The 288,358-nt window shown below is 32.4% G+C and overlaps 12 protein-coding genes, 1 long non-coding RNA gene and 1 other non-coding gene across 18 annotated transcripts; 7 read left to right on the plus strand and 7 right to left on the minus strand.

Annotated features, from left to right (window-relative positions):
- The first annotated feature begins 11,829 nt into the window (after positions 1 to 11,829).
- On the plus strand, positions 11,830 to 20,845 carry LOC149482710 (MORN repeat-containing protein 5-like). The gene is made up of 7 exons (XM_089703313.1): positions 11,830 to 11,920; positions 12,215 to 12,289; positions 15,491 to 15,615; positions 18,312 to 18,498; positions 18,930 to 19,097; positions 19,661 to 19,853; positions 20,689 to 20,845. Exons 1-7 carry the CDS (start codon positions 11,889 to 11,891, stop codon positions 20,770 to 20,772), a joined length of 864 nt encoding a protein of 287 aa, XP_089559439.1. The 5' UTR covers positions 11,830 to 11,888; the 3' UTR covers positions 20,773 to 20,845.
- Positions 20,846 to 21,495: 650 nt separating this feature from the next.
- On the plus strand, positions 21,496 to 25,540 carry LOC149482711 (dnaJ homolog subfamily C member 21). The gene is made up of 7 exons (XM_089703484.1): positions 21,496 to 21,992; positions 22,096 to 22,240; positions 22,450 to 22,597; positions 22,904 to 23,118; positions 23,722 to 23,946; positions 24,253 to 24,597; positions 24,857 to 25,540. Exons 1-7 carry the CDS (start codon positions 21,802 to 21,804, stop codon positions 25,397 to 25,399), a joined length of 1,812 nt encoding a protein of 603 aa, XP_089559610.1. The 5' UTR covers positions 21,496 to 21,801; the 3' UTR covers positions 25,400 to 25,540.
- Positions 25,541 to 33,145: 7,605 nt separating this feature from the next.
- LOC149482712 (uncharacterized) lies at positions 33,146 to 49,805 on the plus strand. The gene is made up of 5 exons (XM_089703335.1): positions 33,146 to 33,315; positions 44,846 to 44,949; positions 45,037 to 45,153; positions 47,000 to 47,229; positions 47,320 to 49,805. The coding sequence occupies exons 2-5, from the start codon at positions 44,848 to 44,850 to the stop codon at positions 47,711 to 47,713; spliced, it is 843 nt and encodes a 280-aa protein (XP_089559461.1). The 5' UTR covers positions 33,146 to 33,315; positions 44,846 to 44,847; the 3' UTR covers positions 47,714 to 49,805.
- A 3,024-nt stretch (positions 49,806 to 52,829) lies between these two features.
- LOC149482713 (protein Son-like) lies at positions 52,830 to 66,960 on the plus strand. Of its 4 annotated transcripts, none has more exons than XM_089703259.1 (14): positions 52,830 to 53,778; positions 54,258 to 54,344; positions 55,941 to 56,153; positions 56,560 to 56,723; positions 57,106 to 57,281; positions 57,535 to 57,681; positions 58,219 to 58,283; positions 58,448 to 58,524; positions 58,740 to 58,807; positions 59,069 to 59,149; positions 60,042 to 60,149; positions 63,805 to 63,996; positions 64,482 to 64,649; positions 66,795 to 66,960. In XM_089703259.1, exons 1-14 carry the CDS (start codon positions 52,949 to 52,951, stop codon positions 66,903 to 66,905), a joined length of 2,487 nt encoding a protein of 828 aa, XP_089559385.1. In that variant the 5' UTR covers positions 52,830 to 52,948; the 3' UTR covers positions 66,906 to 66,960. The 4 variants fall into 4 exon arrangements, with proteins under 4 accessions (XP_089559385.1, XP_089559386.1, XP_089559388.1 ...); XM_089703260.1 differs by having other exon boundaries at positions 63,805 to 63,972; XM_089703262.1 differs by lacking the exons at positions 64,482 to 64,649; positions 66,795 to 66,960 and adding an exon at positions 63,572 to 63,643 and having other exon boundaries at positions 63,805 to 63,945.
- Positions 66,961 to 68,047: 1,087 nt separating this feature from the next.
- Positions 68,048 to 69,494, minus strand: IscU (Iron-sulfur cluster assembly enzyme). Its single transcript, XM_089703485.1, has 3 exons — positions 69,258 to 69,494; positions 68,869 to 69,172; positions 68,048 to 68,324 (listed from the first exon to the last, which is right to left on the minus strand). The coding sequence occupies exons 1-3, from the start codon at positions 69,345 to 69,347 to the stop codon at positions 68,251 to 68,253; spliced, it is 468 nt and encodes a 155-aa protein (XP_089559611.1). The 5' UTR covers positions 69,348 to 69,494; the 3' UTR covers positions 68,048 to 68,250.
- Positions 69,495 to 74,361: 4,867 nt separating this feature from the next.
- LOC149482715 (uncharacterized) lies at positions 74,362 to 77,665 on the plus strand. Its single transcript, XM_089703324.1, has 4 exons — positions 74,362 to 74,498; positions 75,686 to 75,872; positions 76,873 to 76,998; positions 77,363 to 77,665. Exons 1-4 carry the CDS (start codon positions 74,419 to 74,421, stop codon positions 77,582 to 77,584), a joined length of 615 nt encoding a protein of 204 aa, XP_089559450.1. The 5' UTR covers positions 74,362 to 74,418; the 3' UTR covers positions 77,585 to 77,665.
- A 2,905-nt stretch (positions 77,666 to 80,570) lies between these two features.
- On the plus strand, positions 80,571 to 89,678 carry LOC149482716 (uncharacterized). 2 transcript variants are annotated; one of them, XM_089703320.1, is made up of 4 exons: positions 80,571 to 80,730; positions 88,406 to 88,611; positions 88,988 to 89,154; positions 89,381 to 89,678. In XM_089703320.1, the coding sequence occupies exons 1-4, from the start codon at positions 80,630 to 80,632 to the stop codon at positions 89,522 to 89,524; spliced, it is 618 nt and encodes a 205-aa protein (XP_089559446.1). In that variant the 5' UTR covers positions 80,571 to 80,629; the 3' UTR covers positions 89,525 to 89,678. The 2 variants fall into 2 exon arrangements, with proteins under 2 accessions (XP_089559446.1, XP_089559447.1); XM_089703321.1 differs by having other exon boundaries at positions 88,988 to 89,151.
- A 1,060-nt stretch (positions 89,679 to 90,738) lies between these two features.
- On the plus strand, positions 90,739 to 95,024 carry LBR (lamin B receptor). The gene is made up of 3 exons (XM_089703486.1): positions 90,739 to 92,292; positions 92,493 to 92,913; positions 93,189 to 95,024. The coding sequence occupies exons 1-3, from the start codon at positions 91,021 to 91,023 to the stop codon at positions 93,473 to 93,475; spliced, it is 1,980 nt and encodes a 659-aa protein (XP_089559612.1). The 5' UTR covers positions 90,739 to 91,020; the 3' UTR covers positions 93,476 to 95,024.
- A 4,509-nt stretch (positions 95,025 to 99,533) lies between these two features.
- LOC149482718 (Kv channel-interacting protein 4-like) lies at positions 99,534 to 193,072 on the minus strand. Its single transcript, XM_089703590.1, has 6 exons — positions 192,974 to 193,072; positions 190,625 to 190,661; positions 108,849 to 109,043; positions 101,135 to 101,208; positions 100,716 to 100,928; positions 99,534 to 99,797 (listed from the first exon to the last, which is right to left on the minus strand). Exons 1-6 carry the CDS (start codon positions 193,070 to 193,072, stop codon positions 99,687 to 99,689), a joined length of 729 nt encoding a protein of 242 aa, XP_089559716.1. The 3' UTR covers positions 99,534 to 99,686.
- On the minus strand, positions 103,759 to 106,678 carry Sumo (Small ubiquitin like modifier). The gene is made up of 3 exons (XM_089703487.1): positions 106,520 to 106,678; positions 106,263 to 106,379; positions 103,759 to 104,310 (listed from the first exon to the last, which is right to left on the minus strand). Exons 1-3 carry the CDS (start codon positions 106,535 to 106,537, stop codon positions 104,173 to 104,175), a joined length of 273 nt encoding a protein of 90 aa, XP_089559613.1. The 5' UTR covers positions 106,538 to 106,678; the 3' UTR covers positions 103,759 to 104,172.
- LOC149482720 (uncharacterized) lies at positions 174,884 to 177,278 on the minus strand. Its single transcript, XM_089703350.1, has one exon. It carries the CDS (start codon positions 177,103 to 177,105, stop codon positions 176,182 to 176,184), a length of 924 nt encoding a protein of 307 aa, XP_089559476.1. The 5' UTR covers positions 177,106 to 177,278; the 3' UTR covers positions 174,884 to 176,181.
- Positions 193,073 to 220,380: 27,308 nt separating the features above from the next.
- TRNAV-AAC (transfer RNA valine (anticodon AAC)) lies at positions 220,381 to 220,453 on the minus strand. The gene has a single exon. It is a non-coding gene; the product is annotated as a tRNA-Val (tRNA).
- An 8,939-nt stretch (positions 220,454 to 229,392) lies between these two features.
- On the minus strand, positions 229,393 to 230,261 carry LOC149482722 (uncharacterized). The gene is made up of 2 exons (XR_016316592.1): positions 229,938 to 230,261; positions 229,393 to 229,865 (listed from the first exon to the last, which is right to left on the minus strand). It is a non-coding gene; the product is annotated as an uncharacterized LOC149482722 (long non-coding RNA).
- Positions 230,262 to 271,881: 41,620 nt separating this feature from the next.
- Gr21a (Gustatory receptor 21a) lies at positions 271,882 to 280,008 on the minus strand. The gene is made up of 9 exons (XM_089703351.1): positions 279,901 to 280,008; positions 279,363 to 279,512; positions 278,326 to 278,424; positions 277,701 to 277,873; positions 277,259 to 277,458; positions 276,401 to 276,546; positions 275,206 to 275,402; positions 272,319 to 272,480; positions 271,882 to 272,037 (listed from the first exon to the last, which is right to left on the minus strand). Exons 1-9 carry the CDS (start codon positions 280,001 to 280,003, stop codon positions 271,882 to 271,884), a joined length of 1,386 nt encoding a protein of 461 aa, XP_089559477.1. The 5' UTR covers positions 280,004 to 280,008.
- Between the last annotated feature and the right edge of the window lie 8,350 nt (positions 280,009 to 288,358).

Here is a 288,358-nt window from a genome sequence, read left to right on the forward strand (position 1 = left end):
TTCCATTGATGTGTGAATTGTGTATAAGTTTGTAAACATACGCAAAGCATAACGTGTTTGACCGCTGACCGTTTACTCAATGAATGGGTGCTATATGTTTATTAAAATAATCAGCGTAAGAAAAAATTACGTGCAAAAATTAACAACACCATGAAACCACACAGCTACAGAATAGTAATTTAAAAAATACAGTTTATATACTGTGATCCACTTTAGACGCCACTGGAATAAAAATTGCAGATAATTTAATTTAATATTTCAAACGAAACGAAAGAAGAAAATGTTCACTAGCTCTCGATATTAATAACTTTAACAATCAAACTTTACTTGCATTTATTGATTAATTTAAAATTATTTCAGTAAAAGAAACTATCAATATAAGACCGATATAATATTAAAACTAGAATAGACAATCTATTTTTAGCGCTATAGAGATCCAAGTTTGAGGTTAACGTGTCAGGAAATGCATACGTACAGATTTTCTCCTTATGACTCATTTAACGCCTATTATAAATGCAACATTCATATGAAATGCGGTTTTCCGTTATTCACTAAAACCTTTTGTATTCTCTATATATTCAAATAGAAATTATAACAATGTGAAACACCTCGCATGGTTAATATGCGGTCACAACATTGAACTAGAAAGTTTGGAAAGTTCGGAAACATTTAAATAAAAGGGATAAACGTTCACATAAAATTAATCCTTCGTAGAAACGTCTTGTGCCACTGATTGGACGTAAAACGATGCATCATGTAGTTTTAATTAACTATTTTACGAATAGCCTCCAATACCAGAATTATATTTTAACTTACATTTTGTAGAGCTATTTGCCTCTGATCTCCAAAATGTTTATTTCATAGAATACTAGCTATGCCGCATGGTTTCACCCATGGAGATAAACTGCTAAAGCAAGTGTTTCTTTAACTTATGCTACATCAGTGACAAATGTCATCAAAATAAGTTTAATGGTTTTCGTAAAAAAGGCACAAAAAAACATATCTATATAATATATGTATATACAAACCTACATCAAATCAAATTATTCTTACGGCACCGTAGTACTTATTGCTTAACAAGTGCTCCATATTCACAATTCCAATCGATTGCAACTAATTTAGAGATTAACAAAACATAAAAAAAATACTTCACCAAACTAATATATAACTAAAATATCATGCATCATATACAGTAGAACCTCGATAACTTAAACCTCGATAACATAAAAACCTCTGTAACTTCAAAAAATAATATGTTCCCTTCCCATCAGAGCCCAAAACCTCTTTAACTTAAAATACGCAACCTCTATAACTTAAATAATAATCTCTGTATTGGCCCTCAGTAACTTAAAGAAATGGGTCCACAACCTCTATAACATAAAATTATTTGTCAATGTGTCATTTTGAAATAGTGTCAAAACAAAAGGTTTCGGTAGGTATTTATTGCTTGCACGTGTTTACTATGTTTTGTTAACGTAAACAATACATTAAGTACCTATTGTTTGCTTTATCGAAATTCTTCAAAGCTTTGCGGCGGATAGCTTTATGACAACGACTTACTTGCATCATAAGTTTTTTATAGTTGTCCTGGAAACATCGCTTTACTTACTGTGTGATAAAACTGGCTTAAAATGAGTCCAAAAAGAAAACTAACAACCCTCACCTACGCTGATAAATTAAAATCTATAGAAGCAGTGAAAAATGGAGAGACCCTTGATAACTTAAAACCTCTATAACTTAAAATATTTTGTGTTTCCCTTGGACTTTAACTTATCGAGGTTCTACTGTACATAATAAAATGTAATTACATATTCACATGCATCATCATAGATACTAATCTTCATCACAGATAATATAATAGTACCTATCTTCATCTAACCATTTAGCTATAACCCAAATTCATTACATTTATCAAAACAAAACAAGTTCTGTACTTGGATGTTAAATAAGGGCATGCACTATCACACTGATTTTACTCGCTCGTAAGACTAGCTTCGCCCGCGGCTTGGCACGCGAGCAGCGAGAGAATATGCAATCGAGAACATAATAGAACTGCACACTAAATTACAGATCAATCGATTCAATAGCTTTGGGTATATAAAGATAAGGCAACAGATATAAATAGAAACAGATTTATAATAGCACTAGGAATAACAATGTGAATTATCTTACAATGAGAGGAAAGCGTCCTTGTCACTTTCCTGTGAATTTCAACGAAATGTAGAGTCCTAATTATTATAGTTAAAGTTGGCATATAATGCTACTTACATTGCGAATGCTCGATAATCGTCTACATTTCTTTCCTTCGTTTTGCTCATCCATTTATGTTTGTAAAATAGAATAAAAAAATATGTGTACTCTATAATACTAAATGAAATAAAAGCAGTTACTGTATACTCGTGTTCACTAACTTTTAACTCTAGGGATTTGCAACATATACTCTCTAAACCATACAATATAACACGCAGAGGCGTCAAATAAAAAACTAAAAAGTGATGTTCTCGTTCGCTTTATTTTCAGAAATCGGCTCACAAAAGTTAAAAAGAATCCTGTTCGTTTGTAGCACGACCGTAACTAATCGTCAGGACGTAGGAGTTAATGGAATTTTAAAAAGCGTACCAATGTTTGGTTTTCGTTTGACTTTCAAAGCTATATTTCTCACACAAAAAGCACTCGGAATTGAAATAAAAAAGTTATAAAACAAAAATAAAAAAAATAGTGTTAAAACCTTAGTTAAAACGCACATCTACTTGAATTCTGTCCATTGTTGTTCGAACATTGTTCATTGATCTATCCGATGACAAATGATTGTCAATTGTGCCATCACTCATTATATTATTAATTACTGTTACGATATATGACTTTATATATGACGCAAGTTTAATTAAAGCTTTTCAATTATTATTTCAAAAAAAATATGAATGGCGTATTGATTATTATTTTTATCGATATAGAAATTGAAGCTAAATATTTACTACTTATTGAAGATATAAATATGAAATTGTTGATTTTACATCCTCATCATTAGGTGCACAGCAACTCAACATTATTTATTGAATCTACCTTTTTCGCAGATAATTTCTCAATAATAATAATTTTATAGTACCTATATGAAGATTATTATAATATCGTAAATTTATGTAAACTTTCATTTTCAATCAATTTCAGTGTATTTCTAATCGTCATAAGTCTATTGATAAAACTTTATAACTTTTATACATATTAAACTTTTATAGTATACATTTCAAGCAAATTGTGTGTGGTCGGAGAAATGAAATAGCACAGTCACATTATGTCTTCACTGATTTCATGGATAGACGCCGATGGCAAAGCGATCATGAAACATGTTGCATAATCAAAGGTAACGTCGCTCGTGACACAGGTTACGGTAATTTTAAAAAATTGCAGTCTCAAACGTACCTTTCATTCTGGCCTGATTTCCAGTGGAGCTTCCTTGTTTTGAAATAAGCATGTTACAATACAAGACGTGGATTTATCTTTGTTTGTCCTCAACAATTCTATTATATTTTAGTTTATTAGTATTACCAAAATAGTAATTACATATTTTTAGAAAGCACGATTTATTTTCAATAATAGTAAAATTTCCCTAACCTCTGGCTGCAGATATTCAAAACTTCAATATAATCTACTGAAAAAAGTTATATGTAGGTACCTCATCTTAATTAATCAATGAATCGAATTTAAATCTCTATAAAGATTACAAAATTTTGGTATAATATATTTTAAAAGAGTGCGACATCAGATTATAGCTTTAATACAAGCTATTTTTGTAAAAAAAAGTATTAGGTATGTGTGATAAACCAAGAAAGAAACCATAGATAGCTTTTTCTCGTACAACCATGTTTTCGGATACATAAATCTTCAAAAACAACAATAAAAATAATAATTCATTCAGAACTAAGTTCAACATCAGGATAAGTTCAACCGTCTGGATTTCTTACGATGTTTCATCAAATTATACCTGAAATTAGACAAAGAAATGTTTTCACGGAAGTTAAACCATTTGTAATTTCATTTTCAGTCGCAATTCTGTCAGGTATCATAAATAACATAAGGGTTGTTATAAATTTCAGTAGAAGATCTTTATGACGACATAATATCTATACTAATATTATAAAGCTGAAGAGTTTGTTTGCTTGTCTGTTTGAACACGCTAGTCTCAGGACTACTGGACCGATTTGAAAAATTATTTCGGTGTTAGATTATCCATTTATCGAGGAAAGACCAACAGAAGCAATGCGGGTACAACCGCGTGGCTAGTATCAGAATAAGAAGTTATGAATGAATTACGTAAGTCAGTCTGCTACAAATTATTTTTCAGTTATCGCTTCTAGACAGGAGAATAAGATTTTGTTTTAAGACTAAACAAACAATTTTTTTTATTTCGTTGGCAATTCTTCACTGCGTTGTAGTTTTATCTTTGAATGAAATATAATAACGTGTAGGTATATAAAAATTCTGATGACAATAACGCCCATTCTTAAATAATACTCTGAAATTAATAAAAAATGTAGCATTTCGTTTAAGTCTATTATACTGATAAAATGTGTATTCCTATTTTCCAGACTACATATTCTCGAACTTTTTTTTTGACACGGACTAAATAAACTTCATGAGAAGCGATTAGACTGCAATATGACAATCGTTTCAATCGATATCAACATGAACTAATTCACCAACTTTTCAACAAAGCCGTCATGAACTAAAATTTCCAACGTATTTTATTAAACGCTGAAATAAAGTTTTACGAGCAAGCTTTAGTACAATAACTGAGAGCTCACTTCAAAATAACGTATTGAATAATATCATTGTTTTTGATGTGGGTGAAAAGTTGTAGTTTATGTAGTCAAAAATATACTTTACTATTATCAGCTAAAAAATAGATATGCTAAACTTATCTGATTATTACAATAACATATAATTTTAACATAGTTTTTTCTATTGGGACATAATATAACTGATAGATACATTACACTCACAGTGATTACAGTAGGTATCATCCTAGTTACCTACCTATGCAATGACGAAAATAGGTTATTAAAATTTATTATACTTACTCAAATCGCTCTGCGATCGATACTTGAAGAAAAATGTTATGTATCCGCGTACCTACTTCTTAAACTGTATCGTATCATACTGGCTTCAAAAATCATGACAACATTAACCTGTATGGTTAGTAGTCTTTACAAGTTGATACTTATCATGAGTGTGTATTGCATTAAGGGAAAATTATATGCATTGAACCGTCGCAATGCGATCAATCATGCATTGTGTATATTGAATGAATCGCTATCATGCTGCAATATTGATAATTCGCTTCAGGCTATGAAAGGCTATAGTGTCAGTTTGTATTCGGTTTGCTTGAATGTCATTTTATTTTGTTCAGTTAAAATAATAACGGATCATTTCCATATTTTTGGATGTTAATCTTAAAATTTTCGGAGGGGTGATTGTTTGTAGTTTTGTACTAATCTATAAATAATAACCGTTTTCGTTTATTTCAGACGTAAAATATGAAACTTTACTTAAAAGTATATTTTTTTATTTGCACATTTTCATTATGTCTTAACTCTACAAGGATGGACGGGATTAATTTAGTTCTGACTTTAATTAAATTTGTGTGGTCATGCATAGCAGAATAATAATTAATACCAGCTAAAGATAACATTTGAAACAATAAAACATTTTCTGTTCACAACTTACATGTATAGGTACTACAAAGCCTCAACTGACGTGAACTGTAAACTTTCAATCGTATCCAAAAAAACTGTGACAATCCCTTTTTTACTGGAACACGTAAACCACAGTTGGAAATACGGGATTTAACCGCAAACTTTATACCGATTGGTCACTGAGTTTTTTCCCAAACGTCTAAACTTCAATAAAAATATATCGGTACCGTAACGACACGCTCCACGCTTGATTCGGATTTGAGTAATGATGGAGCACAATTTGATTTGTACAAATATTTTATTTATTTTCTATATCACAACTAAGTAGGAAGAAAATATTTTATCTGTAGATATAAGTTAATTATTCGCCTCTTATGTTTATATTAATTCGAATCAAATATTTTTTCCTCTAAATCATAATTTCATTTTAATAACCTTCAAAATATTTTAATGTTTTTTGTTTTTTTTTTACAACAAGAGTAACTTGTAATATTTAAACATAATACTACTTACTACTTAATACTAATATCGTTCCTTCATCAGTAGAATTAAATGAAGAAATTGTCAAAACATTTGTAACACTTACACAAGTATCGTTTCAACAATAAGTTATATAAAAGCACGTACGAAGAGCATAGATTGATTGTCTCATGAGATTAGAATACTTCGCAAGTTCACTTCTTATGTCGTAAAATATTCATAACATTCTTTCAATTTTAATGAGATTTCGGATTTACAAGCTCAATTTTAATGGGAAAACGAAAACATTTCGTGGGTAGCAATCAAGTTATTATAAATAGATGAAATGAAGATGGAAGGCTTTTTGATAACTGTAGTATCAACCACAAATCGCACATAATTCGAGTATGAGTCATCTGCCTTATTTAATTTCACTCAAAACCCAAATTTTCAACGTTCTTCCAATGTTTGGACGTCGCGTCGTGCACAGGATTCGCAAAAGTATTTCGATTTCAGTTATAAGTAATAAGGATTTTCACAACATACCCGCCATTTTGTAAAGTTTTCAATATAATATTTATTTATTTAGTTTTGTTTTACAAACATTATCTCACTTATTTACACATCAAATGTGTAAATTTTTTTTATTAACATTGCTTTTCATCATTATTATGTACATACTAGCCTTCCGCCCGCGGCTTCGCATAGTTCCCGTTCCCGTGGGATTTCCGGGATAAAACCTATCCTTTGTGTTAATCTAAGTTCATCACATAATATTATGATATTCTGATTATGAGATATAAATGGATAGCTAACATGTATCTGTGCAGATCTGAAAAAATTGCATAATTCAGCATGATTGCAAAATCAGAGAAATTCTTATTTGAAATTTTATATACTGCTGCTATCAATGTATCGAGAATTTTAAATCAAAATGACAAACGCATGTAGCTGGTTAAATAAAGCAGTGGAAGATGGCTGTGAGTGAATACAGACTAGAGTAGAGCGTACCTACTGCAAATACGAGGCCGTGCAACTATGAAATAAAACCGGCTTAGCATATATAATAAAGGTTCCATATAATTAATTGTACTTGAATAAATACATATGGCGAAGGAAAATTATAGAAAAATGATTGAGATGACGGTTTTAATTTTCAAAACATTTTTTACTTTCACTGAAGGTATAATTATGGTAATTTGTGATAATAATTCCGACACATCAAACTTTATTACACCTTTAGAAAGAGCACAGATAATCATAAAAATCATCACGATATTGGATTTTACAAAATAATTATAATCTAGATTCGGAACTCAAAAGGTGCTATTCTTCAGAAACAATCAAATCAATATCGAGCAATCAAAGTAAATAAACAAGAACCGGTTCCCAATTTCATTCTTAAATAATGTTAGCACATTTTAACAAAATGATTTATGAACCGAAATGTCAATCAAGGTTCATCGCAGGAGCCCATTGTCAGAGTAAATTAGGCAATGTTCGTTAGATTGCTTCGTGGAATCGGTTTGAGCAATTCGACAGGCCTATACATAAATGCAATAATTCACACAATGCTATTTGTATACATATTTTACAGATGTTCGTATTATGACAAAATAATAATATGTAGGTATTTTTATGTACAATCAATCTAAAATTGTAAAAAAAAATGTGTGTGTTTATAAGTGAGAAAATGTGTGCCCTGTTATCGAAATGTTAAGTAAAATAGGAATTACTACAATACGCAGTAGCTCTTCGATCTCGAATAAATTTTATATACTTACCTGTTACGCTGAAGTATGAAATCAAGCAATCGCTCGTTGGGCGCAAAATTACCTCACAACGCGTCGTGGTCAAAGTAAAAGATCCAAAACGCGAAATTAATGTTTAGGTTCTATTGAATTGTTAAATATAAGACGACGTGGCTGAAACCGCGGGCGGAAGCGGAGCTAGATAGATATTAACATTCGAAACATCATCATCATAGTGATTTCGATTGCACCCGATAGGCAGTTTGAGAGCATTAAATTTAAAAATGGGCCTAATGCGTTGAGTAATTCAACCTTAACATGATAAGACATTTCATAAGCGCACACTTCTAATAAATAACTTTACTCTATTATTATTCCATATAAAGTGTACAATTTTGTATGAAAGCATTTCATACATTGAACAGCACTCAAATGTTTGCACAATGTACCGCGTCATCCATTACTTAATGAAACGTAGAGAACTCTAAGACCCCACTTATATACTAGAGCGAAGTAACTATCTTTAACTGCGATCTCTCACAGACTTTATGATCTCTAGCAAACTTTGCCTGCATTTCTTGCGGGATAACTCAAAACGTTTGTCAAACAGTAGAAGTGGGTTTTAGACTTTAGTAGGGATGCCACTTGCCAGCCAAACAAATAGATATGACTCGTTACGTCGTATTTTGAATACGTTTCATTCGGATTGAAATTTGAACACATATTTGTTATAGCTCAAAAAATTTAATATGTAAGTACGAAATAATCTTATTTAATTAGTTAAGCTAGAAGCACGGCCTTACGTGTTATCCTGACTGAGAAGAACGTATGTCCTAGCACAGAGATCTTTCTTGAAGAAAATTTTATATTAAAATATGTATATATTATATTCAATTAGTATTATAGTTATTTTTCTGTAAAAAAATTCACAGACGTAGTAAGTATCTCAAATCTTTCAAAAATACATTTTATGGCAACTAAACTTTAGATATATTATATGCAACGTGAAAAGAAAGCTGTGAAATAAAATTTTGTTAATACCTACATATACACTTCCATAATACGCGTTACACTTTAAAAATTTAGCTTCGAAAGAGTGACAACCCTGAGGAAGTCGTAAGTACACTCTCCCGAATTACATATTCAAACTGATATAAAATATACATTCTATCTGTAGATTATATGTATGATTTTATTTTTTATTTATTATAGTAGAGCCATTTTAATAGGCAACATTTGACAGTTCAACAAAATTCAAAAACGTAACCTAGTAACGACGACATAGAATAACATGATATTTCGTTTTGTTAGATCTGCACATTTGCTTAACTTTTTTCAATTACGATTACATATTTATAATAATAATGACCGATACAAGTAATTTTAAGATTTCATTTTACTGATAAACCATTCTAAACATAATAAACAATTTCTCAATTGAAGAACTGACGTCGCTACAATTTTGTGTCAATAAACCTTTTTTCTTTTTAAATAACAGAGATGTTACTCTAAAAATCGAATTTGACATCTAGAATCGAATACATTGATTACTTGTGAATAAAAATCATCATATAAATTAAATTCGATTGACAAATGTTTCAAATCCGTATCGATTAATTCACTTTAATCGATGTTTTTAAGCAGGTTACCTCTCTTCGAAGATAAAATTGATAGACGTCAAATGTTGCCTATTAAATTGGCTCGACTATAACTGTACAAGCTGATGCTTATTGTAATCCATAGAGTAAATATAAATAAAATAGAAACACTAACGAAGACACTGCTATACAAAATATTAGATACTTAATCGAAAATATATATTAATGTTTAATAAGACTTCCTTTAACCGAATCTTATTTTTAAACTCCATATTTTTTAAGAAAAAGTCATTGAATGTCAATATCATTGATTTTTAAAGACACTTTTTGAAGCTTAGATTACAAAATAAAAGACAGATGGAGCGTTGCCGAACTAAACCGAATAATTTATCGTCATTTCCATAATGACAGATTTCGCCGTTGCACTGTACGTACACGGTGCTTCTGTGTGGGTGTTATGTTACCAGATATTGAAAATTTTCCCAAAATTTTCCCCGACTACGGAAGAAAGAGGGTTATATTTTTCGAGTGTAGGTATGAATGTATAATATTTCTTTGACACGCCCTGCAGTATAAACTGTTGGATCGATTTTGAGTTGTGACTTATGAGGTGTCATTGCAATCATCTGAATTATGAAGGTAGCTGTGGTGGTAGTGACGTAGGCTACATAAATTATTAGCAGTCATGTTTTAATTTTTATTTTAATATAAATTCGGGTTTTTGATATTATTTTATAATATTGTAAAAATTATTTTATCACCTATCTACTAAAGTTATACATGGACAAAATAATTTTATTCAATTTTTATTAAATAAATTACATTAAATTTATTAAATAAATTACATTAAATTTATTAAATAAATTACATTAAAAAAAGTTTTTATTTTTCAAAACATATGAATGCGAATAGCGGTAGTTTTTAGTCGAGAATGCGGGACATTTTATTTTCATCATATCCATCATGTGTTCACATGAATTAAATCGCAAGCGAAAACGACGCTTTTTATAGAAGTAACAAAAAAATGTATAATGCTTTTTAAAATAATCTAATAATGACCATGAACTTTTATTGCACTATACAAATAATCACATTCACGATCGAAAAATCCAACAGCACTACCCCGAATATCTTTTAACCATTTTACCTCTAAAAATGGCAAATTCATTTTCAAAATACTGGCAGCATACGTTGAAGTTTTGAATTCCTTCGTATTTGTAAAATTATTATTTGTATACAAAATTAAATAAGCCAAATAATCTACAGAAAATCTGTAAAACGATGTTTTATCTTTTTGTTTGTTTTCGGGAACAAGTTTTACAGCGTTTTAATATCACAAGACAGCATTTTTTTACTAAAATATCAAACCCCTTTTGACGTATTGCATGACACTAGAATCGCTATAGCACTAGCGGAGGAACGTATTCGTTTTTGATTTCGTATTTTCTTTGACAAGGGCGATGAATGATTGACATGCTCCATTAAGTTTTGAAGTATTGATCAAAAATAATTTATTTATTACATTTTTTCTGATTGGAAACGTAAAGAAATAAAGGTAGAGGCTTAAATTTTAACTCTACTCAAGGCCTGCCGCTCTATAAAAAGTTTGCATCCGATTATTTGGAATATTGAATGTAGATACCTAATTTAAATTATATCTTGTAATCTTGTTTAGCAATATGTAAGTACTAACCTAAGGTACTAACAATAACAATTTTTTATTGTAGGTAATTTTCTGTCACCCACCACTTCCGCATAATATCATTACCTAACTGCGTCTCATTAAATTCGGTTCAGCTGCTCCTAACATTATGCGGGACAGGTAGAAAGATAGAAACAGACTTTTTATTCCTAGACAGTCCTAGACAAAGGCACAAAATCAGCCAACTTTCGGCTCGCCACCTACACAATAAACTACATATATTACGAGCGGATCGATTAGCAAGATGTTCCCACAGACTAACGTTTTGTCTTTTAAATGTATGCATGGGTGAAATTTCACTCTTTCGTATAAATAATTCATATGTTGTGATTGACCATGACCGAGACGTCGCCGTAGTGAATACAAAATTATCGGACAATAGTGTTCATTTCTATTGCGCTAAATTTCTATTTATATTTATTCATAACAATATGTAAGCTGAAAGTTTTAAACGAAATTATCTTATGATTAAGAAATCGCAAAGGAATTTCTAGCAATTCTTAAACATAAAATATTACATCATAACAACAAAGCATTGTAGTTTAAAATCTTATATAAAATTTTAATGAAAAATATTTTATATTTTCTGCAGACATTGAAGATTAAGTGGACTGACGGAAAATAAAACAAGTTCCTTGGAGACAGGCTAATGAAATAACTAGTGTCAGTTCTAGCAATTTATGCTATGTCGATACTAAAGTCGAGAGATAATTCTGAGTAAGTTGGTGGCTTATTAATTAATGTTCCTTTTCTTAAAAATATTTATATCGGTTTAAAGATATATCGGTTTAAATAATAACACCAGCTTTCATCGAAGATTTTGATTATTGGTCTTTTATGCGCGTCATAATACATTATACATAGATACCTATTATATTTCATGAAGCTTTGGAATTTTAAATATTGTATATTTATTTTGAAAATAAAAGGCCGTATTCATTTGAAATATTAAAGGATCAATTGAGTCGAAAACCTTAAAAATACCTTAAAAATTAATTAATTTCTATTCAGGCTTGGCGCTAAGCGAGTATCACAATGGGAAGAGTTGATGAGAAAATTTTCAGAATCCCGTAAAGAGCAATGCAAGTAAGACGTTTTTTTTAATTATCGCTTAATAATGTAGTAACTAATCTCTTTCTTATTGTATCTTCCAAAAAAATCTATAAGAAATTGAATATGGCCATGAAATAATATATTGAATATATTGCTACCATATCTATAGTTTAACGTATAACAGGTGTTCCTCAATCAAATAATTCTCTATACCGCTCCCATGTTAAATATCCTTCCAAGAACTTGCGTATGTATGAAATCCTTCATTACCAAAATACATATTAGTATTTCCCATTTAGTCTTAATATATGTATATAAATCTCGTGTCATAATGTTTGTCCTCAATGGACTCCTAAACCACTTAACCGATTATAATAAAATTAATTCGCACACCATGTGCAGTTCGATCCAACTTGAGAGATAGGATAGTTTAAACATGTAGGTACCACGGGCGAAGCCGGGGCGGACCGTTAGTATATTATTATAAATCATAGAGTAAACCAGGGAGCCAAAATTGTATTAGTCGTCTTTATATGTTTCAATTTAATTTCATTAAAAATTATAAAAGGATATTCATTTTCATTTGGTTTATTTGTATCAAATTATGAAGTAAACATGTACCTACCCAAACACTGTTAAATAACTACTTGATACAAAGTTCTATTTCATAAGGTAAAGTGTTTAGGACCAAAGAAAATACTGTATCTATTATGTTAGATGAGAGCATATTCTTCATGATGTTATAAAGATTGATGTTACTTTTGCCTCGACTGAAATATACAGGGTGTCCCAAAAAGTAGTGATGAACGGAAGCTGGGAGGTAGAGGACCTAGAGGGCTATCCGAATCACCCCCATGTATGTTATGCGATTTTTCGTATTTTCGGAGTTATGACATTTTTTTTCAATTTTTCATCTATCGCTGAGTACGATGAGATTTTTATTTATGGTGACGTGAAATAATGCGCTAGATGCTTGATTTTTTTTGTGTGCTAAGCTGAAAGATAGGCCAATTCAGTATGGTAACATTTCCTATCGTTAGATCTTTGAATGGAATAAAAAAAAGAATTAAATGCCAAGAAAGATAAAATTACCCAGTATGTTCACCACTTCAAGGGCCCGTAAAAAAATAAAATCAAATAAAAAAAGTTTTCCGTTTGGCTTTTAAAAACTTGCTCTATCTATCAGGTAGCTACCCTAAAAATTTCATTTTATTATTCAGAAGGCTTCAATCGAAAAATTGAAATCTAAATGTGGTAAATGCAAAAATTTTACTAACATGATGATCATTAAAACCAAATTAAAACCAATAAATAGGTGTTTAATTACCAGAAATTTTTAAAATAACCCTGCTTTTGCTCAATGTAAGTGCGACATCACCGTAAAAAGTTGTCTTTTAAATGTCTGAATGCCCTTTTATCATTTTAATGGTTTCTTCTGCTACTATGAATTTCCGGGTTATTTCGTCCAAATTGACTGAGAGAGAGCAAGAGACTGCCACAATTTGGACGAAATAACCCGGAAATTCATAGTAGCAAAAGAAACCATTAAAAATGATAAAAGTTCATTCAGACATTTAAAAGACAACTTTTTAGGGTGATGTCGCACTTGCACTGAGCAACAGCGGGGTCATTTTAAAAATTTCTTGTAATTAAACACCTTGTTATTGGTTTTAATTTGTTTTTATTAATCATCATGTTAATTAAATTTTTGCACTTACCACATTTAGATTTCAATTTTTCGATTGAAGCCTTCTGAATAATAAAATGAAATTTTCAGGGTAGCTACCTGATAGATAGAGCAAGTTTTTAAAAGCCAAACGGAAAACTTTTTTTATTTGATTTTATTTTTTTACGGGCCCTTGAAGTGGTGAACATACTGGGTAATTTTATCTTTCTTGGCATTTAATTCTTTTTTTTATTCCATTCAAAGATCTAACGATAGGAAATGTTACCATACTGAATTGGCCTATCTTTCAGCTTAGCACACAAAAAAAAATCAAGCATCTAGCGCTATAATTCACGTCACCATAAATAAAAATCTCATCGTACTCAGCGATAGATGAAAAATTGAAAAAAATGTCATAACTCCGAAAATACGAAAAATCGCATAACATACATGGGGGTGATTCGGATAGCCCTCTAGGTCCTCTACCTCCCAGCTTCCGTTCATCACTACTTTTTGGGACACCCTGTATTATCATTATTTTTGTTTTGACGTTAACAAATTTTATATAAATAGCCTTTAATATTGTCTATCTTAAAAACAATGGTTTGTTCAGTCAAAGGTTTTTTTTAATGTTTCCTTTTTTCAAGTATCTTTGATGAATTTGAATTCAAACACCTTGTTTATTTAAATAATAGTAATAACTCGATGAAGAAGTAAAACCTATATGAAAATTAATGTTGTAAAATTTATCCAATACAGTCTTATTCTATTTTGGGAATTAATTATATTTGTTTATTTAATCGAAACGAAATAGCTCATATCTATTATACAGGGTGTCCCACTATTGGTATACTAAGCGCGAAGGAACTTATAGTTTTGCATACACTGATCACGTAAAAAATACTTAAACAACAAAATAACGTCAAAAAAATTTTGCTAAATTTTTCCTGAAAATTCATGTTTTCTTCTCTAGCTTAGCGCAGCCGGCATATACCGTTTCTCTAATATGAGCATTTTGTCTATGAAAACATAATCTTAAACGATAGCTCACGTGCGGGAGGCAAAGTTGGGCGGGGAGCTTGTTGTGGGTGTACAACATAGAGTTTTAAAAATTCATCTATTTGAAAAAAAATGCGTCTGGAATTTTATAAGTATTTTTACGTACTCAGCGTATGCAAAACTATAACCTCCTTTGAGCTTAGTATACCAACAGTGGGACACCCTGTATAGTGTTCAAATTATAGACTTTTAAACAGATTTTAAACCTTTAAAATATCATCTGTATGAATTCGAATAACATGATCAACAAAGCAGTATTATTTTCAATCTGAAAATGACAGCGCTATCTATAGGTCGTCTAGCGCCATCACTTTCACATACTGGAAACATTATTGCTATTTGCTATAGTCTTATATCATGGTAACCTCCCAGTGTCAATAGCGAATTAGTTTTCGCGATATCCTATCTTGCCCTATACATATAATATAATTCACCCTTTGTAAACTCGTTACCGGTAATAATGAAACTATTAATTAACAGTAAAAAAATACTGTCATTTTTAATTAAAGATCTGTGTCCCTGGACATACCACGGGTCCAGCGTTCAGCGAAGCAGTTCCCGACGGGCTCTAAGTATGAAGGCACGTGGGATGTGCTGGGTATGAGCGGCTATGGAGTGTACAAATTTCCCAATGGTATTCTTACTTGTGTTTGACCTACAATGTTAATGTTCTTTAGTGCTGGTTTTATGAGGAAAGTTGGGTATTTACTATTTTGAAAATGGGATGGAATTATTTCAAAATATCTACTACAAATACTTATAGTTATAAGTACTGTTGAATATAGGCCTTTCAAATGTAAATACTGCGTATTATAAAATAATGACCTTTGCCGTGTCTATCTGTCTGTTTGTTTGCGATCCACTCAGAAACTACTTACACCGATTTTCATTTTGTTTTTACCAAAGGATAGCGTGGTTCTTGCGGAAGCTTTAGGGTAGGTATATAATTCCAAAGCGGGTGGAAAGTTAGTTTACAATATTTTTAATTGAATTAACTAAAGCATCGTGAATTTAGACCACTTAGTAATACATACAGTGTAAACTCTATATAACGACACTCCATTTAACGTCAAACTCCGTATAACGTCAAGATTTGTCGACTTTGGTTGGTTTATATTGTTGTCTATACAATAATACACTCCATATAGCATCACGCTCACTCTAATTAACGACCACAATAAGACATTACAACTAGGAACTAGGACTAGGAAGTACTGACTAAGTTGCCGAAATCAATGAAAATGTAGTTGTTTACATTCTTTTTTACTGATATACCGAAGATTCTCAGAAATGCAGTCGTAGAAAAATAAAGAAAAAATTCTGCATGCCGAAGAAGATGGACGATCTGCCAAAAAATTGAAGAAACCTCAATATGAAGACCTTGATCAAGCGATGATAACATGGTTTCATAGGCAATGTCAAAATAATATTCCTGTCTCGGGACCAATCATGCAATTTTCCCTTTCTCTCCATTTAACGACCACTCTCTATAACGTCGAAAAATGCACGGTCCCTTAAGTGACGTTATATAGAGTTTACACTGTACTTAGAATAATGAATAAAAATGTTACTTCTTTTCCATACTTCATTTGAATTTTTATGTGTAAAAATACAATCTAGAAGAAAATTACACAAGCAACTAACTTAATTCTTCTTTTGTGAGGCCGATATTGACTTTTATAATGAAACACGTACTAATTTGTATTCTACCTGCGTACCCCAGTTACCTATTTTTTAAAGAGATCCCTGAATTTTTATTACGTTATTATTCTTCATGATCACATCTTTGTTTTAATGTCTACCTTCGATTTTAAACATATTTTTTCTTTACTATTCAACTCTACTAATTACCGTTTTAACCTCCTAAGGACCAAGCTAAAAAAATCCTATTCTGCATTACCACCCATTGTTCTCACCTGAGTACATAAAAATACAACAGACCTGCCACCCAATGGTATTTTTTTGTTTTTTTTATTGTTAGAGTTAAAATTTACTTGTGGGATTTTTTATCTGTGTAAAATATAGCTTATAGAATACATTTCTGAAAAAAAAAACTCGTTTTATTTTGTTCCCATGTGATCACATCAGACCTAAGTGAATCCAAAAATTTTTTTATTAAAATTAGGTTTTACTTGTAGATTTTTTTATTTACTTATGTTATAACATATGAGATCATACAATAACCTCTAAAAAGTATACAAAAGAATTAAAAACAGTTTTTCTTAAATTCTAAATGTGTAAGTTTACTACATATTAGGTAATAAAATATCTAAACTATCTGAACATATGTTAAAAAAAGAAATAAAAACATTGGAAGTACAATATTAGGAACTTGAAATATCAATGAGCTAACTAAAAATCGATTTGGAAACAAATGGTGGGTCTCCTAAGTCTTCATCACTAGGAATAAAATCTCCGTCAGTTGGCTAGGAAATCGATGATATTATAATCGTCACGAATAACTGAAAAAATAAGGAAGATAACTGTTTATTTTGATTGCAATAGTAATTCCTGTTGACAGTTTAAATAAATTATAATCATAAAACAGGACAATTATACTCAAAATTACTGTAAAACAACAAAATAAATTATTAACTAATTAAATGTTTTATAGTCATTGACTACCAATGTCTTCAACTGAGTACAAAAAAAATGAAAATAATGTTGTAAGTAACGACCAATGTTCTCACATGATCACATAAAAATTATCCGTGAATTTAAAAAATACAATATGAATTGTTTCGTTAAATTTAATTAAAATACGTTCCTGTACTGTTTTTACTATTTATTTTTCAATACCAAATGAAAATCAAGTGAGAGATTAATATGATAATTAACGATTTAACTTACCTCTGTTACGTTGACCAGCCATTTTAAAAACTTGAACTAAAGTATTTTAAAATTCTGTGATTGGATAACCCATTTACCTACCAAACCTAATAGTTCAATTCAGCCAATAGCGTTACACAGTGATCATAGGCAGAAAAGCGCGGTATTTTTTAAGATATTTCGAATTTTCGATTTTGTCATCGGATGAGGACGGTGGTTGGTAATTTAGTTAAAACTTTTTGGTGCTTTGGGTGGTAATGGTGATGGTGTTTATGTACTTATATGAGGCCATTGGTCCTTAGGAGGTTAAACTTTTAAATAAAATTTACAAATTACTATTTTTTTTTCCCAATGTATGATAATAACTATCGATTATTTTCTTTGAAAACGATCAAAAATTATTTTCAAAACGCATGACAAATTAATGTAGGAGTAGATTTAGACGAAAATTGTAATAAGAATTTAATAAATTAATATTATTCACATTATAAACATAAACAGACGTCATATACCAAGGAGAGTTTGAAGACGGGCTGTTCCACGGCCGCGGGGAACTGATATATCCAAGTGGGGAAGTCCTTAAAGGGCAGTGGAAAAAAGGGGCTTTAATTGACAGGAACCTCATATTTTCTGACGGCTTGGAATATAGCGATATAGATTGGAATTACTGCCGCATGCCTGATAGAAGGTTGGTTGTATAAACGAAAAAAATCAATAAAATTACTACTTATCGATAGCTATAATAGTTGTGTTTTAAAGTACTAAACCTTCTGTCGATATATTTTTTACTTGCGAATCCATTCCGTGAAACACAACAAAAGTATATAATCCAAAAATTAAGTGGTAAGAAATCTTGGTCAAACTCTACCATTATTAGCATTTTAATGTTAGAATGTAATTAGCGTTTATTGAAGTGAAACTTAGGCGCGTTTCGAGCAAAATTTCAAGGTCGCGTCATGGCAATACCGTCACATCAAGGAGCAAGGCGACGATTTTGGTATCTTTGAATTTTGCCAAAGAAGTTTCACTTTACATACGTGTGCTCGGCACACACGCTATTTTTATAATGTTATTTTATTCACAATCCGTTATAATTTTAATAATCTTATTACATACCAGATTCACAATCGAATACAATACTGGGCTGCAACCGGCTGGGCAATCGTACATGACCCCTGAACAGCCGCCACGAGAAATACCCCTCGGCTATTATGATACCGGCGACGGCTTTTATGATCCCAAAACTAAAGTCGTTTACAGTATTCACGATCTCACTGCTATAATTAGGTCAGTACAACTTCATCTCTATATTATTATCATTTTATTCTTATACTTTTAATGTAAACACGTCGGCAACTTTAAAGAGAAGATAATATCGATGGATGAGTTATTTTTAAGGAAGTGTTAGCTATTATACAATGACGGCGTGTCTGCTTTATCTACTATCCCGTTTCGATCGCTCAATAGCTGACTGCACAAGTTATCCATCGGATAATTCTTAAGTCGTATCGCATTAACATTTAACACCTATCGTTGCACGTAGGAAAAGGAAACATATCCCGTTCAAATTAAATTGTATTTTTAATGAAGAAGCTATTATGAAATACAAGGGGAATTTATTTAAAAAATTTAATATACCAGTTACCTCATGTTTTACTGTGTCTTTCTACTACAACAATTTTAAGTAGAGGAAGTAGGTGCTTACAAAAAATTGTATCTTAATCTAAAAAATCAATCACCCTTGACATAATATTATTATGTACAATTTAACTAACTCTCTTTAATCGAATTATTAATAATTCGTGCTCTCATTATTCCTTTTTTTAAAGCATCAAAAATATTTTCTACAGATCTCCTTCAGTTCGAGAACAAAAGTGGATTATAGACAACTGTAGAACAAATCCCGTTCCTCCATTGGGACCTCGCAAAGATCTATATGAAGAATGGAGGGAACCGCTCCTAAATTTGCGTTCAAACGAACACCATCCCTCAACTGTCATTTCTTCTAAGTCAATGTATTCTCTTAGCTATCAAGATATGGAAGTAAGTACATACCTATATATTATTTTTAAATAATTGACATAGGTAATATATTACCGAGGAGAAGAAACCGACATGTCGAAGAACCAAAAGTTCGCTGGTGATTCGATACATCAGTCATCACCAGCATATAATATATTAGGTAGTATATGGCCTGTACCCTCAAAGGAGGCCCGTGTCCAAGCAGCGGGAACGTATATGGGCTGATGATGATGATATTACCGAAAAGTAATTTCTTTGAAAATCGCTGAACCTGAAATTACAAATGAGCTATAAGTTTTCATGTACATATAATAATTGTGGACCGTAGACATAAATGAAACGCGTACGATAACACTTTTAATAAAATATTAAAATTTCCAGGTGAATAAACGCAAAAATCTTCGTCAGACCACAGAATCTTGCTCTAGTTCATAAAATACATAATATTTACTAATTATAATAACATGACCATTGACCAGTAATTTCTAACATTAATTTTAATTAAACATATTTTTAATAATAATTTAAAGTAATATATACCTAATTTAGATATAAATAGTAAATACATCGATAGGATCGGTAACTTATTTAAAATTATAATTTTATGTTTATAACATTGTTATAGGTTTAATAAAAATTATAATGGTAATAATATATTAATGGAAATATGTATACCTCTTATTTCAATAATTATAATATACATATTTAACCAATTCTTTGTATAATTTCTGAAGTAAAAACTCTATTTGTACCTACCTACCTTACTCCTATCATTTTATTTTTTGCTATGTATGAACTGTGTATATTTTTATTTCTAATTCTTTATTTTTTTCAACTTTGTTGTTTATTATTTCAGGACATCCACGAATATGGTACTTGCTATTGGAGGAAGCCTTCAGAAGGCGCTTGGAACAGACGTTTTATAACATTCGAGTCTTAGTCATAATCGGGCAGTTTTATGGCAATATACTAAATGCTTTTACTTTTGTTTTTAATTAAATGATTATTTTTTATTTTATTTTTATTTTTACAAGAATACGCATCATTCCTTACGTTTATAGATACTTATCTATGCAAACATAACGAATATAGGTACCTATAATAAAAGCGATAAAACAAGGATCGCAAAGAATGTGCTTCTTTTTTAAAGCTTTTTATTTTATTTTCGTTTCAAATTATTTGGTACCAATTTGATATTAAAAGATGTAGTTAGCATTTCTCATGGTTATCGAAAACAAAGTAATTTTTAATATAACAATAATTGAGAACAGGTTTAGTTCTGTAGAATACTTAGTTAAAAATTCTCATTCTGATCTGTCTGTATCTTGATCTTATATCAAGGTCAAAATTGTGATCTGATAAGAACATCTTTATCGTACCTATATCAGTGTACAAAGTAGAAGAGTTTGTTTGTTTGAATGCGCTAATCTCAGGAACTATTGAAATTATTAGACTGATTTCAAAAATTCTTTCATTCATCTACCAAACCGGACCGCTAGACTTAATCAAAATCAATCATGTTTTGAGTTCAATTATCTATCTCAAAATAATGATCTGAAGTTTTTAATTGCATTAGTCTGACCACAGTCTGACCATAAAAAATGTTCAAGCATTGGGTCCGGTGTAGGTGTGCCATAAGATTTTAGACATATGTCAATGTCACCTCGTTATAAATTTACGAAAAAAGCATGGACGTCGTCTAAAATTTTAGACGAACGTACGTCATTTTATTGCTTTAAAATAAAAGTGCAAATAAGTTAAAGTAATAAGATAAATATATAAATCTTATATCAATGATCTCAATATTTTAGTTCCTATGTTATAAACGAACATTAAAAAGTATTTAAATAGTGATAAATCCACCGAATATTGAACTATATTTTCACCCAGGTTATATATGTTTGCGGTCTTGCGGTACTTTATTTATTATTAGTGTTTGTGTCTTTTTGCTGCATAAAATGAAAACAGAATGAAGTGCCACTACGAAGTTCTGTGCATAGCGCGCGACGCAAGTGCATCCGACATAAAAAAAGCCTACCGCAAACTTGCGTTGCAGTGGCATCCGGATAAAAACCTAGAAAACTTACAGGAAGCTAAAGAACAGTTTCAACTTGTTCAAAATGCCTATGAAGTGCTTTCTGATCCTCAAGAACGCGCTTGGTAAGTTTCGTAATAGCTGTATTCATTTTTCTTTCATAAAATCACCATAGCAATACAACAATCCACTCATGCAAATAGCTGAATTTTAAATCATAATTTTCAGGTATGACAATCACCGTGAGCAGCTTTTGAAAGGAGCAGGAAGCTCATACAATGATGACAGCCTTGATGTTTATCCCTACTTTAGTCCGTCCTGCTACAAAGGCTTTGGAGATGATCCACAAGGATTCTATGGAGTTTATTCTGAGGTAGGCTATAAAAATTATACATTTAATGTATTTTCTAATTGTATTATGTACATTTCATAAAGCTATCAAATTAATCAATAAAAAATCTTCATTTAACTTATTGTCACAAATATTTAATAGTTACAAATATTTAATATACTTACCAAATTTTTATTTTTTTAGAATATTGTACATGGTGTAGTTTTACCAGCCTTATCATGTTTTTTTAGGTATTTTCTAAATTGGCCACTGAAGAAACAGATTTCCTTGATGATCCTGAAGATGTGGCTAAAATTCCCAAGTTTGGAAATTCCACAACCCCTTACGAAGAAGTCCATGAATTTTATGCATATTGGATGGCCTTCTCTACCAATAAAAGTAATTTTAAGAAATACCTAATTGTTGTTACAGATAACTCATGAATCAATTTATTTTGATATTAGTATTTCAGGTTTCTTAAAAATTGTTAAGTGGTGATAGCTGGTTATTCATATTAAAATTAGGAATATTCTTATACCTGTAAAAAAAATAATAGACTTAACCAACATAAAAGCTTGAAAAAAGCCTATAAGCTGAAGGAATCTGAACTGAATTTAAATATAAGTTACTTATCAATGTCAAACTGTAATGAAATTTTTATACTTTCTGTACTAGTTTACTAATTATTGCAATATCTTTTTCAAGGCTACGTTTGGCTTGATCAATATGAAATATCACAAGGCGACAACCGTCGTGTTATTAAATTAATGGAAAAGGAGAATAATAAAATAAGACAGAAGGCTCGTAAGGAAAGGAATGAAGAGATCAGAAGACTAGTCAGTTATGTTCGTAGACGAGATAAAAGAGTAATTGAACATACTAAGCTATTACAAGAGAAGGCTGAAGAAAATAAACGAAAGGTAAAACAAATCCATACTAATATTATAAATGCGGAAGTAACTCTGTCTGTCTGTCTGTTACTCAATCACGCCTAAACTACTGAACCAATTTTCATGAAATTTGGTATGGATATATTTTGATACCCGAGAAAGGACATAGGCTACTTTTTATCCCGGGAAAATGACGCAATCCCGGCAATCCCACGGGAACATGAACTATGCGGGTTTTTCTTTGACTGCGCGGGCGAAGCCGCGGGCGGAAACCTAGTTATTAATAATACATTAATGTTAATAATCAATTCATTTATTTCCTTCTACTTATTATATAGTATAAACTAGCTGTGCCCCGCTGTTTTACTCGTGTTGCTCCGCTCTTGTTGGTCTAAGCGTGATGATAAAAGTTAAAAGTTAAAAGTTAAAAGCTTAAAGTCTCACTCGATAAATGGGCTATCTAACACCTAAATTTTTCAAATCAGACCAGTAGTTCCTGATATTAACGCATTCAAACTCAATGCAGTTGTGTAGATGTAAAAAAGAGACTGACATTTCACATTAAATATATGTATTAGTAGGGATTTATACTATGTGTGCTCTAATTACTTAAAATCGAATATAATTTTACAGGCAGAACAAGTGAGGCGTGAAAGGATAATTCAAAGACAAAAAGAGATAGAAGAGGCTAAAATGAAAGAGGGAGGTTCTTCATTTTTGCAAAGTGAAGATTATCAGAAAAAGTTGAGTGAAATAGAATCTTTGCTAGCCGAAGAGTTTGGCCTTTCTTCCGATGACGATACTATCTCTGAAGGAGGCATGGAGAGTAGCAATGAAGATAGTTCTAAGACTGAAGAGGTATTATTATAAAGTGACAGTAGTATTTATATTGAGGATTGTTATTTTGTAGCTATATTTAGTAAAAGTTCATGGAATGCAGTATACCCATTTTATTTTTTATAATTTATTTTACTTAATAAACAAAAAGGCCGCCTTATTGTAAATAAGGATTATAAAATAAGTAATAAATAATTACACTTACTTTTTATTTATTGATTTTTACTCCACAATTTACAAAAGTAGATTTCTGTCTGCTTTCATACCAATATTAAGTTGAGTTCTGCTTCAATATAATATTTTTATTTTATCTACTTCTTTTTATAGCCAAGTGAAGCATCAAGAGCCACAAAATCTTCGCCAAAAGCGAAAGCTGCACTTAAAAATCTCTACTGCTCAGCTTGTAATAAGCTGTTCAAAAATATCAATTCTTTTGAAAATCACGAAAACAGTAAGAAACATAAGGAAAATGTTGCAAATATGACTCTTGATGATGATGTTGATATATCTGACCAAGAAGAGGATAGTGACGGTAAAAACGATGATCAAGTTGATGAAGAAAAGGGCAAGAAAGTTAACGGACAAACAGAAGACGAACAAGTGGGAAATTCTACTTCTGATATTGAAGACAATATAAGGGAGACTTTAAGTGACGATTCGGATAAGGTTCAGGTAACTATTAACTCGTAACTGATAAAATTATATGCTGCACAGCAGCAAAAAATTGGTACTTTACTTGTTTTCTATCCAGTTTGACTTTGATTCATTTAAATACAATAAACAGCTTTTTGGTTACATATGTAGTTATATCATACATACATTATTTAATTCCATTTCTGACACAATAAATCTATTATAATTCATAAGATTTTGTACCAGTTCAGATGTTAAGGGAAATTAATCTTATATAAATTAATTTGTTTAATTTTAGGCCCTACCAAAGAGTCATAAGAAAAAGAAGAATAAGAAGAAGTCATTCATTCCAATGCCTGAAAGTGAAGGTAATGATAGTCATGATGAAATGAGTTTCAATGAAATAGAAGGGCCGGCACGCAGCAGAAAAGCAAAGAAATTCAATATGCTCAAAAGTCAGATTCAAGCAAAGAAGGAAGCTAATCTCAAGAAGGGTTCGCAGTCACAGACATCCACTGAAAACCTTTATGAAGTGTCCAGTACTACACCTACTGATGATGCTCTAGGAGAAGCTGCTCTACCAAGAGATAGGCCTACTTTACCCAAAGTACAAAGAAATGTAAAGCCCAAAAAACTAGTTGATAGGAAAACTGTTCGGACAAAAGTAAGCGAGACAGAGGACTCCAGTAGCGCAGTTAATCTCAGATGTGTCGTTTGTCAAACGGACTTCCCATCAAAGAATAAACTCTTTGAACATTTGAAAAAGACAGGCCACTCTGTCCCACTTCCTCAAACTAGCTTCACTCAAACTCAAAAGAAAGGCAAAAGAGCCAATAGATAAACATCAACGTTTTAGTTAGGAATAAATATGAATTATTATCTGAGAATCATAATGATTTTCTTTATCTCTCTACAAAATGTAAAATGACTATCATTCTATTTATTAAATAAAATTATGAATCGTCAAACTATAACTATATAAAGTGTTTAATTTAAAAACCAACTTTCTTTAAATATTTATATTTTATCTTTAAGATAATTCTTATACTAATTACATCACAATACATATAAACAATTGCACTTAATTTACATATTATACCTACTAATAAAGGACTATTCAAATTCAGGAATGTCTGAAAAACTATATCCTGGATATTCCTTATATGCACAGTAGGCTATTCTCATATGATAAGCACCAGGTAGAAACATTATGCATCCTAATAGAATTATTGGCCATAAACGGTCAGAGTATTTTGTATCTATATGACCAGTTACTATTAGACTTCCTACAATTAACAATATCGACCCGACGATAAATAAAAATGCTGCTAATGATATCGCTTTCCATGGTATCTTCTGTGGCGGTGTTTCAAATTGTGAATCGCAAAAACCACTGTCATCATTTGGTACACGAGTATATCCATTGCCTGGTCTTCCAAACCTGAACCTTGACATATTTATTCTCTGTAAATGCATTGAACATTAACTAAAACATGAAAATGGACTAGTTTAATTAACGAATTGATTTGGCAATAACAGGTATACCTACCGTTAACACTTTATTTGATGAAAATGAAAGATATATTGATATTAAAGGTTTTATGAATTTATTTCACGATATAATATTTCATAGCTCAACAATAAATCAATAATAATAAGTAATAACAATGAACTCAGTTATCAGTTTCAAATTTTACTACTGACTACAAATATTGACACTGACATTTAGACCACAGTTAATAAATTATACAGATATAACATTGGTGTAGTTAAAATTATAAGCCAATCCTCACAGACCTAAAATGAATATTGGTGGAATACACAGACATAGATAGACTACGCAAGTACCGCGATCTGTATGAAAACCAAGCGTGTCATATTTTTTGTACTGACCTTGACGCGTTATGACGTCACGAGCGCTTTTTAGTGATGGTAATTTCATTTTACGCTTAATCGATTAGGACGCCACTCGCGCGGCGATTCTAGTATCGTCCTATCCCATCGAAGTAAATCGAAAGAAATCAGATCAAACTAGATCTATGTCTAGGTAGTCAAATAAATGAATCGTAATCGATTACTAAATCGATTCAAGACAGAAAAATGATAATTACCATAGACAGAGGAATGATAAAATAAAGTTATAAACCTTTTAATATTCTAACAAGTAAACTAATGTGTTTTAGCTTTTTCTTACATATGCCCATTGTGTTACCATGTACTACGTACTAGAGAGGCCATCGAAAGAAAGTAATGAAACTGTCAATCAATCAATCTTTATGTCCCGTTGCATCGATCCATTTTTCTTTTATGTTCGGGTTACTTGGAAAACTGAAAAAACAGACATAGTCTAAGCAATAAGGAGTTTTCTTAAAAAACTCCCAAGATGACACTTTAACTAATGGCGTCCATGTCATAATATTTATTTTTAGTACCTTTGTATTAAAATACTTAAAAGTTCTAGGTCAAGTCGTATTAAATGACAAAAAAAATCTATGCCTTTTTTTCTGAAAAATTGCTCCTTCAAATTATCATTTTTCTGTTCGATTATAAAATCGATTAGAATCGAGAACTGTTGCATCAAATGAACATCACTAACCACAAAATTGGACAGAAAAATGAGAACAGAAAAATGAGAAGACGCTATTCATTGCTTGTTATCATACGATACGACGCGATCTTTACCGTGCCAAGTAAAAGCCGCAATGTATTCCGAATCATTCCGTATGGTTTGGTATCCATGTTTGTCACGATCGTTTTCCACAGATATTCTTTATTTGATTTTAAAATAAATAGTGCATATTCTGATTAGAAAATTACTTACCGGTGGAAGGAAACATCTCCGATAACTCGGCCACTCACAGCTGTGGAGTTTCTACAGTTTATAACGGCGCAATTCGGCATTTTACTTTATTCAGCTTCACGTCTTTCCTTGGCGAACTGCAAGCGCGGACTGAGTGTAGGCCAGCGTCAAGTAAGGTTCATAAACTTAGTTTGGACACGGGAAGTACATACACTCGCTTAGTCTATCTTGATACATGTCTGTGGTGGAATATTACGTGATACGTCTGTGTTGAATGGAAACCTTGGATGTTGTAGTTTGATATTATTCAAGAAGCTTATATATCTATTATGATATTATCAAGGATATTATCTTTCACAGCAAAGTCAAAAAGGACCAAATGATAGAGCACAATTTTCAGAAAATCGTAAAAAAATCGGAAAAAGTGAGACCTATCGGCCATTATCGATTGTTTAGAACATAGTTTAGTAAAATTAAATAAAAATAAGGCTGTACACTAAAATACGTGCCTAAGTGTATTGAAAAAATATTCAATAGACGTATTTATGTTAAAAAAAAAACTTTGTAGTTTGTAGTCTATTTAAATAAAAATGAAACCCGTTTTCCTTGGTCACGGCATCACGCATGAACGGGTGGACCGATTTCGATAATTCTTTTTTTATAATATTAATTGAAGTACGATGATGGTTCTTATGTAGAGAAAACGTAAATATGTACCACGGGCGAAGCCGCGCCGGGGCGGACCGCTAGTAGTACATAAGTGCGCCCATCATGGGACACTTTGTGCGTACACTTGTTGCATCAAAGCGACTTGTCTATGCGTAGAGTGTCCTATGGTGGACTTAGTTATTAGGACTTAGTTTTTAGTTTTTTAGATATAATTACTAACACTCATACTTAGGTTTTTATTTTACTAACAAAATATGGATCTGCGATATCCGAATTGTATGCAAATAAAATAAAAATTCCTATCATGAATCTCACGCCTAGAACGGAAATTAAAAAAAATCATAGTTATATGTGTACTATGATTTTTTTACATGAAAGGAATATCTAAATATTATAATAAAATCATAGTATGTTTATCTCTAAAATAATAGGAATGTCTCTGCAATTGCATCCAACATTTTAGGGAACACCGAATCGATCCTGAGCCTTTGAATGATAGTGAAAAAAATTATTGTACAGGCTGGTGAATAACAAAAAAAAAATACTTCTCATAAAATTTTGAGTTTATGAGTGGCTACAACTTTGCCATTTCAATATTTTTAAATAGCCTCGTAGCCTTTATCGTTTTTTCCATACTTAGTGGATTTCATCGTGTTTACATTATTTTTTAGTCTCGTTATCTGGCTTTAAAATTATCAAAAAATTAGATTCTTACCTCGATTTTAACAATGCTTTTTTAAATGAGTTTTGTATTTTTGTCTGATTTGAATTTTTATGTCTGATCTGAAAGTAATTTACCTACTACTGATCACTAGATAATTTTAGCAAAAAGCTAATCGGCGCACTTTATCTGTGAACACTTTATAGTATACTAGCGGTCCGCCCCGGCTTCGCCCGTGGTACATATGAAAAATAGATGTTGGCTGATTCTCAGACTTACCCGATATGCACAGAAAATTTCATGAGAATCGGTCCACCCGTTTCGGAGGAGTATGCAGACTAGTGTCCGACCGAACTTTCGGTTTCGGTTTCGGTTTCGGCCGAGTTTCGGCCAAATATCAAGTTTCGGCCGCAGTTTCGGTTTCGGCCAAAATCGGCCGAAACTTTTGCCGAAACCGAAACTAATTTCGCAAGTTCAGTGAACTTAGTTCACACACGTTCACGCTCGCTTAACTTCGTTTTCCTCGGCAACGCTTTGACGGACGCTGTCAAAGCGTTGGTTGACCCACGCTGGTGGAAACAATTTTTGATTATCTATGTTGAGATTGGAACTGGGTGTAATTGTAATTAATAATTATTATTTTTATATAAGAGGTACCTAAAAGAGACTTATTATTCTTCTAAGTACAAATACCATTCCAAAGTATTAAAGACTCTTTAATAAAGAGAAAGATCTCAAAATACCAAAACTTAGTATTTAAATTTTAAAGTAACATTAACAATTACCGATTTGATTTAGATGACTGATTTTACCGAGAACTTAATTTGAAAAAATAATAAAAATTAAATTTGTTATTATTAATATTTTAAAAATATTATTTTTTTATTTTATATTAAATAAATGATTACAACAAATTTAATATACTTACTGTGTTTTCCTTTCATGCCCTAATTAAGGCAAAATAATAGGTAAAATGCACCAAAGTTCAGTATTTTTAGAAATTTCATACTAGACCACGTGAGTTTCGGTTTCGGTTTCGGTTTCGGCCGAAACTGAAGCCTCGGCCGAACATTCGGTTTCGGTTTCGGTTTCGGCCTGGAAACCAGTTTCGGTCGGACACTAATGCAGACTAACATTGTGACACGAGAATTTTATATATAAGAGATTATATACTACCTGTAATAACTATATACTCTAAGACCTACTCCTTGCATTATATGTTAACGGAAATGTATGTAATCCGATCGCTATTTAGGAAATGTATAGATTTCCTAGGAAATGTGTATAAATTAATTTATTTCACACATTTCCGTGTGATTTTAGGAATTACATACATTTCCTAGGAATTGTATACAATTCCTTGATTTCATAAATTTCGTTAACATATACCTACACTATTAATGACTGTACAGAAAACCTGCATTATAACGCAAATTACTAGATATTTAATGTACATTTCGCTTAATCCTTGCATATAAAATTCACAAAGAAGATTTTGATCGAATATTTACGAGGCACAAGCACGGCACTTAGTAACTTCAATGCCCTTGACCCAACCGGACCTCCGCAGTATATATACATGGAAATAAATTCTGTTTTTGCTTCATGATTTTTCAGTTACATGTACTTATGCACACAATGAAAACATGAACTGAAATTATCATGAATTGCATTCGAAGGTCCTGAAATAATTAAATGCAATTTATTTTAATAACTTAAATCTATAAAAAAAAACTGTAAAAATATTTTACTATTAGGTATTTCTATAACTTTCAGAATCATTTTAATTACTTAGATCCTGCATAATTTTTTATTGCTCATTCAAATCAACTTTCTCATTTGAAATTGTTTTGTGAGTAGGTAACATACTAAAGTTTTCATCATACTTCGGCCATCTTCCTTATGCAGTTCATAGGAGTCTGCGAAGCTATTTGCATTGGCATTCATTATCTCTCATATTCCGAGATAAGTCGAATACCTGTCGGTGATATTAAACTATTTTGTCCTCTCTAAAGTACGGGAATATTACATCGACACCGTACACTTACACTTTGATTTCCGATGGACTAGAATAATTTTATTGAAATTGTAGAGTTGATCGCTGAAAGGAATCTCTTTCATTTGCAAATTTAAATTCACCTTAGATAACGTTGTATGTAAATACATATTTTTAAAATAAAGAAACTAACTTAAATACTACTTACACACAAACACACACACACACAAACTGCATGCCCGAAATGTTATTTTTAACCTCAATTAGTTCTTAATGATTCTCTATTTTATAAATTTATGTAATAGTATACAGGGTGTCCCACTGTTGGTATACTAAGCTCAAAGGAGGTTATAGCTTTGCATACGCTGAGTACGTAAAAAATAATTAAAAAATTCCAGATTCATTTTTTTTTCAAATAGATGAATTCTTAAAACTCTATGTGTACACCCATAACAAGCGAGCCGCCCAACTTTGCCACCAGCACGTGAGCTATCGTTTAAGATTATGTTTTCATAGATAAAATGCTCATATAAGAGAAGCGGTATATGCCGGCTGCGCGAAGCTAGAGAAGAAAACATGGATTTTCAGGAAAAATTTAGCAAAAAATTTTGGACGTAATTTTTTTTTTAAGTATTTTTTACGTGATCAGTGTATGCAAAACTACAAGTTCCTTCGCGCTTAGTATACCAATAGTGGGACACCCTGTATAAGTTAAATTAACAATACTGGCTAAGTCTGGAGAGGAAGGCGTCGATCGTCTCTAGCACAGGTATATTCCTAATTGAGGCGATCGTCGTGTCTAAATTGTTTTTGTTAACGAGTTTTATTTATTTTTTTCTTATTATTATTACCTACACGGTTTATTTTCACATTTACCCTGGCTACAAAAAATAAGCATATTATGCCACTCAGGCATAATAGCTAACCTTTCTTTTGGTAAAAGAGATTTAAAATCGGCCAAGTAGTTTTTGTTTTCCATCAAACAAACATACAAAAAATGGCCTCTTTTTAATAACGATTTACATACATATTTTAGAATTTCCACTCGAATCTAAATCGAAATTGTATCACTAGTCGATACGATATTATGTAAAAACTGATCTGTAGCTACAGTCAAATCACATTCTACAATTTCCGTAGCACCCTACATGAACTAAATTTACTAAAATTCACATTTCACAGGCGACTTTGGGATCAGAAATATAATTTACCAGCTTTCCAGTTTCCACCCGTGGCTTCGCCCGATGTATCTAAAATCTTATAAATTGTACATATAAACCGTCCTCTTCAATCTCTCTATCTAAAAACTGCATCAAAATCCGTTGCGTACTTTTAAAGATGTATAAGCATTAAGCATACATAGGGACATAGGGACAGAAAAAGCGACTTTGTTTTATACTATGTAGTGATGATACAATATATTCTTACAATTCATGTCTGTACAATGTATAAATTTCAACTAGAAAACTATATTTTGCAATAATAATAAATATGCTCAGCAAATCGCTTGTGAATAAGGCTTCTGGAAGGATGCCGAAATACTATTTTTCATGTACGTACGTACTGTATGTACGTACAATGTACAATGTAGGTACGTATTGCCAAAGTGTAGAAAAATCACTATAAATTAAGAACTTTCTAAAAGTTGGAAGTTTGAATATCGATTCTTATGTGGAACGTAATACTTCGTACCAATGCCTCTAATCATAGAACTAGAGTCGGAAGTCATAATGTGTGTAAGAATTTAACTTGAAGTTGAAGTTGAAAAAAATCTTATGAAATTTAGTTCTACCAACATTTTCCCTCTGAGCGATCTCTAGTAAATTGGAACCCTGGATTTAAAAAAAAAATGATCATCTTTCATGATTTTGAAAAGTTATAAAAGCTTTAAAAAAATTTGAGTCCTCTTAAAAATGAAACTAAACCTCGTAAAGAACAATATTGTAATGCTTCTGGCTTGGATAGAAATACTGAAATGAATCCATTACGACTTCCAAATTAATGATGAGAAGTTCTACTTTGTGCTTTGAGTGCAGTGTATATGTACGTTGAGGGACAAGCCTGTAAGATGCGGTCTCTGGACTGCAGCCAAAACAATGAAATGTACAGCACTTAGTCAAGTATGTAGCACGATCGATACAACATAATCTAACCTAATCCCAAACAGCTGATTACCTACATATCATCTTAATCGGCCTATAACGACACAAATATTAATTATCTCTTTGCCACACTTTTAATGATTAATTGACATTAAGATACATGGTCTAATGATTCGTTTGCATTAAATGCTTATATAAATAAAAATACTGAATAAGTATAAAACTCGAAATACAAAGGGTAAAAGCTGCGTAAATACAATGCGTAGATTAGTTAAATTGCTTGCGGTATCCCCGAGGACGCATGCGTACTGATGTAGCGCGCGCAACCCGCGGTCCCCGGCTGTCACTCGCCACTCCGCCGGCAAACTGATCTTGAGGCACACGCGCACCCAAGGTCCGCTACACCAAGCAACGCCGGCCCTTTGCGGCCAGGAGCCCTCCAAGGCGCTTCGTCACATTCACAACACCACACCATCTGCGAGGGCACAGCCAGCGCCGGCGTTCGCAAACGGAGTACGGCGGATCAAAGGTACACCATTTTATTTCACCTGACATGTCCGCTCAATAGTACAATCGTAAAACCACATTTCATCCCCTCTAGCATATTGCAGCTATACAGGGCAGCCGCATTATGGCAGGGCTTAAATCAAACATTCTTTGTCGCATAGATCCCCGCCGGCAATGCCGTAAAACTTGCGCTACACCTTTGTGCGAGATCCAACGATTCAACAGCCATATTTATAATCCATTATACTTATCACTAAGAAGTTAAGCTGTTTGGTATTAAGCACGAGCTTACCTCCCACGTTCTTTTATTGTAGGTACGGGAGCACATAGCAGGTACGCAAAATGGTTTTTGATTATGCGCACAAACTGCCTACTAATAATCACGCCACATACATTGCGAATATAAAATTACCTTTATGTCATATATACCTACGACGACGTTGCTGAAAAACTTTTAAACGATGCCGTAAGCGTAGTAAGTAGTTGAGCGAATTCGCCATAAAAAAGAACAAGATACCTACTATAAACATTTAATTGTTGAAGTCCACATACAACATTTTTAATTTTATAAAATATTATTATTATTATTTAATAATCTCAATCTTACTTGAATACGAAGGTATATTTCCATTGGCTACGACGTTTTATTTGTATTGTTCAGAATAAAAGTAGGCTATCGAAATGTTGAGTCGGCATCTATTCAAGATTTCTATTGATCTCAACTTAAATGTGACCCAATGTCATAGTGAGCTTTTGTTGTTGATATTAGCGCAAGCTTTTATTATTCTAGTGTCAGACTCTTGAGAGCTTCTTTTTGAAGAAAACTTATACCTATTTATTCAACTTTTAACATTTATCTATTAGTCAGTTATTTTTTCTAGTAACAATAATACATAATGTATTACCATATTATGTGTTAATTTTATTTCTACCAACACTACCAAGTGAGACAACTTCTTGGCCGTTTCAGAATACGTGTGGTTTTAAAAAGCATTCAATCTTAATATCAATCACGTAAAAGCATATTTATCTGCCGATTTTAATATTGTTTTTATCACCTTGTATTCAGGCTAAACCTATTACTAAGCCAGTTTAACTGCGGTACCTTCATACTATTTAGGTTGAAGTTTTGTCTGCATATGACGCAATCTTACTACTACTTACTGATCTTCTACTTTCCTTTCCTGTGTTTCTGAATCTTTTAATTTAATAATATTTTCAGAATTTAGAACGCATTTAAGGCTTACTAGCTCTACCTCTCGGTTTCTGAACTATCTGTAGCATCTTAAAGAGGTTGGTTTTTGGGGGCAAAAATGATATTTTATTTTTATTTCAAAAGTAGGTAATGGGTTTTGTTAATATGCAACGTTAGATTACTTTTTATATAGAACATTTACAAAAACAAAAAAAGCAAATTTTAAAACATAATGGACTCATGTGACTATTGCTTTCTCTTGTTAGTTTCAACTTGTTTCTTTTTGACTGTTTAATTAAAACAGATGCATGATATATCGCACTTGTTTTACATTTTATAGTAGTAAACTAAAATTATGCAATTTATTAACGGATGCATGTAATTAAAACTGAACATTAACTTGAGCTGCACACTGATTTCAAACTTTACCCATTCATTTCTATACATAACATTAATAAAGTTAATATACCTACTCGAAGTATGTAAATACATTTACATGATAACTTATCAAGCCCGTAGATGAAACATTGTAATGTTATTTCTATATAATCCTCTCTATAGAAAGGGTAAGCATTTTTTTCTACACCATCTAACGTCAAACCTTCAAACACAAAAATTTATTTATTCCACTAGGTTTCATTTAAAAGCCCTTTCGAATTGTTAAATCAAACGACAATAAGTTACCAGTTCGAAAGCTCTATTTTTAATTTTAGCATAAAAATACTAATAAATATTGATTTTTTACAATACAGAAAATAGAATCATGCGGTAGAATTCGAAGCTGCGTTTTTCGCCGTATGGGATAAATTAAGAAGAAAATTCCCCGTCTTCTTACCTACGTAAATAATCCGTAAATTTTAATGCAATTTCATAATTGATTTATATAAATGAGAGGAAAGCGTATTCAAAGTAAATCAACTCCCTATTTAATTTCTAGCTATAAGCTATCTGAAAACTGCTACCCAACGCGATGTGTATTATGACCTTAATCCTCATGTGAGGTCCGACTCCGAGTATCTGCAATGAAAACAATTTTGGTGGATTAACAATTTTGTTATATGATATGTATTCATTTATAAATTCGTAATAAGTACCTTTGATCCATATTTCCAAGATATTAAGCATAAAGTATAATATAAGAACGAGTCTATAGAAAAAAAAAAGTTATTCATGAATTTAGTAATAATTAACACCTAAGTTGTGTTATAATCTTGTCAATGAATTAAAATGAGTCTAATTTGCTTAATCTAAACATTTTGGCTCCTGTAAAAAAGTTCGTTTTTAAAGAACTGAACTAGCTTTCTACCCGCGACTGCGTTTAAATGTACACTAGGCATAGTAGCTGTCCACTGTTAGCCAAAAACACATTTCAAATCCCTACCAATTAAGACTTCAAATTTTAGCAAAAAAAATTGATATTTCCTATAATAGACGCGAATTTATAAAATTTTCTTCTTTCAAAAAATAAATGTTCGCTTCAATTAAAGCTGAAACTTATTATCTACATATAGTTAATTAGGCTCCCGCCCGCGGCTTCGCTTGCGCAGTCCGAGAAGAAGAAAAACCCGCATAGTTCCCGTTCCCGTGGGATTTCCGGGATTGCGTCATTTTCCCGGGATAAAAAGTAGCCTATGTCCTTTCTCGGGTATCAAAATATCTCCGTAACAAATTTCATGAAAATTGGTTCATTAGTTTAGGCGTGATTGAGTAACAGACAGACAGACAGAGTTACTTTCGCATTTATAATATTAGTATAGTTAATTATATATTCAGTACAGGAGCTTTAAAGTTGAAAATTAATAATATGATTAATAAAGGCCTGTCACAGCCTTCGGTTGCAGATGACAGGTAACGATGCTAGGAGATAATACCTGCATTGTACCGATCTTATATAACTTTGTTGGTAAAACAAGTCTATTTTAATCACTATTTATAAACTACCATACTACCATATATTAATCCTTGTGAAAAATATAAAAAGGAACATATAGCTGCAAGGTAGTAGTAATGTAATTGGTAATTCATTCAGTTACTTATTTATGTAACATAGACCTACAAATTTACAATAAAATGTTAAGAATTACAATAATTTTGTATGTAAAATACAATTTTACATTGCCTATTAATACCTAACATTTTCTTTTATATTTTGCTATGGTACCTATATAATATTATGTAGTCCTGACTTCTTATAATACGAGAATAGAGTTTCACGCGTTTCTATATCTAAAGATATAAATCAGTAAAATTAAAAAATTTAACATCGATTGTAGGACGAAATATACCACCAATCAAAGAGTTATTTGATTACTTACATCACTTTGATCGCCAATTTTTGCCTGCTCATTGAACTTAAATAATAATTTGGGTGGGTAATATATGTAACTTCTTAAATCATATTATCTCAGTTTGCCGATCAAAGTTTAGCTTAACTCGCTCTTATCAAGACGAATTGCTTAAGTATTTGAAGATTATTTTAATGTAAAAAATTATTCTAAATTATTATTTAAAATATAATATATATCTGTGTAGTATGTAATGTCGTCCACTTCTTCAAGAATTTATTGATTATACGAAATAAACATTGTTTGGTACTACAGCAGATCAAAAATTGTAGAGCTTTATTTCTCTCTACAATTTAATTAAAATTGGCGGCTAAAACATTCTTTCGATTTGTAAAGCATTCTTTAGCAAGGGCAAGATTGGCCAACAAATCGCGGTCACGTTGATTGAAACTCGATCTGAAATGTCTCGTGTTTCTGTGAAGGTGACGGTCACGCCGTGGACAAACCTACGATCCGCCCAACACGCCCTACAATATACCCGAATTCAGCTGAGCTCTTGATATAAATACATTTTTATAATCAAGGTTTAACGGTTAACTCAATATATGTCTGTGGTTAACTCTTTGATATCTATGGAGTTAAAATAAAACGATTGGGGATTTCAATTCGATATTTCATAGTTTCGAAAATAACAAACAAACAAACAAACAAAAATACTTTATTGTGCACCAATAAATAAAAATTACAAAAGTAAATATATAAAATAAATAGACACAGTTGAGCACAACAGGCGGTCTTATCGCTAAGACAGCGATCTCTTCCAGACAACCTGGTGGTCAAGGAAAAACAGTGTAAGTATTAGTTTATGGGCAAGAGGTGCATTTATAGTTTAAAATACATAAATAAAATAGTATAAACACAGCGAACATATATACATCCATAATATACCTACATACATATACTTACATAAACCTACATACACATACATACATACATAAAAGTAGTATACGTAGATAAAATAATATAAATACAAAGTACATATATACATTCCTATTATATACATACATATATACACAAACATACATATACATATATACATACACATAGAAATGAGCTACTTACTAGCTGAAAAACAGACACATACGGTGACAGCACCAATACAACAATATTTAACTTAAATGAAACAGGTAGATCAGAGTTCATGATTTGGACAGGTAAAATCGCTTCAGCAGTGTTTTGAATGTGAGTAGAGATTGAGCTTCTCTTATGTCTAATGGTAGATCATTCCATAGCCTGATGGCACGCACAGTAAAGGAAGAATTAAAAATATGATTTACATGCCCCGGTACGACCAGACGAGACTTATTTGATGATCGAATTGGGTGTAAATTAGACACAAGGAACTCAAATCTCTCTTTTAAATATTGCGGTGTTTTCGGATCAAACAGAACACAGTACAGGAGGTGAAGGATATGAGTATTTCGGTGAAGTCGAATGGGAAGCCATTTGAGCTTTGAACGAAATTCGGAGACGTGATCGTATTTGCGCAAGCCAAACACAAATCTTATGCAAAAATTTTGAAGGCGCTCAAGGCAGTCAAGGTGGTATTCAAAGAGGTCAGGATAGCACGCGTCGGCATAATCTATAATAGGTAAAAGGAGTGTTTGAACGAGCGCAATTTTAGTTGGTATTGGCAGAAAGTTGCGTAGCCGGCGAATAGAACTAGCAGCAGCGAAAACCTTTTTACGCACTTCCTTTATTTGAATAACTGTTGTTATATGTAGTTCCGTATTATAAGATGGAATGAAAAAATAGAGTAGATTCGCAATCTTAGATTGGCCATTGAATATAGAATATATTATAATTTTCTAGTACTACTAACTTCCTAAATAATACCCATATAATATAGAGTTGCTTATTATGATATTAAGACCAAAAACGAACACTAATTTATTTACATTATGGTTCATATTTAAAATCCTATTATATTGCATGAAATAACTCATATTATCATATGAACTTTAGGTAAATTTCTGATTAGCATGTTAATTTCAACTCTACCACGTTCGGTTTCGTTTCACGCTAAGCTTTACGCACGCGATAATTTCTAGGTTTAATTTATTATTATAATAAGTATAAAGGTTTTAACATTTTTCATCATGTTTCAATTCAAATATCTTCCTAACATCAATCATCCCGATGTATTCTAGCATAAAATACTATTGTTTAAAACACCTTTACAGACAACCATTAAGTTTATGCGTTTCATATATTTTATATCGTCTTTAAAAGATTTAGAAGAAAATAACTTTGCAAAAATATATTTAATATTAAGGTTTTCTAAAAACCAACTAGAATTAAATCGATTTATCTATTTTTAATAAAAATCCCACGATCATGTTAAATTGGCGGATTCTGCCATTGAGATGAACCTTTGGTTAAATTCAACTAATAGGAAATGTGGAATAATAATTATAGATTAACAAATAAAACAATATCGATAGAATTGAGCATAAAATAAACATAAATTAGGCTCTCTTTCTTATTGCACGGGATTTATGTCTTGAACATGAACATCCCGCGATTTCAGGAAATCGGCTTTAAAATGAGAAACTGTGAAAAAGAGGCACTAACGAAACCTGAGACTGTCCATTAAATTAAATTTCATATATTCGTGCCAGCGTTAAATTTACATTAAGGGCATTTATAGGTAGTGCCTAGGGCGGTAAAATTTCAGGGGCGGCAACATTACGGGAAAATTTTTTCACAAACTTTTTTATTGCGGAATTAAGTTTAAATAAGATTACTATAATAATTTTCTCATTATTAACAGTATACATGAAATTATATATATTTCTTTAAGCTACAAAATTATGAAAAAGTTAAATACCGAAAAGTTTAACGTTAGCGAAAAACAATTTTGTATTGTGTCTAACCTATTTGTATACATCAATACGTAATTTTTTTACTCAGTAATTTAAATCCGTTGTAACAAAACTTCATCCATTCAATGCAAATTTTTATGGCGGTATACTTTGCTAGAGGCGGTTCTACAGTGAACCGTAGCTGTTCTCTGTAGATTTGACTATAATTTAATGACTTACTTGAAATGCATTTTATAATTTGTAGGTACATTTGGTCTAAATGACGTTTATTAACATGAGTAACACGTGCGGTCATTACATTTTCCGTCCTATTTAAAATAAAATACCCTTAAAAGCTCTAAAGTGGGTACACGTGGCTTTAAAAGTTTTATTTTCAACCTATTTTCTTTGCAATTCTAGTACTGAGTCCGCCGCTATTTTCTACTTATTCTATTCAAAATACTAAATGAAACATGTTTATTTTATACGCGAAATAGAGCTCAACTTTTGCAAGTAACTAAATGCTCATTCGAAATGCACCAAATTTTACTACTGCATTGCTGTTTAACTTTGAAAACTTACGTGATAGACATTTGCCAGTCCAACTATGTTTTGCTTTGGAAATGTAATCGTTACATGCAATTGATGATCGGTGATCAATTGTTGCAAGTTTTTAGAATGTTCAATTCAATTTCAACACAATTTAACACAATTCAACACTGTTCAGTACAATTTCAACACTATAACAACTATAGAAGAACAAACAAATATCGCTATTATGAATCCCTTCCAGCCCTTCTCTGGTTCGATTCTCAAATAATTATTTACACATTTACCTGCGGATGATGAGAATGTTAATATTAATTGATTCAATTCCACCTGCTGTATGTTTGTGCATACATATATATATACTAGAGGTCCGCCCCGGCTTCGCCCGTGGTACATATTTCGCAATAAAAGGTAGCCTATGTCCTTTCTCGGGTATCAAAATATCTCCATACCAAATTTCATGCAAATTGGTTCAGTAGTTTAGGCGTGATTGAGTAACAGACAGACAGACAGACAGAGTTACTTTCGCATTTATAATATTAGTATGGATATCAGGATTTATTGTTTCAACTATTAAGTATAACGTGTACATGTTTTCTTCGTTATGATTCAATACTACAATAATTCACATTTTAAGTAGGGTACATTTAACACTCTACAGTTTTTAAATTTAAAAAATCCAAAGTAACGCGACGCGAATGTTTATCATTTTATTACAAGCCGCTAATTAAAAACCTCTAGAACCGTAGCGCTAAGCGCTGCCTCCATTTTGCAACAAATGAAAACGCATCTGACTGTAAATGTAAATACATACATAGATTTCTCGCAGCACCGTTATCCACAAATAAATATTCATCACTGCAGATACGTTGTATAAAAACGTGATCGATTTAGCCACTGCAGAGATTTTCCAGACTGTAGGGCGCGTAGGTTTCCAAGGGTTTATTTTACGCAATTTATATACGCTCTGGTGGATATTTAATGAGAAAACACAGCGTAATGAGCGGCCGACCGTTTCGAATGTCTTTGAATAGTTTTCATGTATTTTAATGAACCGCGTTTATGTTTCATGCGTATCTGAATTTATGTAGTGTTAGGTTGTACATCAAAATACTTAATGGGAAGGGGATGGATTTTTAATTAAATAATATGAGTATTTATTAATTGATTTATTAATTAATTATTTGATTTAACAATAATTATAAATATACCTAATTGCGGCTACGAAAACGCATGGAATTACGTAGCACTAAGCTACGTAGTGCATTTAATGCAATCTGAGTTGTTATCCAATTTTATTGTAGAGTTTGAGAATCTTATGAAGCTAATATCCAATTCTAATCGGATATTTGAAAATGCTATTAGCCTAAATTATAAAGGGAAAGGTAAGACGCTTTGCGAACAGAATAAGGTCAAGATATTTCGGAGGTGCTAAATTACAGTTTAAGTAGGTATGTCTAAGAATACATTGTACAGATAATTTGTAATATTTTCAAAACGGTCGTGGAAATTTTAGAGTATACAGAATTTAGTTGAATCTCTACAATTAATAAATAATTGATAAAACTTTGGTATACCTAAGGGTTGCGTGATAAGAAGATGTAAAAATAAAATTTCTGCTGGTAATCTCCAAAATTACGTTCACTTTTTCCCATTACCATAAAATTATCCTTCTATGGATTCAAATTATGGTGTTTTAGGTACAACTAACTAAACGTGTTCGAAAAACACCGTACTCGAAAAGATTTTATCATAATACAACTTTCCAATAAGGTTCTCCAGTTCATTCTCTGCAAATGTAGATCTTAGCGTCTATTTAATCTGTTTAGCTCAACAGTATCGTCTTTAACCTTGTAGTTAAGTAGCCCTTGAAAAATTGCTAACAATTCAAAACTAGGAGTGAGAAAATTAAAAGAAAGAGTAAATAACGAAGTCTCGAGTTTGGCTTCACGCCAATGCAGGGATCTACGAGTCTTTTGTTCTACACAATGATGTTTCTTTTTATCTTACGTAGTTTGTGACACTTAACTTATTTTTTATTTTATGGCAATTATTTATTTTTCTGTGTTTGCTATTCATTATATTATAAGACGACCCAATTAAACTGAAGCAAATAATAAAGCTTTACCCCAACATTGCACTGTACTTTCGAATAAACTGAGAATAAATTAAACATATCTAAAATTTCGATATTTTTAACCTACATTCCAAACATTATATAAAAACAGTCGTAAGAAAACTCGAATATCAGCAAGTGGTTACTTTTGAGAATATAGATAATAAGCTTACAGGGCATTAGTAATATAATCTTACTGTCTTGTTATTGATCCGCACATACTTTAACCATAATGCTATAGAGCATTTGCTACTTATTCAAATGCGCATCTTTAAATAGCATTACTTATCTTCAATAGCTAGAAAGTTTATGAAATTTTCTATAGGTATTTTATGTTTTAAAAAAATATTTATATAGAAACAAAAATAAATCTTCCTTAAGGGGGTTTGGACTTGAAATTTGGTTCTACGACTTACCAGTGTTTTGAAACTGATTTCAAATCTATACATATAATAAATCTGTAGAAGGGTCAATTCTGTACATTGAAAATATTGAAAAAATAAATAGCAGGGGGTGTTACTGGATCGATACCAAACCAATAAATGTGATTAAAAAAATTTTTGTCTGTCTGTCTGTCTGTCTGTCTGTCTGTCTGTATGTGAAGACATCACGTGAAAACTAACGGTTCGATTTCGATGAAACTTGGTATAATTATACCTTATTATCCTGGGCGTAAAATAGGATACTTTTTATCCTGAAAAAATACGAAGAAAAAAAATAATCTTAATTTTTCAGTTTTATCCATAGACGTTGTTCTGTAGAACAGCGAACACACGTTGGGTATTATTATAGGCCTAGCCGTATTTGAGTCCAATAGATATTTATAAGATGTTATTGTCAGAGTTACTCAAAATGGAGAAATAAACCATCCACGCGAAGACCGACATCCGCGCGGACGGAGTCGCGGGCGGAAGCTAGTAATATATATGATGCTTTCTTTAGTTGCAACTCTGCTCTTTCCGCATTGAATCATGACAATAACAAATCGCCTTAAAAATGAAGCATAACTTCAAAGTATGTAACATTTCTATTTCTACTGCAAGTTTATAAGGAAAACATACAAAATTTCAAACTTTAATAATGTATGAAAATAAATCAATTTAATGAAGAAAAGTTTTAGATCATTTTTTTAATTCAAAGTATTACTGTAACGCTTAAATTTTAAAAGGCTTAAATTCTGTTTCGTTGTTCAAGTATTTTTCGAGAAATGCTATTCAACAAAGATAAGTTGAAAAAATTACGTATTAAGAAATAATGTTCTCAAAGGATAGCAAAACGCAACATAACATTAATTAAAGCTTGAGAAAACGTTATAAACAACATTGTCTACGTTGTTGCAACACATCTTACAATATACAACGTAGGTATACATCAATGTTGCAACATAAATGCAGGAGCGAGGAGCGTTTCCATCGATCGTACACTCGCATGCCGCAAAACATTCGGACCTTGACCCACGATGCAGTGGCAATTAATGCAATTTGTGAACTGGGGTGTCGGCGATCCTTCGAGCTACCGGTTGTAACCGGAAAACATAATGTTGACTACGGAGTGCGTACTTTATAGAGCTTCTTGATAAACCCTTGCTTTTTATCAATGGATCTAATCGTTTCATTAATGTGAACTTCTACATCGCTGTAGGCGAAACCTTATTATTAGGTAGTTAGATGTGCCGAATTTTGAACTACATATTTTAAACCTTGTATTATCAGCTGTTATGGTCTATGGGCGACGCAACCTGCTTACCACCAGGCAGTGCGTCCGCTCGTTTGCCTGTCAATAACATAAAATAAACCTTACAAAATACTTTAGTTACTAAAAATACAATAATATTTAGATTGATCAAGACCTTAAAATAATTTAATTGTAATAAAATAACACATATATGTTAATGACTGAAATGAATACACATGCAGTGAAAACTGTTATTGGTCTAGTATCCGTTCATCCGTATAAAGATTTCCCTTAAAAGTTGACCACGTCTATTCGAACGTCTTTCTTGTACATTATGATACTAACATAGATGATTTTTAATAGCCAACCTATTGCAACTTTTCCTGTATCGATTATTTTCATTCAATAATTTATTTGTGACATACATTCAATGCTAGCGGGCATTCTTACAAAGTCCATCCGTTGAGTTAGACTTATTTGAATTAAATTTTAAAATATTTAATTTAATAAATAGTAAATATTTCACATTATGTTTATTGTTTATGTTAAACTACTAACAAAAAAAATAACATCTAACTGAAAACTTTATATTTATAATACATAACCATATATTTCGAAATTATTGACTACAATTATTTTTCAAAGAAGTTTATAACACATATACTTATTACCAAAAATGCCTACCTGTATAATTATTCAAAATTATTTATTTTATAGTGCTAAATTCGCCTCTTAAAAAGGGCTTTTGTACAACATTCTAATTGCTAACTTAATTGCCACAAAAATATTTCGAAATGTTTTCCTAAATTCCTTTAATGAGGCTTAAATGATTTCGTGACCAAATAAATTATGTCGCGTGTTTGTTTCAGAGATGGAAATCGTGCCTGAGGGGAAAAACTTCCGATTGGTAACAAAAGACGAGCTCCCAGCGGTGGCCGATTTTTTAGTGCAGTATATGCCTGAATCTCTCAAGGTATGTACGTTAAATTTTAATAAATATATTTTTATACTGTATAAATATTTGATTTCTCGTTTTTTTTAATTCATACTATGATTTTAGTTTCATCAGACGATTCAAACATATCTCAACAATAAGGTGTGGGACTTCCATTTTTATGTAGCGAAGAATTGGCCGGAGGACCCAATCTGCTTACACTTTCCTGGTTGTACTAGTACGGTAAGAATATTTTATTATCTGTGAACACAAAGTATTTAATTGCCATATTATAACAAGCGTCCATAGATAAAATATTACTACAGCGTATATAGGTACCCCTCTATGCCAGCTTTGCCTTTGTGAAAACGTGTCTGTACCAGGTTTTCCTTTGTGCATAAGGATGTAGTGTAGTAATGGAATCTTTGATCGCTTGTTTTAGCTAGCTCTACACGTGGAAAGACCTTAAATGTCATAGCCTGCTTTTGGAAACACAATTTTATTACAAGCAATAATAATACAGTAGAACCTCGATAACTTAAACCTCGATAACATAAAAACCTCTGTAACTTCAAAAAATAATATGTTCCCTTCCCATCAGAGCCCAAAACCTCTTTAACTTAAAATACGCAACCTCTATAACTTAAATAAATAATCTCTGTATTGGCCCTCAGTAACTTAAAGAAATGGGTCCACAACCTCTATAACATAAAATTATTTGTCAATGAGTCATTTTGAAAGAGTGTCAAAACAAAAGGTTTCTGTATTTATTGCTTGCACGTGTTTACTATGTATTGTTAACGTAAACAATACATTACCTATTGTTTGATTTATCGAAATTCTTCAAAGCTTTGCGGCGGATAGCTTTATGACAACGACTTTCTTGCATCATAAGTTTTTGATAGTTGTCCTGGAAACATCTCTTTACTTACTGTGTGATAAAACTGGCTTAAAATGAGTCCAAAAAGAAAACTAACAACCCTCATCTACGCTGATAAATTAAAAGCTATAGAAGCAGTGAAAAATGGATAGACCCTTGATAACTTAAAACCTCTATAACTTAAAATATTTTGTGTTTCCCTTGGACTTTAACTTATCGAGGTTCTACTGTATTATGATTAATTAGTATACTTGACTGTTCAAATAATCGATTTTCGAGTAATTTAAATTAAAAAGTTGACATTGAAAATGTAGAGTTAAATTAATTTCAGACATAGATACTATGAATAAATATTGTTTTAATTATTATTTATACATAAAATGAGAATATATCGTCTACCTAACTATATCACATTACTCCACTTTCATTTAATATCTCATTATTTTATATTTATAATATTTTTAACATTTCCCTACTTCAAGCTTTTACGAAATACCATACTTTACATTTAACTTGTGAAATACAGAAAGACAAATGATAAAAAAATACCAGAAAATGAAGTATCCATTCGGCTTTATATGTGGCTTTATACTAAGTAATCATATTTTTCCGTGTCGTTTCCGTCACGTTGCGTCGTCGAGTCGTCGCGTCGTCGCGTCGTGCTGAGTGCTCTCCCCAAGAGATCTGGGAAAATGTTACATTTTTAATTTTGCTTCATAATGGCTTGGATGACGTGTTTCATATTGCAGTATGTGAAGTAGGTCACCAAATGTATGGAGATCATATCCACCATTTGGATGCTTTTAGACGAATAGGGTAAATGAATTAATAATACGGAAAATATAAAAGACTGCTCTACAATATTGGAGTTCTTATTAAAATACCAAGCCCTCATTAAAAATATTACATTTTTGTTACGACATATTTATCGAAAGGCTTTCACATATAATTATAATAGGAACAGATTTTTTTATTACGTATACGTACATTATTTTAATCAATTACTAATCCGCATATATTTTATTCGCAGTTTTTAGTAAATTTGTTTATCTAAGAACTGAGTTTTATATCATGTGCTTAAGATAAGATGCTACCTATACAATTTAAGTTCGTTCCATAACACAAATATTATTTCTTCGCAAAAGAAAAGATTTCTTAATCATTCCACATTTTTTTATGAGTACCTCATTATTTTTTTTTATTTTGCAGCCAAACAGCCATCCCTATGAAAGTGTAACCATATTCTGTCCATCGAGCCGCGCGGAACTGGTCGACCTGGTGACAACAGAGGACATACTCCTCGACCTCACCAAACCCTTGTACCTGAACTTCACTCACGAAGCCATCGTGGACCGCTTCGAGAAATACTATGAAGCCCACGATAAGATTACTGGCGACGTCTACGTGTGCGATAATCCTCCCACGGAAAGCAATGAACAGTAAGTATTACAAATAGCATGACATTTTTTTGATTGTAACTACATTTCAACCATTAACAGTTTGTTAATTTAATTTTTTACCATTTATAGACTGCCACCGGACGTGGAGCTAGTTCGCTTGCAGCCTGAACACATGCAAGCTGTACACGACTTGTATCCAGCAAGCGATATCGAATGCCGCGAGGTGTTCGAAAAACTCGTAGCCGAACTGCCCGCCTACGGGATATTCGTAGAGGGACAACTAGCCGCGTGGATGGTACAATCATACTACGGCGCGATGTTCTCGATGCAAACCCGGCCCGAATTTCGCAGGAAAGGCTACGGGATTTACTTGGCGAGGCGCCTCACCAAAGAAGTCGCCGCACGTGGATACAAACCGTTTGTTGTCATTCGTCCGGAAAACGACGCGTCCCGTTCTCTCTATTCGAAACTTGGCTTCGAGAAACGTTTCCGAACGGTGCGCGCTGTCCTGCGTCCGCGCTAGACGTTGAAGTTGAACACTAGCAGATTTTATTTTTTTAAGACTTTTGAATAAATCAAATAGCTTGCGATCTTTGATCGTTAGAAAATTTAGTAGTAGCTTTAAGATTGGAGCGGCTGTTGCTGTCGATCTCTAAATTGAAATTCAAATAAATCATGCGTTTAAACGTTATTTCTTTTTTTATAGGACAACGAATTGTGACGTAAATAGTGATGTATTGTTTTAATTAATTCACGGATACGAGAGCAGCAGCCGTTCATTGCGTTTTAGCATGAGCCAATCAACGGTACTAACATGTCAAGAATTGAAAATCAAAAACTCGGTTTAAAATAGTTTTATGCTTGACTTGATAGATTAACTTGAAATCGGTTTACTGCGTTTTTCCAAATTACTGCCATTACATTTTTTGATAGTTGTGAAAGGTTTCGATCAGAAGTTTTTTATTCTTGACACGGTTAGAATTAAATTCATATATAGATGAATGCTTATAAACACTCGTTGATCGAGCGGCACTATTCTATCTCATGCTGTTGAAAATACGGACCAGTTTCGATCGTGTAGGTGTAATGGATGGAGTAGGAATCAATTAATAAGTGTGATATTAGACCATGAGATGATAGTGACCGTCTACACTCGAGATGCACAATTGTTCAAATACATTAAATGCACCATCACATTGTTATTTTCAATTAAATAATGTAAACTATAACGGTAACATTTGAAGGCTCGACAGTTTTGTATAACAAAATGTAAACCTGGATTTGGAAATATATAACGTCTATTTTGACTGTAGGACTTGATAGATTTTGATAGCATTATAAATGGGAAGTAATATTTATAATTTTATGTACCTATTGTATTTATTTTTGACGCTATATTGCATTTATAAAGATTTAAGTGTAGGGTATTTATTGTATTGTTTAGCAATCAGCGCGACAAAATTCAATTTTGTCTATTGTATTCATTTTATTATATTTTGTAGCTATAAATACAGCATTTCTACAAACAAATTACTTTGTTAAATTTAATAAATTATCAATGAGGTTTGATACAAAAACTAGGTAGGTAGGGATTTTAATATGGGAAACCAACTTTTTTACAAATATGTATTTAAATTGTAGGCTTCGTAAATTTTCTATATGATATTCGAAAATGGCTATAGAAAAACCTACGTTGGTCTGGTATAAGTTGTAGCCTTGTTTTATTGTTAGTACCTATAACCGCGTTTATTTACTTGTAACTTATGCTTTGTATAAATGTAATCATTTGATTAATATTTGATATTTATTTAGGTCTTCCTAAAGGAATGTTTAAATATCAACAAGAACATAAATGGGAATGGTATCATGAAGGAGATTGTTGTGTAAGATATAAATAATTGTATATTTCAGCTCCCCTCACTATAACACAGACACAGCATTGCTCATTAAAATATCTTTAACTGGCAATGCTAATTTTAAATTTTGCTCAATAATTCCCAGAGCTTCCACTTTAAAATTGTGTCAATGCTTATTTTTCAAATAATGGACAATGTTACAACCACAGGTTACAACTATAAAAATAATAAAACCTCCTGTGGCACAAACTTGCCAGATAAATATTCCACAAGCTTATGGTAATCACGATAAATTATCTAATTTCAAAACCAAACATAGATACATATAAATTGTAAACAAAAACCAATTTAGGTACATATAAACGTGCTTCAATATCTACATACGCAATACAATTTCATGGTATTTGTTATAGAAATAATACTGGAATAAAATTAATTCCTCCTGTTGTTTTCTCATAAACAGTCATCAATTTGCAATCATGCTGAAGGCTTTATTCCAATTTCCTACTTTCTGCAAATTACGTAAGTAGGTCAAATTTCTTCAAATACTTATTGTTAATTGTAGGTACCTTTTTCTGAATATTTTCTCTAGCTCCTATGATAAATAAAATGCAAAGGACATATTTCCGTCCTTAAAACAGTTGATGTCTGCGGAATATTGTAATAATGGCATGTTACAAACCTACGCGCTACTTCAGTATGTAGTGACCGATCTGTATAATTCATTACCTACCTTACAAAGGTAATTACAAAAATAAAGAGATTAACTACAAATGTTGCATGCCTTTTATTTTATAGCCCTTTAATTTTGATAATATCTATGTTAATGTTGATACTAGTATGACCATTTAAATAAGTAGGTATTTAAACATAATCTATTATTGTTCTATAGGTATGTAGTAAATTATATAAGAAGTTTTTAATTTTAATAATCACCGCAATAGCAATAGTGCATTGTGATTTTTTATGAGTGATAGGCCTTATTACGAGCAAGAAATCTATACTAGTGTTAGCGTTAGCTACTATATAATATTCTGTGCTAGTGCTAAGTCGCACTTTTGAGCTTTTAATGAGAAAAAAAATTAAAACGAAAATTAAAAAATAATTCTCGGTATCCGGAAATGCTTTCCCAAAAATAAAAACTGGAAAATATGCGCCCAAATATGCTCTAACGCACTATATTCTTAGATAATAAATAAATACATATCCAAGATATTATTTACAGTTACGTTTTCAGAATTATTTCAATTTTTTTCACGAAAGTTCACTTACCTCACAGAACAGTAAAGTAGAACTTACCTAAGTAGTTCATCATTTATTAAAATTAAAAGTTTTAGACATTGACACGTGGGTGTTCTACACGTGCATTTTAAATGCATCCCTACAGCAGAGGGATTTTTTAAAATATGTTTTTATTTTAGTAATCAGTGCGATATTATATATACCTATAGAGTCAATCGTCTCAAACCATTTTTGAAGTAAAACTTCTTTAGGCGCGACTAGGGAGTAACTCAGATTTTTTTTCTGACGGAAGTAACGCTTACTATAGTCAGTGTAGTTTCCGCCATTTAAAAATAATAATTCTGATTGGTTGTAAGTATATGTCATATACTACACGCTTCTTGACTTATACGCCAGCTAGTGGCAAATATCATAATCAATTAGGATTATTTATTTTCAAATTTTCAAACGGATCAATTGTGAATAGCAAAGTGAATGAAAAATTCAACAGTTTTAAAAACATTATTTTAAATTGCAAAATTTTTTGAAAATCTCTAAATATACTTGTTTATTTATTACTTTTAAAATAAGTAAATTAAAAATAAAAATAAACATGTTGCGGATTATAATCAATCTATTTTAAATATTGCTGAAGACAAAGTAGTATCCATAGCAACAGATATGTATATAGGTTGTCATTCAGTTGAACAAGAAGCATATGTACGCCAACAATTTCATAAAATGTCAGTTATTGATACAGGAGGATCGCCTTATGAAATCATATTAGTTCTTAACAAATTTTACATTATTACAACCAATATTGATGTATCTGATGGCTTAGCCAACGGTTGTGTTGGAAAGTTAGTGTATATTGAACGTGATGACAGTGATAACATCATACGCTTATGGCTTGAGTTTCCTGGTAAGATAGGAGAGAAAATTAGGAAAAAAGCTGCCCATCATATTCAAACTCTAAACATTAGTAGAACAGCAGTCCCAATTTTACGAAGATCGTCATGTGTACCAATGAATAGAAATAAGACAATATTTGCAAAGAGAAATCACTTTCCATTAGTATCTGCTTGTGCGCTTACAATACATAAGTCTCAAGGTGGTACTTTTGATCAAATCGTTTATGAATACAATAAAAGTCACAGTCAGCAGCTGTTATATGTAGCATTATCACGAGTAACTGATATAATTAATGGATTGTTCATTGTCTCAAACACCGATGACAACAAATTTTATCATGGAAGAAAGCGTCCAGGGGGAATAGTTGATTTACAGTGTGAATTTGAAAGACTTTCAAATTCTCTTTCAATTCCCTAATAACACAACAGGAAGAATTATATAACCTTGTAAATGAGAGTATCATTACACTATTTTCCTTCAACTGCCAAAGTTTACGTGCTCATGTTTCTGATCTGAATGATAAAGTATTAAAAAGGTCCACATTGCTGTTATTTTCCGAAACTTGGATGAAAAATGACGAACAAATTCTTATTGGAATTTTTTATTGCGTTATCCAATACAAACGACCCAACTCAACTGCTGGTGGAGTAGCTGTATATCATTCATCTACAGATACACTGAACAATGTAACACCAATTCAAAATATTTCACCAACTATATTATCACAAATTTCCGATGAGGTTTCACAAATTGGTGACATCGCCTTGGTTCGATGTGTTAATACGAATGACCAACCTGTGATTATCGTTGTTATTTATATTTCTACAAATACTAGCCTGACAAATATCATAAAATTTATTCATCAGCAATTACTTCACTTCACAATTGAAGGTTCTCGACTTTTAAATAGTAATTATCATGAATTACCGATGATTCTAACTGGAGATTTTAATGTTAATTTTCGCTCTCAGGAATCTCAGCCGTTAATTGATTTTTTAGAAGAAAAATTTGATTTATCTATGAATACTTCTCGACTTCATTCAACAACGCGTTTCGGTACAACGATAGATGCTGTATTTTCAAGAAAAGTAGCAAATTTAGAGAGTAAAATTTATGTTTCACATTATAGTTACCACAAACCTATAATTTCGTACGTAAGAAATTATGATGACATTCAATTACCTGTTTCGAATGAATAATATTAATATAACATTTAAATAATCTTTGTAAAGCACATGAATAATAAATATAATTAAATTATAATATAATATTTATTTATTTAAGTTAATATTTAATCATTTCAGTGATATATGTCGTCAACGCCAAAGAAGTTTTACTTCAATCGCGCGTAAAGGTTACACGCACACACTTTTTTTTTTTGTTACATTGACTGGTTTTAATTGATAAGTTTATTCATATTTTTTTAATAAGATAAACAGTATTTATTTGTTACATTGATTGGTTTTAATTTATCTTCTTGAACTTCAATGGCCGTTTCCGATTTCCTGGAAATTCAAATTCGGAAACTTGTTTTTTTTTTAAGTTTTCTAATATAAATTTTAGTCACATATCATTTTATTTTTCATATTAGCAAGAAAAGTAGTCAAGTTATTATGACAGATAAATTGTCAAAGTCAAAATAATGTCAAACTTGTAGTAAAATGGTGGAATTCCAATTTATTTTACAATGCTTGCTTTGAAAATAATTGTTGTTGTAGAGATTTGTGATTAATTGAAATACCTGCTTAGAGTGTTTATAGTTTATAACAATGGCAACTTTAATTGATAAAATAGAACAGTTAATTAAAAGAGAGAAGACTACTCCAGAACGTAAGAAGGATGATACCAAAAAGTCTTCGAACGAAATTCTTTCAGAACTTTTTAGTGCTTTCAACGCTGAACCACCTAAAATTGAAGAAATAAGTGTTAAGAAGGCTAAGAAAAGTAAAAAGAAACATAAAAAAGAAAAGAAAAAACGAAGCCATTCTTGCAGTAGCACCAATTCAGATAGTGATTATTCTCGTAAACACAAGAAGCGAAAGAAAAGCAAATCAAAAAAACATAAAGACCGTTCACCATCGCCGTATCGTTCCAGAACTCCAGTTAAAATCAAAACAGAGAGCAATTCCAAAATTAAAAATGAAATCAAAATTAAGAGCGAGACTAAAATTAAGGATGAGTATAAAATTAAGCGTGAAGAAAAATTACCCAGCATCAAAACCGAGGATAAAAGTGTACGAAGTTTATCTCCGCCTATCGAGAGTTTTGATGCTAGTCTTATCCCAATGCCAGACTCGCCAAAAGACATGTCAAATGACCAAACAGATTTAAGATATAAGTTAGATAAGAAACAGGAATCATCTGAAAATGACAAAGCCAAAGGTAGAATACAAATAAAGAACTTGAAATTTAGTGCTGTTTTTGAAGAAACTGTGAAAAAAGCTGAGGAAGAGGCTAGAAAGAAAGCAGAAAAGGTTGAGGAGGGTGAATACACAGACACTTCAAGTAGTTCGGACAAAGATGAGGACTCAAATTCACAATTCCCCAAATCCTCAGACCCTGGTGGGATTTTAAAGAAAGCTGCTGAAGAAGTTAAAATGTAAGTTTTAACTATACCTTTATAATATTATGTTTTTGCGTTTAGCCTTATTCTGTTATAAAAAAAAATAGTTACTAAACATGATTAATGTTTTACCCTCTCATAACACTTTTCAAGCTTCCTTCCATTTTTAGTGCAATCTTGAAGTTGCAATATGAATTTACATGCAATTTTCACTTATGTTTTAGGAATCTTCATTTAAATATAATCACAACCAAATATACATTTGAGATTTTAAGTAGTCTTTAATAATTGAATTGCAAAAATTTATGCATATTTTTGCAATTCAAATGTTTATTTAATTTATTACTAATAAACCTTAATTTGTAGTATAGTAATTAAATAAGCATAACTTATATAAATATTTGTATGCCAATTTGTTGGCGAATTGTGCGGATGTCAAATTTATTGTAAAAACTTTATAACCACATTTCATACAAATAAATTTTCATTTCATTTCATTTGTCTGATTATTTTAGCAATGAAGAGGAAATTTTAAAGAAAAGCAAAGCTGCTGAAATTGCACATAAGTCTTCCCATAGAGATAGAAGTACATCCAGAAAAAGGTATGATATTTTTTTTTATTTTTTATTATACTGACATACATACAAAGATGGAGTTGAATCCTACGGAAATAGAAACTATGTATGTTTTCCATAAACTGTGTAGTCGAAGCCGAGGGCGAATCGCAAGTATATGTATATATGTTACGGCTAAAGGTAGGTGAGAACATAAACTTAAGATTAGCCGGCTAAACTTAGGTTTATTTTCGACGAGGTGTTAATGTTAGTTTGTTCTATCTTTAGCCGGCTAAATTTAAGTGTAACCGCAGGCCCGTGGCTAAAAATGTCGGGGTGGGTAGATTTGGTTACTATAATACATGTAAGGAACAGGGCGAGTGTTTTCTGGCACTTCGCCGGCTGCTGCCGCAGCACGCTCGCTGCGCTCGCTCGGCTCGTGCGGGTCTTAAGAGTTCTAACCTAACCTAACCTAGCCACCAGCTTTCTGCCCTGAGTCGGGGTGGGTAGATTTGGTTACTATAATACATGTAAGGAACAGGGCGAGTGTTTTCTGGCACTGTGCGGGCCCCTCAAGCCCTCCACCGGCCCGGCGCTAACCAAATCTACCCACCCCGACATTTTTAGCCACGGGCCTGCGGTTACACTTAAGTTTAGCCGGCTAAAGATAGAACAAACTAACATTAACACCTCGTCGAAAATAAACCTAAGTTTAGCCGGCTAATCTTAAGTTTATGTTCTCACCTACCTTTAGCCGTGACATATATATGTCATGATATTATATTTATAACATACTAGCTTTCCACCCGCAACTTTGCCCGCGCAGTCAAAGAATAACCCGCACAGTTCCCGTATGATTTCCGGGATAAAACCTATCTTATTTCCCGGGGTAAAAAGTTGCCTATGTCCTTTCTCGGGTATCAAAATATCTCTATGCCAAAGGAGAATGGGCAAATTGGGCCTGAAACTTGGGCTAAAACCAATACACACGAAATATTGTTTTTGTGATAGATCATTACACATACCTAACGAAAAAAATAAAATAAAAAAATAAATCGACCGGGTTCTTGTACAGTCAAGGCAAAAAGTTTTATTTATTTTGCGCACAATAACGGTGTTTTTAATTCGAGTGAAGTAAATATAAACCTAAATGTCATTGGAGTGACTGAGTTTAACCATAAAAAACGTCTAACTACGTTGAAATATAATAAACACGGTATAGGTACCTGTTACAAAACATAATATTAGTGTATTTTGGTTATTAGAAGGCTTCAGATTAGTACGTCTTTGTAAGTGAAAGTGAATAGGAGTAACATAAAGATATTGTCATTGTCTTGCAACAGTTATTAATTGCAAAATATAGTATACACAAAGTAATAAAACTTGATGTGACTGTACAAAAACCCGGTTGATTATTTTTTTATATATATTTTTCCCGTTATGTATGTGTTATGATCTATTATAAAATTAATATCTCATGTGTATTGGTCCAACTCAAGTGTTCAGGCCCAACTTCCATAGTAAAATGCCCATTCTCCTTTCATGCAAATTGGTTCAGTAGTTAAGGCGTGATTGAGTAACAGACAGACAGACAGAGTTACTTTCGCATTTATAATATTAGTATGGATACAATTAAAATTACAGATCATCAAGTAAAAAGCGTTCACGTTCTCGTTCCACCTCCCGTCGTCACCATCACAGATCAACTTCGCGAACAAGAAGGTCAAAGCGATCCAGATCACGGCGGAGGTCTGAGTCTAAGTCTAGACGGAAGTCCAGGTCTCGTAGCAGGCACAGGTCTGGTTCAAGGAGCAGGCATTGGCCACGGCATACTTCACCGCGACATAGGAGTAGAAGGTAAAATGTTTTGTAGTAGCAATTGAATCTTTGTAATGAACAATCATGTTTTTTGACGTGACAACGTCTTATAATTCAATAGAGCTGGCTGCACGCACGAAAAAACATGACTCATGCGGCGTTACCTCGCTCTGAGGTATGTAAGGTTTGAAGTGCAAGCGAGAACGCGGAACGAGCGACAAAGAAGCACAATCGGACGTTGTCACGTTCAACTATCGTCAGTAAACCGACTTTACAGACAACCAATTTTTTCTAAGTTAGAAAAGCTTTATAGAAATAGAATTTAAAATACAACTAAAATGTGGACAGGTGGACATCAAATTATCTATAAGGTTTAAATTCTCTCTCGCAATATCCTATATGAAAAAATAAAAATTTAGATTTATAACCAAAAACTTTATAATAGATCATCGAGTGGTGTGAAGTTAGCGGATAGTGAAAAGAAGCGTTTGCTAGAAGTGGCTAGACGCAACGCAATCAACATGTTAAAGAATGGTGCAGTGCCTGCGGGCGCCGCTGTGTTACCGCCTCACACTAGGAACCAAGTCATGGCCGCTATACAGTCTGGAGGTAGGGACAATGATATTATTAAACTATAAAAGATATTCATGTACTACATAATTTAGTGTGACACTGTTTCCATATTGACCCAGTGTAAATTTTTTTATACAATTTAAATAAAGTTGTATATAGCTCTTAAAAAGATCATTACAAGTTACAACCTAAAGCATATTCAATGAAATAAATATATAAAAATGCGTGTTCCTTATTTCATGGAAGTTTTAGAAAATTAAACACTACTGTAGAAATTAGATATTTCTAAACTGAATAATGAATATAGGCTGAATTGTTATTTATATTCTTCCCGTCGGAATATCAGCCATAGTAATACTTTTTAAGTAAGACTAGCCAGGCATACAGGTGTGTAATAAAATAATATTAAAACTTTCAGGTAAATCAGTAGATGAGTTGACGGACTTCTGTAAACATTTATCAAAGAAAGAGGCTCTCGGGGAATTGTCATCAGTATCATCCAATGATGATAATATGAGTGAGAATGAAGACACTATTGCCTTCCATCATCCGTTCCTTGTGAAAGAAAAGGCACCCATTGTGATGAATATTAGAGTAAGTTGTTTTATAAGTATAATCAATGAAATATATTTGGCAGTATGTGCAAATATGTAAAGGAAAACTTGATATTCTTATTGCAACAACCAAAATTGTGCAAACCGTTTATATTCGTAAATGTCTTTAAGCACGACAAACACATGTTTCAAGTAGGTAATTACTTTTTTTCTAGATATTAATAATGAAATTAATTAATTATTACATCTCTCACTCTACTATAATTTCTTAATAAATAATTATTATTTATCAGGGAGGAGCACCCCTACCACTAAAGTCAAGTACCCTACCAATAGCTAATAAGGAGGAATTGAGGCTACAGTTTCCTGTATCGTCAGGGAGTCAACATAGAGAGAAAGCATCAGAATGGGTGCCTGTGTCACCTAAAAAGGACAATATGGTAAATGTTAAAGTTTTTATTTTTTACTAGCTTTCCGCCCGCGGCTTCGCCCGCGTTTTCAAAGAAAAACCCGTTCCCGTAGGATTTCCGGGATAAAACCTATCCTATGTCCTTTCTCGGGTATCAAAATATCTCTATACCAAATTTCATGCAAATTGGTTCAGTAGTTAAGGCGTGATTGAGTAACAGACAGACAGACAGAGTTACTTTCGCATTTATAATATTAGTATGGATTAATACAGTTCCAAATTATTAATCGATATAATTATTAGTCGCCAAATTATTCTGTCCAAATATCTACTCATAGTCCGTTGACTGATCGCAGATGTCAATAATAATAAAAAAAAAAATTAATACAGTTAATACTGAAAATTTCAGAATACTATTTATTCTAGAACATATAACTTTATTGAGTAACAATTGGAAAATTTTGAGATATTGAATATTATATTTATTGCGAAGAGCCAAATGTATTTACTAATTGTTCCGGAAAAAACACATCTTAATTTCTTATAATTTTTTTTTTTTTTTTTACAGCAAATCGCAAAGTTAAACTCCAAATCGGAAACAAAAGCAATACTAGGATTTGATCCTATATCCAAGTAAGTTTACTAAAACATTTCTACAAGTCTTTCCTCTCCTCATATTTATCTTTATGTCCACGTTCCTAAATGGTGATTTTAACAAATTGTTGATTTCATGCCTTAAATGTTATAAAATCGCAAAAGTTGAATAGCAATATAATTATGTTTCTTACTATTTGCAGAAAATCGGAACCACTAGCATTGCCCGCGCCGCCTGTAAACCCACCCGCCTATATGAAAAGTTTTACTACTGGAAGTCGTAAGTATAAATTTTAATTACAAAAAATACTATCTCATAAGACTAAAATGTATGTATGTAGGCAGGAATTATGTCGTTATCTATTTACGATAGATATTGTTTCAAATGGTTTATATCTTATTGTACTAAGATATTTCATAGAAAATATGTTGCCCGAAAGTTTGAACCAAAGTAAAAGAATTGAAATTTATATGAAAATGTTGTTTTCTTAACAGAATTGAACTCAGTGCCTGCTATAACAGCGGGACCACAATATTCTCCGGGCAGTGACAATCCTGCTGTGGTTAGTATTATATTATTAATTTTCAACAAGTTACTGATAAAATGCAAACTTTCTTTAAATAGAAGATTCCAAAAGGGTTTTCGTATTATTGTGTTATCATGGTAGATTACCTCCACGGTATACTTTGAAGTAAATGATTACTAGAAAATTATCCAAGTTATCTACCAACATGTTATTTTTATAACCTCCTATTTTCTAGCAAATTCTATAATACATTTTTCTTTATTATAAAAATATGCTTAAATAAATTTACATTTACAGGATGTAGCTGCCATTGTTTCACAAAAGCTGTCAATGATAAGGAGGGAACAAGAACAAAGCGAGATTCATGCCATGAGAGGTGTAAGTAAATTGGATTCATTAAATTATGCAATATCTGAACCCCCTTAGAAGCCATGTAATCTTCTTTTTCACTTGTCAATCTACATAAATCTACTAATAAATGGTTAGGGTTCGATTTTTTGCAATGTTTATTTACTTTAAAAATACTAAAAAGTCTTCTTTAGTCGCGTTGAGAGTAAAATTTGAAGGTCGCGTCATGGCAATACCGTCACGTCATTGAGTAAGGCGACGATTTTGGTATCTTTGAATCTTGCCAAAGAAGTTTCACTTCTTACACGTGTGCTCGGCACACACGCTCTTTTTTTTATTTCTTAAAATGCTCAATTGTAATATTTATTGCTCAAAATGCTTCTTAGTTGTGTAATACTTGTGTTTTGCTGTAAATATAACTATAATATGTGAATTGTTTTTACTTAATTGAAGTGAAACTTCTTTGTCGGGGTTGGAAAAAAATTTAGTGTAACATTTTTTCGTTACGCGTGACATTTTTCCGTGACGCGCCATCTTTCTCTTATCCCTACCACGCTTGATTCAACGTATTTCTGTAAAGTTGCTTAAAGTAATTTTTTTTAAATAAGGTCATAAAGAATTTTCACTTCTTACGTGTGTACACTAGTAAACGCACACATTTTTGAAGTGAAAACTTATTTAGTGGCGTTGAGCACTTTTTCTGTAATGGGTATAAAATCTTAAACTCGCGTCAGGACACGTGACCTGATCGAAAAAGCGTAAGACGGATACCATTCCAAAATATCAAACATGCTCAACGTTAATAATCAAGTTTTCACTTCTGCCGGCACTCCCGGAGTGCAACCCGTCTTTTTTTTTTACTTACGTGTGTACTCTAGTACACGCATACATTTTTTTAAATATAAATTATCAATGATTTCAGTTCGGCTGGTCAACAAACCCGTCGCTAGGCCAGTTCACCGGCTCTACGGGCGCGAACATTCTGACGCCTCGCGAACTGGCGTCCGGCTCGCAGGCCTGGGCTAAGAAGGTAACTCGATTAGAGCCACATATTATATTTATATTGTAATATTACTAAATACAGACATAGCACTAACACTAATATGACTATAGTCTTTTTCACCTATTATGATTCCTGTGACAATTCATCGTGTTCCGAATTTCATGTTTTCAATTTTAGCACATAATATTTTTAATTTATGGCGGCATTATTACTAAAAATATAAAAATGAAACATCTTAAGCTAATAAAACAAAAACAGTATTGTTTATAGTTTTATAGAATGAAAAATAAAATAAAATAACTCAAAAAAATAATACCTACGCAATTCGTGTACCTGACATGGAACGTTGAAAAAATATAGGGTTGGAAAATCATATAATGTACGAGTTCGTTTATTCAAATCGATTTCATTTCTATATAAAATATTATCGATTATCGGAAACAATTGATACGATTTCAGTAAAAGACATCTCTACACGTGTCAAAAATCGATATGACACAGAAATCATCTTAGGTGAAAAGGAATATAGATGGATAGCTTAGGTACATAGGGTAAAGAATGCTTAGATAATTGACTAGATTAGAAGACAAGCAATAGGTTAAAAAAGTGATAGGTGAAAATATTCAATATAATAAATGGATGAGGATTACTGTTTTATATTCTCTTTGCTTCAAACCAAAAAAAAAATAAGCTTATTACAAGAAGGGGTTTATTATAATAATGAGAACTGTAGGCAGAATCTGGTCGGTAGGAATCCGACATAACCCACGGCCCCTTCCCCGGAGGTCGTGGGTATCTATGCAAGATTTCCCCACTTAAAAAAAAAGGCAGAATCAGCTAGGAATAATGTCAAGGTACTTAGCATCTTCAAGGAAATACTACTTCACAGCAATTTGCAACTTAAAAATATCGCGCATTCTCTCAATTGATTTTCCTAATTTTCATATATTTCTGTATTTCATTAATATACCAAATGTAATGAACGTATGTATGCATTACAAGTATGCATTGAATATAATAAAATATTTTATTGAACAATTTTGTGCTATTGAGGTAATGTGTGACTACTTTTACAAATATCACAAAATATTATGGTTATAGAGTCGTATCTTGTGATATAAAAGTTAGCTTGTATCAAGTATCGTATTAAATGAAACCAGACTATTCCCTTTTCAAATAAATATAAATCTATAACTATTGTTATCAATATTTTAAAATGCTCTAAGATTAAGTGTAATTTGTGCGCACATTGAAAAATGTATTTCTCCTAAACTTAACGGTCAAATTTATTCAATACGTTCGTGCGAAGCTACAATTCGCTACGTACTGACATTAATTAATACACATTTAAATCGTGTTTAAATTTTCATATATTTATAAAAACAATTTTGAAATATATATAATCTCTGGTTTTGTTGAATACAGCATGCTATCTGAAGAAATTTTCTTTCAGCCGTGCTCGCCGCAGTCATACAATGGTCCAGTCGTCTCGGTCGGGATTCATAATACACAGTATTATATCTTCCGACCGTTTGTGCTTGTGTGATGGTTACGATTACATTATTTGTGTGACGTCCATAAATTATGTGAGGATTTTCTGAAAACCAGTAACCTTTTTTAGGCTACATATTCATTCTCGTGTGGAATTGAAAATTAATAACGGTCGCGAACCACGAAGAATTTCGTACGTTGACTATGCCGGACGACGATGTCTTAAAGGAGTTATATTTCCAGTGTGGACAAACGAAAGCGTTATATAGGTCGGAGGTAATGCCGTATTACTGCAATAAGACATCATGAAAACCGCCCTGGTATCCCTGTCAATCAAACATATTAATTCCCTTTAACACAGGTTGACGTCATTGCATGCTTGGTAGTTCGCGACCGTTGTATGTCTATTATATTCTTGACATAGGTCGGATACATACAAAAATAAATCATAAAACACTATATGCTTCATAAATCCTGTACACTCGTATATCCATGCATAGATGTATATTCATTTTAGGTTTTATACCGAAAAGGTATAACGGGACCCTATTATTGAGACCTCGCTGCTTGTAGGAAAATTAAATCCCCCTACATAAAACCTGCAATCCTTCCCCATGTGTAATTTGGTGATATATCGCTCAAGGTTTGCGACGACAACCATCCTAAACATCTCACATAATTAATGGACGCCCTCTAATTTCTCATTTTCAAAAATCTCAATACTAAATCGCAATACTTAGCGATGTTATTTCGCTTGATATAATGTTTTCGATGCTAAAAATAACCTTCCATTTTCCGAAATGAGACAAAAATTAGATAGAACCTACTAAATAAATTGACCTAGAACCTTATATTATGACGAATGAATAACATATTATGAGTTTTCAATTCACCTTTATCAATTTTGTAGGTACGTTGATAAACTCGGTTTAAAATTTAAACCGAGATTATCGATATAACTGTAAAACTTTAAATGTAAAATTCAGCACATTCACACTGACATGAAAGTGCTCCAGTCTGATTTTAGGTTATACTATCATACATCTTATCGTATCTTATCGTAATCGATAATATTGCATAAGATCGATAAATATCAATTGTTATTAGTTAGTTCTTTAAAGAAACGAATCTTCAATGGCGGCCAAAGCTGACTTTGACAGATGGTAGGATCACAATGGATTATTATGAAAGTTTGATAACTTTCATAATAATCCATTTATCCTCTTCTTGTTTGTTATTAAAACCTTTATCAATGTTGAATGTCCTCCTCCTGTCCTCCTCCATCCTGATGAATGAACCTCCATCAAAATACATTACCTATGAAAGTTTAACAAAATCGCTGCACTTACAAGCTATTAGTATAATCATTATTAAAACTTCAAAAACTTTATTTTGCAAATGAAATTTATAAATATTTGATATCAAAATAAGGAATGAAAAATAATCATTTCAGATTCTTAGAAAACTGTAATATAAGAATCTCTCCTATGAAAAATATTTCAATACCATTATTTCCTTTGGGTAAAAGGCTTTTTCAATTTTTACATGACCTTTATATCTACTGAATTTGTTAAGATTGCATAAGCCTTATATCTACTGAGTTAGGTACATCATACAATGTACTTGTAACCATCACACACGGTCTTTTATTTACCTGTACGTGTAACGAGTGAACTAATTAGTTCATTTGTTACACTGCGTGAGTCTTTGCACAAAGTGGTAGCTCTTATGCCATAAAATTGGCATATTAGATATCACTAATACATGCATACAAATATTCAGTTTTCCCCACATTGAAACACAGACTAAAATTCCACCACATGAAAAAACAAGGCTACTCCATGCATTTTAGTCCTGGAATGAAGCCAGTGATTCTTTTAACAATTTATATCGTACTTACGATGCTGTTATAAGAAAAACGAGGCTTATAATGGGGAATTCGTGAATATTTGTTGCAGCTTTTAAAAGATAAGGAGACGCGAGCACTACGTTAGACGCATCCACGTCGACCTTACGTTACTTTTGACGCGGTAAGTATTCATCGATGGGGATAAATAGTTGTAGGATCAGTGGTATAACATTCTGTTCAATTAAATGATCATTTTTTTCATAGGTGTTAAAGGAACTTGGGTAATGAATATTGTTCCGTGTGTATAGCATATTACGGGAATAATTTTGGGTCTTGGTATAGGATCAGTTGGTGCGAGCTGCCCCGGTGGAAGGTGGGATGGGAATGCACCTTCTGCAGAAGATGGGTTGGACTCCGGGTCAGGGTCTGGGTAAGGAGGGCACGGGGACCCTGCAGCCTCTATTGCTCGAGGTCAAGTTGGACACGCGAGGGTTACAGGCTAAAGAAGAGGTCAGTAGCCGATACAATAAAGGAGTAAGTAAATTATTTACTATTACGGCTTCGCGCTTTTGAGGTGGACTCTGCATGTAGCTTGGCCGCGAGTGTAATTTGTTTAATAGAATGTGAATGGACTATTTTTAATTGGTCTACTGTTATTGCTTGTATTATGTGCTGCAATGTGTATACTTACATAATTTGTTAATTTTTTATTTAATTAATTTAACTTTATTTATGTGTTACCCTGTGTTGTATAATCCATAACACAACAGTGAAACAGTTTATTTTAAGATATATTTTTATGTTTTGCATGTGTACACTGTTGGTATAAATGGTATAAGATACTAGATTTCTAATAGAATCTAATATTTTTGGGAAAATGTACAAACTTATAATACCTCCCATCATACAATCTTATGTTTTTGTAACTTATTGCATTGAATTACCAATATAACAAAACAACTGGGTGATGGTAATAAATATTACAGGTGCACTAACTAATTCTGATTGAACAATTATAGATGAAACAAAATAGAATGTGTAGACGTGGTCCAGCGCCGCTGGTTGCAGGCGGCAAACATCCAGTCTCACTGCTTGGCGAATATTGCTCAAAACAAAAACTGGGACCACCCGAATATAACCTGTGTTTTGAGTGCGGACCGGATCATAAGAAAAACTTTCTTTTCAGGGTGAGTTCAATATGTTTAACGGATGTTCTCAAAAAAGATGGAAATCATAACCAATTTTTGTCACTCCTATTATTAACGAAAAATAATTTCCGTATTATAAGATAAATTTTAATTACCAAGTTGATTAATGGCCGATTTTTCAATGCTTGTATAAAACTTATCCGTCCAATAAAGTATTACACGATAATATTAAAATGTCACGTAAACTGTCAAATACGGGCAATTAGAATACGTTTTTAAAATGGTAGTTTTATACATTACTAGCGACCCGCCCCGGCTTCGCACGGGTGCAATGCTGATACTAAATACACTACAGAAAAACTGTTAACGTTGTACATATATAAAAACATAGCGGCCCGCTCCGGCTTCGCACGGGTATAAAATATATAGCCGGGCGGCCGGCCGGTACCGCCGCAAACGCTACGTCCCGCAATTTTTAAATCTGTAATATCTTCGAAAATATTCACTTAAATCATACGGTGTAAAGGGCCATATAGATCTATATTAAATGAACAATGTATTCAAGGTATTTAATTGGTTAAGGATTAATGCTGTATTGGTTAAAATCGCTTCGAAAATTAGCCATTATATTTTGTCGTAAAAGGTAAATGACAAAAAAAAGTTATTGTGGGTTATCCATAAGAGATAGACATAATAAACACTTAATAATAATAAACACTTTATTGCACACACAAACAAAACAAAATCAAACAAAAAATACAAACAAAGTAATATAGAGCGGTACAAAATAGGCGGCCTTATCGCTAAGAAGCGATGTCTTCCAGGCAACCTTAGGATATAGGAAAAGTTTGAATAAAAATAAACAATTGAAAAGTAGAAGGAGCATAGCGAAACATAATATAAGGTGCAAATAAAAGTAGTAAATAGATACATAAATACAAATATTAAAATATACATAGCGAATAAAGAAAAAGAACAGGATAAAGTAACTAAGTAAGATAGATAAGAAATAATGAAACATTTAAACGTCAGTTGTGAAGATAATGCTGTTTGACTTGATATTTAACCCATTGACCACCGTAAGCCCCGATCGGGGCGCGACACAATAGATTTTCTATTGTGTCTGTGATTCCGAGGACTGATGGATTAAAAGAGCTTATAGATTGAGCTTTCCTGATGTTTAATGGGAGCGAGTTCCACAACCTTACAGCTTGCACGGTAAAGGAGGCATCGTAAAAACGGGTTTTGTGAGCGGGCATGCGAAGCGTAAGGTTGTCCAAGGAGCGTAGATCGAGTTCATGGGAAGAACCCAAGAACACGAATCTATTTTTAAGGTAGGGTGGGGATCTAGGATCAAAAAGGATATTGTAAAGAAGGGAAAGGATGTGTGTGATAGACATATACCATTGCGGACTTTTCTGTAGACCTTTTCAATGTGTATAATACTTAGTACATTATTTTGATAAAACTTGTAGGGTTCAGCCTGCGTTTGCAATGTAAGCGGAAAAAATGTAATTTTTTACGACATCACATTAGAAACCTCAAAAATAACAGTACTTCTCCACTATTTAATGGATGTTATTATACATATAAACCTTCCTCTTGAATCACTCTATCTATTAAAAAAAACCGCATCAAAATCCGTTGCGTAGTTTCAAAAATTTAAGCGTACAAACGGACATAGGGACAGGGAAAGCGACTTTGTTTTATACTATGTAGTGATTCGACGAATAAGTTTTATCCAAGCATTGAAAAATCGGCCCTAAAAGAAACATAATAAAATGTAAAAGGTTACATTGGTAAATATAGCTAGTTGTAAATTTGTTACTGTATATTTTGACATAATATATTGTGCAATAAGTGAGGGAGCTGACATCAATTGTTTATCTCTTTCGCACACTCCTTCAGCTTACTTGAGGTTATCTAATATCTATGACTATTTGAGAGGCATAGAAATTTTACAAAAATAAATATTAAATTATTTCCTTTGTGTCAGTAACAACAATTTGAGAGATTGACTCATTAAAAGTATAATATTAGCTAAAATAATTTAAGATAATCTTTCTTGCTGTTTACGGCTAAGGAGAAAGAAAAAAAGTATTTCAAAATGTTGTTTTTAAAATATTGCAATATTTTTCATATCAATTTTCATATATATCTATTATTTTCTTTATTAAATAACAGGTAAAAGTGGCAGGTGTGGAATATCAACCTGCGGTGGCGAGTGCAAATAAAAAGCAAGCGAAGGCTGACGCAGCTCAGCTGGCTTTACAAAAACTTGGTATTGTGACATGAGAACTGATTTATATGTGTGTATATAGTGTGTAAGGATTTATACAGCAATAAAGATTTTAAGTTTATATGTTGTTGTTTTATTTATTGTTAACACGTTCGCGGACAGTAACGACCACTGGCGTCTAGGCAGCTAAAAGTGATACGACAGTACGTCTGTCGACGTATCAGTTTTTACTTGCATAAAATCAGTACGCCAAACGACGAGCGATTTTTCATACTATCATAAAGAACGGCATGTTGTACTGTCATCACAGGTATAATTACGACTTTTGTACTGTCACTGCATTATTTACAAAAATTCGTCAAAGGAAGGTACTTCCACGCATACATTCATATTTTTTTACCCCTCTCCCCGCGCACAGTACGCCCGTGGGCGTCATGTTTGCATATGGTTAGTCGAGTACTGCGCCGCTGCGGTGATCCCGCGTGCTGCGTGTGAATTGTTGTTTAGAAAGTGAGTATTTTGTTTCCAACGTAATTTAATTGTTTTACTCATACTGGATGTACTAATTCAAGTCTAGTTGCTTATGTAAACAAAATATTTATGTTGCTATTGTTTGTTGTGAACACGATTTTGTTGAACTAAATTTGTAATGAATATTTTTGCAAATGGCGTCTCTAGACTCGTTCGAAAAAGAACAAAAACGTCTTCAAGACCTGTTTGATGCAGCGTCTACCCCTGAATTGAGTCCATACCCATTTGCTGATGATGGTGACTATGAATCTGACGCTGAGTACTTACGACGTTTACGCCTATATCCGTTCTGTCATATCATATGGTTTTTTAACCATGTGTTGTAACACTACGCCCCTGGGCAATGTATGAAAAAAAGTAGTGTCTCAGTAGCTGCAACCTGTAAACCAGTACTGTCCGCGAACGTGTTAACCATCCACTACTATATTGACGCCCCCTAATACTTCCCTTAGTATTTAGATGCTCAAGTTTTATGCAACATAACATTCCGAACCAATTTTATATGAACATAGATAATAGTATGAAGGTGACTACTAATTATTTAAAGTTGATTGACTGCTATTATAGAAGCATTGATAATAAATAAAACAACATTGCTTCATATAACTGATACAATAAAAATGCAAGTCATAATATAATAATAAAATGAATGTGCAATAAAACAACATTTATCTTTGATTAACTTTATTTCTAAAAGAACATAATTTAACAACTATTCAGTAACACTGCTCTAATGTGCTATATATCTGACTGTAGCAGTGTATACATAATATGTTTATACTAAATACCTACTACATCATAATTTTTTTCTTATTCCAACATCATTCAGTCAACCACAGATCTGTTCCAACATACTACTCTCTATTAAATTTACTGCTTTTCTGGGTTTTGCTGCTTAATCCTGTAGTCTGATAAAGCAGCCTTAATAGCGTCTTCGGCAAGCACTGAAAAAAATTGACCATGTTCTTTATGGTTGTAAAATAATTGGCCCACATTTTATTTGATAACTAGCTGTTCAGCGCCGTTTCACCGGCATTGCTCTGCTCCTGTTGGTCTTAGCGTGATGATATATAGCCTTCCTCGATAAATGGGCTATCTAACACCGAAATAATGTTTCAAATCTGACCAGTAGTTCCTGAGATTAGCGCGTTCAAACAAACAAACAAACTCTTCAGCTTTAAAATATTAGTATAGATTTTGTCAAATGATCATAACTATTTAATTTTTAATCAATATTTTATTGTTTTCATATTGTTTTAGTTTAGTAGATATGTTTTAAATACTACCTAGCAAAATCTTATTTCAATACTGCAATTAACCTATAAAATAGACATGCATAGTAACACATTAAGTTGCATCAATTGCAATAATATGAAGTAAGTAGAACACAACACATGATGTCTATGTATGTATATGAAATGGGTACAATTATTATTAAAATGTAATACTTTTAACAATGCCTGTTTTATAAATAAGTTTAAAACTTACTTGAACAATGTAGTTTGACTGGCGGTAAAGACAACTCCTTAGCAATATCAGTGTTCTTCAACTTCAAAGCCTCATCAACTGTTTTCCCCTTAACCCATTCAGTGGCCAACGAGCTGGATGCGATAGCTGAACCGCAGCCAAATGTCTTGAATTTTGCATCGATAATCTTTCCATTGTCATCCACTTTGATCTGCAGTTTCATAACATCACCGCAAGCAGGAGCACCAACTAATCCTGTTCCTACATTCTTGTCTTTCTTATCCATCGATCCCACGTTTCGAGGATTTTCGTAGTGATCAATAACCTATAAGCAATGAAAAAATATTACAACACCTGAAATCTAAGTGAAAAATCAATAAACCTTGACATTGGTCATGAAAAATACTTACATTTGCATGGTATGACGCAGTTTGTATTATATTTATGCCGCGATTTCTTAAACACAGGCAACGGCACAAATTTGGAAGCAAATAAGCCATTTTAAAAGAATTGTCTCGAAATAATGATAAAGGAGCGGTGTGGACAACAATTATAATATTAAATATCTGCTCTCCAACTTGAATTCTATTAAATTTTTTGATCGAGAAGTGAACTGTGAAGTTAGAAGTGTGAACAGAATTTACTTGATGCTGTCACCGGTCACGAGCTGTCACCAGTCAAAAAACTGTCAGGTGTCAGATAAAGAGAATACAAATCCCTAATATATGGTACGGGAGCTATTAACGTTTTAAAAAAACTATAAAGTCATTTTAGTATAGTTGGGTTTTTGATATACTGTTTCTCTTGCTATTTCGGTTAGAGTCCGGCAAGAAGCTTATATATTTTAATACACTGGAGATTGCACTATGACTCATGGACGTATAAAAAAAGACGGACGGTATATCGCCTAAACATTGAGTGAAGCCTAGTAATGGCGGCGAAACATCCATGTGTGTGTGCCATGTTGCCATGGCAACAGCTGTCCTGATGACAATGGCGGCTGTATTTTTTTCTATAAATTTTGCCGTAATAATTTTGTCATTAAAACATAAAAGAAATAACTTGCTTCCCTGTGGAATGTAATCCCTTGTGTTTTGTTATTTAAAATTGTACTGTTGCGACACCATTTAACCACGCAAGACGGCATTTTAAATATTTTTTGTGAAACAGTGTAGTAGGTAGTTCACGACGTAATGGCGGCCGACTAGCTTACTATGGTGAGAGTGTGTGCGTGTTTATTGTCTTTACACGATCGCTAGCTTACTATGGTGGCTTCACGTTGTTTGTTCGTAATACGGCGTCCGTCATTTTTTATACGTCCATGCTATGTCTATTAACTTGTAACAAGAAAATATGACCTTTCGCACCAAGGCAAGTTGGTGTGAAAGGGATAAAAAAACATACAACGTCATATTTTTCTTGTTAAGATTTCGATCCATTTATGCGTTCTTATGAATCATATTATATCAAATTAAAACTGTTTTTTTTTCTATGAATTAGTTACTAGCCTTTAACTAATTTACAGAATCAGTGTCAGAAAGTATGTACGTGAACATTACGCAAAAATCGTGTATGTTTTCTAGAACTTTTTTTCTTCACAAGAAAACGAAGCTTAATGCGACTTACGTATTCTAAAAAGAGACAAAGTTATTCTATTTTTTTTGTTTGGTGTTTCTAGATGTCTCGAGCCAGAAGGGCTGCTATATCTTAACGCGGCCGCGTGGGTGAACAGAAGGTTCACCCTGGTATGGTAGTGACATGCGCAAGGGCGACCTCCTTGACGGGGATCACGAACCTCGGCTTGGGCTGTCGCTTGAGTGGAGGAGACCGGAAGAGCCAGACTCGGTCGGGCGCTGTCGGTTGCCAGTTTTTTTTCAAGGGCAGCAACTCAGTTCAGTAGTCAAGCAGATTTTACCTTTTTTAGGGATAAAACAGGACTGATAGTGTTACAGCTGTATGGACAAAACAAACAAATACCTAGAAGTGTAAAGTGGGCGTGGCCCGCATGTCACTCGTATGGGGAACTCCACTTACCTCGGAGCAATTAACTAGCCTGGAGAAGTAACAATTAATTGAACAATAACGCACTAGTTTGGCCTTTTTAGCATATGGCAAAATGTCATGCGAAAAAAGAGGACAGATATATGTCAGTTCGACAGTTTGAAATGACATGTAGTTATTTCAATTTGTTTTGATCACCAGTCTGGTGATCATCGCTTGGTTATTTTAATTATTTTTTTTGAAGTGAAAAACGAGTGTTTTAGTTTAATTTGTTATTTTATGAAAAGACAATTGACTAAAGATAACATGGCTTGTGTTGCTTACGGCTGTAAAAGCCGTAGTAATGTGAAATCGGACGAAGATAGAAATTTGTCATTTCACAGGTTAGTGATTTTGATCAATTTTTGGCTAATTGTATTATTAATCAGTGAATTTACGTTATTTTCTAAATCATCTATGTTTTATCTACCCTTGATCATTGAAATGAAATCATAATTAGCTTATTTTTGAGAGAAAATGCAAAATATTACTTCCATAGTGTTGTGCAATTATCGATACTTTAATAGAAACGAAATATACTACTTTGCTAAGGTACTTTGACAATGACTGCTTTAAATCAAATAGGTTAGGAGAAAAAAGTTATTTAAGTATGGATTTTATTGTTATTTGCAGGTTTCTGGCTTGAGAATAATTAAAAGATGTTTGGGTTAAAGCTATAGCACAGGGAAAATTGGAAGCCTTCAAAACATTCTCGGCCTTGTTCAAATCATTTCTAATCAGACGGGAAGAAAAGTAAAGTGCTTTGCAGAGATGCTGTGCGACAAGTTTAAGGTGGCATCTATTTTAAATAATAAATATTGTAATTTGGTAATTAAGTATCGAAATAAAATGTTGTTAAAAAAATAAATGTTTATTTGTTTTATTTGAAGCAATTTATTTTAAACTTTTACCAATTTTTTCCTGTGGGAATGAGTTATTTTCCCGCGGTAAATTGTAGCCTATATGTTATTCTGATGTTTAAACTATATAATTGTAAAGTTCCATAAAAACTCATTCAGTAGTTTTTACGTGAAAGAGTATCAAATGTCCATCCATACTAATATTATAAATGCGAAAGTAACTCTGTCTGTCTGTCTGTTACTCAATCACGCCTAAACTACTGAACGAATTTGCATGAAATTTGGTATGGAGATATTTTGATACCCGAGAAAGGACATAGGCTACCTTTTATTGCGAAATATGTACCACGGGCGAAGCCGGGGTGGACCTCTAGTTCTTATATATTTTTGCTTTTATAATATAAGTAGGATACGACTATTGATTTGTAAAAAGATCAACCAAGTGGAAGTCAGATTCGCGCACGAAGGGTTCTGTAGGTATAATTATTCTATGAATGAATCTATGAAAACAGGAAAAAATACGTACCTTTTTACGAAACCATAAAAACAATCTAAACCGAAATACCTAATAATATTTTTTATAAATACCACTACCATACAATGCAAGGCAGTCAATACGCATCGTAAACGAATAATTCCAAATTAAACGAATCTTAAAATTTGGAATTACCTATCCATAATTCAAAATTAAACGAATCTTAAATTATCTTCAAGCAATTTTATATCTTAATTTTTTTATTTATCGATATTTTAGTATTCGATAAAGTGTCAAGCACTACCATTTTAGAACAAAAAGTGGCTACATGTGGATTTGAATGCCAAGCAGATAACAGTGTGTTGTCTCTTTCTATCGCATTAATAAGGGTATTGAATAAAAGAGAGCCACTATATAAGAAACGTTCAATTAATTGTTACTTCTCCAGGCTTGTTAATTGCTCCGAGCTCGGAGCAATTAACTAGCCTGGAGAAGTAACATTTAATTGAACAATAACGCACTAGTTTGGCCTTTTTAGCTTATGGCAAAATGTCATGCGAAAAAAGAGGACAGACATATGTCAGTTCGACAGTTTGAAATGACATGGCCCATTTCAATGTGTTTTGATCACCAGTCTGGTGATCATCGCTTGGTTATTTTAATTATTATTTTTGAAGTGAAAAACGAGTGTTTTAGTTTAATTTGTTATTTTATGAAAAGACAATTGACTAAAGATAACATGGCTTGTGTTGCTTACGGCTGTAAAAGCCGTAGTACTGGGAAATCGGATGAAGATTGGAATTTGTCATTTCACAGGTTAGTGTTTTGATCAATTTTTTTGTTAATTGTATTATAAATAAGTTAATTAACGTTATTTTCTTAATCATCTATGTTTTATCTAACCGTAATCATTGAAATGAAATCATAATCAGCTTAGTTTTTAGAAAAAATGCAAAATATAACTTCTGTAGTGTTGTGCAATTATCGATACTTGAGTAGGAACAAAGTACTTCATTGATAATGACTGCTTTAGGTTAGGAGAAAAAAAAGGTATTTAAGTATGGATTTAATTGTTATTTGCAGGTTTCTGGCTTGAGAACAATTAAAAGATGTTTGGGTTAAAGCACAGGGAAAATTGTAAGCCTTCAAAACATTCTCGGCCTTGTTCAAATCATTTCGAATCAGACGGGAAGAAAAGTAAAGTGCTTTGCAGAGATGCAGTGCCACAAGTTTAAGGTGGCATCTATTTTAAATAATAAATATTGTAATTTGGTAATTGAGTATCGAAATAAAATGTTGTAAAAAAATAAATGTTTATTTGTTTTATTTGAAGCAATTTATTTTAAACTTTTACCATTTTTTTCCTGTGGGAATGAGTTATTTTCCCGCGGTAAATCGTAGCCTATATGTTATTTTGATGTTTTAACTATATAATAATAAAGTTCCATAAAAACTCATTCAGTATTTTTTACGTGAAAGAGTATCAAATGTCCATTCTTATATATTTTTGCTATTATAATATTAGTAGGATACGACTATTGATTTGTAAAAAGATCAACCAGGTGGAAGTCAGATTTGCGAACGAAGGGTTCCGTATAATTCTATGAATGAATCTATGAAAACAGGAAAAAATACGTACCTTTTTACGAAACCATAAAAAACAACCTAAACCGAAATACCTAATAATATTTTTTTATAAATATTAAATACCACTACCATACAATGCAAGGCAGTCAATACGCATCGTAAATGAATAATTCCAAATTAAACGAATCTTAAAATTTGGAATTACCTATCCATAATTCAAAATTAAAAGAATCTTAAATTATCTTCAAGCAATTTTATAACTTAATTTTTTTATTTATCGATATTTTAGTATTCGATAAAGTGGCAAGCACTACCTTTTTAGAACAAAAAGTGGCTACATGTGGATTTGAATGCCAAGCAGATAACAGTGTGTTGTCTCTTTCTATCGCATTAATTAGGGTATTGAATAAAAGAGAGCCACTATATAAGAAACGTTCAATTAATTGTTACTTCTCCAGGCTTGTTAATTGCTCCGAGGCTCCGAGCCACTTACTTACTGTCAGTTAAGCGCATAGAGGAATAATGTATAGGTTAAGCGCAGAAAAACATTCGAGTCGGTTGTTAGCTGTCAAACATTTTCTACATAATATTTAATTTATTATAATTATTATGACGTGTTGTTCGGTATTAGAGTGCAAAAATGAAAGTAGAAGAATTAATATGAGTAATGGAGGCATTTCATACCATCGGTAACTCTTATTTTTATTTATTTTACTTATATATTTTATGAGATAACTGCACTTGTCTTAATTTGTCAGAAATTCATAAAATATATCTAGTCAAAATGAATCTTAATACATAAGGAATATAGTCCTTTTCACCTATGATGATTCCTGTGACACTTCATCGTGTTCTGAATTACGTATTTCATGTTTTCAATTTTAGTGCATAATATTTTTAATTTATGGCGGCATTATTACCAAAAATATAAAAATGAAACATCTTAAGCTAATAAAACAAAAACAGTATTGTTTAGTTTAATATAATGAAAAATAAAAAAAAATGTTGTGTGGTTTTATGAAACCACGGTAAAAGTGAAACTGTTCGAACGGTTCCGAACACTGCTTTGTGTAGCGCATGTCGCGTGACGGTCGGCTGCCGAGTAGACCTACTCGGCAGCCGCGATACACGCGACATGCGCTACACAGACCAAAAAGTTTGAGACGATGTAATAAAAGTTTCACTTTAATAAAATAACACAAAAAAATAATACCTACGCAATTCGTGTACATGACATGGAACGTTGAAAAATTATAGGGTTGGAAAATCATATAATCGGCGCCCATCTTGTGATCGTTTGTCAATCGCGTCAATCGTCTGTATAATTTTGGTCCTTTACTTATTCAAATCGATTTCATTTCCATATAAAATATTATCGACTAGATTTCCGCCCGCGGCTTCGCCCGCGTTTGCAAAGGAAAACCCGCATAGTTCCCGTTCCCGTGGGATTTCCGGAATAAAAACTATCCTATGTGTTAAACCAAGTTACCCTCTATATGTGTGCTAAATTTCATTGTAATCGGTTCAGTAGTTTTTACGTGAAAGAGTAACAAACATCCATACATCCATACATCCTTACAAACTTTCGCCTTTATAATATATATGTATTAGAATATTAGATATTAGATGGATTATCGGAAACAATTGATATGATTTCAGTAAAGGCAATCTCTACACGTGTCAACAATCGATATGTCACAGGAATCATCTTAGGTGAAAAGAACTATAAAATAGATTGAAGAGCAAACAAGATTTTCGTTTTAGTAATGTGGTTGTGGAGCATTAGGATAGTATCGATACTTTAGAAAAGCCAAACAAATAAATATTAAATTTTATTTTACTTTTTTTGGCTCTATTTTGTACAATTTATTTGTAGGTTTCCCAAAGATCCTAATTTTAAAGAGAAATGGATAAATGCAACGGGACGAGTAAATTGGATGCCAACAAAATTCAGTACTATATGCTCAGTACATTTTTTAAATGAGGATTTTTTAATCTCTAACAAAGGCAACCGATATATTAAACCTACAGCAGTTCCAAGATTGAAGATAATGCATTATGATGTACTGTGCAAACATGTTTACATACTATAATAGACTTTCTTGCCGGTTCTTCTCGTAGATACTGCTTTCCGAATCGGTGGTAAATGTTAAAATAAGTATGTAATGACGTTTCAAAAGTGCTTCTAGAAGAAGTCTTATTGAATAAATAAATGTAGTAGTTTAGTATGTACGCTTATTTTAAGCTATTGCATAGCTTCTATTGCAGGCCTTGAGCGCGGGGACCGAATCCAGAAATTGCGTAACGAAAAACCTTACGCTTCCCACTCCGACGGGCGGAGGTGTGGCTTGAAGGCATGCTATGCAATAGCTTTACCGCGGCAGTCCCCGAGTGCCACACGTCTTTTTAGGGTTCCGTAGCCAAAATGGCAAAAACGGAACCCTTATAGTTTCGTCATGTCCGTCTGTCCGTCTGTCCGTCTGTCCGTCTGTCACAGCCGATTTACTCGGAAACTATAAGTACTACAGTGATGAAATTTGATGGGAATATGTGTTGTATGAACCGCTACAAAAATATGACACTAAATAGTAAAAAAAAGAATTGGGGGTGGGGCCCCCCATACATGTAACTGAGGGATGAAATTTTTTTTTTCGATGTACATACCCGTGTGGGGTATCAATGGAAAGGTCTTTTAAAATGATATAAAGTTTTCTAAAAAACATTTTTCTTAAAGTGAACGGTTTTTGAGATATCAGCTCTCAAAGTCGTAAAAAGTATGTCCCCCCCCCTCTATTTTTATAACTACGGGGTATAAAATTCTAAAAAAAATAGAGGTGATGCATGCTAATTAACTCTTTCAACGATTTTTGGTTTGATCAAAGTATCTCTTATAGTTTTTGAGATAGGTTGATTTAACTGTAATTTATTATATTTGCTGCTACGGAACCCTTTGTGCGCGAGCCCGACTCGCACTTGGCCGGTTTTATTTTGTATACTAACACTAAATACAGTTTATACAAAATGCAAAGAATTATAGTTAATTAGGTATTGATTTTATTTTAGCCACTAAATATCGCATGTGCCACATCTTCAAAACTGGAAACCAATATAGTGAGCACTGACTTATCTGTGACCAAAAAAAGGAGAATTTCCACAGATTTGGAGGGAACTACCGAAGCAACCATTCGGGTAAGTTAATCTGTGTTGCTTGTGGATAAAATCATGAAGGTAAATTAAGCCTTTATTTAATTCGCAATCTGCATTATATGTAATTAACAAATTTGAGATGTGCGTACGTATCGTATCAATCTTGTCAACAATTTATTGATAAGCTTTTGATAAGTTATGAGAAGATTATAAGAAGAAGTGTTATAATAATCTCTCAAACTGTCAAGATCGGGCATGTGTAATTTGTCCGTATGTGCAGTTCCTGGTAATCGTGGTAATAAGGATCTGATTATTGATGGAGTTAGCGGAGTGCCGCTGGATTGTCTAGATAGTTTTCATGTCAAAATGACGATATTATTGCATTAAATTTTTATTTGTCTTACAGAAACCCGAAAACCTGGCACAGCAGTTTTATAATAACTCTGGTGGTACAAATAATTCTTCGCCTATAAAAAATAAAATGCAACGTCACTTGCTCTTTTGCCATGAAAAAATTCTAAAACAAGGCTTGAAAATAAAACGGTTGCAAGCGCAAAATTGGAGGCTCAAAAAGAAAATCAATCGTCTCGATGAACTGTTACTACAGCAAGAACAAAATCAGCTATGACGAAAGAGAATTTCGAATTTGGATTGTCTTAAAAATACTAATATCGAGCTAACTTTTAAATATAATAATATATTTCCACTACTTTTGTGTTTATAATCGGTACCTAGATATCTGACATTTAAGTCTCAATTACAACTAGATTCTGCTGATCGACACATTCATCATAAGTTATCAACCTCATTATATACATTTAATACATTAATCTCTCTCTAAAATTTTGGCTTCATTTGTTTTTTTCTTTTTTTTACGGGTTCAGGAATTGATTGGTATTTGGTAGTAATGTTTTAAAGTGTAAGAACGGAGGAATTTATAAAAAAAGAGCGTGTGTGCCGAGCACACGATTCAGAAGTGGAACTTCTTTGACAAGATTCAAAGATACCAAAATCGTCGCCTTACTCCATGACGTGACGGTATTGCCATGACGCGACCTTGGAATTTTACACGCGCCAAAAGAAGTAATTTCACTTCGAAAATATTCTACAGCACTCCGCAGTTTTGCTCTAATGTTACATTATTATTCGTTTAGGGCGTATGATTACGTCCGCAAAACATTTTAAACAAGCCTACCACACACCCGAACGTGTCTGTTTTTACTGTTCTGTGGGTAAAATATACTTAAGTGGCAATACTTTTAGCTCATGCGCCATGCGGTCATGTTTACCAGTAATAATTATTGTCCATATTATACAAAAAGATGAATCGCTAAAATATGTGTTGGTAAGAGCAAAACTCAAGAATAACTGAACGGATATCGTTATTTACTTTTTATAATATTCCTTGAAGTACGAAGATCGTTCTTGGGGAGAGAAAACGTAAAAATGTACCACCGGCGAATCCCTGGGCGGACGGCTAGTTGTCCATAGTTTTCTCTGTCTAGGGCAGCATGAAAGCAACTAATGTTCAGATGTTATAAAATAATCTCATTTTACTAAGTATAATCTGTATATAAATACAAGTTACATTTTTTTTCAACAATAATACTATAATGTGACTATAATGTATTAGTTTCATTTAATTTCTCAACACAGCGATGAACCAAGGATGAAAGAGGATGAACGGTGAACCATAAATTTAATAATTAAGCTCAAAAACCTGCTATATTTCTAAATGGAGAACCTATCGAAAGAGTAACGGAAGCGCGTAATCTCGGTGTTATATTCGATGAGGGTTTGAGATTCAACAAGCACATCTTAAACATATCAAAAAATTGTTTCTATCGGCTAAAACTGCTCTATCGTATTAGACATTCATTAAGTGTTAATGTTAGAAAATTGCTGTGTGAATCACTTATATTATCCAAATTTAATTATGCTGATACGGTAGTTGGGCCTAGATTGCTTACATCCACGAAAAAAATTGCGCAACGGGTGCAAAACGCCTGTGCCCGTTTTTGTTATGAAATACCCTACCGTGATCATGTAACACCATTTTTGTCGAATAACAATTCTCTAAAAATGGAGTACCGTACCCACGTGCACCTGGCCACGCTTCTATTTAATGTTTTAAAGTACAGAGTGCCTGTGTATTTGTACGACAAACTGAAATGGCTGGCGGATCATAATACAGCCTACCAGACTCGTCACGCAACTTCTTTATTAGAAATACCTCTTCACAGAACATCCGCATTTAGGGGGAGTTTTAGATACCAAGCTTCAAAATGCTGGAACGACCTACCGCCGCCTATTCGTTCCCAACAAAGCGTATTCTCTTTTAAAAACAAACTGAAGTCTTATCTTCTTGACATTCAAAAGCGCAATCAAAAATTTTAACCCCATCCAATTGTCCTTTATTGATTAATTTTCTTTGTGTCAAAATACACTCACTTATACAAATTTCATATAAATATAAATATGTATGTATCAATATCTGAATATATTATATTGCTGACTTTTATCTATGTATATTAAATGTGCACAAATTTAATTTAATACACAATATATTATATACTAGCGGTCCGCCCCGGCTTCGCCCGTGGTACATTATATTTACGTTTTCTCTACATAAGAACCATCCTCGTACTTCAAGGAATATAATAAAAAAAGAATTATCGAAATCGGTTCAGCCGTTCTCAAGTTATGCGCTTACCAACACATTTTGGGATTCATTTTTATATTATAGATTATTCATTTACTTATTATATTTATAAAGTATATATATCGATTCAATTATATTTATACTTGCATATTGTTGGATACCTTAGTCTGAACGGAAATACATCTACTGTCAATAAGACATCCTAAGGCGGCCACTGAAAATCAGTGATAACACACTGAGTGGTTGGCCTAATTATGGCATACGTATATCTTTTAAGTTCCTTTTTTAGGGTTCCGTAGCCAAAATGGCAAAAACGGAACCCTTATAGTTTCGTCATGTCCGTCTGTCCGTCTGTCCGTCTGTCCGTCTGTCACAGCCGATTTACTCGGAAACTATAAGTACTACAGTGATGAAATTTGATGGGAATATGTGTTGTATGAACCGCTACAAAAATATGACACTAAATAGTAAAAAAAAGAATTGGGGGTGGGGCCCCCCATACATGTAACTGAGGGATGAAATTTTTTTTTTCGATGTACATACCCGTGTGGGGTATCAATGGAAAGGTCTTTTAAAATGATATAAAGTTTTCTAAAAAACATTTTTCTTAAAGTGAACGGTTTTTGAGATATCAGCTCTCAAAGTCGTAAAAAGTATGTCCCCCCCCCTCTATTTTTATAACTACGGGGTATAAAATTCTAAAAAAAATAGAGGTGATGCATGCTAATTAACTCTTTCAACGATTTTTGGTTTGATCAAAGTATCTCTTATAGTTTTTGAGATAGGTTGATTTAACTGTAATTTATTATATTTGCTGCTACGGAACCCTTTGTGCGCGAGCCCGACTCGCACTTGGCCGGTTTTTTTTAACTAAATTGTATCTTTTTTTGTGTCCATAATAAACTTATTTTCATTTCATTTCATTTCATTTCATTTCATTTCAATAATCGGTAATCGGCGGCCATCACTATTTGACAGTTGCTTGTAAATAATATTTTTATTTCTAGAAACATGACAATCGCATTCGCAAATGGTTTTAGAACTCTTTCGAAACTAGTTGTGCCTGCCGTATCTAATCTTTATTGTTTTGCTCGAGTACAAATTAGTACAGTGTGAGTACAATAAATTTATATATAATATGATCGTATTTTGTAATAATTATTTCATATTATGCAATAACTGGCCGGCAGCTAAGCTAGCCGCCTCGATGACATTATTTAAGGTTGATGTTCCGACCGTCCCTCCATACATTTTTGATTACCTCTAAACACTTAACACAGACACTATTTCTTTAAAACTAATCATTTTATCACTTCTCTATAATGAAATGTGTGCGCGTTCGACCTTTTTAATCAATAATTTACAATATTTACTTAGAAAAACAACAGTAAAATACCGGAAAAATTTGACACTTCTACAGTAGTGTGCGTGACTTTTGCCAAGCGAAACACGACATAAAGCACGACATCTAGCGCATAGACTATATACTTATTACAGATCTAGCGCGTCAATGTCTAAACGAAAGGCGATGTTTAGACATTGACGCGCTAGATGTCGTGCATTCGCGTTCGTTATCTTATGCATAATGAGCATAATTCTAATAAATCAAAGTTCTGTGTAAAAATTGAGTAATTTCATTTCCAATCGTTCAAAGAAAATAACAATAAAATAAAATAAAACTAATGACCTTAGAAACTATGTTTTTTTTTATTTATTACTCATTATTGTTCGTCCGTCGTAGGTCTGTAAACTGTATTGTACACTGAAGGTAAATGGTACTGTAGGTACTTTAGTTCGGCGTCGTCGCTCGTCGGCTTGATATAAAATTACATTCTTGATTTCATTGACACGCGCTATGATTTGCGCGCGGAATTTCTTGTGTTGTGAATTTATTTTTGATTCAAATTGCAATGTTTCTCTAGTATGCATTTGAGACTATATTGTAAATTGTAATAATTGATCGTGGGTATAGTAATTAATTATTCTAATAACGCAATTAGTAATATATGTATTTTCGGTGGGATTCAAAACAAAAAATTGGCCCGTGATTTTTATGAAATTTCACCACATTGCAAATCACATCAATCATAGTTCATACACATGTATGACGAAAGTGATTAGTATTGTGGCTAACATTGACTCATCAGTTCATCACTGAAACCAGTGATAAATCAGTACCTATATCATATTGTGTTTGAATATTTTTAAACAATGATATAAGTATACAATTATTATAAATCGGTAAACTATCAAAGTAATCACAAACTTGCAAACATTGGTAAAATGTCCAGTACCTAGTTTATGAGCCTATTCATTACAATCAAACAAACAAACAAAGTTTTCCTCTTTATAATATTAGTGTAGACAAACACTGTGAATACGATCACGAATGCAAATTCGGGGATTTTCTAATTATTGCTAAATAATAATTGAATTCGTTTTGAAATACTCTATAATTTTTAGTGTATAAATAGACATTTATAATGTGGTGCTCATTTTTTTTGTACTGCTAACGCTATTGTAGGTACCTATTTTCGTTGTTTTATTTCAAGTGAACACGGCCATACAATTTTGTCACGAGCCGCCTATGATTGTAGCACAGACTAATAATAATATACTATTGTAGGTACTTTTGTTAGGCTCCTTCGTCGTCCGCGTCGGCTCGAAAGTTCTTGATTTCATTGTCACGCGCTATGATTTGCGCGCGGATTTTCTTGTGTTGTGAATTTATTTTTGTATTATTATTATTTTTTATTTTTTTTTTTATTTTATTGATTCAAATAAAATATTTCACTAGTATGCATTTGAGACTATATTGTATTATGTATAATTTATCGTAGGTATAGTTATTCTTATAACGCAGTTATATTTTCGGTGGGACACTAATTTGACCCGTGATTTTTCTGAAATATCACCACGTTGCAAATCACATCAATCATACACACGTATGACGAAAGTATAGTGGCTATAATTGACTCATCAGTTCATCACTGAAACCAGTGATAAATCAGTATATCATATTTTATTGTGTTTGAATATTTTTTAAACAACGATATATACAATATTATTATAAATCGGTAAACTACCAAAGTACTTCCGAATTTTCAGACAGACAAACAAGTAGTTTGAACACGCAGTTTTCTTATACTAGTAGCAAAAATCAAAACCATAATATTATGTTTACCTACTATATTTTACTAAAAGTCGAGTGCGTCGAAATCGTAAATAATAATATGTTTTTCACCTTCCTGGTTATTTTCCCATAGTAAATAGTGTTTTAGGTTTGTTGTTGTAGGTAGGAATAATAATAATTATTCTTACATGTTGGTTATGAAATGTATATTGAAATAATTTACTTTTACAAATCATTAGTGATATAAGTTTTGAGTGAAAATGCTTGGATCAGCATAATATTATATGGTACTTCAAATACATGTTTTGATAAAAAAAACAATAGTGTAATAAAATAAAACTGCGTTTTATTGTAATCAATGTTGACAATTTTAAATTCCAAAATTATTGATCAATAAAATAGTATACACCAACAAATATAACTTTTATTTTTATAACAATCGTTCATAATATAAACCGTAGCAGGTGGCGTTTTGAAGTTCTGTCTACTCATACAGAAAAATGGAAAACTTGTTTTTTTTGTAAACAATTTATTACTCATGTTTAGTGTTGCCGCTCGATAGTCCACTATTGATAGTCTATCGATTAACTATCGATAGTTGGGGAAAAGCAATAGTATCGATAGCACTATCGATACTATCGATAGTGTCGATACTATCGATAGTATCGATAGTCCTATAAGCGTAAATACTATCGACACATAGCAATACCATCGATAGTATCGATACTATCGAAGCTCAATATCGAACGAACTATCGATACTATCGATAGTGTCGATACTATCGAAGCTCAATATCGAACGAACTATCGATACTATCGATAGTGTCGATACTATCGATAATATCGTCCCATCGATAGTGACCTTAGCTATAGCGATAGCTCAAAACTATCGATAGTATCAGTACTATCGATAGTATCGATTGTAGTTGCAATATTCAGTAGCAATAGTATCGATACTATCGACAGTAGTTAGTATAGCAACTATTGGCAATCAATACTATCGATTTTATCGATACTATTGCAGTTCATCAATAGTATTCCATGATTAACGCTATCGATAGTATCGATAGTATCGATAATATCGATACTATCGATAGTGCTATCGATATTCTGACTTATTTTCAAGGTCAACTATCGATAGTCAAACTATCGATAGTTCGGCAACACTACTCATGTTGTTTGGCAACTCGAAGCGTGGTCGTCCGTCGTAGGTACTTTTGTTCGGCGTCGCGTCGTCGTCCGCGTCGGCTTGATATAAAACATTCTTGATTTCATTGACACGCGCTATGATTTGCGCGCGGAATTTCTTGGTTGTGAATTTATTTTTGTATGCTATGCATTTTAATTGAATCAAATTGCAATATTTCTCTAGTATGCATTTGAGACTATATTGTAATAATTGATCGTGGGTAGGTATAGTAATTAATTATTCTAATAACGCAATTATATTTTCGGTGGGATTCAAAACAAAAAATTGGCCCGTGATTTTTATGAAATTTCACCACATTGCAAATTATATATTATACAATTACAATTACAATTATTATAAATCGGTAAACTATCAAAGTAATTACAAACTTGCAAAATATGCTTTTCCGAATTTTCAGACAGACACACAATTTTATTAGTTTGTTTTAGCAAAGTAGGTACCTATACCTATACGCTTACGTCGCGCGTCGCGTCGTCGAAAACGGTGCGCCGGGCGCCAAGAAACAAACATACCTAATTCAGTTACAATCCTTTTTTTGTTCCGTAATTTATTGTATTTATTCTAATACGATTTTTTTTATTCGTCGGCCAGTTCTACTAGGTATAAAAAGATAAAATTGAAATATAATTATTGTAGCGACAGCCATATTATGTTACTATGTTTTCGTAAATATGTTTTTCACCTTCCTGGTTATTTTCACATAATCTTATCTTATATATAAAAATGAATCGCAAAATGTGTTGGTAAGCGCATAACTCGAGAACGGCTGAACCGATTTCGATCATTCTTTTTTTATTATATTCCTTGAAGTACGAGGATGGTTCTTATAGCTAGAGAGCTAGTTAGTTTAGTTTTAGTGCAGTGGCAGTGTAAATGTTGTTGTTGAGGTTATGTAAATTTAACACTTTAGTTAACTACCTACCAAGATATAAAGAAATGAGGATAGGACACAATAACTATTGGTTGAGGTATTTATAAACTCATAATATACTTTTAAAAAAATCACGTTTTAATAAATTTCTAGAATTAAATTAGAACAGCTGATTCAAAATAGCCTAAAAAATCTTAATAATAATAATTACGCTTCACAGCAAGAAGAAAATATGTACCATATGTACCCGCACAAAGTCGATATTGTGTTGCCTACCGTTCGACTCAATGGCTAGGGTTGTAACTACCTTTAATAATTATTACCAAACTAATAAACCGAGTGATGCGAAATAACCATAATTCTTTTAGAGTTTGATAAAATGATCAGGCAGGTATTTTCTTTAATCCTCTGAATTCTCGGTTACTAAATTGTATCGTTGAAATTATTCTTAATCGCGTAAATTTAATAAATAATCATATGGAAAACACTTTTCATTTGTTTTTTTACTTTCACGCCCAACTACTATACAATAATTACGTTGTTTCGGTATTTTGACGAGAAAACGCAGGAAACATCCGTTGTATCATTTTAGATAGATTGTATATTTTGTATCTGTAGAATTGAAATCAAAGCTATGTATATGTTGTCTCCATTCTTTTCTTATCGGATTGTTGATCCCAATGCGAATGCGTCACTTAAATTTTATAAAAGACAATTAAGAACATCAAAAATAAAGTGATACGTAAATATTTCACAGTGCAATATATTATGTAATTAATAATAATTATATATTTATGAAAAAATAATTACATCAGATTTAATAATAGCAATTGTTTTGAATGTACATAATATGAATAAATGATTACATCATAATAGTAATAATCACAATTGTTTTATTTCCCATTTGTTGCAACCCTAGCATATTTTCATGTAGCAGCAGAAGTACCTACACTGGCGGCGCGGCGGCATCGTGCGACATCAAAGGCATTGCCTTACTAGGTAAGTTTATAATGACTCATTTCTTTTATTATATAATTTACGTTTTACTTTTACAGAATCCGATTCAATGGATTATGAAGACGAGTCACACAACGCCATACGATAGTGATGATGAATGAACATTACATTTTTTTACAACATTCCGATAGTAATAATAATCTATTTTCAAATATCAAAATGGCAGACGTGGTCAAATGGTTTCAAAGTTCGCCAAAAATTTCCACCTGTCTTACCTAAGCGCGCGCCCCGTCCACCACTCTGGGCTTAGTGACTCCTCATCTCATGTATAGTAGGTATAGGGGAATCAACACACAAAAATCCAGGTCTGGTCAAATACATACAGGTAGCTTTGCGCTAGCTCTCTAGCTATTACTTCTTATGGAGAGAAAACGTAAACATGTACCACGGGCGAAGCCGGGGCGGACCGCTAGTAAATAATAAAATAATAAATAGTGTATTAGATTTGTTATTGTATCTTGTATACCTACGAATAATTATTCTTACGTCTTGTTGGGAAATGTTCAAATACCTACCTATTGAAATAATTTACTGTTACAAATCATTAGTGTTATTAGTTTTGAGTGAATAGGCATGGATCAGAAATTCAGAATATAATATGCTACTAACTACTCAAATACATACATGTTTACACAACAAACACTATGGATACCTACGCTCGCGAATGCAAATTCGGTGATTTACTAATTATTGATACCTAGTCATTGAATTCGTTTTGAAATAGCCTGTACTTTGTAATTTTTAGTGTTATAGACATTTATAAAATGTGGTGCTCATTTTTTTGCAATAAATCATCCCGAACGCTATTGTATTTTCGTTGTTTTATTTCAAGTGAACACCTATACAATTTTGTCACGAGCCGCCTCTGGCCTCTGGGTGAAATAAACAAGTCAAATGATTTTTGTTCTAATTGTATTTTGGTAGTAGTTTGTTTAGAATTTACATTACCATTGTTTAATTTTTATTTTGTATTTGCAGTAAAATAAAAAGATGAAAAACTTCATTAGGTATATTGTACGACACCTCACTCTGAATCGCGCTAGCGAAATTTTTTCGTTACAGAGCACATATACAACTTTCGGACAATCTTCATTGAGGCCGGCCGGCAAATCGAGTATGTCGAGAAACTTCACTTATTCGATGGAGGTATTCTACCTTCCTTCCTCCACAGTTGTGGGACCCCGACGTGCATTGAACACGCAGCTTTCTGATACTAGTAGCTAAAATCAAAACCACAGATATGTCTGTGATCAAAACCATAATAATATTTTTACCTATTATTTTACTAAAAGTCGAGTGCATCGAAATCGTAAATATGTTTTTCACCTTCCTGGTTTTTATTCCATAGTAAATAGTGTTTTTGATTTGTTGTTGTATGAATAATTATTCTTACTTGTTGGTTATGAAATGTATTTTGAAATAATTTACTTTTACAAATCATTAGTGATATTAGTTTTGAGTGAAAATGCTTGGATCAGCATAATATCATATTTGCTACTTCAAATTCAGCATAATATCATATTTCAAAATAACATCGAACAATGCGTCGAACACATTCATTTGACATTTCAAATAGAAACTATGACATATGACGTTTGCAAGAGAGATAGATATAGGTATGTGTCAAAACAAAACTTTTACTTTTATTTCTATTTATTCGGTATAATTACAACTTAATAGTGATAAATATGATCATTATAAATACAAATAGGAATTAACAATATCACGAACACGTGACACAACTAGTATTTTACCGATTCCATACGTAGTCATACATGTTTCAAAAGAAAAACTTTTACTTTTACTATTATTTCAATTTATCCGGTTTAATTAAGACTTAATATTGATACATATGATCATTATAAATACAAATAGGAATTAACAATATAACGAATACGTGGCACAACTAAAATTTTACCGATACCACCCGTGGTCATTCTCCTTTGTGGGTCATTTGTAACAGGATGGCGGTTCTACAGCGAAAAAAGAAAAATGATGGTCAGAACGCTGATACCGGATACCTTAAGATACTGTAATATAAAATATTACTAGATTAGATAAAATATTATAGGTAGTATCTTCACCGTGTGTGACGCGCTTTACATTCACGCCATCTAGAGTTAAATCTTTATCATTTTTGTATACGTCTGTGTGTGTAAACGACCCTGTATGCAATGACAGATGTTAAAACGCATAATTTTACCGAATTGGGTGGATTTTAAGGCAATGATATAACATATTTCAATAAAATATAATATTCAGTAACCGCCATGACTATTCCTAGGTTTGATGACTATTCCAATTACGCAAAAACTCAAATAAACTAGAAATGTAGAATTCAGCGCCATCTAGCGGGATATTGGCTGGGAACAGATCGTTGCAATCACCTTAAAAAATAAAGCAATGACGTACTACCGCCGTCCGCCAGTTTAAAATTTGATGATTAACACTTGTTGCGATATATTAATTAATATTATAATATATTTTTTTACTATTTTACAGCTACATGATTTAAATAATATTTACTTGTTTATTCTTATAATATCTCTTTTTACAGAAAAATGGCTAACAACAATCCCGATTATAAAGCGGCCTCAAGTATTCATGAATTCACAGTTAAAAACATAAAGGGTGAAGATGTTAAGTTGGATGTTTACAAAGGACATGTTTGTCTCATTGTAAATGTCGCATCTCAATGTGGGCTCACAGCTAATAACTACAAGCAAATGAATGAGTTATATGAACAGTATGCTGAGAGCAAAGGTGAATTTTGAAATTTGTTTTCGACTATTATCTGTATTATGATACCAAAGAACTACATATGAATCAATAATGTTTATACTATCTGATAAAAATATTGGCGTTTATTATTGATTAGCAATTCTTTTTAGTTTATTATTGTCAGTGTTATCATTCACTTTCATGATAATAATATCACCTCATACTTTTTATAAATAGATAGATATATAACCAATGATAGTTGGTTATAATAAAACATTAAATATTGCAAAACCATGATTTTCATTTGCATTATTCAATTTTCATTATGCAATTTTATTGCTTGATTTGGTTTAAATGTGAACAAATTTTATTAATTAATAATCATTTTTTTAATACTTTCTGTTGCAATTATTTTCAGGGCTAAGGATTTTAGCATTCCCTTGCAATCAGTTTGCGGGTCAAGAGCCTGGTAACCCAGAAGAAATTGTTTGTTTTGCATCCGAGAGGAAGGTCAAGTTTGATTTGTTTGAAAAAATTGATGTCAACGGTGACTCAGCACATCCACTATGGAAATTCTTGAAGGTGGTATGATAGTTCTATTTTTAGTACCTAATCAATAGTGCTTGATAAAAAATTCATAGATGAAATCACCCTTTGTGAAATATTGATTCTGTTTGACCTTCAAAGGTGCTTATCGTGTGAAGGTCAAACAATGTGTAGGTGAAAATATTTCTAATGAATTGAATATTATTTGTACTTATATTATTTAAGTATTAAAAAATTATATTGACAAATAATACTTTATTTTTAGCACAAGCAAGGTGGCACATTGGGGAGTTTCATAAAATGGAATTTCACAAAATTCATTGTGGACAAAGACGGTGTTCCTGTTGAGAGACATGGACCAAATACTGATCCATTGAGTTTGGTGAAATCTCTTGAGAAGTACTGGTAAATCTTAAGACAAAATGGCAGCTGTTGAAGAACATCACCAATTAATATACACTATTGGTTTTATTTATGCATTTTAGCACTTTATTGTTTAAGATTGATGTTGCTTTTATAAGTTTTATTGATTGTTTTACAAATAAATATATACCTATCTTGGATGTATACATTTTATTTACATCTTAATTATCATAAGTGCAGTGAACTACATTTAATTTTACCATAATCAACTCCTGTATTTTTTGAGACGGTAAAAAAATTTATTGGGGTTAGTGTAGGGCGTAGGCAGCTTTATACAAATCTGTCTTTTTTCATAGATAAATAATAAATAAATATTATTAAGTTGATGAAAAGTTGGTACTTACCCAAAGTCGTACGCGCTCCTTATCTTACGAACACCTCAAATTCGAGTAGAAGAAATGTAGTAATGATAATTTTGTAGTTATTGTGTAAATCGGGAAGGTTTCATTAAGATAAAAAATTATACTTGTATGTAATGCTTCTAGCTAGATGATTTTATCTTTAACTAGCGGTCCGCCCTGGCTTCGCCCGTGGTACATGTTTACGTTTTCTCTACATAAGAACCATCCTCGTACTTCAAGGAATATAATAAAAAAAGAATTATCGAAATCGGTTCAGCCGTTCTCGAGTTATGCGCTTACCAACACATTTTGCGATTCATTTTTATATATATAAGAATATAAAATTAACAATAAGTACTTATAATTTATTATAAGTTCAATTCACATTTTGATGAAAATTTCCTTGTGTATTTCTGGCCTATCACTACAAAGTCGCTTCCTCTAAGCTTATATTATCTTTAAAACTACGCAACGCATTTTGATGCGGTTTTTTCTAATTAAGAGTGATTTTCGAGGAAGGGTTTAGGGTTTATTGGTTAATTTTTGTTCTAAATATTCATTACATAACAAAACAAATCTTTTTTTAAAACACCTTTACATTTTTTTTATGATTTATTAAAACCTAAAAAAAACAATAATCGTTTTTACCGATAGAAAGACCGAGTTTTACGATTCGAAAGCCATTATTTGTTCATGACAACAGGATATGATGTAATCAGCGCTTACTTAATGTTCTCTCCTTCTAACTCTGACGGTTAGAAAAGGAGATCATATATCATTTCCGGAACGTTACGCGATAGCGCCAACAATTTTTAACCAATCATAGCATATTTTTTTAAATTATTCTAGCGTCGTTGAGTGTTGACGCTTTTGCAGCGTTGAGCGTTGCTGTTGCTTGTTGATGTTATGTCGGTTTGTTTAGATTCTTAAATATTATTTTATCATATATTTAGAAAGTGCATTTTAAACATTGTGTGGTTATTTTATTAAAAAGTGAGTTCACTTAGTGTTTGGGTCAATTTTAATCACTGAAAATGAAAATAATCGAATTACGCATATTTTCGTCGCGTGTGGTTATGTGATAATTTTAGAAATTAAAATTGAAAAGTCGAAGAACAAGTTAAAAGTTATTTAATTCAATATGTCTACTAGAAGTGGTCGTGTTAGATCCAGTATAGCAGACTCGAGTCCATCACGAACTCGAAAAGTTGCATCGCCGTCGCGATCTCCCGCCAGAAATCGAAAAAGTTCCGCGGAGCGAAATGTCGTTCGCCAGTCGCCTTCAAGGAAATCTCCAAGTCGAAAACCAGCATCTAAATATCCTGCTCGTAAATCACCTTCACGTACAGTTAAAGATAAGGATACAACGGAGGAATCAGTTCCTAAATCACCAGCTAAACGGCCAGCAATAAGTTCTAATGTCAAAGTTAGTTTGGAAGACTTTTCATCTAAATTTGAAATATATCGAAGCACCAGATCTAAACGCACTGAATACTCAATTAAAGATGTTTCTAGTAAAACTCAATTAATTGAACAAGAAATTAATGGGACTGATAGCATCGACTCTACTAGTGATTATGGTTTAAGATATAGGAGGTCCGTGGAAAATATTGTGCCACGACGCTCTAGTAGATTGAGGGATTTTGTTGAAAACATACCAGATATTAGACGAAGCTTGAGTAAGTCTGCCAGTAAGTCGATAAGCAAGTCCATCAGTAAATCAATCGATACGTATTCGGATGATGAAATTTCTGAGCTAGCACCCATAAGGGAGAAATCATCATCAGTTACAAGGAAATTATCAACCCCAGTACCAAGTAATGTATTGTTGACACAATTCAGCAATAAGTTTGAGTTTGGTGGGAAAATTGGTTCTGTACTATTCTTATTAGTGCTACCAGTAACAGCATTAGCAATATTGTTAGCTTGCTCAAAATCTTGCTCGCACAATGTTTTCTTAGGATTGTCGCAATACAAATCAGTATCAACATGGTTTAGTGCACAGTCATTAGCTGTTGTAGTCAGCCAATATTTTCTGCAAGCTTTTATTTTAGTACTACCAATATTGGGGACAAAGCAAATAGATGACACTGGCAAAAGATACTGCTTCAATGCGTTATTCTCGAGTATTGTTACCATAAATGTATTATTTTTGTTGGACTACTACAAATTCATTGGTGGATACACTATTCTAGATTCATACTTACAGTTGGCTACTATATCTTATTGTATAGCTGTTTTATTATCAGTACTGTTATTCATCAAAAGCTGGAAAATAGACGAGACTAGTTTAAACCCATATGGCAAGACTGGTTTTACATTGTATGACTTTTTTATGGGTAGAGAAATTCATCCACAAGTACAGAGATTTAACATAAAACTATGGTCATATAGAGTCTGCAATATCAGCACTGTAAGTATTTATTGATCATTATCTATTTTAATTAAATTACATATAATGTATTTTGTTAATTAAAATTTAAAACATATTCAATTTGATAATACTTAATCATATGTAAATTAAATGTCCTGATAAAAATTATTTACTTAATCATCACTATTCACTATATAGAAAATATTTTTGTTTCATATTTAACCATGTTTTCTTTTCAGCTTGTTTTATTGCTGCTTCTGTTCACACATAGTTTCTACGTTGACAAAAAGGATCTGGAAAATATATCTCTCAATAACTACAAAGAATTAATAGCAAAAATTCATTGGAAGCCTACTGTATTATTATTTACAATGATGCAGATAGTGTACACTCTTAATTTTATTGTAAAGGAATACAGAGTTATATATACATTCTATTGGCAATATGAAGGTTTGGGTTACATGCAATTAGTGGGGAGTGCATTATACCCGTTTTATTTTACTACAATATCTAAATATGTAGTGGATTCTGAGATGGCTTTTCGAACAAACACTTTAATAGCAGCATCTATTATATTCTTGTTGGGCTTCATAGTTATGCTTATCAGTAACAATATAAAGTATGAGTTCAGGAAAAACCCCCTGCAGCCGAGTATGGCACGTAAGTAAAATTCACATTTTCCTGCCTGTTGTAAATTTGTACCTTAAAATTTGTATTTATTATTCACCGTATTATCAATATTTTTATCATTTCTATAATTTCAATTTTTAAGAAGAGTTTAATAGGTGCATTGACAATTTTTAGTCATTATATTAACGCCATCTATTGAAATATTTCACATTACTTTTATAACCCAGAAAAGTGTTAAATTTATTAAAAAATTACAGAATATGTAATTAGCAAAAATAATTTCTAACCACGAATATTATTTTCAGATCTGGACTCCATGCCGACATTCCACGGTAAGAAATTGCTTGTGTCCAATTTATGGGGCATTGTCCGTCATCCCAATTACACGGGCGATATTTTGATACATATCGCTCTAGCGTTGCCGGGTATTTTGTCATCGCGAGTAATAGCTTCGTTGCCGGCTTTGTTCACGATTCTAGTGTTATTGCATCGAGCGTGGAGAGATCATGGCAGGTGTAGAAGGCGTTATGGCGCCGCGTGGCAGAGATATTGCAAGCGAGTGCCTTCCGTTGTTCTTCCGAAGATTCTGTAACTGTAGTACAGTTCATTTTATAGAGGTTGTGCTTATGACAATATTTTGGGTACTGATGTATCTGGCAAACCGTAAACATGATCGTTTTAGGTATAGGTAATTTTAAATTAACTATAGCAAAGGTTTGCATCGTAAAAAATGCTACGGAATCTCGTATCGCAGTAGAACTACCGACGTTTCTCAATTTAATAGGTATTAATAATATAGGTGGTGTATAGTTGATCAAAAATACAAATATGGCACATAATGGCACAAATAAATAGATTTTACTTGTTGATATGTCTCATGTTTTAAGCTATTTTTATGTTGAAAATTAATAAGGTATGGGTACATAACATATCTCAGGCATATTTCAATGGAATAAATATTTTTTATATTATTCATATGCCTAACTACTTAGGATTTTAGATTATAATTTCCTTATTATTAATAACTAGCACAAATAATGAAGTATTTTCATTTTAGAAGTGTAGGTTTATTTCATTGAATGACATAATATTTTAGATAATAGATTTTACATTATATTGTATAATAGTTTTAAATGGTTTTAGTAATTAGATAAATATATCTACCTATACATTTTTGTTTTTGTGGATCTCAGTTAAAGACATTGAGATTTTATTTAAATACATTGTTGTATAAAATTAGTCGTAAGTTTTGCCATAACAAACCACCGTAGAATAAATATATTATTCAAGTAGCTCTCTAGATGGAGGGGTAGAAATATTATATTAAAGCACTGTAGTTTACTTTAGGTTTATTAAATTAGGTAAATTTATTACTTATAGACAATCTGTGTCTAGCGCTCAATGTAGTTGATGACTATAAAATATAGATGATTTGGTAGGTAATATCATGTAATATGCAATACCTAGTTTACTAAATACTATATGGGTGGCAAGTAGGAGGAAAATAAAGTGTCGACTTAAGATTTAGCATAAAGACTATTGCTCAAAATTAAGAAAAAGTACAAGAAAAGAACATTGTGTAAATTGATTTTTTATAAAAGTATTTATGGTTTAGCTTTTTAATGTAAAAGTATTACGAGTGCCTCAAATTAAAATGTAAGATATCGCTTATGAAGCGTGATTTGACTCATCAAGTATTAAAATGAATTCTTTGAAAAAATAAATGTAGTTAACTTTAACTCGCCCGTGTTTTTAATATGAAATCATAATTAATAATGGAAATTAATAATCTGCAACCTTCATGTACTACCCTAGTTTCAGATACTTATACCACAGTATCACAATATTATAGATATTGTAATACTGTGCTTAAACCACAGACTAATCTTATACATACCTATAAATATTGTTATTGCTTTAACTTAACAGTTCAAAATAGATGCCAAAGCCACGTTAGTGAAATGAAGTTAATTCTGTTTGGTGGTTATGAATACTTCTTTATAAATCTTAGTTAAATGGATCTTTATTAAAGCCACGGTCTTTGACCTATTTGCAGCGTCTTTATTAATTTTATTATAGGTACTATAATATAATATAATTATGTAAAATTATACTGTGTGGAATATTAAAGTTTTATATGAAAAAAATTTGCATTTTATTTTTGGCCCAGTAATCACTTGCTTTTGTGGAAAATAAAACAACAGAATTAAATATTTTTGTTTAATTTTATACAAAATACACATACAATTTGTAAATAAACAATTCAGTATTTTCAAATATCTAATTACATGTATTTTCTAATATACATTCATATCGACACAAACATTTTGAAAATCTATTATTTCCTCGTTTCCCTCTCGCCTCGTCGAGATTGTGCGCGTAACTTATGTAATTTACAATAATAATAGGTACACATTTCGTTAACATTGGATGTTATTTACACACTTTACTTTTGCGTCCATGTGAAATTGTTCGCATTTACATTACATCATTTACTTACCCCTATGTACACAAAGCTGAATTATGTTGTAACTTGTATGTCATTGTCATACAGTATTACACGTTTTTGACGAACCACGATAATGCGGCAGGCGCTTGTACAATCCTAACCATTATTGAAGTGAAACTTCTTTATCGGGGTTGGAAAAAAAATTAGTGTAACATTTTTTCGTTATGCGTGACATTTTTCCGTTACGCGCCATCTTTTTCTTATCCCTACCACGCGTGATTCGACGTATTTCTGTAAAATTGCATATATAGTAAATTATTATTTTTTAATAAGTAAGGTCTTAAAAAAGTTTCACTTCTTACGTGTGTACACTAGTACACGCATACATTTTTTTCCACTCTATGTAGGTACCTACTAGGTACTAGGTACCTATTTCATAATATGAAACGATCTATTGGTTATGTAGGTAAGTATGTTTTTTTCATGTTGTCTTTAAATTACCGGATTTTTAAGAAAATCCCCGCCTCAAATAAAACTTGTGTAAGTACCTACTTTCACAAGGATGTACGGTCTACTTACATACATCCTTTGATTCCAAGAATAAGATACAAAATTGTCTTAATTATTTGAATTGCGCACAATCTGAGTTAATATTGGTAGACCTAGTTATTAATAATGTTATGAATGTTACTATGTTAAGAATTATTTTGTTCTACTAGTTAGGGCAGGGCCTCGTTCTAAAGATAACACTGCAAAAACAAGCATACAATCGTCTGCATATGATTTTAAACGTAAGCGCTGAGCGCATTAATTATTACATATTTTGTAGGTATTCTGGAGAAAACGGAGAGCGGCACTATACCTAATAACTAGGTATCTGTTAAATAAAATATATGAGATAGGTATTCACACGTAAGTACTTATAAGACAGATTTTTTATATATCAATAAACCTTCTCATTTTTATTATTTTTACATATTTAAATTTACATAACATTTTCATAAACAACACGTTCGATCAGCTGTTGCCAATGATATTATAAATATTAAATAGTAAATACATTAACATATTATCTACTCGTAAAGATAAAGTAGACATAGGGAAAGACGTAGTAGGAAATCTTTTAAGACATTAACTGATATGTTATTTATTTCTAAACCGTTTATATAAAACTTTCGTGTAGAATAAATAGAATGATGATAATTATTTAGACAACAGCCACTACTCTAAACTTACAACAAATACCCGTTAGAAGGCAAATAATATGAGTAATTTTCGATTTCATGGAGTTCAGTATTTATTTTCTATTGCATAAAATAAAATTATTCACAAATCGATTCAAATATCAAACAAATAACCATCAAATAACTTGAGTTTTCTATAACATTTATACAGGCACAACAACTGTTTCCAGACAATGCGTTCGAGCCAGTTCGAGCACGTAACTACTTACGGAAAATTAAATATTTATACAGCAACATATACTTATTTTTGGCACTAGAATTATTACCTATATAAGTAACAAAATAATAATTACACAATTAGTTAAACTATACAATTATATGTAAGTACCTATAGGAAATTTAAATGTATGTATTTAGTCATTTGTAGTATTATTCACACATTAGGTAACTACCATTTAGGTACCTAATATTTAAGTCCTTCTGCTTATGGGATAGTTTACGTTTATCATAAGACATTGCACTTTAAACTATTCAAAACCTACTTACATAACAATCCCATTTAATGCGACTACGGCCTTCAGACTTCACTACATTATTCTTCCTCCGGTGGACCAAAGCAGGCTTCACTTTAGGAAGACTTTTTGAGATCTTATCTATTTAAGCTCGTCCATCAGTTTGTATAACGAATCGGTTCAAATAAGTAATTATGTCAATGCAAATTCTGCTTTGGTTGGTACTTAAGTAAGTAGGTATATGTATTTAAAAAAAATATTGTATATAGGAAGCTCAGATCATTATTTTTATGGTCTGAGATAGAAAGGTAGGTTTTACATTTGGGACAAATTAAAAACAAATTTTTCGCAATACCTAATAAAAATGAAAATACAATTGTGAATTAAAGTATGTATGCAGCCTTTTATCGTATTGTAAAGGAGAGTAGGTTATTCATTTTGAAACATTCCACATCTACTTCCCCAGATCTTCCTTCAATAAGATTATTATTAATAATGTTTATATTCTTTCTAGTTATTTGGTTCCATTTAACATTCACTATGAAAATATACATTTATTTCTAGTCTCGTCTATTTACATTGAATATTTACATTGGAAACTCTCTTAGAAAATATTTTTATTGCATGACACGCATATGTTAATTAATAATTAGGTAAGTACCTAAACAATGAAATATTTAAAAATTACATCAAGTGCTTTTTATAAAAGGAGGACTCCTGGAGAGCGCAGTTGGCATGTAATTTTATTCATGGCGACAAATTATTTTTAGAAAACGCAATGTGAAATCTCGTGCAATTTTTTACATTGTCTATCAGAATAGCTGTAGTTATGGAATTAAGTATAAACTTATAAAAAATACCATTTCGAATGAATTGTATTTCAGCTTTGCAGATAGAATCAATAATTACCTATTAATTTAAATATTAATAATTATCAATTATGAATATCTTGTTTGCCTTAATTTATGGAAACGTAATAAATAAACTCTGCAAAGAAAAAAAACTTGTACCTTTGATACTTTCAAATTAGTATCAAAGACGTTATTGTCGCCGTGACTGAGGTGCGGTAGGGTATATTTTTTATACTTTATGTATGTAGGTATGTATATAATATATTGGCAGTGTCCTGTTTACCCAAGATTAAAACTGCAACTAATTTTAGGCCTAAATTTAAACGAACAAAGCATAAAGTAACGCAGTACATATACAGTAAGTATAGCAAATACTATGGTGATATCAATTAAAATCTAAAGGTATTGATTAAATAGTAAAATTGTTATTATACTGCAAATTTTCAGTCACGCATTTCAAAGGTTAAACTTATGACAATACAATGTTTTTACGGTTATCCTTAAAAGAATATTAATCCTATAATTTCTATAAAAAATGGCCGGAATAATTCAAAAGAAGTAGGTTCTTAGAAGGAAGATTTAACTAGACTGAAATTGAAAAATACTAGCTTGTGTATCTAATAAAGTCCTATAGAGAAATTATCTTTTGCCATAGAGAAAAAAATAATCAGTAAAATCATTTCAGTATCGATTATCGGCCTATTATATTAGGTATTAAATTAATCTATTAAGCTATGCCCTTAATTTTGCTCAAATGAAATGAAAATATGAAATACTTACCTAAGAAGGTACTCTAGGATAGGACAAATTGTGCGTGTGAGAGGCATAATATTGAGTAGGAATTTCATAGAGCAGAAATATAGATACACCAACTTTATAAGCTCTAAATAGAAAATTTTGACGACATGATATTATTGTTTATTTCTTACACATAGATAAATTAAATACTTAATAAATTTCATTTGTCTAGAGTACGAGAACAATATTAATTCTTACGATAAAAGATTTATTGTTAAAATAAGTATATCTACGGGTTGATATACAAAAATATTGTTTTTATAACGATTAGATTAGTTTCGATACCATTAGGAATGTTAAAACATTAATTTACCCACTAGGCATTCCATTAGCAATGTTAGTTATGTAATTATTGTATTAAAAATGCTATGGAAATTACCAGACATTATATATGTAATTACATAATTTCAAACGGAATCAGCTATCGAGAACATCGAATCATTTAACAGTATAATTTATCTATTAACCAAGTGTCTCGTTAGATTAATAGTTCATTATCTTATGAATTTCTAAATCAGCGATGATTTTAGTTCATGATCCATCATCCACATTATTAGAATTACTACTTATGACCTGATGTCCATAATTACATAAAACTGTACCTAATCACACTCAATATCATGAACTTCTTTTACACATTTTCAAGATTATAATTTTTTTTGTAATATAAATAAATACTTAACTACTTAGTTATGTTCACAATCTTAAATATATACATAAACTCCGAGTCTATCGCGGTCAAGTTTTTTTTATCAAACATCTTTCAGTACGTGAACCGAATTAGTAACTAATATTCATCTAATAGGTATTATTTTAAAAAACCTTCACAAAAACTAGTGAAAATCATGGATTTTTTCAGCATGCGCACATATCTTTAATGCTTAATAAAGGGATATTGTTGTTTAAATATTTCTTTTTATTGAAGAAATAATTTTTAAATCATAATTTTAGGTAAGTACACATGTTAGGTCTAACAGGCGCGACGTCGAGGTCGCCGGACTGCAGGGCGTCAGAAATTGCTGTCAAATACGCCCATTGAGCGAATTATATCTTCATCACGCAGGCAGCAATCCAGAAATTCGTCTAGGGTCAGGACACCATCACGGTTCAAGTCCATTTTCTGGAAAATATAAATTAAATATAAGCGGCAATGTTATCAGAAGTTAATTAATGATTTTTCTTCTTTACGTAAATTATGACCTACATATTATTACTGTTTAGGTATTGTGAATGAATCCTTGCTATTACTGTTACTAATGTCATTAGTGAGAAAGTGTACCTAGGTACTTGTCTGCATGGTTTTTAGTTTGTCCTTTTTTACATCGCTATGATGCTATTTCATGATATGATTTTTGGTGATCAACGGAGACATAGGGAGACTTTAGGTCGCATTAGTACTCTAACGCGACCTATAGTCTCCTGTCTCCCCTCTGTCTCCAATATATTATATGCTTAGGTAGGGTTCTTTCCGCAACGCAGTCTAGTATTATATTAATTATCTGTGTATTTGTGTAGTAAACTTAGGTAGTACCTAAAGAATTTAATTCCCATGCTAAGATCTATTAGGCTCCGCATTTGAGATTTGAATCACTCCGAATTTTTCAATTTTATAAATAACGATAGATGGCGCTATACGCATTTAAAATGTGACATGAATGCAATGAATGAAAGATATTCGAAACAATTTATCTGCGCATGTTATAAAATCACTACTGCTCGAACGGTTAACGAATACCTACATCGAGAGGAAACCGACATGTCGAAGAATCAAAAGTTCGATGATAGGTATGTGACATCCTGTACCCTCATAGGAGGCCCGTGTCCCAGCAGAGGGAACGTATAATGGTCTGATGATGATGATGAATTCCCGCACTGCGGGCAGTAACTATATCTAGTCAGTATATAAATTAATTATACCATATAACTTCATTTCAGTATATAAATTAATTATACCATCTAACGATATTTACTTCGAAGGATATATTTTAATAGCGACATAGAGAATTTTTCAGAAATACCTACGAAAGTACCTACTTACTTGAAATAGTTTCTCAACTTTTTCTCGAATAGCATCATCGTCTATCATTGGTTCGACGATTTTCCCCATAAGGTCATAAATAGCTGTGACTATTTCAGTCATTTCCTCTTTTGTTATGTATCCATCCCCATTTATATCGTATAATGAGAATGTCCAGCGTAGTTTTTCTTCTATCGTCCCTCTCGATAAAACAGATAAGCCAGTCACGAATTCCTATAAAATATAAATTATTTTTAAGGTTTGTTGAGTGGTGTGTTGAAGCGGGTTTAGGTCTTAGGTTAATAACCAAAAAACCAATTAAAAACACAACTACAAGAAAATTCGAAATGATTTCTGTGAAAATAATATTGTAGCATTTGATAAATAGATAATATACTTATAATATTATGCAGTATCATTTAGTAAAAAAAAAAACATACTTCAAAACTCAGTAAGCCGCTTCTGTCTTGATCCAGTGTGTTAAAAACGTAGTGGGCATATTGCGCAGTGTTGGCTGGAAAATATTGAATTTAAATATTTATTTGATGTTTTCAATTTAACTATAGTGAAGCAATTCTACCACTACTATTAACTTGAGTTTTGTATGTCCGTCAATGAACTCCTAAAGAGCTGGACTGATTTTAATGATTTTTTCGTGTCATCCCAATCGAGATTGGGATTTCAAGAATGATTTTGAGATGTATGAGCTGGTGTACTTATAAATTAACCTGTCATAGGTATTTTAGTTATGATTCCTTGAAAGTACCGATCACACTTATTTGATAGCTTTAAAAGCTTATTTATAAAATATTTTCATATTTCAATAAAACTCCACACCCTGAAATGGTTGTGGAGTTAAGTTTTGTAGTTTTTTTTACCTACACCAAATAATAATTTGTGTAAAAAGCTTTTTTTGCATATGTAGTGCGGCAATGACACAGAAGGCAGACGAGAGAAGAGTTTATATTTTATGGTCATTTAAAAATATCATTATTTATGTAAAATAAGAAATCGTTCAGTAGGTATAATAATATATTAGATTAAGCACATAAAATAAGGTACCCTATAAATAGACTAGAGTAGATAATTTTTGAAACAAAAAAAAATCGCAGTCGGATGAAACCCATTAGAAAAGGAGGGGAATATGATAAAAATGTAAGGAAAAATAAATTACGGTCAATCCGAGTTCGGGAAGTGGGAGGGGCGAGCTTTTAAGAGAAAAAAATGGTCTCTCTCGATTTCCGACAAAACTACAAGTCCTACGGAAAAAAGTTCAATGGCAAAGTTGTAGGTAATAAAAGGATCTACAACTTTTGTATTAACAATTTTTTCACATAACCTCAAAATTTAGGTGAAAAATTCAAAAAACCAAGTTTTTGGTTTTTTATTTACTTCAAAATTTATTGTTTTTCTACGAAATTTGGTGAAAACTTACTTTATTATGTCCCAAATACACTGTAATTTATTTGATTGAAAATATTTATTTTTTCGCCTTATTTTGAATTAATACCAAAAAAACAACCTAATTTTCAATCGAAAAGTCACCCGTCAAAATATCAGCTTTTTTCAAAAACTTGGGGTGCCTTTTATTCATTGGAATCTCTACTTTCCGTACTTTCATATGGTGTAAAAAAAATAAACACCACCATAGTAAATGTTCTCAGGAAATGCATACAAACAGTGTGAAAATTAGCTTTTACTAAATCAGGCACACTTCTCGAACTACCTGAAATGTTTTTATCGACATCATTTTGCTTTTGAATATGCTGTAAAATATTAAACTTAGAACAGATAATTATTTTTCTTTTGAAATATTACCGAAAAGCTGATACAAGAGAAGATATAGAGTTCGAGAAGTGTGCCTGATTTAGTAAAAGCTCATTATCACACTGTTTGTATGCATTTCCTGAGAACATTTACTATAGTGGTGTTTATTTTTTTTTACACCATATGAAAGTAGAGATTTCAATGAATAAAAGGCACCCCCAGTTTTTGGAAAAAGCTGATATTTTGACGGGTGACTTTTCGATTGAAAATTAGGTTGTTTTTTTGGTATTAATTCAAAATATGGCGAAAAAATAAATATTTTCAATCAAATAAATTACAGTGTATTTGGGACATAATAAAGTAAGTTTCCACCAAATTTCGTAGAAAAACAATAAATTTTGAAGTAGATAAAAATAAAAGACCAAAAACTTGGTATTTTGAATTTTCCACCTAAATTTTGAGGTTATGTGAAAAAATTGTGAATACAAAAGTTGTAGAACTTTTAATTACCTACAACTTTGCCATTGAACTTTTTTCTGTAGGACTTGTAGTTTTGTCGGAAATCGAGAGAAACCATTTTTTTCTCATAAAAGCTCCCCCCTCCCACTTCCCGAACTCGGATTGACCGTAATTTATTTTTCCTTTTATTTTCATCATATTCCCCTCCTTTTGTAATGGGTTTCATCCGACTGCGATTTTTTTATCTTTTCATTATTTTTAAAGGCTATTTATTCTACCCCAGTCTAAAAGTATAAACTATCAATATAATATTGAATCATTAGAAAGCGATCCACAGGTACTGCTGGACCTACGTAAGAGCACAGACTAATAATAATATACTACGTATGTAAGAGATTCCACTTTAATTTTTTTATACATATTTTTGTATTATTTTGTCTAAGTAGAAAAAAATCTTTCAATAATAATTGTAACTTACTCTGGAATTAATCCGAATGCCGAATGGTGATGAACCTATAATATTTTGTTAGTACTATGTAGTAGTTATATCGTATACATATACATTGTATCAAGTTTGCTAATACAATTTCAATAAATTTTTATGCCTGATGAAGTCACAAAGCACATAAAGCCCTTAAATAAAGAAATACCTATAGTAAGTGCTATCTTTTAGATAGGTTCCTACTTTAATATAATATTTTATCATCTATAAGTTTCAAGTAGGTAAGTCTTAATAGTTACAATTTTTTTAATTTATATTTAAATTGACTGATATAATTATTGTTATTGCATGAAATAAGGTAATCTAGGAGAAAAGATTTTAAATAAAAGACAAAAATATTATTACATTTACTTTATTTGAAAGGTACATCAATGGTTATAGATCTGAGACATATTATGGACTCAAGTCCACATAAATTACCAATCAACACATAGAAACATGGAAACGTCTTAGTGCTTCAGCATTTACAATACTGGTTGATTCTAAAGACTCGTCAACTTAAATTATCACAATGGAATCATGTTGAAGCTACCTAGAATATTTGGTTTACCTCAAAATTTGACCACCGTAAATGTTTTGTGATGAACACCACTGAAGGGATGAAATGATGCAGGAAAATCATGCTCATCACAAAAGATCCACGTCTTAGAATACAGATACAAATGTTATTAAAGTTAACTTAATGTTAAGTTCTGAGATGGGCAACACCCTGACGATCTCCCACTGACATTAGATAGTTCCTTAAATATATTACACTAAGGTGCCTCCGGTTTGCTGCTGGTACACTTCTATTGTGTCACCTTCTTCCATTTCTAGTGATGTTGGCGTGTCATTCTCATTAATTGGTTGTCCATCAAATCTGAATCGTACTACTTGCATTGATAGACCCTGCAAAGATATATTAATTTTAATTTATTGGAAGATATATTAATGTATTGAAAACATTTTTCAAGGTACAGTTAAGGTTTATAGGTAGTAATAAGTGTTATCAAGAAGGCAACATGCTAAATACAAGTGAAAATTTAAATTATTATTTACTAGCGGTCCGCTCCGGCTTCGCCCGTGGTATGTTTAAACTATCCTATCGCTCAAGTTGGATCGTGTGAATTCGTGCGAATTTTTTTATTATAATTGGTTAAGTGGTTTAGGAGTCCATTGAGGACAAACATTGTGACATGAGATTTATATATATTAAGATTGAAAACATTTCTCAAGGTACAGTTAAGGTTTATAGGTAGTAATAAGTGTTCTCAAGAAGGCAACACACTAAATAGAGGTGAAAATTTAATTTATTATTTACATTCAAATGCTTTAAAACAAAAAAATTAAGTGCAGTGCACATATGGCTTGCAGGTAAAGGCACTGTGTTAAGGTGCGTATAAATTAAGCGCGGCAGCCGCGCGAGCCAATGTTCGACCAGAGTTGACGTTCATTTGCTGCGCGAGCCAATATGTAGATATATTTTAAGTTGAACGTAGTTGCCGCGCGCGGCAGGCGATCCATCACGAACATCTCTTCTGTAGGACGCCAAAAGTGTAGTCATTTTCTTTTTCAAGTCAGGAATAGGTATATCCATTTTCTTACTGATTTCTACCCACACATCATACCTCAGCGATTTATTGTGGTATTGGGAGGATTTGCTGTTCCACAAAAATCAATTGTATTAGTAAACGGCACTTTTCGTTGTCCATTTTTACGTAGACGCCGCGCGAGCCGAATCACCAAAACTACAAACCGTCCACACGGCGCGCGAGCGAACGCCTGAAGCTCCTTTGATGCGGTCTCAAAAACCGACAGTGAGCGGATCGCCCCGCGGCACGTTCGAGCGCGGCAATGTTCGCGTCGCCGCGCGCGGCGATCCCGTCTACATAGTGCGCGGCCGCCGCGCGCGCCTATGTTCGATGGTTTGCCGCGCTTAGTTTATACGCGGCTTTATGTTGCTCCAACTAAGCTCCACTGTCAGTATAACAACTTTTAGACAAATGAAATAGCGAATGTTTATTTTTCAATATGCAAAATGTGCTATATCCAGTATTTCAAGTACTTTTCCTTGACAGCCTATCCTTATATACATTCACATGGTTTGATTTACAATTCTTTAACAAATATAGTTTAAAAAAATGACGTAACTTTGTCATGTTCAAGATAAAGATAGGTATATTATGTAGTTTGTAGCGTGATATTAGTTACTTTAGTTTTCTAAATCACAACTTTAAGTAACTTTAGTATTTATCTACTATTATCACCATAACGTTTCACCTACTTATGCAATTTGTTCAATATTTTTGTTTGTTTCTGTCTAAATGAAGTGTTTAAACTAGAAATAAATTTTTAGTAATTTTATGCGCCAATTATGACTATTATACAGTGATTCAGTGGTTCATAGAAATCTTAAATCGCTTGAACATTTCCTTCTATTGTACATGTTACATATAAGAAAAGATAGCAAGTCAATGAGATGAATATCTTTATCAAATTTGCCTTGCACGCATAGCAACAATAGGTGTTTGGTATCAAGGTTTCAAGATATTTAATAAATTTAATTAAAATAAAAGCGCAATATGGCGTTTTCAGTAAAGCAAAACATAAACAATGGATATCAACAAAAAAAGAACTAGTCACATCAGTCTTAAGAATTTTATCTCAGAAACAGTTTTTTCCCCATTTTAATTTAAAGATTAACCTCATTTAAATTTCTGACTAAGCCGGTTATGTTCGATACGACCGGCGTTTGCCTATTCCTGTGATGGTTAGTCATTTGAAGGATTTTTGAAGAGGTCAAAGTATAACAATTAATGTATTAATTTCTAGTAAAATCTATAAGATAAAAAGATACTCACCGCTCTGTCACAGTAAGCGTTCATAAGCTTTCTGAGGGGAGTATGTTTCTTTATTTTGAACTGAACAATGGCATTGTCTTGACCTAATACTTTTAAGTTGATATGTTCACTTTCTCCCTGAAAAATATATACACAAGCTGTTACAACAATATTCAGAAGCAACAATCTAATAATCATAACCACATTGCATTTTTCAACGCCATGTCTGAACAAAGCTCTTTTTGAGTATAATATAGATTAAATAAAGTATTCCGTACCTTTTTTTCATCTGCCATCTTGTTATGTATTGGTTAATAAATAAATTTAACACAATAACAAAGAACTCTTGTTATTACACGAAAAAATTTCACAGAACGAACTCTTGACAGTTTCTCGATCCGGTGGCGTGGTAATGGCGTCGGCTTGAGGATACAGACAGTGCTGCCAACATAAATGCGCGAAAGTTACAGCGCAGTTGCCGCGCTTCTGCGCGTTGAATTTTGTTAGAATTTTCCGAGTCCCTCTATAATTTTAGTATTTTATTGATTTTCGAATATTCTAATTTTTAACGTAAAATTTTTAAGTAAATAAGTATATTTAACAACGGTCGTTATTTTTTTCTTACTGTTAAATTCTTATTCAAAAGCCCTTTTCCAAACAGAAATATACGAATAAAATTATTTCTTATTTATGGTCCTTAAAATATATATGATTGTCTAAGAAAACAGGGATAATATTTTAAAAAGATACTAAAAATGGTTCTAACATCCTTATCCTGCATGGTACCAACATAATTTTTGAATGTTGACGCCATCAATGAGTAATGTGCGTTTATCGATTCTTTAACCGGAAGTACTTAGTGTTGTGCTGACTTGTACCGATTCAAAAAAATTTTAACGTTTATTGTAAAAAAAAATATATCTTTAAATTATACAGTTTAATTATAATAGTATAAATTGCAACAGATTAATAATTTTCTTATAAGATGGTGGAGAAGTTGCTTATTATTAAAATACTGACGTTTTCAATATCATTTATTTATTTATTTATTTATATAAATAAATAAATAAATGATTTTCAATATCATTACATGTTATCACGTTTTTATTTTTTTCTTTAATCATTATTAACTATTCATTGTTTATTTTTAGGATCTAACTGAGAAAATATTTTTTGTCTGTTTGAAATGAGTTTTATGTATGAGAATTTTTAAATTTTCTTTTGAATAAGCCGTTAAGTACGTTGCCATACATTATAGGTAATCAGCCTTCTATGTCCTGTCAGACCGAGACATTTTTTTCTTCGACTCACCGGGAATCGAACCCTGGACCCCTCGGTTCTGCGCTCGTCCGTTATCCACTGTACCAAGGAGGCGGACCTATAATACCTACATTGTGCTACTTATACCTAAACCAAACATTTCATTGTTTGAGTATTGTGAGAATTGAGATGTACTTAATAGTAGGTGCTTATTTCTAGTAAACTCTAAAGTATTATAACCACTGAACCGATTAATTACTAGATATAAAAATATTTACAATTGCATTGCGTTATGGCATGTAAAAGGAAATGTATTTCAAAATATACGTAAATTAATAACAATTAACAACTCAATGGATAGAAAGATATTAATATTTCTGAAATAGACTAAAATCGTATACGTATACACATAATTTGACTGAAAAAAAAAACAAACGTAAGTAGGTACCTACCTACGTTTATTGTTTGTACCTACAAACAATAAAAATACATAAATGATAAAATTATTGGACGGTAAGATACCAAAATAGATTTAAGCTATAAATAATAAGACTAACATTGTTACTTTATTGTCTATTCATATTTTCATGAAACATTTAAATAAGTACATTTTTTCCACTAGGAGAAACAAATACTTATATTAGATACATATATTATTATTCTTACCTTTACGGTGTCCATTTTTTGCTGAAGTCAACTTCTATAAAAAGGCAGGGAAATAAAACAACACATTTCTTTTTTTTAGTTTATTGTAAATGCTGTGAAGAATATATTGTCGAAGGGTTTTAAAATATAAATCATAAATATATCCAACTTTGACTTCTCAGCGTTGAAATAAAAGGAAATAATTTTAGGTGTAATTTTTAAATGTGCATAATTACGAATAGTTGAATGAATGACGAAGTTAGGTACTGTCGAGGAATCATAACCATATAAATGACCAAGAACAGATCGAGTAAACAGCAGAGTATTTTCAGCTAAACATTGTTTTTCAAAACTTTTGCTGGCTGCAATGCTACATTCCATTACAACATGGTACAAGGTTTATGTCAGTTTTATGTAGCTACTAACATCGCTTTGAAACAGTGTTTCGAGTTTTTGGTCATTTTAAACAAAGTAAAAGGATGGTAAAAGGCAACATTTTCAGTCTTATTGCATTAAAATGCCCTTGTCAGGCACGTAAACCGAAAGAGTAGAATAATTTTCATTGCCGAGGAGGTTCATGGGTCCGATCAGCGTTGTGACGGTACTACCAAAAAATATGGGTTCGAATCCCGCCTTGATTTTTTTCTATTCTTTCAAAGTAATTATTGTTATGTATAGTTTCATACTCACAACTTTACTTACCTCCTTGGGGGAAGAACTGTGAATAAATGAGTTTGAAAGTGTCTTCCTTAACGACGCCTGTGGGACATTCGGCTTTGAAGCCTCGATACAGTCGCTTTAGTTCGGGTTCTGTGAATCTCGTTTGTCTTCGAAGAGCTGCGATAGAGTCGGGCCGATATCGTGGTAATTGCTCGCCAAGGTCCTCAAATTCGGAGTCTGAAACAAATAATTTTTTCATTGATATATTATATTTGAAAAGGAATACAAGAAGGTTTACTCTGTCTCGTATCCTACAATTTATGTGCTTTTTAGTATGAAGTGAAGTATGATGTGTAGGTACTTATGATAACAATTATTACTAGCTGTGCCCCGTGGTTTTATCCGCAGTGCTTCGCTTCTGTTGGTCTTAGCGTGATGATAGTTAGCCTATAGCCTTCTCTCGATAAATGGGCTATCTAACACCGAAATAATTTTTCAAATCATTCCTGGAGTTCCTGAGATTTGTGCGTTCAAACAATCAAACAAACTCTTCAGCTTTATAATATTATATAAGTTTATAGGTTCGTCCACTATTTTGAGGTTGAATACATGTTTCGAATCCAACAAACGGCTATTGAAACCATAGATATAGATCATTCTGTGAGATCATGTTGCGTCTGTGAGGTGTTTTATATAAAAAACACCTATCTAGGTGAAAATCCTATAAAAAGTTTTTACGTTTTATCGTTAGTACAGAAACCTGAAGGCTTCTGGCAATCTGACTCAATTAGGTGTTTTTTTGTTAATTTGATGTACATGAATAGGCGGCACACGTGCTATCCTCGGCCGAGTCATATAGATTGAGCAGCCTCGTTCGGAAAATGCTTCGCGAGGCCGCTCGCTCTGTGTGGACCCGCCTAACAAGAATGAACATTCAAGGTTATTATCTGGATTAAATTGTATTGCATTAAATTAAAATGGAGCCCGGGGTACAAATTGTATTTAAAACGTCTCCCAATAAACAATTTTATTATCGTGAGTACAGCTTATATTGTTGGGACTGAATTTAATGTTCGTTTGAGCCAACAGAACCATCCAAGCCTTCCATAACACTTTGAATAAAGGAAACAATCGCAAATTGTTACGATTATTGCAGATTTTACATCTATATTATCACAAACAGTACGTTATTTGGATAACTGGGAATTAATTCAATGTGTGGTTATGGGCACTAAACACTCATATTTTGTATTTAGGTTGGGAAACTCATGAAAGTGTTTATCTCACTGTTTACTTCAGCACCTTTTTATTTAAAAGCGATATTATAAATTCATAAATAAAACAATAAGTAGTTTTATTTGCACGGAAGTCGTTATTGCGCTTTCACCATGAATCATCGAGAACATTTCATTGTATGTCATAAATCGATGATCCATTGAAAATTTTATAATGCGATGATATTTTACATTGACGTGATGACCGTAAAATTGTGTTTTCCTCAAAATTACTACTGTTGTCTATTTTATAAAATACGTAGTAAATAATTAGAGAAATTTTTTTAAATATTGCCCCATAGGATTAATTTTTTTTGTAGAGACGTACTTAATTCGATATACATATATTGTTTCGTATTTACTTATATTAGTATCAATATTATGTTCCTATGAATTGCAACCATGACTTTTACTAAGAAATTGAAATTAAGTAGTATTTATTATTTCGGTAACTTAGTTCCTAGTCTTGTGAGGCGATTAAAACAAACTTTAAATAAGTTTGGTAGGTAGTTCGAATCGTGATTATCTAGGTATGCGACCTCAATTGATGAGAGTCATCTATTTTTATAAGTACTACATATATAATAATCATCGAAAAATGTTCTATAGGTACACCAATAAGACATCTATAAAATAAGTCGTGACGTCTTAAAAGCATTGAGGATGAAAGCCTTCCCTCTATCCATAGAATACGGTTTATGTTTTATCGATAAAGCCGACAGTGCTTTATATCTCCACAATGGAACGGACAATGGGGTCGAGATACGATAGATTATGTTTATATCCTTGTCCGTCATCATTGGGTTTATTTTGTTCTTTAGATCAAAATGTTTGAGAAATAATGTAGCAATTATTGTAGCAATTCAATTGTTAAATTAACACGCAATGGTATTTGTATTTTATATTGCTGGTTTAAAATATAGTATTTTTAACAATTTGCCTTTTTATAATGTAGGTACTTGTGAGGTGCCATTAAATAAAGATTTTCTTTCTTCTTTCTTCCTTTTCTTTCCTTTTTTGGTCATGATGTAGGTAGGTATTTTTTATGAGTTTCAACCACATTTTTTACTAATTGAAATTTCAATACCTAATATTTCTCTCACACCCAACATAATCAAAATTAGGTAGAGTTTTTGAGGTATGTGATTTATAAGAAAAAAAATTATGTTTCAAGGTAAAATATAAATTATGCACTCAAGCTTAAGCTTAGCTTGCATATGGTTTATAGAGCTAGAGTAGGTTTCATTCAAAAGCGTATTATACTTAGCTCAAGTTTACAGCCCACGGGAGCATAATATATAACAGAATTATCATAAATATCAATGTGTTCAGAATAACAATTGGTAAAATAAAATATTGTATTAGTCTATAAATTCTTCATATCAATATAAATTTTCGTATAAAATTTTGACTTTGTAAAATAAGTCTTAACTACTTACGCATATAGAAAACAAAACACGAGTAACAAATAAATATTATTTTTATCATTTAATGTTTTTCTACTCTTAATCTCCGTAGATTCCTATCTATCGTTAAATCCTGATTGAATCATTGTCTGAACTCTGAATTGGATATGTATCTTAAAACTTCAGTTTGTGAACATCATTTTTAAAGAACATTACATGAAATCCAATAAAGAAAATTAATTACACAAAAACTTAAAAACGAGCCATCTTTGTCAAGCCGTCGAAATAAAAACAATTTCGCAAAGGCCTACACGAATTAAATCGATTCTTTGGATAAGTTTCGACTGTCGCGACAAAGCGTTTAATTGCTATTTGGACTAATTGCTGGCAGCCGATTCGTTCCCTTTTCCCTATAATTAGAGCTGATAACGAGAAATTTATTGCATTCCCCACATTCCCCAAAGTAAAAGCTGATGCCTGATGGCCCACCTGTTTAATGAAGGTGCGAGGAATGTAGACAGTTTCAACGTTTACTTTCCAATTTCATTTATTTTCCTTCGGGATGTCGTTTATTGTCTATGCTTTCTGGATCTGTTCCTTGGTTCGGTATTAAAAGATTGATTACAACAAATACCTAATAATATAGGTATCCTTCGTGATTTCGTTTATTGTCTATGCTTTCTGGATCTGTTCGGTATAAAAAGATTGATTACAACATAATATAATGCTCTTTCAGCTTTGATTTTTTAGTTTTTTTTAACACTACATAAGACATAACTATTTTATCTAAGAATTTTTGGAGTAATCTATCTAATATCTAATATGTAATAATGTAATAAATATTATAAAGGCGAAAGTTTGTAAGGATGTATGGATGTATGGATGTATGGATGTATGGATGTATGGATGTTTGTTACTCTTTCACGTAAAAACTACTGAACCGATTACAATGAAATTTAGCACACATATAGAGGGTAACTTGGATTAACATATAGGATAGTTTTTATCCCGGAAATCCCACGGGAACGGGAACTATGCGGGTTTTCCTTTGCAAACGCGGGCGAAGCCGCGGGCGGAAATCTAGTATATGTATTATAAAGGCGAAAGTTTGTAAGGATGTATGGATGTATGGATGTATGGATGTTTGTTACTCTTTCACGTAAAAACTACTGAACCGATTACAATGAAATTTAGCACACATATAGAGGGTAACTTGGATTAACACATAGGATAGTTTTTATCCCGGAAATCCCACGGGAACGGGAACTATGCGGGTTTTCCTTTAAAAACGCGGGCGAAGCCGCGGGCGGAAATCTAGTGTCTCTCATAATTCTATTTTATCTTTCTTTCAAATTTAGTTTCTTTTTGGTCGTAATAAATTTAATTTCCTTTACGGTTATGTATATATGGTATATGTGTATAAATATTGTATATTAACACCTTTGTATGACCATATACGTGCAAATAAACTGATTTGATTTGGTTCTAACGTTCCGACTACAATATTCATAATTATAAAGCATTTGAATATGAATGGAGTTCCTCCGAAAAACAACACGCTTTTTTAACATATTTTGCGTATCATGTGATAACGTTAGTTAAAACGCTATTCTCCAAAGGCCAAAGTAATCTTTTGTCCCGAACATCCACGGTTCTTAAAATAATATTTTCGGTAAAACATTATGAATTGTTTTCATTAAACGTCTACAATATTAAAGGACGTAACAGATCTACTGTCCAAAGCAAACATTTAAATGAGACGGAGTGGCCCCAGGGAATTGGGTTCTGATTAGAATATTTAACAAATGTATACAGAACATGGGCTGGTGTTGAATTTGGACAATTTTCCATGGCATCCACGCCTTCATTTTGTAATTTCAATTTGAATACGAGCTACCGTACACCTGTAAGGATTAATTTAATTTAAAAAATATTGTTATTATCAAGGGATTTAAATTTATTATTAATTAAATGATTTTATATACTGAAGCATTTTTCATATTGTAAGCCGTTTGTTTATAATTTAGTTTTTATAAATAAATTCTAATTCGTCACCTTTTTTGTTGGAATATTTCCACACAATAATGTAGCTAGCAATAAGAAATCTTTGCGAAAATTATTTTCAGAGGAAAATATCACGTGTGTCTTCACTTCCTCTTCTTAAAGAGGGAGAGTTTCCTTAATGCTATTAAATAATTAAATCACCGTACCCTCAGGTTAATAACGTTGTATACGGCTGTGATTCCAGAAATTTCGTTCGAACTCCAGCAAAGTTGTTTGGCAAAATTATGCAGGTAGCGTGCCTGCAATTTGCAATATGCTTGCTCCATTATGTAGTCATAATAGTGCAGTTGCTACAACCCACAAACACGCTTGTGTGTGGACAGAATGTTTAGCCTTGTGAGAGGACTTTGCGTTTGTTAAAGCTTCTAGAACAAACATACGTTCTGTATAACTAATTCCTTGTGTGAATGTTAAGTAGTCAATAATTAACAGCGACTGTGTTGTGATAATGTGATAATAATATGTATTTGTGTAGTATTTCTTGTGAATACCTGAGACGTAAGGACCATTAATTTTCATATCATTTTTATGCAATGGTCCTTAGGTCCCGCTTTAAAAAATTAGGAAGACTTTTTCTCCCCATATTCGTATTTATTTTTTTGTTTTCAGATTTGATTTTTAAAGTATTATAATATTCTATCATGTCAAAAACTTACGCAGTAACGTACAAAGAGGTGTGTGAAATAATCACGTACATATCTCATAATCTAAATCGGTTATTCATACTGTTTCAGATATTGTCGGGACTTTCAGTCAAGTCTGTGGTGGACGTGCGTAGCGTTCAGGCGTTGGCATGAATAATAAATGGGTATTTTGATACTTCGTGATCACGGATTTGCTAACTGATTCGAGGTGTATGCTTCGAAATGGCTTCAATGATTTTATAATTGAATATTATAGAGGTGAGGGTTGAGAGGAGGTTCATAATTTGACAGTAACGCGAAGTCAGTTACTAAAATATGGCATAGCAAATTAATTTTCATAATTTTATTCAGGTAAAAATTATGAAAACTAAGCTATTACTGAGGTATTAGTGAATTCTAGTCTATTTTAGTAGGTATCAATAATTATGATAATATTAATTTATTTTTTAACAGTAATATCTGGTAGGATTTCTACCAAATTCGTTTCTGTGTAATGTGTAGGTATATTATTTACTAGTAAAACACAACCCAATAAACACTTTAAATTTCTTATTCAAGAGCAAATGAAATCCAGGCTGAAACGATTACGATTCCTAAAGAAGCAATTTCATAATCAGTACATGTGTCACGCATAATTTTTGAGTGGACAAACCCAGAGCACGTCTGTCGCATTGCGTCTCATTACATGAGGCTTTTTCAGCGATGTAACGAAACAAATCCACGGCCCACCAGGTGTAAGCGATCGCTGCCAACTTCGTAGGCTCGTATGGCTCGTATGGCTCGTAGGCTCTGAGTTTCGAATTTCCTTCAATTTTTGATTTATTGCGCAATTATGGTATATTTTCGTGTTGGGAATTGTTTTAAATTACGTTTAATTGTTATTTATTGGATGTTTATTAGACGTGGGATGTAGGTAACAATTATTCTATGCTGTTCAAGCTTAGGATTTAATGAATAAATTATTCATTCATAAAACTTGTCAATTATCTCAATAATCATTTAATAGGATGAAATAACAATTAATAAATAAAAGCAATATTATGTTAAGACGGTCTTAAGTTTATTTGAACAATAAATCTATTCAGTGGTTTACGAGTGATTTATTTCAATGTTGTTTCACTTTGAGCCATAATTTATACGACTTGTTGTGTTTGTTAGACAGCGTTTTGTGTCCTTGAACGTTTTTCGAACTAATTGTTAAACTCAATTTCATATTCTTTTTAAACTTTCTTAAGGATATGCGATCGAGGGTTACATCCACAGGTTACATCCATACTAATATTATAAATGCGAAAGTAACTCTGTCTGTCTGTCTGTTACTCAATCACGCCTTAACTACTGAACCAATTTGCATGAAATTTGGTATAGAGATATTTTGATACCTGAGAAAGGACATAGGCTACTTTTTACCTCGGGACATAGGATAGGTTTTATCCCGGAAATCCCCCGGGAACGGGAACTATGCGGGTTTTTCTTTGACTGCGCGGGCAAAGCCGCGGGTGGAAAGCTAGTATCTAATAAGAATTAGTTTGGCAAGCAATAAAGTGCAAGAAAAATATTTAATAACTAAGTAGGTAAAAAAAATTAAAGAAGTAGGTACAATAACGATCTGCACCAAAGAGAAAAAAAGATAACTTTTTGAAAAAATTTCCCGTAGAAGCATACGTGTCACAGGAAATTTATGATGCAAAGGATTTTCCTTCTATCCCTTTTTGACACTATCCCTTAGGTACCCGAAAACACGACCGAATTGTATAATTTTAAATTAATTATAATGGCTATGTTGAATATTCTCATGTAGGATGACGAGAGTTAATTAATGCAACATCACATGTCATATTTATGATAATATGACGTAATTAATGGTTTAACGATGTCATCGTGAACCGCTAATGGTCATTCGTAAAATCATGCAATCGTGAATTTAACACTCAATTATTACACATCAATTTGTATCAATTCAATTTACACAATATAGATTGTAATTGATACATAATATTGTTAATATGGGAAGCGAAGGCTTGAAAATATTTTGTATTGTCTCTGCTTTTATATGAGTTTAAAGCAAAGCGGCAGTCTCTGAATATTTGAATGCCTAAATTATCAAATTAAAGAATGTACTATTTAGGCCCATTTTTATAAACACCTTTAACTTAAGGCTAGACTTCAAAAAACAATGTTCTATTTCTTATTTATTCCTTTAACTATTAGCTATTTCCTTAAATTCAAAACTAATTTTCTCCGTCATATTCTATTTTAAAGAAAGTCAAGAAGGCATTTACATTTGAAATCCATGCGCAGTTATTAATTTTAACTCTTTTCCTCCGTTGAAGCTGTCAGTTTATCTCCAAGCGCCAAACATAAGCTGTTTGCCTACCTGCATCTCAGCAGACGATGTAAGCAGCAATATATTCACAATATTCGAGCAATCCATGCAGTAAGATTACGTGACGTCACACCACATCGGCACGGTCGACAGGAAATTGCTTTTTGCTGGTTCGCAGGGCGGAAGTATGTCCGCTTTGAGTGGACTGGCTGTATTGCAACATTATGTGTGTCGGAACCAGTCAGAACTGTTAATATCATGTGTATGATATTTGCATTATAGCATAATTATGATTTTATTCGCGTAGCGGAATACAATGCGAAAACGTATGCAAATGACCTATTTATTCAAAGGATCAGCTCTGTTCAAGTTCTTAACCGTTCGATTTAAAACTTCAAACTTTAAAAATAAAATGAAAGCGTAAGCCGAATTCGGATTAGTAGTCGAGTCTGGACAGAGAAGTATATCTAAAATCTCCGATACGTTAAATAAATCCGAATAAAAAAGTTACATTTCTTTGAATAGCATGGAATCTATCTAGATCTAGGACATTCTGACAAATCTCGTGAGGCAGATAGCATTCACGCCAACACATTTGCTTTATCCGATTATCCCGCATGCAGCCTAACGGAATGAAGGTTGGGCACTTGTTGGAACGGTTTAGTAATATAATATTGTAAATTTGTTAGACAGAATATTTGTACTAAATTGTAAATTAAATTTTAAAATGAGGTAATTAATTTATAATGACAACCTTGTGCACCTTTTATATGAACATACAATTTGTTTTTTTTTCTTATAATAATGCAGAACTCTATCTTATAGGTGATGCAATAAATAAATAGTCAAAAATGAAAAAGAAAAAAACGTTCAATAATTATTTTTAAAGCCCGAGCGTTTCAGACGCTCTAAGCTTTCGATTTCGACTTTGAAGTATGCAATGAGTATTTTTTTAAGCTCCTTAACTATATAATAAAATCCTCTGCTACCAACTGTTATTTTGTATAAAGCAAAAACCCGCAGACATTTTTATATGTACGAGAATTTTGTCGTTGTAAATCCTCTGAAAGGGATATAGACACATGTAGGTACCTATATTTATTTTATTGTCAGTAGTGGCAGTTTTCGAGCATCCAACATATTTTAGTTTTTTTTTCCGAACCATTTCATAAAATATACAGCTCTCTAAGCGTGCTTGTATTTAATAGATACGTAAAGTAAAAATATGTACATTGTTGAACTTAGAACCTGAATCCAGAATCATATGTAAACAAACAGTGGTGCAATTTCTTGGGAAATCATCAATTTTAAATTTAAATGAATATCAACTATCCAATAATAATCGTTATAAGGAAGAGGAAAGTTTTTTGTTTGTTTATTACGATGTAACACAAAGTCTATACAATAATTTATTATCACAGTGCCAGTTCAGTCAATGCCGGGACAAGCGCCTGGTTATACATAATACAACAAATCTACGCCATTGTACCAAAGAATATATATACGCAGCTACGACGCGACAACGAAATTTATTCATGGCTAAATTTAATAACTATATTGTATTTCAAACAAAAGATTCTTATTCCGTGCGAGCAAACTAAACGGATCCGCTGTACTTTTCCAAAGCTTATGAGATTTAGAATCCATTATTATTTATTACACACATATTATACCGATTGAATCGTATAAAGTATTAAAAAATAAAAATTGAAAGACGAAATGTAAATGCGCATTCTCGTTACAGCGTCATTATTTATGCAATGTATTCAAGTAATAGTAGGGGAGCCCAAGAGGGGATTTTGGGATTTACTCGAGCGCGTCAGATTACTATAAGGGACGTTACCTTAGCTATTCATTAGTACCTCTAGTCAATATGAGCCGTTATGGTTGGTGGGTGCGCTCAGGGGCCCCGCTGGAAAATTTGAATAATCCATAATTTCCTAAGGTTGAGCTCGAATCGTCAGATTAGCGAAATGGGGACTTCTTATATTGTAATTAACCCCCCCATATATTAATCTGACGCGCTCGAATAATATTACTTAAATTTTTTACCCTTTCTTCATAGCGATTAAATCGCCACTTAAATCGTCAGATTAACGTTTACTTTTTTTCAGTGACGTCATGGAGCATGCAAAATATCAATATCTAACGCGCTTGAGTATTTCCAACCCATTTTTTTTCTTTTTTAAATTAAAAAAAATCAAAAAACCCTTCCCCACCGCTAAAAGTGAAAACATTATAGGACCTTTTTTTCTCGCTATGGTCTAATCTACCAATTCTAATAGGTTCCCGTGACGCTCGAGTAAATCCACATTTAGCATCCTGGGCTCCCCTACTATAAAGAATTCTGAGAACAATTTCCTGGCTGCATTCATATAGGAAATCGGCTCACATGTCTTTCCCGTAAATATAGATATGGTTTGAATATTTTCTTATATACACCATTAAAAAGCTAAAGTACGCAGTAAATAATATAGTTATTCTTTTGTTTTAACACGTTTTGTCCAAAATCCTCATTTATTTGGGTACCTAAAGGGTGTTTGGTACCCGTAGGCTTTATGCTGATGAATAGAATATATTCTCGAAGACATAATTAAGTATTGTGTCATTGTATTTGATTATTAAATTAAGTTGTGTAATTGTCAATTAAATGATTAAGAATAGAAAAATAAAACGTATATTCAAAACCATAACCTAACAAAAAACACATGATTCATTGCTAAATTATTAGTAATATTTTCTTCAACCTTGAGAAATTCGAAGTGGTTCGGTCTCGTATGCAATATCACACTATTGAGGGAACTGATATGAGCGGCAGTCAAAGAACGGGGAATATTTCAGCCATTCTACGATTCCGCAGAGAGACTCCCTACATAGACGATCTACAGGGAATTGTGAATAATGTGACGTCATTTTTTAAACAATTGTGAAAACGTCATTTTTTAAACAAAAATTTAAACAAATGTGAATACAAGATATGTGTAAGTTATTAATGTTTGGATTTTATACGTAAGTAACTTTTACTCACTAGCAGAACCTGTGTTGTTTTCTATTGTAAATAGTCCTATAAATGCATTTGGATTAAATTTCACTTACGCAATACGTATTTAAATGGATTATTCTTTGTAGTTAAAAAAAATGTTTTAATGCACAACCCATAAAGGGTTAAGTAGTGTAGAAATTAAAAAAAATGTAGCTGAATTGCGTATAAAGAAGGTATAGAGTATTAAACATAAACCAATTAGGACGTCGATTCGAATAAGAATAATTGTACGAACAAAGAACGTAGATATTGATAAAATAGTTCTTGTATTGTTCAACGTTAACATGACGTGCGCGTAGTCCCAAGATACACTTGAAGCTTGGTCCCACAAGTTCTTTATTGACGTGTCTCAAAGGTGTACGAGCCAGGGAATGATTTCCGCCTCTTAGAATAGCTATTATGCGGCTGCATGAAGAAAAGCGACGTGTATCTCGTCAATCAATGTTTAAAAATAAATATTACCTAGTACCTACCTTGTAACGCAAATTCTACGTGAAAAGAAAAACAAATTAATTTTTACAATAAAATTTCGGTACGGCTGCGTCATCATTCACGTTTATATCTCCGAATTTGAACTTATTCAAGAAGAATTGTTAAATTAAAAAAGTCCAATCTGCGAGGATCGTTTACAAAGTATTTAGTCTCGTGTAAAAATGGAGAAAAATAATTATACAAAGTAATATTTTGTTTTCGCCGCTCTGTTTACCTGACAATGATATCGTGTTTCCGCGTGAGTAGCATTTATCTGAGGAAGTGCTTTATTCAATGGAAAAATAACTTTAAAAGAGCCACGTCCATTTGAACTTTGTTGAAAAATTATATTCCAGGAAATGGAAGCGATGTGAAATTGGAATGATGAAATATTGTTTACTGTACAAGGATACGATACAACTAAACACAATTTATACAGCTACGTATCTTTGTTTTTAAACTTTTTTATTATTGGATATATTTTCCATACTTAAATGTAACCGTGTACAATTTTGTAAAATTATATCAACCCTTTTTATGGTGATTGGTCTATTACTTTCATTTATCAGTTTACCACCGATTCGGTAAGCAGTATTATATATCTCAATATCACATTAAAATTTTTTCAAATAATAAAATATCCTTATATAAATATGTATAAGTATATGTATAAGAAATACTGAAATCGCGAAATTTAAAAGAGCTGATGTTATAGAGGGTGTTTCAAGTGCCTTGACAGAGGGTGAATGTGAAAATGAATGCGGCCGCAATCTAATTGCTTCTGAGATTGAACATTTTTAGATCATCATGTTTTCAAAATTTTAGGCATTTGATATAACGCACTTAACAAAAAACATTCCGATTCTACCCTTATTTAATCCTAGTTCAACATCTCTTTGATTGAAAATAGATCTTCGTCTTTTGTATAAAAGATAGGATTACAAATATTCAACCGCCGTGCGGTTCGAAACGTACAATTTATAACCTTCTAGAAATTTCTTTTTAGGGCAAGTTTTATCGTACGAAGAGGGAACAAAAGGGACCAAGGAGGGACTCTTCACATAGGCTGAAGAGGAATCCATAGTTTAGAATAATAAATCCTCTAGCGTATGAACAAAAGGCCTATTGAATTGTGGGTTAGTTAATGAATCCATACTGTGGCAGGGGTTCCATACCGCTTGGTCTCAATTTATGAGCAAAGCAATAAGAATGTAAAAGCAATTTTAATGATTGCAATGTGCTCATACAATCAACAATAGAAATATAATGAATGGATAAGATCACTCTGAATTTATTTTCAGCAGATAATGTTTTTGTGGGTGCATATTTCATGAAAAGTCCCGTCTGAGACGAGCTCTTGGGCAAGCGATAAAATGTCGTATGGGACACGCGATCGCATTTCGCTGTCGTCTCTCTACGACTACGAAACGCGTAGGCCGTAACTTTAAAATTTAATAAAGACATATGATAATATGATAAATGTATTCTCAAACTATATTTTTTACAGTCAATTTTCATATAAACCAATACTCCAGTTTTTCTGATTTTTTTATTTATTTCATGTTCAATTTATCGTTATGCATATAAATTATTGTCGTTGAAATTGTTGTAGTTATAATAGAAAATTGTTATTGAAATATTCACAAGCTTCAGCTGCAGAAATCATGAATTAACATTTATTCAAACTACGTTTATTGAAATTTACATTATCAATTGAATTCAGAGCAAAATTAATAATCTGCCGTCATTAATTTTCCCGCCAATGCAGTACTATCGTTTACACAAAGACTGCTCCGATAATTTGGTGCTAATGTGCCCACGCTTCAGTGAATCACATTTTGTAATAACAACTTAAATGGATTTCAATTTACACAAAATTATTCGAACTGCCTAATTCATGGATTTTCCCTATACATATAAGTATACAAGAAAAACTACTTATGTAGGTATTTTGGCGATTTACTGTTCTGTGATTTCGGGTCATAATATCTATCTGCAATGTACGTATTTGAATCTCAATTACCTAGTAAATTTGTATAAAAGCAAGCAATTAATTTATAAAAAACTTTCAGGTTTATTATTGCTTCAGAATATAATACGTAGAAAATTTTCATAAAAAAATGTCATTCAAATTCAATTGAATATTAGGGATAAATCAAAACCGATATAAAACAAAATAAACTCAATATAACGAACTCGTTCAAACATTTATTAGCTGTTTGACTACACGAGTGTATTCAGTTCGTGGAAATATTCTGTACAGCCAAAATATAAAGTTTAATATTTCACTTGTTTGCCGAAGTGCCCCTTTTATTGGGTTAAAGCTGTGAATAAAATGTACGTTTTATTTATTTATTTTTTGGGGATAAGAAGTTGCGGATAAATTCTGATGTGTTTAACGTAACGCTTATATCGGTTTAATATTACAATGAATGCAAACTTATGAACCTTTCTTTAAACCCGACATAAAAAAATATTTTGTGCGGAGGACAAAATAAATCGCAACCAACCTTGTGAGTTGAACTTTCCAAACATGACTTTTTGTTTAAGGGTTCAATTTTTTAAAATATGGAAGGAATGAAATGAAACCCCTAAACTAAAAAAAAAATTTTTTTAGTTTAGGGGTGAGAACGTAGATTTTCGTTGTAAAGTTTTCATAAAATGTTCAAAACAAATAACTAAACGCACAGAATTCAAATAATAATTAATCAATTCAACAATTGGCAAGTGCAAGTTTCCCAAACAATATTTAGGTGTTAATTTTGAAAATGACGTCACTAGGAATCACAAAGGGAATCTGCGATAGGCGATGCGAATAACTCATACCTTCGTGGATATCCTAAATGCAGCGCAGGTACAATACATTTGAAAGCACGCTCTAATTCACTATTCGGTTTGACCGTTAGTGGGATTTATTAGTTTGAAACTGGGCCAGCTCGTGACGATAAAACCGTTGATGGGTTCTGATAGTTTTCACTTTATTTTCACGAATATGTACTCAGATTGTATGGTATAATTATGAAGTTTGAAGGCACTACAAATATTGTTCGTAGCAAGTAGCAACATTAGATACTTAGTTAGTTCTTGGCAGAATTCCGAAAGAAAATAAAAAAGGAATTTTTATGTATGTGTGTGTGTACGCGTGCTAAAACAATATAATTGGATAGATTATGTGTATATTTTATTTTGAGTTTATGATACATTATTCGGGTATATGTTTGTATGGAAATGTTTATCTTTATTTGGAAACAAGAGTGGACCCGCGGCGAGCAGGTAGGTATAACATTATATTGATTTATATTCTGTACATGCCGTGCTCAATCCTTTAAGTCCACAACGCTGACACAATCAGTATTGCAAACCGACTAATCAATAAAATTAATTAAACTTTTTGCAATGCAAATTTCGTACGCAACTCGTTGGACAGATAATTGAAAACCAACAGATCTTTGACTTGTATGCTTCATATTTATATACCAAATAGTTTTCGCCGTGTTCAGAGTAACGATCACGTTGCGTCAATATTTACTTTTGTATCGAATAGCAAAATTAACCGCAGGCGTATAAAACCAGCGTATTGATTACTCGCTCAATAAAATACGAGCGGATGCCAACATGCTTTTTGTGGAGAAATATGGCAAAGAGTAATGATAAGTGTGTTTCTCGTATATTCGGAAAAATGTTGTATGCAGTTCAATAAGAGCCAATTTTAAAATGATAACATTTTTTTATTTCTAGTATGAGATAGTATAAACAAAAATTTATATTCTGCCTAGCATAGTATGAAATGTAGAATAAAATGTTCAGTAATATAAGAAGTCTTATACTTACATTGATGGATCGGATCTATTAAGAAAATTACAATATTGTTTCATTAATTAACAATCTATTATGTTCACTTGGCATAGCTATATTATGTTGACAAATGAAACGTTCCATAAGTCCTCAGTAGTAAAACTTTAGCGTACAACTTTCCTCATTAGTGTTGTATCTAAACCAGCATTAAATACTGCTGTTAGTTGCATCCAAAAATAGCTCCATTCTACGGTAGTATTCTAGTAAGCATTTAATTTCCCGTGCGGTTACGCTGGCTCGACAGGTGGTGACGTTAACGTGTACAGAACTAATGGATGCGAAGATTCTATGTAGTTTTATTTCCTGGAATTTTCTGCATGGGACCCCATTTGTACTTGGATTGTTTATAATTGGAACGAGGACGCGCTGATATATGTACAATTTTTAAATCGCGTAGCAAGCTCACTTTAGATAGGTACGTTTATTTTTTTAAAGGCAATTTGCATAAGGAATTGTGTTTGTTGAAATAGCATTTATAAATTTAGGTAGCACATGAGTAGAAAATTAATATTGTACACCAATTACGGCAATGACCAAAAGCTAGTAAAATTCACATAATAAACTATAAAAAAATCGACAGTAATCTCACAATTAACTATTGATTGCTATATATAATAACACTATGTTTGTGTTAAATGCCACCACTATAAAGATTAAGCTGCAGATTAACGTCGAAGTCAATCAAAGCTTAATCTATGTATTATCGAGATATTATGGCCATAGCCAGCTCGATTGATTAAATGTCGCTTAGTAATGAGCGGTTTTGGTCTAGTCTATGTCACGTGGTTTAGTGACGAGTGACGAGAACGTGTATAATAATTTATGCACTTGACTGTAAAATTAGATATTATGTTCTACGCACATGAAGGATGCGTGAAAATATTCTTTGGGTAACAATTTTCGCTTTTGAAGAGTTGAGAGTTTTTAAATCATTAGATATAATTAATTAATGTTGATAAATTTTACTGTTGTAAATCACAGGATACTTTGAAATATTTGATGTTTTAGTTTTAAAAATATAAGGCAGTTATATATTTTAGTATTGTTAATACCCTCCGCATTTGTCGAGGCTTTTCTCATTGTGGATTTTAAACAATAAATGTATTATTCTTGTACTATTTGTAATGCACGACTTGATTGACAACAATAAATAGGTACTGTTATTATATTTAACACGTCTCCCTTAAAGATTTTGTGTTTACGTGTACGTGTCAAGCTATACAGTAAATTTGCTAATACAAGTTGCACGTGATGTTCATCGGATTAAAGAGCAAATTGAATTTCGAACATGAACATACAAAGAGGATAGGATAAGGCACAATAGCAATTTTTAATACTATATTATTATACTAAGCTGATATTCTTTTAATATTTTTACGACGCCACAGAAATAGACAGGAAACTTATAACAGTCACTGTACGTCACGGCTTATAAAGGAGCTTTATTGAATTGGGTTCATATTCAACGTCGGTACAAACGCACGACGTATGTACAAATATGAAACGTAATATTTAAATGTACCAACATAAATGATAGAAATGTATATAGCATTCATCCCTTTTACAGGCTATTAATAAATTCTATTCCATTTAGTTCGTGTGCTCTACACAATGTGATACGTGAAACTAGCGACCACACGAATTCAAATATTTCCACCAATAGAGCTTTAATTAACGAATTGGTTAAACTGGAACAATTCGCGATCACTATAAGGTATCTATTATGCAAATCGTTCGACTCGATCGTGCGCTTATGAAATGTAAATGAGTTGTAATACCAAACATTATTACAGGCTTAACGTGGCAACAAGTGTGACAACGCACCATTGATTTATCGACTTTTGTTCGAACCACATTTATACTCATAATGGAATAGGTTCCATATCTTATAAAGATTTTGATATGAATTTATGGCATATATTTTTATATGAAATTCTGAAAAACTGTACTTACAACTGTACTTACTGTAAATTATATTATGACAACATAACTATATAATTTATTCATATTCACATTCAGTCTTAATTTCGGTTAACACATGAGGATTTCATTCTAAATGAAAAGCGGAATTATATGAAAAAGGTCTAGTCAAATGCTGATGCTATTGTTTTTAGCCAGTAATTTGTGGTCGTCCTCGGCCTGTTTCTGTCGTAATTAAGGTGATTTATTTTTAAGGGCTTCCAGTATTCGTTGGCGTGAAGTTATCTCTTTTACATTCGACGTATAGACTACAAGCCCGCATAGGACAAAAATATGGGTCAAATGAACCACCAGGGGACATATCTAGAACGATAGCAGAGCAAAAAATAATAAGTTTCATCACTATGCCGTCACTTGTAAGCTGTCCAACTGAGTGCAGATGAGAATTGAAAAGTACAGGTAGACTCGGTAAATTTTGGTCATATATTTTTGTACGGCATTCTTAACCATCGATAGATCCATTAAAAATAATAAGAAACCGCTCAGTGCCGTACAAAAATGGTGGTCCACCAAGTCGGAATTTTTATTTAATTTCCGAGAGTTACCGGGGGTAAATTTGGTCATTTGACCATGTACGGCATCTGTGTCATACTATTGCTATACTGCTTTTAATCCATTATTCCGCAACGCCGTACAAAAATCATGGGGACAAGGGGAAAAAATCGAGAGTTGTAATCCCCTCTCTTTCCCCACTCCAGGGGGTCATTTGACACAACACGAAATAAATTTATTTTTAAAGTATTTTATGCATAGATAATATTTTTTCATGTGCCGTACATTTTCGTTGGTTCAAAGGGGAAAAATCTGGAAAAGAAAAAAATCCATATAACGAAATGTTTGCTTTATATTTTTATAATAAAATATAAATATACATTAATATTAATAAGCTCGAGGTGGTTAATTATCACCTTGGAAAGTCGGAGTCAGGTGGAATGGACTCCGTTAAATTGATGAACTAATAAAAAAGCTATGAACGAAAAGATGTGAATTATATGCAATCAGTCCATGAATACAGGTAAAGTCACAAGCAAATGCTAGTAATATATACATATTCAAAATGTACAAGTAAAGCGCTTTCAAATGATACCAAACACTGCATATTTATCTTAACTTTATTTTTTTACTCTGTATGTTTTGTCCGCTAGAGGGCGCCACATTAGATTTTGTGAAACCCCATATAGCCTTTAGCTAGCTGGTCGCTGGTTATCCAGTGAACAATTCAGACGCTTCAAATGATATGTCATTTGTCGAATTCTGAATTCTGATAAGTAGTTTAGAAGTTACGAGGGAATAGATGAACATACATACATGACCTGTAAACAACCATAACCCTCCTTTTGCTTTGCCGTAGTTGGGTAAAAATATGTTAATGCCGTACTGTATCAAATGGCCATAAAGCACCCTTAAAATTGTAGCTTTCGTCGCTTTCATCAGCCTAAAAGATGTGGTCTGCACAAAAATGTACGGCATCGTTTTTTCCTAATTTATCTATGTTAATACTATTTAAAACAACGGATAAAGTGTAGAAAACTATTATATTTCATTAATCTACGATGTTTAAACTTTAACAAAATTTCTGGTTTTGCATTTCTCTATAACTTTTTTTAGAACGGTTTCTTTTGAACGGCAATACTATACAACAATTGAATTTTACAATATCATGTTAAAAAAAAAGTTCCCGTACAGGGTCAAATGACCTTACAGCTCTTTATATTAAGAATTCGATGAAATTAAGATGATTATTGGTATACATTTAAAAGAACAATTATTTTTTGACGGCATTGCTTTTAATAGTACTTTTGAGTGCTAGATAATGTTTTGGAACCGAAGCCGTACTTAGTCAAATGACCCCCTGGAGTGGGGAAAGAGAGGGGATTGCAACTCTCGATTTTTTCCCCTTGTCCCCATGATTTTTGTACGGCGTTGCGGAATAATGGATTAAAAGCAGTATAGCAATAGTATGACACAGATGCCGTACATGGTCAAATGACCAAATTTACCCCCGGTAACTCTCGGAAATTAAATAAAAATTCCGACTTGGTGGACCACCATTTTTGTACGGCACTGAGCGGTTTCTTATTATTTTTAATGGATCTATCGATGGTTAAGAATGCCGTACAAAAATATATGACCAAAATTTACCGAGTCTACCTGTACTTTTCAATTCTCATCTGCACTCAGTTGGACAGCTTACAAGTGACGGCATAGTGATGAAACTTATTATTTTTTGCTCTGCTATCGTTCTAGATATGTCCCCTGGTGGTTCATTTGACCCATATTTTTGTCCTATGCGGGCTTGTAGTCTAGTATGGGCGGTCGGAAAATAAAGTCTGATTCATTGACTTTACTCCCATGTGAACAATTATATACCCACGTATTACGATTTACATTTATTAATAAGTAAGTGTACGTATTTAACAATTTCATAATAAAAACTAGCAAAAATGAAGGATGAAGGATGATGAAGGAAGCCTATCAAGCGGTGAAAGTAAATTATATCGAATGTTGACAACTTTGCAGCATATTTCTTCGGGTATAAAGTAAATAAAAGAATCTACAAACCCAATAAAAATTCATGCGTATGTACCAAAGACATACGCGACTTGAATATTACTGTTACGAACAGAACTTTTACAAAGAAACTTAATTTGGCGAACTGCAAAGAAACTTGGGCGCAACTAAATTGGAGATTGCTATTTAAGTTTAGCGAAACTTGGGGATTCGTGCGTTAACCCTTTCGAAAAATAGTTCGAGTATGTGAGAACATCATACAAGTTTCAAAAGCTGTTATATTTTTATCATTATATTATAATCAGTCTTAGGAAAAATAGAGAAAGAAAAGACGTTCTAATAAAAGTAATGAATGAATATACATAAAATGTGTTCAACTTAAACATCTAATAATACAAACTTTATACTAGTTTATTTTAAAACTATTGTGTATATAAACTGAACTTTATAGAAAATTAACATATTTAAATTGTTTTTGTTTATCGTAGTAATAATAAAGTAGACTATAAAATTTATAGAATTTACGAAGGTTAGTCTACTAACCTTTCAATTATAGGATCATAACCCTTTAAGGAAGATTGCGTTTTGTTAGTGGTTAAAGTGAATTGGGTGACTTGACATAATTTACCAACTGCCTAGTTGGAATGAAATTGCGTTTTATTTATGGAACAATTTTCGCGGAAAAATGATAAGCATTAATATCGAATGTAAGTATCTTAGATTTAAGTCAAATTTACTTTCACCTAGCACTTCAGTTAGATTGACACAAAGTTGTCGTGAATATAGCAAATATAATTATTATTTATATTCCTAATATAGTAAACTTCATTCGATTTTAGTCAAAGATATTGAGCGTAGGAAGATATGGAAAGGAAAGGTTTTTGCACTTCTATACCCCAGTAACTCTAATGATATATTAAATAAAATATGTTGAAAGTTAATTAAAAACATAAATTACCAGTGAAATTGCACAAAGGCAATAAAACACACAGCCTAAGCAACCATTGTAGGTCAGAACTTCGATATATTTCACGAAGGTTCTGTCTACGAATTGGGGTAACTTTTGAGTGTTCCCAAGTGCCCTATAGCCGCCTTAACCATGAATCAAATGAAATCGTTCCACAATCAGTACGATAATTCTAACCAGAATTTAACAAAATTTACAGTCTCAACTTACAAGTACAATTGGCAACCTTCAAAGTTTAAATTAAGTTAATTCGCCGATAAAGCAAACCGACTGAGGTAAATTAAAATCAATTGAAGAAAACATTGCGCGGAATAAGCGAAATAAATTTAAGGTGTAGGCGTTTATATTTTATTAATTGATTTAAACTTGATAATAGTTAGTTTTGTTTAAGATTGTTTTATAGGTGAAGAATATGTTTTCTTTTATAATTTGTGGAACTTTTGTAACTCCTGAGAAGTAGTTTTAGGAGAAGGTAACAATCGTCTATAGTACGACTATATGGAACAAAGGTCAATTAGAATTGTTTAACTAAAAATAAATAAATAATGAAATACAGAAAAAAACTAACGTCTGAAATCCATACTAATATTATAAATGCGAAAGTAACTCTGTCTGTCTGTCTGTCTGTTACTCAATCACGCCTAAACTACTGAACCATTTTGCATGAAATTTGGTATGGAGATATTTTGATACCCGAGAAAGGACATAGGCTACCTTTTATTGCGAAATAATATGTACCACGGCCGAAGCCGGGGCGGGCTATATAAAAATAATTTTGATTTTCGTACATGTCAATCATTAGTTGTCAATCCAGTCAAATACGGTTGAATACGGTCAAAATATTGTTTGACATTCATGCGTTCAAAAATGTATTTTGTGTAAAATAATTAAAAAGTAAAAAGGGTGAATAAACTATTGTCTGTATTTTTTTTAAATCAATTATTGAAAAGTGCAATTAAAGCAGATACATAAAAATTCCTCAAATATTTGTGTTTACGCGTGCTTTCAGAAGTTGATAAGGTATTTTCGGTGAGGAAACTAACCAAGAAGGATAGTTCGATTAATTATTTAAAAAAAAATCTCTAAAAATGTAAAAATTCTGACAACTATTTGTCGCGATTTCGTCGACTGCTTCAACAATATTGCGTTGAAATAATATTATAACGTTAAAATTGAAACGGAGGCCCTGGCTCATTCGATTGAACCAAGCTAAATTGCGTTTTGAAGATTACATCCATTTACGCGATGCAATTAGCACAGAGAAGAAGATGCAGAAAATATTGGGCTATTTAGGTGCTTAGGTGCTATTTTACCGGCGACCTTACACAGGTAGCCCAAGTCATACGCATGAATATGCGCAAGATGCAATGACATATGTTCGTCATTATGGTCGGCCTGGATCTATTCATTACATTTACATGAAATCCAAAATGGAAGGAAATTATTCTACTGCTTCGTCCCGGACAATTATCAAGTGATCGGCTTGACATTACCACACGTGTTTTCAAGCAATGAGCAACACATCTTTCGGATTATTCAATGATGGATGTATTCAATCGATCCAGACCGACATTATGTTGTAATCACGAATATGATTGATGGACCGTGTGGCACCATCAACCGCCAATCACCATGCATGGTTGACAGCGAGTGTTCCAAAAGGAATCCACGAAAATTTACTGTAGAAACTATCACAGGCAACAAGATGATAGTGGTAGAACTATCATAACTAAAGTGAAAGGAAACGATTTCGTGGTCGACACCAGTTAAAGAATGAAAAGAGTTAATCCGAATGCATCCCAGGCTGCAAAACGATAATTTTTCTCTGGCACGTGTATGAAGTAATCAAGTATCTAATTATTGTTTTTTTTTTTATTCTTTTTCCTATACCTATGTGTTATTCATCGAAATAAAATGCTGTTATATATCTTTATTTATTTTGTATCATTGTATTCCATTCATCAAAGCCTAAATTAGTTCCAAGCCCAAAGGTAACACGACATTCATTGACTGGGCGGTACGAAGTTCGCCGGGCCAGCTAGAAAAAATTAAAATTAAAAAAAAATTCAATAAAAATGTAAAAAATTAAAATTATTTGTTGCGATTTCGTCGACTGCGTCAACAATATTGCGTAGCTATAAACAAGTTAAATTGCGTTTTGAAGATTGCATCCATTTACGCCATGCAATTAGCACAGAAGAAGATGCAGAAAATGTTGGTCTATTGATTATTTTACCGGCGACATACACAGGTAGCCCAAGTGAATATGTGCAAGATGCAATGACATAATAATATGTTCGTCATTATGGTCGGCCAGATCTATTCATTACATTTATATGTAATCCGAAATGGATGGAAATTATTCAACTGTTGCTTCCCGGACAAATATCAAGTGATCGGCACGTCATCACCACACGTGTTTTCAAGAAAAAAATCCCATCACTGATGAGTTACATTAAAGGAACACATCTTTGGGATTATTCAATGATGGATGTATTCAATCGAATGACGAAAATCTGGCTTGCAGCATGCACACATTTTAATTTGGTTAGTCGAAAGAATAAAATATATGAGTGTGCGGGGATTGCTAATCCTAAAACCGATCCAGACCGACATGACGTTTTTATCACGAATATGATTCATGGACCGTGTGAAACCATCAACCAACAAACACCATGCATGGTTGACAGCGAGTGTACCAAAAGGTATTCACGAAAATTGATGGCAGAGACCATCACAAGCAGCGATGGTTACCCACTGTATCAGCGTCGATCGCCCAATGATAATGGTAGAATTATTATCACAACTAAAGTGAAACGAAACGATGGCGTGGTCACTGGTCGATAACAGTTAAAGAATGAAAAGAGTTAATCCATGCTGCACAGCTTATTAAAATTCAATCATTTTTCTCTGAGACGTGTTTGAAGTAATAAATTAAAATACTATTACATATCAATCCATATAAATATTTATTTTGTATCATTGTATTACGTTCATCAAAGCCTAAATTAGTTCAGCTAAAAGGTAACACAACATTCATTGACAGGGCGGTACAAAGTTCGCCGGGACAGCTAGTAATATATAAATCTGTAATTAATTCAAGTTATTCATTAGAGTCACCGTCAGAGTAGACACGTTGTTCACTGGAGCGTTTAATTAATTAATTAAGCAATCCTTTTATTACCCGCTTCAGAATTTTGTCTACTCTACGCACTGTTTATGCAAACAAACGAAATTGTTACTGGCATAATGTAATTAAATAATGCTTTAATTGGTCCCTGATGCCAGCGTGTTCTCGGAATAATCATTTACGATGAGATTTATTGATCATCTGATAAACAAAGTAAACCCGATTGTTCGCAACATTTTCCAAGCTTATAATATTTCACTGGATAGATTTAGTACATGAAGCCCATTGAAAACGTTAACGAGATTATTTTAATGCGCCGAGTGTGCTATAATTTTGATACCAATTTTTATCAATAGCACGTTATAATAAATATCAGGCTGATTGAGCTTTTCACGGCGGCCTATAGGAACCTAATGAAGTGACTTTCAATTGAAAACCAATTTGCGCCTTTCAAAGCTATTTGAAATTGATTTACAACAGCTGTAGATTGGTACGAAATTGGTAGAATAATCTGTTGTTAGTCACATTAATGTAAATGAGGTACAATGTCACTTATGTTCAATGGCTAATAGAATATAATGAAAACATTTTAAACACAAAAGAAACGATGACTTTTTAAATGAGTCTTCAATTGAAAACTTTAATGTAGCGGTGTAAATGACACACCAAATTAACATAATTTTTGTCGTAACAGCAGACAAGATGAAACATGTTCTTAAAAAGTATTACATAAGCAATAAATTTCTTGCCAACATATATAGGGTGATTGAATGTAAAAAGTGACGGATCATGACCTCGACCCTTGTCACATATTACCAAAATAAATGTCGTTGCATGTCCGAGAAACTTAATACGAGACAAGACAAAATATTAGCGTAGTAAAGTTCCAGCTCAGAAGTTTGTAAAGTCATGAAAATGTAATGTTTCTTACGTAGGCGTTTATCACGTGATATATAACATTCTCAGCAATTCGTTCATTCGTGAATGAGGCACGAGTTTCTTACATTTAATTGTTATTGTATGTTTATACGCAATACATAATATTCTGCATGATATGAATTGTTCACATAACCATATCAACTACGGACAATTGAATGTTGTACATAAAAGTAAATAAGAGTTAGCTAATATCATTTCACATTATAAAATAGACAAAAAAGAAAATTATTATCAACTTATACTTCAGCGTTATCATGTATTTAGCGGGAAATGGAAGCATAGAATTTCATTGATATAAATAATAAGCGAAATAAAACCACTAGTCATTAAATATAGCGCTGATACAGCTTTAGGAATTTATTTAATGTTATCCTCAAAACGATAATTATATTTAAATATCCGTTATTTTCCTGTCATATGAGAAAATAACATCTAATTTTATGTATGTGAAAATTTTCGTAGCTTTTAGCTTTGTACTATTTATCATTTGTAGTTTTCTAATCAAGGTTTGCTTATTGCAAAATACCATAAGTCACGTTCAATTTTATTTATGAACGAATACAAACCCTCCGATATTGATAACTAATAATATACAGGCTCCATATTTGGATATCGTCGCATCATGTTTAATCTTATTACCCCGGGGTAAAATATTCCAGGAACGTCCCACATTTTGGTAAAACGTGCTCCACCTATTTAGTGGCGACTGGCGAGCGAAATATGTTAAGTATTTTAAATTCCCGCATTTCTTTCTCCCACTTTAAATGTAAATACAACTGTTTTACATATAGCGACGTTTATACACATTCAGAGTTTTAAAGCAAAGAGGTTTGGCAAATGCATACGAAATAAATAATAATATCGAACAAAGTAGTGACCGGAAAATTACTTTTATACCTTGAATAAAATGATTCATAATATTTCGATTAAGGATTCTATACAATATTTAAACTCTACTAATTTAAATAAGAACGCTTTAAAAATCATTTGGTTCGGTTGAACCTTTGAAAGTTCAGAATAAAATCGTTTTATCGTCTCTTCGGGGATATTTAAAGCTAAAAACACTTTGTAACTTGGACGGATCGAATAATTATCAGACCTTTTCTTTTCTAAAATATTCAATACTAGCTGTCCCGGCGAACTTTGTACCGCCCTGTCAATGAATGTTGTGTTACCTTTTAGCTGAACTAATTTAGGCTTTGATGAACGTAATACAATGATACAAAATAAATATTTATATGGATTGATATGTAATAGTATTTTAATTTATTACTTCAAACACGTCTCAGAGAAAAATGATTGAATTTTAATAAGCTGTGCAGCATGGATTAACTCTTTTCATTCTTTAACTGTTATCGACCAGTGACCACGCCATCGTTTCGTTTCACTTTAGTTGTGATAATAATTCTACCATTATCATTGGGCGATCGACGCTGATACAGTGGGTAACCATCGCTGCTTGTGATGGTCTCTGCCATCAATTTTCGTGAATACCTTTTGGTACACTCGCTGTCAACCATGCATGGTGTTTGTTGGTTGATGGTTTCACACGGTCCATGAATCATATTCGTGATAAAAACGTCATGTCGGTCTGGATCGGTTTTAGGATTAGCAATCCCCGCACACTCATATATTTTATTCTTTCGACTAACCAAATTAAAATGTGTGCATGCTGCAAGCCAGATTTTCGTCATTCGATTGAATACATCCATCATTGAATAATCCCAAAGATGTGTTCCTTTAATGTAACTCATCAGTGATGGGATTTTTTTCTTGAAAACACGTGTGGTGATGACGTGCCGATCACTTGATATTTGTCCGGGAAGCAACAGTTGAATAATTTCCATCCATTTCGGATTACATATAAATGTAATGAATAGATCTGGCCGACCATAATGACGAACATATTATTATGTCATTGCATCTTGCACATATTCACTTGGGCTACCTGTGTATGTCGCCGGTAAAATAATCAATAGACCAACATTTTCTGCATCTTCTTCTGTGCTAATTGCATGGCGTAAATGGATGCAATCTTCAAAACGCAATTTAACTTGTTTATAGCTACGCAATATTGTTGACGCAGTCGACGAAATCGCAACAAATAATTTTAATTTTTTACATTTTTATTGAATTTTTTTTTAATTTTAATTTTTTCTAGCTGGCCCGGCGAACTTCGTACCGCCCAGTCAATGAATGTCGTGTTACCTTTGGGCTTGGAACTAATTTAGGCTTTGATGAATGGAATACAATGATACAAAATAAATAAAGATATATAACAGCATTTTATTTCGATGAATAACACATAGGTATAGGAAAAAGAATAAAAAAAAAACAATAATTAGATACTTGATTACTTCATACACGTGCCAGAGAAAAATTATCGTTTTGCAGCCTGGGATGCATTCGGATTAACTCTTTTCATTCTTTAACTGGTGTCGACCACGAAATCGTTTCCTTTCACTTTAGTTATGATAGTTCTACCACTATCATCTTGTTGCCTGTGATAGTTTCTACAGTAAATTTTCGTGGATTCCTTTTGGAACACTCGCTGTCAACCATGCATGGTGATTGGCGGTTGATGGTGCCACACGGTCCATCAATCATATTCGTGATTACAACATAATGTCGGTCTGGATCGATTGAATACATCCATCATTGAATAATCCGAAAGATGTGTTGCTCATTGCTTGAAAACACGTGTGGTAATGTCAAGCCGATCACTTGATAATTGTCCGGGACGAAGCAGTAGAATAATTTCCTTCCATTTTGGATTTCATGTAAATGTAATGAATAGATCCAGGCCGACCATAATGACGAACATATGTCATTGCATCTTGCGCATATTCATGCGTATGACTTGGGCTACCTGTGTAAGGTCGCCGGTAAAATAGCACCTAAGCACCTAAATAGCCCAATATTTTCTGCATCTTCTTCTCTGTGCTAATTGCATCGCGTAAATGGATGTAATCTTCAAAACGCAATTTAGCTTGGTTCAATCGAATGAGCCAGGGCCTCCGTTTCAATTTTAACGTTATAATATTATTTCAACGCAATATTGTTGAAGCAGTCGACGAAATCGCGACAAATAGTTGTCAGAATTTTTACATTTTTAGAGATTTTTTTTTAAATAATTAATCGAACTATCCTTCTTGGTTAGTTTCCTCACCGAAAATACCTTATCAACTTCTGAAAGCACGCGTAAACACAAATATTTGAGGAATTTTTATGTATCTGCTTTAATTGCACTTTTCAATAATTGATTTAAAAAAAATACAGACAATAGTTTATTCACCCTTTTTACTTTTTAATTATTTTACACAAAATACATTTTTGAACGCATGAATGTCAAACAATATTTTGACCGTATTCAACCGTATTTGACTGGATTGACAACTAATGATTGACATGTACGAAAATCAAAATTATTTTTATATAGCCCGCCCCGGCTTCGGCCGTGGTACATATTATTTCGCAATAAAAGGTAGCCTATGTCCTTTCTCGGGTATCAAAATATCTCCATACCAAATTTCATGCAAAATGGTTCAGTAGTTTAGGCGTGATTGAGTAACAGACAGACAGACAGACAGAGTTACTTTCGCATTTATAATATTAGTATGGATTATATCGATATACGTAGTTGAGCCTGAAAATTTACGCGTTATGTTTATTTTTAATTTCATTACCAACGAACTTATAAGAATTTTGCGCAAAATCTATTTCGTAGAATTTACAATGTTCTGTACAGATTTTATTTGCAGAATTCTCTTGTAAGCCGATCAGTTTTAAAATTTTATTATTTCGTCTAATCTCGTGAGGTTAGTACGCCTAAATTATCTCAGACCGTAGTAGTTGGTTCTTAGTTAAAAATATTGTTAATATTTATAACTTTCATAATAAATACATTTTATTGTTGGATATTCTAGTTGCTACGCTGTAGTTCGTAGCACTTGCTACGCATTGTACGTAGCAAACTACAACACTTGCACGCTCAACGATTTAAATGTCTTTAACTGGTAAATGGTAATGCTAATTTATTGTCTCTAAACTATATATCATATAAGTGATACCTTCCGAACTCTTCTAGATATATACGACTCTAGTGATTATTGCTATCAACCTACTTTGAGAAATTCAATTCAAATTGTTAAAGATGTTTACAAGGCAATAGTTCCGACGATACTATACGTCTAGTTACTACATAATATACAAAGTATCGCAAGCTATAATAGAATTGGATGCGAAGAGTAGTGGTAAAGACAAATGACTCCCCGGATAGCAGGAACAATTGTTTTTGAAAAGCCCCATTTTCCTCGTAACACGAACTCATCGGTGTGGAACTAACATCGGAGACTTCCAATATATTAGGTTATTTTTGTTCGCAGGTGCCGTGAGCGCCTCAAATCATTTTATGTCACACTTATCTTGATACGTGGCCAATGTATTTATATGATTTCCTTTGTTTTGTATCTGATGTGAATCAAAGAAGCGTTCATTTGTATGATTTGTTTCTCGTACTTCATATTTAAGACGAATAAATTCGAAATACAAAACAGGCATATCATGAATTTAAAATATGTATGTTTTTTCATTTCCAGTATTTTAAATCATATTATGTAATTTTGCATATTTCTGTTATAATTAGCAGACCGAACCTACTATAATTGTTATTATAGGCAAAAAGCAATTACGTTCATTATTAATCGTAGGAACCTAAATTTAATATTACTAATCATACCTAACATAGTTTATCCTTTATCATTAAAATGGTAATAGAAATTTAACCCGCACTATATTCACATGACTATTGATTTTCGCGTAGTTCTTGTATAGGAGTGCGTAGATCTTACATGTGCCAGATGTTACTCGCTTCACAGGACAAGGAAAATATTACGACAGTTCAGAGTTTTACTTACTGTTAGTGTAGTTATTTGTGTCTTATGTTTCTCTCAAAGTGTTATACCATACTTTGTATGCAGAAGTACAAAATATAAGAAACAAATTATGTTTATTTGATTTTTAGTACGGATTTGTAATTTATTTATTTCAAATCAAAACCAATATTAACATATCCTTAAACCATAATAACTAGGACATCTTTAATTATGGAAAACAAACGATAATTTTATGCATGGGTAATGAATAACCATTTGATATTCATGATGATGCTAATATCCGAATAACGTAGTAAAAAGGTAATAAACTTTCGTATGCTGAATTCCTTCTGACATTTGATAAGGTAATTCCTCTTTTCCATAGTGAGTAATAAATACAACAATAAGAACGCTCGTTGTATATCCTAAATGGGAAAAGGATGCGCTCACTGCGAACTACGTGATACAATAAAATTGAGAGTGTATGGAAAAGGCCACTTAATCACGAACTGCTACCGCGGAAAAAGGAAATGTACGTATATTACGGGAGATAAGTATCTATTTTATTATATCGTAAAGACCACTTCTGCTTCAATTTCAATTTCGTTATCTAAATTGTTTTATACATTGTTATTTTTAGTTATTGCTGAGACGAATTTGAAGTTTCAAAATGTTTGTTATAATTTTTTTATGCTTAGATATCTTAGCAGACATAGACTAATCCTAATCTATGCGAGTAACAGTTTCAGCTCGCGAACCAAAATTACATTGGTATTGTATTGCAACAATGTTTTACGAAAATTAAAAAAATTATTTGGCTATGTTATAAATGCAATTGTTAATTTTTTTAGGTTGAGTACAGGTATTATTTTTTATATTATATTATTAGATAATACAATTTGTCTTTTCAATATTATACAAAGTTTACATTTTAATATCGCAATTTTTGTTAATCTTTTTATATTTAACCATCAATCTTATTCGTTGAAAACTCAACTTCTTTTAGTGTAGTTTGATAATATTTTTGAACACAGGAATGTTAATAGTTTTTCTGAATAAGCCTTTTATACGATCTTAAAGGATTTTATTAATTACTTTCCAAGAAATTTCATTATTCTGTCTCAGTCATTGTCGTAGTCTTAATTTGGATTAAGGTGTCTAAATTCTATAGCTCGTTAGAATATAATCCCAAAATAATTTGTTCTTAATTTAATTGAATTCACGTCATTCATCCGACGTTATTTATGGACGAAAATTGAAAGTGTCTACGCCATAGAAATCTAAATAACAAGACACTAGAAGTCGTAAGCGCGCGTGACCTTGTCGCCACTCAGGTGACTTTCACATCACCAGTGTGTTCGTCACAGTTCAGTTGCTATGGAGACGTATGTGTGTAAACATGGTGTGTTTCAGCATTTCCCATTGCGGAAATTCTTCCACAAGTTGTAATTATACTAATAAAGGAATAATATTTCATCGGTAAATATTTTTTGTTAGAAATAATGCCGTTTTTCCTTAAAATTATAGAATATTTACAAGTATTACGAGTGTCACCATAGTAATCGAAATAACAATGAATGACACAGTTTCAACCTTATTGGAGCAAAAAGAAACAAAACGTCTCATATACTTAGGGATATTATTCTAAAATAAACCGTAAATTCGTGCGTTAGGATACATATTAAAAAGCTTAATTTAATATTTAAGTTAGTTTTCACTAAAATCAAGTTGTCCAATAAAAGGCATAGTTTACTTGTGTGTATTGTTTAGCTATCGGTTTAAATGTGTTGATTTTGGCGACAGCGGTTTTCATACGAATTATGACATTATAGCACTTCTATGTGTCTTGTTATTTAGATTTCTATGGTCTACGCCCTGTTAGCTTTGATCAATTTATGTTAATATTTATTTATGTAGGTATATATTTTTTTCTGAAAAGAGTTGAAAGTTATCTCTTTTTTAACAATATCTGCTTCTGTGTAATTGTTTGATGATTAATAGGGTTGTACTTTGAAAGTTATAATCTTCTTTGTTCATCGATATAAGATTATTTAAAAAGGAAAAATGACTTCGAATATGGCAAGGGTGAAATCTGGACGCCTAAAAGATAGAAAATTGAACGATATATTTAGCCTGAATAAGCCAAACATTCTATTATCGAGGTCTATGTAGGATACGAGGTAAAGTGAGAGCTAAATCGGCGCAAAGCAATAAGATTACGAGAATAACTCTGCCCTGGCAAACTGGGCTTGTTGTATCAATTTTCTATTTCGTTACACTATGGACTATACAAGTCCATTGTGTTTCTGAATACTCATACAACTTCACTGATGATCGATATTTCCACAAACTGAAACAAGAGAAGTGGAAGTTCATGGAAAACTAATTTTTGTACCAGTTTATTTTTTTATTGCTCTGGTAGTCTATATTATAATTAAACCTATATTTTTTATAAAATACATATATATATTTCCCACGGCTGCAACGACGACGACGACGACATATATATTTATAGATGTACACATACAGCTGATGTACACATTAGATATTTAAATAGAAGTTAACCAATTGCTATTTCAATAAAACCCGGATCCTGACTGAGAAATAGTTTTATTTTAAAATGTTCCATCCAGTTTATCTCGTCACTAAAATCGATAACACGGATCCAAATAACGGATCTGAATGAATGTCATTAATTATTACTTTTGTCTTCGAAAATAAACTGCTACAATTTAATGTATTGAGCCTTCGCAAGATAAAACGGTGGGATATGTATTAAAATCTGCGGAACCTAATTTTTCATAGTAAATCCTTTTGAAATAGTAAAACCTAACTTAAACCATGCTTTAAAGTACAGCGGTAGCAATTATTTTAAAGCATGCTAAACCCCAATAAAAATAATAAAAAAAATTTACCCACATATTGTTTCTCTGTAAAAGGACGACGTCAATAAATATTATCTGTTCACTAAGCGCAGAGATGGTGAATAGAAAATCGAAGTTAACCACCAGCAATCAAGTGAACTAGTTCGGTGATTTCGTCTCATTTATCACCAGTAGTTACGGACATCGGAACTTTGGAAAGCGATTGGAATTACTTAATGGATTCTGCTTGCGGTTTTATTGTGACTCAAAGCTTCATTGTACTTATTTTAGCACCTTTCCTTTGTCTTATAGCTTGCACTTTACATCTAGGAGGCTTGGTTAAGAATTTTTTTGAGTCAGCGTTTTGGGGTAAGAAGACAATGTATGTGGGGCTTACCAAAATTTATCTTAATGCAAATTTGACGAATAATTAATATAGGAGGTAAATGAGGAGTAGCAGGAGGCATTTCACCTTTTTAATTTGATTTATTTCTTTACTTACTTTTATAATGAGCAAAGAAATAATGTTAATTAATAGGTGAAATATAGGGAATATATAAATTGAGATGAATTTATAGCCATCGAAAGGTGCGTCGATAAATTCGTCGCATAATTTGATGGTATCTTTTATTTGCATAATGAGAGGTAAAGTGTAATATAAAAACAGATTGAATAAAACGTCATAATTGTGCGGATAATATTATAATCTAATTAGGGTGGCACATCCCTGGTTATTAGGGTCGGTTCGCATTCACTGAACGTAAATGAGGATCCTTTGATAACATCGTACAAAAATTAGAATGGATGTGTGGCTTCGTGCGAAAAGATATAAAACATGAAGCCTATAGAAATCTTGGATGTCTTTTTCATCCGGAAGTGTCACTTAATTAATGTCAATGTAATTATGGCACAAAATTAAAAAAAAAAATTAATAACAAAATGTGAGATTTTGATCCCATTGAGTGAAATCACGTACTAATGATAAGGAAAAATGTTTTTTTCAACGTGAAAATACTGACACTGAGCATAAACAAGACAATTGGGACAACTCAAATAGGATTTGTAATCTGGGCTATTGGATAGGATTTTGAAAAAAGCTTAGAGAGGCAAGTCTGCGTACCCTTTTTTATTGAATTACGAATCGCGATGAGTTGGTTACAAATATGCTATCACAATGATGCCGATATTGGAGTAACCACATTTACTTTATAGAGTTTGTTAGACATACCATTTAAAATTACTCAAAACAGTTAACCAATTGTTTCAATTATGAAACCGCGTGAAAATTTTGCGCCTCAATATTTACAATTTGCATGACAAATACGAAATTGTGAACATGAATTCGTTCAATTTGCACACCGGCTGCAATTTATACCTATATGTGCAACACGCGACCATCGACTCGATCGACGGGATCGACTACGAACTCGCAACTAGCCCGATAACGGATGTTTTTTTAATACTATTTTCAATACTTTCCTTTTACGGCAGCTACGTTTATAAAAGCACGGACTGAATCAAAGAGATTATCAGATAATCCAAAAACCACAGATAACATTTATGACGAATTTCGAATTCAAAGTTGCCAGCCATTATAAACCATAAAGCATAATGACGCATTCACGTTGATGTGTAATATCAAAATCGATAGAAGCGGTTTAACAATTCACTATGGGCTATGGCACTATAAACTATTCATAAAAACCGCAATACGCCCACTCGCGTTGTCAATTTTACAATACTACATCAAAGATGGCGGCCGTGCATAACACACGGATTATATTTCAATCCCGTATTCACATTTGGTGGTATGCAGCTTTCGATGCCGTATTTACTGAACCACGAAAATGAATTAGCATTTCACGGATGACTGCGTATGTCAGGATGTGGATAAAATATTTGGAGGAAAATAATGCTAAAGATTTTTCATTCAATTGGATATGCACTTTCCCTTTCCTGCTTTCTTTCCTATATTATAAACGATCTTGACAGTTATTTCTTGTGATGGTATTCACTTAAACAAAATAAAATTTCTCAATAACAGTAAAAATCTAATAAAAAGTGTCATCAGAAATTATTTGATTTACTTGAAATTTAAGATTTTGAATAACAAATAAAAAAAAGTTTGACATAAGTAACAAATATGTAAATATTTTTAAACCTATTCGTACATTTCTCAAATTTCCATAACAGGCGTGTTTGCCAAAGGATAGCAGAAATTATTTAGGTACATTGCAAAACTGGCGTAATTAACAGAAAGTTTTTATATCGTAGGTTTTTACAAGGCTCATACTTGGAAAAGTTCAGTTCACTCTCTAGCTAAAATGCTTTGTTTCGCAAGAGTGAAGGTCCTTTTTTACACGAAAATCTTTAAAATTAATCTGAATATTCAATTTATATTTTTGAACTCATTAAAACACGCAAAAGAAAGTGAAAAGTTAATAAACATTAATGAAACCAAAGTACTTAATGCTTTCATTATTAGAAACATATAGGTAAATAAAATACGTAACAGTATTAAATATAACTTTCGAACGTTTGTTCGTATGTTCATCACATATAGTACCATGAATTTTTATCGCCAATTAAAAAAGTTTTGTCGTGAGTTCAAACGCGAAATCACGCGTACAAAATCAATGGCCATTGAGCTGTGAACCATAAAAAAGTTCGATTTAAAATTGGAACTAATTAATTGGCTGGGTTTGGGAAGTTTCGTGAAGCGTTTACACAGTGCTGTGTAAAGCTAGTTTACATTAACGTAGGGGAATTGCAAGCCCTTGCCTCGGCTTTGCGCACTACATTCCTGAAGTCCTGAATAAAACATCGTCATTCGTGCTGTGTACTGAACGTCGGATGCAACGCTCTTTTCTACAAAAGACAAACGCTGTGATAGGATTGTTGAATAATTTGTAACACGACATCACAAAGGTAGGATCAAAGCAGACGTTTTTGGTCATTTCCAAATCTGTTGTGCTATGGTTTATATTAGCTTGTAAGCTGTTTGAATATAAACTTGATTAGCTTTCTGAGAAGCGATTGGTTATTTCAGAAACTGTAAGACCTTTTGAAATATTTTCTTTTATATTTACTGAATTTAATTTTTCTGTTTTAATTAATGTTAATATTGTTAGAAAATAGTAAAAAATCTATAATTAAAATGGGTGGGCGACATAGTGCGCAGACAAAGTAACTCAAACTCAGCTGGCAACGCTAACAATGAGTATCGAATAAGCGTCAAAGTTCATGGTGTAGGCGAGATATGCGTACAATTTGCAAACAATGTTGCTTTGTTTGTTCAGACAATGCCGCTCTTAGCGGGTTATTTCAAGAATTCATATTGAACTTGTTATAATGAGGGTGTAAATGGTCGCCCGGTGTAAGGGACGTTTTATGGATTTGATACCTCTTAACCGTTACCCTTATTATGTAAATGTAAAAATTTCTTCCTTATTGTGTTCAGCTGAAGGTTTGTTACCTGGTAGTTTTATATAGAACGCTTTTATATGGATTTTGTGAATTTGAGTGTTGTTAAGTGCTAGACTTATAAAATATGTAGCATTTTAGAAATGTATTTTCTTTATGTAAAATAAATATTTCATTAGTTTTTTTTAAACATGTGACTTTCGGATTGTAGAAATCATATTTTATGTTAAAGTCTTTCAATATTTTCTTTGTTTATATGCATTTTAATAATGTCTTTTCTTCAACAAATATTCCAGAACAAAACCATGTAAACATAAGCAAAAGTAAATAAGAATGCGAAAATCCTTCAGAACGAAAGCTCTTGTCTAAATACAAGGACTAACTTTAAGTAATCATTAAGGACCTAAGACTTCATAATTGTTCAAATAGTTTAAGCTACTCGAGGGTATCTAGCTTAAGTCTTAACATCAGCGGATCTTAAACGCAAATTACAAAGAACTTCACGTAATTCAATTTGACCCGACCTCTGGATAATGTTTAAGTGAAATGAGATTGAATTTTCCATTGGCAGGCATCTTGAATCACGGCCACCATGTTCACAGATTCAAATTGATGTCAGTTTAGGATGGTCGTGCACTTGAATTATTATTGTCTTTCACATATCAAACAGTTTTAGGTATACTAAAAATCTTTTGTTGGACAATAAAATAGGGCTTTGTTTATATATTGATAAATATAATTTATTTAACATTTTACATTACTTATATTAAATTGAAATTTTTATTGAGAAGTTATGAATTTATTAATCTTTATTTCACCACTGAGCGATATACTTAGATTTATCACTTGTAAGCGACAACGTATTTCCAATCTAAATTTGGGATAAACATGCAAAGAGAATAGGGAATATGAACCATGATAGATTATGGAAAACAAGCCGTTTACGCATAGCCTCTCTATGTTGGCAATATATATTTTGCAATAATATTGAAGCTCGGCCTTAAACGGGCGGAAGCTTATTCAGCCGTTTTGTCTTTTAAGATTATTTAAGGTTGAATGTCATTAAATACGACTCCTCCGCAAAGACTTCGTAATTTGTTGTAACAAGGACGTTGTAATGGAAAAATTTGGATTAATATGAAGCATTTTTCTTTTAAGTTGTAATTATAATAAGTCGCCTGAATGCAGCGACATATATTATAATTGATGTACCTGTATACATTAAAGAAATGTCCCGAATAATTTATAACTAGTAAATACAGAATCATATAATACCTACAAGTATTTTCATTTTTTTTATCAATAATTGCAGAGTTCTTCATTTTTTTACAATTATAGGACCGGGAAAATATTTTCAACACAATGATTTGCGATATTTTCAAGATTAATGCAATCATTCGATATATATATTTCTTAAATTATTTGAAGAGATACAACAAAATAAAACTACATATAATTTTAACTCATAACACATTTTATGTCCTATAAGCGTCTTTATCCGACGCTACCAATAAAAACAGAGTTGAATTTATATTTTTGGTTTTATGGCATTCAAATGCTTTATAAATATAAATTTATAAAGAATAGAAAAAATTCGATCACGAGGCGGGACTCGAACCCGCATCCTTCGCGCCATTCCGGGGCGGATGCCTGACCAACTCAGCCACTCGTGACCCGCCAGAGCAATCGAATTTATTCTATTCTTTCAGTTTTATGTGTCTGAAGGGACACACCGCGCGCCATCTATTGAGATGATTAACAACCATTTCAACCAATATGAAGCACTTTTCAGTGAATACAATATTTTAACGATGGAACACGACCTTTTTTGTTGAATTTATATTTTTGGTTTTATGGCATTCAAATGCTTTATAAATATAAATTTATAAAGAACAGAAAAAATTCGATCACGAGGCGGGACTCGAACCCGCATCCTTCGCGCCATTCCGGGGCGTTTTTTTCTATTCTTTATAAATTTATATTTATAAAGCATTTGAATGCCATAAAACCAAAAATATAAATTCAACAAAAAAGGTCGTGTTCCATCGTTACAATATTGTATTCACTGAAAAGTGCTTCATATTGGTTGAAATGGTTGTTAATCATCTCAATAGATGGCGCGCGGTGTGTCCCTTCAGACACATAAAACTGAAAGAATAGAATAAATTCGATTGCTCTGGCGGGTCACGAGTGGCTGAGTTGGTCAGGCATCCGCCCCGGAATGGCGCGAAGGATGCGGGTTCGAGTCCCGCCTCGTGATCGAATTTTTTATATTCTTTATAAATTTATAAAAACAGATTATATTTATTTTAAATATTCCATGTAATTCATCCAAAGTTTCATCATTATTTAAAAATTATAAACAAACATGTATGAGTTAAATCAGGACAAAAGTAAAACAATATTTCATAATGCCAGTTAACAAAACAAAGATTAATCTATACGCGAGCGATTTCTTGCTTTTGGTTACAGTTACAACTTTCTAACTTTCTCGAGCTTCTTTTGTTATCCACATATCTTATATATAAAAATGAATCGCAAAATGTGTTGGTAAGCGCATAACTCGAGAACGGCTGAACCGATTTCGATAATTCTTTTTTTATTAGGTATATTCCTTGAAGTACGAGGATGGGTTTTTATGTAGAGAAAACGTAAATATGTACCACGGGCGAAGCCGGGGCGGACCGCTAGTTGGATTATAAAAAAACAAATGCAAAGATTTAGAAAGAAAGAAAATACTTCAATGATACGCCACACAGAAAACAAAATACAAATAACATTCATTACAATTTTCCTTTCAGTATATTCTATTATTTTTTATAATAATTTATATTAAGTTGAGTTATCTCTGGTCGGTCGGAGTCTGTCATGTACACGAGTTGAAAATGCACTGGTGTAAAAACTCTCCAATACAAATTGTCAGCGGACAATAGCAATAAAAATGTTTAGTAAAAATGTATTGTGCCAATATCGTCTGTCGTGGGCACAATGGGCTCTGATTAATATAACACATTCGCAGACTTTTTGTGAAAAAGGATTATTCGGCAGAGTGAATTCTACATCCTTTCTAGTATCAGAATGTTCAAACTAAGCTGAAATTTTGCAACTTTTTCCACTCTACCGCCAGAACGATGTAACAAAGGGCATCATGTCTTTTGTTAGTGCTTTCCGCCCGATGAAGGTTTTTTAAACGCCTTTTGTTGAACCTTCTAGGGCTCAAATTTTATTGAGGAATAACTCATTAACCTTTCGGCACTGTGATAATAAACGACCTGCCATGTATAAGGCGATTTGTAAAGATAAGATCTGTGAAACTTTCAGTAAATGGGTGAAGTTTTACGCGGATGATAAAGCGATAGTATTATGAAAATTACGAGAGAAAGGGCGTTACGCAGTGCCAAAATATATTCTTTGGTATTTTTAGAAGTTTGATGTTTGGCCGTGACTATGACAAACTAAACAAATTCATGTACAGATTAGCGACGGGGAATGTGTCTGTTACGAAATTGTAATTATTCATTTTTTTTGCATAATTTTTTAACTTAACATTTTTCTACAAATTTCATATTTTTAGTGATATACATACGTAAATACAAATATAATTTGCAATTTAATTTAGAATTTAACCCAATCATTTAAATGAATATTTATTCCGAATAGAGTTAAAATTTAAAATAAATAGTGTTATTAAATAAAGAAATATTGAGAGCGTATAAAGATTAACTTTATATATATATATATATAATTAATATATATGTTTATTTGGAATCACTGAATTAAGAATTTTTTAGAAGAGTTAAAATTTAAAATAAATAGTGTTATTAAATAAAGAAATATTGAGAGCGTATAAAGATTAACTTTATATATATATATATATATATATATATATATATATATATATATATATATATATATATATATATATAATTAATATATATGTTTATTTGGAATCACTGAATTAAGAATTTAGATAAATAATACACGTGTATTTACCATCGGTTTATAAATATTTTCATTTCGAATAATAAACAAAATATCCACGTGGAAAAAGAAGCTTAACTTTTAAAATCGAGACGACTATTTCATTACTTGCCAATATTTCCAATATATTGTGTGGGCTGAAGCTCCCTAGAGTCTAGTATTGGCAGTATTGACGATGTCGATGTGAGATTGTTTGCATTTTCGTTAATGTCACGGCTAACCTTTGACATTCTAATTGTATTCAAAGTTCACACATGCGTAATTACAATTTAGCAACGAATAACACCTGATAGCTAGAGGGTTTTACAACATTGTTCCAACAGTCCATGATTGTAAAGGATTACCTACATAAATTAATTTAAATTTGACACACTCTGTCCTTCAATATTCAATTCATCCCAATACTTTAATAATAGAAAGTATATATTAATGTTTTAGTAGTTGTTTTATATGTTTCTTTTATTTGTCACAATGTGTTCAAATGAAGGACAAATGTGAAGTCGCGCAAGGCACAAATCGTTATTATCTGCGGGTACCGAATGCCTTTGTTTGAAATAACAAAAGTTTTGACTTTAGATAAAGATAAATAAAGTATTTCACCTCAAGATTAACTCGAGAGGTTTGAAGTTTTTCCCACTCGTAGTGTTTTTGTTGAGATTTCACAAAGTCGTTCAAACTTTTTGTTCCCTTGCTGATCTTACGGAGAATTTCAACTTTCAAAGGGCGCCATATTTTTATTTTACAACACGGCTTACAGCTGCTAGTTTTCCGTGGAAATCTCATTAAAACTTTAATTATCTTCATAGTGAAGAATAAGAAAAGTTGGTCTGTAATGATGTTGAAAGTATTTGTTTCTCTAGTCGTTTTCATTATTTCTAGATAAGTTTTGTGATGATAAAAAGTATCATTTGTCTTTCTGTGAAAGCATAGATACCTTTATTGCATTTCTTGTATTTTTAATTTTGGTTTGACCATTCATCTTAACGACACGCTGCAATGAGATAGGACACGGATGCAAAAAAAGAATCGGAAATAATAAGTTAGCGATACTTATGAAAACAGTGAGAAAACAAGAAACTGATTTTACCTTAGCAATATGCATATTCTCATATCACATGGGATAAAATTATAATCATCAACCTAATAAACTTTATGTAAGACGTGAATTTATGATAAGCTTAGAGCAAACTAAGAAATTTGCCGTTCGCTTTTTTTCTCGCTCAGAAATAACGAAGAAAAACTACGTAGGGATAAAAAGCATCTGCTTAAGAGATATTAAAATATTGCTAGAAGTTTTATTAATTTTATCCGTCATAAAATAAGTGTAGGGAAATATTATATAGCACCTTATAATATACAGCGTGTTACCACAGATTACCAAATATACCTGTGTTACTTAAGAACATAAGGCGATTTTAACTAAGCCACATAGTACCTAATAATTATTATCACATATTATATTTAAATTGTATTTTACTTACTAGTACTTGTTACAATTATCCTGCTGTGAAGATTTTATGTATTTATGACAGTAGCATCCCAATTAAATAGAGAACCGTAGTTCTACGTGCAATTCAACACTTTTTACATTACAATATATCTTATGAATCAAAATTAATAAAAAAAAAAAGTTTTTAACATGTTAAATGGGCGGCCCTACGCATTCTCGTCTGATTTATTCAAAGTAATTTACAAACATGGTATTTTTTATTTATTTACTAAAATAAGTATCGTATATTATCGAACATTAAACACAACAAAATCTTCTAAGCCATTTAAATACGAAACGGACGTACCTAAGTACAATCAACTTCATCAAATACGTACAATTCTTTTGAAACGTTCGCAAAGTCGGGACACGCATTTATATAGAGTTTATTACAAAACAGAATGTAATGGAAAATTCTAATATTCCTTATCAAGTTTTGCGGGTTTATCCCATTTTTGTTGCTCGTCCCGGCAACTCGCTTAATAGACTTGTACATGAATTTCGTTAACACCGGAGATTCCAGTTACGAGATAAGCTTGACTCTCCGCTACGTTTTTCGATTTTGATATGCAGTAATTGCTTTTCCGTTTGTTTAAATATTTATCTTAGAAAATTGTTTTTTGAAGGCAATATTATGTTTACATTTTTTAGTATTTAGTTTAGTTTAGAATGAAAATGGCACAAAATGACAATCGAGTCATCCGAGAGCCGAAAAACCTCAATTAATAAAACAAAGCCATAATTAATAAGGATATTAATTCAGTTACCAATCATAAATTTCTTTTCAACAAATCTTGGCCCCGCGGAGCTTGCTACATCGTTGAATTAATATTCAAGAAACCAACGTCAAGAATTAAGATGGAATTGTTTTAACTTGCAAATCAGTTAAGGATTTTTCAGTTTTGCAATTTTCTGCTTTTCTCGTTAGGTTTTGATACATTTTCCATTTAAAACGAGGTTATGTAAATCGTCTGAGACTATAGAAAGCACTTTGAACGGTGATTTCCTTTCGTGCTTGAGGAACTTCGGTTCTTGTCTTATCATGGAATATTGAACAATTTTATACATTGAGCTTACTCAATTCGATTTCAAATGCACTATTTATTTTTATCCGTAAGTTATTCAAACAAACGAAAATGTTTGTAGCTACTTATTGTATTAATTTAACTTGATTATGTATTTTTTGTAGCAAGCAGTATTTATAATTTTAATTAATTAATAACGGCAATATAGAATAGAGATGGTAGGATATTTTGGTGAAATAACTATTTAACTACTTATAACCACATTCTATTTAAATTTTATATTATTTTTTACACTATTGGTCATACATAAAACGTTATTTTTAATTATAAGCGTTTATGGATAGATGAATAAAACGAAAATTGAACGATAACCGCTCCCGTAAGTTATTTTTCAATCATCACAATATATTGTTGTTTGGAGAAATGTTTACAAAAACTATGATTCCGTTCTACCCGATATCTATCATGGCGGATAAGGTTTCTGCATAAAAATGATAGTAAATGGTTGAAAGCAGCCCGGACCCTCATTTATCTGCCTTTCTCTTGTTGAATAATATAATTTGCTTGGTTTTATTTCGTATGTGGAACTAAGCTGAATTTAAATTGTAAAATTTGTTTTCTACTTTTACTTTTATCTTTTATTTGTTATTCTGGAGATATCTATGAATACCAAACTTTATTTTATTTTTATTTCCGAAGCCTTCTATATCTTCTATTTAATAAATTTCTTTTTTTCTCAGGTCAATACGGACGAAGCCGGGATAAGAAGCACATTGTATTTTTATATACACACAATAACTACAATATATTTGTATTAGGTACCTTATTATAAGAATGATTGTAATCCTTTTTATTATAAGCATTACCTACAAGCACGATAACATTCTTTATACCTCAGAGTAGAAGTGATATCAGTACACATAAGATTTTACCTTTGCGAATACAATAAACATTCACTTATCCTCATTGAGAAATAAACAAGAAGATAAAACAGACGGCACTCACAAACGAAACTTAATTTAATTCGTCATGAGCTTTGGACGTAAAACGAAAGGAAATCGACCTTTCACAAAACAGAATGTACTTTGGTACTTTAGTAATTCGATGGAACTCATCTCACGTTAATTCGGCAAGATATCTGTTTAGTGTTGGTCTTGATGCTTGAAGTTTATTTTGCAGATAGCTATAGGCTTAGCTTTATTGTTTAAGTTCTAGATTCCTTCATACTAAATCTATCTACGTACAGTTTGAAAGGAAACTTTGTATTGAAATCTGAATTTTTATACTATAACTTTGTGCCTGGAACCGACTGGGGCACGTCAAGTCAAACAAACAAGGAACGGCCGGCATAATTATCTCGAAGCCATATACCGGTATTTTAATATAAATGCAGCTCTATGTACCTTTTCTTTCTAAAAACAAAAAATAATTACTTACCGTGACGAAACATATATTAATCAGCTTCTGAAAAACGCACAAAACAAACTATTAAAACCGTTTAAACTCTAGGTATTCCTACTGATAATCATATGCATGGGGCGCATAAGATTTTCATGCTATTTTAAAGATGAAAGGGTTAAGATACGTGAGTGAATAAATGTGTCTGAATTGCAACTTTTACGAGATTCTCATAAAATTTGCAATAAGATGGGTTTGTGGATTTGTGTTCTTTAAAAACTACGTCGGTAAATGTACCTATAGATAAATGTAGGTTTGCCTATTCAACTAGTAATTCTATTCTATGCAGTCAAACGTAATCTACAGTCAAGAGATAATCCAAGGGAATCGTATGAATTGAAATGAAACTTCAGAATAAATTATTTATTTGTAGCATTTACCAATACTACACGCGTTAGCAATATTTCAAAGTAAATTGTACGAAATTCAGTCCAGTGAACCGATACTTTTTAGCTTCAGTTCAATAGAGCTGAATTTTTAAATGCTATGATCACAATTTCTTAGTAATATTGATACAGATTTTAGAATACAACTCGATTATATTTTATGTTAAATATCAGTATTACGTTCATTGAACTGTTGAAGGTACATATAAACTTTCGTATCGTAAATTGGCAAAATGTGATTTCAATTTGCGAGAATTTACCTACACGTCTCTGGATTTAACAAATTAGAAGTTTCATTCCATTAATCGCATTCGTCTATGATTGGTCAAAGAGTTGAGGCCACAAAGTAGACTGATAGAGGCTAAAGAAATGAATCTACAACATGCTTAGTCAAAAGTTCTTACTTTCAGACTGCGTTGTGAGACCTGGGGAATACAGCCGACGGTTAGTAAGATGAAGAGGTCACATAACAGTGTTTATAAATAAAATACTGTGTACCAACTTCATAAGTGTTTCACGTTCTTGAATATTGAAGCCAATTCGAATAGACTATATTATTGGTCGCTATTTTGTAACGTTGTTTACCTATGCGTAAATTTTGGTTGGAAGAATTTGATTAGAACACTTATAAAGCAGTTTAATACATGTTTATTACACGTATGAATTTATTCAATGCATAAGTTCAAACTGTTCTCAATACATTAAAATTTCTAAATACATGGGGGTTTTACGAGTAGATAGTAATAATGGTACTTATAAAAATATAGAGTTATCAAAAACGTTAGGAGATGGAGGCATATCAAAAAAATAGTTAATAGTTTAAAAACATGATTAAAAATCGTACTTAATATAATACTCATTAACTATAAATATTAGATACAATGCATTACTGTGCTCTCATAATTTTCTGATGAAAATAAAATAGTAAAACATACGATTATATCATAATTATATCCACTAAGCACTAAGATGGTAAAACTATGCAATAATCAAGTCAGTCATTTGAAATATTGAAATTATTTTCTATTTTTTCGTAATACTTACCTTGTTTATTGGACCTTAATTAATAAAATATCAAGCGAATGATTGGTGTGGCGAAATATGGTCTGAAACTCAGAAATCTGTTAGTGAAATATTCGCCGATGAGGATAAACAAAATATCTGAAAAAGTTATTAAAAAAAGTATTTTAGCTAGCCAATTAAGACTGGACAAATTTATTGATGACGATTTTATGAATAGTTAACAATATGAGATAACGAAAACTGTTTTGAATAATATAATGATGAAACCTTTAGCGGAACCTCTAACTTTAGCTTTTTTATTACCCGAAAATTGTATCTTTCATTATATTTTCAAAAAAATTTATAAAATTTTACGAACGCGACGGTTTGTCACGTAAAACAAATTAAAACTTTGGAGCGACGCCGGCGGTGTGTTATGTAGAAAATAAAATAAAAAGTTATATTGTCGAATGGTTTATTGTCTAACTTGTAGAGTTATTTTTAATGAAATGAAATAAAATATAACATAATATAAAAGCTTATTTATTTCAGTTGATAAATCAACGCTACATAAAGAAAGATATAGCATTACATATACACAGATAATAATATAACTATACTAGTAAGTATAAAAAAAAAATATCTTTTACATCTCAAGGAGTATAGGTATGTTGTAGGTATGTGCAATATGTTGTTCGTGAGAGCGAATTAGGCTGCGTTTGTATTAGTACGTTAATATACGTTAGTACTGAGTACCTATATACAAGTAGATAGTAATCCATACTAATTGTTCCTTGTGACGTGTAGGGTCAGGCATCGAGAACAATATAACTAATTTAACCTCCCTTTGTTCTCCAATACGTTTACTATTACTCTACAAGAGAAAACATATGAGTACCTACATAATTATATCGCTATGGAAACATTGATAAAGGAGAAATGATTCCTTGCCACTCTGATTGTTTAATTCAATACATTTAAAGTTATTTTTTGTCTAAATCTTACATGACATAAAAAAGTATCGACTTAATTTGCACTTTTCTTCTTCAAAAGAGTTACGTTGCTAATACATTCAAGAAGCGATTACATAAACCCTCGCCTTACCCTGACCTCATATTATTAAAGCGATTATTCAACATTATAACACAAGATAATGCTGTAATAAAGTTAATGTATATACGCTTTCAATAAGGAATGACGTTATTCATTTACGGCGAACGATAACTTATGTTATTGCCTATAAAACTCACATTACGTAAATATTAGTCTGCCATTCATGTTAACTGCCTATTTTCTTAAGAAACTTACTTGTGCTACCACATTTCATTTGTGAATTCATACAAATATATCGACTGTTCTATACATGCTACAGTTTGTGTAACGGTAAGTAAATAAGAGATATGAACGAAATTGGAATAATATTTACTTTGAATTGCTTGAGACTGCATGTAGATCGAGCATTTTCCAATAGTTACCTAGTTTTAATAATGAGTATAAAATGAATATGTGAAGAAACCTTAAAAAGAGAGATCACATTATTAAAAGTAAATCTCAATACATTTCAATGACTATCTACCAGTAAATTAATAACAGATAGGTACTTCTACGTAAAGTAAATCTACAAGGTACGTTAGGTATATAAAAGGTTATCACAACACATGTATAATACTAATACAAAACAATATCTGGGCAAAACAATAACTCTAACGCTATTGTTTGATAAAGCAAAAAATTACATTGATTTTCCCGTATCCAATAAATATAAATATATTTCCCTTCCACGGATGTGCGATTTGTATTCACATTTTCGCCGAAACCCCAACAGGAGACAAGAATTTATGATCAACATCACAGAACGGCCAGTGTGTGATATATTATGTCTTCACAACAATGAAAAGAAATATTGATGCATAACACAATCAATCAACGGCCAACGGCATGAATTATGTCAAAACCAAGCTATTTTTTTTCAAGTGGGCATTATGAAATGCGGCTAATAGATTAGCTGACTATTTGTACACTGTGATTAATAATATTTGGAGAACTGATATTTTTTCGATAACACTCATTGAAAAACTCTTGGCTAGAATACAGTTTTTATTGATTTTTTTTTCTATAATGACTTTCGGAACGTTGCTTATTGCTATGATAAAGTAATCCGTCAAATAAAATTATCTTTATTTGAAATCTCAAAATAGTACTAAGTACTTAGTACATCATTATATTATTTAGGTTATATTCTAGTAACTAGGTATCTGGAACAAATCGTTTATCATACGAGTACATAATGACCGGTAGAGTGGCCGGTAGTCTGTAGTCCATTGACATTTTCGAGGGTAATTAAAAACAGCTGCCGTGTAAAATGGCGAACAATGCCGGGGGTGAAATTTGGTTGAAAATTTTTATGTGAAAAACGTTGAGTGCGTTTTCAGGTTTATTGGGTGAACGGTTTTTTGAATCTCTATTTATTTTTCTTTACTCAATTAAAGGTTAGTAGAATGAATTTAAATTTGTTGAGAAATGCTTTAATTAGCTTGTGTTAGCAAGTTGACTATGAAGTTAAAGCATTTTTATGATTTTTTTAAAAGTAATTAATATTGACATAATATGAACTATGTGGTTTTGGTCTCTCTCTAGTATTGCAACTTTTATTGGCATGTTCTTTTATTCAACTAAAAAAAATTATTACATACATATAACTACCTAATAAATATAATTTATTTTACCATTGACTTTTAAAATCAATAACTATTGTAAGTAAAATAAAACTACTCGTATACATAATACGATGAAAGTGCATTCACACGAGGACTTAACCCTCACGGCTTAACGTGACTTATTATATTTTACCTTCTCAGCAAATCTTATTACGTTCTTTGTGAGAGACCTTTGTTAAATATGTATGGGGTGAGGTTAACTTTCCGACCGATTCTAAACACATAATGGTGTTATTTTTAGAGGAAACTGTGATTTTTATGTTACCTATAAAAGTAATGTAAAAGTGAACTTATGAATGATTCAACTTTTCGGAAAAAACGCATAAAAATACAAGTAAAATAATAATTTTCGAAGATAATTTTTAACAATAATAAATAATACTGCTGCGACTGATATAAAAATTAAAACATATTATAATTTTATTACAAATCCGCTGGATCGTGTTAGTTCATATATCAAGACTCGATTTTAATATGCTACGGAGTAATACCAAGTTTTATTTGTTTACTAGTTGATATTGTAGAGACTAAAATAAACCGCACTAAAGTTACCCACCGTACGCCTCTGCGTAATGCGTTGTGAACATTCCTTGTGGTATTTTATCGCCACTGTCTGGGGAAGTTTCCGTTTATTTAAGGATCTTCACAAATTGACGACGAAGGAAGGACTGTTTTTCCGTTTAATAAAGTTGTTAATGTAATAGAAAGTGTAAAGAAACAATTAATGCAATCCTTAGCTTGAATAATATTAGATTATGAAATCTCGGTTAGATTGATAAATAAAACATAATTTAAATCACCAAAACACGGTGCTTGGATATCGGGTTTGAACTCAAACTCAAACATTTATTTATTCAATTAGACTTCTTCTAGGAGCACTTTTGAAACGTCATTACATATTTTTAACATTTACCACTGATTCGGAAAGTAGAATCTACGGAGATGTACCGGCTAGAAACTCCATGGTAGTTGAATGAAATTTGTCGCCCGTTTTATGAAATATGCAATATTTCATCTATAGTAAAGCTTTTAACTGTTCTTACAAATTTAGGTACCTTCTATTCGTTGAAATACTAGAAGTTTTAATTTGGCTATCTTTAAAAATCCTGAAACTCCGAAACGACAGCAAAAGTTGGTATTTTTACTAGTTAAAAGTCGACTCACAAATCGTCGCTAGTGAATATGTTTCCTAAATAAAGCGACCTTTTAACGCGTGCCAGTAATAAAGTCAAATGTACGCACCGCTGGCGGCTTCCAATTGTTTTATTGTGGTTTTATTGCGTGTCCTTGTAAATGGATATACAGTGTATTTTATGCAGTTGTGCCTATTACTAGCTGCTACCAAATAGATGCAGATTTTAATAAAATAAAGTGTTGATTTTGAAAAGTTTTGTAATCAAATTGATTTAATTTCATAGTGTATTTCAATTATAGAAAGCATGATAGTTAGCAAAATTTTTTCTATTTCAATCAAAATATAAATCATAGTAATTTTGTGCCTAATAAGTTACATTAGCGGGAAACAAGTTGAAGGTCTAGAAAAACTCATGTAAAAATAATCATAATGCAACACGCTTTGTAAAAAAATCTGTTTGTAAAACCTTCTAGGTATGAACAAAAATCACGTATGAAATGGAGCAAAAAAAGTTGTGTAAGAACAATAAATAAAATTACGTACCACCGAATATCATCATCATAAATACATGTTATAGCGAGATTTAAAATTTTGCTGTGAGTAGATGTACTTAAGCTTAACCAAAATGTACTGATAAATTTATGAGAAAGCTTAACAAGATAACAGATTCGCAACGCAGATGTAGCGTGCGTGAGATAAAAGGAGTATTATTATTTATTACCAGCATTATAATACACGTAATTTAAATGTTCCTGTAGCATTTGGGTGACATATGTATATTATATAACGTACTATATATATATCAATGTACATATAAGTAAGTGATTGAGAGATATTGCTCTACGTAAGTTTATCTACATAATAATATCTACGATAATATTTGGTTTGTGTCTACGATAATAAGATTTATTCGACAGGGTGTTAGAGGTCTAGCTTGAGTGATTCAATTTATAAAATTCAATTAAAGCTTCATAGCTAATAGCTATTAACCGTGGCTACAGCTGCGTGATCAAAGGCAATTTTCATGGGAATGAGATACAATAGAATATAACAGTTAGTAAGGATACTAGTGAGAATAAGGTTGTAGAAACGGTAATAAGTATCTAAAAAGTCATTATACAGGTATTCAGTTTTTGTTGGGCTACTATACATAATATATACGCGCAATATTCATAAATTGAAAGTTATGTTTTAATTAACATCATAAAAACTGTAAAATAACAGAAATTATATTTCCTTTTGGTACAAAATTACTCCTGGCTCATTGCCTATATTAAAATTTGAATATAAATGTAAATGTCAGCAAAGCAAATTCTTAATGAGAAATTTATGAAGCAATATGGAAGCAATAATACCAATCCGAATTTGGAAAATGTTTGAAACAATCGTCCATTTTCCGTATAAACGGCTCCCAGGATCGTATATTAATGGTGAACAATAATACAGGGAATTTTCACGTCATCGAATCGTGCACTGATTGAAAACCGAAAGCATCGATTTTGTGTGAATGGAACCAAGAGGCGAATATTAATTATTATGAGCATCTAAAATTGAGGCGAAATTATACATACAAACATATTAAACATACAAGAATATTTTTATGTCGATATTGGACGCCTTTCTGTTTACATTAATTTCATTACATATATGAAGTTTTGTTTTAAAACTACTACGAATAATATAGAGGTATAACATACGATGACGTGTTATTTATTTCGTAAGTTTCTAAAGTTTACTTTTTTATTTTCTATTAGGTAGGTACCTGACATCTGATGGCGAGCTAAGGTTTGTAGCGAGAGACTTCAGTTAAAAAAAATATTTCTGCTACAGGGTGGAATAAAGAATAGATACGGTTATTGGAAAAATTTCTAGGATTTATTTCGGTAAAACAATTTAGGCTTATAAAGTGGTTTTAATAAAGTAAAAAAATGTAGTTGTTACCTTCTAGTTCCTCTTTCTTCATTTCGAAGATATTTTTTGACCATAAATAATGACGTGATGGACAAATTAATCAATTTGACAAATGGTTAACAACTGCAGAAGAGTAATGAAATGTGTTAGCACGCTTACACGTTACTCAGTTTAACGCTAAATATATTTGAAGACGAAATTTAATCCAGAATTATTACACATACAAATAGTGTGCAACTAAGGCCTTAAACATTTTTACACAACGAAACGTTGAATGTTAAACAAATAAATTCATTTTACAAAATTAAATATAAAAAAGCCTAATATGATGTTGTTTTCCTGTTTATATGGAATTTATAGTATCTGAAACACAAAAGAATAATCGGTATATTCGAGATACAATTTTCCAGTCCATTAATAAATTTCAATGAAAGTATTGAAGTTTTATAAGAAGTATTTTATCATCGATGTTATACAAAATATGATTTTTGTTGGAAACTTTTAAATTTCAAACATAAAATACATAAAAGCAACGTCGCAATTCAATTGCTTTGAACTCAATAAACATGTTAGGTATAGTGAGTCAAGCAATATAACTCAATTCAGTCCTGTATCGCTCAAGACTTCCGTCTTACTATATTTATTCAATTCAAATAAATAATAATTTAGTCGTAAAATATTTTCATTTGAGGAAACATCTCGCACATGTGTCGCAAATATTGACTCTTGAAGATGGAATATAATATTTGAGTACAGGGAAGTCTACGGTGTGAATAAAACATAGCTATGCCGCGCGTTATTGTAAAGGATAGAAAAAGAAAAAAGCTTTAACAAAAAGGGCATTGAAATTGTGTGGAACTTTCTCGTATACTAGCTCTGGGTCTATAAAATATTATGGACTCTGATTATTCGTTATTAAACGAAACAATTTATAAATTTATTTCATAAAGGCATACTTTTCCAATAAATTGTTGCTGAAAGGGTGACTGATAAACGTGCAGTACTAATGTTCTATCAAAATGACCATAAAGTGGATGGATCTTATAAAAATGGCTTTATAGTGGAGCATTAAGTAAATTATATCGTAAGGCTATGGTTACATGGTACTTGGACCCTTAAAAAGACAAAGATAATAGGTGGTCCTTGCGGAAAATGGTCTTCATTGATAAAATGCTGACGAGGTGATCGCTAAGTGATGTGACCGGACAAAAGACTTTATCAAGTGTGGGCAAAAAGTAACCAAATGATGAGCTATGTGCGAAATCGGACAAAAAATATATGACAAAGATTGAGACATTGACGAACTTTATGCAAACGTTTTTACAATTTTTTATATGTTGGTATACCGAATGTCTTTCGTTGCAAAACTTAACACATTTCTTTCTAGCAGCCCATTTAAGAATTGTTCAGAACTAGCTTGAAACTGGAACACGAGAAATCGATGTGAAGCCATCTTATATTAAATCTATGTAATCTTGAATAACTTGCAAAATTATAGGAGCGTATTACGTCAAATAAGGCCAGCTTTCCTAAAGCCATTTAAATAAAACCCGATGGGCTATCAGCTTTACACGTCATCAGTTTTGGAGAGCTCTTCATCCTCCCTTAGAGAAAATTTCCATTGAGGACATTTACACCCTATCAAAGGCATTCGCTGACGCCGCGTTCTATTATAAAATAAATTTGAACTAAAATCCACTTTCATGGATTTAAAATTAAGAAATTAGGTCTCTGCCGTTTTGGGCGAGAATTTTCGTTATCTTAAATAGACTGAAGAATGGATTAACGCATTATAATAATTTAGTTATTTTCAAATTAGAATATAATGTAAGGTTTATTATGTTATGGAAGAGTGTTATTGAAACACTTTTATTGGGATTGGGATTTATTATTGGCATATAACAGCGCAAACAGTAAAATTTTACGGATTGCACGAAAAATCTTATAAATCACGCGAATAACCTACAAGTTATGCTGCCCAATGTTTTTCTTTCTACAACATCTCGTAAAACCAAACACAGCGTACAAATAGTTTAACAATAAAAGTTGCAACACAGTTGCTATTGTTGGCCATACACAGTATATCCGCTTGCATAATTAAACTTCGCTGAAATTGGGTCTTAGGGAATAATTTATTCATCAAGCCACATTGAGTGTTAGTCGCGAAGATCACAGTGACATAGTTTACGGAGTGCGGTTATTGAATTTCGAGCTACGATGTGAGAGCAATTTCTGTTATGACGATGGCTCAAACATGCCTCGGGCTACAGCTGGCTCGGCAGAATTATGGTCTGTTGATTGAACTGCCTTGAGATGCTGTATATGAGCGTAATCGGAATCAGACGTAGACCGACATGTTAGGTAGGGTATTGAAAACCAATTGTCCAACCTGCTTGCAAATAGAAATTACCTATACCGAAATACAAATGAAGAAATTAAAGTATATTTTTAGATTTGATTTGTATAGTATTTTTCTTTTGACCGTGTAGATCTATTTAAAATAAATGTTACAAATCATGTTAATTCATTCCCTAAAGACGCTATGCAAATAGGTACGTCTATATGTATTAAAATAAATATCCTGCTAATGTAGCTTTAGTGCATAATATTAGATAGCAGTCTCTCTGGGCAAGCTAAATGCGCTGTTTGAATATTTATGATAATTAATTACGAAGGAAGTCGCCTGCTAAAGCTCCTCATATTACAAGGTATTAAGATTATGTTGTGCTATAAATAGCAACCGTAAAGTGTGTTATAACGAACTTTAATAGACACTAACGAGAACATTATAAATTATTGTAATGACTAATGAGGTATCGTATTAATTATTTTATGTTCATTCTAGTAGTAGTAGTGGTAGTTGTAGTTAAAGTTGAATTTAATAAGTATTTATCATGTTATTTAAAATTTTACGTTATATCATAATATCAATTCATTAATTTTGTAAAAACTGTGCGTAAATTCGATTCTTAAAATACGTTTTTTCTCTCTATAAACGCACCATAATTGATTAAAGCAGGCAAACCGATTGTGGCTTCGCTATTTCGGTCCATTCTAATTCCTTACTTAAGGGAGATCGCGAATAATGCCCCGTTTGACCCGTCGTTACCACGGAGATTCTCATTTATCGATTCCCATGTTATAAATACATTTCGGATTGGATTTAATTCTCTAGCATTCGTAGTATTTGATTATGTAAGTTGTGATGTGTTTTCTATAAAATGAGGATTTTGGGATATGTGACTCGCAATATTATGTCAATTATCTATAGTAGCGCGATATATGTAAATAAGGTATCGGAAATATAAATGAATAAAAAAAATATGAAATGATACAATTATCATTTCATAAAGTCTCAATAGACATCATCAAATTTTTAGATTTAAAAAATCCATAATTTTTAAGTCTCAATTCAACAAAAACATCTTCACTTCTTGGTATTGTGATTCAATCTCTTTATCAAATAAATCTACCTTCTATAAATATCTGATCATGGGGGAATAAAGTATTTTTCATTGTATCTACTGGACACAATGAAAAAAACATTATTTTACGATTGTTTCCTCTGAAAAATCTGGTTTCAATCTGTCAACGTTTTATTTCTTGTCTCCGTTTTTTCTTTCGATACTTCTTCGTGCATTAATGTTACCTTCGTATAAGATACGTAGTATATTATTATTAGTCTGTGGTATACGATAAATATCTATGTATCCGATATCGATAATTATGTTGAAGATTAACTAAATAAATAATAAATGCTATTTTAGCTGGCTTGTTACATGGTCAGTTAACATTTTAGGTGGTAAGTTATCCAGATTAAATTAGATTGAATACTTAATTTCACAACCTACAGCTCAAACAGAGTAAATTATTGAAAAAGGAATCTAAATAATGTTGCCGTTTTCCATTCATAGCTCAAATGACCAAGCTTGTAAAGCGAAAAACAAGCGTTAGGTGTCTGAAAATTACCCCGGGCAAAGCTTACATTGCTTCAGTTTTTAATTGGTTCCAGCTTTGCGAATACGATGTGAGCGCTGTAGCTGCTATCTCGTCACGGATGCCGAATTAAAAGGGGCACAGAGTAAAAATTGTTCTGCTAACTGAACCAAAAACAGACCTCTACAAATCCTTTAATGTTCACTGGAAGTCGTAGGTATTAGACGTAAGATATGACATACAATGTCTTATTTATTTAGGTACCTATTTGTACGTAGTATATATCTGTCAACTGTGGTATTTACTTAATCTTAGCTGTCTACCTAAGTAGATAAACTAAAAAGCTAATAGACTACAAGCCCGCATAGGACAAAAATATGGGTCAAATGAACCACCAGGGGACATATCTAGAACGATAGCAGAGCAAAAAATAATAAGATTCATCACTATGCCGTCACTTGTAAGCTGTCCAACTGAGTGCAGATGAGAATTGAAAAGTACAGGTAGACTCGGTAAATTTTGGTCATATATTTTTGTACGGCATTCTTAACCATCGATAGATCCATTAAAAATAATAAGAAACCGCTCAGTGCCGTACAAAAATGGTGGTCCACCAAGTCGGAATTTTTATTTAATTTCCGAGAGTTACCGGGGGTAAATTTGGTCATTTGACCATGTACGGCATCTGTGTCATACTATTGCTATACTGCTTTTAATCCATTATTCCGCAACGCCGTACAAAAATCATGGGGACAAGGGGAAAAAATCGAGAGATGCAATCCCCTCTCTTTCCCCACTCCAGGGGGTCATTTGACTAAGTACGGCTTCGGTTCCAAAACATTATCTAGCACTCAAAAGTACTATTAAAAGCAATGCCGTCAAAAAATAATTGTTCTTTTAAATGTATACCAATAATCATCTTAATTTCATCGAATTCTTGATATAAAGAGCTGTAAGGTCATTTGACCCTGTACGGGAACTTTTTTTTTAACATGATATTGTAAAATTCAATTGTTGTATAGTATTGCCGTTCAAAAGAAACCGTTCTAAAAAAAGTTATAGAGAAATGCAAAACCAGAAATTTTGTTAAAGTTTAAACATCGTAGATTAATGAAATATAATAGTTTTCTACACTTTATCCGTTGTTTTAAATAGTATTAACATAGATAAATTAGGAAAAAACGATGCCGTACATTTTTGTGCAGACCACATCTTTTAGGCTGATGAAAGCGACGAAAGCTACAATTTTAAGAGTGCTTTATGGCCATTTGATACAGTACGGCATTAACATATTTTTACCCAACTACGGCAAAGCAAAAGGAGGGTTATGGTTGTTTACAGGTCATGTATGTATGTTCATCTATTCCCTCGTAACTTCTAAACTACTTATCAGAATTCGACAAATGACATATCATTAGAGGCGTCTGAATTGTTCACTGGATAACCAACGACCAGCTAGCTAAAGGCTATATGGGGTTTCACAAAATCTAATGTGGCGCCCTCTAGCGGACAAAACATACAGAGTAAAAAAATAAAGTTAAGATAAATATGCAGTGTTTGGTGTCATTTGAAAGCGCTTTACTTGTACATTTTGAATATGTATATATTACTAGCATTTGCTTGTGACTTTACCTGTATTCATGGACTGATTGCATATAATTCACATCTTTTCGTTCATAGCTTTTTTATTAGTTCATCAATTTAACGGAGTCCATTCCACCTGACTCCGACTTTCCAAGGTGATAATTAACCACCTCGAGCTTCTTAATATTAATGTATATTTATATTTTATTATAAAAATATAAAGCAAACATTTCGTTATATGGATTTTTTTCTTTTTCAGATTTTTCCCCTTTGAACCAACGAAAATGTACGGCACATGAAAAAATATTATCTATGCATAAAATACTTTAAAAATAAATTTATTTCGTGTTGTGTCAAATGACCCCCTGGAGTGGGGAAAGAGAGGGGATTACAACTCTCGATTTTTTCCCCTTGTCCCCATGATTTTTGTACGGCGTTGCGGAATAATGGATTAAAAGCAGTATAGCAATAGTATGACACAGATGCCGTACATGGTCAAATGACCAAATTTACCCCCGGTAACTCTCGGAAATTAAATAAAAATTCCGACTTGGTGGACCACCATTTTTGTACGGCACTGAGCGGTTTCTTATTATTTTTAATGGATCTATCGATGGTTAAGAATGCCGTACAAAAATATATGACCAAAATTTACCGAGTCTACCTGTACTTTTCAATTCTCATCTGCACTCAGTTGGACAGCTTACAAGTGACGGCATAGTGATGAATCTTATTATTTTTTGCTCTGCTATCGTTCTAGATATGTCCCCTGGTGGTTCATTTGACCCATATTTTTGTCCTATGCGGGCTTGTAGTCTATAATACCTACACACAACAAATAAATGAAATGTAAATTTAATGCATAAGTTAAACTGCGCAGAGTTACAGTCAAATTGTAATACAAAAAAGGGAAACACTAAAGAATCGTGCATAATGATTTTGCTCTATTATAAAGAAAATTCGATTCTATTAGCAGATTCTTTTGTTATCGTTATTGTCCAGTAAAAGAGAATTGAGGCATGAAATTCAACCCACAAACTTCATCGACCTGGAAGATAGTTGGGTGAGGCGGTTTTTTGCAATATTTACGGGAATATAATTCGCTTAGGAAGGATCTTGAAGGCAGTAACTGCGTACATTTGAAACTTTACGAGGTATTCTTGGGAAAAAATATCTGCGTTTGCCAAGAATTTGTGCTATAACAAATAATGAATAATAGGAACTCGGTACAGTATAGCATTATTTCAATTTATGTATTTAAAAAATGTAATTTATAATAATTTTAGTCAAACATTTACAAGGTTTAAGTAATGCATATAGGCTATGACATACTACACCATATAACTATGAATAAATATCAACACCAGGATGTAGGAAGAATATAAAATACTGCAAATTGGTTAGCATCTTCAAAACATTTATCGCTTAAAACGTACACGGTTAGGTGCTTATAGGGGTTAGACCTCCGTCAGAGCCAAAATGACCTCTCTTTCACTGTCACGAAAAAATATTTGAATGTATTAATATTAAGTAGGTACTAAGACCGCGCAGATGCCGAATACTTTGAATTTCATTGTTGGCGACTTGCCCACGTGACTCGAATATAAATCGGCACACGAACAAAGTAATATATAAGTTAACAAATTCAATATTTATTACATTTTATTTACGTGGAAATAGTAAAGCGAAAGAAATAAAACGGATACGTATATTTCAATAAGTATTCGCTTAATAAAAATATTACGTTTGTTTTGTTTTTATATCAAACTGACTGCGAAGAGTAAAATATGATTATTACCGTAGCAAAAATCTAAATGGTATTTCTTGGCTAGAATAAAAATAAAGGCGATATTATATTCGTGCCTCGACTAGCGTGACACTATGCCACAATTTATAGAATATACCACCATGCGTGCTTTCACTACAGTTTGATAAAGCACATCTTCAAATACGACTATAAACAGCCTAAAAGGTTATTCACCTCAAAATTCTACGACAATTTCTTCTAAATACATATAATACTTTCGTTTGCATTTCCCGTATAAATATTATTAAATAAAATAAAATCTATTATAAATCTAACATTTTCCCTGAAGCAAAGCTCCTTTACAAAAGGAAAGCTTGTTTTATCTTCTTAAATATAAAATTCTCGTGTCACAATGTTAGTCTGCATACTCCTCCGAAACGGGTGGACCGATTCTCATGAAATTTTCTGTGCATATCGGGTAAGTCTGAGAATCGGCCAACATCTATTTTTCATATGTACCACGGGCGAAGCCGGGGCGGACCGCTAGTTTTTTATAAAAAAATAACCATTTCCATTACATTTTTACATGATGTTTCGCTAAACAATTAGAAATATTGCACAATATGTCGCTGATATTAGTACCAACATACGCAGAAAGAAAAATTGCGGTCAGAAACATTATACGGAATATAAACGAAGGCTGTGCTCGCAACGTATTGCCGGGTAAATCGGAAAAGTCTACTTTATTTACTGTGCCTATTTATATGACGCATTCAATGAAATAGCCAGTTACGGTTTCCCTACGAAAGCGTTCTCGATCCGGGATATAGATGTTATAGCACAACTTGGTAAGTAATTCAAATTGGTTCGGATAAGTTTTGTCGACGCGATTTTCTGCTGGTAAGGGTTTATTAGAATCTTTTAGCAAGAATTTGAACATTTTTACAGCTTCAATAAATATTGAGTGAATCGTGATTTTTTTTTTTCTAATCATTCAATCAGTTTACATGTTTGTAATAGAAATAGGTGGACCATGTAGAAACTTGTATCTGACAACGATGTTTAACAATTTGTGTGAAAATGCCGGTTAACCGCACGTCCATATGGGCGGCTGAATAATTAGTTTTGTTGGATAGAATTTGCGGTAGCTTAGCGGAATTGGTGCAGGATTTGGTAGAATTTGCTGGAAACTTTCTATTCGCATCTCTCTCTATTATTCATTTACAATTTGATGGAATACTCGGCGACTAAACACTATTTAATATTCTTTTTTAAGCGGACTCACAAATGATTTGCTAAATTTAATGATTCAATTACTAAATATATTTGTTAATTTGTATACAAAGACTATTTCAAATTCTAACATGTAAAAACGTACAATATTAAATAATGCATATCTTATTTGTATCCGAGAATTAAATTACAGCCATTTTCTCGAATGTTCTAATGAACAACGAAAAATAAATTTCAGTCATGCGAAGTGAAAAAATACTTTAAAAAAAGTACAAAAGCTTTCGAAGTTCTTTCGAAATAATTGAGTCATTTTGTTTTTAAATTCTAGAGAACTCTACATGTTGAATATTTTTTTTTGGTATGTGCATACAGATACTGTACATTTTGCGCGATACAATTGATTCTATTGTGAAAAAGGTTTGCAAGTAAGCTACTTATTAAAATCGTTATAACTACCTATATTTATAAATAATATAGCCGTCAAGTCACGTGTGGGTAAATATATTCAAATCATACTCGACTCCAAACTTTATTTTACTTTATCTCCTTTTAATTTATAAATTCCTCTTCAGTGTGTACGTTAATAATTACAACCTAAGTTATGTATTTATAATTTAATTAAGGAATGTCTTAAGAACAAATATTGAGCGAAAACAACGTATCGTGTTCATGAATATTTATATGATTCTTAATCACGTGTGTTTGTATTTTAAATGTACCTCTTGTATTGTTCGGCGGTATTTGTTCGGTAAAGTTTTCGGGTTGTTTATTCAAATCAAAACCGTTTATTCACAAACAATTAATTTTCAATGGTGGCTTATAATTGAAATTGTCTTCTCCTAAACCCGTATAAACAAATAGTTTGAAAGGCTTTAAAATAGCATTCCTTCAGATTTTTTTAAAGATTTAGATACAAAATATAGAAATGTGATTGATGTGAACCTTATTAACAAAATCAAGCGCAATCAATTTCGTATTCAAGTGAACTACGAGTTACTCTATAATTTGTTTACTCTATATTTTTTAATTCTATATTTAGTAAACTCTTTATTTCTTTCGAGAGTATGTGGGTGTTATTCTGTGGGTTGGCAGCTTTTAAAGAGGATTATTTGCACCACTTAGTCTAGGATAGTTGAAAAGAGCTTTTCAAATGAAGGTAAGGTTTTCTATCTCCTTTTGTCTGGTTTGGAGCGTTCGAAAAAAAAATGTTCTACAGAAATAGCCGATGTTTGTTTGTATTATACATGTTTAATTTACGGAGACAATTATATAATACAATACAATTATAGAAACCGAATAATGAAATACGCGTAGAAATAAATAACACTTTAAAATACTGCCTGTGTTTCATTTGCGCGTTAAATATAAAAATACACGATTTTTGCACATTTTTGCGATTTAATCTTACAAATTAGTTTTTAAACATTTGCTTTCGTAACAAATTGTTTGAGGCTTGAAAGTGACAAGCTCTTTCAAGGTGGTATCACGTGAACAATAGTCTCAGTCTAAATGACACCTCCACTATAGGTGCTGACGTTGAACTGTGCGCGAGTTAGTAACATTTCATCAAAATTAAGGGCTGTTATGTTATATGTATTGGGTTTAATTAAAACAAAAGTGGTATAAATATGAATATTTATGACCCTCTAAGAGTAGTTCATTAAACAATGTACACATCTGATTTCACTTAACTGAAACAGTAAATAATAAATCACATTTTGAATAATTCTAAGAACGTTACATGAATATTTGATTATCTTTCATTATGTAAATTTATATTTAGCTTAAAATTAAATTCAACACTAAAACTGCGATACCAAACTGCATTAAGGTTCTACATAAATCTTTCTCGTATTTCCTCAGAAATTCAACCAGTTATGACAAAAAGGGGTGGCAAAATCTCGGTCGTTTGTGAAAATAACATGTAAGAAACATGGAGATCGTTTTTATACCCATTTCATACGCATTAGCACATTACCATTTGTTAGCGAGTGCATTATTTTGTCTACACTATGTGAGTTATGGACCTCCGTTATCAGCTTTTAACAATCTTAGTTTCACATTTTATCTTATTAGTATGTTTGCTTTGTGTACAAAAACGGATTTAGTTCCATAATAAAATTTATTTTAAGTCTTTATTTTATATTAACATTGATAAAAATTTGTTTACTAACAATAAAAGCAAGCTACGATGTCCAGAACGAGTCTCATCGAGAAGCTTCTAAATGTCCGGAATATTCTATGGACGATGACTAGAATAGCATCGTTAATTTTGTTATTAGTTTTGAGCTTGTTTAATCGAATAAATATTATGTACACGACAAACATTTTATGTATTAAAATACATCATAAATTAAATCGCTATTTACTTACTAGCAATTTGTCTCAGCGCTGTGACAGCTGACTTCAAAGTATTTAACGTGCGTCTTCGTAAATTCTTCTTAAAAGAAAAGTTCTCCATATCGATATTCACAGACATCACTATAATTACAGAACACCTTTTGGGAAGGAAGACGGGAATAAACTGGTAAATGCATATCAGTAACAGTCAGTTCACACGCGAAAAGTGGAGATCATGGACAGGGAAGGGCGTTGAGACGCTTATAGTTTTGTTTTCTGTTGTTTTACAGAGTGCGTTGATTAATAGCGAATATTTTAAGGTTTTTGTATAGAAATAACGTGCTTAAAAGTTGATTGGTGGGTTTTAATCCTGGAGTTACCATTGATTTATTATAAATTAATGTTTATTTTAAAATTTTCTGCATCACATCACATGCACATGTATAAGCTAGTAGGAAAACACTAGGTAGTAGTAGTATAAAATAAATCCATAATTAGTTTCAGTATTAACATAAACAATATCTTTGAACGCATCCTATAATTCATATTATTTATGAAGTTTTAATGTTTTGGGTCATGTTACGAACGTAGGGTTTGAACAAATATTATTATGATAAAATATCCTCTGAAAAGACTCCACGCCTTTTTGTCTGTCGACATTATGAATGACGATTTCAGTGTATTTTCGTCGCCCTAAAGTGTGTATTCAGGATTTCCGAGGTTCTGAAATATTTATGTAATATTCATAAATACTTTGACTATAAAAATATTAATACAAATAATATTTCACAATTTCCATTATAAGAATAAAAACATCAAGGTCCCTTTGTACTTATAATTTAAAAAATATATATTACTTATGTATAAAGGATTTTCGAGCAATAATCATTGTTGATCCATACATTAAAATAATTCTAATAACGAGGAAACATGTAAAATTGTTTTCGAAAAACGTTTTTAGATTAATTTCCTCTAGAACTTTTATAATATTGTTCTGAAATTTCCTATTTCCCAGCGATGTGCATTGTATATACTACGGAACGTAAACTCTAAATCTATTCCCGTCGAGCTTCAGGTTCATTAACAGACGACCTTAGCCTTTGTTATCGTTTACTTTTTTATTAATTTTGCGCGGGAAATCTTTTGAACGGTTTACAGACGAGGAGTGTTTTATGTTTCGGGAGAGGACGGGTGTTTTGCAGGTTTTTGATGTTTTTCAAGAATTTTTATATCGTATTTAATTTGGGTTTCGTATACTTTGTAGCAAAATGACTTATATGGGCACAACATGTTATTCATGACAATATATACGTATACTTTTCGCAGTTCATATTTCTGTTCTTAAAGATATGATGTCCTTTAGGCATGTCTCAAACGTCTCCGAATCGATCGAAAGAACTATGTGTCCAGCTCATGTCCAGCTGCTCTCTGCCATTTTAATCAGGTCGTCTATCCATCTTATTAAAGGCCATCCTCCGCTACATCACTCTGTACGTGGTCTCTTCGAAAACCTTTTATCTTTATTTGAATATATTTTATGTGTGTAATGTATATTTTTTTAACTTAAATAAAAATAATTCTTAGATAAATAAAATGTTCTTTGTTATTGTGTATTTTACATGTTAATTATCAAAGCCCATTAATTCATTAAATCCTTTGCCAATATTCGCATTCTAGAATATGTTACACATTAGGAAATTGAACGTAAATTTTGAATTTGGCTTCGGAAATATGGCTTCCAATATTTATTTTGCTCGTAACGTAACTAAACACTTCGCAAACAAACAACATGACTAATTAATAACGCTATTTCGCAAATGTGTAATTTTGTGTTCCCGGGAAAAGCATTAACTCCTCTAAATTTTACATACTATTGCATTACCAAATGTCACATATTGTATGAGGTGCTAATGCGTTCAGAATAAAACCGTGAATAATATATTCTTCGTTTCAATCTAAAACAAAATGTAGTACTTAAAGTTTTGATGGCAAGGGCCGGAGGGTTGTCACAAAGTTTCAACGTTAGAATGAGGTAGATACCTCTATAGTAAAAGACTTATAGTAAATTTATGTGGGGTGATTATGAAGGTGATATTATTTACTTTTTATACATACATTTTAAAAGCGGATTGGTTACTATTGTTCTAATTATGATTCATAATAATATAATTTACATTAACATGTTTAGACACAACAAATAGTAACATAATTCATTGAAATTTAATAAGATTTACGAGTTCTTTTTTATTGAGGCTATTAGTCATCAGTTTGGCTCTGCCTAAGTTATTTTACTTGACTATTATTACAATTATAAATATTTTTATTTATTATTTATTGGAATTATTCTTACAAATTATTACAATAACTTAAGTCTAAGTCCCACAAAACTGCACATGCAGTTTGACTGTGGGATCAAGCCTATAACTAAATATATTATATAAAATATCTATATATCTATCTATAACTAAATATATTATATCATATTATTATCTGTTATAAAATATAATATTAAGTGAATAGGTATATCTATTTATGAGCTTGTGTTTTAGCATTCTATTGACTGAAGAAGGTGTTTCCTTAATAATCTTTTAAATTTGTGAATATTTGCTTCTGTTCGTATGTACTCTGGTAAGCTATTGAGAAAATATGGTACCTAAACGTTTATCTAGAGTTCGATCTCCAAAATAATTGTTGACTCTAGGTACTTCATATTTTCCTGAGGTCACTGACCTCGTTGTATGATTGGTATTTTACAGATTAAGAGAAGGAATAGAGCTATGGTTGTTTACAGCAAGAAGATATTTGTGCTTAAGGCTGACTGGAAGAATATTACAAAATTTAAATAGCATTCTATAGTTATGTTTATATTTATGTTTTATTTTTTTACTCACCAAGAGTTTTAAGAATCTAATTTGCATATTTTCTAATTTGTTTAAGTTAGTTTTAGTAGTAAGTCCATAACAATCAAGAGAATAACTAAGTATTGAATCCACAAGGGCCATGTACAGACATTTTAAAGTCTTTATAGGAACTTTGTAACTTATATGATAGAATTTACCTAACAATACTTTTAATTTATCATATATATAGTCTATATGTGTAGTCCAAGAAAAATGTTCATCTACCCTCATGCCCAGATATGTGACAGTTTTCACGCGTTCAATCGGTTTACAAATACAATTTTTAAATTGATTATGGATGCATTCAAAAGTGTGGGTGAACATGGAATGTGTTTGACTGAGAGGTAGGTATGGTGAATGTACGATTAGCAGCTTAGTTTTATCAGTATTTAAGACTATTCCATTGTCATGTGACCATTTGACTACTGCATCTATATCAGTCTGTACGAGCCGGCAGGTCTCCGTGAGGTCCGTACCCGCGCGCATGGCACATAAGTCGTCTGCGAACATGTGTGCTGAACAATGTTTCAATACACCACACAGACTGTTTACGTGCATAAGATAGCACACAGGCCCGCAGCCTGAACCTTGAGGGACTCCGCACTGAACCGCTTTCCCGTCACTGAAAGTGTCCTCTATTCGAACTTTAAAAGATCGTGATGTAAGATAGTCACGTAACCAATTGTTAAGGGGCTCTACGACCCCGCACTCCTCCATTGCGTTTAAAAGGGTATTCGTTTCTAAAGTGTCAAACGCCTTTTTAAAATCGAATAACACTGTTACAACAAAGTTTTTATTATGAAGGTGTGAATTTATTTCGTTTGTAAAGTTAGATAATAAGGTGTTTGTACTTTTTCCTTTTTGAAATCCGTGTTGACATGAATTTAATATACTGTTTTTTTTGAAGATAATTACTGAGTTGATTAATAATACATTTTTCTATAATTTTGTCTACACTAGATAATATAGCAATGGGTCTGTAATTAGAGTAATTATTACGGGTTCCTTTTTTGAAAACTGGTCTAACTATTGCTTCTTTTAACTTGTTTGGGAATATATGTTGTTTTATTGACATATTAATTAATCTCGCAATGACTGGGCTTATTTGGTTCACTACAATCTTAAGATCAGACATGCGCACTAAATCACTACCTGGTGCCTTATTGATGTTCATATTACTTATAACTTTTTTAACTTATGTTTCGCTAACAGGTTGTAATCTCATGCAAACGTCTGCCTTTTTTACATAGTCCTTCCTATCGAGCCAGACATCATTACATGAATGTTTTATTTGGGAAATTTCGTCTGTAAAAGTATTTGAAAAGTTATTACATATTTCTTTGGTACTACCCTGTTTACTCATATTGTTAAGTATAAAACTATCTAGACTAGATCTTTCTTTCCCCATTAACATATTTATTCTTTCCCACAGTTTTTTTTATATTTCTATTACAGTCTAATATACTCTGTCTGTCGTATTCATTTCTACATCTATTTATAGTTTTTGTACATTTATTCCTGTATTTAGTGTATTCAAGTCTTTTTAACATATTTTTTGGTTCGTTACTCCATATTTTAAATAGTCTATCTCTTTCTAGTAGCATTTTCTTTAAATTACAATTTATCCATGTTTTATTATTTCTATTGCTAGGCCTTATTATTTTAGTCTTATAAGAGTCGTTATATATATTATTAAATAACTTAGAAAACTCGTTATACAATTTTAAAGGACACGAAATAGTCATTAAGTGACTAAAATCAGTAGACAATAGTTTATCCCTTACTAGACGGTTGTCAAGAACGCGCCGGCGCACAGGTGCGAGGGGCCTCGACAGGGTGGAGGCCTCGTATCGCGCGGCGGAGGCACGGTTCCATTGTATCGATGCAGCTACATAATAATGATCCGATATTTTATGTTCAATAACAGCAGAGTTGATAGTACTCGTAGTAGGTACTCGTGTGTAAATGTGATCTAAGCAAGATTCGACAATTTTTTCTGATACAATTTCTTTACGCGTTACTTTATCGATGCACTTAGTGAAACCAAACTCTGACATTATGGTCTCGTATTCAATGACATGATTATTTTCTTTGTTTAACAAATTAATATTTATATCCCCGCAGATTATTACGTTCTCTTTGCTCGGAAAAGATTCAAGTAATGTATGTAAGTCTTCAAGAAAATGTACAATTTTATCCTGTCTTTTAATTTTTGGCGGCCTATAAATACCTATTACGTGCAATATCTCGTCGTTATGGTGCAGTACAATGGGAACGCACTCCGCCGCTCGCATGGTAATAGCGCGCGCTCGGTTGTCAACCTGTGCGCGGAGCCCTTCCCGCGAATACACCAACACGCCCCCCCCGCTACGTCCCTCACGAGTATAACTATTTATATTAAAACCTTTTATATTATAAAAACTTAACATAGAAAAGTTTATATTTGGTTCGGTTACAATCAGTATATCGATATGGTTTAAGTAACTTTCCAGCGTTAGTAGAAGTTCACTAAAGTTTTTCTTCATTGAGCGAATATTGACATGCAACAAACATATTTTATCTTTGCTATTGTAGGTATTTTGTATGGTAGATATCCATGTATCAAAACTATTTACTTTAACGGCGTTTATTGAATCCTCAGATATGGATTCGATATTATTTAGAAGGGTCATTATAATGGTGAATTTATACAATTTAAATCAGAATAATTAGTAATTTGTGATTAGGTAACTAAATACCTATATATACTAACGCATTAACCTACTTATTTTTGAGTAAATCACGTATGTCAGATTCGGATCTCAACCATGAGGACTTGTCGCCTTCATCCTTTTTTACGAGTACTTTCCCGTTGACCACCCATATGTATTTGTAGGACCCGGTGAGCTGCTTCTTCGTATTCCATAGTAGAGATCGTGTGGCTTTAGTTAGATCTTCGTTTATGTAAACTTTATTCAGTTTTGTTCCTCCTGTTACCATGCTGCTGTTAACCTCGGAGAGTTTGCGGCGCTGAGCCAGCCAGTTGTCACGGGTGCCAGTTCCAGAGGTCCTGAAGCCCACGGTGATGGGGGCTGGTTTATCATCCTGCTGCTTTCGCTGCGGGCCTCGCCTCACCCATTCGATATCGTCACAGCTAACATCTAATAGTTTTCCTATTTTATTAACTACTTCCTTTACGTTCTCACCTGGCACCTGCTCAATTCCTACAATCTCTAAATTGTGTTTTCGCGTATTTTGTTCAATTTCGTGAACTTTTTGTTCTAAGGCAATGTTACACTTTTCTAGATATACGCATTTATTGGAAATTGATGTTACTGTTTTTTCAAGTTTATTAATTTTTGCATTTGACATTTCCTGCTCCGCTAATAAGGTATCGTATTTCTCCGACAACATACTCATGCTTTGTTTTATGTCATCCAAATGCTTTTTCAATCCGGGTATAACGCTAACTTTTTTCTGTATGTCCTTTAGGATTTGCTGAAGGCCCTGTTTTACTTCTTCTCCCTCCTCATCTTCGGACTCGTCTTCTTCGCAATTGTTGCAAAATATGCGGTTTTTGCCGGCTTTTAGATCGGCTGCTAGACCCTTTACACATCCTTTGTGAAAAGTGCCTTGACAGAGGCCTTGACACACGAAATGAGCTCCTTTTTTAGATAGAGTTTTTTTACACTTTTGACACTCCATAGTATATAATTTTAAACACGATAAACACTAACTCGAGACGACTATTTATATACACTAGACTGCACGATCGTCGCAATAGTCCTGCACGAATTTTTATTTGAAAACTTTACATACTTTCGTAAAACAATTTCGTAAAAGTTAAATGCGGTAACGGACGCGACGTGCGACACGACCACCCGGCGCAACGGCTAATACATGAGTTTATCGTGCATTTGTTGATGTAAGTTTATGAAATGAATATAGGAATTTTGCGCGTTATTATATAGGGGCAGAAGGTAATTAAGCTCAGGGTAATTAATATAAATGAAATCATAATAGACTCCCGTATTCGCGTTGTATAGACCGTTATAATATAGTTTTATAAAAGAAAAAATAAACGAAATACCTCAATTTAAATTATATCTAAAAACTGATTACTATTCTAAGCAACAGAGCAAATTAATTTTCAAATACTGCGAATTTCGCAGAAAAAGAAATTAATCTTTGTTATATAATATTATACAAATTCAGCATGGCATTTCTTGGAAAATAAATTATAGTTAGGGAGCCAGGTGCAAATTGGGTTCATTATTTCCTCTCAAGAGATAATTCGTCAGAAGCATCAGAGTATAGTATTATAAAGCCTCGTGAACGTCAGCTGGCGCTCGGTTGGGGGGGTGAGCGGTTGTAGCCTCCCACGCACGTAGGAAAAAAAAATACATTCATTCATTTCCTCTCAGCTAAAAATTTGTCAAATTGTAGCTAACCCAATATCTCAACGAAAAAAAATAATCAGCTGGTTACAACGTGGTGTATTAAACGTCAGCTGGTGTCTCGAACATGAAAAAAGAACAATTATTTTCCGTGATTTCCTCTCAAACAAAAATTTACCTGATGATAGCTTATATGTAACTGTGGATAAATATATAAGTCAGCTGGCTGTATCTTGGTGGAAAAACCGTCAGCTGATACTTTGAAAGTTATTACATAGGAGTTAGACAGAAGCATCTATTGCCAATTTATATGCATCAGCTGACTAGGTTTTCCTCAACTTATTGCTAGCTGATTTTTTAACCGACTTCAAAAAAAAGGAGGAGGTTATCAATTCGGCCAGTATGTTTTTTTATGTATGTTCAAACAAACAAACTCAAACTCAAACATTCATTTATTCAATTAGACTACTATTTAGTAGCACTTTCGAATCGTCATTACATAGTATTTTTAACATTTACCACCGATTCGGAAAGCAGTATCTATGGAGAAGAATCGGCAAGAAACTCCATAGTTGCATGTCATGTTTAATGTCAATAAATTTACATAATATGTAACTTATATCTACCTAACTACATAATATGCCAAAGAACTGTCCTGTGGTTTTTACGCGACAACCCTCCATGGGTCTTTATCGTCCATATATTCCTGAATACTGTAGTACGCTCTCTGAACTAGTACATTTTTTATGTAAGTTTTAAATTTAGAACTACTAAACTCTTTAATATTGTGAGGAATTCTATTGTATAAGCGTATACCTTGACCCATAAATGAATTTTTAACTTTAGCTAATCGGAAAAATGGCATTTCAATTCTATTCTTGTTCCTTGTGCCATAATCGTGTCTAAGTCAGAGCTTTTGTGTACATGCAAGATATTATTAAATATATACTGTGATGGTACAGTAAGGATACCAGTATTCTTAAAATGATCTCTTAGTGAGTCCCGAGCACGTAAATTATATATAGAGCGAATGGCTCTTTTCTGTAAGATAAAAATAGTTTCTATATCTGCAGCCCTGCCCCACAGTAGAATTCCATAGGACATAATGCTATGAAAGTAGCTGAAATAAACCAATCTAGCCGTATCTTCATCGGTGAGATGCCTTATTTTTCGGACTGCATATGCAGCAGAACTGAGCTTACCTGCAGCGGTGTTGACATGGGCTCCCCACTGTAGTTTCTCGTCCAAAACGTTCACCAATTACTCCGAGGTTTCTGAAACGATTGACGTGATTCTTTTTTTTTTTGTTTGATGCGGAATGGTGTCGAATTGGTCCCATAAAAATTCGGATTCGGATTTATTCGGATAGGCCCAGTAGTTTTTATTTTATGAACATTTTTGTCTAATCTCGATGACATAATTGAAATGAAGCAAGTAAAGTTGATTCACTTCCTGGTAACCGATTGAGCTGAAATTTTGTATACGTATGTAAATTGGATAGCGATGAAACATTATCATGATATAGAGCTGATTTGATGATGGAATCGGAAGGTGGCCATAGGAACTCGGTAATATATTGACTCAACTTTAGGTATCAAGTTTGGGCTCGTTGGATTCGTGTTGAAAAATACACTAAAAAGTATTAAATAAAAATAACTACGTTAATCATTGATCTTTTTTAGACGATTAAATCCGTACATATGGCAAACAAACTCTTCATTTAACATTTATTAACATTTACGAGAAATTATTTCAATCTGACTTTATGTTGACGTCCTGCAAAACTTACATCGTTGGTATATAACGACTCTGATAATGAATCGGAAAGAGAGGAAAGTGACTCAAGCCAGAGCGAAAACGAATAAATCATATTGTTCTCATTATCATTTTTTATCAAGTTTATATAATAAATATTATTTATCGAGTAACTAGTTCATTTATTGCTAATTGATTATTTAATTATTTAAATATATAAAATTATTTGATTTCATACTTATTCGTTTCAAAAATATTGATACTGAATGTTTATTTCAACTTAACTCTTATATTGAAGCGCAATGTCGAATAATTAAAGATACGTCATTTCCTCTCAGATGAAAATTTGTGAGCTGATTGTTAATATACTGATGCGATAAATAAAAAAAATCAGCTAGCAATAAGTTGAGGAAAACCTAGTCAGCTGATGCATATAAATTTGCAATAGATGCTTCTGTCTAACTCCTATGTAATAACTTTCAAAGTATCAGCTGACGGTTTTTCCACCAAGATACAGCCAGCTGACTTATATATTTATCCACAGTTACATATAAGCTATCATCAGGTAAATTTTTGTTTGAGAGGAAATCACGGAAAATAATTGTTCTTTTTTCATGTTCGAGACACCAGCTGACGTTTAATACACCACGTTGTAACCAGCTGATTATTTTTTTTCGTTGAGATATTGGGTTAGCTACAATTTGACAAATTTTTAGCTGAGAGGAAATGACTGAATATATTTTTTTTTCCTACGTGCGTGGGAGGCTACAGCCGCTCATCCCCCCAACCGAGCTCCAGCTGACGTTCACGAGGCTTCATAATACTATACTTTGATGCATTTTACAAATTACCGCTTGAGAGGAACTTGGTCATAAAATCTGCTGCTGGCTCCCTAACCATTAGCTTAGGAATATCTCTTTTAAAGAAATGTTCATGCTATAAATTTATTTGAAGTCTATGTTATTTATTCACTGAGGAGCTGTTTTTAATCTATTAGTCGTTATGAAATATTGAATAATTGTGTCTGCATAGTAAAGGTTACTTATACCTAGTAAAAATTATTAATTGATATATTTTCATTTCTTACATGTGGTTTTTGTCATAAATTGGCAACGTAGAATATATAAATTCTATTGTTTAAGATAAATTATCACACGAATAGCTCTTGTTCCATCAATAAAATACACGGTACCTACATAATTATATCAACTATTACAAAGTGGAGTTTTGCAAACCCTTTGTACAAGATGTAGGAGCTAATCTCAGGAACAACTACTAACTGGCCGTTCGAATTAAAAATGATCTATGTCTCTTACATAATATAATATTTTATCGAGAAGGGTAGCCAATATAACATAAGACTATGACCGATTTTTCAATGCGATTAAGTTGCGCGCGTCAGTTGTAGAAAATATTTTTACAGAAAGCATTAACCATAGAAAAGCTGCAATTAAACTGGAGACATACATACATACATTGGCATATTATCCCTTATCAGTCACGATAGCTACCGTTTCTCTAATTAATTGAACAAGCCTTATAAATTACATGACAAGTCAACACCGTAATTGGGATATTATTACACTGGAGTAGGTGTCTGTTTTAAAGACTAGTTGTGCTCCGCGGTTTTACCCGCATTGCTTCACTCTGTCTTCGCGTGATGATTCCTCGATTTAGTCAACGTTAGATAGAAAATTTAAATGTTAGATAGTGATGTAACATTGAAATAATTATTCAAAACGGACCCGTGACTCCAGAGTTCAAACAACCAAACTCTTCAGCTTTATAAGATTAGTATAGATAATCAAGTTTGTGAATGACAATGTTATTAAAATTTTATTTATTGCGGAAATTCCAACAATTGACCTATTGTGTTTGTTCAGAACTTAAATAATATTGGAATTTATTATATTTACCTGATTTGTTATACATAGTACATACTACATAATATATACGTTAATAGTAAGAAAGCCTCCTGAATTAGGTATATTCGATGATATTTCATCGAATATACCTAATTCTGTAGTAAGGAATGATTACTGCTTAAAATATTCGATTCGCATTTATAACAAGCCAAATACATCAAATTGAATTTGAATATATAATGTTTTCTTTCCATACAGGCTTTAAATTCACTTATCCCTCGGAATTGTGTGTTTAGGCGTTACTCCCCAAAACCAATTTTAACCTCATAACGATGTCCAACAAATCTGAAATTGATGAAACATGTTTAGATAGTATTAGCCTGTTTACAGCGGTAAATTACACTGAATTCATTGATTTTAACATTGAATTATTAGAAATATACATATAGTGATAATAGGTTATAAATTGTAAAATTAATTATTAGTCGTATTGTCATAAGTATATAGAAGAGGTCTATGGAAAAGATAATTTTCATCCGGATGTTTCATAATTTTAGCAAACGTTTGATTTTTCTTTACCTATGTGCATGTATTCACAATATCATCGTTATATATAAGTTATTTTGGCTCTTGATCCCAAGTGTATTATGGTATTATGTATAGATACGATGAAGTTATGAGATGATGTGACAAACTATTTATTGGTCTGTCTGTATCTGTAGCATCTGTAGTTTACGATTACAAGTTATGACACTCGTTAGACGTTGGACATTTTGTCGTAATGGATACCTTTTTTTTTTATAATAACCCTGGCAATAGGGCAGGCGACACACTTGGTGGTAGGTGATAGACGCCGCCCATGACGATCACAAAACTACATTTGTTATAAAGTCCCAGAGCCGTTAGTAACATGTTATCATAACCTTTGTGTTAATTACAATATAATAAAAAAGTACGTTTTGTTTTGATTAACAATCAGTCATTTTTTTAAATATTATCCACTTCCATTAATAATTAACCGAATTATGACTATGAAATTGAAAATAGTATAGTAACACTACTTATCATAATTAAATCTTTTCTTAAAGATTGAATAAAACCATGTATGAAAAACCGGACAGAAGTAGAACAAAGCTGCAAAATATTTTATGTGTCAACAAAACACTCTTCATACCAAGTTAATGCTATTACAAATTTAAGCTATTTCTAGGAATTAAAATAAATGTGGCGTGTACCTACAATGCGATCTAAGATATAAATTCAAATCAGTATGATGAAAATTGACACATATCACAGTAACTTTTGCTTACAAAATAAAATATTCGCTGCAAGGAAAAGTCTCGGGAAAATCAAGTTTTAATTAAATAAAAGTTCGTGTCCCACTAGCTGTGTATCTTTTATTCAAGGCTAGGAAGTTTAAAGTTTGTTTTCTATATCGCTAAGGCATTTATATAACCATAGTTTAGTTACCAAGATCTGTGCTGTAAACTTTATGAAACTAAATATGTCAGTGATTTAATTTGAATCCTTTATTGATTAATATTTTTAGAATATAAATTATGTTTAAAGTCATTTGACGGTGTGGATCTATTCAAATGTAATACGTATCAAATAATTTAACAATGAAAATAAAATATAAATACCAAAATTACAATGAACGCATTCACAAATTAAATTAAAATAACATGCAAATATATTGTGTTCATAAACTGAATGGTATTTAGTGGAAAAGGCCTAACGAATGCATTAATTAAATGCGTAAATAATTTTAAAGTTATTTAAAACATCCAACCCGCCAACGTATAATAAATTATTCATGCAAAAACTTGTTTGACTAATCGATAGAGCGCGCATCAGAAATTTCATTAGTTAGAGAAGAGTTAAGTTTGTTTGATAAAGTTGGCCATCACGTTGTGACCCGGCTCACTAGGAAATGTTACTGAAACTCGTCCACGAGCGTGTATACAGAAACAAGCTTATTAGAATATTTTATTGGAGAACCTCGCATGTATGTTGGAGCGTAGCTTATACATTATAAGGGGTTTGAGCATCGTAATATTTTAAGTTTATTAATAAAATTATTAGTATAGCGTAAGTAATTATGTTTTAGGAAGTTTAGAAAATGGGAACACTAAAATAAAAAGAGAATTTGGCATAACACGAATTGTGTAAGTAATCTTAATCTTGTTTACTTTGTTATGATAATATTTAGCATAATGAAGAAAACTGAAGTATGAATCGCGAAGAAAAGCGGAGACTTAATACTATCCACAGGTATAGCCCTAGTTCTATAACAGTTCCATAACAAACGAAAAAAATTAACAAAGCATTCCTTGAACGGAATCTTTTCAGAGGTCGTTCTTGCGTCTGAAAACCTCACTTTTTTCTTCACTTTTACTTTGTCCCTCACAGTTTTTTCATTTCTCAATGAACTCGGTTTCGATTTTTTCTCATTTGAAAAATTACCCCTTTCTTCGAGCACATTTTCACTTAGGGGATTTGATTTCGCGATACGGGTCATGCTCGGTTTAGTTACATTTTTTACCATTCGCACACTCACATTTAGTGGTCTCTTTTCGACACATCTCATTGAATGTTTGAACTCCGTGTTTACGTACTTTAAAAACAATTGTTTTATATTTGGTGCGGAAACAATGTATTCCGGGGTTGACTTTGTATATCATACAAAATACAATGCGGTACTGAGTTGTGCTATGACGCCAATAATTCTCAACAACTACGCGTCTAAACGACACTTGGCTTTGTTTCAACTGTTGACTTTTAGGGCGCTCTTAAATATAAACTAAATGCAGATAAGTAGAATACTTGGATATGAGTTTAATATACATGGATTTTTTTGTTCCTTAAAATAATATTGTTATGTTAATATTAATTATTACTGGGAGCCTTATGAAAATTGATATTATTCAGAAACATTAACTGATATTCGACAAGTAGTAAACATAATTAAAAATAGCATTTATATGACGTTGCATGGATTTATGCCAAAGATTAAAAATTGTTCTAAGGTACAATTCTTTTATAACAGTAGATAATTATATACACATACTATTTGAAACATTGCCTAATATAGTCGTCAAGAAACTAACCTAAGTAGTTATCACCATGCATTCAATATTATATACCAAAATATAAGTTATCACCATTTACCCTTTCTATATTTCACGTAATACTTACCACTAATAAATAGAGTCGTAATCAGAATTATGACCTCACACTGTATGGACTGACCCGAGCTTACCTCAGAATTTACTATGCGCTCCTTTATGGTTATGGCCAGTGTAATTAAGCGTTGAACGCTTCTAGAATATGAAAGACTTTGATATTTATCTTGAAATATAGGGTCTTTAGCTGTTTCATATATTGATACTGTATGATTATGTTATAAGAAGTGAGTTTGAGTGCTCTTGAACCCGTAAGATGATGATACTTCGATGATCATACGAGCGCTTCTTGTAAGTCTTCTCAGAACTTGTTAATTAACTTGAAGTTACTTTATAATTCTTTCCGTATAAAATCATGTTTTTTATGTGTGTTATCTTATTATGTATGAGTTTTACGATCATTCTTTTATTAATAGCTTTATCGATTGACAAAAGTACAGATTTTTAGTTGTATACAATAACAGGTGGCTGGAATTCCCATCTAAGAAGTACTTAAAAGTTAATTGTCCTCTGTAATAGCATGGAATTGCAAGTCTCTATTACTCATAATTACTGTTCCTACTTCTATAAGGTCAGGAACTTAATTGCCTGTGTCGTCAACAAGTATAATGCAACAGAGAATAAATCATAGGGACTTTGAAAAGTATGTCGTATATTTTCAGAACGCCCAACTTGTAAACAACTTACTGAACTTAATTTTGAAGTATCTTAATTTACTGTTCTGTTGTTTCACAACTTTTGAAGCAGAGAAGATTTTTCGCAAAGATTAAAGTTGGGATGGAGGTACAAGATAAAATATTGTATAATAAATGAACAACCAATTTATTAGAGATTCAGGTTTCAGTTACAATGATGGATATACAATAATTTTATTCATTATTTATTTTATAATGACTTTCTGCAAAATACGTTACAAGTAAAATAAACTAGTTTTCGTACAATTCATTAAAGACATGGTAAATGTATATCGTTGAGTTTAATAATTTACTGAGCGTGATGAATGAATTAATGACGAGCGAAATGTAACTACAGAGCTATAGTTCGATGTTTTAATGAGGCTTACGTTACCTAGAGCGAACTTGACGCCCGTCCACGCGGTGCGGACATATTGGAAGAGGCGGCGGTAGAGCGGGCGGTGGCGGCGGCGTCGCGTCGGCGCCTCCGCGTCGGGCGCGGGCGCAGGCTCCTCCGCCTCGCCCGCACCCGCTCGACCCTCCAGCGACGACGCCGTGGCGTTGCGCACCCAGCGTAAGCCAAACGCTCGCTCGCTCAACGTAACCGCACCATCACCGAACGACACGTACGCACATCACACAATTTCATACATCTATCCCTTTTATTATCTCGACTAAATCACTAGAACACTCTATTTAATATAATGATCACGACTATTCACGCTGAGTTAAAATTTTAGTTAATTTTCACAGTTAACACTTAATAGAAAAGTTAGTGAAAAGCGAGCTTTTCCATTGTTAAGTTCATAAAGAGGCATGCGTCAAGCGATAGCACAGCAGCCGGAAATCTGTGAACAAAAATAGGTTTTGTTAGTTTTGTTAGTAATTGAATTTTATATCATGAATACGGTGGTTCGGTCATGTGTTCGGTCATTTCGTTCATGATTTTTTATACACATGACAAAATTAACACTACATTTTATTTCATTCAAGTTAGTTTAAGTTGTTGATAGGTATAAGGTTAAATAAAATATGCTTTTTTATAGATTTTCACTTATTAAGTTTTAAGTTTATTAAGAAGTAGGCAAAAGAAGCATATACTTAGCATAGTTTTATTGCATTATTTTAGTAAGTATAGGTTACGATTCCAAATAGCACATTAAGGTATGTATTATTTGCTGACAGTATATAAATAAGTCGATGATCACAATGAGTTTTCCTGTGTATGGATAAGGATGGTTCCAAGCAATTGGAATCACCAAAAGGTTCGAAATGAGAGTTGGTAAGTACTCCGTCACTGTTTGTTCCCATTTGCATTAGAATTGAATTCTGGCGGGGTGCATGCAAATGAACCGCGACGTGCAGCACTATGAAAATATTTCCGTTTAATATTGGAATTGCTCAAAGTAACCATATGTAAATTGATCGTGATTTGTCTGGTATTGTTGTGGTATAGTTTTATTTTTCAGTTTTAAAATAATGAAAATCCTGACTGAGCTTTTTACAATGATCATGGTTAAAGAAAACTCGCTTTATGGTATTAGCCGACACTTGCTTCAGAAAATGAAGCTAAATTAAATTAACAGCAATCTTTAGAAAGTTTAGCAAGGTAAAATGTGAAATTTTTCATTTTATAAGTAACAATGTTTTAATAGTGAACACATCATTTTTAGCCAATGTTTTCAAATCGAAAAATTCGAAATAAAATATTTTGGTATTGTTAAAAATCTTCAAGGTTATATGTATATGTTATATTTCAACAATGTAACAAAACGCAATTACGTAGGTCCTAGCTGAGTAATAAATGGATTAAGAACAGACTCGCCGGATATGAGGACAATAAGAGACCGAGACCATTGTTTGTCCTGTCTTCAAACAGTAAGTATTGGTAAACATTTCAACTATTTTATTACGAGAACAACAAACAAGCGTCTAGAGAGATGTGTAATTACAAAACTTAAGAGAGTGATTAAGATTATTAGTGTAGATACTTTTGATTAATTAGAATTTGGATTAAAAGCTAAAAGCTTGTCATAAATAGAAACATTGAAGCGACCAGTTTAGAACTAGGTATAATTTTAACAGTTTTTAATAACATATTGTCAATAATTCGGCCTTTTCAAATGCCTGGCACATTCACGTGCTCACAATAAGGGATTTTACCCGTAATATAAATTCTTGGTAAAATACAAAAGCTTTCAAAGTATTACGAGAGAAATGAATTTTAATATTCTATTTAGCAAGCACATGTTTTCATAGAAATATTATTTATACCAAGATTACGTGGAAAACTCACTGCGAGTCAGTTTTATTTCAACCAGGAACAATGGATCCTCCGAGAGTTACGTACAACCTCGGACAATTCTTTTTATAAGTACAAACGATTATAAACCTTAAGCGCGGAATATAAAGGCTTCGCAAAGTATAAAATGGTTTGTAGCTGTAAATTAGACAATGCGTCACTGTCATTTCGAGGCGGGAGTAAGGATGCTTCGTAATAACCTGCAAAATGAACGGTTGATGACCACTTGCTTGATATATATGGAAGTTTCCAACTCGAATGACGCGGAATAATGTGGTAATTTAAAGTCGATTGCCGGCGATTAAGCTTAGCTCCTAGGTTACAATATTAATGCAGAACAATGTATTTTGTTGAATAAAGGAATAAAAGATTTTAAGTTTAAGAATAAATATCGAAAGAACTTGTTGGTTCTCTCTGGAATAAATACACAATGACAACGTTTTTGCCTTGATTGGTTTTCACCTAATAAATTGCTTACAAATAAGTAGACATGTCACTGATTGGGGAACATAATGAAAAACAGGAAACATATCAACTTACTAACGAACTATTCGGAAACTACCAATAATGAATACAACCAATATTATCAGAAATAAGACCAATGTGAATGCTTGTAATAATAATAAATTAGAATCCATAATGTATTGTTAAACTTGGCCTTACACTGAAATGATAAAATATTGTAATCTTCAGCCACAATACAACATGTATAGACGTATTGAAAGGGTTTCATCGCCGTGTTTATATCGAAATGTTTCGTACAACCGGTTGGAATAGCAATGAACAGAAGTTTCCTATTTCCTATGCTAATCACGAAGCCCGTTTCCAAACAAACAATTGCGACTTGAAAGTAGCAAGAGTGTCAGAATAGCGCTTTACTTCAGTCTTTTTTTGATACAATTGGAAAATGTAGAGTATTTTTTCGCGAAGGCGACAGTCATTGTGGTCGGCTGGAATTTTAATTTTAATGCCAATTAGTTTCAGTTACAGAGCAAAAAGTGATGGATTACGGTGTTTTTGCTAGTGAACTTCAATTGTATTTCTATAATAATGCATTGGCAATTAAAATATCTTGAATTTTTCATTGCAAGTTTTATTAAAAGGTTGATTTAGATAATGTGTCACACGAATACCTCACGTTTGGCGCCAATGAAATGGAACGAATGAAACAAAGTACCAAATAAAAAGCTTTTAAACTAAGTCGTAACCGATAGTATCGAGTGTTGGAATTAGAAGTACAAACCAGTAGATCTCGATACGAAAGTTTCGGGTTTCTTACAAATGATTGCGGTCGGGGCGCGGAGTCCAGTCAAGATAAATATTGAGTTTTTGTTTCAGTGACGGAAAGATTTACAAACGTTTTTGTTACGCAGATGAATCCGGAAAGATATCATTAGACAGACAAAGGAATATTATTATTCCTTATGAAACGATATTATCTTGGATCTTGGGAATTTGATTTCGACGACCTTTTATCTTTTTCGTATTGTTCTCTGCTGTAAACTTAAATCTAATAGATTAAATATGACATTACACGTGCCCATGTTCGGTTGTCGGTAAATGTGTTATTATTAAACTAATATTAGTTTTAACAAAGCCTAGATACTCTGAGGTAAAGTTTAAGATTTGTTTCAAAGCATCATGTATTCTGAGAGATAAGTATTAGTTATGGCGAGGAAAGATAATAACAATAGCAAAATCGTGAATTTTATGCAATTGTATAAAACTAAGTGTGCATTAAAAACATTGATCATCTTGAATACTAAATAATAATGACAAAAATCTATATGAAATAAAAAAAAATGTATTGCTAGAGTTAAATAATAAATCGTTTAATAAATAGACCAAGACAATTTAGAGCATAGAAAATATCAAAGCTGTGTTCGAAACCAAAATGTTATTTGAACGGGATTTAGAGTAATTCATTTTATTACGTTTTCATTAATGTAAAAGTTAATGATATTTACACATCCTCGAATAAATGTTACGCAGGAACGATGAAATAATTTGTGTTATAGTATTTAAATTTACCGTTTTCATTATAACTTCATTAGCTATAATAACGCTTTTTGTTGGTTTATTATTTTTATGTTTGTACTTAATGGAATAAGTTTGTTTTATGTATATTTTATGCCTACAAGCTATTTTCGCATGTAATATTCCTAATTATACATTTACAGGAATTTATTGTTATAAGTACATAGGTATAGAAAAATAATGTACTTTCCAAATTATAAATAATCAAGACGAAGTCAGGATAAGTAGGTATAAAAAAATGACTTTCATAATTTATTATCCACCTAATTTCGAGTCTGCTCTACAATTAATAAAAAAAGATATCATAAATTAAACCTTTAATTATTATCACATGACAGGAAAGTAAATATGCAAATTAATAATTAATAGATTCAAAGATATTACTTACAAAGAAAATAGTTCTTTAGCTCGCCAATAGATTTTTCAGAATAATGATAAAATAACACTGTAAGCAGCCATTAGCGCTAACCCTGAGCGATAGACTGTATCCATTCCCTAGTGAATAATTTAAGTTAAGATCAAATGTTTTTTAATAAACTAAAATTAATAATAATGTGTATAATATTTAGTTTCAACATGCGAAAATAGAAAATTGTATTAAAAAATAAATTATCTTAATTAATAATTTAAACCGTTTAAACGCTTATAGTAAATTAAACGTTCTTAAATCAACCAAGGAATGGTAAATTTCAAATTCACATTAATATCTAGGCGGCAATATCTTTTTAGAAGATTACACTCTCCATTCGGCGCGGCGGTTAATTAAAACCGCTTCCATATTTTCCATTTCATACAAACTTGGTGTTAACTGCGATATAATTTATTTCTATGAAAAGCCATTCAGGAATGTGTATTAATGTTTGTTTTTCATTTTCACTGCAATACGGCGGAATTGTTTTAGAATTAACGCGGAGTAAAATTGAATTTTAGCGTTAGAAGTATTTAGTATCTGTTCTGAAGTATAAACTATGTTTAGGTCTTAACGAGTGCTACAGTAAGAACTACTTACACTCCAAGTACTTGAAACTCATTGCATCAGTTTGGATCTGTAAAAGAAAATGAACTCAGTTATTCTTATGCTTCTTGCTTACAAATTCTTAAGACAATAAAGAAGTTTATCTGACCTGAGTACTGTGTTTTATCTCTTTGAATTTGTGATAATCTATGTTATAAAATTAATTATACCAATTTTTGTTATTTTGTTTCGTCTACGTTCAAATAAACAATATGAAAAATGAAATCGTCAAAGGCAGAGTAAGAATTAAAATTATGTCTTTAAAAATATAACACGTACCTAACGTATCCAATTAATTCTACAAAGTTACACAAACCTATATTAACGATCAAAGAACATGAGCACTATTCAAAAATATGTCGACATTTTTATATAATTATGTTTCGGGTCTCCTTATATCATTGTTGTATGCTCAAAGAATAATACGAGTAACAGAGCCGGCGGCCGTTCGCTTAAGTACTCTTTAAAGTATTGTGAAGGAAATTAGGAAGGGAACTTGAAGTCTGACAATGGAATTTTGGCTACGCTTTTAGGCTCTATATTATTTTGTAGCTTAAATGTAACGCAATAATGTGTAGATCCCAAAATTCAAGTTCATTCAAAGATGTTATGTAGAAATAGACAAAGAAAATAGATACAATAATGATTAATGATAACGATTTCTTTGAAAATCATAGTTAGTAAGTTAATATTAGTAATAGTGCGGATTGTTATTAATATCTACAATTATTTCAATCCGAGCTTTCATTTTGCGTTTCAGACGCGACATGTTACAATTTTTATTTTTATTTCGTTTAATTTGATGAATAAATAAACAACGTAGCAAGATCACAGCAAAACATTTTAAAATACAAAATAAGTTTTATCCTAAATGTGACAAAGGAAACATTAATATCGCACTTCCTTTCATTTCTCGCACGCTGGCGTCACATTCAAAAATACCAAATCATCTCGCTTTAAAAAGCATATTGCGAAAGTTTGTCGCAGCTTTTGTTTTCATCCAACCATTTACAGCAAAAATGTATGCAGTTTTTTTGCATTTCACGTCTCGTCAAAAAATAGTACATTCATGTCAAGTATATTCAGCCCATTGAGCGTCCGCGAGTCCTTTCTGTGACCTCGTTGTTGTTACAATACTGTGTGCAAAAGTATTTTTATACGTTTTCCCCACGAATCTTACATTTTAGACTCTTGGAAATTCAATCTACTTTAATCATAGATAAATAATGACGCGCACTTAAACATTATCCAATATTTACCTGGACGTCTCTAGCTGCGGTATTTATATGTTGTAGCTGTTTTATTCAATTTCTTTAAGAAAAAACCCGAAGGTTAATGTATTCAAAACGTTTTAGCCGATTTTGTAACGTTCTACAGATAGCATTTGTAACCCCAAAAGTGTTCCAACCCCCATTAATCTTCCGATAACATAGACACTCATTAATTGTTACTAAGATATACTTGCGTGAATGAAACTATAGTAATTTCCTTATCAGGAAATTCAGCTTTCTTGTGTAGATAAATTATGTAGACTAAAATATTTTGTTTTTTTCAAGCTATTATTATTCTTCAAACTGCCATCTTAAACATGTGTGATAATATTTTGAGATATAATTTTTTATATCACGTAAATAAATAAAAAATATTTATAAAATACCACCTCTAAGACTAGAACATTCGTCAACACAAGATTTTTCTGTTTTATGTCAAGCACTCCAACTTGTAGTAGGGTCGAAAAGCGCCGACCTACTAAAATTATCACGAAAACTACAATAAGGATAACACTGGAGAAATACGCTCTTTGCTATGTTTTACGAGAAAATAAAAAAGTGGTAAGAATAAATTATGTTTGAGAACTCCACTTGAAATTTACTATAATTTATAAAGTCAATATAAACTAGAGTTGTTAAGATAATTTAGTATGTAATGAAGTAAATTTTGCGTAGGTACCTGATGTGTTTACTTGTTAAATGCTTTTATCTATTAATTGGTTTCTCACTTAATATTTATCATTACGAATGAAAAGTCATTTAAGTATGTATGATCTTCAACCATACAAAAAGTTTTAAAACGTGCAACTAATAACATAAAACCTATAAGGAGAGGACTAGAAAACAACTTTAATCCAAAAATAACAATGTTCTTTTCGATCTTTGCTCACAAATGAACAGTGTACCGAATGTCTTCAACAATACCTATTTCGGGGCATTGAATATCGAAATATTTCGAATTGGAAATTTATTTTCAATACCAACCGAGTGCTGAACGTACCGCAAACGTAATACTAGATTACACAATATCTGTTGAGATAAACTTGTAATCCGAAACATTGCTTATCCCAACCGGCTCCAGCGACTGTAAAGCGTTTAAAGTTTGATTAAATTTATTTTGCTTCTTGAATACTGTAGTAATTCTTGTTCGGAAGTGCCACGAAAGTGCCATTTTGGTTAAAAGCTTGTTTATGTTAACAACTATTAAGAAATAATTGAAATTCTTACCCTATTTACTGGTTTCAATTTGGTCTCCACTTAAAACTTGTTAGATTTAATAAATATTTGGAAACTAACTTTTCTTCAAGTTTTCATTCGGAAATTGACAAATTTTGATATGATATGGTTTAATCCATCAGTCCTCGGAATCACAGACACAATAGATAATCTATTGTGTCGTGGCCCGATCGGGGCTTACGGTGGTCAATGGGTTAAAAATACTTTTGCGGACATAAATAGATTGATATAATAAATTTAAATCGATCAATAGTACCGGTATATATTATGTCGTTTTAACTAAAACTTTCTATTATAAAGATATTTATAACAGAATACAGTACTACAAGTATATTGAAGTAGGTACATCAATATAGAATGTTGTAGGCTAACCATGCTCGTCTCGTTTACAATTAGGCCGGCGACTGCAGTTCTAATTTGTAGCTGGAAACCCATTTATTAAGGACTAATTGACATCAAACGCAAATGAGAATGCAACTACACATTATACAGGAAATAATCTACATATATTAATATTACAGCAAGCTTACAAGTGGGTGGGATATTCACGAATTTTGAAATTAAAGCATTTTACATTATGTATGGTTAGATTTGAATGTTGAAAATTATGTTAATGAGTAAGAATCAAGAATGTATCCTCTCATAATGGATCACGCTCGAAATGGAATATTTACGACACATTTACAGAAGAATGTCCGCGTCCACACCGAGCGAGCTTTTGAAGTATTTTCTGCGTGAAGCAGCTTGATCTGTGTAGACTTGCCACGGCTGAAGAAAATGGCACCTTACACATTTTCCTCGCAGGTTTCCAGCAGTTGTTTCGCAAGGTTCTTCGCTCTCTGTGAACCCGCCTATTGAATAATAACAGTGTTTTCAACAACGTTGAGTGTCAGAATATTTGCTTCGTCACTTAGTTACGAGCAGAGTACTTCACACTTGAATGTCTCTTGTAGTGTTTTCTTGTGTTTGATTTTATGCGAATATTATACTGACTCAGTCTGCTGGTGACATCGTCCAGTATCTGACTCAGTCATTTATTTATATTACTATGTCAACGCAGATTTTTATTTTGAAAGTAGCAAGAATATTATGCTTTATATAATATAGGTATTCCTTTTTATTATTTATTGGAATGATATGCTTTTAAACTTAAGGTTTAAAAATCAATGCACTCGATATCCAAGCTACGATTTATTATCACGAGTAAAAAATAGTATACGGTATTTTCAGAAATGCAAATTAAATTTTATTCCAATAAAATTTAAAGAAATACAATTGTCCAATCAATCAGACTGGGCAATAAATTATGAAGTTCATACCGTATGCTTGAAAATATTATAAATTACTATTTCCTTCAAAAATTCGAAAATATCCTCCGAATATTCTTTTGAAACTCGAATGGATATATGATAAACGAACCGCTACACTGGCTGTACAATATTTCATCTAGATATCAAAACTGTAAATGTGTAAGGTATTATTCAAGTCCGAGTGTGCTTGATAGTCGGGTAAATAGGATGGAAGAAATATTCGTGTAGTGTGGCAGTTTATGGACGGCATTTCGTCGATGTAAACGGCGTCTGTTGACGCTAAATGATACTTGCGAAATAGTATTGCATGGAACCAAATTCAGAATAATTAAATGATGTTGTTCGTGGTAGATTACCTATACAAAAAAAAATGAAATATGTGCGCCTCAATGAGATCTAAATAAGTTCAGACATTTTTTGCTGATGGTACTAAATTTTAATTTTATACTTGATATCTTCTTACATACATGAAATTTTTGGTAGTGTTTAAGGCCGCTGCTTGAAGTAAATGTATAATAAATTAACTGTGGAAAACTTGAATGAAACGTGAATAACTTGGGACTAAGTTTACATAAAAACAGTCTTATTATTGTAAGCACCTAGTATTTCAATACAGCAAAATTAATGTAATAATAAATCAAATAAGATTCCATTATACATGAATATCCCGAAAACGTAAAAGGCAGTTATGAAATATATTTGGAGCGGAATTGTAGTAAAACTTCGTTATGTTTCATCAAAACTACCAAAGTACAAGTCTCGAAACTTAATTTCTTATACTTAACAGGCAATTCGTTCGTTACTTAGAACTGGAGTTTCCAAGTACGCTGTAGTAAATATATAAAGTACGTAATATAAAGTTAAGATGGTATGAAATAAGCGACTTATATGAGCATCCGCATTAAGGACTCTTGGACTGTTCCTTTCGCTCAAAGAAGCAAATTATTTTCTTTTTATTTAAATGTAAAACTTAACTTCTTTAGCCGCCTTCTTGGTATTTTTCAAACATTATATTCGAGTACCTACTCTGGTTGGAATATTTCACCAGTTCGTTGTTTCTTGTAAAATTATTTTATGCCATTGAATTTCTGCTCAGTCGTTTCAAATGGCAGAGAAAATGTAAAAATTCGCATCCTTTGATAAGTTCCAATGAGAAAGAGTTCCCCGCGACCATCATCCTAACAACGCGAAACAAGAGAGCAGAAAAGAAGCAAAAGTCGAGGCAACTTGTTATCTCACAAGCGCACTTTTGTTTAGAATTCACTTTGAAGTTAAAACTTTAGACAGCTGAATAAATGAAGTTGTTGGAGACAACAGTTACAACCGATTTTGTTACTGCTTAAACGTGCACTTACAAACATATTATCGTGAATTAGTTTTCATTTTTCACAAAAATCTATTTAAAATAATATAATTCTGAATAAAATCAATTCGAATCCTGAATGTTAGTAATTCCTAGGTACTACACGTTGATGAATTAAAATAAATGTGATTTACAGAACAGAAGTTACAATTCAGCCTAACGGGATGTATTGTGTTGAAACTGGACATTTTGTAGCTGGGCGTCTCGGGAATAAATCCACCGACATACTTATGTGGATACACTGCATCTCATATTTTATCGATATTCTCAACACTAGGATGTGTGGCCGACCAGAGCGGCCATCTCATCAATCGCCGTCACCCGAATACTCCACTTCAATCTAACTTTTCAAACTCGCCTCATCTCCGTCGACCCTGTTACAATTTTGTCGAAATTGGAAATGTCTACGAGAGAAATATTAATATAGTTTCAATTGGTACCTTTGAATTTACTAACTTAAACTGTACACCTACAACAAATATCCTGTCCAGTATCCAGTCCTAAAAGTATCAATGTAACACAAAATTTGGTTTGGTTAATTTAGGTGCTACGGTTGCAGCAGATCATACCAAAGTAGTATGTTATCGCTGCACATATGGAGAGTGAGTGATAATCAGTCCATTTGCCAGTAATATAAATCCATTTGAATTTGAATTTGAATTTCCATATGAATGTTTATTGCCTCGTTCGCCATCCTGTATCATAAAAAAGAAATAAATCCACACGACCACTTCCTGTTCTGCAGGGGAATTATTATGAAACAACTTTCTTTACTTATACTATGGTCGAAGATTTTTTAGTTTGTATGATTGGATCCGCTATCTAGGAACAGCGTATTGTCGAAGAAAGTAAGATTTCGTAATTTTCCAGTATCACAATATCTAAATCCTGATACCATTAATACAAATAAAAATTAAAACATTTAATTCAATCACAATTTTAACATGATTCTACTAGGTACATATAGTACAGCATAGGCATATATCTACATAGAAAATCAGTGCAGGCGAAATTTGTCAGTGATCTTAAAATGGTTATAACCATTAATCGAAAAACAATTTCAATCTACCAACTTGATCTACAAACCGAGGACTTTAGGCACTGTTTGCAAATTACATACACTTTAGGTCCAGAACCGTTGTCGTATAATAATAACATTAATAATTTTGCGTCTAGACCCCAAAACATGATGTATAGACGTTCGCAGGCTGTTATACCGAGATTCATACTAAAATTAATGAGATACCATAAACCCGCTCATTTTGTAACTGGTAGCATGTGGCTAACATCCACTTTTTCTTTCCCTAATCACAGATTACGTCTGTAATGTTAGGCCATCAGCAATTATGTAAATAGACCAATCAGTTAAAAGTTTTTTATAGAGACCATTTTTCAACAACAATTAATTGAATTTAAAATATACTTTGCACATGTATATTTTTTATGAATAAGTAAATGAGATAAACACAAACACGAAATAACCATATTTCATGAACAAGAGGGCTGATAAAAATTTATTTTTAATAAAAGCTTTTTAATTCGGGCACTGATCATCAGTACGTATAGTAAAATAGACAAAAATAGCTTTTCGTAAATTGCTACGATATTCATAGATTGAAACATTCTATAACAATACATCGATAAATTCGAATTGTTGAGTAATCAATGTTAATATCTGTAGGCAGTTAGTTCTGTTGAAAATACAATTGTGAATTGTAATAATGGTTGTCAGACGCGAATGTGTATTGTTATCAGCTATTTATTAATATTTAAATATAGTAAAAACGAACTAAGTTAGAGAAGAACATTGCCTTTTCAACGCAATAAAAATACCCCAACAAAACGGATAAACTTGTCCGATAAATCTCGTTGCACTTTTAAAATACGATACAACATTGTCGATAAAATCCAATAATGCCACGCTATCTAAGTATTGGATCACCGTTGACAAATGTGACTGAAAATTGGTATCATTCGGTGACAAAGGGGAGTCGGCAAACCGCCAAGTTCGCTCATGTAGTGGTTTCAAGTGGTTTCCGAGATGTTTCATTGAGGCATCGCCGGCAAAGGCACGTACCTAGTTGTTTTAAAAAGCAAATGTTTTTTCCTACATGTGCGATACTTTGTCTGGCTGACAATTTTTGTTTGATAATAAGAATTCCTCTTTTATAGACCACGTTTCAGGTTTAGAGATCATCAGGCTAAGTCATCAGGCGATTAAAAATTCCTTCATTAATAAACTCTAAATCAAAAATGTTAATAATATTTTTTTATGTTCGTACATAAGTAGAGTAATTCTGAATATGTTAAAAATTAAAATATTTAACATTCAAGCACATAATAATGGCATTGAATAAATCTTGAATATTATAATTTCAGACTAGGGAGGGTTAAAAATGTAAATTTACGTCATTAGAATTATGCTAAGCTCACGGTCGCTGCTTAAACGGATTACAACAGCATTGCGCAGTTTTACTCGCTTGCCAGTAATATAATTAACTTCTTAATGGAATAGTTGAGGTGCATGTACTGTTTGTTACATTTGAAATAATGTGCAATGTTGATACCTACTTTTATGCGACTTCTTTCTGACCAGTCGCTTTGTGTAGCTTTAATCTGAGTTGCATTATATTCAAAATCGTATATTTAGAACTAGCTTTCCGCCCGCGGCTTCACTCGCTTTGTCTTTAACTTAACAAATTGTTTAGGAAAATTTTACTCTAGATTCACTATATCCATTAAAAAAATGGATCAAAATCCTTTACGTAGTTTTGAAGATTTAAGCATACCTACCTGCATAGAGACAGACAGCGGGAAGCGACTTTGTTATATATATGTCACGGCTAAAGGTAGGTGAGAACATAAACTTAAGATTAGCCGGCTAAACTTAGGTTTATTTTCGACGAGGTGTTAATGTTAGTTTTTTCTATCTTTAGCCGGCTAAACTTAAGTGTAACCGCAGGCCCGTGGCTAAAAATGTCGGGGTGGGTAGATTTGGTTAGCGCCGGGCCGGTGGAGGGCTTGAGGGGCCCGCACAGTGCCAGAAAACACTCGCCCTGTTCCTTACATGTATTATAGTAACCAAATCTACCCACCCCGACTCAGGGCAGAAAGCTGGTGGCTAGGTTAGGTTAGGTTAGAACTCTTAAGACCCGCACGAGCCGAGCGAGCGCAGCGAGCGTGCTGCGGCAGCAGCCGGCGAAGTGCCAGAAAACACTCGCCCTGTTCCTTACATGTATTATAGTAACCAAATCTACCCACCCCGACATTTTTAGCCACGGGCCTGCGGTTACACTTAAGTTTAGCCGGCTAAAGATAGAACAAACTAACATTAACACCTCGTCGAAAATAAACCTAAGTTTAGCCGGCTAATCTTAAGTTTATGTTCTCACCTACCTTTAGCCGTAACATATACACTTTGATTTATTAAACTTACGAAAATTATCAGACGACTATAATAATATGTATTAAATGTGTTACACAAACGGAGAGAAGTTGTAAAGTATGCTTAGCTCAGATTTGATCTTATCATTCGCATCTGAAAAAGCAAACGCGTGCAGTAAGCGCCACGTGTGGCCACGTCGTGTATACATCACAACTAGATAAGCTTCAGTCTTCAGTAAATAAGCTATCAATTCTTTTAAATTTATATAGTGCGCGTTTAATTGAACATATGGCTTATTTCAAACTATGAATTATCACTGAAATTTTATTACACGAAATAAAAGAAAAAAAAAGGTTTTCTTGTAAGTATTACAAGACAAAGATATACGAATGGCAGTCTTAACGTTATGTTAAATTGTTAAGTATACATTAGAGACGAAATAAAGTCGGTCATCAATAATTATGGGTTCTAAATAAATAACATTTAAGTTAACGTTCAGTTTCGAATACGCTCACAATTGTTTTAAGAGTATTTGACGTGCTTTTAAGACTGCCTTGAAAAGGTTCCTCTGTCGTTTTATTTATTCAGTGTTTCGTCTCAAGAACTTAAACGATACCGTCTTACTGTAAATAAACGTCGGTTTTTATTTCTTCAGTGAAATGCCTTACTCCTTCAATTTTATTGATATCCTTTTAATCTTATATTTTATGGAAACACAATTATTTTAAGAAAACGAAAACATTTTAGGCTACATCTTGACTGTCGTGATCGCGTTATAAGCGCGTCGTAACCGGTTAGCTTTGAGGTGGGAAACAAGTCGATTTATTTTGTTTTATTACTCTTGTTCAATATAAAAAAAAAACTTTCAAAATATATTGTTTATATCTTAATAAGATTTTTTCACAGAAATGATTATAAATGATGTCATCAACTCGAAGTTTTCATTCCAAGTTATAAACACATTTCAATGTGTATTAATAGCACTCTTCCGCATACAATATAGTCTTTATACAGTCTCGACTTGATGCGTATATTCTACAAAGGCACTGCAATATCGCACTGTTAGGTCTCAAAGCTCCGTAATAATATTGAATACGTGGCTCTTTATACGCGGAAGGAACGCTTCGTTTAGCATCCTCTTAATTATATACTCGATCCTTAATGGCAAAGGGATTTGGAATAAAATGTGCTTACGAATAGTGATTCACATACGAGTATGAGGGAAGGAATTAATTGTTAAAGTGAAAAAGGTTGTATTATTTATTTATTTATTTTATTTATTTACTCTTTATTGTACAACATATTACAATGAAAGTACATAAAACAAAACCATTTAAAATGTACAAACGGCGGCCTTATGGCTCAAAGCCATCTCTGCCAGGCAACCTTCAGGCAAAGGACAAATTATAACTTAAGGTAGCCAATTAGCATGTTAGCTGTTGTATGTACAGATACGATGAAACTGAATTTTCGAGTAAATATAATAATAAAATGAATATTTAATAACATAGTTATTGTAATTAAAGAGCTTTATTAATTAATAAAAAAGCTGAGGTATTCTTCGATGAAAAATAAAACATATTTTGGATATCAACTACTTAAAATGCTTTTATTTTAAAAATCTACGTGACCTACTTTCCGTACGTAACAATATTACAACAATTTCATCTTGCAAGCTTGCCATTTTCGGTGCTTTTTGAATTCTTTAACAATTTATGACGGTTTCTGACATAAGTGACGTGCAATTTTTTATTCTACGTCCAACCGTTCTCAACGAAGTTAATTTTTAATTTTGTTAAGTTTGTGTTTTATTCAATATTTCAGAGAATTCCCTGATACTTTTACATTATTAAATTGGATTTCCATTATTCATTTTCCAATTATTTAAATGTATATTTTGTTGTTAATATTGTGTCGTTCTTATTGTTTTAGTTTGTAACGTCATGAGCTATACGTAAATTACAGTTCTTTTATATAATAAAAATACCAAAAATATACATTTCTAAAACGAACAAACTTATAATTAAATTAATGATTTCAGTTATAATTAACGTCCTCATTTCCCCACAGCGTTAAAAATATCAAAAGGAGCAAAATGACACATGAAAACGAAAAAAAATATCGCGAGTTGTCTTGTATTTCTTTTCCATTCCCGTTCCCGCGTTTCGTTGGCAGACGCTTTCATTATAACGCGGGTTTCACACTTTGTGCACAGAAGTAATGAGTACTGGGTTAAATTTGTGAAATAAATGTATGTAAAGTTATGTTATGATCAACACTTTACATGTACCAAAATGCCAGTTTCCATTCATTAAACTTTTTTATGCGATAGTCAAAATATGCAAAAATAACGAGGTGAAGTTGAATATAAATAATTGCAAAATTTTGTCAACGAAATTCTAATTAAAAAGAACTTAATTTGTTTAACTGAAATGTAATTTTTATAAAACCGAGTAGGTATATTATAAAAAATGGCCAGAAAGTATTTAAAACAAACACCAATTGAAAACATAAATCAAATATCGTCAAATACATCGCATACAATAGCATCAATTTGTTTCAACAAGACAGATGTCCAAACTTTTAGTAGTTTTTTAAAATCACCGATATGAGCGGTCCATAGTCGCTTTTTCAGTTGCATACTCTAAAACCTTTCTGAAACTGAGGATTATGTGTTTCTGAAGCCATTTTTCAATGGAACAGCTGAATAATGGGTTTCAAATATCGAAATGACAGTTTGTTTGTCCTCTCTTCATACGCCGGCTATGAAAGGATGCAATCACAGTAATGACCGGATCTTTCGAATCGATGCCTTGTCCAGCGACGGTCCATTCAGAACTGAAATATTCTGTTCTTGAATTTGGAAAACGGCGGAGAGGGAAACCTTTTGAATAACAGCAATACTCGTTCCTTTCCGTTTCATATAAAAAAAAAAAAACATTTTGCTTTGAAATGACTGAAGAGGTTAATAGGAAGGACGATAAATTATACGAGTCTGTTCTAACTCTCATTTGTTTATGAATCATTTTCTCCGTGATTTATTTGATAATTTTAATGGAAACTTTAAATATTTGTAGTACCTACATTATTATATGACATGCGAATTAATACCAACTCCGTTTATTTGTGTTTATATAAATAACATTAAGAATAATGAATAAAAATGTTTAATTAAAATTCATTTTTTAATTACTAGTTCAAAGCTAGAGCGTCATAGTATGAGTGTGAAACATAAGTGATGACTTTATTTTGGGCTTCTCATTATTTTCGTAAAGCAAACGTTAACTAGTCTAGTTAAAGTATCACTTAAGTTCCTAGATAAAGATTAGAGCTGTCCCAAGTTCATAGTCGAAGCCTTCAGCTAGGCTTACAGCGCGGTTAACTTAACGTTGCATTAAGCTTATTTTGATTGTCTTTTACTTCAAAAGCTTAAATGAATATAAGCTTTCTAATTAAAGCTCGGAACGTACCATTTTACGGTAGTCCTAGTTCTAGAACTAGAATTTTTAAATCTCTTCCAGTTTGTAACATTTTTAATGCTATATCTTCGTATTTTTATGATCAATTTCAACGTGTATTTATTATTTGAAAACGATAAAATATATTTTAATTTCCTCTTTATAGCTTGCTTGTAAATAAAATGTTTGAATTCATTCAGAAACGTTTTGAACAAAATGTCTCGAAGATAAACGTATCTAAGATAAGAGAACAATAAATTTTAATATCTACTGTAATAAAAGAATGAAGATTTACTAACTGCTCCTTATCAGAAGATATAAATTAAGCAATTTGGCAAATTAGATTTTTTAAATGGTAATTTCGTTCTTTATCAAACTTGTTTCACAAAAAGTGACGGATTATAATTAATATAATGTCTGCGTTTTTATTAATAATTCGAAAAAACTTTATATATATATATATATATATTTAGTCTAGAATAAAACTGATTTATTGATTTTATTTTTAATTCTGCAGTTAAATTTACATTTACATCATACAATTTTTTTCACCTGACGCACAATTCAAAGCTTAGAACTTGATCTGCAGTCAAATATGCTTACATCTCGAATTAGCACAGCTTACAACATAGCGGTTTCAAAAGCATACATAATCGTGTGGATTATGAATCGCAACTGGAACTGCAGAACTTCGTCCACAGTGGCATTGTCCTCGCCGTAATCAACTGACAGTCAAAATGAACGCCCACACTCGAGTTACTAAGTCCGAAAGCACCGTATGGACACAAAGCTTCTATCGAACGATTGTCGACATTGTAACGCTAATGTTAGTAGTGAGAGACATTTCTGAATATGTTGCTTTCCGACTCTTGCTTCTTTCTATAGTGTAAATTGAACAAACAAAAGGTTCTAATAAAAGAAAAGTTCCTTCCATCAAAATTAAGAACGTACTAATTGTAATAACCACATTCCTGTTGATAAATTATAGAATCTGCGTTATAACACGAAATTTAGTTTAATTATAATATGTACGTGTACCTCGTTTAACGTTTAATATTCAAATTCCAGGCAATGCTGGGACAACAAATGTTATCCAATATTAGACGTAAAAGCGGCGAAGCGTGAACGGCAAGCGTATCCAGGCTTAATTGTTATACTGTTATGTTGGTTAGATGCAGTCCTATATGAATTTACTGATATGTAAATATCAGTTGCAATGTGTGTGCTGGTCGAATTATTTTGCGCAATTTATGGTATATCTGATAGCAGATAGAAATGTTTTGATATTGTCTGTGTCCTGTGTCTGTGTCATATTTAGGGTGACAGTCAACATTTACATATTTTTATTAAAGCGATTTGAATATAATCAAAACAAACAAAAGGCCACATTCGACCAGAACTAAAATACTACATGTGATATAGGATAATAAGGTAACGTAAATAGAATATACAAACCGAATTAATGTTTTTTAGTTAATTATATGAAATGGGAGGTTATAGGAATAAAAAAAATTGGTTGTCTGTAAAGTCGGTTTACTGACGATAGTTGAACGTGACAACGTCCGATTGTGCTTCTTTGTCGCTCGTTCCGCGCTCTCGCTTGCACTTCAAGCCTTACATGGAACGCCTCTGAGTGAGGTAACGCCGCATGAGTCATGTTTTTTCGTGCGTGCAGCCGGCTCTATTGAATTATAAGACGTTATCACGTCAAAAACAACACGACTCTTACTTACTTTTGTTGAAATGAAATATTTTTTAAGATTTATATAAAATTTAATTTTTATATCTGCATAATATAACTAACTTTTCGTATAAAATTTATGGAAGAACATAAACAGTACATATAAAGCCACATTTAAAATTGCAAGATTCGTTATTTTTCTTGCATTTGCTATAGAAACTTTCAACTAGCACTAAACTGTTGAATCACCAAACAAACCCTCTTCTGAGTAAAATGCTCACGTTCAAAACTTTGTGAAACATTTTTGATATCACGTACTGGTCGTATGTCTTCGTTTTATACTTTGAGGTTAATCTAACATACCCAGGTCATGTTTAACTGTTTCTCAAAACATATCTATTACTAAATATTATAAAGCTGAAGAGTTTGTTTGTTTGTTTGAACGCGCTTATCTCAGGATGTACTGGTCCGATTTGAAAAATTATTTCGCTGTTAGATAGCCCTTTCGTCGAGGAAGGCTATTGGCTATATTATATCATCACGCTAAGACCAACAGGAGCGGAGCCACGCGGGTGAAACCGCAGAGCGCAGCTAGTTATATTATGAAATTCAAACAATCTCAAAGCATTCTTTATTGCTTGTTCAAGAGTTGTTTTGGGGAAAATGTGATTATTGTATTTGTAAAGTAATTTCATCAATCATTCGTTAGTCGTGAAAGTGGTTACAATTTGTCAAATTCTTTTGCAGTGTAGGTAATCATGAAATATAAACATTCAAACCAATACAATTTATTTCAAAACCAATATATTTACTGTACTGCGAAATTATAGTTTGTTTAATCAGTCAGAGGAAAATAAACTATAAAATATAATGTGGATAAATTTTAAAATTGCTTACATTTATTTTTGATATTTCGTATTGCAGATTGGTTTGGATTGACCGAGCTCCATTAAATGTTGAAAGGAATTCGTAATGCAGACGCGTAGATGCGGACATATAAATATAATTGATTGCGCTGTGAATATTTAATTTATTGCATGCATATTAAAATCTTTCAGCCTATTATCACTGCGTTCAGCTCGTTAATTATGCCATTTCAATGTACTGTATTGAAATATCAGGATGGATTTACACGTCAATACTTGTAAATCTCCTATTTTAGGCTAATTGGAAATACAAATTGCCAACTTTCATTCTGAGATTAAATACAAGATGATATAACAATAAGCTATACTGCAACTGATTACGTATTTATTAATTAAAATTTCTAGGTAAGGCACCGAGAAATGTGCATACAGAAATAAATAAACAAGAAGAAAAAGTAATAAACTACTTTAATATTTTCAGACATAAAGCTTAAAACAGTTTCTAGCATGTTATTCCTTCATCCCACTGACTATAAAGCTAGATAATAAAGTTGTCTCTATTTTGTTAAATCCACAGTTTTATGTTTCGCCGTAACAAACTGTAGAGTTGACAAAAATTTCCAAGCGCTAAAGAAAATAAAAACCCTCTTGTGGAAGGTAAAAATAAAACAAAATTCACAATGTAGGTAACGGTTTTGGAACGAAAAAAGGCTTTCAATAAAATAGGGCGGGCGCGGCGCTCCCTAATCACGCTTCACTGATTTTTTCAGGTTCAAAAATAACTTTATTTAGTTACACATGACATAAGCAAGCTTTGTACGGGGTCTGATTGATGTGGTTAGTATGACCTTGTGTAGAAGGCAAACATCGTGTTATCATTTTAAAGAAATGCTGAAATATTTATACATGTAAAATAAACACAGCAAAAGCTCACTTGCTAAGTTAAATTTTCAGTATACTTGCTACTATATCTAATTAGTCTTCATTGATAAAGCTGTTCAACTATGTAACAATTTACCTACAAGCATTGGAAAGATTCATTACTTGCAAACCTGCTGATTTGTGTATAATATTTTACATAATGTAAACTGTGTTGCTGTTGTTTAAATAAACATTTATAATTTCATTTAACATACAGTTTTGTAGAATGCCTTCGCTATGACTCACTTAGGCATATAATTAAAAAAATTGTAACTGTTAAAATAACATTATATAACAATCCAATTCTTTTTTCATTTCTTTACGTGAATAAAAATATACATACTTTAAATGCGAAAAGAACTTTGTCTGTCTGTTTCTTCTTCAGGACTGTTGAGTCCTGAACCGATGAACTGAACCGATTTGGATGCAATTTGGTACGAATATAGTTTGATATCGGAGAAAGATCCCAAAAATCCCACGGGAACGAGAACTATGCGTGTTTTTTATTTCACTAAGCGGCCGAAGTCGTGGGTGGAAAGCTAGTATGACACAAATTATTTATTTACACCATAAATAATCAAAGGATAATAAACGTAGGAATGTAGAATTTATAATATCTACGAAGATGTTTCTGGAAAATATTCCTTCTGAAGTCATAAAGTTGGTAATAAAACCGAGTTAAGCTCTATTGTTATTGTATAATGAAAACTAAACAAAGGCTATCAAAGTGCAGTCGCATACAATGATACACTACTTTATTGTAAATGCCATGAAATATTAGCTATAAACGTGGTAGGAACTTGTGAGGATGTAATTATCAATGTTTACATTTATATATTGGGTTAAATGTTTGCTTATTGCGAATTGATTCATTGATAGACAGCTAATTATTTTAGGCAAAGCTTACCAGGTAAGGATTGAATGTCTTTTCCTTTCTGTAAAATGATGTGGTTTAAATTGTTAAATAATTTAAAACGAGGATTAAATTATTCAAATAATCGTTTGAATTGAAGCGAATATTCAATTAAGTCGGACAAAACCCTGCGTCTATTGGATCTCGGGTAGCCATGAAATCGATACGACCAAAAATACGTACCGGCTGTTGACAAAACACTCAATGAGAGATCGTTGAACCTCAATTATGATTATTCTTTAAAACACCGATACACTGTTGACCCAAATATAAACCAGATCGACCGAGAACTGACTGATGAATGCCCAAGTTAACGAAGAATCGAAATAAAAATCGAGATATATCGTTTCCGACTCGTTTGTTTATTACGTTTGGCAGAATATCCGTACGTTGTAAATAGTGTTTGAGTACAGTTCGGAATAGAAAACTGTCAATAACGTGGCGATTTTTTGATGATGACTTAAAATATGTGGGCTTTAATGTATGTTTTGGTACGAAAATGCTTTGAGATTTTTTTTTAACTGTTGCTTTGTTTAGTTTTGCAATGCGTTCTTCTTCATCATAGTTACGTTTATGGATATTTCTATTTCTATTTACGATAGGTAATACTGAAATTTTTCGAAATATATAATACTACGTTGCCCACACCGATTTCAGTATTATACTGTGATTACAATTTCGCATTTTAACATTAGAGAAGCATTCACAAAAATACGCCTAGAAGTTGTTATAATTAAAATAAAAGCATACAAACTAAACCGGTATAAATGAGAGTAAATCGTATAACAATTTATCTTCGACCTTTCACTAACTCGATAAACTAAGTAAATGTACTCAGTCAATCAGTGTCGCAAAGCAATAAATTAAGCGCAGATGGAAAACTTCATTCAACGACAAAGAAATCCTTAATCTGGATTAATCGGCGCGCCACGAACGCCCCTCGTCGAAAGAATTAAAGGATTTTACTAAGTTTCCGCGAGAAATGTGAACTATTGCAATTGTTATTTTATTTAGCTCTAGAGGTACTTCACAATCACACTACATTCACGTCTCATAATATTATAACGAAATTTGTTGTTCATATAGACCTTTTAGATATAGACATACAGTAAAACCCGTTTAAGACTATTTCACAGGGACTCGACCAAAAAAGTCTTAAGCGGGAATAGGGAATTAAAACACGGACCTACTACATAAGTAACAGAATTGAGTACAATCGGAAATCTAAGCCCATTGCCTTATTGGAACTTTTTGGGGATTAGAACCGCGTACGTAGTGTTATTTTCCAAGAAGTCAGCTAAGTATCTGTCGATACTCTTTTCTTGTGTGCTGTTTGCCGAGGATACGTCGTGCCTCGAATAAATTAGGTCGGATTCACTCTGAGGTTGTATCAAACTAAACATTTCTGTATATAACAACAATTCTGTGAGAGAGCCGTAGGGTTGGAACCCAAAATTCTTTGCCTTCCTATTCACGGGATGATCCTTCCTTTTTCTTTTAAGGCTATTAAACTTTTACCATGAAATTAAAGTTGTTCATGTGGAGCCGTAGAATTAATAAAAAATAGTAGATTGGAAATTATTAAGCCATAAGTACATTCAATGACAATTTTTTTACAAACAAACTATTTTTATATAACTCTATCTAGATTTAAAATGTAGGTAAAATTGATTATTCTTGGCCGTACAGTAAACATCAATCATAAAATCATTTATTCATGCAGGAATGTATTTGCTTGTTGAGGACATAAGTGATTTGGAGTATGGTCTGATTTAGTAATAGGTAGGTACTATATTTCCCTGTTTATGTATTCAAATATAATCGGAATATATATACTAGAATGCTATAGAATATTTAAGCATTATAAAGCACTAATCTACGAGTATATCATGGAAATGAAAAGAAAGGAAATTTTAGTAAGCTGTGTTTCATCTTCAAATAAAGGTGTATGAAATAAATATTCTCATTTGTTAAACAAAGTTTAGATTTTTTAGATCCATAAAATGAGAACTACAACATTTTAATTATAATGCAGAAACTTTTATTAAAATATTTTTAACGGTCAGGGCTTTTAAGATTTACTAGATTTTCTTAGTTTCTTATTTTAATTTGGATATTGCATTCAATACTGGAGTTTAATTTAAACGGAAGCCTGATAAAGTTCAGAAATCCAGCTTTATTTCTGCATCTGCTTTGATTAAAAATAAATCTTGTTTGCGAACTGCACACATACATCACTACTGGGTCCGAATAAGTAAATTTCACTCTACATAAAGCACGTAAATTGTACAGTCGCTCATTGTTGTATGACCTTAGCGAATATGATATTCATTCACACTTAATGTACAACCACAGTACACAAATTGAGAATAAAATATCAAAATGCGGACAATAAAATTGCACATTTTGTCCCATTCAATGAAAAACCATGATAATTTTCATTTTTATTGTTATGAATAATTATTTCCCCATTTGATTTTCTTTTTAAAAAGCGTATCTTTACAATATTTCCCGCCTTGTATCACGTAAGCTACCATATCATTATTTGCCAATTCGTGATGTGAATTACCACTAACTTTTTCAATATGCCTTTATTCCTTTTTATTCGTTTCCCTACAATTTGTTTTGATAGAAAGTTCAGTCGATATTAAATAAGTCTTATACAGTCACATTTTATAGGCGTGTTAAATTTTACGATTTTCTTTTGCGGTCCAGCAAGGATCGTTAAAGTGGTTTTATGAGGTATTTCTACTCATATGTATTGTTAGATGGTATTCTATTGTACAATAAGCCACACCCACTTAAAAGAGAGGCTCTGTTTATCGCTGAAATTGACTGCAAATAAATTTCAATTGGTTTTGCGAATGTATTTTAAATAAATATTTTCAAATTGTTGTAGACTGGATAGTGGATATGTGAAGTATTTTTTCTATTTAAACGAACTAGTTTTTGCAAGTGAAACAAGCATCGCAATTAATTAAATCATTTTTATTGCTTTGCTTTTTGAAATAAACTCATACAACTCTACTGGTTTGTTTTACCTGTATTTGATATCTATTCTAAATGATGAAATCTTTGTGCAGGTTACCTATCTTAATCTCGAATTTTAATATTCCGAATATCATAATCCAGAAAACGTTTGGACATTTTTTCATAACCCCGAATTTTAAAATTTCGAATTTTTATTTGCCATATAATCGCAACTCAAACAATGTCCAGATTTTTGAAATTCAAATAAACGATATCCAGCAAAACGTAATCCTTCCAGGGGGTCGCAGCACGAACCTAGAACCTAACCTTCTGAATAGATTTTAACACTTTAACCTTTCTGTAATGGGCAAGTCGGTTCTGGCACTCGCCGGCCGCTGCCGCGGCACGCTCGCTTCGCTCGCTCGGCTCGTGCATGGGGGGTCGCAGTTCAAACCTAACCTAACCTACTGAGTCGAATTTTATACTTAAACCTTTCTGTAATGGGCAAGTAAAACAATAGCGAGTCAGTTCTGGCACTCGCCGGCCGCTGCCGCGGCACGCTCGCTTCGCTCGCTCGGCTCGTGCATGGGGGGTCACAGTTCAAACCTAACCTAACCTACTGAGTCGAATTTGATACTTAAACCTTTCTGTAATGGGCAAGTAAAACAATAGCGAGTCGGTTCTAGCGTGGGGGTCGTAGTTCAAACCTAACCTACTGAGTCGACTTTGACACTAAAACCGGTCTGTAATGGACAAGTAAAACAATAAATTTATTTACTGACAATGTTTATTTTCAGTCGATAGTAAAGGTATAATCACGATTGTATGGAAATCAAATAAAAAGATTATGAAAATCTGGCAATAGTTTATCTGTTATACGATTATATGGGAACCAAATAAAAAGATTATGACAATTTGACAATAGTTTATTTGGAAAATGGTACGATGGGAAACAAAAAAAAGTATTCTGAGAATCTGGTATAATGAGATCTGTATTATGAGAATACGGGAAACAAAAAAATACTTTTTAAAAATCTGGTTTTGGTGCATCTGGAAATTGATTCATCTGGGAAATTAAAAAAGGAATTTTAAAAATTTGTCATTCATTACATCTGTCTTTTAAAAGTTCTAATAACCGTTTTCGGGGTTTTAAGATTCGGGTAATAGAAATTCGAGTTTTTAATAGGTTACCCTTTGTGCAAGTACCGTAGCGTAAAATTGGCAAGAATGGCGTCAAAGATTACATTAGTACAGTCGGCAGTTAACTCGTATAAATGGATGTAACCCAAATAAAAAATGGTGTCGCGCCCAACCTTGTTACAGATAAAACAAAGAATGATTCGATTTTAAACTCAACTCACACAAGATAAATGGCCAAAGATATTGTCAGATTGAATGAAAATAGCATTTATAACGTCAATTCACCTTTTGGACCGATTTGATTATCAGAGAAAAATCTGAGGCTTTTGGGGTTGATTTATTTCGTTCAATTATGAAATCTTTTGTCTTTTTTTGTTTGATTATCCTTTGAAACAAAATTTCCATAGAATTTTTTATGTAGAGGAAGAAAACTGTTAAAATTATGTAATCTATTATGTAATTTACATTTTCTTAAGACAATTACTAACAAAACTTTAAGAAACCTTTATCTTCAAAATATAACATAAGAAATAAAATGCACGATCTTAATTTAAAAAGTTGTACCTGCCCATTATTATAAGACTACAAAAATGCAAGACTTACTTCAATTAGTTCTATTTCATACAAAAAAAAAACATTAAGTTCTCGTAATAATCGAAAATACGAACGTGATTGATTACCTCCGTTACCGCAGTTAAGTTATGAATTTGAATGCCGCGGAGGCTCCACTTACATGTGAAGTATTGTCACGTACTATATGGCTGAAAGACAGATTATTATTATAGCATAATGAAGTCAAGTATGGTAAATCATGCGTAAGCTGTATATAGAGTAAATTTGTACCTATTGAAAAAACATAGAACTTTTTGTAAGTATAATAAGTTTAGATACCGAATGAAATTCATTGCTTGCACTGCTTATAAGCACATAGCATAAATATATTAATATTTATGCTATGTGCTTATAAGCAGTGATAATAAAATAGTAGCTATCTACAGTTAGATTCATAAGCTTTTAGAGAAACTTCAAGTTTGCTTGAAATTATCACAATTTTACATTAACAAAGAAAGCTTTTATTTGCTTTTTATCCGGCGACACTAAAAGGATTGAAAGAAAAGTTAGCATAAGAATGTCTGAAGTCTGAGAAGATCGGACCATTGCGTGTGACCTGAATTGAAATAAACTTGCATTGAATGCATATTTTAAACATAACCATTGATGTAGACGATATAATACAGAAATGAGGTTAAGTTATTTTTTATCTTGATATTTGAAGAAAACGGTATTCAGTCATAAGTATTTCAAGGTATTCCGTCAAGCAAATTAGTAATATTATAATGTTTAACTTCTCATTATAAGCTGCTATTTTGTTAATTTTTACAACCCATTAGAATATGAAATGTAAGGTAGTTAACACCCCCATAATTTAATGTACCTAATAGGAGATTTAAAAGCGTGACAAAATTTATAATTCTGTATGAACTCTTAGTAATAAACTTAATTTATTGGACAAAGGGGGAGTTCAAAATTAGGCGCCAAAATTAATGTACCGAAAGTTTTGCGTTATTAAAAATTTATGAAGTGTAGATGTTACGTAGCAGTCAACGTTTGACATCATTATGTGATATTATAATGTTCAGGGATTACAATGTAAGCTTTACTTCTACGAATGCTTTAGGTCAGATTAAAATGAAAAAAAATTTATCTATATTAAGGTACCTCTTTTCCGTAATTCAATTTATTAATTAAAGGGGAAGATATTATTATTTTCACATAGCAATTACACTTTCGTAGGATGAATTTAATGAGAGTGTGGAATATATAAATTACTAGCGGTCCGCCCCGGCTTCGCCCGTGGTACATATGAAAAATAGATGTTGGCCGATTCTCAGACTTACCCGATATGCACAGAAAATTTCATGAGAATCGGTCCACCCGTTTCGGAGGAGTATGCAGACTAACATTGTGACACGAGAATTTTATATATAAGAAGATGATTAAATAACAAAAAAAATGTATTAAATAAACGTAATCTCCTTATTTAGAGAGGGTCTGGTTATAAGGCGGACAAAGGATACATTTTCTGAATACATATGTAAATGAATTATTTACCTACCTAACGGTTCAATTGTCAACAAATAAGCAATGTGTACAAACAGGCAAGTACATTCATTTTCTGCAAAATATGATTGATTGAATTGAAGGTAAAAAGAAAACATGGGACAGGCTTATCCCGTATTAAGAAATATGGAATCGCTTGAATATTTATCTGAGTTATTGTGAACACAGCAATACATCATCTTGTTATTTTGCCAGCTGTTTTATCTACAAAAGGTTTAGATAAAAGACTATAGTTCATAAACAAATTTCATTACCTTAACATACATACATATTTTTCTAGATTTTTAAACTTATCCATACAAAATCTTAATATATATAAATCTCGTGTCACAATGTTTGTCCTCAATGGACTCCTAAACCACTTAACCGATTATAATAAAATTCGCACACCATGTGCAGTTCGATCCAACTTGAGAGATAGGATAGTTTAAACATGTAGGTACCACGGGCGAAGCCGGGGCGGACCGCTAGTAGTAATATAGATTTACTAATTTTGCATACACTGTAGGTATGTCTATGATTTCATCTGATCTTTTATAATTAAAATACACGTAAATATACTTCGAAGATTCATTTCTAAGCTACATTTCAGTCATGACATATTGAAAATTTTGTGTACAAAATTAACTTTACATTATTTTAATGAATGAACGGTATCTACATTGCAAATATAATGAAAAATATATTCAAAGCAGAATATCTACTTATATTAAATTATTCTTAAACATGAACTTGTGACTTTCTATGCATAAAAATGAGGGTTTATTCATCCTTAAACCATTATGGGCGTTTCTCAATATTAATAGCACTTGTTTAAAGCAATGAATTGCTTTAACCTATCACGCGTCTGGCGCACAGCCGGCACCGATCCCGATAGTGTCAAGGGAGTTCACGAAATCTAGCTTTTTTATGACTACCGAGTTTGAAAATTTTATTTACCCTATTGTTCTATAATTATATGCCATGTATTATATATTTTTGGAAAGAGGAAGAAACTAGTTATAGCATAAAAATGTAATCATGACGATATATTTTTTCTATAAAATTATAAAAAAATGATTTTCTTTTGTTTTAATTTTAATTGCTTACATACTAACACTTACATGATAATGCTGAGTCATCAAATGATCATATTCACGTTTTCATATCACTACACGATTGCCAAATACATTCACTTATATTTTCACACATTTAACACAACGTATTTCACTATGAATAATAACAAATCTCCATTAATCACAAACAAGAAAAAAAGCGCCATTTTGCGTCTTCCGCACTGAAAAGTTGAGACACTTTTTCACTGAGTATTCTTCAAATATCCCTAAAACCAATATCATAAACGTATTCTACGTAAAATTTCCAGTAATATACGTCTCAATTATCACTCATCTAATTATTCCTCTCGGCATAATTCACAATCCAAATATTCGTTGAACAAGACAAATGTCACAAACTATGGCCGATGACGCAACTCAATCAATGATTCACTTTTTTTTTTTATTTTGTGGTTTTGGTCTCTATTGCCTGTCTCGGAGTCGTGTCGATTCGAATTATAAATGTTTAAGGCATAGAGAAATATTTTTTATACTGGAAACATTCACTTGTAATTCACTACAGATGGCCTTCAATGTCACGGGCCGCGTTAGGCACAGAGTTTGTGCGCAGTACGCTACAGTACAATTTGCGTTACGACACAAATATTGTGCGTAGAACGTGTCACGGGTTAATAGTCAGTTTATATCCGAAACGATCAAATAATCTTTCCTTCTTAATAATTTTATTTTATACTGAATTATAGTATAAAAACCGAAAAGTATAATTAATATAAAAAATCCCAACTTATTATCATTGTAATTTCAAAATACAAGCTGTAAATTTTATCCTTATGCTTAGAGCCAGATTTGAATAAGCATCTCGAATATTCTTTGACCTTTCAGCAAGGAAGGAAGGAAAGGTGGGATTATTTATATGACCTTTCACTCTTGACATCTTTAAATGTTAAGCATTATAATATTATAAAATGAAGATAATAAAACCTTCTTTTCACGTTTCTTCTTATAAAACATAATTTGTACCTAGTTACTGTAATGGCTCTTTAATATTGCAGTATAATAATGAATAGTAATATTCTTATAATTAATGTAGGTACATAAACATTTGTAAGTAATTTAACTAACCTAACCTTGAAGTGAATGATAGACAAAACGCCTCGCACTGTCAAAACACATTAAAACATGGAGACATGTATTTATATAATAGAGCGATGATATCAGTTCTTCCATACAAAGGCATCCATCACAATATGTATAACAATTCACTTCGAGGGGTCTGTTGGGTGCTGTATATGAAAGTTTATGCGGAAGAAATATAATAAAATAAGTACATAATATCATAGGGAAGTTCCCTACCAATAACTTTGTTAACAAAGGAATGACGAGGGCCCAATATAATCAATACGCGTATATGAATCCAATTGTCGATTTGAGAATAATCAACATAAGCTATGTACAAAAATACAAATTCATACTCCTAAGATTATTTTCTTCTAATATACGTTATAAGACTTCAACGTAATATATATACTACTGTTAGTACAGCAAGCTTTATTACTAATCATAATAAATAAATAAATAACGTCACGTTAAACAATTAGACACAGTTTAGTAAAGCAGACTATATTCTCTTTGTTTACGACTAGGTTTCCAGTAAAAAGGCGTAAAAATAATTTAATGAATTCTCCAAGGGTTGACGTAAAGTAATGAAATTGGCGAGGAGCACTAAGTCATGGGTTCATTAGGTTTATGGTAGAGACGCGATCGATTGCGTTGCGTGCGGATCGTCCCTCGTACTACATAATATATTAATTGCTTTGTGGTTATTAGAAACTTTAAAGCTAATTGAATTTGGAAATAATATAAATTGTTATATATTGTAACATTTTATTATGTTAGTACTACTTGGGAATAAAGAAGGCAATGAAGTTATAAGCTCAGCGTGCGGTGCGTAATATTGAAACGGGAAAAAAGTAAAATTATATTATTTTGAAAACATTTTACAATAGCTTCAGGATGACGTGAAGAGAAGACGTAGATAACTTTTATGTATTCTGAATAATATTGTTGAAATGAGATTCTAAATTTTTTTAATTCAAATACACATTAAGATATATATTACATTACTTATAACACGAATATTATACAGCATGACTGATTAACACGTTCGCTGCGAAACAGGGCTTGAAACACCCTGTCCGTGTCTCGTCGTTATAGCGGTAGGAAAAAACTTAAACTTCTCTGTCGTGCGGGAGGCATAACTTCCATCTGGTTCAGTGTAGGAAAGTGATATCTATATATCTGAGATGTGCTATTGATTCCTAGTTCAATGGTATACCGACCTTAATACCGGGTTTCTTAGACCTCGTGCCGCACTGAACTAATAAAAATTCTAACACAGTGCGGAACGAGGTTGCGAAAACCTCGTACCCCGCGAACCTCGTACCGCACCCTAAGCTAGCTTCACGCGGTTAGTGTTGTGCAACACATTCGAGACTGAGCACGCGACGAATTATGACTGCTGCCGATTATGTCGAAACGTTGCCAAAAAAAGTTAATCAAGGAGGAAGATGAAGAAAAACCGGGTGGTGAAACTCTAAAATCTGAAATCTGAAAAAATATTATTGCTTGGCCTGTTTTAATGAAAAACATTCATAAGTTTGATAAATAAATACAATTAAATAAAGTCGATATTTCTTTTCCCATCACTAAATTATATGAAAAACTGCTATCGTTCAGTGCGGTATGGGGTACATCAGACCCCACATTTTATTTTACCCATAGAATCTAAACTAACTAATCTAACCACGGGCGACGGTAGATTTAGGTTAATGAACTCATTGTTAATAATAATCACGACAAAAGCCGCACACTTTGTCTTATTTGGCGCCAAAAAAAGGATTTTGATCTCCTACGGGCGGTGGGGTTTAATATGCCTCGTGCCGCCACAATGTCTGGTATAGGACAAGGTTTAAAACGACCCATAACGCAGTAATGGAAAGTACAAATATATCTGTGCCGCAGTCAACGTGTTAAAAAAGCTTTTTGCATGGGTGTGGCGACGTTATGGCGCGCCTTTTGTGAGGACTTGCCGGAAAACTATTGTAGTCAAGCCCTGAATAAAATCGGTCATTGTCCATGTAATTACTATAATTATTTATATTCTGTTCGTATTTCATTTTTTCCATATACATATAAATAGGTTAGAACATTCGGGGTGTGATGGTAACTTATTATTTATCTGAAGCTTTCCAAGAAATATGTTGATTATTTTATGACAAGTATATAATATTTATATAGGTAAATAAACATGAAATAACGACAGTAGAGTTCATTAATTTTATATAAGCCGTGGTATTACCGATGATGATTATGAAATTGGCAGAACCAGACATTGCACTTTCCCATTAAAAAATTTGAGTTTTTTTCAATTCAAAATAGGTAGGTAATGCAAATTCTATTACTTTTTTCGATTTAATTAATGAAACACGTGTTTCACCGTATAGTATAATAGTGCGTAGTTATAAATGTACACATATAATACACAACCCGTTTATTAAGGTTTCAGATGGCGCGGCTGCGTTAATTTCAGGCATCACGTGTGCTGAATCTTGATAAGTGCGAATAATAACAGAAAGGACGACTTTTGTCTGTAATTTCGGGAGGTGCGATGTTAATATCACAAGATTGTATTCTGACACATATAATACTCTTATAGTACCTTCTTCACATGTAAAATGAGGCTTAAAATATAAATTAAAATACACTATCAATGATAAAAAAAATGCATGATAATGAGCAAATATGAAATAATTACTTTGATTATATAGGTACCTATTGGAAATAAAAAAAGGAATAGGTATAGGGAAATTGCATTGATTTAAATAAATTTCTAAACATAAAGAATATATAATAAAATATGTTAAAACTTTCACACCAACTGCTGGAGCTATAAAACTTCCCCCGTGTGAGAGTTACTGAATTTTTAAAGCATGCGAACTACTTTAATGTTTGTTAACCTTACCCAGTAGCGACGATTACTCTAGCCAGATCATGGGAATTCTTCTTTCCGTACCTAACATAATTATTTTGGGTAAAAAACGAAACTAGCTGTTGTTATAAGTCTAAATTAAAATATGTTAGCACGAGCTTTGAAATAAAAAATAGAAATCTAATTCGGTTCACCCAGTCGAATTTTCTGAGGTAACAAACCCAAAACAAAAAAATCAGTCGAATTGATAACCTTCTCCTTATTTATACTCCAAAATACATTTTAGGCAGGTATATAACGAAAATACCAAAAAAAGAATAGTATTTCTATAATAACATATCTAATACATCATAGTTATTCCAAGTCGGAGCAATGTCTATAGCGATAAAGACGAAGCCGGGCCCCTGGGAGCTGAGAAGATTGGATTAGGTACTAAGTGTGTGTTTACTATAGCTTAATCTGCCCTTTACACCGCCTGCTTAACGTGGGCTTGTTTAATTTGAACCTTGGGATAATGTCCTTACGCTACCCTTTTGTTCTGTATTAAAGTTTTGCGTGGCAACTGATTTTGAAGAGCGCTTGTCTTATTTTGTTGGCGTTATTTTTATATATGTAATACAATTTAATATTTCATCATTGTAGAGTATCTATAATACTATCTAAATCTTCATCATAATTATGGTTGTATTGGCCGCCGATCAATATTTACCTACTAAACTCAAAGGCAAGTGTTAAAAGGTATATTCAGAATTTTCTAATTAAGTCGAAAACAGTGATTTCACTAGCTGGGCCATTTTTTGGCTTAAATGGATACGAGATGTTTCATTGGTCGGTTTTTGTATGAGCCAATCTTTTACATTTTCTTATTCTTCTACACCGGAGATTAAATGCTTTATGCTATAATAGGAATACCATGAATTCGATGAAATAAAATAAATCGATGAATTCACTTTTCTATTATACATTTCACCCACCTCAAAGAAAGAAAACCAATTTACGTTTCATTTATTTTTATATCAAATGTTGAATCAGTGGGAGTATAAAGTTATATTTTCTTAACAGTATAGCGTTTCTCTGGAATAAGAAAGGTCAAAGGTCCCTGTGGTTCCGTATTTCTAGGAAATAGTACACTTCTCGAAATATATAATTTAAAATGTGAAGATATTTTGTTTCCATTATAAGAAATAAAACACGTTTAAAATGAAATTTGAGATGATCCAGTTAAAAATTCAGATAAAATATGATTCAATAATTTAAATATCGAATTTTAAATTGATAAAAGTAAACATATTTTCTATCTTGGCAACGAATCAACCTTAAAATAAAAATAATATTACTTATAAAAGCATCATTCTTATTCATTTCAAACTAGAATCTCGATTGTGAAATTGTTCAAGTAAATTCAACATTATTCAGAAACTAACCAAGTATAATATTGGTATAAATGTTCAAACACTGTCACTTGCAGCCCAGCTCCAAGTAACCAAGTAATAATAGATATAAATATTCATAAGTAAGGAACGGGAAAATCAATATGCATTCATTAGTAGCCGGCTTTGCGATGTCTTGTGATTTGCATCTGAATCCTTGTCTTTTCGTCACTTATTTATTAATCCAGATATTACGGTTACGGTTTATTGCTCCAAAATTTAATATAATCTGTATTTATTTAGGTTAACCTATTTATTGTATACTTACGGTCCGCCCCGGCTTCGCCCGTGGTACATATTTACGTTTTCTCTACATAAGAACCATTCTCGTACTTCAAGGAATATAATAAAAAAAAGAATTATCGAAATCGGTCCACCCGTTCACGCGTGATGCCGTGATCGAGGAAAACGGGTTTAAAATAGAATACATTTGCGCATTTCAATTTATTTGAAGTGTAATATAAAAAAATCATATCAATACTCTAATTAAGACAGGCAATGAATTATTAATAAAACATTCGTTTGTATGATATACCAGGATTCAGGAATCAAACAGCATTAATTTAATTTATTCTCAAGTAATTTAATGTTTTCTGCTAGAAATCCATTTAATTAATCCACACCAAAATTAAAACAAAAATATGTTTCCGCCCGGGATCGAACCGGGGGCCTTCTGCGTGTTAGGCAGATGTGATAACCGCTACACCACGGAAACCATATCTAGACGTTCTTAAAATTGAATCATGATACGTAAAGGTGCGTATAAATTAAGCGCGGCAGCCGCGCGAGCCAATGTTCGACCAGAGTTGACGTTCATTTGCTGCGCGAGCCAATATGTAGATATATTTTAAGTTGAACGTAGTTGCCGCGCGCGGCAGGCGATCCATCACGAACATCTCTTCTGTAGGACGCCAAAAGTGTAGTCATTTTCTTTTTCAAGTCAGGAATAGGTATATCCATTTTCTTACTGATTTCTACCCACGCATCATACCTCAGCGATTTATTGTGGTATTGGGAGGATTTGCTGTTCCACAAAAATTCATTAGCGCCATACAATTGCATTAGTAAACGGCACTTTTCGTTGTCCATTTTTACGTATACGCCGCGCGAGCCGAATCACCAAAACTACAAACCGTCCACACGGCGCGCGAGCGAACGCCTGAAGCTCCTTTGATGCGGTCTCAAAAACCGACAGTGAGCGGATCGCCCCGCGGCACGTTCGAGCGCGGCAATGTTCGCGTCGCCGCGCGCGGCGATCCCGTCTACATAGTGCGCGGCCGCCGCGCGCGCCTATGTTCGATGGTTTGCCGCGCTTAGTTTATACGCGGCTTTACACGTGTGCAGTGCACCAATTAAATCTAGGTCATTTTTTATAGTCGATCATTAACTTGATAAGAGAAACCGGTATCGTAGTGAGTTATAAATAACTATTTTAATGAGTATCTCATTTTTATAACAAACAACCTGAGCTCATGAAATCAAGTTTAATAATACTCATAATTGTGTTTGTCTAATGACTTTGCTCTTTGATTTTACCTGAACTATTCTTTGTTTGAGTATCTATTTATATTTTAATTACACTGCTAATTGATGTCAAAACAAACTTAAATCCAGGGGCGCATCCAATCAAGTTTTCACATCAAATGCCCAATTTATCGCCGATAGTGATAAATGGTATCTTCAGAAATAAAGCCCAGCTCCGATTCAATAAAATTTATAGCTAACCCTAATTCTGCAAACCAAAGTTCCCAAAGAAATAATTTCAGTCGGCATAAATCTACCGTTTTATCGAATTCATTTAGGCGCAGACGTGTGGAAGCCTGCTCGTGAAGATAACGTTAATAACGGCTATTCTTCTCAAATATCACAATTAAATTTATTTTAAAACGATTCAGGTCAACTCCGGAATAAATTATAACTAGCAAACTTTCAGTAAAAATATTCTTCCTGAGTGGTTAAAATTCATTATCAATATTATATTTTAGGAAATTATCATTTCCAATTATCATTTCATATAGGAGGACATAATCACCTTAGCTTTTATGCTTATTTTTAATATTATAGATTATTTTTTATTCTATAAATAATTGATATTTATGAATCTTCTTTAATGGTATAAGCACATGATTAGGGAATAACAATTACATCTATAGGTATTTTGTATGCCTTATCATAAGCTCTATCTCACATTTGAAATAATTCCAAAGAAGTTTACACTCTTAGTGTGACGCAAAAAGTAAACATAAATCTTCGGGAAGACAGTTTTACTACCATCGACATAAATAACATCAGCAAATCCTGCAAATGCAAGGTAAAAATCGGTCAGTGTTAATGTTACCTACGTAATATGGAGTGGTTTTCTCTTCCCTCAGCAATATATTTCTTACACGTATCAACATACCTACTAAAGTAGATGTATACTAACGATAAATCAAATAAACTGAAGTTTTAAAATTGCCTTTTGAACTTTCGTTTCTTTACAAATTGAACTGCGTCATAATGTTTATTTTCAAGTACAACATGTAAGAGAGCGCTAACACCCTTTGCCGACATTTCGGACGGCGACAGTTAAAAAATGTGTGTTGGTATTGAAAAAGATGTCGTTAATTTAATATATTTATATTTTATTGCCTAAGCTTTGCTAGCTGAGCTAAGCCATCAAACTATAAAATGTTTTACTAATATTATAATTGAATAAACTAGTAGGTATCTCTAAACCACTGCTCTTTTGAGTTTAGAAAACTTTGTATTACACGATTTATATCTTACACAGAAAAAAATGATACGATTAAATATTGTACAGCTACCTATGCTTTATGAAATTGAAATTGGTAGAGTACCTAGTAAGTACAATTCGACATTTCATCAAACACACGATTCAAACTTGCACAAAGCTATCACAGAATTGCAGCTCTGCTAAAGTTCGAAGCTATGGTGCAAACAGAATGTTCTTGTAAGGCATTTGTACAAACATTTGGTGTGGAATCGAAGTTACAAATCCTAAATCGTGCTATACGTAATGTTTGCTCTTTGCTGTCACTCGACAAGACTATTTTGGCACGCCGCCATCACGCTAACCGCAGTTCAGTTTCGCACATATTTGCGCTCAATTACCGGCATATTTCGTTGATACTACTCTTTGTAACTGTTGACGACGAAAGAAGAAGACAATAAACTTGTGCGTATATAGTTTAATATTTAAAATTACAAAGTGCGTTTGGTAGAATTAATTATGTTGAGGGAGTGTCCTGCTCAGCGGTTGCGTGGCGAGTCGAAGTCGTAGAGGACAGTGGGGTCAATCCGCGGCCAATCGCACGGCGCGGCGACGTGACGACGCGATGACGCAGTCGCAACGCTCCGTTCCGCACGATTTTGTTGCGGCAACATGCTCCCGGCCTTGGAACGTGCTGGTTCCAACGAACTGTCGACCACGAAGCGAAGAATCAGCTATCTGGTGAAGGAAGCGGACAAATTTTAGTGAACGCCCGACGCACGATGCCGTCTGCAGTACGAATGTCGGCCACTCGTGCTACTCCATCCTTCCCCGGATATGTCGCGTGGATGCGCCCCAAGCTCCACTTCAACGGCGGCAATCGGTCGTCCTTAATGAGAACGAGCGTGTTCTCCTTGAGCTCCCCCTTGTGCTGGTGCCATCTGGTTCGCGTTTGCATCTCGGAGACATACTCTTTGGACCAACGATTCCAAAAGTGCTGGCGTATTTGTTCCACCCTCTGGAACCTCGGGAGACGAAGCTCAGGCACGTCGTATAGCAGCTCAGCCGTTACAGGTGCAGTCAGCGGACGACCAACCAGGAAATGTGCAGGGCTAAGTGGAAGGAAATCATTGGGATCTGTGGAAAGATGGGTCAAAGGACGGGAGTTCAGGACAGCTTCAACCTGGGTCAATACTGTGCTAAACTCCTCGAACGTTAGATGTGCGTTACCTACTACACGTTTGAGATGGTGCTTGCAGCTTTTTACTCCAGCTTCCCACAATCCCCCGAAATGACTAGCGTAAAAAGGTATCATTTTAAAATTAATATTTTGCGAAGTTGCATATGCTTTAATTTCATCAGAACAGGTAGCTAAAAATTTTTTGAACTCATTCATGAGACCGACAAAATTCTTCCCATTGTCAGAAAAGATAGTCACGGGTTTACCTCGCCGCGATATAAAACGTTTCAAAGCTAATAGATATGATTCCGACGATAGATCGCTAACAAGTTCCAAGTGAACCGCGCGTGTAACAAAACATATAAATAAGCATATGTACGATTTTTGTAACTTAGCACCTCTGCCTTTACGATTCAACGTGAACACTGGGCCAGCGTAGTCGACACCACAACGTATAAACGGATAACCTGGGTCCAGACGCTCCTGCGGTAGATTCCCCATAATAGGCGCGACCGTAGTCGGTTGCAGTCGTGCGCAGCGCATGCACGAATGTACCACCTTCCTAGCGAGGTTTCTGCCGCCGACCGGCCACCACATCTCTCTGATCGTAAACAGTAGAAGCTGTGGCCCGGCGTGGAGTAAACGTTCATGCTCGAACCGAAAAAGCAAAAGTGAAAAATGATGATTAGCTGCGATTAAAATAGGAAATTTTTTATTAAAACTAAAATTTGGCGAATTTTGAATACGCCCACCTACACGAATTAAATTATTATTTGCGTCAAAGAATACATTTAATTTAGAAATTTGATTGTAGCCTGATATATTCGTTATATTTTTATTATTTTTAAGCGCATAATAAATATCGGGAAACGATTCCTGTTGACTCAACTTTGCTAACGTTAATTCAGCACGATTTAATTCCTCGACTGATAATAAACCTGTCCACTTATTAGTTTTATTTCGCGCGTTATTAATAAAACGTAATACATAAGCAGCTGCGCGTTTAAGTCTATTATATTGTGAAAATCGAGAAAAAATAATTAAATTATCGTTTAAATTATTACTTATGTGACAACAAATATTTGTAGATTTAATTTCCGGCAAATCTGAATTAATTAATTTGGAATGTTTTAATTCGGGCAATTCAAAATGTACATTATGTAAAAATAACGGACCCTCCCACCATAAAGATGAGGAGCTAAGCGCTTCTAGACTTTGCCCGCGTGAGACTAAATCGGCTGGATTATCCTTGCCTGCGACGTGACGCCATGGATGTTCCTTGGTCAGCTCGTGAATCTCTGCCGTCCTATTTTGAACATAAGGTTTTAATAAATTAATAGGCATACCTAACCAACCTAAAACGATAGTTGAATCTGTCCAAAATACAATTTTATTAAAGTTTGAACGTAGTGATCCAATAAGCTTATAATATAATCGTGCACCTAACAACGCACCACACAACTCTAATCTAGGTATAGTTGTAGGTTTAGTCGGCGCGATCTTACCCTTCGAACATATCAAGCGCACTGTGACATCAGCTGTTGCATTGATCGTACGAGCGTATGCGCAAGCTCCGTACGCGACCTGTGAAGCATCGGTAAATATATGTAGTTCGGTTCGCACTGGATCAATGCACATAACGTGACGCGGTATTCGTAAACTACTAAGAAAAGATAATCCATTTATAAACTTATCCCATATTTGCGAAATTTCGTTAGGAACCGATTCATCCCACGTCAATTTTAACAACCAACATCTTTGTAATAAATGCTTTGCGATAGTAATAAACGGACTCAATAATCCTAGCGGATCGTATATTTGTGAAGCACACGATAAAATAATACGTTTTGTCACTACTTCACTCTTTTGTATAATTTGTGTGAAATAATAAATATAATCATCGAGACTATTCCATCCGATACCTAAAGTTTTATTGTTACAAGTTTTATTCAGTAAACATAGATCGTGTGTTTGCGATTCATTAACGCTAGGCGTAATTAAATTTAAATTATGACTAAAAATCCACTTTCGTAATTTAATACATGCTGAATCTAAAAGACTACTAGTTTCTTTACAAATATTTTCTAATTCGGATATAGAATTCGATGAAACTATGAGATCGTCAACGTAAAAACAATTATTAATAGTATCGGCTACATACGGAATATTCGAGTGTTTGGCTAATTCCTTTAAACATCTACAACTTAGATACGGTGCGGATGCCGTTCCGTACGTCACGGTGTTGAGTCGGTACACCCTCAGCGGCTCTGAGGGATCATCCCGCCACAAGATCAGCTGCAGGTCACGCTGATCTTCAGCAATATTCAATTGCCTGTAAAATTTTTCAATGTCAGCGCATGCAACATACCTATTCTCGCGAAAACGTAATAAAATAGAAATTAAATCACCTTGAATAGCAGGTCCAATCATTTGTATGTCGTTTAATGATACGCCGGAACTAGACTTCATACTCGCATCAAAAACTACGCGTAATTTAGTTGTGGTGGCGTGCTCCCTAAACACACCATGATGCGGTAGGAAATAGTGCGGATTCCCATACGTATTGACGAGACTCATATGACCTAAATTAATATACTCCTGTATAAAATCAGAATACATCTTTTTATAATTAGTATTTTGCTGAAGACGTTTCTCTAACGCGTAAAAACGACGTTCAGCTTGTGCGCGTGTATTACCTAATAACTCAGGTGATTGTTTCAACGGAATTGAAACACAGAAACGACCATTGGAAAGTCGACGTGTTGTGCGAATAAAATGTTCCTCACAAGCAATATTATCTTCGCTCGATAATTGCTGTAATTTATTGCTAGGCGCGGATAATTCTTCTAATTCCCAGAAATTCCTAACTAACTTATCGAGTGAATCATCTTCCGTGGATAACGTCGAATAATTACAATTAATATGTGATAATTTTTTATTACTAGTATACGGAAAAGATTTAATTGCACCTGACACTATCCAACCTAATTTGGTGTTTTGAAGGAAAGGACCACTTTTCAGGCGCATTTTTCCTTCGGTTATTAATTCCCAAAATAAATCAGCACCGATCAGTAAATCAATAGGTTGACTTTCGTAAAAATTGGGATCAGCTAACAATAAATTGTGAGGAATATTAAATTGATTTAAATTAAACGTGGTTGTAGGCAATTTTGATGTAATTTGGGGCAAAATCAAACATTGAAAACGGGCAGTGAAGCTCCCGTCGCGCGATTTAATTTCAATGTTACAAGATTGCGAACATTGCGTAATAGAATTACCTACACCATGAATATGTTGAGTGGACTGTAATATTCGTATATTTAATTTATTTGCAAACGATTGCGTTATAAAGGATCGCTCGCTTCCGCTATCTAGAACTGCGCGTGCGCAATAATAGGCGCGGGACATATACAAGCGGCGCGGCGCGCATCGGGCGCACCGCGGGCGCGCCTGCCGGCGCGCCTCGGGCGCGCTGCCGGCGCGCCTCGGGCGCGCTGCCGGCGCGCCTGCCGGCGCGCATCGGGCGCGCTGTTGGCGTCCGAAAATGATATTTATATAGAGTGGTTAAATGCATTTTCTTCATGCATAATTTAGTAAAATTATGTTTTTTGTGCTAAAAGAGTTTAACATTAATTTGAAAGTAACGATTTTGTTTTGATAATTCCTTGTAAGTAAATAGCGAGGATAACCCCACGATTGCAAATATATCTTTGTTGGAAATGTTGGAATTTACTTGGAAAATTTTATAGTACTTTTAAAGTAATTTTAAAGTAGTACTGGTGTAATGATGGAAGAAAAGAAGGTTAAAATAACACAAAATTTATATTGTACTAGCGGTCCGCCCCGGCTTCGCCCGTGGTACATATTTCGCAATAAAAGGTAGCCTATGTTCTTTCTCAGGGTCTAAAGATTATCTGTGCCAAATGTCATCAAAATCGGTCCAGTAGTTTATGCGTGAAAACCATACATACATACAAACCTTTCCTCTTTATAATATTAGTATAGATAAAATATGGTTTTCAAACACAGGTTTACATTTAAACCATATAAATCTTATCATTAAAATCTCAGTTCAAAAGTATTTACAGTACTGATCATTCCACAATATTATTACAATTACAAATAAATAAAAAACACAATCAAAATCAGGATTATCTTTATTTCTGACATTGTAAATACATGGGAACTTTCATTATGCTCTTCTTCATTTTCACTTTCCCTACTGCCATCACCTGTGTAAATCATTTCATCGATTAATTCAATTCACCTTTAAAAATAAAACGAAGAAGGGTATGTAATAGCAGCTCTATATAATTCCACACAGAGAGAACACATTTTTGACTGACAGGCTACCGTCTCCTACCACCCGATTTGTTTTTGATTGTGTATGACCGTGAATTGACCTCTATTTGGATGCGATGGGGGAAGCGCGCCTGCGGTACGCCTGCGGTACGCCCGCGGCGCAACCGTGGCGTGCCGCCTCGTCGCCTTTCCAAAATTCTTTCATACAAAATGTATAAGAAGGACGTGGTGCAAAACAGATTCAAGAGGTGCGCTTATGGCACGCCCGCGCCCGCGCCGCTTGTGTTTGACCCGCGCCATACTCACCCGATTCATTATATACTTCAACTATCGCCGTAGACAATATGACAATCTGTTGCGAAGAATTGTCATCCTTTGTATGCATAACGGTTTGTGCGTGATTAATACATTGAAGTTGCATGTGTGCGTTATCTACTGAAACCACTGAAACGGGATGCGTATTAGTAAGCGAGGGGTGCTCGTACGTAGTTAACGTCACTGTATTTTGTTTAATTGGTGATAATTTAATTGCATCACAAAGTAAACTATTGTGCTTTTGTTCACACTTTCTACACGGACCAAAAAGACAAGTACCAACCGAATGACCTGGACGCATACAATTAATGCATAAGTCTTTATCCGTAATTAACTTATACCTCTGTTGCGGGGATAAGTCGAGAAACTTCTGGCATGAATACAGCTGATGCTTTTCGTTACATAGCAAACATGACTTGTAATGGCTGCGCGACTTATTGGATTGCAATTTAGAGTGTTTGTTATCCGAAACTATGTTGCAATGAATTTTGGATGATGAAATTTTATTTTGGTAAGTAGAAAATTTATTTGAGTTATTTGAAATACTAGGTTTACTGTGATTTACGGATAGTGTAGTTAATAAATCGGCTTTTTCTTTAATAAATTCTAATAAATCGTTTAGTTTAATAATTTTGTCCTTGTTTATTTTGTAAAAGGTATTTTTAAATTGTTCCCACTCGCGTTCAGTGGTAGGATCTAACTTTGAAACTACGATATAAATAATCAAAGTGTCCCAGTATTCCGTGGGTTCTCCTAAGATTTTAAGAATACGTAAATTTTTTAAAACTGTATCAATTAAATTGTGTAATTGACTAGCCGATTCTCTTGAGACGTTTTGAAGTGAAAATATTGCTTTAATGTGACTTTGCACTATCAATCGCGTGTTATTAAAACGGTGTAATAAAAGCTCCCATGCAACCAGATAATTTTCGGATGAAAATTCAACGTTTTCTATAACAATTTTGGCATCGCCTTTTAAACTCGCCTTTAAATAATGGAATTTTTGAACCGGTGGTATTGTTTTCGAATTGTGAATTAAGGATGAAAACGTGTCGCGAAATTCTACCCAGTGTTCATGTGAACCGTCAAAGCTAGGTACAGAAATAGTCGGTAATTTTACTGAATCGTTATTAAAATTGTTACAGGTCGTATGGTCGTGCGCTAAGGAACAGTCAATGGATTTATTAACAGATCTATCCTCGGAATTATCTGGGTTTACCATGCAGTCCAGCATCGCCAGGACAACATAATATTCCCTCTCAAACTCTACGCGTGATTCTATGAGTTTATCCGTTTCTGACTCCGGGACAAGATCTTCGATTTTACTTTGTACTTGGTTGAAATCGTTCATTAAACTTTGTGCACCTGGTATACGTAATTTTAGTTCTGCCCTCTGATGCGTGTCAAGGTCCACGTTTTCAAAAGACGAAACATATTTCTTAAAATTCGTTAACCTACATTTGATTAATCCCCTTTTTTTCCTCAAATCCTTAAGCTCCTTTTGCTCAGAAAGAGACATAATGACTGAAGTAAAAAGCTACAAGTACTTACGTGCCACGTGAAGCAGATTCTTCGGTAGCGTAAAAGCACGTGAGGAGGCAAGCAACACCGAAAGCTCTGGAATATACAAAGCACAGTATCACTCAGATGAAGCTGTACAGGGTTGGATAAATTAGCTGGCCGTCTTACCAAACTGCACTGTAATTTTGCGACTTCTTCGCCGATTGCGTCTCCAAAATCCAGGATGTGATCCGGTGTCGAAGGTCCAGAAAATGTTGACGACGAAAGAAGAAGACAATAAACTTGTGCGTATATAGTTTAATATTTAAAATTACAAAGTGCGTTTGGTAGAATTAATTATGTTGAGGGAGTGTCCTGCTCAGCGGTTGCGTGGCGAGTCGAAGTCGTAGAGGACAGTGGGGTCAATCCGCGGCCAATCGCACGGCGCGGCGACGTGACGACGCGATGACGCAGTCGCAACGCTCCGTTCCGCACGATTTTGTTGCGGCAACAGTAACTTTTCGTACTAGTTCAACAATTTATCGAGAACCTAGCCAGTCAATACCAACAAGTAGAGATGTTTGCTTACTGTTTGGTAGCGATTTTCATTAGTTATCTAGAAACTTATACGTTTCGAAAATGTTCTAATCTCTGTACAATCATATACCTATTATCATGTTTTGATTATGTAAACAATAATTATATAAAATATAGGTACACTTAATATATTTCCTGTTTTTTAAAAAGGTATAAAGAACAAACATTATGTCAACAAAGATTTTAATTTTTAAATTCTTAAGCAAAGTCCTGTGAGGGAGAAGAGCATTTTAAAAATAACTCGGCCGTTTGTGAGTTTTTAATTTATTATATGGACAGGTGGCAAATTGGTTTTATGAAAGGAGTGTACTTATATAATGTAGTCGACTCGCCACACGAACTCGACCCTCACGCAATTCAAGAGACCATCACTTTATTAGATTTTCCAAATATAACGACTGCAATATACTACGTTGTGCATATATTTATAAAGTCTACTTATGTATTTTTCGTATGTTATTAGTCTTAAATGTTTAATGTATATTATTTATATACTATTTTGTACAAAAAAAAAAAACAATTGACTTATTTGGCATTTCATTTCCCAAATAAGAATCTAATTTCGTTTCATTCTCTACAACAATTCATTAAAAATTAAAATAGAATTTACCTCTGAAATATTTTGTTTCTTACTCATGAGAATTTTAACAATCCAAATATTCTCATAAACGATTGTATATTTTATTCAGTATTTTAAACTAAGTATAAATATCCGCTCATAGCAATATTTAATAACATAGGACTCAGTACACTATTTGGATGATAGCCAGCTCTGTTTCAGACATCAAGAGTAGTCCTCTAAAAGTCGTAGCTTGTTTCACTTTAGTACTCCTTAATTATTCTTATTTATCCTTTTAAAAGATACTTAATTCATTTTCGTAGCTTTTCTGTTCATTTTCAGGTTTTGTAACTTTTATAATAGACTAATTGAGACAAAAAATATAGCAAACTAGTTATAGTTGTTTGATAGTCTTAATGTTTTACAAATTAGAGTCTGTTTTTTGTGAGCACACTCATTAAATTTACTTTTAACAGAAATTATTATTACAAAAAATGAAAATCATTTACTTTTTAATGTCTTGCTAATATGAAACAAGACCTCAAAAATTAAAATCACCAAAACAATATAGAAAACAGTCTTCACTGAAAAATCCACGAACGAGCGAGTCCAGAACGATGCTAACCTACAATACAGTTCCCCGGGGCAACTCTAAACAACTAATTTTCCGTAGTTATATCAACAAAAGCTATTTACTCGATGAAATGTGTTCCTGCGTAATTATTTTTAAGCACGTTTTGTTAAATTGAACTCAAACTTCACTCTTACGTATTTCTTTTAAGTTTAATTAGATATGTATATGTAATTCTTTGAAATTATTGACGGGAATTTAAAAATCTGATTTCGGTACTGTGAAATAATTACCCACTTTTGATAAGTAGGTATTGAAACATTTCGTTTTCTGTTTTCCAAGGCCAGAGAGGCCATTATTACTGTACTGGGAAACTTAAAAAAGACTCAGATTGTAGTTTTATCTCTATATCTTAAACACGCTCGAATGATAATTATTAAGTACCATCTAAAATATTCCATAAATACATCAAGCAACAAGAACAATAATAATCGTTAACTCAAGTATTTTTATATCCAGACATATTTTATGCCAGCTTTTAAGCATTATAGCCAAACTTTATTCAGTTAAGAGTTACAACTACTTTTATTACAATATTCTCAAGAAGTTTGAATATAGTAGTAATAAAAGATCCAACTTATTTCCTTATTGTAATAAAATTTCTTTGAGGTAATATTGTGGGTTTGGCATAAAATCTGGATTGACCTTTAGACGATTTCATTACACTTGGAAAGTTAGCCTACGCCTGTTACCAGATTTATAGGATTATCGTAATATTCTGTTGAATGTCGGAATGAAAAATGAAATAATAATTGTATTTTACTAAAGTTGGGATAATCCAAAAGTGCACGACTCATAATGCTCATTCCTTCGCCGAAAAGAAGAATATAATTTTAGTTTTCCGTTGATAATTATTAAACGATCCTAAATAATATGACCATTGAATTTATACTTTTGGTTTTTTATGGCATTCAAATGCTTTATAAATATAAATTTATTAAGAATATAAAAAATTTAACTAAAAAGTGCTTCATATTGGTTGAGATGGTTGTTAATCATCTCATCAGATGGCGCGCGGTGTGTCCCTTAGACACATAAAACTGAAAGAATAGAATAAATTCGATTGCTCTGGCGGGTCACGACTTCACGAGTGGCTGAGTTGGTCAGGCATCCGCCCCGGAATGGCGCGAAAGGATGCGGGTTCGAGTCCCGCCTCGTGATCGAATTTTTCCTATTATTTATAAATTAATAATACCACCATTTTCAAAACCAATCTCCGCATAGTAGATCTACAGCTAATAAAAAGTAATGCGTTTAAATTAATTAAGTTTTACATAAGTTATCGTGTCTCAAACGAAAAAAAGTATTGATTGACGGGAATTTTATTTTTTCTATTTCTACATTTCTTTGCGGTTTAATTTTCTTGAATTAATTTTTACCAATGATAGTATTAATCTCCATTAAATTATTTGTAAAATGATGTAGATTTAGCATAATATTACGTGGATTACCAATCGTGTAATTAATTAAATAGTTGCGGAACCAAGACAAAACCAATTTTTCGATCGTAAAGATCTCTCTAATGCTTCGCATTATGAGTCGTGCAAAAGCGAGCATAATAAAGTGAAAATATATTGTTCATCAAGATAGATAATTCCATTTTATTTTACACAAAACAATTTTACGTTCTGAACGTTTTACAAAAATAAATTAAAAACATAACAGCTACCATGTCAACAATAAATAAAATTATGAAGAATGACAAAAAACAGGACACCGTCTGAACTTGGCTAGGTCATGACTCGTAATTGCGAGATGTCAGGAAAAGTTAAATAAGCAACTAAATTTATTTATGCTTTGAATACTGAAATGTGCAAACATTATGGAAATATGCACATAGCGTAAATCCTTGAATCATTAAATTTCATTGAATTTTAATGATTATATTATATTCCTATTCCTAGAATAATATTTATTCTTATTTGTCTTTAATTTTATATGGGTGTGTCGAGATGTGATAATTCTCCATACACAACACATCAACAACCATCACATAAAAAAATTCTACTTACGTAGTAAGGGATATCTTTCCAACATAATATATTAAGCATTTCTTCTCTAAAAAATATTTGAATAGTGGACACTAGAGAGTTTTCTAAGACGTTAATTAAGAGAGAAATCTTAGGTTGGCAAAGTAGATGTACCGGGCGGTCCCGCGGGACGGCTACTGCATTATAAGCTTTTAGTCTATGTGAAAATTATATGTACCTACGTGAAGAAGGTCAAGTTTTTCTTGATTAATTAAATGTAATATAATAGTTGCTTCGTAAAAATTAGATGCTACACTTTTCTTTATTTAGTTTAAAATAACTGTCTTACAAACGTAACAATAAATTTAAACACGCAACGAAATACAAAATATTTTATTTTACTTAGCTTACTCAAACAATTGTCGCGTTGGTATTCATTCCGAGAAAAATCTTTCTTCTCCCCGAGTTTTCTTAAAAATTATTTCAACAAAGCTGCCGAGGACAGATGATTAAGCATTACACTACTAAGTGCCTAGCAATGTCTTAGCGATATAAAAAATTCAATTTTTCCGGCTAAAGGTTCGTTGCGGACATTTGCTAGTAATATTTCCGCTCTTCCGTACAATTCCTTTGTTGACGTTGATCGATTGTCCTGCGCTGTAGACAATTTTCTCTTTGCTCAAGCAGGATATTTTATAACCTCGCTCATATATATACGGCTCAGATAAAAAGGATTAAACATTATCGTTATCTGCATCTTATCTACCGCTCTTTGTAATTATTATTAATTTACGCATGTCACCCAAGTTTTTAATTCGTATTAGTATCTAGATTTATAGACTGTGACTTCTGCTTTTTAATTACCAATTTTTGAAACGCAATCCGTAATTTTACGTGATTAATAATATATCTTCTATATTAATTTAAAAACAATATAAACAAAACTAAACGAAAACAAGTCTAACACATACATGACGGAATGCGTATTTCATTTAATGACTATTGTCTTCTCTCCGAAGTGTCCTAGTTTTCTTTGTATTATGCAGCGTTTCAATTCTCTTTGAATATCCTCGACATTCGAGAATTTCTAGATATTCTAAGACCGAATTTACAATAGCTAGATCACGAAGTTGTTAACAGTTGTTATGTCAAAGACATTTTAGTTTGCATTTGTAACGAAGACCCTTATTGTTTGACGACTTCTTATGAAGTACTCAGAATTTATCTTGAAGATTTGTTTTACTATTTAAGTTTGGCCGAATTTAATATAATAATAATTTTAGGATATTTATTAACATAGGTATAAAAGTTAAACAGCTTTATCATCTATGAGTGTAAAGCGCGTTTCAATACTTTTACAAAAATTACAAAAATTATATATTCTCATAGTCTTTCGCATTTTGAAAACTTGGTGGAGCATTGGATAGAAATTGAAGATGATAAATAAGAAGAAATGAAAATAAAGAGACTAGACTAGATATATTACGCGTAGATATATTTCAATAATATTATATTACAACACAGAAAATAATGTAAAAAGCGTTAAATATTTACTTTTTCATCAATACGTGTGTTTAAAATCAGGAAACGTCTGTAAGCAAGATTATGAAACACCATTATAATCGGCTTATAGAGCCTTTGTGACATTTACCATTATCAATTGTTTTAATCGAGAGCTCTATTAGCAGTGATGGATCATCCGATTGTTCGACAGTCAACCTAAAGTGGTTTTTGATTTATTGCAGTTTCAAACAATATTTTACTGCGCTAAATTTAACAAAAACTGTTCTAAAACTCATGGTCTGAAGTGTAAAAGTTTTTAACATGATATGAGTACGTAAGTATTCGTGATTGCTGTTATCAAGCAAGTTTTCGTTCTTCGTGCCGTTTATACAAAAACGGCACGAAGAAAGTTCTTTTATTTTATTGGCAGTTGATATCATCACATGGTATGTGACATTTGTAAATATTATCTTCATTTGTGGGACTTTCCCACATTGCAAGAAAATGATGCGAAAGCAAAATTCCTTATCCTATATGTTATTCCTTTACCTATATGTTTAGGTATAATGAAATAAATTATATTTTGCACCCACTCAATATATACTTTCTACGTATTGCTACTCTATAACTGGAAAATGAACTCTAAATTTTATAAGTCAAAGCAATTATTATAAAACATTTTGACGCAGCTAATTAATTAATTAGTACTATCACAGGCACTCAACATATCCAATATGTTCGAGGTCTAATTGGCGTGTGGTCAATCTAATTACTTCGGGCAGAGAAGAGTTTAATTAAAGCAAACAAGTCACATTACAAGCGCACTCCAACGGAATGCACATGGCTTTGCGATGGTTCAACCACTTCAATCTACGAGAGGTTAGCGGTGGCAATGAACATTTATTATGTTGATCCTTATTAGCTAGTAGTTAGGCGCTTATAAATATTTTGAATAAGTTCAGAAAATTTAATACTGGTTAAATTAAATGCTATTGAAGTGAAAACTTCTTTAGCGGCGTTGGGTATAAAATCTTAAACTCGCGTCAGGACACGTGACCTGATCGAAAAAGCGTAAGACATCAAACATGCTCAACGTTAATAATCAAGTTTTCACTTCTGCCGGCACTCCCGGAGTGCAACCCGTCTTTTTTTATAAATTCAATGGGTTGGGTTGATATTGGAATGATTTTTACAGGATTAGTAAGTATGTACAAGGATTGCTAGGGATATAACCTCCATCTTGCTTCTGTTGTTTATTTTTACCGTTCATCCTACGTTTATATTTATAGATAAAAAAAGCTTTCTAAAGCTTTCTAAGCTTTTTCTCTACCTACTGACAATAAAACAAGCAGGGAAATAAAATATGTAAATTGATGTGAGGAACAAAAGGCACTCGTACCTACCTGAAACGTGAATCTATTAATGTACCATTGCTTAAAATAACAACCCTGAGCTGTAAAAGTAAATACCTACCTGAAATAACTTTTCTTAATTGTAATCTTGATTAAGTTAAGTGCAGATTAGTAAAGTCTAGACAATTTAAATCACGCAAAGTTTTAAGCCATTTTACATAAGTCAGATAAATGTTCAGGCATTTTTCATAACAGAAACTTGCATAAGTAATAAAACTTTTAATTTATAATACATAATATTATATAGTTGTAAATTTATTATTTTGGATTAAAAGGGGGTATGAAGCAAAAAAATATCATCTAGTTTAAAATATATTTTATTAGATTTGGTCTTGAATATTACACGTATCATCTAATAGAAGATTGGTAATTTTTCTTTGTACCCACTCTTAAATGGATGATGTTTATACAAAGGAATTAGTAATAATAACTCCTTTGTAATAAAAGTAGGTATTATTGATCAGAATGATATCCAGGAGCAGCAGTATCAAGTAAGTAACAATAAAACATACCTAGTATAATTAAATTAAACTGAAAATTACAAGGGAATCAGAATGCACAAAATAATTTATTGTTTGGTCGTGTTGTTTTCTCTATCATTAAACTGATTATCTACTTAAAATAATATGTGTTTAAAGTTGAAAATTGTACTTATACCATGTAATCCCGCCATAAGTTTAAGAATTAAATGATTTGGAAATAAATGCCGGATGAATTCACCTGCAGCTAAACATGTTGCCTGTACAAAGAAAAATTTTATATGCTTATTTCATACGTATAAAGTAATTTTATAACAGCTTATTTAAATATTATTTAAAAAAGTTTAAACTTTAAATTAAAACAAGTTTAAACAAAAAAGTCTAAGTTGGTTAGCCAAGAATTACTTTTTGTTTAGTTAGTAACAAAGAAGTTTTAATTTTGAAGTTTTTGCTTTGATAGAATATATTTACTTTGAAATAGTAAGTAGTAGTAGCAAAAGTAGTAGCAATTTCTTGTAAGGCTAGTAATTAATAAGGTTATATTATGTGAAGCAATAAAAACTTTACCCTTTTGCTAAAATTATGCGTAAGATGGAGTATGAAATTTGGCACAATTATAGTTTATGTAGAGAAGGAGAGCAGATTGCTAATATAAAAAAAAAATGTGTGCATGTACTAGTGTACACACGTAAGAAGTGAAACTTCTTTATGACTTTATTTTTCAAAAAATAATTTACTATATGCAACTTTACAGAAATATGTCGAATCACGCGTGGTAGGGATAAGACAAAGATGGCGCGTAATGGAAAAATGTCACGCGTAACGACAAAATGTTACACTAAATTTTTTTCCAACCCCAATAAAGAAGTTTCACTTCAAAAATCGAAATAAGATAAATCAATAAAAAAATAAATAATACACAAATCGAATTTCTACCACTACAGCCAGATAGTAGGTATGATAAAAGTGTACCATAATACGTCGCTGAAGAACTTAAGAAGTAAAGTAAAAGAAGTCAGAATAATACGAAATGTATTGTGTAGATACTTAAATAAAATAAATGCTTTCATTAAAGATGACATATTTCGTCTCTGATAAATGTCTTTTTGCCAAAATGAGCTGTCAAGCTGTATTTCACCAATTATTCTATACTTTTTCTGGCTAGCTTTTTGTGATTTATATAAATCACTTTCTCCCTCTTGTAATGAGACATCTGTTTGATTCTATTATTTACGTTAACCTTTTCATATTATATGCATTATGTATTTTTGGTATAGCATAAACATGATGATTAATCTCCGATGTCAATAATGAATGCAAATCCAAAAGTAGAGCATTCCATTTTTTGAGAAAAACTTGTCAATAACCAATTCAAGGATTGTTTTTGTATTGGCATGTATATTAGAGATCGATAGAAAATATGCAATTATTGAAAATTTATTCTAATCCTAGATAGGAGATGCAAATTAATTTCGTGCGTAAGCTTTTACATTGGTACCAAATAACTAACAGCCTAAGCTAACAGCAATCCTTGTTTTTATCGTTACACTATATCACTCAATACAAAATTAGAATATGCTTTAAGAATTATAATTCAAGAACACATAGTTCCCATACCAGTACACATTAGCTGACTCCTTAATCCACCCTCTTATAATTGAAGCATGTTTGGAACCGCATAAGTGTTCTCAGGCATAATTTGAATAACTCGCGCTTGACAGCAATTTCTAGAAAGAGAATGTTCTGGATTCATGAACGTTTCACTGATTTAGCAGTTAATTTACTGGCTCAGATCCTTTGTGTGGCCTGCTTTCATGATTTGATTAATGCAATTAAGTGTTAGGAACAGATCTGTATCGCTTTTGCATTTAATACGGAATTGACAGTGCAGCGTCTCAATTAAAATTGAATTTAATAAATTATAATAATGTAGAAATTAATTAAGTTTTTACATGTATTTGCAAACTAGATAATAATTATACACAAATATAAATGTGTAATATTTTCCAGTTTGAATAAAAATTTGAAATTGATTTAAATTCTTTAAATAAAAAAAATACACGGCTTATCAATTATGGTAATTTCTATCAAAGTAAATAAATAATGAGCTCAAAACTTTAGAAAAAAGAAATTATCGTCAGACCACTTAACGGACGCGTATTTGACTGACATTTTAAGAAAGAACAGTGAAAAGGAAAAAAAAAGTTGAAATGAGTCAGAAGTTTCAAAGAAAACGTAAAATTATATTAGCGAACACTTCATGAAAATATTCCTCGCTGTATTTTAAACTTTAATATTTCGCTTATATAATATAAACGTTATTTCAATAGCACGTTTTATTCGTGAAAAGAAACGATTTTTAAATGCAAATATTTCAAAGTGAAAGCATTCCATCCACCTGTTTCACCCTTTTGGCAGGTGCGCATTATAACTTCAGCAACTTGTGCCTTTTGCCAAGTCTTTGAACAATTCACACGAAGCTAAGTGGGGGGGAATTATGCACGATTGCATCGTAGATTTCGAGCGAAATTGGATTTACGAGTGCTCATAGAATATGTACGGTAAAATCGCATTTTTGATGCTACTTAACACGTTTTATTCGAGGGAATTCAACGCATTTATTTCATTGAACGCTTGAAATAAATAATTACTTTTCACGTGGTAAATTGTAGGTTTTACCAAAAAAGATAACAAAATATTGTTTGTTGTTTGCACCATAATATTATGTGCTACTCGCAAAAAAAAATAAGTATGTCAGTTTTATGTATAGGTATTTGGTAAACATTTTAGTCAAGATTTGGTCAAGATCCATGATCGTTTATTTGATAATTCATACAACAAATAAACGATCATGGCTGAAAACTATAATATGAACCCTGTAAAAGATACTTACATAATTTCATCCAGTAAACAAATTCTAACATCACGTAGAGTATTATTAAAAAACAAACGAGTTCAGTAAACGGATAACTGCAATCCCACAACAAATGGAATTAAACAATTATTCAAATGAAGGCTCGTTGGATGAGGCTGATATGCAAAACCGGGAGATTCGAACCCACTCCACAAAATATTCTGTTAATCGTTTCTGCCAGAGATGATACCAAAATATAGCATTTTAATTTTGGGTATAAATCACCGGATATTCTGCGTGACTTTGTCGGACGTAATTACTCTTTTGATGACGTTATTATACAAATGTATTTGCGATTGTTGGATTACTTGGCTGCATGGATTAATATGTGATTGCTACAATATGGGTCGTTTTTAAACCGACTGCGTCTGTTTGTTCCGAGGTGATGAATGATTTTCGTAAATGTAATTTCGTACTTCCTTCATATGCAAGGGTAATATGTATAACTTTTTGGTTTGTATTTTTTTGTTTCTGCGACATGCCGATTTCTCTTTGATGTTTTTCTTCATCGATTGTAGCAGTGGTGATGTGGATAATTAGTAGGTAAATTGATTAATAGATGAATTTTTACACGCTCATCTAAGTAGTCTAGAACCCACAACTTTTTATTGAATACTTAAAATCGAATACTTAAACCACTGAGCCTTATACCTCGTATTCTAACTTATTAACGTCTAAACTCTACAGTTATCAATTGTCTAACCCTTCCATGTAGCAAAAGCCACGTGGGATACCAAATGAACTCATATAAATAATCCAAGACTCATAGTTGTCCCTCAGGAGTGATAGGGGTGTCTTATATAACAAATTGCATCATCATTGCCCTTCATATCTAGTGGATACTTGGATGAGATTGCAGAACCGTTTCAAACAGACTTGATAAGAATGTATGGGTTGAATGTTATATTGAGATTTTATCAATATTGCTTTATACCGCAAGTCTGACCGCTGGGCAAGGTTGAGGTTGAATGTATACCTTATTTGTTGTATTAAGATTATGGTAACTTTGCTTTGATTTTATTTATGTTTAAGGATTGGTTTGTTTTTGTTTCTATTTTGTCCTGCGTGTCGAATCTGTAATTCGAGTGTAGTATATTAAAAGGATTTTAAATTTAAGCGTACCTTTTCGATTAAAGCGGGGAATACGTTAAACAAATAAATCTTAAATAATCACTAATTATAATAACACACGTTTCTTACAATATGGTTAGATACAATTAACTTCTCCCAACTTTCTTGTTACAAGAAAATACACCTTTCAATTCTCATTCAAATTCTTAACTAATAGACAATCAACCTTAAAAGGTACAATTATGTTAATTATTTCTATTGTTTGTTTGAGTTTTTATTCAGTTAAATTTACAAAAAGTGTCAGCTAAATTACAACTAAATCTTAGCCTGAGATTTCGCGATAATTGTTTATAAAGGTACATACATAGTATAGTAACACCTATGAGTAACACTTATTTACACCTACCTAACCTTTTTGTAGTTTATCTCAGCATCGAATTTTTATCCGGTCGATTAGATTATCAAAAAGATAATCGAATAAAAAATAGGCCCCGAGAGTGTCGTATATGTTTATAAGGGTGCTTTTTAAGTCATCGCTTTAGTCCTGAATAAATTGCTTTTTCTATAATCTTCTCTTTACAAAAAATAAAGGTACTTTATTTTTACAAAACGTAATAAGAATTTCAAGGCAATATCTGAAATTCATTTAGGCAAAGAACGTGTCTGGCATTAGGGTGATTAAAATTTTTTGCACGATTAAATACAATTAAAACGCCTTGCTTTAATGATTATAAATATCAATAGAAAATGTTTGTTTTTATTACGTAATGTTGGAAATTAGTACTATAATAATGAAAACGGTAATAATGTTAGTAATTTTATCCATTGTAATTAATGTATTATCGCGAGACCGTGAATTAGTAAAATGTATTATTATTTAGTACTACTAATCAGAATTAAATCTATACATTATTAATAGACGTAAACTCGTATAATATGTAGGTAAGTATTTTACATTGTTTAAAATAATTGTATACACGTGTTCTACAATATATTAAATAGTTTAAAAATATCAATGCGAACATAATTCTATAATATAAAAATGAATCGCAAAATGTGTTGGTAAGCGCATAACTCGAGAACGGCTGAACCGATTTCGATAATTCTTTTTTTAATATATTCCTTGAAGTACGAGGATGGTTTTTATGTAGAGAAAACGTAAATATGGACCACGGGCGAAGCCGGGGCGGACCGCTAGTATTAAATAAATTATACGAATTTTTGACGTTACATACTATATACTATATATTAATATTATAAATGCGAAAGTAACTCTGTCTGTCTGTCTGTTACTCAATCACGCCTTAACTACTGAACCAATTTGCATGAAATTTGGTATAGAGATATTTTGATACCCGAGAAAGGACATAGGATAGGTTTTATCCCGGAAATCCTACGGGAACGGGTTTTTCTTTGAAAACGCGGGCGAAGCCGCGGGCGGAAAGCTAGTATTAAATAAATTCTACGAATTTTTGACGTTAAATCTTATAAATTCATAATATATGAGGTCACTTCATAAAAATCAAGATTATACGCGAAGAAAATATACGAAACTCGACGTTGTAAACCTTGAACCTTATAATATTGAGATAAATTTTGTATTTCGTTTAAAATTTTCAAGAGAAAAGCTGATAAGGCGCGTGCGAATAGACTGAAAAGTAGTTAACACGTAGGCAGGTGATTGTTGACGTACGCCTCGAATTATATTAGCCTATACAAAAATAAATTACATTTAACGCTTATAGCCTTTGTTACGGGAATAGGTTGGAGACTACGCAATGAGATTTCCGTTTTATGTATCTTGCGAAAACGTTATATTGACAGAAGTGGAGAATTGGTTGTTTCAAGTTATGGTTATTAGAAATGTAATGTATATCGTTTTATTTTAGTATCCCGTCGTTTATTATCAATCGGGAAACCAATAAAGAAAAATATAGGTACTGAATGTAAGTAAATAAAGTGTAGAGATAGAATTCTTAAAAGCAATTTTAAATAAAATCCTGATGTGGAATATGATTAGTTGAATGATAGGATGTGTGTTAATATTATTATCACTACATAGTATAAAACAAAGTCGCTTTCCCTGTCCCTATGTCCCTATGTCCCTTTGTACGCTTAAATCTCTGAAACTACGCAACGGATTTTGATGCGGTTTTTTTTAATAGATAGAGTGATTCAAGAGGAAGGTTTATATGTATAGTAACATCCATTAAATAGTGGAGAAGTACTATTATTTTTGAGGTTTCTAATGTGATGTCGTAAAAAATTACATTGTTTCCGCTTATATTGCAAACGTAGGCTGAACCCTACGAGTTTTATCAAAATAATGTACTAAGTATTATACACATTGAAAAGGTCTACAGAAAAGTCCGCGATGGTATATGTCTATCTCTTATGGATAACCCACAATAACATTTTTTTGTCATTTACTTTTTACGACAAATAATAGCTAATTTTCGAAGCGATTTTCACCAATACAGCATTAATCCTTAACCAATTAAATACCTTGAATACATTGTTCATTTAATATAGATCTATATTGCCCTTTACACCGTATGATTTAAGTGAATATTTTCGAAGATATTACCGATTTAAAAATTGCGGGACGTAGCGTTTGCGGCGGTACCGGCCGGCCGGGCCGCTATGTTTTTAAATACAACGTTCACAGTTTTTCTGTAGTGTATTTAGTATCAGCATTGCACCCGTGCGAAGCCGGGGCGGGTCGCTAGTAAGCTAATAAAATGATCTACAGCTTGTTTCGAGCTCGTGGTAACTGGTAACAGAGCATTGGAGGTCTTTATCATATAACTAAGTTGAAATAAAACCAAAGGTTATAAGATTACGTGACGTCATCTCGTTTTAAAGGGCCACCAAAAAAGTATATTTTAATATCGACCCTCGAAAGATTAAGCGGAATTTTCTTTACAAAGTAATATGTAATGCAATGATGGATTGGAAAAGATGGCGGAGTTTGAACGGTACGCAAATTGCTTTCGCTTCCTTGTAACCTTATTTTTTTTGAAAATACACGATTAAAGGCTTCGCGACAACGTCGAAATGAAATTGTGAATAACAACTTCATCACAGTTTTAATCCAGGCTGACGGACTTGGCTGATTTCGCTCGGTTCTGATGTTTGTTCAATGAAAATATTATTTTTTCGTTCAAATTGTTATTTACGTAAGCTTGTGTTTGTTTCTCGTAAACATAATTTGCAAGAACACACGGGAGGTATAATTTTTCGCGTTTTCGACGGACGACGATTAATATTATCTTGAAAAATATAGCAAGAATTTTTTTCTCACACTAAGGGATACGAGTGGGAAAATACTAATATTTTACTGGTTTTGATATTTTCGTATGAAATATAATATAATATAATATATAATATAATATAATTTGAATATAGAATTTCATTGAGTTCGATTTCACGTTAGTACCTATATACGATTTATTCATTATATTGATTAACCCATTGAGCCCCAAGCGGCCCGATCGGTCCCAGACACAATAGATTTTCTATTGTGTCTGTGGTTCCGGGGCCTGAGTTATTTAAGTAGGTACCTAATCTACCGTTTCGGACATTTTACAGCAGGCTGTATCGCTTTCAAAATAATGTTAAGCTATTAAGTATTATCATTTCATTTAAATAAAAAATAAGAAATTACATATTATTATTAAAACATAATATAACGCTTCCTTTACAAATGCTTCTGATGTAGTATCCCTTGAGAATACGTATACGTAGGGAAGTCTTTGATCATTGTTGAGTATCTTGCTCTGAATGCATTCAAGTGTTCCGCGGTGTGAGACGGGAAACGTGAAGAATAGTTGCTTTATACAAGTAAATGGAAAAAATATTGTAGAGTGTAAGTTCAATAAAATACTGCCAGCTAGCATTTGCCTAAAACTGTTTTCCGCAAAATTATCATCAAATATACCTCGCATATAACATGATTTATAATAAAAATGGAATGGTTAGTCCAACATAAAAATATTACCGGAGCACTCAACAACAATTTATATGTAGTATAACAAAACTATGCTAATTACTAGGATTGCAAATGAAATAAATATTTATAATAATTTTACTATTATCTCTATAAAATATACTGAGAGCACTTACTTCTGAGACAAGCTATGTAGATGCACTGCTCAAAGCTAAATAAAACTTTCATTAAAATAAGTTATCGTACTGACTCTACATCCGCTTCAAAACCTGATGCAAAGCTTTTGATTTTTATCTACTATGTGTATAGATTAGTATGTCATTAATCATGATCACAAATTAACTTCATTACGCGTAAAATTTGATGTAAAAATTGAGACGTGGAATGTAAATACATAAATATCTCTCCTCCTCCTCTCCAACTCCTCTAGATGATATTATAATATTGTAAGAACTAAAGTATTGTTTATCGGTTTGACCTTTTAGTAATACTAGAGTAAAGGATTTGGTCGATATCTTTTCGCATAAAACAATTTTATGGCCCAGAGAGAGCATACACTCTTTTTATCCAAAAACGCATGGTTCTCTTGAGATATATCTCTAACTATTATATTTATTGATAAATGTGTCTTATTGATAGAAATGCTTTTTGCCTCAAAAGTATTAGAACGAAAATACACAGAGCTGAAGCATAACGATTATTGCTTAAATATAAATTAAAATTTGTCAAATACTTTCGATAGGTTAGGTTTTGCAAGACGAAAAATCTTTAATAAAATAATTTACTAGTATGAAATAAACTATTTAAAATATTTTGACCTTAAAGGTTATTAGCCTGTTTGCCTTTGAAATGAAAAGTATTCTAAGTTAAAAATAACCCATTACGCAATAATTGTATAGTAAAAAGGTAATCTCTAAAGGTGACTGCTATAAGTAGGTAGTACATGACCAGCCTAATTGACTTACACCTAGTATGCTGTTTTAAAATAGATTATCAAGAAATCAATATTACTACCTTTCCATGTCTGAACCGGTCGTTCAATAAAAATATTATGTTCCTATCTCAAACAACAAGAAGAATTGGGACACGTTTTTAAGTAGGTATTCAAGGTAGGTATTCAAGGTAATTTTCACGTGATATGACGGATCATATCACGTGAAAATTACGTCCCCTAAACAATGAAATTAAAAATCAAATAATATTTAAGATACTTACCTATTTTATGTGATATAGATTTGTATTGTATATATTGTAGGTAGATTTTATCACGATTATTTCCGATCTTTATATTTGAATACCTACTTAAAAACGTGTCCCAATTCTTCTTGTTGTTTGAGATAGGTAGGTACATAATATTTTTATTGAACGATTACATTAACCTACGCAAATATTATTTATTTATTTAAATACATACATAATTCACACTAACACACTATCGATAAATCGGCCTTTTGTGCTCAACCATCCAAGCTTATTTCCTTTATAGCCCAGTGAAATTAGGTAAAAAAAGGGGTCAACCTCGGAATGAAAGATAATAAGCTGGAAATTGGTAAAAACCTTTGTTTTGTTACCCTAAATATTGTCTCAAAAGTCACAAATGCTATCGTGTCCGCGTCTTAAGATATTGAAGGTCAAAGGTCACAAAAAACGATTTTTCGCGAATATCTCGGTTCCTATTGCTTAAATGATATTTTCATCTATTATGAAAGTTGAAGAGTATAAAATTTTCTACAACTTTTGTCTAAACTTTTTTTTTATACGATCAACCGTTTTTGAGGTAGAGCGCGAAGAGTGCGCAGCGTACAGTCATATATGAGCTAATGCAGAATCAAGCGTGAGTAACGGTTATCAGTACGTTGTATAAAGTCAATTATTGACAAAAAAAATATAATTATTAAGCAATGCCCATTATTTCTGTTCTTATTCTTAATTATTTATATTTAATTATTCAACTATAGTATATTATTAATTCTGGATTATCTATTTGAGTTATATTTTAAAATAAAACGACATTATATATGTTTCCTTTAAAACGTGTAAATTTTTAACTGGTGGTAGTATTTCAACAAGAAAACTGCCCCGTACAAACTTTATTTGAAAATGGAGTGCGCATCTTTTTGGCATTATATAATGCTCCAAAATCTGAGGACAACCATGATTATTTCCGCTACACGCAATTCATCAAATTAACAAAACTAAATAAACCTGTACAATTGTCAACACTTCCACCAACAAGTGTAGCAGCCCGTCAACATAATATCAATCGTGTCTACTACCAGATTCAAACGTGGCTAGGGAAGAACTTAGAACCTCAAGAATGGGGCTGGAAGCTTAAAAAGAAATCCTGGAGCCCATAACAACGTTATTACCTCCAGCACCAGCCGAACTACTAAACACAATATTTTGCAATTGCAAAAATGGTTGTGGTTCCCGCTGTGGATGCAGAAAATCAAAGCTACTATGTTCTTTAGCTTGTGGCCAGTGCAATGGACAAGCTTGCCTCAACGCTCCACTATATCCAAGTAATACCGATGAAGAAAGCACATACGATCCTGAAATTCTAGAAGGTTTGGAAATGAATATGAGCGAAAATGAGGATGATGACAATGAATTGAATATTTTAGACCGACAACAAGAAGAAGACGACGAAGAAGAAGATAACTAGCTTCCATTCGCAATTTCATTCGATTCACAAATTATTTTAATATTTAAACTCACATTTTAATAAATGTATAACATGCCATATTTAATGATAAATAAAGGTATATCTAAAATATATTTCCTTACTGTCTTTTTATTTTAAAATATAACTAAAATAGATAATCCAGAATTAATAATATACTATAGTTAAATAATTAAGAATAAGTACAGAAATAATGGGCATTGCTTAATAATTATAATTTTTTTGTCAATAATTGACTTTACACAACGTACTGATAACCGTAACTCACGCTTGACCCTGCATTAGCTCATATATGACTGTACGCTGCGCACTCTTCGCGCTCTACCTCAAAAACGGTTGATCGTATAAAAAAAAAGTTTAGACAAAAGTTGTAGAGAATTTTATACTCTACAACTTTCATAATAGGTGAAAATATCATTTAAGCAATAGGAACCGAGATATTCGCGAAAAATCGTTTTTTGTGACCTTTGACCTTCAATATCTTAAGACGCGGACACGATAGCATTTGTGACTTTTGAGACAATATTTAGGGTAACAAAACAAAGGTTTTTACCAATTTCCAGCTTATTATCTTTCATTCCGAGGTGAAACCCCTAATATGACTGGGCTATTATTCACACCATAGATTCTCACGTTCACGAACACATATGTTTGTTCTGATATAATTCTGAGCCACTATCAGATAATGTTTTTCCGAGGGCATTGGGCAATCAGTAATAGTAAGATCTTTGTTTCGAGTTCCTTATTATTCACGGTTCATTCCCAGATAAATAATAAACCAACGATAGTAAAGTCAGATCTAGTACTGAACCCTTTTCACGAACTTAACTTGACCCATAAAAAAACACTTGATGAGCAAAGGGCAATAGCACCTATAATATGTAATAAGATTTCTGACTACATTGATCGTACATTAGACCTTGATTGAATTGTGTAAAGAAAACATACGAATGTCTAATTCCTGTATTTCTAACATCTGTTATTTTTATTATCCGCATATTGAGTAAAAGTAGAAAGCTAAAAAGAGAATAGAGAATCAAAGAAAACAATCCCATTATTTAACAACAAATCATAATATAAACTGACAATTCAAAAGAATATGAAGTTTTAACGAGTATCTCATTAAATTCACACTTGAGTGACGTCATAGAACAAATCCCCAGTAATGTTAAGCCACATCTTAAACCGATCCTTCCCAACGACTTAACTTCGCACAATGGAAAAGTTTGTAATTACTATGGCCAAAGTTTTTGAATCGTAATGAGATCCCTTTATTGGTTCCGGATATACATACCTACTTTCAATAGACGTGATATATGTAAGGATGATAAATAATTGCCTAAATAAATACCGGTTGCAACGTAATAAGCAAAAAATTTATCCTGATCTAATAATCCTTTGAAAATATGGAAGATGAGACAGTTGGTATAGATATAGAGACTAAAATTAACCCATTTACAATTTAAATTGATAAATAAATACTTATCCTTAATACATTGAGAAAAATGACTTACCGAATCTAATTTCCAAAGGAAAATCGTTGAATGTAACCACTCCAACAACCCTTTACAATCCACGCATGCCTAATGGCACAACGTTATTAAATACACCGTGAGGAGGATAAACAAAATAAACATTTTTAACAGTCACTAAGCACGTTTCGAAGTTCGCTTCGGGATGGGCGGGAAAGTGACACACGTGTGATCGAATCCGCAGTCAGCACCACACTGGCAGGGATGCTGTCGGTTGCTATGATACGACACCCGATTTTCCACCCTCAGTAGATCGGCCGCCGCCCTAGACAAGTGGAGCCGAACAACCTAGTTTTATGTATAGACGCCACTGTCGGTAATAGCTCTTCAGTTATTTCCTGATAAAACGTTGTTGATATGTTTTTATTCACGTCAATTTATGATTTGTAAGTGCCTTTCCTTGCACTATGCTGTAATTTTGTGTTCGAGGAAATGCTTGCGTATGTTTCATTGTTATTATATTATAGCGAGTTATTGTCAAGGATAAAGCGTCCTCTATTAGTTCAAGGATAGTCTTGGACGCTTTCATTTGTCATTGTCCATTGTGTACCTGCCTCTTCAAAGAACAATACTCTGTTCTGGATAATCTCGCTTGATTCTATTAACGTAATTGTATTTGATTGGGGATAGAGCTATAAATACGCACAATATTGAGTTACCGCTTACTTATTATTTATGTATACGATATATTTTTATTCTGCTTTCTTAATTCTAAACTGAATAATTCATATTATTTTTATAGGCTAGGCATTAAATTACAATTGTTAAATAATAACTCTGTGGTGTTTGGTATATACCTCGTAAGTGCAAAAATGGCCATTTTTTGTTTTTTGGCCATCTATACTGATAAAAACGTCCTCTTTCGTTTGGTCTATGTCACATAAGCCTATTGATAGTAGAAATACCTTAAATAGGTTGTATCAAAACCCCTTAAGTACAAAAAAAAATATTTTTATTTGATACAAATATATTAATATAACTTAACATAGACTTGTAAAACGAATACTCAATCAACGAACGGCAATTTACAACGTAAGAGCACTTAACATAATTAGACCAAACTTGAATAATTATTATCATCACTTAACTTAATTGTACCAAATCAAATAAAATTATTTGTGAACTTAACAGGTCTTCTCCGGGTTCTCCCTTACTTAAATATAACGTTATTTGGCACATAATTTAAATCTTCAGACATTAGGTCGCAAGCCTATTATCTATAAAGAAACATGCATGTGATGCAAGATCTCTTAGACTTAGTGTGTTCAGAAACGTTTACCAATCTTTAAATCGATTTAAAGATTGGTAAACGTTTAAAAAGCCAAATAACGATACCTACATGCACAAGGTTTGATTCTTTGTCTCTTCAAATTCATTCTTTCATGTCAGATTAGAATAGATTTAGAAAAATCGGAGCATAAGGCAACATTTCACTATGAAACTAAAAGATAAAAGCTGTTTGTTTACAGATTCCAAATTTAACTGCATCTGTAGCCTTTTATAAAAGAAACTTTGGACTTTTAATTTAAAAATCCGCAAAGTTACTACTAAACGAACATTCCATTATGTTATGTATGAAGGAATAGCTCAAAGAGGTGCGGATGAAATCGCATCATGCTTATGGCATTTTATTAACCGTTTGGCAGAAGGAGTAGAGTAGCTTATTTTATATTCAGTGTTTTCCGGGTCAAAAACGGTATAATATCTTGCCTGTTAAGCAGATATTGAAAGATTCATTCAAAAAAGAAACAGCAACATCTCCGTTCCCCGAGATAAATGAAAATGACCAGCAATCGCCATGATGTAAAATTAATGAATGAATCTGACTTCTTTCCATTTTCGAAAATAGTTTCGAATAGTTTAGTCAATAGTGACTACCTACTCATTTTATCAAAAGAAATACTGCAACAGACAAAACTACATTTGGTTAGAACTGTATTTTCTGGTTGATGTATGAAAAGTCTAATGACGTAGATTTGAGACGTTGAGTGAAAATGAAGAGTTTCTGTATTTCTGGTTTAAGAGAACTGAGAAAATTCTCCGAAGTGGCTTTGCCATTGGCCTCTAATGAGCCTATCAATATCGATGCTCTGAAATTCAAAGATATCTTAGATCTCCTGCCAATAAGTGATCCAATTTATGATGATTATTTCAAATCATTGTCTCATGGTCCGACTAGAAACAATCTTATGACTTTCAGTGACAGTGATGACGACTATGAATGAATGTTGTAGTGGTACGTTTTACAAACAAATTTTATTTGACTTGATCCAGCTCGTAACTATTTGCAGGGTAATGACATCTTCTCACAAGGAGAAGACATGAGCAGTAATCACCACGCTTGCTCACTGCTGGTTGGTGATTTCAGACCAAAATCCCGGTTGCCATCACGATGTTTTCCTGTTATTAGAAATGATGATGTTTTCTTGTTATAGAAGATGTATCTCTGGTTATTAGAGAATCTACCTACTTATGCATCCGAAAAAGACACATTGGTACATGTCGGTTGATGGGATCGATCCCGCAGCATCTAGCACGGCAGGCAAGCGAACTACCGTGACTTCTGAACCACACACACACACACACACACTACTTTTAGGATTTTACTTTGTAGAGAGAGTATCAGAGAATTGCATATTGCACGAAAATCACAATATTTCCTGGCTTTTTTATGAGTACTTATTTGTGGCAAATCACACTCCTATTCGTTTTTGTTTTTATATATGGTTAAATCTATTTGTATGGAAGACGTTTCCCCATAATATTTGTTTTTTAATGTCTGTTTATGTCTCCGTCGAAAAAAAAAAGAAAAATCCTTTCCATTAAGGTAAAAATAGGAATAAATACTAATTAAGAGTACAAATAAATATGCTCTAATCCACTTAAGTACACACGTTTTAGACATTTTCACATCATTTTCACATTTTTTTCTTTTGGTACAAACATGTTAAGTAACAATTACTCTTGAACTAGAACATTTTTTTTATTTTTTTTGTAAGTGTTCAAAACTTAAACATAATAGACATTTAAATATCATAAATTTGTTTTACTCAAGTGTTTATTCCGATCTGTAGCAACAGGGTAGCAACCGTGAAAACTTTCAAACGCTCATACCCAAAAATCACCATTTTGCACTTAAGTGATACGTACCAAATACCACAGTACTGATCTTTCCATTCTCTACTTACCACACAAAAAGTACGGTACTGTCACTCTGTAAATCTCTACAAAATCTGTAAAAGAATACTTTTAACTTAAACGATCTAATGTGTTCATTCATCCTTCTAAAAATTATAAGAATAACCATAAAAATGCATTTAAAATTACGCGACAATTACGCAATTTCCCGTGTTTAAGATGTACCCGTAACCTTCAGCACTAATAAACGTTTAAGAGCCCATAAAAGCTATCAAATAAGCCGCAAAAACGTGAAAGGGCCAAATAATCGATGGTGGGCAAAAAAAGTACTAATGTACAGGCGCGGCCCATCAATTAAGTAATGTCAGGAAGTAGGGGAATGAATTTCAGCATCGGCATCGTTAAGTGAAAGTGTTCGAGATTGATAGTAGGATTAGGCACATGTTGAGATGTTCTGAGTTACGTTAGATTACAGCTTTAAAGCTGATCTCAGATTTCAAAGTGTTGTTTTGACAGGAAATGCGCTGTGGGCGAATCCTTCAACCCTATGTAAATAAACATTTTACCTGCTAATTCTATGAGGATTGCAGAATATGTCAGAATAATGTTTCCCACGCTATGATCTCATGTCATATACATAATAATATACGGATATGTATAATAGTATTCAATTATTGTATCACACAATTTTCTAATACAAGTAAGTACCAAAAAGAAGTGAAATGGATAATCCGTAACCGTCGTATCAAATACAATTGTTATTTCACATAAGAAATGAAAACGTTATATTAACGTATGTATTTTGCACAATAGTAGTTACCTGTGGTAGTTACATTATGTCCTTTCAATTATTAACCACGCACAATAACTTATCTATACTAATATTATAAAGAGGAAAAGTTTGTAATTACGTATGTATTTATTGTTTTCACGCATAACCCCCTTAACCGATTTTGATGAAATTTGGCACAGACAATCTTTAGATCCTGAGAAAGAACATAAGCTACCTTTTATTGCGAAATATGTACCACGGGCGAATCCGGGGCAGACCGCTAGTTGTATATATAAAGATTCGATATTATTCCCTGGCCAGATTACCTACTTTGTTTGATGTGTAACCTTCAGACGTAAACCACACAATTGGATTAGATAAACGATTTTCCATTACATGAAAAATTGGATTTTCATCGGACAGTGGTCATTTGAAATGTAAAAAGGTAATAAAATGACATCTTTAGAATCATAGAATGCAAAATTGTCTTCTTTCTGTTTATTTATCTTGCTGTTATTATTATTTAAAATGAAAATGTATGTATATATATACATATATTGTATGTATATATATATATATATATATATACATACAATATAACATATATGTTATATGTATTTTATATTTGTATGCCTGGAAAATCCATAAGACTTTAGTATACTTATGGTTAAACGCTAACTTATTAGCTTTCAACCTGAAATATATATATTCTTAAGACGCTTATTTATTATTCTTACTCTACCTTGCAAAATCTGAACTTATGACCGTATTCACAGCTTCCTAATAGATTTTTATCTCTCAGTTAAAATGGCAAATAATGTAAAAACAATTAAATTAACGTGTAAAAGTGTTAAATAGGCTATAAGAGTAAGTGTTGAAACCAACCACTAACTAATACATTATATTAGGTACATAATGCAACAATACATATTGAACATAGATAAGCAATCTAGTCTTTCCACCCATGCGGACATTCACTATACTTGAGTAAACTAATAACTAAATCTGTCCAACCCATTGATACGAAAATCCTATCTCGATATACATTATGCACTCTATATACCTGTAATCTATATTAATATTATAAAGCTGAAGAGTTTGTGTGTTTGTTTGTTTGAACGCGCCAATCTCAGGAACTACTGGTCCGATTTGAAAAATTCTTTCGGTGATAGATAGCCCATTTATTGAGGAAGCCTAGGCTATATATCATCACCCTAAGACCGACAGGTGCGGAGCAATGCAGGTGAAACTGCGCGGCACACCTAGTAAGTAATTTATTGTTAAGCTATTAACAGACTATATTTTGTAGGACTTTCATTTCTAATTGTATTGTGTATGATTATTTTATTTTATTTCTATGTTTGTATAAGAAAGAGCGGAACCTCCGGACACAAGCATTTATTTTGTTTCCTAATTACAATCACAAACTTGTTTAAAGATATTTTATTGTAAAAGAAAGAAATAAAGGAATAATTTTAATCAAATTGTTTTTAAGTATTTGTTTTGTTTTGCCTAGTTAATTATACAATAATATAAAATTATTATAGGTTATGTAATAGGTAGGTACCTAAAATACTTATTTTAAATTTGGGAAACGTAACAGTTGAAGTTGAGAAGAGTTCAAGAGTCCATTGAATGTTTATTTTTTGCAAATGTATAATAGTTTAAAAGATTTCAGAAAACTCGAGTGAACTCATAAACGAAAGTCATTTTTATGTATAAAAGAATTATTTAAAAAAGTTAAATAAATGACATCTCATACGTCATAATCAGTCCAGCCCTTTGGGTTGTAGGGCGAGCCCAGGCGAGCCAAAGAAATTGACATTCATGGTCACATAATATCTTATATATAAAAATGAATCGCAAAATGTGTTGGTAAGCGCATAACTCGAGAACGGCTGAACCGATTTCGATAATTCTTTTTTTATTATATTCCTTGAAGTACGAGGATGGTTTTTATGTAGAGAAAACGTAAATATGTACCACGGGCGAAGCCGGGGCGGACCGCTAGTTATATTCATAAATACATGTACATGACGTATACAAACAATTCCTCTGTCTTATTAATAGTCATACATACTTACCTAATTCACAAGTAATCTATATATATATAAAACTCAAAGGTGACTGATATAGTGATCTATCAACGCACAGCCCAAACCACTGGACGTATCGGGCTGAAATTTGGCATGCAGGTAGATGTTAGAACGTAGGCGTCCCCTAAGAAAGGGTTTTAGAAAATTCATCCCCTAAAGGGGTAAAATAGGGGATAGAAGTTTGTATGAAACTTTTTATTCCTTGGATGTATTTGTATGAAATTTAGCACACATTTAGAGGGTAACTTGTATAAACACATAGGATAGGTTTTATCCTGGAAATCCCATGGGAACGGGAACTATGCGGGTTTTTCTTTGAGAACGCGGGCGAAGCCGCGGGCGGAAAGCTAGTATTATAAATATAATTTAATTCATAAAAGTGCTAATTTTGTCGGCAGTTACGTGAAACGTATTTGCTCAACAAATTGACGGACTCAAATAAGATTTCGATCGATTTTGCTACGCTTTATAGTGCGAATTGAAATTGCTCTAAAAGCTTAGTAAACATGCATGAATATACCCATCGATACAATTTTGTTGTGAAATGTGGGGCTTAATATCTTTTATGTATGTTACGAACTATGATTTTATGATACCGGGTAGTTCAATACCAATTTTGAATTTATCATAATTGCATCTATTCTTGGATGAGGTTTCATTACTATTCATTTTAAATGTAGAGATTATTTATTCATTTAAATTTATAAATAGTCTCATATATAGCTATCGCAATGGCTTGATCAAATTTATTTGTTTGTCAGAGTAACTGACCTTTGCCAATTGTTTTATTTAATTTAGTTGTATTTGTATGGATTCGTGGCAATGTTGGTTTCATAAAATGTTTGTTATCGTACTTGTCAATTAACCTTACCCTCTAGTTTATAGTTGGGCGGGTGAAGGTTGAAGTTGAACTCAAAGCAGTTCAATCAACTTTTCAATTATAATAAAATTAATTCATGTTACCCTTCATTTTAATGCAATTTATATGATCGTAAAAATAATAAGTCAATCCGATGTTTATTAATAAATACAAAATAAACACAGTCACAAATCATTATAATGAACCTTATTTTGAATAGTACTTTTAACATTTACCTACCAAAGGTTATATTCGAGCCTTTGGTCGTTTTTTTTGCGACTTGAATTAAGTTTGTTCTAGTAAATTGAATTTACCTAATAAGAATAATGTACTTAAAAGTGAAGCTTCTGTAAAAATCTATTAAAAAAATGTTCTTTTGCGATCTAACAAACATTCTATATGCTAACTCATGATAAGAAATGGATTAACTTCAAATTACACATATCCTTAAGATCTTCATGAACTATCTCTTTCAAAGAGTAAATAAGAATAGGTTATCTTCAGTTTATTGTCCCTCAAGGCTAGAGGGTCTTCAGTGATAATCAATCCAGTTTTATCTCGGGCCATTCGATTCACTTCACCTAATTTCAATCTTCTGTGAAAACCTCTACTTTCTTTACCTATGGTTTTTCAATTTCAAAATACAAGGACTTTTAGTGGGATGTAGGTTTACATTGGTTAAGGTAAATTTAGCGTTTAGATAACATCTTTCTAATAATAATAGTTGAATTAACATATTGGTTTGAAAATAATGTAATTAATAAGTATATTGAGGGTAGTAACCCTGTTTCCTGAATGTTCTGTTATTAATAGTTTAAATCATAAATAGTTAATTAAATACATGAGGATATTTTGTAAGACAATGAAAGACATAAATATAACAAGACAAACACTAGCAATGTACAACTCTTGCCTACACAACCTATCATTAATATAAGCTTTATCATATAGGTATAGATAACTATGTAACCCAGTAAACTAATAAGCAACTCTATTTTAGTGCCACTCAACAAGGTCTAGCACAAATTGATGCGCATCGAAAGTTTGATTGATCGCAGGCTTTGTTGACGAAGGTTCTGAACAATGTCGGATTTAGAGGTCTAGAGGCTTCACGGTAACAAAAGCTCTTGTCCCAAATTATTTTCCAAATTCAATGTTGCAATATTGTTAAGTATCTACTACAGTAAGGTATGGAACAACACGAATAAAATATCAAAAGAAAACTTGTTTTTTTGTTGACTATTCTGACTTTTAGTTTTACTTCTTTCTTTCGATTCCTTATTGTGGCCCATTTTTGGAGGCCCCGGCGCTGTAGCCCTGGTTGCTTGCTCCAAAATTCTGCCTGGTTCCGAAGTTATGTTTAGGTAGGCCAATGTGTGCTCAATGTCCCGATCGACGAATAATCCCTGATTGTTGTTTTGAAATAGCTTTTGTTTTACAGATAAAGCTTTTACAATTTTGAACAACAACAATACGAGTATGTTAATCAAAGCTTAATAAAATACAAATCTATTGTTGAGAGCTACATCCATCCAAACCCAGCCGCGCCTGTGTTAAAAAAATATATAGGTTTTTATGAAGTATATGTATAATTAAAGATTTAAATTTGAATACGCTGTGAGGAAAACTTCTTAAGTTTGAAATAACGGGTCGCAAAGTCATTAGCTAAATGCTCAATTACCTACAAGAACATACTCACAGATATACGAATTCTACGCATGTTTGTATAACATATAGCTATGTTAAGTATCACATGAACAATCTTATAATAATATAATGCTACGTTTAAAATTAACTTTAATGATTACAGGAGTAAAGTCCAAATTTGTATGTCACTTGGTATATGTGTCTTAAGGCAAGGACATGCAACGGAGTTACCTGAATTAATTGAATTTCTTGACGACCAATGATATTATATATAGAAACAAGAGGTAGATACGTCATCAACGCACCAAAACTGATTCCGTGAATTGGTCCTATTTGGGACCAATGCAATCAGTCAGATTGTCACCGGTCCCAGTGAGCGTATATGCCGATAGGTACATTAAAGTTGACGAAAATGCCTTCCTGTGTGTTCAGAAAGTGCACGTATTCGTGCAAAAAAATAAAAAAAGATAAAGGAATATCATATCACAGCAAAATATATTAAATTATTACAGTTTAAGAGTAAAAATAAGAATTTACAATTCTTTATGAATGACACTTGCTTGACACGTGTATTGAAATAATGAAAGGGATAAAACATTGCTTCAATCACTAGTGTGACAAAGCTAGCGTACACTGTGTTCAAAGATTATCATGTAGATACGATTATTGAAAATAGAACGGTTATTTTATTAATTTCGATTTGGGTAAATACTTGATTATTTTTATATTTAAATCCACAGTTTACATCCAGTGCATATAATTAACAAATATAGCTATTTATTATATACAATGAAATCGTGATGCCAAAAATGTTTGTTTGCAATAATAAAATGATAAATAAAAATAAAATGATGTTGAATATACGTAAACATTAAAGAAAAGATTATCGCTACTGACGAAAAATGCTATTTGCTTTTCTGTAAATAGCTATTGAACATAAATTTTATTTGTGTTTTAGATAAAAAAAGGTTTATACTTCCTTTCTTTTATTTCATCCTTTTTTTTCATCTAGGCACCACTATTATTATAATTATCCTACAAGTTGGAGTGATGACCTTGTACGGGTTTCGGGAACTGCCTTGAAACGAATAGCGTAAGATCGGTCCTTATGGAGTTCTATAAGGAGGATTATGCAGTATGCTCAGCAGTGGGTGTTTATCGGGTGAAATGATGATGACCGAAAACGAACACCACAGCTAGTAATAAATACTTAATACAGTTATATCTCCAAAAAAAATTTTTTTTTTCATTGTAATACGACATCATAATAATCATAAAATAATTTCGAAAATTCAAAAGTGCACGCCTCATAATTTTTTTTTAATAAATATTTATTAATTATTATTTTTGTTTATTTAATAACAATTAAACCACATCGAATCAGACCCTGAAAAATGAAAGGGTTCTATTCCTGAGCATACTCAAGCGTAAGAGAAAAAAAAAGACTCGATTAGTAAAGTATTTCGGTCGCTATCGTGTTAACAAGAAAAAGGATCCGCACATACAGACACACGGACGTCCAAGACAGAACTTTTTTAAACTGTTTTTTAACTAGTTTAAATAACAAAAATGACATCAAAAATATCATGAACGTTAAAAATAGTGTTTTTTCTTAATATGTGTGTGTATGTATTATCTTACAAGTGCAATGTATGATACATAAAGACATTTTAAGTTTGAAAAATCAGATGTTTTGCGCGAAGTGACAGTAGTACCCACCTCAACGCTTCGCTTATGAGGCGTGCAATAATTTGGAAAATCCAAAAGTGCACGCCTCATAATTTTTTTTAATAAATATTTATTAATTATTATTTTTGTTTATTTAATAACAATTAAACCACATCGAATCAGACCCTGAAAAATGAAAGGGTTCTATTCCTGAGCATACTCAAGCGTAAGAGAAAAAAAAAGACTCGATTAGTAAAGTATTTCGGTCGCTATCGTGTTAACAAGAAAAAGGATCCGCACATACAGACACACGGACGTCCAAGACAGAACTTTTTTAAACTGTTTTTTAACTAGTTTAAATAACAAAAATGACATCAAAAATATCATGAACGTTAAAAATAGTGTTTTTTCTTAATATGTGTATGTATGTATTATCTTACAAGTGCAATATATGATACATAAAGACATTTTAAGTTTGAAAAATCAGATGTTTTGCGCGAAGTGACAGTAGTACCCACCTCAACGCTTCGCTTATGAGGCGTGCAATAGTAAATGAAATTGTCACATTTATTTACTTGTGTAGGAAACCTTACATCTATATTCTATAACATTGAACCTTCTGTGTCGTTAGTCTATGCCAATTACCATGGCAACTATTTGTTTATTTATATTTAATTGGCGAATTCTTATGACTTTTGCTTACACCTGCGCGGAAGTGACAAACTATCTTTGTCTTTTTTGTTTATATCATTTTATTAGAGCCATCTCTCTTATACAGTCTGTCAATGTAATAAATTAAGTAAAATGAAAATTGTATTTGTGTGTGCCTGACACTGCATATGAAGCATTTTTTTTGGATATATTGTGAGTATATAACGTATCTATACATAAAATATCATTGTTGACGACAGGATGAGTCTCTGGCCGCCGAGTGTTTACTTTGGAGACAAATTGCTTTGCAGCAAAGTTATTACGCGTCTTGTATCTGGCTTAGATAAATATCGTCGAAAAAATTTTATAAACAAACTTTTTACTATGAAATGAACTAGGTAACTATCGTAAACAATGATATTTTATGTATAGATACGTTATATACTCACAATATATCCAAAAAAAATGCTTCATATGCAGTGTCAGGCACACACAAATACAATTTTCATTTTACTTAATTTATTACATTGACAGACTGTATAAGAGAGATGGCTCTAATAAAATGATATAAATAAAAAAGACAAAGATAGTTTGTCACTTCCGCGCAGGTGTAAGCAAAAGTCATAAGAATTCACCAATTAAATATAAATAAACAAATAGTTGCCATGGTAATTGGCATAGATAAACGACACAGAAGGTTCAATGTTATAGATGTTAGGTTTCCTGCACAAGTAAATAAATGTGACAATTTCATTTTCTATTTTGTGATTATTATGATGTCGTATTAAAATGAAAAAAAAAAATAAAAAACTTTTTTGGAGATATAACTGTATTAAGTATTTATTACTAGCTGTGGTGTTCGTTTAAGTCATCATCATTTCACCCGATAATCACCCACTGCTGAGCATACTGCATATAGTCCTCCTTATAGAACTCCATAAGGACCGATCTTACGCTATTCGTTTCAAGGCAGTTCCCGAAACCCGTACAAGGTCATCACTCCAACTTGTAGGATAATTATAATAATAGTGGTGCCTAGATGAAAAAAAAGGATGAAATAAAAGAAAGGATGAAGTATAAGCCTTTTTTATCTAAAACACAAATAAAATTTATATATTATGTTCAATAGCTATTTACAGAAAAGCAAATAGCCTTTTTCGTCAGCAGCGATAATCTTTTCTTCAATGTATACGTATTACGTATATTCAACATCATTTTTGCAAACAAACATTTTTGCCATCACGATTTCATTGTATATAATAAATAGATATATTTGTTAATTATATGCACTGTGTGGATTTAAATATAAAATTAATCAAGTATTTACCCAAATCGAAATTAATAAAATAACCGTTCTATTTTCAATAATCGTATCTACATGATAATCTTTGAACACAGTGTACGCTAGCTTTGTCACACTAGTGATTGAAGCAATGTTTTATCCCTTTCATTATTTCAATACACGTGTCAAGCAAGTGTCATTAATAAAGAATTGTAAATTGTTATTTTTACTCTTAAACTGTAATAATTTAATATATTTTGCTGTGATATGATATTCCTTTATCTTTCTTTATTTTTTTGCACGAATACGTGGACTTTCTGAACACACAGGAAGGCATTTTCGACAACTTTAATGTACCTATAGGCACATGCGCTCACTGGGACCGGTGACAATCTGACTGATTGCATTGGTCCCAAATAGGACCAATTCACGGAATCAGTTTTGGTGCGTTGATGACGTATCTACCTCTTGTTTCTATATATAATATCATTGATCGTAAATCAATGTCAACAACTATCTCAAAATCGAATATATATATATATTTTAAGCCCCAATAAATGGTCAATGGAAATGGAAATTGCTAAATTTTTGACATGTTGTTTCAACAGAGCGTGCATGAAAACTACCATTTTTAATTCGAATAAAAGTACGTTCCTACATGTAAATAACTTTCGTTATTATTATCTTTACTAAACCTCGATGTTTTATAGAATATTTATGCGTACTACGAAAGTTTCAGCCGATGTTATCATGTAAGTTGGAATCAGGATATACAATCTTTACGTTATTTTTATGCAATATTTTTAAATAGGCTAATATTCCAGTCTCCACCTTATTTATAACTGAAATGTTTAAATAGATAGGTCTCTAGGAACTTTCATAAATATTACACAGGGATTAAACAGATTGTTACGTGTGTCTCACAAAATGCGGCATTCATACAATATTAATTCTATTTATGATATCACATCAGCCTATTCCCGTCCACTGCTGAACGTAGGCCTCTCCCAGATCTCGCCACTTCTCCCGTTCTTCTGCATATCGCATCCACCCAATGCCGGCCACCTTCTTTAAGTCGTCAGTCCAACGCGCCGCAGGGCGTCCTACACTACGCTTGCCTGTACGTGGTCTCCATTCGAGTACATGCCGACTCCATCGACCGTCTGTTCTTCTACACACATGGCCAGCCCACCGCCACTTCAACGTGCTTATTTTGCGAGCTATGTCGGTTACTTTGGTTCTTGTCGAATAACCTCGTTGCGAATTTTATCAGACAAAGAAACTCCTAACATAGCTCGCTCCATAGCCCGCTGCGCAACGTTGAATTTATGGATGAGTCCGCATGTAAGGGTCCACGTTTCGGCTCCGTACGTCATTACAGGTAGGATGCACTGGTTAAATGCTCGCGTTTTTAAGCTCTGTGGGATTTCCGACTTAAATATGTAACTAAGCTTTCCAAATGCTGCCCAACCCAAACGAATTCTTCTGCTAGCTTCCACGTCGAAGTTGTGTTTGCCTAGTTGAATGTTATGGCCAAGATAGATGTAGTTTTGCACAACTTCTAGTACGGATCCACTCACGCTCACGGGTCTAGGGACTATGTGTGCGTTGAATATGACCTTAGTCTTGTCCAAGTTCATCTTGAGACCAACCCGCTGAGAAGAACTGTTCAGATTGTTTAACATTTCATCGAGCTCTTGCACGGATTCTGCTATGATAACTATATCATCTGCAAAGCGCAGATGCGAGATGTATCGGCCGTTAATGTTGATTCCCCGTTCATTCCAATCGAGTGTCTTGAAAATGTCCTCCAACGCACTTGAAAAAAGCTTTGGCGATATGACATCGCCTTGTCTTACTCCACGTTGCAGTTGAATTGATCTTGTACTCTGTCCTTGTACTTGAACGGTCATCGAAGCGGTTTCATAAATACATCTCAGCACCTCGATATAGCGGTAATCAATTTGGGCTCGCTGCAAAGAGTCCAATACAGCCCAAGTTTCAATGGTATTTATGATAACAACAGTATTAAATAGATGTTAAAATATTCGAAGCTCTATCAACGGATACATCCATAATAGCATCGTAACTAAGACGAACGATTTGGTGTTATGCCAGCGTGCCTTATCAGATTATCAACATTCTCATATCTGAGTTGTTAACAACGTTAAGCATGCTCTTTATCACCTACTTTATTTTACACTAAGATGCACATTTTCTGTTCACATATATGTATTTATTAGTATATATAAATGTTTATTAATATATGTATAAGCCACGAGGAATGTTTATATTTGTAGTATATATTATTATAATAAAATCTTTAATTTTTAATTTATTATGCACCACTGTCCACCATACTCAGCATTTGTCCTAGTCAATTGGGTTGGCAGAGATTGCTGTCAGCGATAAGGCCGCCCTCTGTACATTGATATAAGTTATTATGTGTTTTAAATTTATTGTCCTATATGGTGTACAATAAAGTATTTTTCATTCATTCATTCATTCATTCACATTAACTTTGTGTCTTGATAATTAAAGTATAATATTCCATACATTAGTCGCAAGTATATTCAAATGTTTCGAATATTTTTTTATTTTTCACGCATTAACAAATAAATAGGACTACATATTTGTGACATTTTAATGGCAATTGAATAATTTTATATGCATAACGTATATTAACAATTTCGAAAAAATAATTTAAAATATTAATGGTTTGTGTACCCTATTCATTTATTTTATCATTGCTACTCAATGTTAGAAGTTTTGCGGCCTAAAGAAAATTGTATGTAGTTTTCTGACCTCTTAGGACTGATTGCACATTGTACTATGGGAAACATTAACTTTATGTTTCCCGGGAGTGTCGTAGCTTGGGGCATGTTTGTAATTCGTACCTACTTACGTTTTTGTTAGTTAACATGGTAAAGGCACCTTTAAAAACTCTCGATAGGTACTAAATTGAATGCTGACACTTGTTACATTCTTAGTTTTAATAAAGACTTCAACTACACTTTTTACTTCTAAAGTAAGATAATAAAAGTCATATATTTTATATTTTTACTTCATAATGCTTTTCTTTCGTTTAAACAGTATATTATAATATACCAGCTACCCGCCCGTGGCTTCGCCCGCTTTGTCTGAAACCGAATAAATTATATACCTTCCTCGAGAACCACTCTATCTATTAACAAAAACCGCATCAAAATCCGTTGCGTAGTTTTAAAGATTTAAGCACACATAAGGACAGAGAAAGCGATTATGTTTTATACTATGTTGATTACTATCATAACAAGGTAATAAAACTGTTTAACTAAGATCATTAAATAACGATAGCCGAACCTCGCATTATACAATATCAAAGACGGAGTTTGTCCCGGCAAACTCATTATTTATCATCGAAATTAGAATATTAAAATATGCATGAAAGTGAGTGGCAACCAAAATGCTAGTTAATACCATGTTTTAATTAGACTACCCTTCCCTGATTTAAGTTGATGAAACCAGTCGTAATTTTAATACAATAATGTAGAATGATCTCTTGTAATGTAAGATTAACTGAGTTTATGTCAAATATTATTTGATTAATACTAAAAATTTATAATTAAACTATTCACTATGTCTTATACATAGTAATTTTCAAAATTTCTTACACGAAAGAAAGCCTAATACTTTCTTCTAATATTGAATTTTTTAAATGTAGTCGTAAAAATTATTTTATAAAACATATAATGTTATAATGTATGTTCAATGTATTCCATGAAGAACTCTGCGACACTTTACGCACATCGAAATTAACTCATAGAAATTTCCAAATTATTTTATAATTGATTCCGTCCTCTTCCAGTATCATCAATCAGGAAAGGGTATTTTAATTAAAACACGGTTCTATCCAGCATTTGGCTTGCCATATTTTATGTCGTTGTGGATTAAACTGGCAATTAGGAGCTTTCATTTAAATAATGTAATATGTAAAGTAACACAAAATATTTTAAAATAATTATGTTTTATTTAATAAAATATGTCCTTAGAAAACCAATAAACCTACACTCGTCTTAAATAAACATAAAAACAATTAAATAAAAATCAACAAAATACATTGTATTCAAATAATCTCTACCTGAGCTACACTCTACATTGTAAAACACATGAATTATTTCAGTTACACAAAGTCAAATTCTAATCGGTTGAAGGGATAAACAGAGAGTGTACGACTTTGGTATATTGGATTTAACTGTAAAGTTTGTATACGTCGGTACAGGGATAGTAATTAAGCTGTGTTGCCAACTTCAGGGAAGTACGTGTCGAGGAAACTTGTTCCACGCGTGCTAACTAGCAACAGAATCCGTTACTATCTTTAATTATACATTAAAATTATCTAAACTATCTAAGCAAATATTAAATTTGTAATCAGTAATAGCCAATGATGATTCACAGTTATTTGTAACTAATATTAAATGTACGAAACTATTTTCTACGAAAATATATACTTAAGTATACTAGCGGTCCGCCCCGGCTTCGCCCGTGGTACATATGAAAAATAGATTTTGGCCGATTCTCAGACTTACCCGATATGCACAGAAAATTTCATGAGAATCGGTCCACCCGTTTCGGAGGAGTATGCAGACTAACATTGTGACACGAGAATTTTATATAATACTAGCCGCCTGCCCTCGGCTTCGCCTGTAGAGGAAATTCCCATGAAAATCTTTCGTGGTTCACCGTGGTAAGAAGCCGTGGTATGTCACTCTAGCCATCTCCATATACATAAGATCATAGAGGAAATTTCAATGGAAATTCCTAATTTTCACGGTTCACCGAGGTAAAAAGCATTATGTAGCATGTTGTAGTAGTAGTATGTAGTATGTAGCTTATGTCAGTGACACACAGAGTGTTCTAGTCTCCTACTTATCTCCAGACATATAAAATCATATAAAAAAATTGCTCCGTTGCGTGAAAAAAAGACAAAAAAACATACTTTCGCATTAATAATATAAGTAAGGATACGTTCAAAACAGCAGTATCTATGTTAAACGTATAAGAATAGTATCTACAAGTTTGACTGGAAATTCAGCCAAAACTGCAATTGTAATTCAAGATACGTGCTCTTTCTATTGTATTTGAAATTAGCAAAACATGTGCATTTAATTGTTATAAACGATAATAGTATATTTGTAAAATTATAGGTACATAGATTGCTATTCTGTCTGTTTATTCTAATGTATAAACTCCGTACCATAGAGATACATATAAATGGTAAAGTTACAACGACTCACATTATAATAGTTTTAGTTAAAAAAAACCAAAAGCAACTTGAATACGATAAACTTATGATTTTTTTACACGCTTTATATTAGCTTCACCTGTATGTTTGTTTGTTTGTAACCGACTTCTTTGGGCGCGATTTTGACCCACTTTAAACGGCCAGATTTCGTTCAAACTTTGTAGATTTATTGAGGACCGATGACAATACACTAATTTGATAAAATTTTCTATTTTTTAGTTCGGTTTTCTATAAAAAGCGTGTTTTTTTAGTTTTATTAAACTATTATTATTTTTATTGGGAATAGGGAAGCGCTTGACCACAATCTCGCCTGATGTTAAGCTGAGATGTCAGCAGTCAGGTCTAAGATGGAACGCGCTTCCCGAGAAGGTACCTGTTCATTCTACGCTTGAAGAGCCCCATATTGTACTCGTCGGGAAATTATTGTATTGTCACCGATCCTTGAACAGCAGAAAGTTTGAATTAAATTGAATTGAATAAAATGGGTCTACTGCCCCCCTAGACAAGTGGCTTTCTATTAGCGTAACGTTCAATAGAATAGATTATGAATGTATGAGATTGACGTAATCAATCGTCGTAGTCGTCGAATTCAAACGTCAATCTCATACATTCATAATCTATTCTATTGAACTTTACGCTAATAGAAAGCCACTTGTCTAGGGGGGCTGGTCTACATCTAATCTAAAGAAGTCGGTTAAAAACAACCATACCAACATACAGGTGAATTTAAAAAGCGTGTGATAAAGGAGGTATGTATGTATATGGTTTCTGTTTTTATGTATTTACTAGTTTTACCCGCAGTACTCCGTTCCTGTTGGTCTTAGCGTGATGATATGTAGCCTTTCTCGATAAATTGGCTATCTATCACCGAAACAATTTCTCAAATCGGACCAGTAGTTCCTGAGATTAGCGCGTTCAAATAAACAAACAAACTCTTCAGCTTTATAATATTAGTATAGATTAACCAATAACCTACTTTTAAAACATGCAGTTTTCATAGATCTCGTTTATCGTTTCTAAACTATCTATTATGTATACGACACTTTATTCTGTATTAAATTTAGATAGAGAAGAATTATCACCTACACTCCCAATCAGTCAATTTACAACTTTTACAACTATACTGATATAGAAGACATAAAATTTGTAAGTCGTAAATTTCGAATGTATGTTTTTTTTATGTTTGTAACTTGCGACTGGATGAAACGATTTTGATGATTCTTATTTCATTTTGAAAGCTGCAATCTGTGACTAATTTGATAATGGAAATTTATGAAAATACCTTATAAGTGTTCAATTTTTACAATAGAAAAGTTACTTTTTTCAACGAAAATTTAAAACTCCTTTGAAAAATAGAGTCAAGTCGAAATCCGTACCCAAAACAAGTAGGAAGGCGGTTTAAATAGTTTATAATGTAAGTATATACCTACAGGAAAAAAATGCTTATTTATACCTTATAATACGATTTTCATTTTTTCTTCAATTTCATACATAGATTTTAAAGGCTTTTTTTCTGTATTCATATTAAGAAAAAATCTTTAAAATCATTTTTTTTTTGCATTGTGCTTTTTGTATTAGAAAAGATGTCAGCATACATATTATGTATTTCTTATTTAGCATGCAGTTCTACTTTTCATTTTGAACTCAAAAATTAAAATTATGAATCATTTTTTCAAAAGTGAGACGGAAGTTATTATAATTTGTTGAATTATTTATGTTTAGCGTTTTTTCGATTACGATATATTATTTTTAGTTTATCTAGATTACAGTTTAAAGAGAAATAAAATGGCAGTACAGATATACCTGATATATATTTTATCATTATAATTGTCGAGAATATTTTCAGTAGGAAACATCTTAAAATATTGAAAAACATATAAATATACATACTTACGTATCCACGTTACCCGAATAGCCTATAAGTTTTATAAAAAACTAATTTTATTTACTACTAGCGGTCCGCCCCGGCTTCGCCCGTGGTACATATTTAAGTTTTCTCTACATAAGAACCATCCTCGTACTTCAAGGAATATAATAGAAAAGAATTATCGAAATCGGTTCAGCCGTTCACACGTGATGCCGTGACAACGCGAAACGGGTGCGGACCCGCCGCCTTTTTATAGCTCCCGCCGCGAAGCGCGTCGAACGCGGCAACTGATACACAAAAATAATCCTTATGGCATGATTCTGTATTCTCGCGCGATGACATATAGCGTATTTCATGTATAACTTTGGTGTTTCTACACCGATTTACATGATTCTTTTACTATAACCTGCCCAGGAGTATGAAGAATAATTGTGCCAAATTTCGTTAAAATCCGTCGTGTAGTTTTTGTTTCTATAACGAATATACAGACAGACAGACAGACAGACAGACAGACAGACAGACAGACAGACAGACAGACAAAAATTTTACTGATTGCATTTTTGGCATCAGTAGCGATCCCTTATCACCCCTTCATAGTTTTTTTTTAAATATATTTCATGTACAGAATTACAGATTTATTATAAGTATAGATAAGAATAAAACATAATTATATGAATCTATATATTACCTCTATTAAAGTATCAATTCAATTAAAATATCGTAGAGTAAGATATTCACATCGAGTGATATGTGCAGAGATGTACAGTCGTATAACTATTAATAATGAGTATTTCAGTTAATTCTTTCATTGCATTTAGTGAAACCATATTTTAATAATCTGTAACCATAGCAACAAGTAGTCCCCAGCGCCTACCGGCTTCTCGAGCGACGCGTCTGAGTTATTGCCTGGATCGCTTCATGTGAGATGTTATTTGATAGTCCTCATATGAAATTTCATATTTATGCCTTCAGTGTTTTGACGTTAACGTAACATTTTACGAAGAAAATTCAGTATAACCGTATTATTATCATTTAAACGTTTACTTACTTTTATCCAACGAGCAAGAATAGCGCATGTATGATAAAGAAAAACTGTCTGTAGAGAAGATAGAATAACTTTAGTAGTTTAACAATAAATATTGCGTAATGAAGTTCATACAAATAAAAATGAAACGCAAATTTATTCTTTGATTGATTAGGATAGGATTCATAAAGATTTTCACAAATTCCATTTACTCTTACAAACGGCAAGCTTACATTATTATAATCTTCAATTTGTTGATCCAATACGCAGACTAAAACAATTCGAATGAAAATGCATTTGAAATACGTTTTATGCAATTATTACCGTAGATCTGAATACATTTTTCAATCTCAAACCAGACAGAATCATATCAAAACAAATGGGAACGAAATTGGAAATAAAATAAAGTTTCTATATATTGGTTACGGGAACAATGAGCGGAGTGGTAAGTCATTTGTTAGAAGCTGCGAACCTGGTGTGCACTTTCAGGAAAATTAATGGTCAACAGAATCGTGGCCACAAATCATTAATACCCATTTAGATAATTATAAGTGTAGCGTAGACTGAAATGAGCCTGGAATTTATTGAGCGTTATGATTGATATATTTGGTGCAAATGTTTTCGCAAATTTGTGCGAAGTTGTTGAATAAATAATGGAATTTTGTTAGATAAATGTTCCTCTGAGAATTGACATGTCGGATGATTGTGAATGTTGTATTGTGCAACTTTTTTCTTGGTGTACATTTAGTAAAAACATGAACACAAAAATGGAAAGCAATTCTTTTTTTTGTATTAGATATTTGGCACCACCTTTTAGCACGAGTATCTAAGATTTATCTGAAACCTAAAACTGAAACAAACATAAATAATCCATTTATACATACCATGAAAACGGAGAGGAAAACGTTTTGAAGTAGTCATCTAACATGTGAGACAAACAAATCCATAAATTGTGAGATTTTGTTGGAAATGTGCATTTTATTTTCCCACATTTATACGAGAAGGTACGCTAATGCAGAGTAATGTGCATCAGCTTATTCGAGAGACTTAGATATTAACCTAGAATAAAAACACGAGCAGAGGGAAATTTTATTATTCACGATAATTATATTGAAGTGAAAACTAAATTAGCTCTGTATTTCGCTCTAGACAAGAGTAGAGCAAATGCATTAGTAGTCTAGACTCGAGACTGATGGAAGTAAAAAGTACATAAAACTAGTATTTGTTCGCGTAATCCCTCACGTTAATGTATACCGAATGTTCATTTTTGTACCCTTTAGAACATGTCCGAAAATAAGTTTCAACAAAATAACAAACTCTTATTTTTCAGAATATAAAGTATACAATACATGTGGAGGTTTATCTTGGGGAAGAGACGCTTATGGTAGAGCATAGTACCATCCATGTAAATCTGACAATTTTCAGTTATTTACTGAATATATCTGATACAAAACGATGACAACATAACAATTATAACAAAGTCGAATGCGAGCATGTAATACATTCATTATACCATAACATTTAAATAGATAATAACATCAATAATACAGACTACAGTATACACTATGCAAGTGTATTATATAACTTGCATGAAGATTGATTAACCGGAGCAACATAGTATCACGATATTGTGGTCTGCTTCCTCTTGTGATATGCTGCAAATAGAAACATTTGTGGCGACAGTAAAATTTATTGAAAACGTTAGTTCACTTGCAATCTTGTTATGGAGTTACATTGTTTATACCTCCCTGACAAAAGCAGGACCGATCATAATTACGACCATTTGTGCTCTATTTCCCTTTTGTGAGAAATCTGCCAGCATAACTATTATACAGCCACAATCGAGATTCCTTCAGTCTCAATTTAAATGCCCTATTAACGTTTTCCATTTCATGTTGGCAACCTAGGCAACTCGATAACTATTGCATCGAGTACCATAATGTATAAGTTGTCTGCCAGATTCAATTTATATAGAGGTTTTACAGAATTCAATTTCTCTGTCTGATATCACTTGTTTCTTGCGTCTTACAAGGCAGCGTCTCAGCAGGATCAATATGAATAGAGATTCATATTGATCCTGCTGAGAGCAGCAGTGTTTGTGTACGATAAGTTTATTGCCTCGGGTATTCCTGAAACTATGGATCTACCTACTGAGAATACGTAATAGCGATGAGCGAAACTTGATGTAAAATTTCCTCTTATAAATTCGACTTAGGTATATAATAAAACCTTTGGAATGAAAATGATTTAGCTTTAATATCGCAGATAGTGCTTAATATCTATTAACCAACCCGCATTTCTGTTGTTTCTAGTTTATACAAACAGATTAACGTCATATTAGATAGCTTTCCATATATTTTGTGCATGCAATTGAAATTTACACTATACCATTGTTTTCTAAATATGTTTTGTAAACTATTTAAGGTATTAAAACAGAAGAGATGGTTTGTAATATTTGTGCTTCATTTATTTTTGTTATATCTATAATATTCGTGATTATTTATTCTATATCTAATAAAACAAGCATTGTTTATAGCATATTTGATTATTCTTCTTCATCTTCTTCATCATCAGCCATTGTAGTGGTAATATTGAATATAGCTCTAGTGATAGCTCGCAATATCTTCCTTGAACCCTGCCTCAATAACGTCAGTTTGAACTGCATGAGCACGATCAAATACGTGGACATGAAGGAAATGTTCTAGAAAAATAAATATCTAATTTGAATTATATTTATAAAGTTTATAAAAGATTTTCGTTAAAATTTGTATTTTCTTATTACTTATTGTTTATTGAACAACAACAAATTACATATTTAATTAAAAAGTAACTAAAAATTAGTGCGCTAATGGTGACCTTATGGATAAAGCTACTCTGCCAAGTAACCTGTTTAAATAATTGACTCTCATCTAAAACAAACTACAAATTACCATAAATTAATAAATACTGAATATTTGCATATTGTAAAAACGTCCAACTCACAGCAGTAAAAAGCTCTCGATTAATATTAGTGAAGCCATCCAAGTTCATAATAGGCGGATTCTTGGCAATCGCGACGAGGAACATTTCAACCTCACGCTGGGCGCTGCGATCAATAGCACCCAGATTTACGTTTAGCAGCCGTACTTGGAATTCTAGACCGACCTAATGAAGAGCCATCATTATCTTCCACATTGCTATTTGCATATTTTCCTCACTTTATCAGGAATTCAGATATTATTAAGTGAGAATAATATTTTTAATTGATCTATGAAACATTTCATTGCGGACACAATACCTCTTATCCATAATTGAAGAAAACAAATTGCCGATTAAACTAATTGAAATGTGTCGCTCTATCATCTCGAATCCATTTTAGGCGATCTTTTGGCAAAGTATAAAATATTTCAGCTACATTTTGTTTTTTCTATTAAGATCTACCAAGATGTACAATTTAAATCTTTATAAAAAATGTATTATGTTAGCCTGTGCCCTGTAGCATAATATTACATGATTAACTTTGGTTAATCTGGCATAATAATTAGTAACGTGTTTGTTGGTGGAGTGGGGTGTCTAAGTAAACTAACCTATACAGGGTGTACCAAAAAGTAGTGATGAACGGAAGCTGAGAGGTAGAGGACCTAAAGGGCTATCCGAATCACCCCCATGTATGTTATGCGATTTTTCGTATTTTCGGAGTTATGACGTTTTTTTCAATTTTTCACCTATCGCCGAGTACGATGATATTTTCACTCATGCTGACGTCAATGATTGCGGAAGATGCTTGATTTTTTTTGTGTGCTAAGCTGAAAGATAGGCCAATTCAGTATGGTAACATTTACTATCGTTAGATCTTTGAATCGAATAAAAAAAAGAATTAAATGGCAAGAAAGGTAAAATTTCCCGGTATGTTCACCACTTCAAGGGCCCGTAAAAAAATAAAATCACATAAAAAAAGTTTTCCGTTTGACTTTTAAAAACTTGCTCTATCTATCAGATAGCTACCCTGAAAATTTCATTTAATTATTCAGAAGGCTTCAATCGAAAAATTTAAATCTAAATGTGGTAAGTGCAAAAATTGAATTAACATGATGATCATTAAAACCAATAAATAGGTGTTTAATTACCAGAAATTTTTAAAATAACCCCGCTGTTGCTCAATGCAAGTGCGACATCACCGTAAAAAGTTGTCTTTTAAATGTCTGAATACCCTTTTATCATTTTTAATGGTTTCTTCTGCTACTATGAATTTCCGGGTTATTTAGTCCAAATTATGGCAGTCTCTCGTCTTTGTAGTATCCCCACGAAAAAAAATCAATAGGGTTTATGTCCGGGGACCGTGCAGGCCAGGCTAAAGGGCAAAGATACCCTGAAAGATGGATTGGTCGTTGCAGCCTGCGCATGCGCCGGTGACGGCTGCCTTAAAGCCTGGCCTCCAGGGTCCCTCGACCTAAACCCTATTGAATTTTTTCCGTGGGGATACTACAAAGACGAGAGACTGCCACAATTTGGACGAAATAACCCGGAAATTCATAGTAGCAGAAGAAACCATTAAAAATGATAAAAGGGTATTCAGACATTTAAAAGACAACTTTTTACGGTGATGTCGCACTTGCATTGAGCAACAGCGGGGTTATTTTAAAAATTTCTGGTAATTAAACACCTATTTATTGGTTTTAATGATCATCATGTTAATTCAATTTTTGCACTTACCACATTTAGATTTAAATTTTTCGATTGAAGCCTTCTGAATAATTAAATGAAATTTTCAGGGTAGCTATCTGATAGATAGAGCAAGTTTTTAAAAGTCAAACGGAAAACTTTTTTTATGTGATTTTATTTTTTTACGGGCCCTTGAAGTGGTGAACATACCGGGAAATTTTACCTTTCTTGCCATTTAATTCTTTTTTTTATTCCATTCAAAGATCTAACGATAGTAAATGTTACCATACTGAATTGGCCTATCTTTCAGCTTAGCATACAAAAAAAATCAAGCATCTTCCGCAATCATTGACGTCAGCATGAGTGAAAATATCATCGTACTCGGCGATAGGTGAAAAATTGAAAAAAACGTCATAACTCCGAAAATACGAAAAATCGCATAACATACATGGGGGTGATTCGGATAGCCCTCTAGGTCCTCTACCTCTCAGCTTCCGTTCATCACTACTTTTTGGTACACCCTGTATAATATGCGTATTGAGTATGTCTATATATTGCAGAATGTTTATTCCAATATATTTCATCAGATATTTACGTTATTTGAATGGAAAAGAGCTATATTCTAATGGAATTATCTAACATGTGTGTCCTTATAAAAATAAAAAGATATTCTCAACGCATAGAGGTGGACAAGGTATCAGTAATAGGTCCCAAAAGTCTTTTGAAGAAATTATGCTGACTGCCTCATTGGATTTTTCACAAAATTGGATCCAATCCATACTACAGGCTCTGTTTCCCACATTAGCATATTAGTATTTGGTTATATTTGATGTTTATAATATTAAATTATTCAATAGTTAATTAGTAATTAGGGGTGGGGAAATAGAGTTGTGTTGTGAGACCACATGCAATTGCATATGACAATTATTGAAATTTTATGTTAAACGAAATATTTGTTTATATGTTAATAACAGAATATGATATCATAGAAAGGAAATTTGGAAAAGTATTTTTTAAATAATTAAGACCAATTCTTAATTTGTGGATAATTTTGTATGTTATAATGTAATGTTATTAATTATCTCTACCAACCACCAAATAACAGGTCACATAAATAATTTCAATCATACCTCAGAGAACATTAACTGTAATAACATTCATTCTCTAGGAAAGCGTTAATCAAAGAAAATGGAAGAACCATAGATAACCATTATATCTTGCGCCTTACCTTTCTCGTGGCGTGATAAGCCTCATTACAAATGATGAAGAGTAGGGTCATGCAGTAACCAACTATAACGAAGAGGCCCATTTCTTTATAACTGAGCCCGTGTTCTAATATTTCTGATAGCGAGCCGTACAGCGAGATAGTCGTCGTGAAGAAGATTACCATGCAATATATACCGTACATGTTGGAATACGCCCTTCCTGTGGACGATTGGGTCATATTTTAGACACTGCCCATTTCCTCCACGAGACCTACTCGGCTAATGCCAATTTACAAAGGGAAGGACACTATTACTTTTGGAAAGGACAACAATTTTATGCCTTATTTCTATTGGACAGGCGCTGCTTATATTGTAATATATACGTGTTTGAAAATGTTATTTAAAAAGTGTGGATAAAGTTTGAAAATATCTGTATATTATCACAAGTATGATGGTAGAGTCGCAGTTAAAATAAAGTTTGAAATTTTGAATACAAGTTATTTTATTTATTTTAGTCTTGAAAATGAATGCAAACATGCAATATGAAATGAAACATGAAACTAGTTACAAGGCAATACACAATTGCACTGTACTTAATATAATACATATACTATATATCATTCAAGGATTCGCTTACCTACGCAATTGGGGCAAAAATAATTACCACCTAGGCATTGGGGGTTGAAAATGTTAACGTTTTTAGGAGTGTCGAATCGAGACACGTACGTCATAAACATAAACATGTTTTACGCCGCTATCCTGCCCGTTTGGCGAAATTTCCAGATTTCAACGGATTTTACTTGTGATGAGAATTTTTATTCCCGCTCTCGAAACTCGGCCAAGTTCGAAATGTATTCAGCGTTCTATTTGAATAGTATTCAATATCATTGATCGGGTGGATAATAATATGGCTTATGGAGGTTACACGTGACCGGGTAATATACCTTGATAATGTGCAATAACAATAACGTTTTTACGATTCCATTATGCCAGGGGTGGCTCTTCATATATCTTACAGGGGTGAAAAAAATACATAAACATTCAAGGTTTTGTAAGTGTCGTAAAGACAAAAAAAGTGTTTTTATTTTTTTGTGCGTTCGTAGCTTCCTTGGAGTGAAATATTATTATCAAATTAATATTTTTCATGATATTATGATGAACTGTTTAATCTACAAGATTTTTTCACTGGTTATTGTAAAATTACGTATTTTAAATTACCTAATTGTTGCATCATATGTGATAAGTCGACCCACAAGTGGCGATACTGAGCCAATTTGAGCGCCGGGTGTTCAGCTTCCAGTGCCTTGTGTAAATTGGTCGCTAATCCTTTTGATGCAGTCCCAAAGGCATTGCAATTTATGTACCTGTAATTATAACGTCACTATAAAAACACTAATATTTCTAAATTTATATTCATTGTCACAAATCTCGACTATCCTATAACTTTAGAAATGACATGCGGTAACCCTGAACAATTTATTTTTTCGAGTTAAAAAGGGTACCAATCTGTGTGTAATCATGTTGATGTTTCTTATCTCTGCCTTGAGTTTTTTTTGGCCAGTATAATTCTACAGTTTTAGGCCAATATCAACATATAAACTTTAGAATCCAATACAAAGTACTATCTACTAATTACGATTTATTACAAACAAATATACAATAGGCGAATATGTCACGAAATTGTAATGGCACGATTAACACAAATGGGTCGTTAAGGAAGTGTGTTACATTTGTCGTCGTTTCTATTCTAAGATAGATTAGTCGCAGATGCGTTAAATGAGCAAGAGTGTTTTAAACCGTACGAGTTATACTGTCTTGCCTTCATCAGCTAAATTTCTCGAATGTACATGAACAAAAATAGAATAATGCTCTTGAATTGATCAAAATTTAAAGCAACAATAGAAAGATATAAAAAGAAATGGTACTTTTGGAGGTGCTACTTAACGCCAAAACATTGTATAAGCCAAATGAAATATCTAAGACAAAACGGGTGATTCGTGTAAAATGTTTGACGCACAATTTGAACAATTTAATTTATTTAATACAATTAAAACAAAAGTAATTAAGGGCACATACCACAAGGAACAAAAGCCATCCAGCATAGCGATAATGTGATAGTACGCGAAAGAATGCCAGAGCTCGAAGTCGTCTTGTAAGTAATGCTGCGACAGTATTACCGCGAAACTCAGAGCCCAGGAAAATATACATAATCCCCACGTGAGGGAATACAGGTTCGGGAATATTATTGGAGTTCCAGTTATTTTGAGGTATTTGAGCTGGAAATGTCGCTTGTTTATACGCTACAATAAGTTTTGCGGGGACTTTCATGTGAATAAATGATTGGGATTTATTTGTTATTGTTTTATTTGAAAACAAAGAGAGGTTACTGGTTGCATGAATTTATATTCAATCAACCATAGTAGCTCATATATCTTTGATTGTTGATATTTTGTATGTTTTAATAAATTCGGCTCAAATTCAAATATGTGTTTTATTTATAACATAAATAGAAAACAACCTGGTAATGAGTCCACATGTTTTTAAATATAGCGACTTGTGGTCCATGACGCCACGAAGCCACCGGTATAATAAAATGCGGAATGAGAATGCTCAGAAATATAATATTGTATATAACTTCGTCGAATCGTTTGTTTGAATTTTGTTGGAAATTTGCGAGTCGCTCGTTGCCCACTGAAATATGAAGATAAAACTGAAGCTAATAAAACCGATGAAAGTACAGCTAGGAAAGAATAACCATGAATATGTTATGTTCGTGGTGCTGAAATTGAATTGAATAGTATAGGTATATTATTTTCAAAAATAAGTTTTTTTTTTAATAAAGGAAGATATAAACTGATGGATGAAGTGTTGTAATTTGTACTCCATGTACTCATTACTAAGTAGGTATAGTATACATATTATGTAAAAGAAGAATATAATAGACCTAAGGTGAAAATATTAGACACAGTGTAGAGTCGAAAAGAAGATCTACAAAATGTGAGGATTAAAATTGTTTGTCAAATATGGTTATATTCTATGCTCAAAGACATCACCATACCATAACACACTTAGTAACGAACACACTGAATAATTCGATAAAGTTCAAGCCTTGAACATAAGCTCGCTACGTAATCACGGCTGACCTTTGATCACAATAATACTCTCCAAGCTCCAGACGAGATAAGCCCAAAGCGTTGCTTTTGAGATCCAGTTATAGGTAGTTCGCTTTGTGGTCCGTGCATCTATTAATAAAACCAACAAGCATTAAATTGCGGATGACAACTATTATATATAAGTAAGTATAAATGCCTCAACTAAATAGAAGATAAATTCTGTAAGCTTTCTTCAATAATTTTATTTGAGCTTGGAGTAGAAAGTTCTACGTTTCTCTTTATTGGTAAAGTGCAGTACTCTTCTATCCTGCTAGATAAAAATGTTATCTTGCTTTTTGTTACAGATGCTATTTGTTTTTTATCTGAAAGAAAGTTCTTCGATACGCTTCTCTTTTAGATAAAGTAAAAGGAAACGCTTCATACCTGTAATATTTTACCTTGATGCGCCATTATTCCGTGAAAACATTAATTTCCCTCACAAAATTACGCTGCCTCGTAATAATTTAAAAGTATTATAATCTCTACACGGTGAAGTCTTACAATTTACACGGGGTGATTATTGTGTACTCAAAAGAAACAATGTTCCTCCGTGAAATGAAATATTTAACTTCGCAATAACTTGAATAAAACCTTACGCTTACGTAAAGTATTAAAGTTATATAGGCGAAGTTTTAATCTTGACTGACGTTTACTGAAATTCATAAGCTATACGTGGAATGTATTAACTTTGAAAATTTGTAGTTATTTTCTAAGTTTTAAGCGTTTAAGGTTCAAACTTTTAATGTTTAAGCTGAACGGATATATTTTTATGGCTTAGGTTTGGTGCTTAAAATGTAAATGACTAATAACATCAACGATCATATAAATTTGAAGCATGCTTTAGATATTTAATTTCATGTAAAATTTTATCAAATTCCCACGGTAAAAGCCTAAAAGCTCAATAGATTAGAATGTACATAAATATAAACTTGATATTATACACTTTATTTCGACTAAGATTAAAGTAATTATGTACATAGTATATTAGTATTAAAATATTCATGGTCAATTTGCCAATAAGTACTTACGTTTCGGTACTCTCATAATCGGCATAACGCCCATTATTTGAAACAGTACCAATAGACTTTTTGTTGTTATGTAGAAACTATCGTGTTTGTCCAAAAGCTCTCCATCCTTGTCAGTAATCTGGGGTCCGTAGACATCTTTCGCGTCGTACTCTATAAAAAAAAATCATAATAAATTCGTGTGAAAGTGAAAACGTATCAAATAATTTAATAAGACGTGCTTAAAAAAATTTCTACGATTTAATTATAAAATGCAAATGTAGCCATTTGTGCTCACAGATAAAACAAATTTATTCAGTAATCTCGACGTAAAAGAAAAATGGACGCTGCGTCTAATATGTCAAACGAAATAAAATTGTTAAGGTTGTTTTGGGACAAAAAAGTTTCATACACAATTAACATAATTTACAAGCTGAAAAAAAACAATGGAATGTATAAATAGCAAATGCTGTTGACGTTTTACAAGATTATATTTGTAGTTGTTTGTGATCAAGCCTTTAGAAACTATTTCGCCAAATCGAATGATTGATCGCCAAATAACCTTTTATTTCTTTTCCATTAAATTCCTTGAACGTATCGCGTTTTCTCATTTGTTCCATTCGATTTGGATTGTACATTTTAAATCCATTTCTGGAATCTTTCATATTGAAATCTTTTGCTTATTTTTTAATATTTTCAAATTGAAATGCTTTCTAGCGTACGCTCAAAGGTGAATTGCGTTATAGCAGCTCAAATAACAAAATAGCATATAATCAATCATAACCTACCCCGTACCCGCCCAACTTACTCAGTTATGCGCGTTTGCCGCTGAAAAACATTGGAGTCGGTATTGCTAAACATTGGAATATCGCATGAATGAATTTTTTCCTAGTTCTGAGCTCTACATTACTTAGATTTTAAAGAAAAATATACGTAGAAATATCGGCTTCGATCAACAAAATATTTTTTTTGAAGTTTTTGTGTGTTTTTGTCTGATATCGACACTAAATTATTATCAATAGGTATAAATTATTTTATTGAACTCTTATTGTTTTATTATTCTGAATATGCATAATTGCACTAGCATTCAACTATTATAGCACACTACTACTAGGTAACTTAATGCACAAAATATTTCATTAGCCATTCTGCGCGTTAAAAACGTATTTGAACATTCTGTCCATTCATTAGAATTTAGCATTTCAAACAACAAAGTTTAGCATAATAATTTGAAGCACACTCCATGCAATTTGCTATTCAGTGACACCTCTTGAAGCGAATCGATGACGCCGCAGTGTCGCTCCACAGCCATTAATTCATATTTCACACTAATGGCGACTTTCAAAAACACTTAACGATCCACTAAGTGAGATGTTGGCCTCACCCCGAGCACATAGAATTAACTATTCATAGGCATACGAGAATTGGAATTAATCTTGCTTATCCAACTCTGTAGGATACAATCATACATTTTTATATTGAATGTTATTCTGATTTCTGCGATATACTTAGCCTATTAAAATTAGTCGAAATAATTTATTCATACAATTATAGTATTAAAGATTTTAGAATTAGTTGAGCTAGATATATTTTTTTTTTGCCAATAGATTACCTACATCGATTGTAAAGTACAAAAATATTATTTGGAGGCGAAAGTAGAGCAGAGTGAATACTCGAATAAAATCTTTTAAACTATTACACTTTGATTCTCACGAACCTAGTATAGGAGAAGAGCAAGGTATACAATGTCTATTTAATATTATTTATGTCTTATTTTTCGAATAAATACCTCCCAGATAGCAAGCTGCAGGATTATCACGTCAACGTTTATCTAAAGCAAAATAAATAGGCCCTAAATCTTTATTCCGTAACAATAAATTTGTAATGTTTATGTACACACGCCACGCTTATTTGCATTATACCTTTATCACATAAATACATACGAATTTCGTGTAATATGTGGTGCAAACAAATCGGATGTCATGGGAAATAAAACAAATATTGTACATATCTGTTTGTTTAACATGATTGATGAGTTTTTCTGAACAATACCTATAGATTTATTCAGATTCACTTTTTTGCAGGACACATATGAATGGATTAATAAAAACCTTCTACTTTTTTATTACTGAAGGAGGTAGAATAGTCCATATTAAAAATTAAAATGTGTGGCAAAGGTCCATCAGTATGAACTAGGGACTCAAATCGACGTTTCTATTATTAATATGGCAGCTATTGCTGCGCAAATACAAAGTGTTGTTTCAATGAACATAAGACATGCTACTTTGAATATAGATTTAATTTTAAATGAGTAAAAAAACTTTTTTTAACAAATCTACTACTTCTCGTAAATTACTTTACTATTCAGCGGGCCTCTCGTCATTTTGGGAGGAATATGGCGTCGTGTAAACAGGCTAACATATGTCACGGCAATGTCTTGTCACTGTGATTTATATACTAAAGTCTGCAGCTGCGATTATTTATGTGATTCAGTTTAATGTCCCATTTCGGTTGAGCTACAATTAACTATTTATCACGTGTGTATCTAGTAGTGTAATCATATGTTACTGCCTGAAATAGAAATTTCTCAATAATAGATAAATATATTAATTTCTGTATCTTAATAACAATTCAATAACAACAATTCATGTTACAATAACAATTCAATCAACCACTTAAAAATTTCAAGTCTTACAACTTATATTCTCGACTAATAAATAGTATTTATAAAATAAAATAACTAGTTTTCCCATTATATTTCATAGCATCTGAAAGCAAACTTAATAATGAACACAGTGGGATCCATTAGTCGAAGGGGTGAACACAGAAGTTTCGCCCCACAATACCGCACAAGTTTAGTTGCATATTGCAATATTGTATTCAGTCGATGATTCGAGGAAGCAATTATGAGATACAGACGAATTGTTCGGACAGATGCTTTCAAATAATAATTATTAATTTTCATCGCACGTTTTTGTAAATGCAGCACGAAAATAATTAAATTTACGATAGCAGATAAGCATTACAATTCCTTAATTAAGATCGTTGGTCATTTACTATTTGAATAATATTAATAAGTACCATTAAATAGCACATTCTCATTATAACTTAATAATTAAAAAAAAATACACATTCGTCGTTACAATTTTCTCCAATCTACTAAATTTGAAAACATTTTCTTTTCGTTGTGCTTTTTTTGACGAAATATAATTGAAATAGAGCCTACAATATTTATCATAACTTTTATATAACCACGATGTAATTCATGTATTTTATCATCAGAATATAGTTATTATGTTGGTACACATACAAATAAGGACTGTGCCTGAACCTTCTAAAACTAATTGCAAACCGCATACAAAGTTACAACATAGTTGCTATAGTTTCAATCAAGCTTCAATGCTTTTGTTGAAATTAGTTATAACTTCAGTTTCATGGTTTAGACAGATTAAATCATAAGCTGCTTGTTAATGCACTAGTAATTTTTAAACAATTTTTAGATATATATGTATATAATTATTCTTTCTTACTTTGAACACAAAATAATAAATTTATTTCAGACAAAGCGCGTTTTAAGATCTATTGCCTCATAATTTTGGAAATAATATACTCCAACGATATATAAAGTTATTGACTCTTACTTTCTTATGTCTTTAACAACTTCTTATTTGATGTTTATTGCTTCATAAAATATCGCACATTCGAAACTCCACTTGACGTAGGCATTTTCGGGCGCTTGCCCATAAAAATTTAACGTAATTGTTACGTATTATAAAAATGTTGCTAGCAAATTGCGAAGGGCGGTAATAAATAAACACAAAATACTCTTAATGCTGTAATAAAATATTTCCACTCGGCTCAACGTGCCATGTGACGCCACTTGATCCGCGCGAATCTGTGCTCCGGATACATTATGTCTACTTACATCAAGCGAGAATTAAATTAATATACAGTACATATTGTCCTATGGATAAATTAGTGCTTTCAATTTTATAGGTTTTAAAAAAAGACATAGGATGCTTTTCATGCTTATTAAATGCATTATTGGTATCGTCGATGGATGCCCGGATCTTCACTGTACAATATCAGATTCTAATTCGCCTATCTTATTAACTAGCTGCACGCCCCGGCTCAGTCTGGGTCTGTTTTTTGTTGTCAGTTTTTAAATTTTTATCAGTCATTATCCTAAGCCAAGATTATCCTAACGCTCTTTTGTTTTGCTTTACTGGGAACAGAGTGGTTTGTATGGGAAAAGAAAAATGTTGTTTTTACCACTTACCTCATAATTTTTCCACAAGTTTACTTCTTGTGCGTTTAAAATAATATGAAAATTAAAAATATAAGGGTAGAGCCGTTAAAATCAAACATCAAAATGTATTCAATCTAATATCTAATATTCTAATATAATATATTACAAAGGCGAAAGATTGTAAGGATGTATGGATGTATGGATGTATGGATGTTTGTTACTCTTTCACGTAAAAACTACTGAACCGATTACAATGAAATTTAGCACACATATAGAGGGTAACTTGGATTAACACATAGGATAGTTTTTATCCCGGAAATCCCACGGGAACGGGAACTATGCGGGTTTTCCTTTGCAAACGCGGGCGAAGCCGCGGGCGGAAATCTAGTAACAAATATAATTTACAATTATATCAGTCATTGAGACTCCTTTTAAGCATTAATAGCTTGTGTTAGAACATCTCGCTCTTCCTAGAGTACATTACCATTTATTATTACACGAATAACATTTTCTTGAATAAAAAGATCGATGTTTCATAGTTTTAAGGTAATGGTTATGTTACTATTTATTTCTGTTCGTGTAAATTCATCTTTTAATTTATGTTTCTAGTGGAAGTTAGATTTGATCTGGAGAATTGAACTTCAATTTTAATTCATAATACAAATTTTTATTATTTTCCAGGTTGTGATCTTGGTTAGTTCCCTCTTTTGGGGACCTTACGCCTCTATATGCAGACCTCTATAATTGAATGCCGTCGTTAAAGGCAAGATGGATAAATAAAGGAGTTACGAAAGGAATAAAGAAAGATACGGGCTTCCGCTCACCTACTCACCAAACGAAACACGGATTCATTCATTCACATACTTACTACTATTTCAAACTGATTTTTGTGTGATTGTGGTATCTTCCCCGGCAAGAACTGGACCAATTCGTGCCGTGGCATGCTTGACTCCCACGGTCAAAATGTATACTATATATTTTAAACCAATATTAAATTAAATAAAAGTGCTTTCAAATTTAATTTCAGCATAAATGCTATAAGATGTTTTTTAACTTCGTAATTGCATCAGAAGTCATCTACAAAGTTATTATTACTAAGGATAAAGCATTTTATACAGGTTCACGACAGAGTTCCTAGAATTCTTGCGAATATAACTAAGTTTTTCTTTAAGAACAAGATGAGTTATCCTTTAAAGTTTTTTTGCCATTCTGGATTTAATTTAAAAGCTTTTATCCCGAGCTCTTTGAAGTACCTAGGTATTCCATGAAATATCCTTGTAAACTGTTATTTAATATGTACTTTGTTATTACTTTAATATGCTTATCCCAATATGTACTTTCTAAATGAATAACAAATAAGCAACATGATTGTTTTTATTCTAGCTAAGCAGCAAGCTTTTTCCATAATGACATTTCGACAATAATTAGATTAAGAGTATCTAATTTAAATCAGATATATCTAACCTTATCCCATTATTTCAGGATTGATTCGATTCCGTCCCAAATATCGGATTATCCCCAAGGCGGTGAAGGCTCACTAAGCATCTCGTATTAGGAGAGGAGAAATCTCAGGAGACCTATATTATTATTCGCTAAAACAAAGCAATATATTGGTTAGAAACACGTGCAAATTGATGGCAGCAATTGTATACTTTATTGGAAAGAATAAATATTCCGATACTCTCTTAGTTTAACGTTATAAATAAAATGTGTAAGCAAGCATTTGTAGGTACTATAAGGAAACTACTCGTTCGTTAAGTGCTGTTTTTCAGCGTTAGCCTGTATGTATTCCAAACACCAGACATTGGGCAACAAACAATGGTAATAAATATAAACTTAACAAACGAAAATTAAGTGCTTTTAAATCAAATTTTCTCATTTGAAGATAAAGGAAAAGGACATTATACGTATATTACTTTGTAAAATCGTTATAAAACGAATTTGTTTTTCTTATCTGTAAATCTCACAATTATAACGATGACATTTAAAGGCCCTTAAAGCATCGGAAAACTGTTGTTATAAAACACACCCCAGACAATTACGTTACCAAACAAAATATTCTTATTTATACGCCTGCAGGGATTTTGAATATATTTATCCAAAATCAAGTATATCGCGTGTTATTTTTTCTGTGAACACTATTTTTCCAGTGTAACATAAAAAGGTCGTATTGAGATTTTGAATAATTCATATATCCCTTATGTAGCACAAAGACGCGGATATCGTAAACGAACCGCAAATATACCGGCGAAAATCAGACTTTTCATATTATAAGTAGGTATTATAAGAGTTTATATTTAAGATTATATAGATTTCCACGTATTTTGTTTATTTCGTATTTGAGACACAATAAATGTTGGAGTTGTGCAAATGAAAAACGTTTTATTTTTCTCAATAATATTACTTTGTAAGTTATAATGAATGAAGAAATATTATTAACGAATGATTCCTGCTATGTATATCATTGAGCATTATAAAAACCCTCATAATTATTTTCTCTTGCTCGTTTAAATTCTGATCTTATTAACATTTACATTTTAAGTGTTAGGTACTTAAAATATTGTCTGATTCTTTTTAATTTCGAGCTTTTGGGATAATATAGCTAAAATGCAAATATTGCCTGTTTCGCAAATAAAAATGCAAAGGAGAATGGCGAACTCCCATAGGACTTTGGGCCTGATCGTTACACTGATGATTTATGTGGGGTTAAATAGATAAAAATATACAGATTCTATAAATATAACAATTAAGGATCTGTTCTATGGGATAGCAGAGATATTGAGCATGTAACGACACTAAAATTGAGGTTAGGTTTGCTCGAGTTCAATGAATAGCTTTGTTTCTTTCTAAGTAGAGGTAAGTTTATATCCTATAATATATTTAGATAAAGAGTGTAACCGAAGAACAGTTAGGTAATAGAGATATTGGATCGAACTTTTATTCTTTTAGAGTACCTACCAAAACATCGTAGGTACTTATATATAAAATAAAACACGTTTTTTCATAAATCGTTTATTCATCATTATCATAATAAACAACTAACACATCATCCAGAAACTGTGCTGGCGGCATTAAATCTGGTTGATACCTTGCCCAGCTAAGGTACCATATTATGCACATAACGTGACAGCAGCAACCTACAGTTCTTCTTCCTACTAAACAATTACAATAATAAACTGTTATTGCTTCCCTTCCTATGAGAGCCCTCACCCAGCAAGAATGACATAGATATGTTGCTCTATTTCCAATCTTTAAAGAAATACTTTGTTAAAACACCTTTCATTTTTACTTTGAGATTTAAAAAGAAGATTATTGGCAACTTTTTACTTAAAATATTATCAAAACACTCAATAACTTAAATGACGAGGTAATATCCACTCTAATATCACTGCTCTAATTCTTTGATCGCGTTGAGAATCAGTTCTTAGTAAATGAAACCGTGTGCGCAATACAGAACGTCCACAATAAATGCATACACGTTGATGACCCAGAGTTACAGTGTCATCTTCATGATTTTCAATCCTCAAAGAATCATTTGCAAGTTTCCAGCATGCATCACATATTATGTGATCAGAGTGAGTGATCTACAAATAAAGAATTAATATTACAATTGGACAAAAGAAAGTGAATATATATATATTATTAATATATATAAATCTCGTGTCACAATGTTTGTCCTCAATGGACTTCTAAACCACTTAACCGATTATAATAAAATTCGCACACCATGTGGAGTTCGATCCAACTTGAGAGATAGGATAGTTTAAACATGTAGGTACCACGGGCGAAGCCTAGCGGTCCACCCCGGCACACATTGTTTTATATATATTTATATATATAAAACAATGTGTGTTTACGTTTTTGTTTGATTTTAATAGCTAGTACTAAATACCTTAGATAATACTAATCCACTAACCGTTAGAGGAGCAGCCCACCCTTGTATAATTGATATTATTGCGTTATCTTGTAACAAATGCATACGTATAGCATTGTTACGATTAGCATTAATACCACAGTTGATGCAGTTCATATTTGTAAATGAAAAATCGGATGCAAAGTCGGTGTCCAGGTAGGGTAGCAGTAGTGAGTCGTAAAGGCAGGTAATCAAAGTCCGGTGTGCAAGCGTTGGTTGGTAGTAATAACAGAGATCGTCAGTGTCCGTAATACGTAGCGAAAGTCGATAAAGATGAAGAAAATAAGTTAACCACGAAACGAAAAACCTCAATCAAATGTCAAAAGTCAAACGACAAACATGTCATTGTAATTAAAATTGAAGCGGCCAGCTACATTTCAGAAATATTCTTACAAAGTGCGGCCGCCATGAGTAAATGTGTATATATATATTACCTAAATAAATAGCGTAGTTAAAAATAAAATATGTAACGCAGTTAACTTATATTTCTGATTTATAAAACATTTGAATTTTATATAAAACTAAAAATGAAAATAAATATTCATTCGTTTTAATCGATATATCGACTATTTTACTCCTGACAGCACTGACAATCTCTGCTTGATAAGACCGGTAGTCATAGAAATCTAAATAACAATGCCGTTAGTGAACACATTATCTTTTTTTTCAAACATTTGTTTTCCCATAGAATCAGAAGTCAATATTTTACCAAGAATTATTAAAAATAACTTAATGAATTTTAAATATATTATGATTTCTGTAAGGCCCTAATTTTGTTAGGCCCAGTTTCGCCATTCTCCTTTGGTAATGTCTATGCACATTAGACGTTCAGCTTACGTCTTGCGCTTTTATCACTGC

The sequence above is a fragment of the Colias philodice genome, chromosome 14 (assembly GCF_061535455.1).
Source record: "Colias philodice isolate Cphi_HAF_F1 chromosome 14, ilColPhil1 Martin Lab GWU primary, whole genome shotgun sequence".
NCBI lineage: Eukaryota > Metazoa > Arthropoda > Insecta > Lepidoptera > Pieridae > Colias > Colias philodice.

What these genes read in the sequence shown, in the direction of transcription:
- LBR (XM_089703486.1), top strand. Translation starts at nt 91,021, where the DNA reads ATGTCTACTAGAAGTGGTCGTGTTAGATCCAGTATAGCAGACTCGAGT. An exon ending in GAGTCTGCAATATCAGCACT is followed by an intron (nt 92,293 to 92,492) that starts GTAAGTATTTAT and finishes TTTTCTTTTCAG; the next exon opens with CTTGTTTTATTGCTGCTTCT. An exon ending in CCTGCAGCCGAGTATGGCAC is followed by an intron (nt 92,914 to 93,188) that starts GTAAGTAAAATT and finishes TATTATTTTCAG; the next exon opens with ATCTGGACTCCATGCCGACA.
- LOC149482720 (XM_089703350.1), bottom strand. Translation starts at nt 177,105, where the DNA reads ATGGAGTGTCAAAAGTGTAAAAAAACTCTATCTAAAAAAGGAGCTCAT.
- LOC149482716 (XM_089703320.1), top strand. Translation starts at nt 80,630, where the DNA reads ATGACAATCGCATTCGCAAATGGTTTTAGAACTCTTTCGAAACTAGTT. An exon ending in ACAGTATGCTGAGAGCAAAG is followed by an intron (nt 88,612 to 88,987) that starts GTGAATTTTGAA and finishes AATTATTTTCAG; the next exon opens with GGCTAAGGATTTTAGCATTC. An exon ending in TATGGAAATTCTTGAAGGTG is followed by an intron (nt 89,155 to 89,380) that starts GTATGATAGTTC and finishes CTTTATTTTTAG; the next exon opens with CACAAGCAAGGTGGCACATT.
- Gr21a (XM_089703351.1), bottom strand. Translation starts at nt 280,003, where the DNA reads ATGAAAGATTCCAGAAATGGATTTAAAATGTACAATCCAAATCGAATG. An exon ending in TAATGGAAAAGAAATAAAAG is followed by an intron (nt 279,513 to 279,900) that starts GTTATTTGGCGA and finishes TTTTTTTTATAG; the next exon opens with AGTACGACGCGAAAGATGTC. An exon ending in ATCGAGAGCTTTTTACTGCT is followed by an intron (nt 272,038 to 272,318) that starts GTGAGTTGGACG and finishes TTATTTTTCTAG; the next exon opens with AACATTTCCTTCATGTCCAC.
- LOC149482712 (XM_089703335.1), top strand. Translation starts at nt 44,848, where the DNA reads ATGGAAATCGTGCCTGAGGGGAAAAACTTCCGATTGGTAACAAAAGAC. An exon ending in ATATGCCTGAATCTCTCAAG is followed by an intron (nt 44,950 to 45,036) that starts GTATGTACGTTA and finishes CTATGATTTTAG; the next exon opens with TTTCATCAGACGATTCAAAC. An exon ending in TTCCTGGTTGTACTAGTACG is followed by an intron (nt 45,154 to 46,999) that starts GTAAGAATATTT and finishes TTTATTTTGCAG; the next exon opens with CCAAACAGCCATCCCTATGA.
- LOC149482718 (XM_089703590.1), bottom strand. Translation starts at nt 193,072, where the DNA reads ATGGCACTTTCGTGGCACTTCCGAACAAGAATTACTACAGTATTCAAG. An exon ending in GAGTTTCAAGTACTTGGAGT is followed by an intron (nt 109,044 to 190,624) that starts GTAAGTAGTTCT and finishes TATTTGTTTCAG; the next exon opens with ACTCCGAATTTGAGGACCTT. An exon ending in AAGTTGAGAAACTATTTCAA is followed by an intron (nt 99,798 to 100,715) that starts GTAAGTAGGTAC and finishes TATATTTTCCAG; the next exon opens with AAAATGGACTTGAACCGTGA.
- LOC149482713 (XM_089703259.1), top strand. Translation starts at nt 52,949, where the DNA reads ATGGCAACTTTAATTGATAAAATAGAACAGTTAATTAAAAGAGAGAAG. An exon ending in CACCTAAAAAGGACAATATG is followed by an intron (nt 57,682 to 58,218) that starts GTAAATGTTAAA and finishes TTTTTTTTACAG; the next exon opens with CAAATCGCAAAGTTAAACTC. An exon ending in GGATTTGATCCTATATCCAA is followed by an intron (nt 58,284 to 58,447) that starts GTAAGTTTACTA and finishes TACTATTTGCAG; the next exon opens with AAAATCGGAACCACTAGCAT.
- LOC149482710 (XM_089703313.1), top strand. Translation starts at nt 11,889, where the DNA reads ATGTCGATACTAAAGTCGAGAGATAATTCTGA. An exon ending in TCCCGTAAAGAGCAATGCAA is followed by an intron (nt 12,290 to 15,490) that starts GTAAGACGTTTT and finishes TTTTAATTAAAG; the next exon opens with ATCTGTGTCCCTGGACATAC. An exon ending in TGCCGCATGCCTGATAGAAG is followed by an intron (nt 18,499 to 18,929) that starts GTTGGTTGTATA and finishes ATTACATACCAG; the next exon opens with ATTCACAATCGAATACAATA.
- Sumo (XM_089703487.1), bottom strand. An exon ending in ACGCTTACTGTGACAGAGCG is followed by an intron (nt 104,311 to 106,262) that starts GTGAGTATCTTT and finishes ATATCTTTGCAG; the next exon opens with GGTCTATCAATGCAAGTAGT.
- LOC149482715 (XM_089703324.1), top strand. Translation starts at nt 74,419, where the DNA reads ATGACGTGTTGTTCGGTATTAGAGTGCAAAAATGAAAGTAGAAGAATT. An exon ending in TGAAGATAATGCATTATGAT is followed by an intron (nt 75,873 to 76,872) that starts GTACTGTGCAAA and finishes ATTTTATTTTAG; the next exon opens with CCACTAAATATCGCATGTGC. An exon ending in CTACCGAAGCAACCATTCGG is followed by an intron (nt 76,999 to 77,362) that starts GTAAGTTAATCT and finishes TTTGTCTTACAG; the next exon opens with AAACCCGAAAACCTGGCACA.
- LOC149482711 (XM_089703484.1), top strand. Translation starts at nt 21,802, where the DNA reads ATGAAGTGCCACTACGAAGTTCTGTGCATAGCGCGCGACGCAAGTGCA. An exon ending in TCTATGGAGTTTATTCTGAG is followed by an intron (nt 22,241 to 22,449) that starts GTAGGCTATAAA and finishes ATGTTTTTTTAG; the next exon opens with GTATTTTCTAAATTGGCCAC. An exon ending in ACGATTCGGATAAGGTTCAG is followed by an intron (nt 24,598 to 24,856) that starts GTAACTATTAAC and finishes GTTTAATTTTAG; the next exon opens with GCCCTACCAAAGAGTCATAA.
- IscU (XM_089703485.1), bottom strand. Translation starts at nt 69,347, where the DNA reads ATGGCTTATTTGCTTCCAAATTTGTGCCGTTGCCTGTGTTTAAGAAAT. An exon ending in CTGCGTCATACCATGCAAAT is followed by an intron (nt 69,173 to 69,257) that starts GTAAGTATTTTT and finishes CATTGCTTATAG; the next exon opens with GTTATTGATCACTACGAAAA. An exon ending in AGTCAAACTACATTGTTCAA is followed by an intron (nt 68,325 to 68,868) that starts GTAAGTTTTAAA and finishes AATTTTTTTCAG; the next exon opens with TGCTTGCCGAAGACGCTATT.